The sequence below is a fragment of the Alligator mississippiensis genome, chromosome 14 (genome assembly GCF_030867095.1).
Source record: "Alligator mississippiensis isolate rAllMis1 chromosome 14, rAllMis1, whole genome shotgun sequence".
Lineage (NCBI taxonomy): Eukaryota > Metazoa > Chordata > Crocodylia > Alligatoridae > Alligator > Alligator mississippiensis.
Window position 1 is genome coordinate 10,521,773 of NC_081837.1, and position 204,802 is coordinate 10,726,574.

Here is a 204,802-nt window from a genome sequence, read left to right on the forward strand (position 1 = left end):
TCCGTGCGATGAAACCGCTTGCTTGAGGGGTTGCTTGCCGGGCAGAATCAATGCGCTGTGGGAATGACATGGAATGGAAGGGGCTTCGTCTTGGTTTGTCCCCCATTGTAAGCTCCCAAGGGCGAGTCTTCTGATCAGGGTTGGCGCTGATCAAAGACACCCTAGCCCTAGGTGGTTGTTTTTATCTCCTGAAACTTTATTTCCACAAAGATAACTATGTATTACAACAGGGGGGCTGAGTGGGATGTGACAGCAGGCAACGATGCTGGACAGTTGATGGGGCAGTGACAGCAGGAGAGTGATGCTCTGGGATTTGACAGGACTGTGAAAGGGGCACTTTGGAGGGCCGTGTATTTGCCTGGGTGGGGACAAAAGGGCTGCGCTGCAGGTTGTGCTTTGGATTAGACTGGATAACGATGCTAGAGTTGGATGGCACAGTGGCAGGAGAGACCTTGATAGTATAAAATGGTTATTAACTAGAAGCACAGGGCCATTCTTGTTTAAGTAGAGAATTCCTTCCATAATATAATACATTAATGAAACTGGTGACTTTCTATCACTGTGTAAGTGGAGAATAAAAGATGGTCTAGGTCTGAGTTTATTAGCGGGTTTGAAATGGCCACAGCCCTCCTTTTTCTTGACTTTGAATTGGGGAGTCCAAAGGGATTTTTGGAAGGTTTATAATCTAGAAATGGATTTTTTTTTACTAGTTTAAAAAATGATTTTGACTCATGGTTGCATGAGGCTATGGGGGATTCACAACAGACCATCTGTTTCAGCTGTTTGCAGGCAATATTTTTTTTTAATACTTTTGAGATGCACTGGAAAAAAAAATGTTCTTGATGATTTTGAAGGACTTCAGAATCATATCCATTTTTTCAGAGAAACAATATATAGTTGATGAAGCTGTTATAAAAGAAATACATTTTTATTGGGTTTGAGTGGGAATTTTGTCTCCTGCAGGCAGGTAGAAGGACATGGTGTACTGTGTTTCTCCTTTTCGCCAAGAAATCCACCTGCTACATACTTTAGCTACTGTATTGCAATTCATTTGCTAAGAATTTTTTTGCTGGCTCAGGCCTGATGTATAAGGGATTTAATTTGAAAAATGTAACGGGGTAAAAGCCACTACATTTTAGGAGTTAATTGCAGGTACATTTTGATTAAATCAGCCCTTTGTCTCCAGTTATTCTACCAAGACACTGGAAGATTAGTTAACTCCTTGACCTTTGTTCCCAGTTGAAAGGTCAGTTTGTGGCAAGAGTGACTGGGCAAATTTCATAATAAGTAACAGAGCACACTGGTTTTATATATACTGTCCAGCCTCAATGCTACAAGTGCTCTGGCTTGATTTTATAGCTGTAAGCTGTATCCATCGAAATTGGAGCTCCCTGTACTGACAGTGTCTATGAATGTGTAATAACAGGGGAAAGTGATATTTTTTTAAGGGGGTACTGCCATTGTAACACACATCTGTTTTATTTTTTTTTCTATATATTGTTATAAGTAGCACCAGAATACCTGAAAAAATAGATTTTTTTTTGTTCTACTCTGTTCACTTTGTACTCCTTTGAGCACTTTTGTAAAGAACTTCAGATTACAGCCTTATTTATTTTCCCCTGCAGTTTATGTAGGCTTTTTATGCAGCCACAGAGCACAGAAAAACTTTTTCGAGGAGGAAAACATGGACTGTGAAATCACCAAAATTGACAGCGGAGAAGGGCTACCTCAAACTCCCTCTTCTGCACTGTCTGATTTTGAGTTGAAGGGGTCCCTTTTAGAGAGGATGCAGGCACCGATCATTTTTGATAACTGATCTCAACTTTCAGTTCTGAGAAAAGAGTGAAACGCCGAAGCCTAGATCTGGGGTCAGAGAGTCGTATTGTTTTGTAGCATGTGTATTGCTGAACTGAACTGTGTGCTGCACGGCTGCCTCAAGGTCTCCCTGACATGACCGAGCTCAGAAGGACAGTGCAGTTGACAAGCAGGCCTGTGGCCTTTTACTTCAATCAAACGTGTGCCACAACCCCCTGCCGTGCTTGCTCTAAATGCTTGGTGACAGTCGCAGGATCCAGCACAAAGGTTACGTGATCTTTGACCTGTTTGTGATCTTCGGGGAGAGTCGTTGCCAGACTTTGTGGAATAATTCCATTTATTTCCCAGGACCAGGGTCCTTCAACCAAAAGATAAGCGTGGACCAGAAAAAGTCCGTCTCAAGCTGGGCAGTGAACGTTATACTTTCAGGATTTGGGAGCTCATTCTGTGCTTAGCAACCCAGCAAGTGGAGCTAGACGAGGCAACCAACTACAAAGGTAGCTGAGTTCTGGGTAAGTGTTAGCTATAGGGGCCAAGTCTGTTGCCCCTTTCTCCATGGCTTCAGTGTGGCCTGTGCTGGCCAAGTGGCTCTGTTGTTCAAGGGGGAGAGTGAAGAGCTTGCACAACCCATTTTGAGAGCTCAGCAGCAGATCCCTGTGTGCTGGCAGATAGTGTTGAGAGGTGACAGGATGTATCTTATCCATCCCCGTATCCAGACTTGAGCCTCAGGGATGTAGCACTGTATTCTGGGGAGAGGGACGCAGTTCTTCTTCCCCTGCCCAGACCTGTACATCTCTCCAGGAGGTAGCACAGCTTACCTGGGATTAGTTTTGAGGAGTGGGTTTGCCCTTCAGGACCCAACTAAATCAGACACTGCACAGGGATGCCCAATGGAAAACTCACTGACTACTGAGGGGTGACATTCTTTGCATGGTGTTATCAATGTGTAACGATGATGACTTTTTCAGTTAGTGGTTTGTTTGTTTTTTTTAAAGAACTGAAAAAAGTGGAATGGACAGACTTGGCATTTTTGAAGTGAACAGCTTTTCTGGTTTGATCTGAAACCGCTTTGCATTGTGAAATTTCCTTGAAAGTCATTGAAAAATACCATTTAACATCTACCCCCTCATGAGACATTTCAATTGACTTAAAATGAAATCCCTGACTTGTTATTTCCCTGAAAATTGGGTTTTGTTCCAAATAAAATTAAAAAAAAAAAAAAGAGTGAAACCTGCCAGTGAATGGGATGGGGGGAGGAGGGGGACCTCAGCAGTCCCCCAGCCTCCTTCCTTCCAACAACAGCAAGAGAATGAGGTAAAGGCATTTCTGGATCCACTACTAAAGGCAAAGAGAATCCTTCTAACTCCTCCTGAAAACCATTTCTTCAGCCTGCTGCATAGAGCCTTCCTTAGGCAGGGTCATAAGGTGGTTTACACATGCATGCATGTTGTATTGAACATGGGATTGTCTGTAGACATGTGTTTGCCATACCCCTGCAGGAAATAATTTTGCCCCAGGAGGGAGGATAAGAGCAGTGCTCATTGAAGACAGGCAAGAGCCAGCCCTGCCCGTCTAAAGATCCCGGAGGGGGAAAAAAGTCTCCCCTACAGTGAGGACTGCCCACAAACCTTCCAAATACAAAAGTCTGAATGGAGCTTCCCCTTTGAAATGGGGAAAATGTCTCTTACTGAAGGGAGGTCTAAAAATAGGCACATTCTCAACAAAACATTTAAAGATGTTTAAAATGAAAAAGCAACAAAGGATTTAGAACATATGACTCATTAAATTATAGGGCTAGCGTTTAAAAAAAACAAACCAAAACAACAAAAACTCTCCACTGAAATCCATTGTAAAAATTACAAAAAACTCTGCTCAGATTTTGATTTGCCTGGTAGCGGCCTGTTCAGAGAGCAGAGGTCTCATTTACCTGGCATAGCAAGAGCCTGAGGCATTCTTTCTTTTTTTATTGCATAACGTGCCAAGGCCTTCTCTATACAGAGAGAATAATAAAATCGCCCATCTCAAAGGCAGAGCATTTGAAACGTTTCTCTCATCCCTAGAGCAATATTACCACAGTTTGAGATTACAACCTCTTGTGAGATCTCACGAGATGTTGAACCTACTCACTGTAGTGAGTGGTGGAAGGTTATAGTGGACCCCACAGTATATTCTTTTAGGTCTAAGTTACAAATATTCATACTCACAATTGATAGCGAGCAAGTTGTTATGGGGCTTGTCATAGTTACCCATGGTTTTATTTTGCTAAAATAATGTACTAATAATGTAGTGATTGGTCTCAAATGGTGTCTGGACTGGAAAAATTTATCAAAGGGAGTTGCAAAAGTTAACAGATTCTATTATGCAGAAAGCAAGGTAGAGATGCACCTTATAGACTAACTGAATTAGAAATGCCTACACTTTTGTGAGCACCTGCTCATAGACACTGACACATCTGTCAGCCAGTTAGGTTATAAGATGCATCTCTACCATGCCTTTTGCCTGATTTTGGACTAACGTGGCTGACTTCCTCTCTCTGCTCATAGACTCTATTATGAGCTCCACTGAGGGCGGACCCCATAGAAAACATGATAAACCTTGAATCAAAGTCTTGGACTTTGAGACAGCAAGATGGGATGGATTTGTGCCAAAGCTATGCTTGGATTTGATGTTTGCAGCCAGCTTCAATCTCTTTAATAGGCTGAATTGAAACCTTGGAACCAAATGCTGGTGGGAATGGAAATATGAATCTGCTAGAAGTTTTGTAGCTTGGACCCATTTCTAGGTAGTGCACACTCTACCTTCCACCAATGTCCTAAGCACTAATACCACTGGATAATTAATATCTGACCCTGAAACCTTTCTTCAGGATGGTTGGTCTGTGAGTAATCAAATCAATGGACGTTCTAATGGAGGAGGGCAAAGGCAGCAGATTTGGGCCATTAAGTATCTTGGCCAGGCATTGCTCCCAGCTTATCCCACAAAGCAAGTGAGTTGGCAGTTAACTCTTTCCCCAAACTCCCAGCGATTTTTTTTTTTCATATGATTCATTTTTTTCCCCTGCCCCAAATAACCAGCCCATCAATTAATCAATTTAATGAGCTGGCAAACACAATAAACAGTGTGCAGAAGGATTTCAAATCCCCAAGCAAAAGCCCACTCACTAATTATTAAATCTATCTCCTTAGCTCTCAAATTTGCTAATTAAACTTTAGAATAAATCATCCAATATGAAAGGGAAATAAAGGATCAAACAAGGTAAGAACAACTTTCCTCTGGGATAATTAAGTGTCATTAGAAGGGTATGAACATCCAGGCTGGGAAGCAATTGTTTTAGAGGTGCAAAGTGTTTTTAATTAGGAATAATGGGATGAAATTGAGCAAAAAGAAAATTTAGGCTGAAAGTTGAAAAACTTCTCTTTGTGGGACCTATTAGTGTGTGAAGTATTAGGGAACTCTTTCTAAAGAATGTTAGCACTTACACTTCTCGGGACATTTAAAACTGGATTAGACAGAGAACTAGAAACAAAATATACTTAAGGGAACAATTATGAGCTGGGAGGTTAATCACCAAGATGGACCTAATGGATTGCTTCTACTTTTAATTTCTCTGGGCAGACTTAATTGAGCAAAACACCCACTGATTTGATCATTTAAAAGCCTCTATAGCTCGACCCGGTGAATCTGGAGAATCATAACACATTGATTATAAGAGGGAGACATTATAGGAAATGGAAGTGGGTGTCAAAGATATGTCCCACTGGCTGCATCCGGCCAGTAGAGCCACATCATCTGACCCCTGGTACTGGCCCTGGGTCTTGTGGCCGATGCTGGACTGGCCTCCTGCGCAGGGCCCTCTACACACGGTGCCTGCTCGGGGACCAGCGCTGCATGTGGAACCTGCCTGGGGCCAGTCTAGGACCACCCCGCCAGTGGCTCCTGTCCTGGATGGGCCAGAGCAGGAGCTTGATCTGGCATGCAGGGAGGAAAGGAGGTTCATGGGCTCAGTCTGGCCCCTTGGGTCAGCTCCACACCATTCATCTGACCTGTTAGCTGTTCCTCTGTCACTCACTGGATCCGCGGGGCCAAATGAGTTCATCATCCTTGGCTTAATGCGTTGTTGCATGGGTTTGATTTAGCTGCCCCTCAGCCCCTGCCCAATTGCTCTGGTGTCATGGAGCAGTGATTCAATCCTGTGTGGCAAATGCTGCCAGTCTTGGAGCATGCCGGCAGCCTTGTTAAACAACAGCTCCTGAGGCTATGCCTCAGCCTGCTCATCTGGCCAGGGAGCCATAGTGTTGCATGGCTTGTGCTTTTCTGGTGAAAGAGGAGCTTCAAAGCATGGGCAGGTATCAAAACAAAACCTCCTACTGTGTCATTCCAGCCATGGGTTTCCTGAGCCTCTTCTCCTTAAGTGGGGGTGGTACTCAATATTTGATTAACAGGTTTGACTGATGTACAGCATGTCAATGACAAGTGACATCAAATGATAATCCACTTGTTATTAAAGTGATGGCTCAGTGCTGACAGTGACAACTGTCACCAATTACCCGCAGGCAGCTAGGCATGTCTGTGACAACAACTTTCCCTGCCTTTAATAATTTTTCCCTGTGTTACTTTGTCACATTAGTATTATATTGTCTCTTGCTATATCATTTTCGGAAACATAATGCAAATGACATACTTGTGATTTCTGAAACAACCATCCCCTTTCAGAAAAACACACATTTCCACATTGTGCACTTCATGCACTATTGTTCTGAGCATGGGTCCTTATATGTGAATGAAAATAGCCATTAATATTTATTCTGACAAACCAGATAATACCTTGGCACAGTCAGTAATATATAGTATAAAAAACACACAGTAAAAAAAAGAGGTAGGGGCCAGTTTCTGATTTCAATTACGTGAACATAAATTAGGCGTCACTGGGGATCCTTTGGATTTACGTTGGGGTAATTGAGATTAGAAGCTGATCTGTGCACAGTTTAAAAGGAGTATATAACTCTAATTGGTTTTCCAATTACTGTTTTCAAACCATGACAAGGCAGATGGTTTTGCTACTAAACGGAAGATTTTTTGGTAAAATATCTCCAAGAACTTGCGGGAAGAAAATTAGCCAAAGGGAGGGAATCATGCTCTATAAGCTGATCCTACATATAATGCGCCCGTTCCTATATGCTTTATTCATGCAAGCAGCCCCACTGATGTTAATGGGGCTCTGTGTAAGCCCAGCTGGCCTTTTCCCGTGAAGAGTTAACTAAAAAACAATGAAAAAAAAAAAAGGAAAAGGGATGGATCAAAACCCTACTTCCATGTAAAACATAATGAAAATGAGGATGGCCCTTAGCCCAGTTAATCAGTTCTCAGTATCATTAAGTGTTCTGGTTGGATATGGAAATGTGTAACACCTAATACAGATGGCTAGTTTCACAGTTTTTTTTAGGGGCTGGAAGGGACCTTACAGATCCCGGCCCAAGTGCAAGGAGGCTCCAGCCTCCTTGCACTTGGGCCGGGATGAGATGACCCAGCAAGATGGGCATCAAGATGCTTTTCGAAGATCACCAGGGTGGGTGACTGTACCGCCTCTGGGTAGGAACCTGTTCCAAACCCTCGGTACTCAACTTGTAAAGAAGCTTTTTCTTATGTCTAGTCTGAAGCTCTGAAGAAATCCCCTCCCCCTAGTTGTTGGATGGTGTCCTGGCCTATATGTGAGGGGTAGTAAAATCATCCCAGCACTTCTACACAGCCTCTAAAGCAGTGATTCTCAACCTTTTTAGACTCAAGGCACACTTCAGAAAATGCCAGCTGTTAGCTTTTACTCATTTTTTGACTATGGAAAAATACTAGACCAATTTTTTTCTTGCTGCAAAGAACTCAGAAAGACTACAACAGGTCAGAATGTTCTTGACACTGTGGATTCATACTTGCAATCTCTGGGTTTATTGTGTGAATCATGTGTAGGTGTTTGCAAGCCTAACAGTGCTAATATTGTGAGGAACCTTGTGGCACCCTTTCAAAGGATCTTGCGGCACCCTGGCTGAGAATCGTTGCTCTCAGCTTTAATGGCTGGAGTGGGCTGAAGGTAGCAGAGCTTTGGTTCCCCCCTTCCCATGAATCAGGCAGCGCAGCTGCATTTGCTCAGGGAGTAATAATGGTCAGGGTCAGGGACTGATTACTAGTTCCCTGGAGCAAGTGGGGAGCAGAGGGAGAGGCAGTAATGATGATCAGGGTCCGTCCCTGCTGGTGCTCACTGGGCTTATAAACTCTTCCGCTGTAAGTGTTGGAAATGCTGCGTGGTTCATTGACTTGGTGAAAGGGGATAGGAAGGATTTTATGCCAGGAGAATACCATGCTGGCAGGATACAAATTAAATGCCTCATTCACAAGGCTGCATGGTTTTTGCTCAGCTTAACATTCATGTGATTGTACAAGTGTCATATCAGCTGCCAGAGAGCTCTCCATATTGTTTCCTGAATGCACTGCAGACAATCCTAATTGACTCGAGTGGTGATGTTTCCATTGGAAACCCCCACACTCCCCACTAGAAAGTTTCTCCAGATATTCAGCCTCAATAGCCTTAATGTCATCCCACCTGTGGCGCTCTGATCTGGCATGTTTTTGGATCATAGCTGTGCAGGGGTGCAGGAACAGGAACTGCTGTGCACAAAAGGAGCTGTTGGCTTTGCCAAGTGAGCCACACATGTGCATTCCCATTAAGAATGACACTACCTTGTTGCAGGGGTGTAGGTTGTAGCCGTGTTGGTCTAAGGACATAGGCAGATAAGGTTCTTTGGGTGAATCTGATATCTGTTATTAGACCAACTCAAATAGTTGGAAAAGAATTATTAAGCAAGTTTTCAGGCTCAAAAACCCTTCATCAGGCTAAGGACGTTTCAGCAGTTGGTGTGCGCTCTTCCTGGATGGAATGAAAAGTAAAGAAGCCAGTGGCTGGGCTGGTATGCATACAAGACAGGCAGTCAGTGAAAATGTAGATTGAGGAGCCAGTGGGTGAGAGAGAGGCTGGGAGGGAAGAGAGAAGTGGGGAAATCAATTGACTGTGGAGTGGTTTCCAATGGAAGCCTCACCACTTGAGTCGATTAGGACTGTCTGCAGTGCATTCAGGAACCAATATGGAGAGCTCTCTGGCAGCTGATATGACACTTGTACAATCACGTGAATGTTAAGCTGAGCAAAAACCATGCAGCCTTGTGAATGAGGCATTTAATTTGTATCCTGCCAGCATGGTACTTTTCTGGCATAAAATCCTTCCTATCCCCTTTCACCAAGTCAATGGTACTATGGGCACCAAAATGGCCCCATAGTATGCCAAGCTTTTTATGAGCCACCTGGAAGAAGACTTCCTCAAGAACTGCACCATCAAGCCCTTGCTATACTTAAGATATATCGATGACATCTTCATCATTTGGACTGAAAACCTACAATCTCCGATTGAGTTCCATCAAAAATTCAACAATCACCATCCCTCCATCCGACTTCCTCTAGAATACTCCAGCACCAACATCTCCTTTTTAGACACAATGATCAGTATCCAGAATGATAAAATACAGACCACGTTATACAAGAAACCCACAGACCAACATACATATCTGCACAGAACCAGCAATCACCCTAAACACACCAAAAAAGCTGTGATATACAGCCAAGCCCTCTGATACCACCGAATTTGCACTGAGGAGAACACCTGGGATTGCCACCTCACCAATCTTAAAAATGCTTTCACCCAACAAGGACACTCGCCCAGAGACAGAGATCGCACATTTGAAAGAGCCACCCGGATACCACATGAAGAACTGCTGCAGTACAGAAGAAAACCCCCCACAAATCGCACACCGCTGGTTATGACGTATCACCCCTCCTTTGAACCTGTACGGAAAATCCTCAAACAATTGCAACCCATACTAAAAAGAGACCCTATTCTTAAAGAGATCTTCCCAGAGCCACCCATCCTAGCCTTCAAACAAGCACCGAACCTCGCCAACCTCATCACCAGAAGCAAACTTCCTCAAGCCCAGAACACACTGAACAGATCCAGACCGTGCCATGACAAGAAATGCAAAACCTGCCAACATATCTCCACCACCCCCACTATTACTACACCCCGCAACAGAGCCATCAGCACTCCTGGATCTTACAGCTGCACCTCCAGAAATGTAATACATCTCATCCAATGCACCAAATGCCCTGGTGGAAAATACGTAGGAGAGACCAAACAACAACTGTGCACCAGAATGAACGCACACTGGAAATCTATCAAAGACAGGAGTACCCAATGACGTGTGGGGGCACATTTCTCACAGGAGGGCCACTCTCTCTGCAATCTCTGTCCTGATCCTCAAAGGAAACTTGCAAAACACTTCCAGAGACGAGCCTATGAACTCCACTTCATCAACCTCCTGGATGCTAAAAATCATGGACTGAATATAGACATTGGATTTATGACACATTATAACCTGCCTGACATCTGACTCCCCAGGTATCTCTCCACTCTCATCCCCCATCTCTCTCTTCCTGCCCCCCTCCCCAGCCTGTCTCACCCATTGACTCCTCAATCTACATTTTCACTGACTACCTGTCTTGTACGTGTACCAGCCCAGCCGCTGGCTTCTTTACTTTTCATTCCATCCAGGAAGAGCACACACCAACTGCTGAAACTTCCTTAGCCTGATGAACGGTTTTTGAGCCTGAAAGCTTGCTTAATAATTTTTTTCCAACTATTTAAGTTAGTCTAATAAAAAATATCAGATTCACCCAAAGAACCTTGACTACCTTGTTGAACACCTTCCATGAGGAAGGCAACTAAAAGAAAGAGAATCAGCAACTAAATCCCATTAGAGTGACGATGTCAGCGCCATGCAGAGAGAGCACCTTCTGCTTTGCATTTGCAGAAAGGCGCTGCGGAGGGAAAAGAGTTTCCTTTTGTCTTGTGGGAAGCCACAAGTGTTAAGCATGGAAGCTGAGGAGTGCAGAGAAAATAGCCTCTGAACATGCCATAAAACTTTGGAGCCTTTTATAAAACTGCTGATTGGCTGGTGGCATTGGTGATTTGTGATAATTTAGCAAAATGTTTAGCTCTTTTGCCTTCATTAGTACCTAGTATATTGAAACAGAGAGGGAAAGGGAGGGAGAGCTGGCACTGCAGGGAACTGGCAGTATACTGGTACCCTGTTGCCTGTGTTTAAACAAATACATACACACCTTTTCATTCCTGAATTTTGTCATGTTTAGATGTGACCTGTTGTAGTCTTTCTGAGCTTTTTGCAACAGCAACAAAAAAATGGATCCATTTTTTTTTCTTTCTGTTTGTTCATAAAAAGTTGCATTCATTTACTTCAGCCATCATGAGCTATTAAGGGCAGTGAATTTCATGGTGGGTTAGGTCCAAGTTATTTAGCATTTGGGTGTTAATAACTGAAAAGTTACTCATGTTCAAAGTGTCTGGCTTTGCTCATGTCCTCTGCCAGTAGTGTGTTGAATTTGTGAGTAGTTTTAGAGTGGGAGAGAGGATAGTCTGGTGTTTTGCCTGGGATTCAGCACACCTGGGTTCAATGTCTTGCTCTGCTACTAATGCTCTGTGTGACCTTGGGCAAGTCATTTAGGCCCGGATCAGCATTGCTGAGGCAAAACCCTGGCTTCAGTCACTTGCTTGTAAAATGGCACTGCCTACCTTACACAAGGGTGCGGTGAAGAAAAATACAGTAATGATGGTGATAGTATGCTTATAGGGCCCTACAAACAGCTGGGAGAGAGAACCTCTAGTTTATACGCTGTAGTGAAGGTCCTAGATGCTATATATTTGAGTTCTTATGGATGAAGTGATCCTCATAGGGTGGGGCCCCATGTTTACTGTATTTTCCCAATTTTGAGACCACTCACACTCAAGTTACCAAATATGTATTTTCTGTCTCTGGAGATCCAGCTGGACTGTTTCCGCCATTATCATTAGGCCAAATCAGCCCTTCACTGACCCCTGGACGACCCAGATGGCTGCCACCTGCCACTGATTGCCTCCAGTGGCCTTGCACTGGTGCAGCTGATTGGGACATACTATAGAAGTGATATATTAGCCAAGAGGAAAGAAAAAAATGCAGCTGGTTCTGCTTGAACTGCTTTGATTCTGTAGGATGAATGCTGAAAAGAAATTTAAGAATATGTATTTGTCAATGAAGCAAATAGATCTGCTAGCTCCGAATTTCTTTCCAGGATAGAACAGTGCCTTTAACATTTTGATATTTTTAACATGTCTGTGCTCACGTAGAGGTATACATTTGTCTCTGGGAAGAACCACACATTGCAAAAGGAAAATAAGCTGTGCAAGGGAGGAGCTTGACATGGCAATCTCATTTTGACAGCATAGGTTATAGAGCTGGAACCCTGTTTTCACTCAGTGTGTGTGTGTGTATTAACCACCACTGCAGAGGCTCAGTCATTCTGGGGACTCTGGACAGTGTCTAAATACAAGTAATTATCATAAATTGCAATCCAGTTGCAATAGGTTTAGTGTCTAGCCTCCATTTGATTTGCCTTCCAGTTAGGGAACAGGAGGAATTTTGGCCACATGCAAGATGTATATCCATTTACTGGCAGGATGAGGGATCCTTTTAATTGAATCTGTGCTTTAGTCTCTGGTCACCGGTCAGGAGATGCAACTTTTCATTCTTTCACCACTGCCAAGGTCTTGTTCAGTGAGAGCACCTTGTAGAAACAGATATGAACTGGTCCTACTGTCATGGATGTGTTTTAATTCAGCCTATCAGCCCTATTAACTGTGGTGGAACCACTCATTTATGTTCAGTTACTCACTTGCACAGCTGCTTAAAAGATTGGGGGGATTTTGAAGAACATTGAGTACAAAAGAGAATGTCAGCCGAGTGCTGCTTATGCATTTACTCTGCAGTTTTACTCATGGTTTACAGGAGATTTAATTAGGGCAGTATTTATGCACTCTGGGGTAAGGTCGTGTCTCTGTGCAGGCAGTACTAATGAGGGGGCCATGCCCATGAGCAGTATTAATGAGGGGGCAGCAGCTTGGACCCCAGCTGGGACTTTGGAGAACTAGCTCCAGGTTCCCACTGTGCCACAGACTTCTTGTGTGAGCCGAGGCGAGTCATGGCCTATCTGTGCCCTGTCTCCCTTCTGTAAAATGGGCATAATAGTTAGATCGACTAGTTGGATTATAGCCTGCTGAGTGACTACAATTAGCTGGAGACAGCCATTAAAATGGATTAGGACTGAGCCAGAGAGCAGCGCTTCGCAAATCACGAGGCTTGCTGTCTAAATGCTCATCCACAAGAGCCAGTTTCTCACACCTTACCATCAACTGAGCTGCCTTCCTACGAAGGGATGACTGCAAGTGCTTCACTTTCCTCATAATGCCATTCTAGTGCCTGCGTGTTTCCTTCCTCCTGGAAGTGGTAGGGGGAGAAAAGAGGACGGTGCTTGGATGGGGCCACACAGGTGTCTGAGGGGGAGGCAGGGGGTGCAGAGGGAGCGCCCAGGGCTGGTTGTCAGGCAATGGAGTGGGTAAAACGGGGAGCATGAAGCTGCCCCCACTCACTCCTACACTGGGGGCTCGGCGCACTCCCTCCCTCAGCTGGCTTCTGGCCTCGGCTGCCTTTTTCCCCCGTGGCAAATGCCTCTGCGGGGGCTTCTCGGGGGTGGCCACCTTCCTCCTGGCGGCACCCCTGTCTCTGCCACCGGGTCCACCCTCCCTCCCTCCCTCCCCCCCAGCTCCCTCCCCCTGCCCGAGCCCGGCAGCCGCGGGAGGGAGCAGGGGGCTGAGGCCGGGGAGGGGAGCGCAGCGTCGGCCAATATGAAGCGGCTCCCGCGAGCAGGAGCCGTACGTGGGCAGCCGCTCCCCGCCCGCCCGCCTCGCCTCGCCTCGCCTCGCCGTGCGTGCGCCCGCGCCCGCGCCCGGCTCCGCCGCCCAGACGCGCCGCGGAGCCCCGGGGCTCCCGAGGGAGGCGGGGATGGGGGGCGCTCCCCCCCGGGCCGCGGGGGCGACAGGCGGGCGGAGCCCTTCGGCCGCCCAGCACGTGGACTGAGCGCCGGGCTCGCTCGCCTGGCGCCTGGCACAGGTGCCTCCCGCCTGAGGAGCGACACCCGCCCGGGCGCCCGCACCTGCAGGGCGGCTCGCCCGGAGACCTGTAGCCGCGGGGCCGGCGGCCGCTCAGGTGAGCGGGGGCTCGGGGGACCTGGAGGGCTCCGCGCAGGTGTGTGTGCATGGGTGTGCATATGTGTGTGTGTGTGTGTGTGTGTGTGCGCGGCTGCCCGCCCAGCCTGGGTGTGCGTATATGTGTGTGTGTGTGTGCACGGCCCCAGCGCCCCGCGCGCAGCAGGTAGCCGGGCAGATGCGGCCTGGGTGGGGGCAGCCGGATGCCTCCCCGGCCCACCTGTGCACCGCCGTCCTGGCAGCACCCCCCGCAGATGCTGTGTGTGTGTGTGTGTGTGTGTGTAACCCCCCCTCACACACACACACACACCCTCCTCCCCCCCCCCTCTTCTCAGGAGGAGTTGCCAGCACAAAAGGACCCTGGTAGATGGGGAACAGGAGGAGTTGCCTCCTGTTCCCCATCTACCAGGGTCCTTTTGCATCAGTCCAGGACCACCTTTCCTTAAAAAAAACCCCCAAAACCTGCCCTGCTAATGAGCTAAGGCTGTGCCAGGAGGTGCCGGAGGGATCAGAAGATGGAGATGTGATTTCTCCTCGGCCCACAGAGATCGCTGGATTCAGTCCGATTGCCCTGGGGGTGAATTAGGCCCGTGGGATTCGGTCGTGGCAGGAGCCAGAGAGGGTCACGGGCATGTTTGGGAATAGGCTTGATGGATTCAAACTTGATTCAGATTAAAAAAAAAAGAAAAAAAAAAGGACTTCAGTGATTATTGATTGGGAACTGATTTGCTTTTTAAAGAGCAAAAGGCTTGCATGTAAGGGGGGGGGGGGGTATAAAACCTAATCGGTCTTGCTTGCTCCTTGAGGGCTTTAGCCTCTGTATGATGCTGTTTCTCCTGGCTCTCATTTGTTGCTCCAACCTTTCCTAGCCAAGAAGTTTCTGCTAACATTTTCTAGTCCGCAGAAGTTACGTTTTTCCTCTGGCCACCTGCACAACAGTGCTAACTTGTGTGCACAGTGCAAGGCGGCGCTGAATGCCAAATAGCTTTTTGGTGTTAGCAACGACTTGGGATTTGCAATTTGTAAAGAGATTGATTGTCTCCATGAGGAAACTGTAGTGGACTCTGATCACGTGTGGGCACAGCTGTCCAAGGTATCGTTGCTCTAAATTCTCTGGAGCTGTTTCTGATTAAAAGAGGTAATACAACCCATTTCGTGTATTGGACTGTTGAACCACCTCTCCTGATATCCTTGGAAATGGAATTTCTCTGTTGTTCGGTTGCAAAATGGATGCATTGGCTGTGATTGGGTATAGATTTGATTGACTGCATTGCTTGCATCATGTAGGCAGCTGACATCAAAACGATACTTTTGTCTCGAGTCCAAAAGAACCCTATAAGTGATTGTCTGTGATCAGGTTCCATATGTTTCTTGGAGCAAACTGCAGCTGTAAAGCACCCCCCTCCTAAACTTGTTTTTATAATGAGCCTTTCATTGCAAGGATGAAATTTAGGTCACGTTGTTTGGGATTTTTCTTCTACGTTGAGTTACTGTTGCTGTGAAGCTTCCTTGACTTGAAACAATGCACTCTTCCAGTCTCATACAGTGACCAATGGAAGTTCTGTATTATAGATATACCGGTAGCTTGGAATATACATTCCACCAGGTAAGCACCGGGAACGTCTTGTTCCTAAGACCATCTCAGCTGCTTTTCCATATGGCATTTCTGTGAAAGAGTTTTTAGTTATTGACAGAAACTGCTTTAGCTTTATGTGGCACAAGAAGCTTCAATAGGACGGATTTATTCTTGTGCCGTTTTGCTGCTCTTTTTATTTTCTGTGCATTTTTCCTTGGGATATGGCTGGCATATAGGGAGTCGAAACCTGACTTGAACCAAGTTGCATGGAGTATAAAGACAGAACGTAGGATTTGCTGTATGTAGCTATGGGGGCTATTACGCCCAAGTCGGATCTGTGTTCCTTACTCCCAGCACGTTTCTAACTGCAGGATAAGACCTTCCAGGGTGAGCTCTACCCTGGAAGGTGCTGGGGATGTTTTTCATCACTGACTTAGAGCCTTGTCTGGATCTTGCTGACAGCCTGTCGTTAACTTTAACAATGCCAGACCAGGTCTATAAGGCATGCTCTTTCAGCTGATGAAGTCTATTACAGTGCAGAATGTTATATATATAATCTATGTTGTAAAATTCCTAACTCATGTAGCAAGCATTTTCTTCTGCTTGTAGATGCTAATTGTATAGCTGAAGCCTAATTTTATACAGAATACTATTTTCTCACATTTTACACAATACAAGGGAAAGTTGTATACTCTTGCTTTCCCCCTCAACATGTATACGTACACACTGTCTTACTTTGCTATTATGCAGTCATTGTCCAATCATAATGTGGTTTAGGATTGTGCTGATGCAGCTTGTCTATAGCATATTATGAGAGATATACAGAAACAAATGTTTTGTGGCCAGTTTTTCCAGCCTATATCTCAACAGCACAAGTGCAAGCTCTCTAAAATACATTTAAATGGCTAGCACCACTCTTCTACTTCAGTCTTCAGAAAACCTTTCTCTGTAAGTTGTAATACAAGGCAAAATTCTTTCCTTTTCTAGATATAGATAGATTACTATATAGTTTAGTAAGCTAATTGCTAAGGTATGTGGGACGGTAGCTTAAATAGAGGCAAGATATTGGTAACTGAGGCAAGCTGGTTCCATCTTCAACCTTTATAAATTAAAAAAATTACCCAGGTAACAATTGTTTCTATCAGAAATAGCAGTGTGCATCATTTCAGTCAGTTTCTAGACATATAACTTGATTGATTCAGCATGGATTATGAAAGGCAAAAACTGTTAATAGATGAAAAAGAAAATGGGAAGGTTTTTTAATATCTTGGGGAAATATAATATATCATGGGACTGGGAAATGTGTTTTAGAACGTTTGTCATATGCAACCAAACTGTGTTGTGTTAAACTTTAAAGCATTTGTTTTACGGGTACTGTGAATAATATCAAGTACATTTTATATAGTTTGCAATAAAGGGAAATGTAGTTAGCTGTAATAGTCACTGAAGGAACTGATCTTTATAAGGAGGCTCTCTGAAGCTAGATGGCCCCTGATTTATACTTTGCATCTATGAATTTGACTTTGTGTTTTCAATGGGAGCAAGTGCAGGATATTATGTAACAGCACTTGGGTTATCATTAAAAGGAGACGATACAGATGTTCTATTTTATGTTATTGCCTTTAATTAAATGCATCCCCCTTTGACAAAAAGAATTAAGATGAAAACGCTACTTAGAATAAAGATGCTAAACAATAGTAGTCAAAATCACACCGTGGATTTTTAAGTCTGCTGAACCCAAAATCCATGGGTACTACGTGAAAAATGTATAGAGATTATGTGGGCGGCTTTAAAACTGCCCTTTCATTGCACTTAATTTCTGTTTATATACTTTTGAGGACATAATTGTACATACATTTTTACAGCACGATAAAAGAAAACCTTAAACATCTGCACTGCATGCTGTCATTAAGCCTGTTCTCCTGGCTGTGGCTTACAAACAGTCTACCTCCCCTTTTTCATAATAAATTACCATACTATTTAATTTGGTTCTGAGGTTTCAGATTGATGTCACTCACTGCTTGCAGCCATACCACTTTGTGTTGTGATCCTATCGGCATAAATGGGAAACCTCCAAAGAGCCACCTGGGGGTTGCAAGGCATGGTGTTGATAATTCAGTAGTGGTCACTGGTCTCTGAATCATCAATGGCAGAGCATGGTTGTAGGGAGCATTGTGTAGGTGGTTTTAGGCTAGATTCTTATTAAACCTGCCTGTTTTTCTGCCCCTCTGTGCTGTAATTGCTGCACTTTTATGTTGTACTCATCACCTTGGCATTTGAAAGCATTTGTTCAGCCCGGTTACATCATGTATTCTTAGATTGATTAGAATCGTAATCCAGCTCTCTGTCTTCCAGATCAGGCATAAATGGAAGATGTGATCATTACGATTCCACTCGCATTTCTTCAAGGTGGGGTGTCACATCCAAAAACATGAAACGCCATGTGTGATGAGTCCAAATCCACATGTGCATGTGTTCAAGCAAAGCACCCAGAGTGATGTGGGATCCATTTATGTTTCCGTAAAGAAATGTGAGTTCACCCCTCCATCCTTTGGATAAGAAGCGAGAGGGCCAAGAAGTCTGGAATGTGGATAACTGTGTACAACTAAGGTGATATGCCTTGAAATGGGGACAGTCGACAATCCTATTTATGTCCCATCAAAATTCCAGTTCAGGCTATTGTATTCTTGACTAAACTTCACCTCTATTTGTCTTCACTTCTTGTCTGTGGCTATAACCATGCAAAAAGATTCCTGTGGGCTGAAGCTCACTGAAGTCAAGGAATAGGGCCTGCAACTCAATGAGCATTATAAAAATCTCAGGTGGCAACAGACATTAAAAGATCATCTAATCCAGCTTCCACTACTGATCAATTATATCTAGACCATCCCTGACTGATATGTCTGTCTTGTTTCTAAAAATCTCCAACAAGGTGATTCTACTATAATCCCAGGTAGCCTCTTTTTTTTTTTTAGTGTTTCAACACTACTCAACCCAAATTTTTGCTGCAAATTGAGCTAATTTGTGCCTTTTGCTGCAAATTGAGCTAAATTGAGCCTTTCCTTGTGGCCGTGGAGAACCGTTGGCTACGCACCCCTTTTTAATGACATTTTGCATATTGGAAGACTGTTATATCATCATCCCGTCACCTGCCTCCCATTTCCTAGACTAAACTACCCTTATTCCTTTAGTTTTTTGTCAGTGGCTATGTTCTCCCGATTAATTTTGCCTGACTTCTCTAATGGCAGCAGCAGCAGCATGTAGGTAAGGTCTGATCCTTCGGGTGTGCATTGGAAGAACCTGGCCTTTTGGTTGTACAATGAGTTAGCTTCCCAAATGCTTTAGAAAGTTTACTACCTAGAGGAAAGGTGCTATTAAAGTGTCAGCTCAGGATGTGCTCATGGTACACATTGACCTATTTTAAGAACATCCCTTGTTTTTTGTACATTCTGACTCCTCTTTTAAAAAAAAAAAAGGGGGGGGGGGAACCCTGTGTTTTAAGAAAAATGGCCATTTCTATGCTAGCTTTTCTGCATGCTGTGACACCCTCCAAGGCACTAATCCCCCACGGAGTACTGTCTGTATATCTGCTATTATGTAAATGAGATTCCAGATAGTTGATTGCCCCTGCCAGGTATTGAGACAGCGAGCAGGCAGCACAAGAGTCAGGCCCAGGGAAAAGGAAAACAACAAAATGAAGTCGGCATAACTGGTTTTAATTATTCAGTCTCAGTGGTTCTCCTTCTACTTCAAGAAGCAACATGCAAATCTCTCTGGATCTAACTTGTTTACAGAGTGCCAGTAGGTTTAAAATACTGCCAGCATCAGATTTCTCTCGTACGATTCCTTCAAATAAATAGTGAAATAAAAATAAGAGTGCTGTAATTTGTGCCACCCAAAGAGCTAAATACCATACTCCGGCAGGAAATTATCCTTTCAAAATCTTGGAACGGCTTTGTGATAATCCTCCAAAGACTAGTGCCCCAACAGGAATGGACTGTGTAATTTCTAAAGAAGTTTAAGCACTCTGCTTTCGAATCCCCTATCCCTATATTGTCACTTAGGCACTGAGGTTCTGATTCAACAAAGCACTTACGCATGTGCTTAAATCCTGTTGACAAGATTGGGACATCTGTTCATGCTGTACTGCTTTGCCCAATTGGGATCCTAACCCTGTATAACTTCTATACCAGCAGATAATTGGGCCTATGCAGAGTTCAGCATCTAAATATACCTTCTTCCCATAATCTGGTCAATGGCTAGATATTAGGCCGATTGTTGCTTCATAAATACCATGGATGGTCAGTGCAGTACGTCGGCTCTCCTCTTTCAGGAGTAAATCATGAAAGTCTTCAATGGTGTAAGATGCATGATGTTTCTGCTTCCGTGTTCCTTGCAGAGGATGGTGGTGTCATTATGGTATTCTTCGAGCCCTTTGACACATCCTACTATTGCTCCAGGAACAATGAACAGCCTTACAAGTGACTGCTGATATGAGCATAGATCATGTGTCCTCATCCAAGTAACCAGTTCAAGTTGGGATCTAAATCTGGTGCCTAATTTAATAGTTGCCCACTACCTGTGTAGTATACTTTGCCAAATGCCTAGATCTTGGTGACCCTGAACTTTTGAAGTGGGGTTAGGGTTTGGAATTCAGGTCTGGATTAGAATTTTGCATTATGACTTGTCTCTTGTCCTAATTTGATTGTTTGTCCTCCCCTTTCTTGTCTTTCATCTTTGCTGATCATGGTTTCATGGCCCAGTTAACACCACAATCCAGGCAGCTTCCATGACACCAGTTTCCTAACACCTTTAGAAGTGAAACTTTGCCATATATACACAACAGTTTCCTTTCAGGATGGGCACTGGCAAACATCGCATACCTTGGGAAATTAATTGTCCAACTATTAAACATAAATATTTTGACACTCAATTAATAGTAGCACAATCAACACTGAAGCTATTTGTAATGTCATGTTAGTTTGTTAAATCAGTTATAAAAACCTTTCATTATTGTTGTATTCCACATACATTATTGCTAATGTAAGTTGCCGTGCACAATCTATTATGCATAATCAATTGTGTGCGCGTTATTTTGGGGTTTTTTAACGGAGGCGTTTTCTTCCAGTGTGCTAGGTGTGCTTGGGATTGCTTCCATGTAACTTCTTCATGTTTCATAGAAGTGTGTGAAATGAAGACTACTGGACGTGGAGAAAATGAGCTGGAACATGCTGAGAAAATAGTCCTTGCAACGCTCTTGAAAAGCAAATGCGCAACAACAGTATTGTCTTATCAGCAGAAGATTAAAATCTTTCAACAGATTAGGAGATGTAGAAGTATATCAGAGGAAATTTAGACATGACATTTTGTTGCTACTTTGATACTGTTCATCTTGGCAAAAAGCATTGAGAGTGATAGATATAGATATTTAGTGCTAACAAGGGTCTTATTATTCCATGTCATCAATTAGTTTTGTATTATCTAATTGTGTAAATGTTCTACCCACTCTGCAAAAGGAAAATGAGCCAAATTATTTCGGAGAGAGACTCATCTGAGGCTTTTGTTTGTAAGCAGTCAGGATTATTGGTATGCGTGGCCTAGTGATTTGAGCAAATGAGGGTGACAGCACGAAGTCTCTTGCACTGACAACCTTTGATGTCTCTCCCTTTGCTCAGCTTTACATTCTCACTGTTGACTTCCATGTGTTTGTAAAGTGCCCTGCACTGATGATTTACCTCCATGAAAGAAAAGAGAAACCGAGATGACTACCACTACATGCCAATGCAGGGAAAACACTAAGAAAAGTAGTGGGCACTAGTACAGGGAGATCTTTACTCAATCAGAGTTCATAAGCAGGATAACCTTCTTTGGGCAGAGGCTAAGGAGAGCTGGAGTGAGGAGGTGAAGTTGAAATCTGCCAATGAGCTGCATTTCATGAGATACTCTGTTCTAGGCATTTCCACCATCATCACCACATCATTTCAAAGGTTCGTAGCTCTTGAGGCCAGAAGTGACTGTTAGGTCATCTAATGTGATCTCCATACGTAACAGGCCTTAAACATCACCCTGTTGCTTGGTACTGAGCTTAATAACTTGAATATGGCTAATGTGTGTGTTCCAGCCAAGACACCCAGTATTGATCTGAAAACAGCAAGAGGTGTAGAAGCTACCACTTCTCCTGTTAGCTTGTTCTGCTAGCTAATCAATCTCACCAGAAAAGAGAAAAGTCAAGAGAAAAAATCTGGATTCATCTAGCTTTTATGCCTTTCTCTGCTAGCACCACTAAGTTTAAGAGCACTTCGGTACCCAATATTTTCCCCAAATACAAGCAGTATTTCCCCTTTTCCTTAACGTAAGCGAGACATTTCTCACTCTTCTTTTTGGTAAGTTCTTTAAGGCTAGGAACAGATGTTACATGCAAATCTGTTGAAATGATCAGAAACTGGTTTAAACCTGTAACAGAACAGAAGTTCAGTGCACATAAACCAGTTTGAAAATGGCTGAAACTGGTTTTAGATAAACTTGGTTGAATGTAGTATCAGACTTAACTAATCTGGGTCAAACCGGTTTATGAAACTTCTGTCCCAGACCCCTTCCTGGTTCAAGATAAATGAGAGTCCCCCAGCATGCTCTGCAGCTCTGGGCTGGACTGTGCTGTCTGCTCCAGCAGAGATGTGGTGGGGGGAGGGGAGGCAGGGACTGTTTCCTCAGGCAAACCCCAGCTCAGGTCTGGGGCAAGGGAGGGGGGTTAAACCACCCTTCCCCTGGCTAAGTCCCTCATTCCCCCCACTAAGTACAGGGCTGCCCTGCCCTGCTAAACTTACTGAAAATTATTGCCAGCTGAAATTGTGGACTACAAATCCCAGAGGCACCTGGAAGCTGGAAGAGGAAGTGACGAGCAACCCTGCATAATCCTGCTGCTGTGATTCTGGACTGCAAATCCCAGAGACTTCGGGAGCAGCCAGAAGAAGTGAACACACAGCCCATGCTGGGTGTGCCAGAGAGCCATGCTCCAGCACCCCCTGGCTTCTGGCCCGAGCCACTGCAGGCATGTGGCTGTATTTCCTGAATCAAAAGTGAATGTGTGTCCAGTTGTTTCTCAATTTAATCTCTGCAGTTTAGACTAACCTGCAAAGACTGAATCGATTCAGCCTTGGGCTTTTTGACTGTCTGTACTTGGTGCAGGTCTCTTACTACAATGCAGCCCTCAAACTATTAGCACTTATCTCGCCTCTTTTTTCCATCTCACCTGTAACACTCCAGTAGTCCCTGCAGAGTTCCTACAGCTTGGATCCCCTGGCAGAATCCAGCACATTTGACATCATCTTTTTCAAACTCTGAACACCACTGACATTTTTTCATGGTAGATGAAGGTTTTTTACGATACACTGTTAGTCTGATTTGAAGGGAACAGTTCCCTGGCCAGGCAGAAAGCTTGACCCTGAAGCTCATGGGCAAATCATTTCCCTGTGAAAAATGAAAGGGGAAAAAAAGATAAGTTTAAAAAAAATTAATAGAAAAATTTAGTTTTTTGACCAAAATTGGAAGCCAACATTTTTTACCCCGAGTTTAAAAAAAAAATAAAAAAATAAAAAATTGGCTGAGAACATTTTTGATTTTGAAATCACACGTTTCTATTTAGAAATGGTGTTGTGGTCCATTATAGAAACCGTCATTCCAGATGCTTCATGTCTTCATTCTCCTTTCTATGCTCAGCTCCCAGAACAGATTAAATCTCCCGTGATGCCTCATGGTCTCACTGTTTGCTGAGCCTTTGTGTTGTACCTTGGGGGAGTTACTGATTGAGATGCATTATTGATGGTGTAGTCCCACTAGGGAATCCAATCTATTGAGAAGATGGGGCATGAGGACTACACAACTCTGGGGTAATGGAAAGTTTTCCACAGGAAGCCTGCACCTGTTTAAAAAATAAATGTGGGGATCAGAGCTAACGCACCTCCTGAACCCCAGAGCAAGGACACCAAAAGTGGCAGGAAGTTACTAAAAATGATAATAAAGTTATGAAAAGAAAGCAAAAAACTACTGCAGGAGCATGGGAAGGGAATTCCTGGATGGCGACAGGAAGGAAGGAGGAGCTAACTGTTTAAGACGGCTCCATGGAAGAGTTAAACAGAGGAGAGTCGTTGGACACTGAAATGAGAATAGGACACTATCCTTAAAAATGGTTCAGGGTTAAGAAGTGGACCAGATGGGTTCCTATTCCCTTTTACATTTATTTTTTCGGCTAATGCATGTGACTTCAAATGTCTTCTACTTGTTTTTTCAGTCCTCCAAAAAAAAGTTTGCTTATTTTGTACTCAAGCTGACAAACCCTCAGATTTTCCTTTCTACTCTGCTGTTCCGGCATCCTTGAAGCATCTGTTATTCAGCAAGTTTCCTTCTAAGTGACCTTCCATTTCTTTTTCTTGTCAAGTTTTCTAGAGAAGGGGAAACCTCGCCAGCAAGGCTTGAACTCACTGCTGCTGTAAGGCTGTGAATGATCTGGAAGCTCCAAGCTAACGCAGTTGCTTTTATGGAAGTATCCATATAGCTCATTGCTCAGGTTTCTTCCCTCCTAAAATTCACATAACTAAACTCTTTCCAAAGTTATATCCTTACTTGTTGAAAACAACCCATATTTGATGGGTTTCTCCCCTCGTCGTCCATCAGTACGGGATGAACTGGAAGCTTTATTTTGAGAGTTTGATCCAGTGCCCGCTGAAGCTGTTGGAAGACTTTTCATTGACTCAAATATTGTTTTTGATGAAGGACTTACTTCCTTGACCCAGATTCTGCATAGAGTTATAGACTTAATTAATTTGACTCGCATGAGCAGCGTCACTCTGGTCAGTGGTGTGTACTGTGTGCTTGGCGCTAAGTACATGCATGTGTTTTTGCAGGGTCAGGGCTTTAGCTGGTCATCAAGGTAACAAATAGTCTCCCATCCTTTAGCTGGATCACTCACTAGCACTTAACTTGTATGTGTGCGGCGTTCAATCTATACGCTGCTGTAGACAAACAAAGTTCAGAGACAAGAGATAAAATCTGGCATGATTGATGTTGGTTCTCTGAGAGTCTGCTTCAGTAAAGCGCTTATACACTTGGGTTATAACATCTGTTAACTAATATTACTTTCAGACTTGGACTTGTTTGGTATTTATATTTCTACAGATGAAAGACATGGTCTTCCAGAGAACACTGCAAGGCTTTTATTTTGTACTCAAATAACATGCAACAACCTTGCATCAGACTTTATGGAAATTTGGCACTTAAATGCTAAAATGAATGGATTGCACTGCCTGTATAGCAGAAAATATGCTGCTGAGGTTCTCAGCTATTCCTTCTCTTGGCATGTAGGGTGTTTAATCTGAATATATGTTACTCCTCGTTATACAAAAGTGATTACTCCGTAGCAAACGGGAACAGTCATTTCTAGTTAGTTTGTGCTAGTCTTTCCTGCTGTATTTTCTTGTGATCCATGAATTGTTGTGAAGGGCTGTAAGAAGGTGAATTTTCAATTTTGCTATGACTACAGAGTCCACACCTGTATGGTCCAGAATGGCCTTCCATCTTGGGCTTTGGTTTAAATTACAAGAAGATATAAACTTCGTCCAAGCTCTGTTTCTAGGGCCTTCCCTGCAGAGCATCCTTATCTACCCATACCTCAGAGAGAAACTCCAAAGCTTGCTGATATCCAGTGTGGAGCTACCAAAAGAAGTGTCTGTCAGCATGAATGAACAGTAATTATTGTGCATCTTCGTGCACTTGAAGTTTGGCTGATTAAACAGAAAACTTCTGCATTCCAGTGTAGGGTCCTAGAAACTCGGCACCTTGTAACAAGAGCTCCTTGAGCGCTCCTGATGCTCCCGTTGGTGCACCTGAATGCACTTTCTGCTGCTGAACTGGGGCTTTTTGCTTCCTTCTGAGGGTTGTTTTTATTTTATTTTATTTTATTTTTTGCAGCTGGAGTTTGTATTGAAATTTAAGAGGAGTCCACTCTGTGCCTGAAGGGAGAGCTGTGAAAAGAAGAAAAACCTTACTGTCAGCAAGTGCTAATGTGCAAGGTCACTTAATGCTCTTAATAACAGAGGAATTTTGCCAAAAGCACATGTCTGCAATGAGATGTGGACTCTCATCAAAGGTATTGGCTACAGAAGGCAAAATGTGGATTAAGTCCAGTGCAATTGCTCACACGCCAAAGGGCTTGGCTGAAGATGGTGCTCAATTACTGAGCGTTCCCAGGTGTGAGGTATCTCTCTAACCAGCAGCAGCACTGGGAGACTGCACTGAAATAACCATGGATATTTGGAAAAGATGCTTGTTTCGCCTGGAACACAGAAGTTCAAATTGTTCAAGATATACTCATGTAATGCACAATGATCTGTATTTTTCACTGATTTTTCCTTTGGACCCAGTTAGGCAGATTAATGCAGGTACTGAGGAATATAACAATGATGTTTTAGCTCAATGGGAAGTGGGAAAAGTGTAAGAGGCCTCTGCTTTATGTGTTTCTGGTACTAAGTTTGATTCTTTGTCCCGGCTTGCTCAGCCTACGTAACAGTGCTACAACTGTCTTTCATTTCAATGGAGTGACCTTTTAAAATGGTTTTAGAACAGGGCTAGGACTTCATGGCTCATGACCTGGTTTCCTTACCATCTCATCACTTGGGATCAACATCTCTCTCATAGGGCGGTGGTGGGGCTAAATCTAATGTCTGTGCTTCCACATCTTTTTTTCATGTGACAAGAAAACCTTGTAAGGCAGAACCAAGCTGAAGTAGAGAAAAAGCCACAATTTGATTTTTGAATACTCCAAAATTTTTATATTAGGAAAATCTCAGTTGTGTCTATTACCAATCTGTATTTGGGGGCTACTGTTAGCTGCAAAAGAAGGTGGACTTATGTGCTGTCATGGGGGGACTTCATACATGATCACTCGGGTGTATGAGAACCTGCCCTCCCAGCTCCAGTCACCACTTGCATGCGATAGGGAAGATTCTCCTCCTCCAAACCTTTATCATCCTTCCTTACTGTTGTATCCTGGAGTCCAGTCAGGCAGACTGCAGCTGCTGCTTCGTTTCTTTAGCACAGGAAACAGCCTTGGGGACTGACCAGCTTAGGAGGTGCCGAGTGCTTCGCTGCATTAGCAGCTGTGCAGACTCCTTTGTGTAGGACAGGACTCTGGTTCTTATTGCACAGTCCACTGTATACAAGGCAGACCAACGTGCAGGTTCCTATTTTCCTAGCTATAATCTTGCAGTGTAAAGTCCAGGTCCAGGCAAAGCATGAGGTGGGGCAGGATGGCTGTCGTCTCAGCAGAGCAGGGGCCAGGGAGGAGCGGGCTTCCCAATAATGCAGGAATTGCTGTCATGTCCATGTCCCCAGAGAGAACCAGGCAGTGGCATGGCCTCGGCCTCTGACTACATTGGCCACTGGACCCCATGGCTCAGTCGTACAATGACACGCTCGATTCTTTTCCCATAAGATACTATCCCATTCAGGAGCTCCTGGCTGGAAAATGCACTTCTGTTTTCCCCAAGGCTGTGGCTTTAAGCTGTTAATTGAGTTCCCTGGGCTCATTAAGATAGACTCGCTCTTTCTCTTTATTGCAGGCGAAGAGTGAAAGGTCAGAGTTTTAGCTCTGAAAACGACATAAAAACCACCGAATAGCAGGGTGAATACAAATGAGGGACGGCCTGATCTTGCAGATTCAGGCAAGAACATCCCCTAACATGCTGTGTAATGTGGGGTCTACCCAGATACTTTTAACCTTGCTCTCCTACCGTTTTCCAGATGCAACTCTACTGTTCAAAACTTGCCTAAGGACAGAGTAGGTGGGAATTTAGATCCACAAAGCTGGCAAAAATTGTCCTTGTAGAAGGGATCTCTCAGTGGGGATTGAGAATGGAGTATTCTCCTTGTGCTGTCTTGCACACAGGGTATAGCGAGCCCTGCAGCCCCTCTCTTGCTTGTAGGATATGCTCACAGCCTGCTGGGCTCTTTTTAATGTGTTGCCTCCCACAGCTCTTACTGTGATCGGTGAATTTTGCTGTGATGGTACATGCAGAAACTCACCTGCAAATGTGACAAAGGGCTGCCCCTTTTATCTATAAAGAAGCCGTGCATGGAAGTTTCCAAATATTGTCCTTTTTTATAGTTCCCCTACAATCTGATTATTGTAGTCCAGATGTTTCTCTTCATGTCTCTCCAGGGAGGGATCCATCTCAAGTGTCGGGATGGCTCTTCTGAGGCCCGAACCATCAAGTCAACGCTGAATGCTTTCTGAGAGCTGGCTGGCTGTGCATCCTCAGCTCCATTCGTTTGTAGACATTGGCACTCTGTAGTGTTGGTTCTAGAAAAGCTTATTGAAACTATGTGCAGTCCTTAAAGGCTTTGATGTGCAGTTGTGGGTAGAAAAGCCCGATTAACTTCCATATGCAGATTCCCAGTTTGTTTGCCCAGTTGGATTACTTCCGACTGCTAGCGCTCACCAGCAGTATACCTTCAGCTGAATGGTTTGTGCAGGCAGGTACAGAAATTGCATTGGGTCATTTTTAAATCTCTGACTCAATGTGTGGAAAGGAGTTCTGGGTTTGGGTATCAAACTAGCCCCGATTTTTCATTGTTCATATTCAGAGGTTTTGGTTTAGACCCATCTCTGGTTGAGTGGCATTAAAAAAAAATAAAAATAAAAAATTCAGCATAATTGCTTTTTACATTGAGGGTGCGATTACAGAGGAGGAATACCAATTGACTTCTAACTAAATGCTTCATTGTGTTATTGGGAGCCAGCAAGAATGCAAACTTCCGGAACAGCCTGTCTGTTCCAACTGGCCAGCATTTCGGTACCCAAACTGGCACTGAAGTTGGCATCCGTTATGCTCCTTTTGCTGCGTAGGTAAGATTCATGCCTTAGCAGTACTGAGTAATATATCTGAGTGAAATGCATTCATTGCTAAGTGCTGAGAAATGATAGACCTGCTTAATGAAAAAGAAAAACTTATTTATGGTTTTCGATATGCTGCTGCAGAAACCAGTTTCCATATAAAAATACCTTAAAAATATCATTAGGATTTATTTATATAATTACAGCAAGAGTGCTGCTATGTTTCTGCAGAGCAATGCCAGGAAACAAAGATGGTTTGTTTGCCCTGTGTTGTCCACATATCAAGTTTGCCTTGGTCTTGGTGTGAGGCCATTAAAGCTTCTACCAACTCAATGAAGTCATTTATGTCATGTCTTAATTCTGTATTTTTATGACGGGCTATGATAAGAACATATGATGGTGCTGCAAACTAGATTGTCCTTGTCATTACAACCCAAGTGTTGGCGGCAGAGAATCTGGGCCATTGCAGTAGGTAGCACTTACCTCTTTGAGGCCATAGAAACCAGTTCCTCTGGCAGGATTGTAGAGATGATGTGATCTGAACAAGTCATGAAAGAGAAGCACAAGAACTCAATACATAGCGTAGGGGTGGCCAAACTGTGGCATGGGCAGCCTGTGTGTGTGTGGCATGCAGCAGATCTGGGAGGGAGTAGCACTGTACCTAGACTCCCGGTGGCCCCAGGCGAACTTTTAGTATCGGCGGCCCTCATCGCCAGAGATAATAATAATAATTTTAAAAATACCACTTTTGGGTCCCCTTTCTGTCCAGGCCCTGGGTGGCCACCCAGTTTGCCTACGCCTGTGTCCAGCCCTGGGGAGCAAAGTAGCAGATTGGGCAGGGAGCATGAGGAAGGAAGCTGGAAGTAGAGTAGCAGATCACAGGAGACACAGAGCAAAAAGAGCAACAGATTGGGCAGGGGAAGGGAATCAGAGGGGCACCTGGGGAGAGTATGGGGCTAATTTGTGCCATACCTGCCAAAAAGGTTGGCCTCCACTGACGTCGTTTATTAAAAGGGACTTGTATCATTTTGTGTAAGTCAGTGCTGTTACATCAATATGTTATACCAGTGACCTGGCTGACGTATTTTGTCTTTTGTCCTAGGCAGGAGGCTGCTTCATGCAGTCTTAAAGTTAGAGCAGTTTTGCTATGTTTATACCATCCTGGCTTGTGTGCATGTAACAGTTAGAACGTGACAGCTGCTGTCTTTTTGGACCGGCTGTAGATGTACCTGCACCTCTGCTCTGTTGACTCTGCTGATTTACGCTTGCTGAGGGCCTAGATTATATACATTTCTCTCCTCCTTTCTATTGGTTATGGCATATTTGCTCCTTTTCTGTCATAGTTTTTTTGTGAAACAGTGCTACTTTAAAAGATGGTTTTCCTTCAATGGCAGCTGATTATAAAGGGAGGTTCATCCCTACCTAAATGATGGTGGATATTACTCGTGGACCTCAGCACTAGTCTTAGTGTTTCTTGGCTGAGATATTCAAAGCTGTCAAGGGACTTGGGTGCAGTTAAAATTACTGCTAATAAGGTGTTCTGATCCCTTACGCCAGAAGTTTTAAATCCCCACTCTGACTTCTTGGGACTTGTCATTGTAGGGGTTTTTTTTTGGTTGTATTGTGCACATTTCTATCAAGTGACCAGGTCTCTAACCTGAACTACCTTGGTGTGTATGTGTTAGGGGCTATTACTTTTCTAGACATCTGTTTTCTTCCTATATTGGCTCTTAATGAAGGATAAGACACTTATTTGTTCAGCTACTGACAGACACTAAATTAAACCTGCAGTCCATCAGTCATTACCTTGGCTTCCATGAACAATCATCATTCTGAGATGTAGAAGGCTCCAGCCCTCTTACTTTTTCAATGGCAGCTGATGGCTCTCTAGAAAGAAGACACAGACAAAGAATTATAATGAACCTTTCTTTTGATTTCCCATGTGCAGGGAGAAGATGCCATTCCACCATGTAACGGCTGGCTTGTTGTACAAGGGGAACTACCTGAACCGGTCGCTCTCTGCTGGCAGTGACAGCGAGCAACTAGCCAACATCTCTGTGGAGGAACTAGATGGTAAGGAGCCCTTCGGAGGGAAGATTAATAACTGGTAAAAGACAGTGGGCCTATGTTCTTATTAATAGTACAATCCTAAACCAACGTGAAAGGCATTTAAAGTGTGAAATAGAGAATGAATGGGAAAAGTGGGAGATCTCAACACATACAAGATCAGGGGAAAGGCTAAGGTCCAAAGTCAGCTTTTGACCCTAGTTTCTAGTAGTGGAATTTAGACAAGCATTTGAAAGAATGAAACTATTGCAGAGAGAAAGTTAGTCTAACTTTAAAAGATGCCTTGTTTGTTATACAGGAAGCTGCCGGCATGGGATCCTTCTTCCTAATCAGGTCTTCACCTTAGCTATACATGGCCCTTAAGCAATGAGACTTCTGTTTGTCTAGATCTCTGCATAACTAGATGGATATATAGGTAGAGGCTGAATGCATCTTGGGTTACGGGAAAAAAGCAGTCAAATGTACTTCAGGCAGGTGATTTAATGCTGAGCCAGCCTGCCTCAGGGTTTGATGAGAAACTTCCCTTGTTGGGTAGATTATCCTGCAGATTGCCTGTTGCAAAGTTTTTTGTGCTTTCCCCAGAAGCGTCTGATCCTGGTTAAGATACCAGTTTTTTTCGGGGCGGGGGGATTCCTAGTCTTATGCAGGCTGGTGATTTCTATGTTTGTGATTGATTTGTGTCTGATCCAGGTCATTTCTAAACCCAAGTACATACTGTGTTATGGCTATTCTATGAACGTTGTGGAACAAATTGAAGCACTTGGTTCACTACCCTGTGGCTGCTTTGTACAAGCCACAGTCATCACTGGTGGTCTCTGCAGAGAGCTTAACAAGTCAATGAGCACAGAAGTGGACCTAGGCAGAAAAAGATGTGGAATAGGATTGGGGCAAGATGGAAAAAAGCCAGATACTTTTACCCATGGTTTACCTGTTCTGGGCAGAAATCAGACCTTTCTTTACATGACTTAGCAGGTCTTTTTTGCTGTTATTTATCTCCACCCTCTGTGATTGATTTTGCAAATTCTACATGAAGGTCAAGAAAGGAGCAAAAAATATTTTTCTCTCTCTCTTTCTCTCTCCCCTCCCCATGGGAATTTGCTATATGTCTTAAAAGTAAGACGACATCATAAAAGACTTCAAATACAGTTTAGCTCAAAATGCAGTTAAGGAATCATGAATGTAGAGATTCTGCATCCTCATTATGTGCAGCTGAGGTTTGGATGAAAGTTTTTTGGTTGGTTCTTACAAATGAGCTGCCCCATGTGTTGCAGCTTGTAATAAGGAAAATGATATTGCTAACTGAAGTTTAAATACTCTCAGAGTATATAATCAGATGGGCTAGCACAATGCAGACAAGATGGCAGTGGATTAAGTCTGGCACTTGATTTGAAATGCAGCTGTGAAAGATTTATATTTTATGTACCCTGTAATCATAGTGCGCCCATTTTTAACTTCTTCTACAACTTGCAGATGCTTGTCAAGAAGCTGATTTAAACTGGTGTGTGCTAGTGGCGGTGGGAAGTTATAACCTTGCTGTAAGCATGCTCAAATGGTGACAGAGGACATTTTATACCATTTGATCTCTGTTGATAGGATTTTACCGAAAAAGGGAGCCTGTATGGAAGAAGGGGGAATATCCAAGATACTGCAGGGGTCATATTGTGCCTCACTTGTATTTTCAAATGCAACTGTAGTTTGTTGTAGCAAGCTGCTGTTCATACAGCACATGGAAACCATCCCTGCATCAGACAGCAAAAGGGGAGAGTATACATTTGGGTATAAGCCACCATTTCTTTTGCTTGCCCATTCAGTCTACTGTCTGTGCAGTTTGGCCCTACTTTCTAAGGGTCAAATGAATGCGAGTTGCAACTCCAGGAGTCTTTATTCAGATTCCATGGGGTGCTGGTCATTGTGGATTTCAGCCCAGGGGGTGAACGTGCTTTATCTAAATAGAGTAAATCCCAACTTGAACTGCAGGGTAGCATTGCTGATAATGAATATGAAATGAATGTTTTTTTTGGGAGGTTCCTAACACAACTGGTAGCAATCACTGTGAATGTGAGTACCCAGTCAGTTTAATGCAGTCTGTGCCTTCTTGTCACTGTGCTAGTGCATGGGAAAGCCACATATTTCATGTATTTGTGTTCACAAAGGTTACTCCACTCGTTCTTCAATAAAGCAGTGACAGCTCTTTCATTAATCGGCCATTTATTTCCTAGCTGTTGGAGAATGACGTCTCGTTAGAACTCAGTTAAATTTTTTGAGCGCCTCTTGCTTTGCAAACACCTGTTTTCAAAGGCTTTAGAGCTTTTCCATGAAGATGTGCTCCAGTTCTTAGCTTACCAAAAAGATCTCTACCTGATGCTATTGTTTTCCTTAAACACACAATTGGTGCTAAATTGTTTCAGCTCTTTTAAGCAGAGCAGCACAAAAGAGTTTAGGAGGTGGTAATGGTTTCCTCAAAAACTGAATTTTTTTTTGGTAATTTGTTGATTTAAAAAAAACCTTAATAATTCTTATTTGTATAGTAATGTATCTAGGAGCCCAGTCAGGTCTCCACTGTACTATATGCTTTACAAATCACAGAACAGAAAAAAAAAATCATCTGTGCACCAGTGAGCTTGCATTCTCAGCAAGTGTTACTGAGCTGGAGATGTTAATGAGAGCCATATGGAGGTTTTAAGATGCTTTTTCATTTGAAGTTAATAATATAGACTTCTGAAAGGAATCTGTGGGATTGAGACAGTGACTTTCAATGCAATTCTTGGTCCCTTGGTTCCTCCAGTGCCTCAAGAATTCAAGTCGTACATGTTAAATCATCAAAGGTTTGAACCTCCCATAGAATTTAATGTGAATTGTATACAAGACTCTTTGTAAAATCGGAGCCCAGATATCTAGCTGTCCTGTCAGGGTTTCTGGCATAATTGTAGCACTTAGAGCATTTTTCTTAATCCTGCTCTGTAAAGGATGTTTGAAATGGTATGTTCTGAGATACTGGAGTGATAAGAACAGAATAAAGCCATATGCAGAAGAGAATAGAGCATTATTTGTATTGAGGGCTACTGCATTTAATACAGGCTGGTGTTGTCTTGGGGTCCATGGCCTCATACACTGCAGTACAATTTGAACATCCAGAAATATTCCCAATTGCATATTTTTTTAAGAAAGCATAAAGCTATGCAAAGAATCTAGGTTTTAGGGTGAATATTATGAGTAGCCTGACTGCCTGTCCAAGCAGTTTGTATGCCTCTCTTCTGACTAGTCATTCTCTTCCTACTTCTTAGGCTTTTGTCTGACATTTGCCTACTTTAAATGGTCCTTTCCCCTTATTCTGCTGTAAATCCTGTCCTGGCAGCAAGGGAAAGAGGTTGATTATCGGTGCTCTGAGGATTGCTCGTCTGTTCCTGATAGTGTCCTTTGCTATTGGTGGTCCCTGAGTAGCATAAGGATTTTTTAGAATTTCTTACAGTCGCCAAGGAAATTAAGTCACGGAAAGCTACGTTAGGTGACATTAAACTTTGTAACGCCGAGTAGATGACAAAGTTGGAACTGACATGCCATCCATAACCTGTCTCGTGGGGATTAGAAAGCATAGCGGGGCTCTCAGATGTGTGTGATGTGCCATATGTTCAGCAAAATCTAGGCATGAGAACATAAATTAGGGCTGGAGCAACTGCTTACCTGTGAATTTCCTGGCTGATGCCGGTGCATGTCAGACTCCTAGCACTATTTGTATGTATTTTGTGGTTTCCAGATTCCTTTTAAAATTGGCCTCTGCCTTCACATTTACAAATTGCTAAGAATACTTTTTATAATAAAAAAAAAATAAAAATCAGTGGATGGAATCATCATTGCAAGTTTGAGTCATCCACCCACGCAGGCACTATGTAAAGGGTACTGTCAGAAGGCAGAAATGTTTCCATAGTAAGAGTCTGAGAAATATCACCTGAAGAGAAAGCATGTGCATCACAGGTAGAGTTTGTGGAAACATAGTAACAGTGTCTCCCAGAGTAAACCCAAATCTAAACTAGAACAGCAGCTAATTAGGGCAGAAAGATGTCATGGTAACCAGGAGGCTGGTGCAGATCGCACTGAAGTCAAGGGAGCTGGATCCAAGATGCTGCATCAATACTTTGTGACTTGGAGACGGTATGACCTCTGTTATACATCTCTTAGATGTGCCTGAGAGATGTTGCTGTCTACGTTGTGATATGACCCTGGTGACAGACGGCAGCAGAGGTGTAGCGAGTGCCTTCAGCACCTGAGATGGGTATGGGAGAGGGGATCGTGCAGACCACTAGAGAGCCGGTGTGGGAGGGTGACAGAGCTGCTGTCACTAGGGGACAGGCTTGCTGCATACCAGCTGCAGCAGCCCTGCAATGTGGGATCTGCGAGAGCTGCCCCTGGTGCCCCATTCACCCCCCTTCCTCCCCCAGCTACACTACCAGGCTCAAGGCTGTGCCTGCCATGGCAAAGAGTTTCCCTGGGGGGCATCATGCTGCTTGCCCCCTGCCCCCCTTCTGGGTGAGCAGCTGTTTGCCTGACTCCTATGGCTGAGCACCGGGGTGCTCTTCCTGCCCTGGCAAAGTCTCCTGGGGGAGGCGGTAATTCTGGCACCCTCTCGTAGATGGTGGCTGGCGCTAATGCCCTGCTCTCCCTTCCCAGTTTTGCTACTGGGAAGCAGCTTGATTGCTTTGGTGCAGCCCTTTGAAGAAAAGCCAGAAGAAGCTCCATCGGCAGGAGTCATGGCATCGGAGCTACAGAGATGCAGCCATGTGAATAGCCGTAACTGGGGAAAATCCCCAGTCTAGATAAGCTCCAGGTAAGATGGGTCTCAAAGGGAGGCCTTCCCTGAACATGAGTCCTTCCCTAAGGGCTACTTGGTTAAAATTTAAGATGCACCTGTTCTGATATTTGCCTGCAGCACAGCACTTGCTTTGCCAATCTTTTGTGTGCAAACTCCTTCCCAATATGGAATGGCAGCAGTGCCTGCAGAAGTGGTGTTTAGCAAGATCATTTTCTGTTGGGTCTGCTACATACAATTCAACAGTTATCAGCTTCAGAATGTATTGGAAAATGGCTCATTCAATGATTAAAGGGCATGGTTAAATGACGTCCATATGGATTTTGAATTAGCCACTGGCTCCCATGTGCCAATAATCCAGGCAATGAAAAATGGGTTGAGAATGTATTGAGGTAATAGCCATTTATGAAGAGAAGAAGACACAGTAGTATGGTAACGCATTAAGTTTATGGTGATTATACCACCAAGCAGGCTACCTGGTGAGAAGGAATTGAATCTATGAGCATGATTATCAAAGCAAGACACCTAACTTTAGACAGAAGACAGATGCCCATAGTTTTTAAGATGAGGCATTGTCGGTGGCTTTGAGAAGCTCCATTCTTAAATCAGATGCAATAAATGTCCTGAGAAGTGCATTCTGATTCTGCAAAGTGCTTACCCATGTACTTAACTGTAGTACCATTGCCACTCATCTACACACATTAAACAGGTGCTCAGATGCATTGGACTGCTGAAGCATATTGCTGATTTGGACCAACTCATTTATTTCATTATGAGGCCTGGACATAAAGGCTCTTGCCTAGTGGAGATTGCGAACACAGCAATGGTCCCAGTCGTTCTGTTCTGAACGTGATTCTTTTTAAAAAATTCCTTTTTGTGGCATTCTTGTTTTGTGGATATTTTCATCATGGCTGGTGAGTACTGGCTGATGAGAGGAAGAGTTAGATTTTCACCAGTCTCAGACCAAACTGATTCCACAGTACAGTTGTGGATGTGTCTCGTGTAAGGCTGAAACCTAAATGCTTTGGAGAAGAAGTGCATTTAAATCGGGGAGGGTGAAAATCTCAATGGGAATAGGTCTTTACTAGTCACTTGATTTTGATTGTTGTAGCAGGGTTAATGCTAGCTTTGAAAGAGCCTGCTGCTTCTGGGTTCTGGACAGACAACACATTTGTGTTGGCATAATTGGCCTTTCACTTCAGTAAAAAAAACAAGCAGGCAGGTGACACACGCCCTGAAATGGGGGAGACCGTTGCCTGATTCAGTAGAGCATTACTCGTGAAAGAATTGGGTGGGGGGAACTCCACTTGTATAAGTGATGCCAGTTTAGGCATCATCTGTCTGCATTCATCCTGATACATCAGTATGCTGAAGGTAAGCAGGCTATTACCTATTCCCTGAGGTGCAGTAGGAGCTGCTGGTGTTCACCTGTCCTGGGCTGGCTGCTTGTCTGCCTGTTCCTGATCGTGTTGTACAAACCCAAATTGTCTAGGGCGTCAGCCTTCTGTCCATGGAAGAAACCACCTGTGAGACCAGAGAGAGGAGGAAAGACAGCAGCAAGTGAGGTTGGGCTTCCAAGGCTGCTCTTGAAAGAAGCAAGACTGGGATGCTGTCCAAATTCACGTTGCATTCAAGACAGGTGTTTAGATTAGGCACTTGGATGCATTGCATTGAGGGCAATAGCACGGCAGTTTCTCGAAGGACCATATTTCAATGTGAGCTCTAGGAGCAGCCTCTTAATTAAGTAGATGAAATTGTATGAAGCTCATTTTCTCTTTCTCTGAATGCTTTTAAAAGAGGGGTTTATCCATGAGTCTCCGTCATGAATGATCAGGACTGCAAATGGAATAATTTAAGTTTTTAAATTGTATTTTAAATAATGTTTCATGTCAATGAATATAAAGTCACAGTTCCATTATGCAGATTCTCCTTCAGACTGAAACTCAGGGTATCTATATTCTCTTGAGCTTCTCATTCCAGTTTTCCAAATATATATATATATAATATGTGGGTGTGGATAGATATAGATATATATATATATATGTATTAATTATATTGTGGGTTTCTTAAGAACCCAGTTGCTTCAGGTTTGCGACAACTTCCATTTGAAAATCATGAATAGAGGTGTAGCGTTAATAACCTCTGCATAATATGGATTATTTCATTGAGATGCATGTTGGCTCCCTAAAAGCTCAGAGAATGGATGCCTACTGGAAGAGGCTATTTGAAAGTGAGACTGTGGCTTTTTTAGTCTTTCTGCTGACATGGAAGATGCTGAGCATTCATTTCAGTCATTCATGTTACTTTTAACTGCCTTAATTTCTCTTATCCTCTACAAATTTAAGATGGAGTCTGTAAATTTTGGTGCTGCTTGGGTTTTCTTTAATGCTTGTGTACCAAATAAAAGACGACTGGACGGAGAAATTTTTCCTGCCATAGAGCAGGGGGGCTGGACCTGATGATCTCGTGAGGTCCCTTCCAGTCCCTATTGTCTGTTCATTTTCCATTAACTTAGCTCAGTGGAAAGTGTTAAACCTCCGTTCTGATGGGTAACAGTTTATGTCCATCTTGCCATGGAACAGCAATGAAATTGTGTGCTACAGATGGACACCATTGCTAGACAAATTTCTCTCGATCTGTCTCCACCACCTTTTTCCAGTGCTTGCTCAGGGACTTGAATTCTGTTCCAGAATAGGATGTCTACCAGCACTTGGACCTGTAGAAGTCATTTAGCCAAAATGAGTAGTTGGTTCTAGCTACTTGCAGGTGAGGCCAGTCACTTGTCCACACAAAGCCAGCGTGTTGCCTTGTAACAATGACTCTAGCAGGTTAAAAAGGAGCAGTGTTTGGTAGGAAATCTCACTTCTGAATTTAGGCTATAGCTGCTGTGGTGCATCCAGAAACACAGCATCTAGAGAGCCAGTGCCATGTTTTGTCAGGTGAGAAGGATACTTGGTAGGTCAGCAGTAAAAAGCTAGAGTGGACACTGTGAAATACTGGCTCCAGGCTAGGAGAGCATTGCAAGGTGCTAAGATATAGGGACAAACTTAGCTGCTTTCATATATTGGGAAAGGGGTGCAGAGGCTTTGCAGTAAAGGGTGGGGAGATGCTTTCTTTTCTTTCTTTCTTTTTTTTGCAGAACTACTCCTCCACCTCTCACCAGAATCCTTTACTGTAAAGCCTTGGCTTACTGCCCCAGCGGTGTATTGTAAAAGGAAAATACAGTAACACGCGTCACAGCCATATCCCAGGGGAGAGTTCTTACAAAGAGCGTATTAATAAATTGACAAGCAGTTGCCAACAAATTAGGATGGTTAGGGACACCATCTGGATGACTGTTAAAGAAGTTATGTTTGAACTCTGGCTACATTTTCGAGAATTTATTGGCATTGGCTGGTCAGTGAACAAGTCTGAGGTGCATTAGTGTCAGATAGAAATGCAAAACTCTAGAAGTCTTGGTTCAGAGATGATACCTTTTATTAGAAAGAAGAAATTGCAAAATAATTTTTTTTCTGCAATAATTTTTTTTGTGTGATTTCTTAGTGGGTCTAATAAAAGGTATCATCTCTGAACCAAGACTTCTAGAGTTTTGCATTTCTTTTTTGTCTCAGATCAACATGACTACCAAGTAGCAATCCTCAGCAATGGGCGTGAACGGGGACTTTTATGAGATAGCTGGTCTGCTCTAGAGAGCAAAGAAGGAGCCTTTTCATGTCGCTGGGTAGAATTTGTTAGCCCTCTGTGTGAAAGGCCATTTTTAAGAGCTCTGAAGTTTGCAATATGCCCTTTTTTCTCACTCTTCAGTATCTGTGCTTCTTTCATCTCTGCATCGCAGGAGAAAGCAGCCCTGTGGAACTGGGCATGAACGTGGAAAAGCATTCTGGAGACGTTGATTGTTCCTTAATGCGATGTGAGCTGTTGTGTGCAAACATTCCCCCTGCATTATTTTAAATGAACCCAGCTAGTTTTTAAGCTTGCCTGACTTCAGAGCGATGAGATAACCCACTATCTGCCTCACCCAAAGACATGGTACAGAACTGCAGCTTGGCAAATTCAGATAAAATTCTAATCATGCTTTTAAAAGTCATTTAAATCTTCAGTGACACAATGATACAATTTTAACATGGACCTTTAATTATTTATGCAAGTTTTTAATCTAGGCCATTAATTTTCTAGGTTCTTTACAGTTCCTTATTCTTAAAGCCGTGGCTGGGCTAACAGACCATCACCGAGCATGCTTTGTCCTTTCAATTCAGTGGGTCTTATACTAAGTCTCCTGCCCATCATTTGGGAGAATACATCCTGTGCAGGTGGTCTCTTTGCTAGTGCAGAGCTGCCAAGAGTGAGGTAGATGGCTGGGATGGGCTTGGAGCTTGGCAGTGGCACCCTGTGCTGCTGTGTCCTCTGCATCCCATGCCTCCTAAGGCCTGGATACTAGGCCCCTGAATATGTGCAATGAAGGGAGATTTAATGCCACCTTGTCCACATCCTTACATTCCTCTCCTGTTCTCAGGACCTTCGGACACAGCAGCATGTTTAGTTGGGAGTGGAGTCCTATGTACAGGACTGTTTGGTATGGCCATCTGTAGGTAAATGCTTTCAAAGAATTCTTTGCAATTATTTAGGAATTATTTGTGGGTTGTACTGATAGGTGCTGAGTGGAGTACCTTTTCCCTGTTGTGATTTCTGGTTCAGATCTGTTGCTTCCTAGGCCAGCAACAGCTGGGATTGCTGCAGGACATGGATTTCAGTCTCAATCCATCTGCTCATGGTTGTAAGGAGCAGCCTATGAAAACACTGAAGGAGATGGTTGGGTTTTTTGTTTTGTTTTGTTGGGTTTTTTTAACCTTCCCTCTGTCATCCATCTTTGTTTCCCTCTGACTAGGGCCAGGTACCACTGAATCACGAGGTTGCTTTGTGCAACCAATTCCACCTTCTAGGTATCAAATTGTGAATCCCATTTCACTCTGCTCAAGCCCCTGAAAAAACATTAATGCAAAAGTTGGGTGGGTACTTGCCACTTTTTGTGACTCAGTCTTAAGGCTAAGCGGAAGGTGCGTTACAAAAGGAATGATTTTTTAGGGACTGTAGCAAGGTAGAATAGGATTGCACTAAGATGCGTAAACAGCACTTGGATACCTAACAGTTCAGATAGGTTGTGGACCTTAATGTCTTGCCCAAAGGTATTTAAGGAAGTCTGCAGAGTGGTCTCTCTGTGCCGTCTTTCTCCATTAGTGAAAGAACAATACTGACAAAACCTGTCATTGCAGATTAGCTAACTTTTATTGGATTCTTCTCTTGCATACACCGTTGTAGATCAGGTGGAGCATCACTGAAGTCAGTGGCATTCAATGGAGTCACGCCTGTGGAACGTAAAAGGAGAGACCACTTGCCCCTGTAGTCTACAGAAGTGTTAATTGTCACTCCTTTTGTTCAGAGCAATATTAAATGCCCAGCCATATGTCTTGTTACTCAGGGCCTGCTGTTCTTCATCAAGTCCTGGGGCTGCTGCTGAGGCAGTCGGAGTGGATTTGGGAAGGTCAGACAAAGTGCAGTGAGTATGGAGCAGAAAGGAGGATGAAAGAGGCAGAGCTCTCTTCGGAGCCAGAATTCCAGATTCAAATTCAAGTCACAGCTGCGCTCAATCCACTTAGGACCCATCAGGCTAGTGTGATTAAGGCACACCAGTTCCTATAGCTAATAGTAGACAAGGAGTGATGTGTCTATCAACCTATCTGGCTCCTTCTGACTCCACTGTCCACCTGACCAGGTAGCTCTCCACAGCTCAGTCAACTGGTGCAGACTGGCAAGAGTCTGGGGTGACACACATTAGCCACTATGCTTTTGCTCTAGTGGACTAAAACTAAATTAGACCTTAAACTTGGCGTATAGAACTGCAAGGTTCTGGGCCAGAATAAGACAGCATTAAACATGAAACGAGGAAGGCCCTATAGACTCAGCAGTAATTCAGATGCATGTCTCATGATAAATGATTAAATGACTATGCTTCTGCAGATGTGACTAGTCACAGGCACCTTTGCAGTAATTCCATCCCCACGGTGCTGCTTCTTCGAGTAACATGCATCATGGTGCAGCAGCTAGCCATCACGCTTTGCCCATTTCCTTTTTCAATTAGTGTTATTTTGAATAATTAATACTTTGAAGGTACGATTTACCTTTACTTAGCTGGGCCTGGCCCTATCTTGTTCAGTTCACTGGGTTGTCTGCCATCAAGTGCTCCTTAGAATTACAGAGATCAATGTTTTAGCCATGCTGAGTTAGCTTACTGTGTTTTCCAGCATGTCCGCTTTAATCAAGTCGCAGCAAACCATAAGAAAACCCTAAGTCACTTTCTTTAATTGCATAGGAAAAGCCATCATGCCAAACCAGTGATGCTTACGGTGAGACCTTGGTTCTCCATTATGTTTAAGTGCTTTTTGTAAAGCAAGGATGAAAAATAGATTTTTTTTTGCCTCCTAAATAATGAGGTCTAGTAGTTACAGCTGCAGACGGGGAACCCAGATGCTGAGATCCTATTTCTAATTCTTCCTTCAGATGGTGTGTGTCATTAACCTTGCTTTGCCTCTGCTTTGCCCAAAGGGGGGCAATATTTGTAAAATTAATAATAATATTTGCAGCCTTGGTGCACAGCAGGATCCTCTGGTGCCAGTGAAGTGCTTGGAGTAGGGCTCCATTTCGGCAAAATGTTAACTTCATGCCTGCTTTCAGTCAGGCATGTGCATAAGATCTTGGCTGCAAGAGCATCTGATTCACATGGGAGCTAAGGGGCTGGGACTTCTTCAGCCATCCAGGGAAGAATACATGAATCACCTGTATATTCTGCACAGAATCATCTTTCTTTAAAGAACATTATTTTATTTCCCCCCAAAATAAATTGCAGTTAATGTTAATAGCTTCAGCTTGCCTTTCAGAGTGTCTGTTATGTGGTACCATACAGCATCTCAAAACCTGCTGTGTTATTCATTAGAAGCCATTGCAGGCAACTCCTTTTAAGGAGTTTGCAATTTCATATTTTGATGATGATTTCCCCCGCTCCCCCAACCCTCTCCGGTGTCTCAGTACTGTTTTCCCCACTTGCAATAAAGTACATTTATCTTCCTAAGGGGGAAATGCTGTGACTCACATCTCATGATTGGAAGAGCTACGAGTCACTTAGGAAGGCATAGATCCAGAGGAGAGAGGCTGAGTATACACTATGCTCAGAAGAGTAAAAAGAATAGATTATATTATACCTTGAGGTTTTTCAGACCCATTTTTCCATTCTCCCTACAGTTGCAAGGCTGTAGGAAGCATGAGATCAGCTGCTGTAAAATCATAGTTTCTCAGCATGCCAGGTTGGGTTATGGTCACTGGGAGTAATGCTTAATATGTGACAAAGGAAGGAAGTGTAAAAAAACCCAACAAACCCAACAACCCATGCATGTGGGAGCCTCTCCCCCAAAGAAATAATAGATGTTAGTGGCCAAGAAGAAAGGGAGCTGGGAATGTCTGTGTAGATCGCAGGGACGGGGGCTTTCTCTCTTTGCTGAGTGAATGCACAAGAATATACTCCTATCCTGTGCAGCCAGTTAAAGCTATTCATCCCTGATATTTGTATCATACAGCAAAACATTCAGAAATGGGAAAGAGCCAGGCCAGTAAAAATGGAGACAGGTGGGAGTGGGGCTGCGGGGATAGCGGCTAAGGGAGCAGAAGGGACGAACGATTGATCGGGGAGGGGGAAGCGTGCTGAATGCATTTCAAGGAGTAGCTAGTTGGAGTCGGGGAGAATGGAGGATCACAGCAGAAGTGAATGAGCGAGCAGGGGGATGTTAATCACGTGGAGGGGCATACAAGAGGGTATTAGGGAAAATTAAAGAGCCCAGGGAAGCATGAATATCTGTAGTGGAGGACAGATGAGGGGGCGGATGGTTGGTAGCTGGTGGGGTGAAGTGTGTGTGACCAGTCAGTCCCAAAGTGCAGTGAGCTGGCAGCCAGGGCTACATGCAGCAGTTGTCAGCTTTCATAGGATTGCTGCTGCATCCAGCCATCAGACAGATGGGTGTGAGGGGGAAGGAGCAGAAACCCAGCTGGTAAAGAGTTTTTTTTTCCCCCTTAGCTTGGCTGGCTTTGCAACATCAAAGAGTATAGATGAAACCCTTTGAAGTCAGAGAGTGTGCCTGCGTGCCTATCCATACCGAGGGGTGCACGTGTCCCCTGCGTCAGTGAGCCCTCTTGCAGGAGTGCAGCTTCCTCCATATGAGCATCTGGAAGTGCTACACAAGCATTAATCATCCAAAGGTGGCGACAGACTTTTGTACCAGGCCAGCATCCTCATTTCATGGAGGGGGAAATGGGGAATTGGTGTAACAGCAGGAACAGGACACAATACTCTTAGGGTGCTTGTACAGGGTTTACAGATTCTTTGGTTAAGGTCTTCATTTCCCTTGCACCTTGTTACATGGTAATTTTGGGCAGCTCCTGGAGCTCTTAACCCCTGGATTATCTGCACCTGAACACCTTAAAGTGGGTTTAAGCACTTGTTACGTGGCTTTAAGTCACCCCACTCCAGGGCAGGATTCTGATCTGCACTACCCAGCTCCTGCTCCATGAAGGTGTGCGGGCACTACCCACAGATGTGCCACCCAAGTTGAAGTCCCCCTGCTATCCCAGGCTTTCACACCCCTGCCCTAGAGCCTGGCCCAGCTCGGCAGCCCTCTAGTGCCAACTCACAGCTACGGCTCCCAGCCCTGCCCCTGCTCACCTGGCTCTGCTAGCAAATCACGGCTGCGCAGGTGGGGGCTGGCGGAGAAGGTTTCTAGGCTAAGGATGCAACTGCTCCAAACTCCAAGCTAGCACTAACACCATCAACATTTGTGCAGCTCACACTGCAAGGTATAACGAGACCCTAATGTGGTGGGGTAGTAGTGTCGCCTTGCACTCAGTCACCTCATTTCATCTCGGAGGAGGTGCATGGGCGTGAACAGATTTCTTTATGGCTGTATAGGGATGAATCGTCTTGCTGAGCACTACTAATATCAGAGGGATTCACAGGTGCAGGTTAACAAATGGAGATCTGTCCCCTCTCAGGTAGGATAATCTTCTCTGTCGCTTGCAAAGTGCATTGAGATCCTTTGGCATCAGAGATGCTATTATATGGTAGGAAGTGTGGACCAAAATGACCGCAGTTAAGGTGTATGTGACACCAAGGATTAATTTAGTCCACAGCCATAATCAAAATCTATCTCTGAATGAAATTAAAATGTGTGGAAATACAAACTTTTTTTTGCGAAGGTCAATTCCAGTTCATATGTCTGTAGTGCATGTAGGTGGTGCTATTACACACAATCTTCCAACTTCTCTTTCTTAGCGTACGAGCCAATGGTCAGTCTTGGGATTTGTTGATAGTGGCCTATTGTATAAAACTCTGTAGCAAGGGATCTGTGTGATTAGCAAGAGCTTTTTCTTTTCTTCCTTGGCCTCAGATTCAGGTCAGCTGCTGAGGCAGTGTTTTTCTCTGGAAACCTGAAACTGGTATTGGGGTGAGATTCCTGAAAGAGAGATTGTCAGTACGCTGTTTTTGAGCAGCTGTGTTTTAGGACTGCTCCAAATATATGCAGACTCTCTGCACCACTGATTTCTCTTCCACTGGTAGCCTGACCTCTAAGGCCCTGGACATCTGCTACCATTCAACAGAAGGGAACAATAAGTAGAAATATACAGCTAATTATAATGAATGTGCTGATTTATATAGCTCTAAAGTAAGCACTATTCAGAGCAGAGACTGTGATTTCCTTTATGAATAGGTAGCACTGTAGTATGTTGTGAAAATTACTGTAATACAAATTATAATGCTAAAATATTACTTGAAGTTGTTCTGTACTTTCCAGCTTTCAATAATGCAGTAAGTCTATGGTATGTCTTAATATTTAACATCTTTTCCTTTCTTTTGCCAAGAAGTAGGTAAAAAAAACCCAACAAACTAGCAACACAAAACCTCCAGAGCCCTCAATAGTAAACTCAGGCTCATTTTCTGAAATACACAATAGTATAATATCACTTAAAAGTAGTCCCTCCAAATGGTAAATCACTAGAACATGCATATTTGCAACATCTGGGCATTTAAAATACTAACGAGATCATTCTTTTATGTAGTTTTTTATACAAATGTATAGGGAAACACAAATCTCATTGTTTTTCTTTCATTTAAATGGCGAGGGGTTTCTTGGAGAGATCTGGATGGGGAGTGGAGATATATGACTACTTCGGCTATATTTGCAATTTGTTCCTTAAAGTTGAAAAAGCTCAGCGCATTTTTATTCTCCAATGATTCTTAAGTTTTCCTGAATGTACAAAGCCTTGAAAATAGTTTACTTTTTGCCATGGAAAGATGAACCTATATTTCCCATCATACTCATTGGGAAAGTTGCCCATCGCAAGTTTGTCTGAGTCGGATACAGAGAGACCATTTAGTTCAATGCTACAATGGGGGAGCTGGAAAATATATCAGGGGAGTTGAAGGAACAACAGCATTCTTTATGTGGCCTTGGGGGCTTTGCGGGCAGGGGGAAGCTTTCAGCAAATTTGATTTCCCCCACCCTAAGAGCTCGCTGATTGTGGGGGGTTTTCATTTAAATAAAAATGACAGCTGTAAGCATATCCCTAGTTGGGTAAGCTGCTGTGCTGATACCTGTGGGTCCGCTAGCAACAGCCACAACTACTTGGGCAGATGGAACAAATTCAATAGCTGGGAGGCAGTAGCAAACTCCTAAATACAGCTGTGCAAATAATGGATAGTTTCATGTGGCTGGCAGCTCCAATAGTAAAGAAAAGTTCATTTCTATTTCAGCCAAGACAAACAATTTTTTGTAACTGGGTGAATCAGAGCTGGGAAAATGTTGATTTGGGGTGAATGCAATGCTTTATGCAATCCAAGTAAACTTTTAGTGAAGATTTCAAGCTTTTTAACTTTTTTTCTAAATGAAGGGGAAAGACATTCCAAAATTTAAATATAATTTCAGACAAAAATGTTGGATATTAAGAAGGTTGAAACAAAATGCTTTGATTCCTCTAGAGAGAAATGAGAAATATGGGCAAACTGTAAACTTTTGGAATGTTTCAGCATTTCTGAATCTGCACATTTTTGCTGAGAAAAAAGTTTTGGATGGAAATTTTATCTGGCTGTATTTATAAATGAAAGGCAAGGTAGTTTTTCATTTTACGGACTAATTAATTCAGAGATGTAGTCCATGAGCTGTCATGAGCCTGAGCTCATTTCATCAGATGCTGGATTTATGGCCCAGCCACCAGAGGGTGCAGATGAGCTTCTGTGAAATAACTGTTGGTTGCACAGATGGGATGTTTTGCTCAGACATTTTGCATATAAAGTGTGCCCTTGTTCTCCAGTACAGCAGTCATGGTGGAGGGGATGCCATACCCTGCTTTCTTAGTTTTTGGGAGCCACTTTCAGATATGTGGCAGGCTATATAGACTTAGACTTTCACCTTTTCCAGTACTTATACAATTCCAGGTGGAAAATATCTTCACTTAAATTATACTTTATACCACTGATTCCAATTCATAGGTCATTGTAATCAATGAGGGGATGTTGGATAAGACCTGTATTCAAAACACTGTTCTGAACCGCCGCCTCTGCCATTGTGACATAAGTTTTATAAATCAAGGACAGCATCTGGCCCACTGTATCGACCATATCATATTAGTATAGACCACATCTGCTTAGTGCTTCTTTGCAATAGCATAACACGCTGATTCCATTTGTATTACATGTGCCATACCAGTGGCTTGTCCAGAATAAGAGGACAGGAGCCTGTTGTAGCTACCAGCTAGTAGAATTACTCTAATTTCTGTAGCAATGCATCTAGGCCATGATTCAAGAAAATACTTGAGTATGTACTTCCCTGAATTGGACCTTAGTGCTGAAGAGGACTGCTGAGCAGTGAAGGTGGGGTCATTACAATAGCTTGATATTAAAAATAAAATAACCCTCCCCCTGCCCCTCCGGTCAAAACAAGAAGACCCAGAAGAAGCTAGCATTTGTGACACCAGTTAAAGATATTTTTAAGGGGTAAGGGGGTGTGCCTTTTACAGTCCATGGGACCAGGCTGGCTACGTGCCTTTTTATGTCACAGCTTGTAACGAAGAGTGCTTATCCTCCCTTCCTTATGGCTGTGGCGGCCAGCACTTGACCCTTGATTTCTTTCAGTCACATTGATAAGACTTATTTTGGCTTTTCAGATGAGAACATGAATCAATGCCAATGAAGGAAACAGTGGTTTTAGATAAGTAACGCCCCACTTCTGCAGTAGTAACGTCTCTAGTTCCTTTTTTGTTTTGAGCAATCATCTGTAGAGATTTCCCTCCCATTTTAGATTTTTTTTGTAAATGCAGTGATTTGGAGAGTCACCACTTTGGCTTTATTTTTCATGCTTGTGGAAATGGGCTTCCTGTGTGGAAGTAAAGCACAGAAGCAGAGCTTTGATTGAAACTGCAGATTTGTTACTGTGCAGGTTTATTAACCCTTCCCAAAATGTCCACCCTTCTTTGGATTATAGTTATACGAGCTGCATGATGTTGTTTTTGAACTAATACCAGCTAGTATTGACTTTAAGGAGAAGCTTGAGTATCTCAGGAAATACAGGATTGGACTCTTCATTACTCCAGTGTTGGCAAATAAGTGTTTTTAGACCTCATTTAACTTTTTTTGATCATCATGTTAACCTTCTTAATTTCTTCAGTAATGACCAGTGACCTCACTCATACCCAGAAAATGCATTTTCACACTGTGACTTGCTTTGTACGATGAGCTACTTTACACTGTACGGGAAACCCTGAACATAGGTTGCAGCAGGCAGAAGAAGTGATTTTCTGCCTTGCCAGCGAGGAGACTGATTTCAGCCAGCTAGCTTTAGGCTAAGTACAGATGTTCAAAAAGCTTGAGGAAGAATCGTTCAAACTTACGTGGCTTTGCGTAAGCAGCTTAAGTTAGGTCAGTAGCAAAAAGTATGCACATTTGTCCTTTGAGGGTAGGAGGGGCATGCAGGCTGCTTGTACCAGCAGGTTGGGGGTGCTCCTGCATGCCTCACAGGTTTCTTGGGTTACTGGAGACTGGGCACCTGGGCCACCCCCCATGTCACTCTGGACTCTCCCCTGTACCCAGCCCTAGGCTTCCAGAAGAACCGGAGAGCGAGCACCCTCCATCATGAGTTGAACATGTCTCTGGGTCCCAGCTTGCCCACACCCTGCCATGGTGTTCTGCTGCTTGCACCTGAGCAGGGAGACCCAGGAGCTGCAGTATTGCCTGCTTATTACCCTGTGTGGTCTCACCAGAGGCTGTGGGACATCATGCATGCTCACCTGGACATGACCTGGCAACTGGTCACCATGGCATGCAGCTTTATGCCCCATAGCCAGAAGCTGGACATCCCATGAGGGGCCACCCACCACACCCTGTGCCTGCCAAGCATCCTGGACTTGCCCACCGATTTTCACATGGCCCATGAGAGAGAGGCCACCCAGGACTCCATGGGCTTGGCACCACCTCCAGACCATCAAATGCTGGTTCTGGATCCGTGCTACCAGCACTGACTAGTGGAAGTAGATTGTCCTGGGAACCTGGGACAGCGAACAGTGGGCCCAGACCTTTGTGGACATTGTCACCAAGCTGGCCCCCCACATTGTGCGCCATGATGCTAGCATGTGGCCACCTCACACTCAAGATAAGCTGGTGGCCATCATCATGAAGCTGGTCATCCCCAGCAGTTACTGTTACATTGCTAACCACTTCAGCATGGGCAAGACCATGGCTGGAGAGGCTGTCTGGGAGGTGAGCCTAGTCTTCTAGGACATTCTGGCCAACCTGTTTATCTACCTCATCACCCCTGCAGGGGGTAGTTACCGGCTTCTACCCCATGGACTTCCCCAACTGTATGGGGCCAGGCCATGGAAAGCACCCGCACGCCCATCCTCTTCCTGGCCCTGGCCACCCAGGTATTCATCAACCCCAAGGGTTACTTTTCTGTCACCCTTCGGGGCATTGTTGACCACCATGGCTGCTTCATTGACATCTTCACCAGCTGGGTGGGCAGCACTCACGATGCCAACATCTTATGTAACTCTCTGTTCCCTGGCCTGATGGAAAGCAGGTGCTACGCTCCCAGGGTCCCTGATTTTATCATTGGTGATGTCTTGTCTTTACACCCCCCCCCCACCCCGCCTCCAAATCAGGGACCCAGCTTACCCTTTTGTGCCCTGGCTGATGAAGCCCTATGCAGGACAGCTGTACCACCTGAGGGAGCACTTCAACTACTGCCTGAGTAGGTGCTGGATGACATTGGAGTACACCTTCAGTCATCTCAGGAAGTGCTGGTGGGGTCTCAGCATATGCATATGGATGAGGAGAACCTGACACAACTCATCATCACTGCATGTATCGTCCACAACATCTGCAAGATGCGGGGAGGTCTTCTGCAGACTGAGCAAAGGAGGCATGGTGCACAGATTGGGCATAACAGGTTGGGCATGCATGGCACAGGGATGGTGGAGAGGGTGTGCCTTCCTCTGATGTTGGGGGCACCAGCCCTGCACAGCAGCAGGCAGTCCGGATCCATGAAGCCCGGGATGACTATCTCCTCACCCTTGAGGACCAGGAGCTCTTCTCAGATGAGTAGGGCTGGAGGGCATCAAGTGCCCATGCCCTGGCACTGGGTCATGGATTACTTGCACTGGGATACTTTGGCTCTGTATTGTGGGCAGCTCTGCCCTCAACCCAGGCTGCTTGGACAATGTTCCCCTTCCCCTCTCCCCCCCTGCCCCCCGCAGTTTCACACACCAGAATGAGGGGGAATGTGGCAGGAGGAAGAGACTTGACTCAGTTTAAAATGTTACAGTTGCCAAACTTTTCTTGTTTTTAATAGAGAAAGCCTGTTGAACATTGGTCATGTCTCACCTTGGTCCCCCTTCCCATTGATACAAACCAGCGAACCTTTGGAGGGGATGGGGGAGGTTTCCAGAAGGGGTGGTTAGGATTGGGAAGGTGGGATTTGGGGTCAGGGGGGATGCTGCAGGGCCTGAACTCTACAAACACAAAACCTTGGTTGGGAGGCACAGGGTACGGGGGCTTTAGACTTGGTACGATAATTCCTGGGCTCAGGAATGAAGACCAAGGACATCTCTGTGTAGGGGATGGACAGGTGGGTAATCCTGGACCCTCTGTCTGTCTGAGAGAGCTTTGGGGCAGAGGTGGGAGGTGGCTCCTGGATCAGGGGAGGAGGAGGCTGAAGGGCAGGAGGCATCGCCACAGCGGGGTTGTGGGCTCCTGCCTCCTCATCACATGATCCCCAGCCTCTTGGCCCCCACTCTCTGGGCCCAGTTTCCCCCTTTGGGGACCCCAGCCCTATGACCCTTGAACATGCCTGGGGCTTATGTCACCCAGCAGGACTGAGCCCAGGGGCAGTCTATCCCCACTAAGGCTGCGCTGCTCCCCCGCAGTGGGACTCGGGCTGGAGGGGAAGTCATGGGCTGTGAAAGACCCAACCCCCAGCTGACGGGTAGATGAGTTGGGGCCAGTGGGCTCTGTTGCCGGATGCAAATGCCAGAAACAGCCTGGCCCACTGCGCTGGTGAGCTGAGATCTCCCTTTGGCTCCAAGTTCCCATTCAGGACTGCCCAGGAACCACTGGGAGGGCCTGCGTACACGGGGCGACTGCCAGGGCTGAGAGGGAGCAGATCGGCTCTGGGACGGAGGCACTGTGGCAGGCACCTGCTCCACTCCCTTAGCGGGTCTGGGGATCCTGGGTCCCGTGGGAACTTGGACCATGCCCAGAGTGGGCAGAGACTCCGGGAAATGCCAGCTGAGCTCTTACACTGGCCCTCACTGCACCCCTGTCCTTCCCTTACAGGAGAGGCATTTCAGGGCTGTGACCCAGCAGGAGCAGTATTTTGCTCCTCATGTTTCACTGGACAGAGTAACCTAGGGCTGGACCCACTAGCACTACTCCAAGGGGAGCACCAGCCAACGTGTTGTGCTCCTGCTGCAGGACATGGTCCCCTAGGAGGTGCTCGAGACCTGGAGGGGTGCTGTCCTCTTTGACAGCGCTCTGGGGAAGCCCAGCTTGCATTCAACATGAGAATCTGCCTCATGTTCTACCTGTGGCTCTGCTATGATGTGCTGACACCCCCGGATGAGTTCGCAATTGCCACCACTATTGCTGAACCCATGACCTGATCCCAGAGAGATTCCCCAGTCCCCGGCTGCCTAAGAGCAGTTTTGCTGTGCACTGCCCTTGGCTTTCCTGCATCGTCCTTCTACTATGAATACTGCGGGAGGGGATGGGTGTGGGTGTTGCTTTGCTTTCATGGGTTGAGGTGTGAGGGGTCCAGGACCAGGATGGGCCCACAGTTTCAGGAAATGGGGATTCCTTGAGGGGTTGGTATAGTGACTGCCTGTGCTGTGAAACTGTGAGTCACCTGGCATCCAAGGTGATCCGATCAGAGGAGCGGGGGGAAAGGTGCTCGCGTGCCACTGGCAAGCCTCTCCGGGTGCACAACTTTGGAGGCACCCTGGTAGCAGGACTGGAGTGGCTTAGATAACCGTGCCCATGCAGGACTCCTGCCATCACATCAGTGCCTTTCTTGGACTGGGAGGGAGTGGGGTTGTTTAGCAAGGGGGAATTTTCCTTCTCCCCATGTCCCTCCATCCCTACACTGCTTCCCCCCCCCCCACCCCTTTCTGGGCTTCTCGGCCACAATGGTCTGAGAGGGGGATGGCTTGTGATGGCTGTGACCCCCACCCCCCAAGGCTTGCTGTCATGGTTGTGTGGAGTGGGGCTGAACTGTACCTTCCCAGGCTGCATGGTGTTCTTGCTTGAGACATGACTTGTCAGCAGAAGTAGGGGGAAAGCTGGCTGGGTCCTGCAGGTCGTGCTGCAGCAGTGGCAGCTGCACTGGTAGTTTCCTGCAGGTCACGCTGCAGCAGTGGCAGCTGCACTGGTAGTTGGGGGACTGGGGCACTGCACATCTGGGAGGGGGGAGGTGGGGTGTCAGAGAAGTGTGTCCAGATCACCCATGGCAGCAGTGCGGGGAATGGTGTCCTGGGGACCGTGTGCTTGGTCCCAATCCGCTTTCCTTCCGCTCCTGAGTGCCCTGCTCCCTGCTCTTGGCCACCCTTGAGAAGATGTCAAGGGCTCTCCGGTCCAGCTTCAGGTGCACCTCAGCTCCCACATCTTGTGATGATTCAGGGACCAGTGCCAATGGGGCAGACTCCTGGTGGGATGGCTCTAGTAGCTGTCCTCCTGCTGTTTGCTGGGGCTTGCCCCTGCATACATCATTGTCCTGTTGTACCCAGGGCCTCCCTGCACCCCTCCTCCATCAGGGTCCCTGGTGACAACTCCTCCCACCCTGCAGTGGGTGAGGTATCCACAGCCTTGTCCTTGGCAAGGCAGCAGGACAGATCCTCATAGAAGTGCATGGACTGCCTCCAGATCCTGGACTTTTTGTTGCAATTATGCATGTGCCTATACTGCATCTTCATCCATTTAGTCTTGGCACGGCACTGCTCCCAGTCCCTCTTGTGGCCCTGTGCCTGCATCTGCTGGGCTTGCAGTCATCCCTGTTCCGGTGCTTTCTGGAGCTGGTGCTGGGTCTCCTCCTCACCCCTGATGGCAATGAGATCCTTCATCTCTCTGTAGTCCAAGTTGTGGGACCAGGGTTGGGTGGTGGAGGAGGATGGGAGTGGTTATCCACGGTCTGCAGCGATGCCCGTGGGGTCTTGCTGTCCATGGGTGAGTGAGGGTCTGGCTGTGAGAGGGTGGATGGAAGGAAGGCTGTGGGGGGTGGATGGAGGGTTGAAAGGAGTGGAGGATGCACAAAGGTACAGGTCCTGGCAAGTGGTTGTCCCTCTCACTGCAGCTGGGGTGGCCCCTGCTCCAGGGAGACCAGGGCTCCACTGGTTAGGCCTTTCTTCTCAACCTGGTACTTACCAGTGGCTTCCAGTAGACACCCTGTGATTCTGGCAATGCCCTATGCCCCAGCCTGGAAATTTCTAGTGTCCTCTACCTGCAACATGGAGGTAGATGGCCATGTCCCACCTGCTTCTGAAGTTTCCAAGGGCATCCATCTTCTTGTCCTGGCTTGGATGCTTAGTGCCCCTTTACCCTGCTCTAATACTCTGGGACCCTGCAGCTGTGGGCCAAAAAGGCCTTGCAGCACCCCAGGTGCCCACGGCCTGGGTACTTGGTGGCAGTAGCTGAGCTGCAGAGGTCACGGGGTTGCCTCCATGCCCGCCCAGTCCTGATGTTTTGCACCCTGTCACCCTGACCCACCAGAGGCAAGCTTCCCACACTGGCTCCTGCTGGGAGGGGTGGTCCATGCTGGTGTCCAGCTGGCAGGGTGCCTGGCTCTGGCCACTGAAATGTGGTGTAGGGGAGCAAAGGCCAGGGTCCATGGGGCTGTGCCTAAGCACGGGGGAGTTTTCCTGGGTTCTGTGTCAGGTCTGTGTGTACATCATGGGGTGCTTTGTGCCGTGGTTCAGGGACATGGCATGGGGACTTGGGTGCCCAGGTCCTGGGGTTTGTTCAGGGGACCTAGACTCCACCCTTTCCCCTGCTGCCTGCTTGTGGCTGACAGATGGCCAGAGACAGGAGTGGGGCTAGGGAGAGGGCCTTTACTGGTTTAGCTCTGGGAGAACTTAAGGGTGGGGGCCACCAGGCCAGAGCAGCTGAGTGTTGGCCAAGTGCTAGCGTGCCTCCCTGTGAGGGCGGGTTGCAGGGGGCTGCAAAGGAGGCTGGGATGCTGGAGGACAGCAATCTAACTGGAATTGATAGGGAATCTGGTACAGAAGTTCGATATACCAGTTTGGTTTGCATGCACATTGAACGAGGCCTGTCTTAGACCTGGTTTCTCCATTTTTAGACCGGCCTATATGTGCAGAATTTCTGGACAGTTAGGAGTTTAGATTGATTTCCAATCATGTAGACTGGTCTAAGTTTAATGTCTATATACCTGGCCTTCAAATGCAGGTGTCGTTTTCAGACTACATGCTCATTCTGCAAATGTCAAAATCTGACTCCACTCGCATTAAAGGCAAAATGACTATTTGAGGTGTTAAATAATTGTCAAATATCCTTAGCTTTTTTCTCTCCTTCCTTCCTTCCTTTTTTTTTAATAAAAGGTTTCTAGTGAGCATGGGTCCTAAGCCCCACTGAAGATCTTTGAGGAAATTTGAGTCTAGCTGTTGCACTTAGCTTTAGAAATGGGAAGGGGGAAAGAGACCCAGAGCTGAATATGCCTGTAAGGGGAATTTTATCATTGCTTAGACCTACCACTGCCTTTCAGTTCATATTTCAGTTTCTACATGTGACATGAATATGTCACAGAAGTTTTCCACAATAACTTAATTTTCTTAAACTGGGGGACTCTGACAGGTCATTTTGTTGTCATGGTAGAGGAAAGAGTACATCCAAAATGTGCTAAAATAGGCAATACTTCTGGGCAGCTTGATACGTACACTTTTTATCCAGGTTATTTATACAATAAATACCCTCATGGCTTTGGATAGGCCTTGGATGGATAGGGAGGACTGAGGTAGACGTGCAAGTCAATTGAAAACCAGTGTACATTTGGCTTCGGGTCAGAGGCCAGTAGTGGCTTGAGCGGTGCATGAACACAAATGCTTCTGCTGCATCTAGATTTCCACGAGGCGGCTTTTTATGTGTGTGGTTTGATTGTGAACGGTACTTGCTGAGAGAGGTTACATATCTTAAGAGATTGCTTTTTAAGAGGCGTATGTCAGTTCAAAATATGTACTGGTTCTGCACTTCATTAAAACGGTTACATGGTCTTTTCAGCATGGCCACTCATCTCATCTCTGTTTCCAGTGAATTTGTGGCATTTTGAAACTTGTGGTAAGCAAGCACGTGTCATTTATTAGCATTTGGCCCTGTTTCGCCTGTCCCACTCATCCTATTACAGCATGCAAAGTAGTTCTGACAAACCAAAACTGCAGATCAATTTTTTGACATAACCTTGGAATAGGGTTAATGAAATGTAGCTGGCAGCAGCTTTGGAATTCTCTACCCTTCCCATTTTTCCCAGTAGTGAGATGCAACTCATATGCCTGCCCCTTAGATCCTGTTTTTGTTCCCGTTGGAGCTATTAATAAGCTCCTGCTGGCTTCAGTAGGTGCCGGCCTGGGTCCTGAATTCCTAGTAGTGCATTAGGGAATAAATCAGATAGTAGCGTTCATTCAAAGAGGTCCTGCCAGATCATAGTTGTGGGCATAGTGGCAAGTACGTCTAAAGACAAGCTTGAAAATGTTTGTAGAAGAGTTAGTCAGGTCTATACCACTTTCTTGCTGAGCCTGGACCACCACTGAGTAAAGACCCTGGGGTTTAGGCAAAGTAGACCATCTGGAGGGATCCCGAGTGCACAACTCAGTCCTGCTCTCAGGCTCTCTCAGTACTGCTCTTAGACCTTGAGAGTGGCACCAGGGCATGTGCCCAGGACCCCTTTAAGTTATTCCTGGGCATAGGCAGGGCTTGCTTCTTGGTAGTGGTCCCAGACTCAACAGGGAGGTGGTAGAGGTGTGATCTAAGACATCAACACCTTAGTATCATTGCGGTGTCCTTTTCATTGTAATAAAATGCTCCAAATGAAGCCGCCAGAGGAAAACTATCTCTCTGGCCGTGGCCTTCCTCTAAGAGCACCAACCCTAATTAAGTAGGAGCATTTATGGAGGTTAATAAGTAATCGCCTAGACAAGGATGAGGCAGACAGCTGTAAATGGGAAAAAAAATATCAGGAACTTAAAATTCTTCTGTATATGTCAAAACGCTTCTTTTTTTTTTTTTTCAAGTGAATCTGAAATCTGTGCTGTGCAACAATAACGAATTGTGGCTGTAAAGCTTTCCAGTAGGTCAGTTTGGATGGAGTGATGTGGTCATCATCATTTTCAGGCCTGGGAATGGCACAGTTAGGTCTAACAACTAATGAGACTTTGCAAATGGAAATTAATTTTCACTTGCCCTCAAGGCTGTTACCCCAGATGAAAGTAGCCTTTTCACATGCAAATATGACAGCTTAAGCAATATGGCACAATATACCTAGGCACAATGTGAAATCCGTATAAAAATGTCATGTCAATGGCTTTTTTTAAAAAAAAGCCTCACATAAGAGAGTATGTTGATTTTTGTGTGCGTATATGCCTTGAATGTTTTGAGGCATCTTATTTGAATGTGACTTTTCCACGCTTTTTGAAATTTAGAAATAATTTATTTTGTGATACTAATAAAATAGTGAAATGGTGGTTGCAGATGGCAGATATTTAACCTGAAGTATTTAATTGGCACTAACTTTGATGTGGAGTTTAATTTAGATTGATGAGCCAGGCATTTTGTTATGACTATAGAAATCCATTCATTACAGATCCTGTCTTAATTATAAATGGCTTTATTTTAAAGTGAGGTTTACAACTGAAATTAGGATGGAGTAGTTCAATCAATACAAACATCAATTAGGTCTAACTTTGTACTTCAATTAGTTTATAGAGTTTCTAAATGAAGTGTAAAAAGTGTACCAATTTGTAGTCATCATTTTGACTTATATAGGAATCGGGCTTTGCTGTTTCATTATCAGACTCATAACAACCAACGTTGTTGGAATATCAAACATGAGCTGGCTTATTTTCTTCAAAATTGCCCAATAGGCTTAACTGTTAAAAAGGAAAAAAAAAATCCAGAGGTGCAGGAGAAGGCAAATGCTCATGAAGGCTGCTGGATTTGCATGTAATAGTTGTATTAGTGTTTGTTCCAAGAGACTGTACACAAGATTAGGGTCCTATTTTTGCTGCGGAAACACATAGTAAGAGATGGTTTCTGTCTGAGATACTAACAGTCTAAGTAGACAGGTGTGACAAAGGGAAAATAGGCATGCAGAGAAATGAAGTGACTATTTAAAATCAGATTGGTGATCTGCAGGACAGCCAGGTCACCTGAAGCCCAAACCAGTGCTCGGCCATTGAACAAACTTACAACACTGATTTAATTTCATCTCCATGAAATGAATACTAACGCTGCTTTGTGGTGCTATATTATATTTAAACTCAGGATCACAAAGCTCTTTACAAATGTTAATGTGCGTACCCTCCCAAAGGCTGTGTGAGAGAAAGCAATGTGATGATCCTAATTTTAAATTACAGGTCAATTGAGACAGATGAACAATGCGCTTCTGCTCTGAACCATGACTTTATTAAACTGGTACCTTCTTCAGGTCATCCTTAGCATTTGGAGGCATAGATGTTGACTTTAGGGACAAAAATACTTTTTAGCTGTTGTTCAGACAGAGCTGACGAGGCAGGAAGTTGGATCCTACTCCTGGGCATACATCATCAGCAGAAGTGCTTGTTTGAATTCAACTCAGTATCACTTGTGCTGGCCACCGATGACAGTAGTGTGACACCAGAATCACCGAAGCATAAAATGTGCCGCAGAGCTTTTATTATCATTATTGAGAGTGATGCAAGATCTTGGGTCAATGTTGGAGATTTAACAGACAGAAAAAAACAACTTTTTGCTTCTAAATTAATCACATTTTATCTGGAATGTAGTAATAAGCATTGGCTCTCTGTAAAGGACATTGTAGAAGTCTTTTGCAGTAGAAGGCCACTTTAAGGATCAAATTCATCTCAGTGCAAATGGTGTATACAAGTCTGAAACAAGAATTACCTAAATCTTTAATACGGGCCATAGGGTATGCTGAGGGGGAGGGGGGGTCCGTCTCTACCGAGGTGTGTTTTGTCCTCAGTGTCCCGTCTACACAAGTCGGATAAGAAGCCTGTAGCACGGAGCTGGGATCAAACTCAAGTGATAAATGTGTGTTTTATACATCCCCTCTCTTAAGACTGAGCTCTAGGTTGTATAACTACTTGAAGCTGACCAACCAAAAAAAAATAACCCCCCTCCCTCCCCACCTCCCAAAAGAGAATGAGTCTCAGGTAAACACCAGAAACAAATGCTCCAAGTGATCATGAGCATTTTCCTTTTTTTTTTTCTTTCTGGCATTTTAAAAATCTTTCAAGCAGAGCCATTTGTACTGGAGCAAATCCTTTCAAGATATTTTTAACCATATAAGCAGAAAAATATAACCCCATAGCAAGCTGTTTACAAATCTGCTAACCTTGTTCAGTGCTCCTAAAGCTCTCGGCTTGGTGTGCTGGAGTGTGGATATTAATTACTTGGTAGAAATTATGCAGCGCTGCCCTTCTAAAGTGATATAGATTGACTAAAGTCTACAGCTTTTGGCGTACAGCGTTTATATAAATAGCCATAAGTATTTCTGTGTCTTTTCTATTACAACCGAGGTAGTGAGGCACAAAAGACAGACCCTACTGATTATTGGCTCCTCTTCGTCCTTTATTGAAATTCATTCTACGAGGCAATGAAACAAATGAGGCACGGAGGTTATACCGCAAAAGGCAAGTGTCATCTGTTACTGCCCAGTTTGAGCTAGAATCAAAATAACAGCCTTCTCAGGCTAATTTTTTCTCTCTGGGAAGACTCGGGCAAAATGCTGATGTATTCACAACTGATGAGCGTACAGGCGAGAAGGTGGCTTGCATGTCCACACTTCACAAGCAGGACCGTGCACAGAGACCTGCCCCAGCTCTGCATACGCTGACTCCAGAATTAGAAGCAGCGAGGCAGTGTTAGTGCCTTGGTTAACTAGTCCTGCTGAGAAGCGGGACTTATTAGCCCTGGCAGAATAGCACACAGACATGGCTCTGTTGCTTCTGACTCTGGAGCCACCATGCATGGAGCCAGCTTGGTTATATTATCTCCATGACTTTACCTGGGTGCTGTGTAGACACCAGTAAATGAGCTACCGCATTTACAGTTCCTGCCTAAGTGCAGGGGGCTGGACCCGATGATCTGTAAGGTCCCTTCCAGCACCTAACAACTATGATACTTGGGATATGTCTCCATAGCACTGCATTGTGCCATGTTATCATACTCCCACATCCCTAGAGCATTGAGGGGTCGATTGTGATGAATGGGATCCTGTGAGAGGAGCCCTGGGTATCAGTGGGAGAGCCAGGTGGACTACACGTGTTTACTTACCCAGATGAGGAATCCTATAAAGAACACGGCCCAAGGCTGCATTAATTCTTGCGTGCTCTGTCCCTACACTGTGGGACCCCTGGGAAGCCATAGTGCTGGGGAACTACCACTGTGGAGGCATGAGGTATCCCTCACTGACACGCTATGTAGATGGGATTCGGGAGACGGATAGCCTCATACCTGGTTGGCTAGACCAGCAGGCTAAGACTTGGGGAAACCTGAATTCAGTAATTTCATTAGTGAACCGGGTGATGGAATAGCAAGCCCACTTACAGATGGCATCAGGCTGGGTGGGGTTGTGCGTGCTTTAGAGAAGAGGATTAGAATTGAAAAAGATCTTGACAAATTGGACAAATGGTCTGAAATCAACAGGCTGAAATCCAATAAAGACGAGTGCAGAGTGCTATATATACGAAGGAGAAATCAAATGCCAAATACAAAATGGGGAATAAGTAGCTAAGCACCAGTACTTCAGGCAAGAATCCGGGGGTCATAGCGGGCCACAAACTGAAAGCAATGAAAAAATATAATGATGTTGCGAAAAATCCAGATCTTCTTCTAGGATATAATAACAAACATGTCATCTGTAAGGCATAGCAGGCATTTATTCTGCTCTAGCTGGCACTGGTGATGCCTCGGCTGGAGTAGACAAGAGATTCCTGAGCCGAGCAAGAAGGATAATAAAGAGCCGCAAGACTTGACCCATGAGGAAAGGTACAAAGTACTTGGTCTCTCTTTTTTTTAGAGTAGAGAAGACTGAGGGAGACCTAACCTTTGAGGATTGCTATAAAGCGGACAATGATCAATTATTCTCCATGACTACCTGGGGTAGGACAAGAAGTAATTGGTTTAGTTTGCAGCAAGGGAGATTTAGGTGAGATTAGGGAAACATTCCTAACTCTAAGGTTAATTAAGCACTAGAGCTACCCAGGGAGGTTGTGAAATCTTTCATTGGACAGTTTTAAAAACAAGCTAGTCCAACATCTGGCAGGGATGGAATAAACTATGCTTGATCCTGCCCCAGAGAAGGGCGGTGGAATAGATGACCTCCTACAGTCCCTTCCTAGCCGATATCTCTATGATTTCAATGATATTTAATACTTAACTGGACAGAGCACAGAAGGACTATATGGGGGAAAGGCAACTCTTCCTTACCATGGTAGTAGATTAGATGATCCAGACAACATTTTCCTTCCTTTCGTATTCTGTGGTTTGATTGTTCGGGATGAGCTTGAATTGGGGGTTCGGAGGAGAGCTGAGAGAGAGAACGAATGAAGTATCTCAGGTTGATTCTTCCCTCCTGCCTTCGGACAACTTTGTGATTCACTGCCAATAATGATACATGGATCCAGAACTGGACAGTAGAGGATCAGCCTTATATTACAAAAGCCTTGCATGCCACCAAGGTGCTATGATCGCTCTGACACCTCAGCCCCATATATGAGATTAGGGGTAAGGGAAAGTGGATTTGGCTGGGAATCCTGTTTGGGGGTAGTTGGCACAAGCCTAACTTAGAGACCCCTTCTTAATAATGCTTGAAGCATTCTTTTAGTATAATGCCTTCCAGGATAACAGACAGATTTGATTTCTCCACGAGGTGCTTGGACTGTGTGGGAGTCTTTTGAGGGTAAAATTTCAGTTCTATTTTTTTTTTTTTTTCCTGCCATGAGAAATGAGCTTGTCATTTGAGAGAGAAGCAACTTGCAGCAGAAAGCAGAAGGAAATATTTCACATCTCAGATGAAACTGGTTTTGTATGTCTAAGTGGTATTGGCTTGGCAACATCCTTCTGTAGGTTTAGTTATACAGGCATAAAGATATTTCCTTCATTCCCTTAGCTTTACAGGGGGAAGTAGAGCTTTTCCACATAAGTACAAGTAGATCTGTGCGGCAGCTGGATCAACACAGAAGAAAGGTGGTAGGTCTGGGGTTTATTCTTCACTGCTTTCAAGTGGGGCACAGGTCCTATGAAGTTTGTGCCAAGTGGGTACCAAATGTGTTACAGGTGTAAATGACTGTCCCAACTGTCCTTTTCCCTCTGGGTTCATTTGAAATGCCATATTCTGTTCCTCCCCTGCTGCCAGGATTTTCCTTTCCTTTCTCTCAAATGGCCAAACTCGTGATATGAAAGTGTCCCGTGTGATCTTTAAAAAAACCCCATGCATTTGAAGCCTAGCCCTCTTAGAAATTTTACTCCTATATCTTTTCCGAAGCTCCTTGAAAAGGATGCTCCTCTAGTCTTGCTGTTCCTGAAGAGGCTTTCTATAAGCACCGAATTTATCCTTTGTTGTGACAGAGCAGTGCATCCCTTGGACTGTGTTGGCCTTGGCTACATTGCTTTTCCTACGATAATAATAAAAAAAAACTGTCTTAAGCTTTGTGTAGTGTCCTTGATGGTTCCCTTCAAAATAAAATCATGTGTACTTGACAGACATTTGCCCACATGTTTTTAGAGCACTGAAACATTATTTTCAGCAGTGTCAAGCAAGAAACTGTGTAGAGACTTTGGGCTTTCTTCAGTTAGGTACGTAGGCACATACCTCACTTTTTAAGCACAAATAAACCCAGGGACTTCAAGGAAACTGCTAACACATAGAGGGAGCTGGCAGCAGAGGTTCTCTGCGACGTGCAGGGTCCTCGGCTTTGTGATCTTTCCCTCCCTGATCTGCCGTAGGCCAAGCCCGTCGCCCCTCGGGCATGCTGCATTGCCTGTCTGACCACTCAGAATTAGCTTTGTGTTAACAAGAAGAATATTATGGAGCTTTGTTTGCACTGTGGCTGGTTACTCTATGCCTGTGGGTGTATGATGGCTGGTGGCTTTCCTTTTAATTTGATTGTATCCTTAATTTTGGCAAAGGTGCCAAGTGCTTTTAGTGTTTCTTTCCTCCTCGTTTTGTTGTGTATAAATCTAAAAAAAATAATATCTGCAAGGAGAACTTCCACAGTAATTTTACCAGGCAACTTCCCTAATGGCACGTTCCATATAGTTTATTTTAGGACTATATTTCCACCTGGTAGTGATTTTTAGAGATACTGTTTAGATGCTGGATCTGTTTGCGTATAGTAAATTGTGTGCATTTATGTGTTTAGTAATGGTATGTTGTGTGCATACGTATCTACTCATTGACTGTGTGTGGGGCCGTACATATTATGTATGGTGCTAATTACATGGTTCATGATTAATATTAATAACTAATAATGTGAGTAAAATCCTATCAGGTGTAAAATAGCTGCATTCAGAATGGGGTACTCTATTTAATATAGCAGAAGTACAAGTCTGTATGCAGTTAAACTCTGGTTGTTTCTTTTTCTTTAAGTTCCCATGTAAAATATGCATTCATTATCAGGTCTTTAATTAGTGCAAATGTTATCCATCCAATTAATTTCACAAATGAATGGTGTCCTCCTTAAGAACTTGAGAGGACTAATAAAGTATGGAGGTAAGGTTCTTACCTTCGTAATGCTGAGAGCCAAATGTAAAGTTGATTACTTAAAGTTCATTGAAAGTCAAATACTGTACATACAGTTTTATATCACATCAGAGCCATTTTTCACGCAACAGATGAAAACACAGAAAAGAATATAGGCTCATCATTTTATGATTACGTATTTCCCCTCTTAAATCTAAATTACTTAGGCACTCTCTCCTTCCTTCTCCTGGACTCTAAATGCTAACAGTAATTAGAGGAGTTGAGCTCAGAGCTAAAACAAAGCAGAGTTTGGATTGAATTTTTTTTAATCCATTAGAGGAATGGGAAAATAAAAGTCCTGCCATGTCTGCAAGAGCTTGAACAAATTTTCTTTGCCTGTTTGTGTGATGGAAGAGCAAAGGCATCAGTGTGGGTATTTCTTTGCATTATTGATCCTGTCCCCATCTGGATAACTGTTGTACTTTACAAGAAATAAATGCCTGGTCTTGGGGTCTTGATGGACTGCAAGAATTACTGTTGTGAGAGCAAAGTATACCTCAGCTGGGAAGCAAAGTCTCCTTTTGCTAAAGTAACTTCTGAGGTTCCTTGTACGACTTGTCTGAGGCAGCAGAGACACAGTCACATTGGGGCATGCATTTGAGAGAAAGGGAGGAGCTGAGAAGCGGGTAGAGGAGGGGTGGCTGAACTGCAGCAAGAACGCCACAAGTGGCATAGGTAGTGTCTGTGGTACAAAGCAAATCAGGGAATGGGCAGCCAGCACAGCACCACATAGGCAGGGAGCAGAAAGCAGAGAGGGAACAGACAGCTGAGCAGCAGATCAAGCAGGGGAAGGGGATCTGAGTGGCCCTGTGGGAGGGCATGGGCTTAACTTGTGGGTACAGCTGCCAGAAAGGTTGTTTCTGTGCCCAGCTGATGCAGAGGTTGAGTACTTTACTATCAGAGCAGTTTGCTTCCTAGCATTATTATTTATAATTCATATTCTGGTAGTGCCCCAAGACCCAACAGAAATCGGGTACTTGTCACGCTAGTATGCCCGTGCTAGGAAACAGTCTGTACTTGAGAAATGTAAGAACCAACTGCTCAAAGCGGAAGGAGAAAGGTGTAGCTATCTTCCGCAAACAGCTGGGGAACTGGGGATCTAAATACTTGAGGACTGGATCCTCCATGAGGATGTACCCTGGGGCACCCGATTGCAAGTTCAGCCCCAAATATTAAATCTTAGGGAGTCTGTGGCAGTGGGAACGCATCCAGTGCCTAAGCCACAAAACCGTGCTCTATCTGCTTATCTGCATATATGCAAACGGCAAGACTCTAATTCCACTGATGCTAGTACCAAAAGAGGACCAGCGTGAGATGAGAAATGGGCACAGAGACGATAAAACAAAGAGAGTGCTGTGAGTCTTAGTGTTGCACTAGGAAAGGTGGCATCTTGTTTTATAGGGTGGTGGGAGCTGATAAAATGCCCTTACCCCACGTAAACTGAACTCATTCTTGGTGATTAGAAAACAAGGGCTTCAGTTCTAGTTATCTCATGTTTCCTGAATGTCTGTGGTATAAAATGAATGGAAATTTCAGGTAACGGCATCTAAGCTCAGAGAGAGAGGTGATGGGACCTGGAGAATTTCCCTGGCTTCTGATTGCCACCTTCCATTTACGGTGTTGTCATTCATTTATGTAACCTTTCATATTCAATAGGGTTCCAGATTTGATTTAGCTGAATACAATGTAAGAGGAATACAAGCTTTTGTGCAGGGCTGCAACGGAGGCAACAGATGTGAAATTGGGAGGCAAAAGCCCTTTTAGAAAATCTTGTGGGCTTGGAGTTATCAAATGGCTGTTCTAGACCTGTAGTAAAAATGTAGCAGAAGAAGATCTCCCTGCTCCACATCCATCTTGCTTATGCCCCCGGCTTACAAACTACCCTGGATATGGAGTTATTGGGGAAATGGAAATAAAAACTCTTTCTGTGAATTTACCAGCTCCTTCCCTGGGTCGTGTTGTACCTGTTGTTACAATCAGCTGCTTTTTCCTTATCTAGCTCATTACGCAAATAAGTTACAAAATACGTTTGTGTACATCCAGTGTATATAGTACACATGGACTATGCAATAAATAAAAAGAATATAAAAGTACTTGTAATGTTTTAACTTGATTGTCTGTCTCTAATGGAAATTTGCTGATTAGGTGCATAAAAGGCTACAGAAGATGACAGTTTCGCTGTGCTCCATTTTAATACAAAAGGTACTATGGTTGCTAAGAGACCGATACTTCAAGTTTGGAAATCTTCATCTACGCTGGATATATTATCCTGGCAAATTGGACTTTCAGAGTTGGCAGCAAATAGAAAAGAGTAACTTTTAAAAATAGAGATAATTTAGATGACGTCAAAGACATCTGGTGTCCTTTTCTAGAAACGAGAGATGGATCTGTTTTGCTTATGTGTCTTAGATCACTTTGCACACAGTGGAAGTTTTACTTATGTCTGCGTTTGATGCCGATTTATTAATTAATATGCTTTATGCTTGGAATCTGTAGCTAGATTTTTTGTAAAAATTATAATGGCCTGATGTTTACAGTTGATACGATTTATCATCCCTGTGTATTTTAGGGAATCTCAGTTTCATTCCTTACCCTGCAGAACAAAAACTCCAACTATATAGTGCCCCCCTACACCACTGCATATTAGTTAAGCAATGAATTGGAAAGAGGACAGCCAGGTACATAGCTTTTTGCTTTCCCTGGCTACCTTATGGTTGTAGCTCGGGAGTGTGAGGATGTGGGCTGCTACACTGTACAAGCCCCATCTTCTTCATGTGAAAGTTGTGCACGTATAAGAGGACTCTGAATTTTTTGCTGGTTCTTCTGCAGTTGAATGTGGAGGGAGGGAGGTGGGGTAGGGCGGTGGTAGGTGTAGCTTGCTTTGAATTTTCTCATGTCATTTTGTAAGCTCGGAGGAAAATCAGAAATACAAGCTTGGTTTCGAATGTAGGGAAGGCACAATGGGAAGGATTGGAACATGGGAGCATTGTAGTCTGATTGCGGGTGGAAGATACGTTGGGAGCTGCAATGTAGACGGATTAAAGGAAGCAGCGTAAGGACTGAGGAGGCTATGGTAACTGGCAGAGGATTTTGCAACTGCAAATACTTGTGCTACGGTTCACTGGTTTCTATGGGCTTCATTGACTTACCAACAATTAAAAATCATCATGTAAATATGGTCAGGGTATTAGATGTTTCAGTAATACCACAGCACTGTGACCTGCTGTGCTGGGAGAAAGCTGCTTCTGCCATTGGAAGCGGAGCTGAAAAGCAGGCATGTCTCAAACTATAAGCAGGCATTGCCAACTGAAGTCCTGGCACAGCCGACGTGCTTCATCTATTGGGCAAAACGGACATTGCCTGTTATCTTGCAGGGCTGGCCTCCCGCTGCTCCTGGGGCTTAAGGGGCCTGATCCTCTGGTGCAACACTCAGGCACACCTCTGTGAACAGTGAAGACCCCTGCTTGCAGAGGCACACCCCAAACTGGAACTGCTGGGAGTGCCTCCACAAGCGGGGAAACCCGAGATTCCCTGGTTGCAGAGGCACATCTGGATATTTCAATTTGAGGCATACCTCTGCTTCAGGGCCCTAATCCTGCACCCCTGGAATTCCCTCCGGGGCACAGGATGAAAAGGTTGATGATAGTCCATAGGCAACGTCTGTTTGCAGCCAAAGATTGACAAGGGAACATACTGATCTTAAACCATTTAAATGGCATGTCAGGTTGTTCTCCTCCTGCTTCATTTAAACATATACTAGAGGGTATAATATTGTCTCTGAATTAAATTTTATAGGCTAATCCAAGTAGATGACTTACTAGCAGGTAAGTCATTACCTAGCATTTTACAATTTGTTAGAGATCCTCTGAATTCTGTAGCATGGAAGAAATTTGCCTGAAATAGAAGCAGTCGCTGAGATGTGAAAGTGTGCGCGTTTTCAACATCAAGTGAATGTAAGGTAAAATGATACTAAGGTCTAGTTTACCCATTTTCAAACTTAGAAATTAGATTAATGGCATGTTTGAAAAAACTTCAGATTTAATCACATGAGCACTAATTAAACCAGGCTCTTTAAAAAGTCTTTTAGCTCTTTTCTCGTAAGCATTTTTTCCCCCTGAAGACCAAATATATTGCTGAGGTCTTATGCTGGCAGTAATTTGAGTTAGAACTAGTATGTGGGCAGTGGGCTGAAAGCACCAGATCCTTTTCCTCGTCTCATTGGTGCAATCAGGAGTCACCCCACTGAAATCAAGGGGATTATTTTATACTACCATGGGGCTAACCAACAGGAAAATTGAGCCCTATCTCTCTTTTTCTTTGTTTTCAGTTGCTTCATTCCCTAAAGGGTTTCATCACTTCGTGACATTTGAATTGAGCCGTATTTTCCCTTCTGAATAATCTACTTGGACACATTTATTGCCATTGCAGCTGCATCATGGGGACAGCATGCATAGTTAAATGAAGGTTACTTGTATTAGACAGGAGAAGTACAAAGGCCTGCTATTTAGTGACAAGAACCTGTGTCATTTTTTGAAGGAAGTCTCTTATGCCTATTGTATGAGCCAAAGCAAGCAGCTGGTGCCAGGCAAAGGAATAAAGACCTCTCCTTCCTCCTCTCCCTGCTTCTCATTCATTTGTCATTCCTCATTTCTACTACTATTCCATTTGAATTGAATGAAATTCTTAATATTTCTAATTCATGGCCAAAGAATTAGTAATGGATGAAAATGTTTCCCTTGCATGAATTCCTTGTCCTGGTGCCATGATATTACATGAATCTTTCAAATAACATGATGTGTGGTCTCTAAATGCTTTTTAAAAAACGGTCTGGAGTCCACAAAGATACTACCTGACATCTGGAAACAGCTGGGTTATGTGGATCAAGAGAGAGTCTTGCCCTGAGCTGCATAATGGGCGCATCTACAGTTGCTGCTATGGCACCATTGTTACTGTACTGTCATTTAGTACCTCCTTTTGTACCGGTGACAGCTGGTACTGCATGGTGTGCGCTGCACACGGTCACTGTAGCCACGTGCTATAATGGGGGAGTGTGTCACTACGGCATCACAGGTTTTGCCCGGAGATGCTATGTTGCCATAGCACATTGCATCACGCATAGATGAGCCCCTTGTGTGCTTTAAGCCACTTAAAGGTGTTAACGTGCAGACAATCCAGGGGTCAAGAGCCTGAGGAGCTGTCCAAAATTAACGTGCGAGAAAGCCCTCAATAACATTTTTTGCACAGATGTCACAAGGCATGCTCTGTCATGTCAATGGAGAAAATGGTAGCAATAATAAGTAATGCTTTCCTTTGCATTGCATCCTTTAAATCATGCAGGCTAGCTGGATTATTATTGGGTAATACTTTAAATCCAGTTTGCATCAGTCCAGTGGATGACACAAAGCAGTAGAGAATGAAGCCTCAGCCCAGGTTTAAACTAATCTCTAACTATCAGAGAGCTTAATTAGCATTTGTAGTCTGTACACTATCTTATGAAGCATCTAATTTTGGCTACTATCAAAGACAGGGGAGTGCAGGAAAGGAACCTTGGATCTTATCCAGAAGGGCAGTTCTTTCATTATGAACCAGATCCACAGTCATTTGAACCTGCTTTATGAAAAACTGGACCCAATTCCCTTCTCTCCCTAGTTTCACGGATTCACTTCTTTGTGCTTACTTCAAAGTTTGCCTGTGTGAGAAGGGAATTGGCCTGTTTTGAATCAGCGGCACAAACCTGCAGGGCACAGTTTTCTTCTGTCTCGCACCACGTGCATTGCAAGTGTTGCCCATGCTGAAGAGTTTTGAAGTGGGAGCAGTTTGCAAGCAACTCCAAGTCTCTCTTCAGGGTGTAAAGCAATGAAGAATTGGGATGAAGCTGCTTTTCAAAAGGAACCTTTCCCGACATTGCTAAAGCAGCAATCACAAGCATCCATCTGTACTTTTTAGTCTCCCCCAACCACTGACTTGAGGCTAATATGTGGCCTTTGCTAACAAAGGGCCTGATTCACATATTACTTAGAGCAATATAATGTCTGTGGGGTTGCTTCTGATTTACCCCAGGATGATTTGCCGGAACTGTATATCAAAGTGGAAGAAAGAGGAAAACCTCACTGAAACATAGAAGGTAGATATGAGAGAATGGAATAAATGAATCCCTTTCCAGCTTTTCAGCTCTTTGTTTAATTGGCAGCTGCCCATTGCATTTCACAAGTGCCTTATTGCAGCGTGCTTTGGAGGTGTGGAGCATGGCAGAAATGCTAAGGACCATTATTAATAATACTTTATTGTATGTACTTTTGATCTGAGCAAAGTGCAGTTTCATTGCCGCAGCCAAACAGAAATGAAATACAGACTTTTTCCAGCCAGTCTTCTAAACTGTTTGGAAAATACTGGCACATTAGAGAAACTTGATAACTGTGGGTGTGCAGTTGTGTGTTTAAATACAGAATAGTTCCTATTTGCTTCAAGGACTAAACTAAATAAAAGCAAATGTCCAGAGGTGTAACTAGGTGCTGGAGCACACTGGGAGGCAGCGGCACATGAGGCAGCTTTGCTGCTGGGCTACCAGTGCAGCGGCTGCTAGTTTTGTGGCCCTCCCCTCTTCCCTGAAACCCCCATTAGCACTTGGGGATGCTGCTGCAGTTACAACTCCTTTACTATGCTCCTGGAATGTCTCTTGCTTTAATGAATTTAGAGCCTTCTGCAGACCCTGGCTATATAAGTAAAACTTTCACCATGTGGGTTCCCAAAGTTTGGCATCTATAGGAGCATAAAAAAGTAGGGATGGAAGGGACCCCACAAGGCCATCTAGTCCAGTTTCTAGCTCAAAGCAGAATAATCTCTGTCTAAACCATCCCAGCCATATATCTGTCTAACCTGCTTTTGAACATTTTCTGGGATGGGAGATTTCACAACTTCTCCAGGTAGCCTCTTCCAGTGCTTGACCACCCTTGTAGTTCCTCCTAATTTCCAACCTAAAATTCCTCTGCTGCAGTTTGAAGTCACAGATGAGTCTTAGTGCCTTAACATGCTTCTAATTACCTCATTTGGAAATTGTTCCCCAGGTCACTGAAAACAAGGTCATTTATTCTTTTAAGAAACACGTGTTGTGGTTCATTTGCACTAATAGTGCGACTGGATTTCTTATCGTTGAATGAGCAGTGAAGAAGCTTTGTATTTCATGTTGTGGTCTTTTGCTTTCTGTATGTGTGCAGTCTAAAGGGGGGAAAGAAACCCTTGCCCTTTTCTTTACTAACACAGGAGAGCATGAGCTGGAGGAGAATTTGTGTTATCCAGCACTGGGGGTAATAGTCATGTCAGCTGGAGGAAAGGTTGATGATGAAAAATACTTGCTATATACTGTATGCTCCAAGAGAGAGTGGTGGAAATGTACACACTTAAACTGGTAAGAACACTTGCCTATGAAAATTTCCCAGTACATAGAGGTCCCCTTATGTTAAAACTTGTTTCATTTCTCTCCAATGAATCTTAATGTAATGTAGCAACTTCTTGTGGCTGATACAGTTTAAGAAGGAGGGTGAAGATCTCTGATTTAGATAATGCACCTGTGGGTACTGTCTAGTTTTTTTAGAGACTTTTAACTAGTTTGTTCATGTGGGCAAAAGGGAAAGGAGGAGGGCGGTTAAGTACTGAAGTTATTTCAGCTTTACTGATGAGCTGAACTTATTACAGTTGTGAGCTAGAGCATCTTGTGTCTCTGCCCTTGCGTGTGTTATAGTTAGGGGTAGGAGAATCTTCTCAAATGGTCTTATGCTATATAAAGCCATAAAGAAGTCAGGGTAAAGCAGGGGTGGGCAATTATTTGGGCCTGGGGGGAGTTTTGATGAGTTGGAGCGGGCCAGGTCAACACAACGCCCCCCCGCCACAACTCACCAAAGCTCCCTTTCTGGCATGGGGCTGCAGGTAGGTGGGGAGTGGTGTTCAGAAGTGGGATGGGCGAGCGAGGCTGGGATCTCGAGGCAGACTGATGGGGTCGTGAGAGCATGGGGCTGGGGCCCAGGGCAGAGCCAGGATGTGCTCCCTGCATACCCCGCCCTGTGGGGAGGGTCTGGGGGAGTGTGGGAGTGTGGGGAGGTCTGTGCACATGTGTGCGTGTTGGGGGATGCTTAGGTGCTTGGTCCTGGGACCTGGCTGGGGATGAGGAAAGGGCAGGGGGCATGTACAGCGGAGCTTGCTCAGGTGGTGTGGTCTGTGGTTATTCCCATGGCATTCTGCGTGGGGCCAAGTCCCACTGGGCTGCACTCCAGCCTGCGCCCATCAGCCCAGGCCTGGCCAGCATGCACAGCTTACTGGTGGGGCTGTTCCTGGTGCGGCTGCAGCCGTTTGGGTGCTGCTCAGCTCCCCTTGCCTCCACAGCTCTACTGGGAGCAGCCCCACCAGAAGCTGTGCATGCTGGCCTGGCCTGGGACTGGTGGGCGCTGGCTGGAGTGCGGCGCAGGCTGCCCTGGGTGAGGCTGGCCCCATGCGGAGCACTGCGGGGACAGCCACGGGTTGGATCCAGTCAACTGGTGGGAGCCCCTCACAGTCCAAATTTAATCAGTTGGAGGACTGGATCTGGCCCACGAGCCATATTTTGTCCACTCCTAGGTTAACAGCAAGTGGAAGGAGAAGGAGAGAGTAGATTTGGCTGAAATTTTTCCACTGGAACAGATTCCCATCGAAAATCAAATCCACAGGAACATATTGAATTCATTTAAATTTTAGATAAAAGACAAACCAAATTACTCACCTCGACAACGCTGCAATATTTTGTTCATTCTTGGTCATTTTGATTTTTGTTACTCTATAAAAAGTGGAACTGAAACATTCCAGCCTTATTCAAAAGAAATGGCATTTTGATTTTTCGAAAATGAAATCTCCGAATTGTAATGGGAATTCTGCGTTCCACTTAGGTCTAACATACAGAGATTTTAAATAAAAGATTAATAGATTATTTTTAACTTTCCTCTCTTGCTTATTCTTTTTTTCCATATAACTTGGAGAAAATTAGATCTTTCCATATAGGATCTTCAGATTAAATGAAGCAACTTTATTTTCAATATAAAGTTACGGGCATCCTGGAAAAGAATGTTTGAGACAGATGGGCATTACATCTGGCCCAATAAAAACTTTATAAATAAAATATTTTTTATAAAATCCCCAGGCTTGATTTTTAGTATATTTTCTGGAAAGTTCGCTTTTCTTTTTGTTTTAAAGGACCCCAGGTACAAAGATTTCATTAGAAAACTTCCATTTTACATTTACTCTGAAACAGCTTTTGGAAAATTATAATTTATCTGGTTTAGTTTGGCAGCAAAGAAGGATTTGCTGCAGAGATCCCTAAAGAAAAAGTCAAGCCAAATGACAGATAACTTTCCAAGTCCGTTGTTTTGGTGTAAGGTTTAATAATAACCCCTTTTTACAATATGTTCATTGAGGGCGAAGAAATCTGCCTCAGCCCTGGGGAAAGGGATGGTTCATACTGGGCTGATGCAGACCAAGCAGTGAAATGTAACTCGGAGAGAGCCCTATACCTGATGCGGCTTATTGCCTTCAGTGCCCTATATTGAGATCATGCTAAGAACGATTCATCTCTTCCCTCAGGCACATTGTTTTTTGTCATCCTTTTTTTTTTTGTTTTTGTCTCACTAACCTAGATCTAGCACGGTGGTTTTCAGCCTTTTTTTCCATTTGCGGACCCCTAAAATTTTGTGAATGTAAGTAAAGGCCCATTTGGAAATTTTGAACGGAGTGCAGACCTCTTTGAATCGTAAGTGTTGGTATTTGCATACTTTGGATTGATCGTAATCATCTTTTGTGGACCCCTTTGACTGTGTCCGTGGTCCGTGGACCAGAGGGTGAAAACCACTGCTCTAGTATGACTTGAAGCTTTTACCAGGATTGCACCACTGCCTCAGTTTTGTTCTTATTTGGACTTCATAATGGCATTATTAGTGATAGGAGTCAGGTCATCAAAGGAATCTGCTATGTAATTCATAAACTTATGTAATTAATAGATCTCAGGTGAGATGATGGCATTTTGGAAAATGGTGGCTAACACAATGAGGGCTGAATTGGGGATTTACAGTCACCTGAAGTTCACTTTGATATCAGTGTGTTTAGTGGAGTTAAGAGCAGTTAATTATCAGACAGTTAATTATCACTCAGGAAATGTTAATGGAGCCCTGCTTCTACTGTGCAGTAAATAGCTCTGTGCTAAAAGATAGTGGGAAAAAGTTGGCTTTACCAACAAAGAATAATATCTGTAACGGTAGTAAGACTTCTAACTTGAACTTCTGTGATTTAAACAGCAGCATTTATCATTTATCGCAACACTACTTAGACAAGGACAACAGTGGGTGAATGTACTGAATGTAGAAAATTTCAGTTTGATGCATCTACTGGCTGTCTTTTTTTTTTTTTTTTTTTTTTTCAATACAGAGTAAAAGAAGCTCATTTCCCTTAATGCTGACACTGAAGAGAGACAATGAAGTCAGGAAGAGCCAAAAAGAGGCTTTTAGAGTTAGATTAGGTTTGTCAACAGGTTCTTTGATTTCCTTTTCACAAGATGTAGTATCAGTTAACCAATTTACATGTCATAATGACTTTAGTTTGTAAGAGAAAAACCCTGGCTGTTTATGTGCTGGAATAGAGATTGGGACGTGGGGAATAGACAATGCATAGGAAAAAGCAAATTAACAATGAACAGCCTTAAATTAAATGCATAATCTGGACCTTCCAAGGAACAGCCTGCTCTCTTAATCAGACAGGCCACAGAATGAACGAGTGCCAGAAGTAAAACGGAGACCCAAAGGGTATGTCTACACGAGATGCTTTCCTGCACAACAGACTATTTTGCTGCACAGTAAAGTATCACCGTCTACACATGTGCAGCTATTAGGGTGAAGTAAACTAATTTGCTGCACCGCTGCATAGTCCCATCAGATACAAGCGGCATCTGGCAGTGCAGTAAATTACTGTGCTTAAGTGCACATGTGAATGGTGACATCAGGATTAGTTTACTCCACCTCAAACTGAGCCAGAGTATATTTGGTCACATTAATTGCACGTGTAGATGTGCCCACAGGGTAGAAAAATACTGATTGAAAAGAAAATATGGGAGGCATATTCTAAGGCATAGGCTTCTTCTGGAGTAGATGGTGGAAAAATAAGAAGCGATGTCTTGGTAAGCACAGTTTGCTTCAAGGCACAACCCTGCAAGGTAGTGAACTGTTGTCAGCAAAAGTTGAGGGCACTCAGCAGTTCATGTTATCGAGATGAAGATAGGGTGAACAAAAGTCTCTGTAAATTCAGTCATTTGTGCCCATGCCTGAGTATATCTGCAACAGAGAGAGCACAAAAACAAGACAGACCCAACTTTTGGTGTCTGTCAGGACCAGTGAGCTATATACTTCCATACCAAATCAACAGATCCTTTCTTAGCTGTTTCAAGGTCTTTTTCTCCAAATCTTAAAATATGCTGACCCTAATGATTGAATTTTGGCACCGAAGTTTGATTACTGGACTATAAATTTCTAAAGGATAAATATTAAAATCTAACTAACCCACTTTTGCGAATGGTAGGAAAATAGCCACAAATTAAGGGTGAAGTCATATTATCCAAAATAGTTATTGCCCTGTGAGATTGCAGACTAAAGCTGTCATTTTGCAAAGAATGTTATGAAGGCTATTTTAGTATTAAATCAGAAGATGAGACAAATTTCAGCAGGATGGCAAGCCATTATCTCTCTGACGTTAATACGTGTCATCCTGAAATAATCTAGAATCAAATTACCATCGTGCTCCTTACCTATTTTTATCCAGCCAACATTTTCAGTTTTTGACCATGGATAGAAAACTTATGGCAGTAAACTAGAAGAGCAGCTCCCAAACTTCATTGCTTAGAAAACGTTTGGGAAGTAAACTGATGGAACTTGTGGTCTCATGTCATCCACGAAAACCCTAGGTTAGAGTGACAGGACAGGAGGGAAAATAGGTGTTGTGCTTATTGTCCCCGAATGATTGTTTGGAGCGGGGCTGTCCTCTTCTGAGTGGGCAATGCAGGGCCACCCATTGTATGGGCACTGTGGGCCTCTTGCTATGCCACCCTGCCCCCGAGGGGTGGGCCAGGAGACACAAGCTGAAGGAAGGAAGGGGGGCCCAGAGACTAGGGTGGCCATTGGTTTTGTTTTATACTGGACTGTCCTGTTTTTAAACACTTTGTCCCCTGTCCATTTCTAAATGAGGAACAGATTGCAAGAAGTCCTGTTTTTCAGTTCTTTGGTGGAAATGCATGTCAGTCATTTATCCTTATGATCCTGTTGGCTGTGCCCATAGGTAGGCTTGTGCACAGCCAGGAAGGGAGGTGGCCTTTTTTTTGGTGGCCCCACCCTCTGCTGCTGATTGGCCAAGGGGCCTGGTGGCCACACCCCACACTGCTGATTGGCTGAGGCAGTGGCACCACCCATCACTGCTTATTGGCTGAGGGTGGCGGTTGTTCCCCCACTCGTGGCTAGGTAGAAGCCTGCAGGCTGGGGTTAACCCCTTGTGGGCTGTATGGGAGCCATGGTTGCCAGTTGGACAGCCTTGGTGTAGAGCAGGGGTGGGCAAAATATGGCTCATGGGCCAGATCTGGCCCACAAGGCCATTCTATCCGGTCCGCGGGGCCCCTAAAAAAACTTTGAAAATTAAATTGTATTAGTCCTTGGTTCCTGTCAAAAATGACAGGAGACAGGGGCAATAGGACCCAGGGGAATTCTTGATGGGTTCCTGCAACAGCAGGGCCTGCCCAGCCCCGCCCCCCAGCTGGAAGCCGCAGCAGGAGCTTCTGGCCTGGGACCATGTGGCTGCCCCGGCATGGGAAGCTCAGGTAAGGGGCAGGGGAGGGCAGGAAGGAGCTGGTGCAGAGTGTGGGGAAAAATAGCCCCTTGCCTGCCCTGTGGCCGACGCTCCTTGCTGCAGCCGCTCGCAGCCCACATGGGGCTGTCCTGAGCAGGCACAGACAGCCCCACGCGGGCTGTGAGCAGCTACAGCATGGGGCACTGGTCACGGGGTGGGCGAGGGGCTGCTTTTTCCTGCACGACGCACCAGCTGGTAGCCCGGCCCCGCACTGGCTCTGGGCTTGCTCATTGGGGTTGCACCATGGTGGCAGCAGCTGCGCCCCCCCCTTCCCCGGCGCTTGTCGCACTGCGCAGCATTTGCTGCTGCTGCCTGCCTGGAGCTCGCACCATGGTAGGCTGCGGTGAGGCTGCCACCACCGCCTCTGTGCTGCCCAGCGTACAAGCTCTGGCACAGCAAGCAGGGGAGGGGGGGTGGCCTGCAGCTGCTTCTGCCACATGCAGCCCTGATGGTGAGCCCGGAGCCGTTGGGGCCTAGGTTGGCAGCGGGGGTGGGTTACAAGCTGGTGCTGAGCATGGGAAAAATGGCTCCTCGCCCTCCCCGTGCCCGGCACCCTGCGCTGCAGCCGCTTGCAGCCCATGTGGGGCTGCCTGTGCCTGCTCAGGACAGCCCCGCACAGGCTGTGAGCAGCTGCAGCAGGAAGTGCAGGCCATGGGGTGGGCAAGGGGCCGCTTTTCCCTGTGCTCCTCACCAGCTCCTTCCCTGCCGGCGAGCAGGGGGTTGGGGCTGTGCGCTGCCCCCTGCCTGTACTGCGGGCCTGCGGGGGCACTGGGAGTGAGCGGGCAGGAGAGCACAGGGCCCACACTGGTGTCCCAGGGTCAGCACCAGCGGGGCCCAGAGCAGGGTGGCAGGAGCTCAGGGTCCCAGCTGGCAGGGGCTCTATGGAGCCAGGCCAGCTCCTCACTCCCTGCTGGTGCAGCCCAGCCTGGCTCCACAGACCCCTGCCAGCCTGCGCCCCGCTCTGGGCCCCACCGGTGCTGGCCATGGGACATTAGTCCCAAGACATTGGGACCCTGGTCCCAAGATGATGACCAGGGGGCAGGGCACCTGTCAAGGGGTGGGGCTACCCATGCGGCCCTCGACAGCTTGCCGAAACTAAATAAGCGCCCCTCCGCCCGAAATAATTGCCCACCCCTGGTGTAGAGGTTCCCATCACTGATTTGTATTAGATGGGTGAAAAAGAGAGGAAGAGGGAAAAGGAGACAGTGTCTTCAGAAAAAAACAGTCAAAGAATGGTCCCATTTGTCCTTAAATGTCAGGTTTTTAAACTGTAAAGGAAAAAATTATGGGCTGCACATTCAGTTGGATTCGGTGGTGGCGGCAAGGAATATGTTTTCATTGCTATGAATTGGTTTTTCAGAATCACTAATCAGATATGTTGAGCTCCTTTCCCAGCTGTGCTTTGAAAATGTTAATCTACCATCTTAGTCCAATTCCAGGTGGATGTTACAAAAGGCTACCAGCCTTTGTTGGCAGGTTTGTCCGAGAAACCAAAGGCTGAATGAACCATGGAGGCTGACCTATTCCCTCAGTTCCCCTGAGATCAAAGCATTTGGCTAGTCTTCCGCAGGGCAGACGGGTTGGGGAACTTGCACGAATGCTGCTTGTGTCATACTTTGGGTAAACAGAAGACTGGATTTCAAGGGCTGGCAATCTGGCACCTTTCAGCTGCACAATAATTCATGATAAAAAGAAAGAAAAGAAGGGAAATAAAGGGACTCTGTTGCCCTTTATGCTGTTGCCTTGGTTTTATTTATTTTGGACCAACATGCAGATTTAAAGATAGATTGATATTTCTCCTTTTCATTGCCCCTCTCTTCATTTTATGCTGCCGAGCTGTTTGTGGAATAGTTCAACAAAAGAAGATGCTACTTTTTCTATTTAACACAAAACTATAGTGCACATTGACGAGGGGCTGGGAATTCATTCGTGCCCAATCCCAATATTACTCGATGACAATGATGTACTGTAAAATATTGTGTTAAAATGCTGAGAACTTCTAAAACAGGCTCTCTGGCCAGTGAATAGAAATGAGACGTTTGCTTATGTAGCCACTATCCATCCCAAATGTTGATATTTATAAATGACTTGCTGGGTTGTGGGTGCCTGAGAGAGAGAGACCCACCTCCTGAGCCATTTGGCTGCGAGAGCGAGGATGCAAAGCTGTGAACAAAACAATCTGTCACTATTGCGGACATTCTTTGGGCCAAGTTTTCAAACAGGAAAGGGACAGTGATAATAGTGCCTGGCTGGAGGCAGTGTCTGCCATGCAAGTAACACAGATGGAACTGGGCGGGCAGCTGACGGCACCAGAGAGGGTCAGCACAAGAGCTGGGAGAAGCCTGTCGGGCCAGAAGCAGCAGGTGAGCTTTACATAAAACAGAGGGAGCAGCCGGTAGGGCGGAGGGGTGCACGAGAGAGGTCCAGGACATTTAGCAGTCTTTGCTGCACCTCTGGAGTAAGTCAGGCTCCAACCTGGCTATGGAGAACATCCCATTTGTGAGTAGATAACATTACTGCCGGTGATGTGGAGTCATCATGCTATCTATCAGCTGTGTGAAAAACAATGGGTAGCGGTACACCATCTTCGCATTGCTGTTTGCAGTGACCCCTGATATGCCAGGAGTAAACCTGCATTTACATCTTTTACTCGGTTTAATTCTTCCTGCACATCTGTAGGGATGTAAGGTACAGGACAGAAAGGTGCTTCTCGGGTCACTGAGCCCAGTTACTGACTGTCACAAGGGGCTCTCGTTCAAGACTGCTCCAAGTGTCTAATCTGTAGGCTTGGCCACACGTGGAATTAGCACAACTAGGCATAACTTATTTCTTGGTAATGTTACTTGGTAATGTTCCTGGGAAGCTAAACCTTAGATACAGGTTTAGCTTCCTGTTATGAAACAGGCTGCCCATTCTCCTAACCATTCTAGTAACACTTTTCTTCCCCAGTTCCTGTTTGAATTACTCCCCTGTGTTTGCTATTTTTCTCAGCACAAATGTATATCCTCGGTCTCTGGAGGTGAAAACCCAGCATGTTGAGGTAGACTAGCCAACCGTTCCTTCACACCACGTTTAATTGATTGAGCAATCAATAATACTGCGACCTGCGTTCAGTGATCCACAGAGCAATCATAACTAGAACCAGTACAAATTTGCACTGTGCCCTTAGGGAATCAACCATATTCTATGTGGCAGTTCATCACTGCATTTCCCTCATTTTTTTTCCCCTTAGCTTATGTCAGATACAGGGAATTAAAGTCCTTTGTGATCCACTGCTAAGACAAGGGTAAATGTCCACCCTTGACCATCACCACTTGTTGAATTATTCCTTGCTAGTTCAACACGCCAGAACTCAGGGATATTGGGGCCAATCTTATTTTCCTGTTGACTTCAGTGGGATGGAAATCAGGTCCCTATGTGCCTCCCAGGTGAAAGGCTGTCCCAGAGAAGTAAATGTAGCAATGTTATAGTAATTTTCAGTATTTTGTATCTCCCCACACTTTTTTGGCAGCCAGCTTTCGGAGCGTTTCTCTTTTGCAAGCTATACAAGATGCCGCAGGTTTCAGACAACTATAAGCTACTCTGTCTGCTCCTTCCAAATCAGGCTTAAGGCATATTTCCAGGACAAGAGCAGCCTAAGGGGAAGTTTGCCCAAGTCTGCATTGCTGTTGCCCACATCAGGGCTGTTTTTTTTTTCAGTAAACATCCTTATGGGCTCTCAGTCCTGCACTCATTGCTTGGACTAAAAAATTACTATTATTTTTGGAGTTGGGGGGGAGATAATACTGCAACGTATCCTTTCTTCTTTGCCTTTATATGGTGATAGCATATGCGAGCAGATAGCTTGATAATTATTAGAACTGGTTAGGAATTTCTTGAGAGCAAATTCATTTGAGGGACAACATTGTCATTTTTTCTTCTGCTTTCAATGGGGAAATCAAAATGCAATCTTTTGTATGGGGTCTGATCAACATTCCTTGAAATATTTCAGAGTGGAGAACTGAATAGAAACCCTCCATTCCTCAGTGTTTCTCTGTGCCCCAGCCCTCCGAGCTGCCACACTGCTGTGTATATAGCACGGTGGGGACATAAGACATTTGAAATACAGTTCCTGGGAGACACTGCAGCGATGCTGGTGAACACTGCTCAGCACTGAATCAAAACATTTTGATCCAGTAATATTGAAATGCTTGGTTTTGACTTAAAAAAGTCAGCAGCAAACATTTTGGCATTTCCAGGTGGATTTTTTTTAAATGAAATGTTTGCATTCCATGAAAAAGTGAGATATTTCAACACTTCATTCCACTTAGCAATGGAAACAAATGCCAAGCAGGTCTAGTGATTATGAATGTTACCTAGTACATCGCAGAAGACAGGCCGCTTTTAGTCCATTGTGCCTGTATTTTGGTGTCCGACCCAGCTACAAAGTTAATGAGACTACTTGAAAGAGTAAGGGTTACTGAACTGCTACCCTCAGTGCGGTGACAGAAGTTACCGTATAGTACTTATCTGGTGATTACATAGCACTTAAGGTGGCCAATTGTTACAGTATAATTACAAATTTATTACTTGATTATTTATACCTACTGAAATAAATTGAAACCATCTGCAGTGCCTGAGGCTAGCTGGCAGACCGATTGCTCGAGCTGAATTTGTTTCGCAGAGAGTTGTGATTCACTCTTAGGACGCGCAGCAAAGAATAATGATGGTTGCCTCTAGTTACCAGGGATCGCCTGTAAATAAATCCACGGCTGAACTTTAGGAGAGGAATGTTAGGGAAGTTTTAAAGGAGAAACAAGATGAATATCCATCACTGGCAAAAGAGCTGCTTCTGTGAAAGGCTCTTCTGATATGAAATTCATTGGAAGAGCTAGAAACAGAATACCTAATGTTATAAGAGGAAGTGGCCTTTGAAACTTCATGGATTTAAATGCAGCGAGTTAATGACTTGCTAGACTAGATGGCAAGTCACAACCATGACAGCTGTCTACTTTCGTGCCCTTCACAAAGGAAATAAAGAAAAAAAAAAGTGCTTATTTCACCTGACCCTTCTTTCCTTCGTCTCAGAGGAATTTGGGGTTTAATAGAATTGCCATGTGCTGCCTAATAACGAAAACTACAAGGTGCAGCTGTTAAATGCATCCAGAGAATGGGAATTAATTAAAAACAGACACCCCCACCCTTTTGCATGCTCAAATAATTCTGAAAAATGAGTACTCTGCTGCCTCTTAGGGCTTGTGGGACATAAATCATCGTCTGGGGGAAAACATGGTAGGCAAAACCTTCATGAGAAATGTACCTTAACAACAGGCCAAACAGAACACGAAGTAATCTTCCCTCTTCCAGCCTGGTCCCCCTAGTACAGAGGGTGGAAAAGTTTTAGCTCCTAGGCTGCTCACTGAATTAGATTCACTGTTTTCCCTCTGAATGGAAGTGAAGTGGAAACACTTTTTGGTTAACCAGCCCCATGATTAACCAGCTACACTGAACAAGTCCCTGGGAATGAAATCATTGAAAGCAGTCAATATAAGTCATGTTCATCATGCTATGTTCCTTTCTGTGTTGCCACTTCTCAGGTTCCCTGCTCTCACTTAACTAGCGATGTTTCAGGGCCGTTTTCTTCTCTCTCAGTCTTTTAGTTTGCATTTTTCCAGCCCAATATCTTTTTGTTGTTGTTGTTTTCTGTTTCTTCGTGTTATTTTTCTGTCCTTGCTGGCTAGATTTCCCCTGCATCCCTTCCCAGCTCAGTGTCATCTGTGAATTTAATTAATGTTGTGTTTGCTCCCTCTTTGAGATCATTAATGAAGACGTTAAATAGGATACAACCAAATACCAATCCCTGTGGTTGCTGATTAGACTCCTCTCTCCCCTCATTCACCTGATGGCTGTGCAGCGTTATGCTTTGCTGATGGTCCAGCTGACACTAGGTCTTCCTCGTGTGTTGGCATGCGTAGCTGAAATTACTTGGCTTCATTCTGAGTTCAAAAGTTTTCATAATAACAGCTAGCTCTTATATAGGGCTTTTCATTTGTAGATCTGAAATTGCTCTTCAGGAGGTCCATATCCATTATCCATTTTACTGAGGGCAAAACCGGGGCACAAAGCTTCCTTGCCCAAGATCACCCAGAAGAACTGAAGTTGCCTGCATCTCAACCCACTGCCATCATGAACGGAGCATACTGCTCCTCCGTGTTCAAATCCCACTATGCATCCTCTACCACTGTCCCTTCATCCTCTATTTTTGTAATACTGTTTGCATTTCCTGTGTTCGGGAGTAGATTGTGTACAGTGGCATGGAGGGGCAGCTCCAGTACAAAGTGATGCCAAGTACTATACCAGGGAATAGGAATACAGGAAATTTCCAAGCGGAAAACAGCGGAATATGAACGTATCTGCTTGATATGGTTTTTGCCATCTACTATGCAGTTATGCTTTCCAGCTTGGGGGTCATTGAGGACTACGTTTTAATGTTTTTAAAAAGATAGATTGGTCAAGAGACGTTACCTTCCTGGGTTGCATGGCTCTCTACTCACGGTCTAGGCTCTTTTTCATGCTGCTGTTAATTAAGGTGGTCTGTGGAGACCAAAATTAGGGCCCCGTTGTGCTATTCTCTGTGCCTAGTAGAGAGTACCTGCCCCCAAACTGCGTCTAGCCTAAATACAAGCTTTCGCAATATTTTTCATAACGTGCCCAGCATGTTTACCAAACGGTTCTTTCATGGACCATTTCTCGCCCTCCTCCTTGTGATCCAGTAGCATCCATTGTCATGGTAACTACCGTGATTGATTGTTTGTAGAAATCATAAAAGAAAAGCACTGATGTATTTTTAGCTTCTGGTAATTTCATTTCATAGCTGGAAATGGAGACCATGTGACCAAAAGTTAATAAAAACCAGTTTGGGAACCACTGTTCTGTACCTTGTAACTGATGGTGTTGGCTTGATTGTGTCCTGAAAGGACCCATGGCCTTTTGACTTTGAAATGAGGTAAAGCTTAAGAAAGCAACAGGGAGTATATTGGAGAGCAGAATATAGGACTTGTTTTTTTATAAAGAAAAAGTGTTAAAAAGGTCAGGTTGACACTGGGATGAAGAAGAGATGCCGAGTGAAGTAGTCCCTTCTTGCACAGTGTCCAACCTGTTTTGAGGTCTTCAAAGACCCTTCCAAAAGGAAGCGGTATATATAGACAGGTGGCTGGGAAAAGCTACATTTGGGTTTAGAAGTGGTGTGTCAGGGATGCATGAGACCTGGTTAAAAGCTCAGGTTTCTGAAGGCAGAAGAACAAAGCTTGAACCCAGGCTTGTGCAGGGACTTTTGATCCAGGGCCCGATGCCGGCAAAGCACCTCAGCATACATGTACTCCGTGGGCACGGGCTCAGAAACCCTGGTTGACGGCGACGTAGAAATGCAGTTTATTCATGGATTTAAGTGCACTGCTGGAATAAGGCCCAACTCCCATTGTGCCTTATAAAGTTTTCTGAAGTTAGCAATTCCTATTTTCATGTTTTAAATATATATTTTTTTTAGTTCCTCGCAATATTTTTAGCTCTGTTGTTTCTCTCTCGGCTGTCAAAAGATTATTTTTAAATGAATTGATTGTACCGTAATATTTACTTCACTTCAGCTTTCAGCACAGCTTATGAAAATAAATTTCACTACAGCTGGCAGAGCCTAATGGGATTCTTTCCTACTCCAAAGGTTCCCTGCATTATGCACTGGAACGTCCCGTCATGCTTGATTTGAACAGACTCATCATCTTTTCATATTATTCCGATTACAAAGCATGGGTGAAGGTGGGTCTAGGGAAGCATTTATCTTTCACTTAAATATAAAGAGGCTGTAGTTAATTCATATGTGAACTGGAAATATATTGGTTATGGGTCTCATCCAGTGTCTATGGAAATTTATAGGAACCTTCCCTGGGATTTTAATGAGCTTTGGATCTAACCTTAGGTGGATGATATCAAAGCAACTGGTTACTTAAAAATGGCAAGCCACAACATTATGCCACAGCAAATCAAAGTATATCTTGAGAGGCTGAATGCACAATAGTTTTTTTTAAAAGAAGTAGAAGTGCATGTGTGAACTTTGATTTCATGTGAGTTAGAGAGTGCCTTGGAGCTTTAAAAGATTCACTAGAAACGAATTTAAGTCACTTTAACCTTGTTTCTGTGAGGGGCATATAGGCCTAACTGTTACACTCTAAGGGCGCATCCCCATGAGTGAGCACGTGTGGTTTGCAGCACCACGAACCAGTCTGTAGCATCACAAACTACACATACCACATGTGCAGGCGTTGTTCACCACGCTACTAATAAGCAGTGCAGTGGGTATTTTTGATACCAGGAGATCCCAGTGTAAAAAAATCCAAACCTTGCACCCAAAAAAAGCGTGCATGGCTGCAGCATGTGCCACCCAAAACCAGCCAGGCTTCATGCACCCTGATCGCCACTGCTGCAGCCCCAGGACCCAGGCAAGGCTCAGCTGCTGGCTCCGGCCTCCCCTATCCCACCCGGGGCAATTTGTCACATGCCAGAGCGTGCACACAGGGGCGTTCCCCAGAGACCACGTAGCTGTGGCACAACTATGTGCTGCTGCTATTTGTCCCTGGGGAAACGCATGGACACGCTTGTGGGGACGTGCCTTAACAGTTTATATCTATCATTTTATACCAGTGCAATTGTTACCTTTGCCTCTGCCCTAAGGGTCTGCTTTCTCAGGGAAATTTTGTGTTTTTTTTCTTAAAACATTTCAGGCTTTGGAGGTTTGATATTTTTTATGAATCAGATGTGGTGCTGCAGTGCTGTAGGGCAGTTGTTTTGCTGCCTCAGATGTATGTTCTCTATAGGGTCGGCTCTCATGATATATTGAGGGCTCCGTGATCCACCACTTCTCTTCACCAGTGGGGAGATCATGGAAACCAAGCAGTCCAGTCTGCTGAATAGCCTGAGAGCCTGGGGCACCGGGGTTATAACTTCTGTTAGGTATCATAGCATCATTTCTAAATCAAAATATTCTGGTTGAAAAGCGCATGTTTACAGCTGTGGGGAAACATCCTCATTTCCCAACATCCCGTGCCTCCTCTCCATTGACCAGCTTCTCATCTACTTTATTGTATTTACTTCGTTAACTTGGTAAATGCCGCAGAAGCGCTGGCCAGGTAACATTATGCAGGAAACAGGTATAATGCAAAGAAATAGGCCTGAAAGATTAGAGGCCAATCGCACATCTCTACCTGAATGGGTAAAAGAGAAAAAAGTGAATGGAGATAGGCCAGTAAAAGCAGATAAGGAGAAATATCTCTTCTGTGTCATGTTCCTGCTTTCCAAGGAACTTGAATAATCCCACTCTGTATTTGGGACTCAATTAGTGCAGTTGCAGCGTGCTGGAGAGGGAAGAGAAGCAGCCATCCATCGTGGAGTACTCTTTACATGACCAGTCTGGTGAACATAATACAGCTGCTAGCAGTATTGACTTCAGCTCCAGGCCTTCATTAAAAGAACGGGAGTAATTTGGGGCTCTTTTTAGGTTCCCTGAGCCATGTCCCTTGAGGGGAATGTCCATCAGAAAGTCTTTGAGGTTCACCTAACTCAAGTTTCTCAAGTCTCTTGTCTTATTTTAAGTTTTACTCCTGAAAGGGATGTTATCTGTCTGGGTAAACTGAAATGGGTTAGTCAACCTCCTTGCAAATCGTGCCTGATTAAGATAAACGGGACTGGCAGTCAGTCCCAAGGCCGCACCAACTGTTGGGGCACCTTTGATGTAGCAGTAACTTTCCTCCATTATGCCTGGTCTTTTGAAATCCTTGTACAATCAGTTTTAATCCTATCCGGTCTTTGATGTTCGTGGGCAACTGGTGCCTCCTGAGTTTGGGGTGGGGCACCTGCCGACACCGCTGGCGAGCATCCGCAGGTGCTGGTGGCGGTGGCGGGGGTGGCCCTGTTGTGGGGGCATATTGAGCACCCGCAGACATTGGCAGCGGGGACGGCCCTGTCGGGGGGCATGTGCTCCCCCATACTCCCCCCACCAGTCACCTCTGTTGATGTTGGTGGTCCAGCTTGTCCCAGGTCTTCCTCCTCCTCCTCATTTGTCCACAGCACCCTGCCAGATGGTGTTGGCAAGGGTGCCAGGCCTTCTTGTTACATGTCCAAACCACTGCAGATTTCTTCTTCTTATGATTTCAAGTAAGGGTTTGTATTTGCAAGACTTCTTGTCTGATTTGATCTTTCACAGACCCGATGCCATGTTAAATAATGAATGTATATGTACCTAGTAAAGCTCTTGCAGAGACAACTGGTGTGAGCCTGCTGGACTAATTAATAGTTGATGATCTACCTGAAAAAAAATAATACAGCATTCTGTGTTTTTATTCTTAGTGTCTTTTGAAAGGGGAGTGGGAATCCAAATCCTTAGGCAAGTATCCCATCTGGCTGAGACTTTAGGATTGCCATGAGGTAAAGCGTCCTGCATTTTAAACAACCCAAGATAAGTCACTGTAGGGATCTTGGTAGTGGCACTTCAAAGTTGAGACATCCCTAAAATGCATCAGATTTGGGAGTACCAGCCACATGATCAAACCATGGTCAGAATATGGACACCCAGGGGCAGGTGATCTTGGCTTAAGTTGCCTGGCATTTAAAGCAGTTATTAAGGGCTTCAGGTGAAGATACCAGAATTAAAAAATAAAACAAAGTCAGACGTCAAAAGCTGAGCCAGGGTTGGGAAGAATGATGGAAGTGATTCCTTTGGCTCTCACAATGTTTTTATTGATCTGAGGCTGTTTATAGCAGTAAAACAATTGTAAATAGGAGGAATGCTATGAAAAGTACCGGGAGATAGCAGTTACCCAGGTGCCTGTGTTTTAAAAGATTTACATCCTGATTTATTGGACCAGGAAGAAAATGAGCATTTAGGGCTTCATTTTGGAGATACAAGCCCTCAAACAGTTTCTGTTAGACATATCGCAGACTGCGGGCCAAAATTGCTTCTCATTTATGTTGGTGTAACTATTTAATGACGGACATTATTCAGTTATTCTGTTGCCGCCTTGGAACATGAAGATGATGATGCAGATGACCTTGTTAAACAGTCATGCCTCGGGGCTCTATAACCCTGCTATAGGTAAAATGTCTTATGACTCTGCATGTATGATGGATATTCTTTACCAGCTTACAAATGTGCCAAGAGGCTTATTTATACAGTTTGAAAAGTACTTGGAACCTGTTGGATGAAATATTCTGTTATGTTTCTGTCTGCAGCATTGACTTTATTATTATGGGAACATTGAAATAGCCGTATGGAGCAGTTCATCTACATCACACAATGATCAATGTCAGATTCTGCAGAGAGGTGCAGGAATTCCCAGGCTGAACAATTCTGTATTTTTTGCCAAGTATTTTTTGAGGTCTGCTGCATGGCTTGTGCCCTGAAGCCTTAGAGTCAATAATATCTTGCACGTGCACAAACACTTATTCTCAGGATAAAGGGAGATATATGATTTTGCTGTATTTTGGTGTGTCAACCAGAGATTGATGCCTTGTGGCACTATTTCACCCTTCTTCTTTGCTTCATTATTTCAGAAATTCGTGAAGCCTTTCGGGTGCTGGACAGAGATGGGAATGGCTTCATCTCCAAGCAGGAGCTGGGCATGGCTATGCGCTCTTTGGGATACATGCCCAGTGAGGTGGAGTTGGCGATTATCATGCAACGCCTTGATATGGATGGTAAGTCATTGATGACGCTACGGTTACCATTGAAGTACCCCTGCATATGGTTGCCAGTCAAACTCATAGTGAGATAGTCTCTGCCTCCAAGTGCTTACAGGCTGGATAAGCATGGAAGACAGGGTAGGAGTGGAAGGACAGTCACAGAGGGGTAGTGACCTTTCTTGATGTCACACAACACATCAGAAGCAGAGTCAGGAGCAGATAGCAGGTCTCCTAGCTCCTTCTTTCATCCATTATATTGCTCTGCCTATAAACTGCACCAAATGAAACCTTTAAACATGGATATATGGTACACTATAACCTGGCTGCCATCCGATAACCCTAAGTAACCTCTCTGCATTTTACCAGGTCAGCATTCCCTCCTTCCTCCCCGCACCTACCTGTCTCTCACCTATTGTCTCCCATGGCTTCTGATCCTCACTGCCAGGCATTTGTATTTTCACCACCAGCATTTTGCATATTGGCTTCTATTCCATTCAGGAGAACACAAAATGCCAGCAAACCCTCCCTATGCCTGAAGAAGGGGGTTTGTACTTGAAAGCTTGCAAAGAACAATTTTTCCAAGTATTTAGTTGGTCTAGTAAAAGATATCGTATTTACCCAAAGAACCTTGTCTACTTTTAAACATATATTTAGAATTGAAAATAGAATGATCCTTTTATTTCCAAATGGTATACAGGGGGAAGTGACAAACTGAGGCCTTTCAGAAATGTCTTACTGAGCCATTTTCTCCTTAGTTCATTTTCAGATATGTATTGTGAATACAGTACTCATGGAAGGTTTTAGCTGGCCACCCTGGACACTGAAGTCCTCCCTATATTCACAGAGCACATACAGAAGCCGTGCAAATGGCCCTTCTTTATGCCTCTTTTCTGACCTTTTCTAGAATAGAAAGGCCAGGTCAGTGTCTTTAACTTAGTAGAGCGGGGGCGGGCAAAATGCGGCCCGCCAAGCCGTTCTATCTGACCCACGGGGCCCCTAAACAATTTAGAAAATTAATATTAATCTGCCTTGGGCTGCCTGTCATGTGGGCCTCAATGGCTTGCCAAAACTCGGTAAGCGGCTCTCCACCCAAAATAATTGCCTGCCCCTGTATGAGAGGCAGCCATGCTGTGTGGGTTTTTCGTAAATGCTGGTTGAATGTGAATTTAGGCTGAGACCACTACACACATTTTATTTTCTCCAAACTGCATCACATTGTAAAGACTTGTCCATTGTTTTGGGGCTGCATTTGAGCTGGTCACTCCAAAGCAAAAGGCTGAGTTGCATACTACCTGTGCCCTAAACCATCCATTTCAGACAATGCAGTCCTTATTACGCAGTGATTCCACATTGCTGCATCATCTTTAGCTTGCAAGTGAAAACTAGCTGTGGACGGGAGCTTCACCATGCTTGGTCTGAAATGTTAAACCTTTGGATGTTCTGAAAAGACAAGGTTTTGAAAATTGTACAATAGCTGTTTGCAAAGTCCTTTGGAGTGAGTTCCCTCATATAGTGACTAATACATAACAGAAGAAAAGGAGCCCTTTAGTAAAGTGAACAGAGAAATAGAGCATCAAGACTTTGGAACCGGGGTGGGGGGAGTGGACTTTTTAGCTGATGCATGTCTGCAATTATACTAAATCACAGTAAATGGGCAATCTTTAAAATGTCCTTGGAGGGACTGGTCAGGGAGCTAAAGACTTTTCTGATGTCTGAAATGTGCATGGATGCTGCAGTAACAGGCAAACCTTCTCATCTTATTCTGCAAGATGATTTGACAGCATTGAAACATGGTGAAAAATTATACTAAACGATGCAAAGCCAAATGCAAAACCCTTGCAGAATGTGTAAGACAACTGTATTAATCACGTCAGGCAGCATCACATTTGGGCGGGTTCTGTGTATTATTGTTTCTTTTTATAAAATTGTTCTGATAAACAAAAACATTTTAGAAATGAAGAAAAATGAATAATACATCTGCAAATGTAAGTGGAGTGCTTCTGCTCCCAGATAAATTGCGGAGTGCAGTTAATGAGTGCTGCTTTTAAATCAGGTTGTTTATAATGATAAGCATATGAGTGATGTGTAAACCTCTAAGTTTAGGTCATTTGCAACTTTAGCTTAGAAACTGGTCTGGAAATCTATCAAGGTTGATTTTTAATTGGGCTGCCCTTCTCCTCTTGGCATGCGGTGGAGGGGCTGGCTGGAGCATGATGGTGCTTCAGAACGGGGCTAGCCAGCGGGCAGCCCCTGCACTGAAGCAGAATATGAGACCTGGCTCAACATGCCACAAGTCTGAGCTCACGTGTAAATGCGCATCTGGGAGCAATAAACTCCAGTGCAATAAGCACTGGAGTTTATTGCATCACATTAATATGCATGTGTAGATGCCTCCATTCTTTTAGAAAATTAGTCTTTAAAGCACAATTGCATTTTCCCAATTCCCTTTTTTCAATAGAACAAGAACAATTGACTTTGGATTTTGCAAAACTTAAAGTAAAATGCAGTGCAGGTCCACATATTGTTTGTTACCACTTTAGTGCTTTTGGAAAAGAGAGTGGTTTGGGTGTCACTTCAGCATCTGTCCCATCTCCAGGTATTCTCTTATCCGCAGTCTCTGGAAACTCCAGAGGTCTTTTTCTCAATCCGTCATTTCTGCTTTTAGCACAGCAGGAATTGTTAAGTGCAGAAGTACACAAAGACATAAAATAATCAGGTAAGAGGGGACTAAACTTTTGTGACTTTGAGCTTAGGTTTTGCACTGAGATGAAGGTGTAAGCCTTTACCTGAACCAATTCACCTCCCCCTACTTTCAAATTCGATATGAAGCTGTGTTGCTTATTTTCTGTATGTCTAAGGTGCCCATTTCACAGTATCAAGTTTCTGGAACAGGACACAAATGCAGATCGAGCAGACTGTCAATTAGAAAAAAACAGCCAAGCAAATAAAACCAAAGACAGATTAGTAGGGAAAGTTCATTAGGTGATGCAGGAGCTGGGGAATATTACAAGAAGAAATGATTTAGCTTGCAAAGAGAGCTAATGCAATGCAGCTCTAAGCTTGCTCTTCAGCGGATTGCTCTTTTCTGCAGCTTATCCTGAAATATATAACACCAACCTGAAACCATATAAATAATTTCATTTTCTTTTTTTTTGTTGCTCACTCCATGATCGAGGATTGTTCAGTACGAGGGACCTGATCCAAAACACAGTGAAGTCTATGGGAATCTTTCCATTGAAGTCAGTAGGCTTTGGAGGAGGCCCTTTATTTGCAAACACAGACCTATACAGCCCATTTCTTTCTATTATGTATTTTTGCTGAGGGATGCAACAATCTGCCAGGGTAATGCCAGAAAACTGGAGCACTTGACAGTGCTTTGCCTGCATTTCTGAGCGGAGATGCCAGGTTACATGATAAATCATTACGTGCAGCATTCACTCATAAGACCCCCACAGTATGTGAGAGCCACAGAAGAGGCAGTAAAGCTTCTGTGCATTTGGAGGCCTCTAACTGATAGAGCTAATGATGTGACGGTAGATATTTTAACTAGGCATATGTTTCCCCACACAAGGCTGATGCCAGCGCCTGCTAATAGTGAGGTAATAAAATTGGCAATGGTTGATGTTTAATCTGAACCACTCTGTACAGACCTAGTACAAACATAAGGTTTTCATCAGATAATACCTTGGGAGTATATTTACATTGGAGGATGGCAGTGTAACTGTATCTGCCTTGCAGACAAGTATATTATAATGACAAAACAAGAATCAGTCAGGCTTTTTCTATTCTGGTGTAGCCCCCATTTTCTCTGGCAATTGAGAGTGAGAATTCAGCCTTTAAAATCAGGTTCAAGTTGAAAATGAATGGATATTCTAGGCTCGGGAGCAACTGTGCCTTACTCATTTTGGATGAAATCTGTGTTTGTAAGAAGAGCATGAGAAGAAGCATTTTGGATGGTTCTTAATGGTTTTGCAGTCATTATAAGCTAAAATAGCAGCAGCATTTTATATCAATGTGTGGTGCTTGTTATCTTGAAGGATCTCTTAGTGCAGGAGGGGTGCTCAACCTCTGACCCGGGGGGCCGTGACAGCTGGCCCATGGAGTTCTCCATGGTCCTGGAAATTTGGTGGCAGGAGAGCAACAGCACTGCTCCCCTGCTGCTGAATCTCCAGGCCTCTGGGGAGCCCCAAGTCCTGTGTACTGGATCCGGCACCCAATCCCAGTGTATGGGGCCGGGCATGGGCAGTGCCGATGCTAGGCGCCATGGCCCAGTCCCAGCTGTGGGGATGGCAGCAGCTGTTTGATACCATACAGCTAAACCAAAGGTTAGGGCAGAAATGAAAGACAATGTTATAACCCCTTGCATATTTTCTGCTTACTTAGAACATGTTGGTAAAGCCCAAATAGGAATGGTAATTACCCCAAACTGGAACTGGTCAGGGCTTCTGCATGTACAAGTGCTGGTTTTTAACGTCTGCATAAATTTCCAGTATCGGCACCGTGTTTCTGCTAACAAAAGGTAATTCCAACTGCAGTTCATTCCTGACTCAAAAGTAAGATTGTGACCAAAAAAACCCTTCTTTTGGCTTTTCCTGGAAGGTTTCCCTAAATCTGACTCCTCTTTGCTGGTGTGATCCAACCCTAATGCCAATTTAGACTCGCCCACTGTGGTACCTAAATTACATTGTACTCTGTCAAAAGCATTTTTTTGATACTTGAGACAGAGAGAGAGATTTCATAAGTATCTGATTCTTTCCTGAAATAAGCTCTAGCTTGTGAATCATGCAATTTGGTCATAGCACAGTGATTTATTCTCTGTTGCATTTTCCTTTATTGGGATTGATTATATCCTTGGTATTCCTACCACTGACTTTAAAAGGAAAAAAAAAAATGTGTGTGTGTGTGTGTGTGTGTGTGTGTGTGTACATATATGTAATTTTTTTTTTTTTGGCAATGTTGAAGTGATGTCATAGCTGTGATGGTCCAAGACACATGTGAGTAGATTTCTTCTTCTTTTTATTTTTCCCATTTTTTTTATGTGCATCCTACCTTGCAGAGGGGCAGCACCGGAGCTAAGGAAAAGCATTCTGTGCATCTCAGTGAGCAAAATAACACAGAAATTCTAGGGAAGAACTTGGGAATATTAACAGTTTAATCCTGAAAATGTGGATGCAACAGATGTGACAATGACTGGGCTGGCAATGGATGCATATAACTTGTCAGACCAATAATGGACGTAGTTACCAGTGAATGGGAGTGTCTCTGGGGTGAGGTTAAGAGAAAGGGATCGTGGTTGGTAAAGAACAAAGCTTGAACAGTTTCATTAGCCCATCAGATTACTAATGTCCATGCAAACTGGCATGCTGGTGTCTTGCAGACTTATAGAGGATGATTATTCTGAATGAATAGCATTTGGGATGGAGCGGTGTTTGTATTCTGTTGAAGTGAAGTGGATAGTGTATGTGTGCTGCTGTCCTCTAATGAACTGCTCTCTTTTTGTGTCACAGATCCTGTAATGCAGACAGATTTTCCTAGAACAAACTTAGTGCCAGTGACCTGGGAATTCAGTTTAATAGTCTGAGTTTTGCCCTTTGTAGGGTGACGAAGCTTCAAATTGCTATACTATAATGCAAACCCTGAGGCCCTGAATGAATGCAGATTTGTCATAATGCTGTGATTAGTACTTTTGTCCGTGTTAGCTATACACAATCTACAACTGTTATGATTGAGACACCGCTTTTTGAGGAGGAAGCTTAGCTGGGTAGAAAGGAAAAACGGAGAGAAGCTCAGATTAGAGGTAGGAAGGTGGGGGATTAGAAATGTGCTCTTTTTTCCTTTGCTGCAGTAGTGGGGCCAGCAAATAAAACAAGATGCGTGTTATCTGGGATGTGCAAAGTTACAAAGGGATCTGTGTTCAGGGGCCTACTTTCAGTATGCAGCGTCTTGTCTGAACTGGCCATGTTATAGTGTCTTGAAGAGGCTTCAAGTATAACATTTGGGGGGCGTATTAAGAAAATGCTTCCCCATGGGTAAGAAGTTTTCTGGTCCCTTACGTCTGAGAGTGTTCCTTAGAGGGAATTTTCTATTGCAGATGTGTCAGAGGAGAGGAACATCCTCATTTTCAGATAGACCAAGTTCTTGCTCTTCCTGCTGGCTGAATGTGCTGCTACAGGGGGTAGCAGAAGAGCAACTCTTCCCACTTGTGCATGTGGACAGGGCCCAGGCTGCACCTGCAGAGCTGGAGAGCTGGGAGCAAGCTGGGCTAAGTGAAATGGATAGTGTCCCTCGGATAGCAGGGGAGAGTCACACCAAGGACTGGGCAGTAGCTGGAGATACTTGACCGACCCTGCTAGTTTCTGCATCAGCCATTAGGAGCATTAGTACATTTGCTTTCCTAACTGAGCCATATGCCTATATTATGTAGGCAGAATTAAGCTGATGCTACTCCATTTTGTCCATGTAGCTGAGGTAGGAGGGGGCAGAGAAATAACGTAGCTTAATATAGTATTCTCAACTATTATTCACCAGGGGCAAGTCATGCCACTACCAACCTGACTGCCTTCTATGATGAGATAACTGGCTTTGTGAATGTGATATACCTTGACTTTAGTGAGGCTTTTGATACGGTCTCCCACAACATTCTTGCAAGCAAGATGAGGAAGTACGGGTTGGTTGAGTGGACCGTAAGGTGGATAGAAAGCTGGCTGGATGGTTGGGCTCAATGGGTAGTAATCAATGGCTGAATGGCTAGCTGGCAGCTGGTATCAAGTGGAGCGTCCTGGGAGTCAGTCCTGGGGTCGGCCTTGTTCAATATATTCATTAATGATCTGAAAGATGGGATGGATTGCACCCTCAGCAAGTGTGCGGAAGACACCAAGCTGGGGGGTGTAATAGATGCACCAGAGGGTAGGACTAGGATTCAGAGTGACCTAGACAAATTGGAGGATTGGGCCAAAAGAAATCTCATGAGGTTCAACAAGAACAAGTGCAAAGTCCTGCATTTAGGATGGGACAATCCCATGCATTGGTACAGGCTGGGGGCGATTGGCTGGGTAGCTGCGTTGCAGACAAGGACCTGGGGGTTACAGTGGATGATAAGCTGAATATGTCAGCAGTGTGCCCTCGTTGCCAAGAAGGCTAACGGCAGAGGGAGGTTTCGGTTGGATATAAGGAAAAACTTTCTCACTTGGAGGGTGGTAAAGCGCTGGACCAGCTTACCCAGAGAGGTGGTGGAAGCTCCATCCTTGGAGATTTTTAAGGCCTGGCTTGACAAAGCTTTGGCTGGGATGATCTAGCTGGGGCTAGTCTTGCTTTGGGCAGGGGGTTGGACTAGATGTGACCTCCTGAGGTCCCTTCCTACCCTCAATTTGTATGATTCTGTAATTATTGACCAGCACATTCCCTGCCCTTTTTGCCTTCTCCTGTAGCATGGCAAAGAACTAAGCATCCAGTTACACTCACCTTAGTGTGACCTGACTGAATACAAACATTTCCCCAAGTAAGAAACTCCCCAGTTCTCACTGGAGGCAGGGACTGGAGGTCAGAGCAGTTATTGGATTTCTTAAAGTGGTGGCACTGATGCTTTCCTTTTTTTAACTCTGCTTACTATTTTTGAATGCATTTTTCAGCCCAGTTGAGAAGGAAGGAGGAGGTGGAGGGTGCCTGCTGAGGAGGGAAATATTTTGGTTGTCATCTTGTTTTAATGTCAAAAAATAAAACTCTGTGTGTGTGTGCGTGCGCGCATGTGTGTGTGGCAGGGGGAAATGCGAGACTGTATATATTTGGACTATATCAAGCCCTAGGGGAACCTAATAAATCACTGGAGTCGCACTACTTTATACTCTTGGGGAAACAGCTGAGATACAATGGTTGAGAGAGCCGTATATGAACCAGTATAAAATAGAGTAGAATGGGCTTTGCCGTGTAGAGTTGCCTGTCATTATTGGGAAAGAAAGTCGGAGACCGGTGCCTACATCGCTTTAAGGATGAGAATCATCCTTAACAGAGGTCTTTACATTGCTAAAGCCCTATTGCGAGGGTAAAAGTGGTGTCTAAATTTCATTTCTGCTCTGTCTTTTGGGAGAAATTTCACAGTAAAGCAGCAGAGCGCAGTTGTATAATGCACAGTGACCATATAGAAATGCTCCAGCTGTTATTCCTCATGTGTGACGCATGCTCTTATATCCTTGGCCAAATTCTGCTCTGACTTGCATTCCAGGGCCCACTGATGCTATTGTAATAGTCAAGGGTATAATTGGACCAAAATAAGGTCTTGTGTTCCTTCCTATATGCAGCACTGCATCATATTAATGTGAATGTTATAGCTCAGGGGTAAGATGCATTCCCATCTTTCTGCTGGCAAGTTAGTAAGATTGGATGTTTGTCATTATAACCATGGTAGGTAAAGGGTTTGAATGTATTCTGCATACTAGACAATGGCACATCTACAACTACATGTGCTATTCATGCTATAAAGTCTTACTGTGCGGTAAAATACTGCTCTGGCCCCCTGAAGAAGCCAGGGTGAGCTCCAGGCTCTCCCGGGGTGCTAGTCCGGGGGCTAGCAGGGAGCACAAGGCCAGTCTCTATGCACACGGGGCCAGGAGAGCTCTGCTGGCCAAAGCAGCAGCTGTCTTCTTGCCCCATGAACATGGGGAGGGTTCGTGATGTGTTCGGGGCCAGGAGACAGCTGCCGCTGTAGAGCTATCCCAGCCCTGTGCACATGGGGACAAGCCCTGTTCCCAGTGGTGCTTTCCCATGCAGCGGGGGCCTGGCCAGGAGCTGTCCCCCTGGGCATAGAAGCTGGGAGCTGTCCCACTTCCTAGCTGCTGGGTCCTCGCCACTTGCTCCTGCTCCATGCAAAAGTAAACCATACTTAGCAGAGCTTAACTTGTAGAATTCATTGCCACAGGAGGTGGAGGCAGATAGCATGGCCAGGTTAAAAAGGGACTGGATACATTAATGGATAAGAGATCTCTTAATGGCTGTTGAAGAGAATGGTTGGAGATGGTTCCTCTGGTGTCTCTAACCCAATAAATGGTGAATGCCAGGGACAGTGGCAGATCAAGATTTATCGGGGCCCCGGGAAACAGAAAATTGGAGGCCCCCCCACACCCCATTATAAATATGAATGCATCAAAAAGCATTAATAAATAGACCTGTTTAATGTTTAACATGGTGCATTAATAAATAAAGCACAACACGATGTTGAAATTCACTAAGTTTTACCACGCACAAAACTGAATAGAACAACTGCCTTAGGAAAATGACTCGGATGCATGGGATTGCTATAAAAGGAATGATGTTTTAGTTTAGTGGTCATGTAGAGTCTTGTTTGGCTATTTTTTTAAACACACATTTTACATTGTACCTACACCATGGTAAAGTACTACAAGAAAAATACAGGCCATACCAATGGCGTCGAGTATAAGTCTAAGAATACTATTACTGATTCTTGCACGCACGCACACACACACGCACATACACTGAGTCTGCCACAAGGGAGTTTAATGTGATTTTGCTGAGCAGATGGATTTGGCTTCAGCATTGCTAGGGGGACTCTGTGCGTGCTGGCAGCCTGTCCCGAGCTGCCTGCCTGCCCTGAGACCTGACACTTGGGTGGGAGGAAGGGCAGGCAGGATTGGGCTCCTTCCAGGCACAGGGATCATCGTTGTCTTCTTTCATATGGTTTTAGGAGCAAGAGCTATTATCCCAATTTTAATTCCAAATTCCCCAACCAGACCAATATCCTACTGGAAAGCAAGTGTAACTCCAGGATATCGCCCTCAAACTTATATCTGGGGCAGGATGTTATTACATACTTCAGGGTTTCCACAGCCGCAGCCAGACAAGGTTTTTAAGCGCCACTTGTACATCAGTGGCAACACTGGCCATGTCCAGTGCGTATCGTATTAAGGGTTGTCCACATACTCTGTGGAAGGTCAAAGCCTGGTTGTTGCACTGTTGGGTCAGAGGCAAGCTGTTTACTTGGGAAAGTGTTTTCCACCCAAGCTTTCCTCCAAGTTTCTTCACTGTTGTGGTACAAGAGGTGCTTGGTTTGTGTCCAAAACGGTTTTCATGAAATCATGCGACGAGTTGGGAGATCTTGAAGGTCTCTGTGGATGGGAAGATCCGGGTTACTATTGATGCACATTATTTCTCTATATGTTGCTGCATCCCGTTGAATAGAGGGAGGGGTAATGTTTGAAAATGCTGGTAGCCACTGCACTGGAGTTGCTGTCGAAATTCCAGAGATAGTTCTCATTACCGAGTAGAGTTGTGTGTTGATGGGTTTGGTACGTCGACTTGAGGCCCACATGGGTGCACTGTACTCAGATGTTGAAAAGACGGGGCACAGGGATGCGAGAGAGAGACCAGCTGGGCAGAGAGTCACAGGGATCCTCGCTGCCATCTCACCCCAGCTGTCCCCATGGAGCGGTCATACAAGTTCCAAGCTGCTGCCTCCCACGGGCTCTCATGCATTTAACACATGATCACGCTTCAGTGGTTAACAGGACTTTTGCCTGCCCTGACCCCTTCCCTGGGCCTGGGCACCCTAGGCCCATGCATTAATGCCAGGGAGGGTATTGAATAGGGGATAGATCACTCTAGAGGTATCCAGTTTGATGCTTTCCCTGCAGAGCATCCACTTCTGCCACTGTCAGAGATGGGATATTGGGCTAGATGGGCCATTGGTGTGACCCAGTATGGCACTACTTATGTTTTTAGGAGCTTGGAGCCCCTTGCCTCTATTCCAGTGCCCACCCCCTCTACCAGTTATGCATCTGATGCTTCAGGGCACAGAAAATGCTAGTTGTGCCTCTGGGATTACCACTACTTCACTGAAGTATCACCCTTTCTTACTACAACACAAACAGGGAATGCTTTAAACCAGAGATTTACATGAGCAGTCAGTGTATTCAAAGGAGCAATATCCTAGAAAAAATTTTCCAGGCTGAGACAAGGTAATGAAAGCGGTTGTGAAAACTGGGTGTCAGGCTGTTTTATTACTACACAAAGAAGAACCACTCATCTAGAAAAGAAGATCAGGTATCAAGTAGTAGCAGCCTGTAATGATTTTAAAGCAAGAGAAAATTAAAAAAGAAGATATTTCCACTATTTTCATTGTCACGTCACGAAGCATCCATAGTAGGAGTGCCTGGGATGCACTGCTCTGTGCATGGCATGAGAGAATATAAAAATAAAGTCCAAACGTGGAATTGAAGTTTTCCCAAGTAAGTTTGTTCACATATGGGGAAATGTCAAAAATATTTGTTTTCCTCCTGATTCAGAACAAACATGGTTTTCAAAATGTTGACATTTCTCTTAAATTCGAAATTCCTGTTTTCAGCAACTCAGCTGCTGCAAGCACCATCTTTAAGGGGCCACCATATTTTTCTCTTGTTTTTTTTTTTTTTTTTTTTAATCTTGGGCTGCTTGCACAAGTTGTACTGCTTTAACATCATCCTGTATAGTTAAAGTAATAAAACGTAGCTTTGGGTACATACAGTTCTACCAGTATATTTATTGTGCTCTGGGAAGGGGAATTGTGTATTGGTATAACTGCATCCATGTTAGTGGTTTTACCAGTATAGCTAGATCAGTATAAAAACCAAAACAATAGCGAGATTGGAAATGCTGTAGACGTATGAATTGCACTGGAAAGTGAACAGGGAAAATAAAATTCTCCCTCTAGAAACTAAACATTGATCTTTCTCTGTCACCTGTGCCAGTTGATCTCAGTGGCTTTGTTCTAAAGTAAAAAAAAATATAAGGAGCAGAATATTTCATGCTTCATGCAATTTGCTCCTGGCTAGCTGTCTACACGTGCTATTGTGCAACAGCTACTGCACAGTAAATCTACAGGTACTAGCCAACTGCATAGTAGACTAATTTACTGTGCAATAAATGTGCACATGTAGATGGTGATGCTTTACTGTGCAGTAGATTCATCTGCAACGTGAAATCTTAGAAGAAATGAGCAGCTACTGAACTGGAAAAAAAGTAAAATGGAAGGACAAAACATGCTGTTTAAAATCTAAGTAGGTGATTAGGAGAGAATGAATGGTTTACAACACATCCGTAGCCTGTTCTTAAAATGATATGTAGCTGCCAAGTTCTGCTACTTTAAACTTTTTTTGCTGAGCTGGAAAGCTCATTCACCTGGCAAATGGAATTAGCTCAGGAAGGAAATGGTTTTAATCACACTTGCCTTTATTTAGGTGGTACTGACTTAACTGACCCTCAAGTGGCCTGTAGCAGTATTATCTTTTCTCTCTATCTACTGGCATATGTCAAACCTTTCATTCCAGTTAAACAATTTTATCAAGTCCAGCTATTTTTGATTTCAGTAAAAAAACATTTACAGCTGGCTCTTAGTTGTTCGGGGGCTGGGGGCAAGACACTGTTCTTCTGTAAAATAATAGATTTTGTGATGTGCTTTCCTGTCCTGTAGGAAATGGATTATAGTGATGGCTCTTTGTTCACTTTTCATTGAAAACTAGTATTTTTTTTTAGCTCTCTTTCTCTTACAGCTGTCATTTTTGAATTGAAGAAGCATATAGTACCTTGACTACATGTCAGAGAGACATATCCCAGGAGCGTCTCCATTTATTTTTACAGAGCGATGAATACTAAACTTTATTACCACAAATCTTCTGTGTACATCCCTCTAATCTAACCTAAATAAATATAGCTGGTTGAGTAAGCTAAGTGCTTAGTGGATCAGTAAGCTGATGAGTAGATTGACAGCCCATTTTTAGATACATCTCTTTTTGATTTTTCTTTTCTTTTTTTTGCCTTTGTTGGTGACTTAGGTACTACTGAACTTGCAGCATTATAATATAATGCTACCTTATGGTTGATTACTCCTTTTTGGGTAACTCAAACATGAGGAGGTAAAACAGGATGTAAGCAGTTGCATTTTAAGTCTGTGTATTGCCCAGTTGACTTCCAGATTCCCATACCATGCTAGAAAAATTGCTTAAGACCTGCAGTTTTACAGGCTGCCAATCGCTGTCGCTGTTTGATTCGGCTTCCTGAGAAACTTTGGCCCCTGGGGTGCTGAGTATTCATTGGTCCAGTTAAAGATAGTAGAAGTTATGATTGGCTAATACCCTGAAAAATCAACTCTGACTGTCTTCCGTTGGATATCTAAAATTAGCGGACACTGGCACATGGGCTATCTTTATTCTTTCTTGGCCTCTGTAAAACAGATAATACTATTCCCCTTTGCTACAGCTGTAAAGATTATTTGCAAGGCAGGTTGGATACTGCAGTGATGAACACCAGGAAACGGCAGATTCCAGGTTGAGTGCAGCGTCTGGATGGCATGCCTGGGGCCACACGTTGAAAGATGAGGCTAAAAAGAAATATTGAGCAGCAGCCTTGTTCCCTGAGGACTGTACATCTTGTACACTGAGTGCAACCAGGGTCCCAAGGGAAAAAACAGATGTGATCAATACGATATTCCTAATGGGCATGCACATACGGATTGCACTCTCACTTTCTGGTACCTGCGGTCTTTCAAGTGCTTGACTTTGCCACATTACCAAAATTTCTTCATGTTTGTGTGGAATATAGGCCCTCCTTTTGAACAGACATCTGGCTCTCCTGTTCTTGTTTCAAATGTCCATGTGGATCTGTCTCTCTGACTGCAACACTGAATGAGTTGCTCTGTTCTCGGAGCTTTCTGAAGAAAAATAATTGGAGCCCTATCTAGCCAGACTAGTTAACCAAGTGTCAGGCAGGTCACCTGCTGTAGCATACAGGACTCCAAAATTTATTTCACCTGCACACCCAGCCTCTTGCACTTTGCCTGGTGCCTTTGTTTGTACTGCAGAGGTTATCATTAGAAAATGCTGTCACAGGCGTTGCAGCAGGTTGGCCCAACCGCATAGTGGCACAGCCAAAAATGCTGGAGGGAGGCCATACACAGCAGGCCCTGCAGTACATTTACCTGCAGTACAGTCATTCAAAGAGTTGTTAATATTGTGGTCCTGTTGCTTCCAGGGGATCGCGTGGAGCTGACATCTTATTTGGCAGACAGCCATATTTTTCCCCCTGCAATATAAGCTGCTGTTGATATTGGATCATTCTCCTCTAGCCGTGTGCTGAAGGCAACTCTCCTTGCTTTCACTTGCAAGAGAGCTTGTGCAGGATCAGATCTTGAGAGCCAGTTGCAAGGGTACAGGTTAAATGGACTTCCATTGGGAGAGCTTGGTATTTTGTCTGAGAGGAGACGCTTCTGGTGCAGTATCTTTCTCGTTCACAGCCTAAAGCATCTGAGCTGAAGTTTCAAAATCCCCAAATTGGAGCTCTTGGACCTACTCTTCAATCACTGTCTTCCAGGGTCAGTAGTTAGACAAGTTCCCTTTAGGTGCACGAGTAGTTAATAGTTTCTTAGAATGGGGAAAGAAGACCCTTGCAGCAGTGCAGTTAGAGATCTCAATTACTCTTTCTTGCTAGGGAGTTGAACAAGCCTCAGTGTCTTGAAATAGCTTGGAGGCTGGTACTCGCATGGCGGCTGCATAACAGACTCCTTGGAAACACAAACCCCACGACCAGTTCAGACTGGTTTCTTGCAGGTTGAGTACAGGGAACAGACAAGTCCTTCTGGCTTTCCCTTTCTTATTGGGCAAAACAGATGGAAAAACAAGTGGCCCCTTGATTTTTGGGTTTCTATCTGATGCCTTCTCAGAATTTCAGGAAACAGCTTGTCCTTCACCTGGCTAAGCCATGTCGTTAATCTTGCATATTTACTCCTCAATGAGCCACAGCTGCTACCCTGATCCAGGCTTTCTCTCCTGAAACCCTGCGTCTTACCACAGTCTTTGTGGGATATAGTGGACTCCAGTGAACGGGTTGAAGCTCCTCACTCACGTCTGGCTGAAGTTGGGTAACTACACTCCATATTTATTTCCACCCAGGTGTTTTATAGCTAAGCTGCCTCAAAGGGGAGGTCATAGAAGGGGGGTTTACTTTCTTGTTCTGCTGTCTTAATAGAAAAATGTGTACTTCAGCCTGTAGTGAGCTGTACAGAGTGCATAGATACTTTTTATTCCACCCAGGAAGAGCACACACCAACTGCTGAAATGTCCTTAGCCTGACAAAGGGTTTTTGGACCCGAAAGCTTGCTTAAAAATTGTTTTGCAGCTATTTAAGTTGGTCTAATAAAAGATATCAGATTCATCCAAAGAACCTTGTCTGCCTATATATTAAAAAATGGCATATTTTTTAGGATTTGTTTCCAGGAAGTGAGGGAAGACCAACAATGATTTTTAAGGATTTATATTTCAGCACATGCTAAACAAAATGTTGTGGTACGCAGAAAAGGCACTTCTCACTGGCAGATATCCAAGGGGTGCAGCAAGCAAGGGAGGTGTGCGAGCCTCAGGAAGACTGGAAAGCCAGATTGTTTTGTAATGGGGAATGCTGATTATTTCCTTTATTTCACAGGGGAGTTTGCATGAATTATTGTTTGGAAATGTCATGCCTGAGGACATCAGCCCAGATAGGCTGGAGACATCTGAGCTCTCTCCCTGATTCTGCCGCTGGCTTCCTTGGTAACGTTGGGCGAGGGGCTTGATATTGCTTGGTGCCTTGGTTCCCCCACCTGTGAGGTGTGGATATTATTGTGAGGTTTTATTCATTAGTGTTTTGTGAAGGGCTTTGAGATTTTTGGTAGATTTGATCCCTGTGAGTAATGTATTGCTTTATGAAAGGTATGTGCTAGAAGTCAAACAGAAGTTACAGGCAGAGGCAGTTAAGACCAGGTGAGGTCCTTTGCCTGCGTCATGCAGGATGTCAGACTAGACAAGGGTAATGTTTCCTTTTGAATTAAAAAGCGACAAAACAGTTTTTTTCCCCTTGGAAATGCCTCTGGCTGCTGCTTTTCTGCACCTTTCCAATGTATAATTTTTGACCATAGGAGTAGCAACGTTCAGAAAATTCTGTAATTATCGTACACGGTTACTTCACAGCTACAAACAATGGCATGAATCCAGATAGAGAGTCACCACCACTAGATATTAAGGAAATAAAAATCAACAGGACGGTGGCACTGGCTTGGGACCCAAGCTGCAAATGACTAACTCATTAATTTTAAATATATCTGCCTAACTGCACTCTAGAGGTCAAACACAAGAAGAAATGGGAATATTTAGCAGTCCGCACACACGCACAGAATCTCATCTCCATTTAAATGCATTCCTCGTCCTTACTCCCATGACAAGGGACTTTTAGGAAGGAGTGACAGCAACCATGGTATGGAAACACTGACACAGCTCATTTAGAAAGGGGTCAGACAGGAGCGCACAGAACCATATTTTGTTATCCAGGACTCTGGGAACCAGTTGTAGGGCGCTGGTCTGTCCTTGGACACAGGAGAGTCAGTCTTCTTTCTTCCTCTGCCTAACCCAATACATATTTCATTATTTATTCAAAAGGGAACGGCTCCCATAGGAGAAACTAAGACCCAAAGTTGACTCTAAAACTGTGGGCTAGGGCATATCCCTAGGAAGAGGGAGAGGCAGGTTTCTGTTCCTATTTCAATTAATATGTGTTTGTTGATTTAAAGTGGAACAAATCTAGCAGGAGAGAATGAGAGGAAGTCAGTAAACCAGTGGTTGGGGCACTTGCCTGGCATGTGGGAGACTTAAAGACTTAAACCTTCATTTCCCGCACCTTAGGTAAGTGCCAGTGAAATACTGCCTCTCTCTTCGACCGGCAACTCCAGCCTGGACCAGAACCAACTTTCTGGATAGGAGTTTTGGTCAAAATTGGTGTGTTTCTGTTAAAATCTCCTAGTTGTGATTCTTGCTTGTAGAGGACTGGTCTCCCATGTTTTATCTTAACTCCCACTGCCAACAATGGGAGCAAGACCAGGCTTCTCACCCTCATTCAGCCAAACCTAAGCAGTGAAAAGACCTGGAGAGAAGGCAACCATGTTTTAAAGCAAAACTCCTTGCAACAGGGCAATGTGTAGGGCAGAAGGGGAGCTATAAAGGACGGGAAAATGGTTATTTTGATACATTTTTTTGCTAGAATAGTTTCTCCAACATAATGGCGAGAGACCAAAGCTCACTTCTATTTGCTCATTCAGTTTTGCCCTTGCTACCCAAATGCATGACTAGCCTATGGCCAAATGGCCACAGCTTGGATTCATTTCCCATAACAGCTGGGTATTTATTAAAGAATCAAAACTGGGATAGCTCAGTCTGCATTTACATTGTTTGGGTCCTGCGGGCAATGTTATTACAGTGCTTTGCTTTCGTTTATTTGGCTTGAAAGGTTGCCCTGAGAATTTTCTACTTAACATCCCCCAATGAACTTAGCTCCTGTTTCTTGTTTGTTTTTGTTTGATATTTTCCCCCCCCTATTAAAACCCTGGTGATGGTGCTGAAAATACAGCTCATGATACTAGTTAGGGCTGTGTGTGTTTGTGATTTGCCATGCTGAACTCTGAAATGCCAGTAAACCCCATCTGTTGTAAGTCGAGTAAATAAGTAATGTGTCAGTAGCACTTCCATTTTGAGGCTCTTAAAGTACCTTGTGAACATTATGCATTAGAGTGAGTGACTTAGGAGTATAAAACCCATTTTCACAAGTGACTGTGGCCCTTAGGGGCTTAAATCTATCAAGAACCTTTGAAAATCTTACTTTGAATGAGCTTCCTCTGAGCCCGGGAGGGGGGGGGGGGGGGGGTTTGTATGGAAGATGCATGGAAGATATCTATATAGAATATAGACAGGAATACTTCACCTAGGTGAAGTCCAGAGATGTAACAAGAAGGCTCTGGGCAGCAAGACTGTCTGCAAGGCATACAGCCGCCTTGATGAGTATAACAGTTTGTGCGCAATAAATCCCAGCTAATGGATCCAGCTGCAGGATTGCACTGAGTGCCAGGTAAGCAGGAGATATTCAGAGTTCAAGTTAGGGAATGCAGAAGACACATGCTCACACATTGTAAAATCCCCGTTCTGCAACAGCAGTGATCAGCAAGTCCTGTAATGTTGACTTGCAGGGCTGTCGACAAAATATCTTGTCTTTTATTCCTATTTGTTGTTTTTATTTCCTTACCCTTTGCCTGCACCCAGACTGAGATCTGTTTAGAATAGAGAATGCTCCTTTTGAATATTTGGGAAGCCTCATGTATGGCAAGTACTAACATAGATTAATAATAAAAGGTTCAAATTCATCCCTGATTTAATTCTATTAAGCCACACTGCAACATCTGATGTTCTAGGCTGTGTTTTAAGTATTATGCAAGATTTTAGCCATATGATTGCTTGTGCTTTTCCCCCCTCCCTTTGAACCTTCATGAAAGATAATTTACTTGTGCTATAACAGGGCAGAAAAACCTCAGGACACCTTTTTAAGAAGTAATCTTTTAGGAAGACAAAAGGAAGTCAGTGAAATGCACTAGGAATGAATAACATGCAGTGTTGACCTTCTGTGTTCTGCATTACCTTATTTCAACTCTGTTCCTCACCTGCAGTCTCACTGGTAGCTACGGGTAGATAAACCTATTTGCCATTTTAAATGTTACTGTATTTCCCATGCTACAGTGAACCTTTGAAGTCGTTGGCTACAAATGCTTTGACTATAGCGCACCATGGGCTCCATACAGCAGTAGTAAAAGTTTTTCCATCTATCTCCAGTTTGTAAATAAGCTATACTAATGTTGTATTGCATTAATCAATCAGGGCAGTGAGCACAGTATGGGTCAGGTTTATAAACCTGTTCTGTATTTATAATTAATGAGAGCAGGGAAAAGAGAATACCTGTTCTACATTGCTAAAAGTGAAATGGAAATGCTGCTTTCAACGGGGAACAGATTTTCTCCTTCTCGTGCCCTATTCTTGTTGTTTAATTTGTGCAAGATTGGTTGACTGCCTAAATTGCCCTTGATGGGAAAGTGTTTTTGTGGAATGTGATGAGAATTTGGTAAAGTAATAAGTATTAAAGCAGTAAGCTAAAGGACGGGGAGATGGGTGCAGAATGTGGACAGCGTGCATGTTACAAGTCTCTTGGCATAGGGAAAATCACAGGAACAGGGCATCACCTAGGAAAAAGCATACCAATAGACTGGCAGATGGGCCCAGATCAGAACAGGGGGCTTGAATCTAGCCGAACCCCAACCTGCAGTGGAATATGGCACTGTAATCTGTGACTCAGGGCCGCCTTTATAATGGCTAAAGAGTGCCATTACACCCGAAGCCCCATGTGCCTGAGATGTGCATGTTTGGACCCCATATTTGTGAAAAGTTGCTTTCTAATGAAGTTGTGGGTCGATTGCTCTGACTTAGGTGGTCTCTGCTGAAGAGGATTTCTTTAGGCATAGGAAAAACAGAGGTGTGCAGGATTTGATTTGGCCCTTTTTTTTAGTATTGCCATGACTTATGGACTAGATTTCAAGGGGTTTTCTGATGACTACTAAATAGTCCAGAATGTTTTCAGCTGAAGCTGTGAATTGTGTCTCTCCATGCTCTGAGACTGAAGTCTCTCTAGTGAGCCTGATGGCAGCAAGATTTTTTTTTTAATGCTTAAAAGGAATGTCCCGTTAGGCAAAACCGTCATTATGCGCAGGCTATTTGCTGGTTACCAGCTTTAATTGAAAATACAGTGAAAAGGAGTTTAAAAGATCTTTGATCTTATTTTCTTCAGGAGCTTTGAAAAATGCAATGAATTAAATCCTTCAGCAGCTTGTTGGAGTAACTGGTATTATCAACCAAGGCACAGAGGGATAGTTATAAAAGATTTGGCTAAAGGGTTATGTAGTAAGGCAGAAACTGGACCCAGAAAGCCCAACACCTGTTCTCTTCCCTCGAATTGCATACTTTACTCCCCACTTACCTCCTGAGTAAATAAAATGAGATTTGTCTCTGTCCTGTAGAAAATGATATATAGATAACTCAGTATTTTGGGATCAGGAGGTCATAAACCAAATGTGGGTGGACAGGTCTTAGACACCTTTCAAAATAAAATGGCTTTCTTGATAATCTTGACTCATTTCTTTAACTTAGCTTGCCTAGTCATGTCTGTCATTTTATTGTTGCATTTCCCTTTAAGTTATGCATTGCAATGTAAATCACCCTGAATTCACTGTCACCTTGCATTACGTTCCACAGCATGATCCACTGTGATGTGACTGATACAATCTGACTTGATGTCACATCGTGATGTCTCCCACAGGGAGGCAGAAAGGACACCCTTTCTTATAGCTTATAAATGTTTTAAAAAGTTGCTTGCAAATATGTAGGGTCCCCCCCAGGTCTCTCTCCCCCCTCCCTACTCCTCCTTAACAGACTGTCCCTGAAATGCGGCATAAACTCTTATTTGGCACTAGTATTGAGCTCAGCCCTGCAAAGCTCTGAGCACTCAGGTCAAGCAAACCATGTGCTTAGCTTTTCAGCATGTGAAGAGTTTAATGACTTGAATGGGGCTATTTACCTGAGTATGTACTTTGCTGGTTTTGGATGAGACTGCTCCACAGCCATTAAGAACCCCTCCTGTGTTCTTCTGGAGCTGTGGTTTTTGCACTGGTTACTCCATTTCTGCTTGTCTTCCCGAAATGATTGCCTGAACCCTTGAATGAGCACAGAGCATCTTTCTGGAAAAGGGAGAATTTCTTATTAGCTTATTTAACAGAGTATTTCTACTCAGATAACAACTCAGTTAATATAAATTCCAGTAAATGGGACATATGTACTGATCAAAAATATAAAACACATTGAAAAAAGGCCAAAACCTATAGCTCACTTGTTTATATGCATATATGCAGATCGGGCAGTTGCTAATAATGTGACCGCACCACAGTATCTCAGATACCCCAGTTAACAGTGCCCTTATAGTATTACTCTGTAGTAGTGTCATGCTTGCCTGAAGATGTAGTAGCAATTCATGTCCAATAGTTTAAGAACAGCAAAAACACAGGCTATGTAGATAAAAGCCGTCTGCGTCAAGCCTGCTATTATTGAATTAGCTGGAATTGGGAAGGGTGCACAAGGCGCTCCAGTAGTAAGGGTGATGAGCCTGAGCAAGTCTTTGAGACTCACCGTGCTTATAAATGTTGTGAAGTGTTTACACACCATGGTAATGGAGGGCAACTACATATGTACCAGATCGAGAAAAGGGTAAACATGCATCGAATTGTTCTGTTAAAAAAGAATATATATATATTCTTATATATATAAAGGATATTTAAAAGAAATGCCTTAACTCCTGCAGGAGTTCAGGTTTTCCCTTGCCGTTTTCGTTAGTTGTCCTGCAAGGTTGTGAGATGGCGATTATGTTTGATGTAATACTTAGATGTGCTTCAAACAGCTGTGTGGCTCATTTACAAGATGCACAATATACTGCACGAGCTGGGGCTGCAGAGCCCAAGTTCATTAGTGGCACGAACAGTCTCCTGGAAGTATATCCACAATCTCTGCTCTGAGTGCTCAGGACTTCCAGGAGAAATACACTGATGAGAGGGCAAATGAAAAGCCTTGTGGATTCATAATAGCCTGGCTGTTCTTTTGCTGTGTGTTATCCTCCTCTGGAGCTGAGGAAGAGCTTATGAAGATCTTACTGTCTAGTGATCCTTTTGCAGCAAGCCTGAGCATTAATGTTGCTAATGGAGGATATAATCTTACTCGAGCACTTGAGCATTTGTAGTTTTCAGAACTGACGTGCGTGTCATCTCTGCAAGATGCGGGAGTCTTTTTATCTGAGTTTGTATAGCACCTAGCACAATGGGACCTCAAACTTTACTTGACATTTGGACAGCATTATAATATTAGTCATTAATAAAAACAGTAATGAGCTCTGTTCCTTGTATATCATAGATGTGCTGTAATTGGTGATGTGCGTATGTGCGTTTGTGTGCGTGTGTACCTCTATACACGTCCACTGGTTCGTGACCAATTTTCTTTCTAGGGAGCTGCATTAGTCTTTGGCACTACTCAGCCCATTTAAAACTCATTGATGTTTTCCCTTTCATTCCAGGGGACGGTCAGGTTGATTTTGATGAATTTATGACCATTCTTGGACCTAAACTGGTGTCGTCAGAAGGGAGAGATGGTTTTCTTGGAAATACAATAGACAGTATATTTTGGCAGGTAAGTGAGAATCTTTTAAAAGCAGCATCAACCAGAAAATATGCCCATCTCAGAAAATAGTGAGCGATGTGACAGCGGAAATATTCTGCTCACAATGAACACTTGTGCAAATCTTTCCGTTCCATTATAATCCACATTGTGGAAAACCATACCAAGTTGGCGGAGCGTCTTGCTGGGAGTGTGAATCACTTTCTGAATTCTGCACGTGAAGAAGAAAGAGAATTTGCCAATTTGTGATTTCCATAGATCTGGTTTTTGAAAACGCTTGGATACTTTTGTAACTCATTTCAGGAATTTCAGACCTTGGCTTTTCAAGGAAAAATCTATTTTAAAGATTGTCAGATTAGTGCGAGTCAAAAAACCAGAAGTATGCTCTTTAGCACTATTCACCAGTCCATTGCATTGTTCCTTCCTCAAGACATTGGATTCACTCTTCATTACCCGCTTGGTAACTCCAGGCAGACTGAAATGATCGAATGTATGGTGTGTGGGATGTATCAGATTGTTACTTATTCGTGTTTGGTGGTCTGAAGGTGAGTCACATTTTGAGTTTCAAGATGGGGAATGATGATAGATGCTATGTTTCCCTGATGTTACCGTACTGCGGTAGTTCAGATTCCATGGAAATTGAATCCTTTGTTGAGGATCGCAATCTCACATTGCCAAAACTGGGGTAAGTTTTTGCAGCATACATACACAGCCACTTAATCACTGTTCTGAGCTTTTCAGAATTAATTTTATGACAAAACTGATCAGAGTTACAGGAGGGAAGAATTATGTCCTGCCCGCACTTCCAAAAATACTAAAAAGGTTCACGAGCCTTAGGGTTTCAAGACATAAGCAAGTCTCTGTTGAAAGTTAGGAAGAAACATTTCCCTACACGCATTATTTCATAATTCTCCCACTGCCGGCTTCCTTGCACCTTTCCCAGTGGAGATGGCGTTACCTGTCATTGGAGGCAGAATAGTGGACTTAATGGACCGCTGTATCGAAAAGGGCATTTTTTGGTAATACTGTTAGTCATTTTACATAGGTTGCCTGAAAGCACTTTGGTTATTGAGATCTGATCATAATCAAGCAAGACCACACTGAAATGAATAACCTAGGTATAAGAAGTTCTGCCTCCTATTAGTATTCCCTGGAGCTATTAAGGCTGCCATATATATATATATGTGTGTGTGTGTGTGTGTGTGTGTGTGTGTGTGTGTGTGTGTGTGTTGAGTTAAAGTCCTTTAAAATTTGTCCCTGTCCTGCCCATGTATCATAAATGAGACTGAAAACAAGATCCGTTGTCCCACTATTCATTCATCAGAGGACATGTTTAGCGTTGATGAAGCAGCAGTGAATTATGACATATTTAGCAGAAAATAGTGTTGGAACCAAACATTAAGCAGCACTGGGACTTTGCGAACAATCCTTATTGTTTTTCTATTGTCTCCATCATGTCTTACAAGTCATATTACAGAGCGTGACTAGTACAAAGAGGAAACGGCAGACGGTTTTCTTACTAAACAATATATGTAGTCAATAACCCCTGGATGGGTTTACTTTACGAGACAGGTTCAAAAAGCAGAAATGCCCCTAAAGGAGAATCATGTTACTGAAATCAGCCCTTTGATGGTGAAGCAGAGAAAGTTAAAGCTCCTCCTAAACTTCAGTTCCTGTAGCTCACAAGTGAACAGTCTGTTAGATATCTTTCACCCTTTTTAAATGATGGAAATGGCCCTACCTAGCCGTGTGGGAGTTTTAAAGAGGAAAGACAATGGTGGTAAGTGGCTCAGGAAGTGGGATTCCTACGCTGTGTCCCTATACGCAGGCACACGTGGAGTGTTAAAGCGTGCCCCATGCTGCAAAGTTGCAGTGCGAGGGCAAAATTTGCTACTTGGAGTTTCTGGTTGCAAAAACACCCCACCAAAAATGGGAAAAAAGCAGCACAGCAAATGCTACAATAGCATGCACCAGTACAAACCCTCCAGGGAGACACTGGCTGTCTGTCAGAGTGTCTTCACTCCTCCGTTTGTGCCCTGGCTGCTCCAATACGCTGGGAAGTGGGAGGATCTGGACCAGGGCAGTTTGCCCAAAGCGGGACACAGTGTCTCCTGCAACAAAGCACATGTGCTTGGGTGTGCACCTGCAGCGGTACAAAGTAGCAGCACAAATTTGTGCACCACTGCATGCCTGGACACAGCCCTAGGTTCTGTTTTTGGTGCTCAGATGGACTCTTCCTTCTACCCATGTGCTCCTTTGTGTCATGGTTCACGTGCATCTTCCTCACAGGATTCTTGTGAGAATTAATGAGAAAAGTTTTATGACGCACAGATGCCAGAGAGTGCAAAAACTCAGAAATAGTTTTGGAGGTTGCCTTTTTGGGCTACCACTATATGACTGAATTACATTTAGGCCTTGGAGCATGCATACTTGGTTCTTAAATTCACACAAGAACTAATTCTTGGCTCTTCTAGTGCATTTCATTCATAGATTTCCAACTAATTTGCAAGAAAGGTTGGTGTTATCATCCCTGTTTTAGATATGGGGAAATTGAGCCTTGGGGAGAGGAAATGAGTTGCCCAAGATAACTCAGCAAATCTGTGGCCGTCCCAGACCTTGCGCATGTATCTCCTGAGTCCCAACCCTTTGCCCTATGTATTGGGCTGCATATAACACCCCCCACAATAGCTGCAGACAGATCTGTTCTTCCAGAGCAGTCGAAACTCATTTGAAAGGCCCCTCTGGACTTCACTTACCTCAGGAGAGGGACATGCAGGGAAATGCATTTGCTTATTTTATCTGTCTTGATTTATCATAGCTTTTAAGCAGATGCTTAATTTCCACTAGCGTTCAGCAAAGCTCAAGAGAATATGCTAAACTTCGGTGGGACTTGGAGCACCTGCTTGAAGTTAGGCACGTGTTTAAGTGTCTTGCTGAAATGGAGCCTAAATACGTTCTCCAAATCTCACTCGTGCAGGCTATTAACTTTGGCAAGATGAGGACAGGCTTGAAGATGCATAGTAAGTTTTACGTGCAAAGAAGTGCTGCTTGTAACTTTGGGGTTTATCCCCTCGAGTATTTAAGGAAAATCATCAGCAATTGCAGCCCTGCCATATTACTTCTGATAGGGTAAGTGGGCCCAGGCAGTCAAAGGTGGTGACATGGCTACGCCAGAGTCCAGTTTGGCTCTGAACATATAGCTGGCTGAAGGATGCCCTGGATGCTACGAGAGAGAATGTGAGTTCAGCAATAGGTATTTCACAGAAGGTGTTGTACTTGGTGCGGAGGCAGAAGAAAAATGTTGGCTTCCAGTTGCTGCATTTCCACCCTCAATCCAAACATGCTTTCTTCAACTGTCACGATTTTGGCTTTTGTGATCATTTTGCTGAGGGCCTAGCATCTTATATTAACGCCACTTTTATGCAGACTCTGTTCCCAGCACGCTTTAATAACAGTTTAAATAATGCAATGACAGAGTTAAATAATAAACAGCAGCAGAAGGAGCGAGGAATTCAAAGGAACAGGCGAGGGATTGGAGACGCATTTTCAGATGAGATTGGGAGTGAGTTGGTGTGATACAGGAAGGCTGGTCCAGATGGCAGGAGCTGCAGAGGGGTTGGATCTTGCAACAACAGGACTGCAGGAAGCTGGAGGGAGGGTGGTAGGGGGAGAAGAGAAGAATGAGCAAGGAGGAGTTTAGTATGTGTGAGAGATGGAGCTGAAAAGACATGAAACTGGTGTGTTCTCCCTATTGTGAATTTTAGGTAAAGGGCAAGGGTTATTCAGAAAACCCTTCTGCTCTGCTGTTGACTTGGCAGTGGCACACATCAGAGGTGTGAAAGATTATCTCAGCTATATTTTTTCCTCCTTTACTTCCCATGCAAGCTTTCAATTGAGTCGTATCAGCCACCTTTACAGGAAATGGAGGCTCTCTCTTAGGTAGTAAAGATCAAATAGAATGGCTTTCTATGGGCTCTCAGGATGGTTGAAAAGGTTGTTTTGGGGAGAAGTGAGGGGCAGGTTGGGATTTAATACTGTGGAGAGCATTTGAAATCAATTTAGTGTTGTACAGTAGTGTCAGCGAAGCTGAAAAACATTAATTTTTATATCTTTAGAGCTCTCGGTCTCTCCCTCTCTGCTTCAGATTTTTAGCTAGATTCTGCAAAATGGGAGTAAAATTGAAGAGAGAACGTTGTCCTTTAAATATTTCAGTTCATAGTGCTCCATCACAACACTGCTTATTGAGAATGAGTTTTACTGACACTCTCCACTTGGAAGTGAATATAAAATTTTAATTTGAGGAGACGCATTCAATGCTTCCTGAATTTATTTCCCTTAACTATAAGGATCCCTGGTAACCATCAGCTTCTCTTGAGCACTTTGCTTGGGTAACTGCTGTATAGGTACAGCTGTATGGTTGTTGGCATTGTCTAGTCTGGCGGATTTCAATACTGTAGGACAGTTACCTTTAGCTAGGGATGAAGAACTAGTTGAGCTGCTGTGAAAACCATTCCACATCTGCCTAAGTGACTTTGAAGTTGCATTTTTAAGTAACCTAGGCACTTAGCATTGTCTAGTACATAATTCTAATTGAAAGTCATTAGAAGTCAGGCTCCTCAGTATATAAATCCTTTTGCAAAAATGGAATGTATGCTCCTAAACCACTTAGGAAATATGAAATTTAACCTAAATCTCTAGTTGTAATATATAACAAAAAAATATTTAGAAATGAGCATGGGCAATGGAGAGAAGCCCATATGAGTTTGTAAAGAGCCTGGAGTAATACTGCGGGGGTTTGAACTAACTCATTCATTTCCATGGGGGTTAATTCAGAAGCCAAAAATGCTTCTTTAAATGTCAGCCTGGTTAAAAAAGGGCACACAAAATGGAAAGGAGTGATCACTTCGTGAAGATCTGTGCTGGCATTTTCCAGAATGGGGTGAATGGGCAAAAAGGACTAGCTGGGTAGAAGATGATGTGCAGATTAAGATGAATCTTCTTGAATGGGGGTTCAGCTTTCAAGAGTTTGGGAAATAGCAGTGTATTGTTCAGAGCAGAGATTTTGGAGTTAGGACTCGAGGCATGAACTTGACCTACTTAATCTTTCTGATGAACCTAGTTCATCTGTAAAGTTGGCAGAATAAGAGTAACTTGCCTCACAGAGGTATTTTAGGCTTAATTGACGAGGATTGAAATCGCCAAGCGGTCTTTCTAGTTGTTCACACAGAAGGCTGCATTTTGTGTCGGTGTTTCTGGAGACCCTTAAAAATGTCTGTTAATATTTGTAAAGCACTTTGAGCTTCATCACTGAAGGGCACTATAGAAGAGAAGAATATTACTGCTGGCAAGTATTCGCTCTTATTTGCAGGTAAAAAACAAATCCATTCAGCCATGTTATGCTATTCTACTCCATGTTGTGCTATTCTACTCCAGGAAGAGAGAAAAGGAGGATCAGGACTTTCTTTTCCACTTGCAGTTTTTGCCCAGATTAAGTGCAGTGACCACTAGGAATGCATGCTAAATTGTTTGCGCAGGGACTAGCACAGTGGGGCCCTGGTCCATTAGTAGGTAACAGAACAAATAAGGTGATAACAGTGTGAAACTGTAAGCCTTGAATTAAAATGAGCTGTTCTGTCCTGAGTAGATTGCTTTCTGAAGTTGCAGCAGGGTTGCCTTGCATTTGGGTGGTTAAATGATAGAGCTGAATCTATAACTGATCCAAAATACATTCTGTACCCTGCACCACTAATGAGATTATTTTGAGAAGCCAATACTTTTGCATGATGATCAGTTAGTAGATGAAAAAGCTGTAGCTTCCCCCACCATATGAAGTGCACCTAAAGGCTGCAGGAAATGTCATTTCAGTCGGTGCAAATAAAATAGCTGGGCAAGGCTATCCTGGAGGCTTTTTCCGGCTAGCTCTGTATCACTGCTCAGGCATTCTGCTGATTGAACCGCGTCAGGCTCAGTCCAATTTGCTGGCTTGCAGCAGGAGGCATGTTTTGCTGTTGGATAAATATGGTGGCTATGTTTGAAGCACAAATACCGATAAACCAGCATGGAAGAGATGCTGCTCTGAGGGGATTCTTCAGCTTTCTCCCTGAATTACCTTCATGTCTTGAGTGTCAAGGGTTGCGAAGCAGGACTCAGTTCTATCAGCTTTGCCACTGACTTGCTATGTAGACTTGGGCAAGTCATCCGCTCTCTCTAGTCCTTTGTATACATACTTGTAATAGGGAGATAACACTTCTTACCCTAGGTGTGTTGGGAGAATTCTTCTTCACAAAGTGCATTGAGATACTTGCCCTTATATAGATGCAAAGGATTATTGTTCCTGCTACCCTTTGGAGGCACTCCATGGGCCTGCTTGCCTGCCATGCAGTAGATTGGTACAAGCACTAGGACAGGCAAAGAACAGGCAAGTACTTGCTTCCCTGAGTCCCAGAGCCTAGCAATATACTCTGATATATTGTGCTCCAAGGAACTGTGCAACCACTGGATAGGTGATATTGAGTTTTGACCAGCACAGAATATATATGAGCAGTCAGTGCTAATTAAAGGGCCACAATGGCATACTCCCCCTAGGTGAACAATAGTGAACACACTTCAGTATAGAAGCACAAAGTACAGTAGGGAGATATATCCAGTATGCAAGTACCTGCACCACAATTGACAGAGGGGGAGAGTGCATGCACTGCATGATGCGGGATTGCAGAAAAAGACACAGCTAATACATGTAATCAAAAACTCCAGAAGTAGCAGATGATGAGTTAGAGCCACTCCTGGCTTGGGAGCTGCAGTCTGAGTATTACCACAACTGGACTATCAAGCCAGTCAAGCCTGCTTTGTTAACTTGGATGCTTTACCGTGTGAGGGGGGCAGCAAGATTGTACAGGCTATGCAGGGAAAGGGTCTTTTCTCTGTGCTGCCAGGTGTTAGGGTTAAGACCTTGCCAGCGGATTTGTGAATACAAAAGCAGCCTCCTCCCTTGGCTTATGGTGATGATTATGTGAACTGGGGAAAGGAAGTTTGTCCCTGCTGGCCTCTGCAGAGAATTCCCGCATGAATCCCATTTGCTAGCTGCGGGTCAAGATTTAGATACGTTGTGTGACACGGAGTAAGGATGCCGCGGGGAAGGATACAGCACAGTTGCATATTCACAGCGTGGCTCCTGTTGCTGATACTTTAATGATTTTACATGAGAAGCTGCCCGTCTATAATCTATTTCCCGTTGTCATTACAAATGGAATAACTCTCCCATGGGAGAGGGCTGTGCTATATTAAACTATTCAATCAATTAGTGGCTTAATAGAATGAAACAGGAAAGGAAATACGTGGTAACCACATCAGCACTATGAACAGCCACGCCAAGCACAGGGGAAAAGATTATGTGCTAAATACAAGACGTGTGGGGAAGAGTTTTTCTGGGGGTGGTTTTTTTTTTTTTTTTTTTAAGTCCAGTAGATAATTTTAACAAAATTTCTCCTTCTGATACAGTTAGTTTTTGTCCCTGAGGAGGAGTTAATTTGGAGTCTACAAATGTCTTAGCATTGTCATAGTCAGTAAGGATGTATTTTGTCTCTCCTAAAATAACATGCACTTTAGTGAGATAGGAAACCCTACACTTCTTCACCAATGCTAGAAAATTGCATCCTTAAAATAAGAGACTTCCTTCCTCCTTAACTAGGTTAGTCTAGAAAGAGCTTGGGAGTAAAATGGATTTCTCCCCTCTGTTTATTTTGTTCTGCTCCAATGCTGGGCATCCCATTTTGTTTGGGCTAACCTTGAATGAACATTTGGTCCAGCTCCTCTTCCTTTAGCAAACAGCTGCTAAGCCAAGCAATTATAAAACAAATCTAACTCATCTTGGACCAATGTACATAGGGAGTATTTAGACCAGTGTAACTATGCCAATACAAACTCTCAAGGCAGATGCACAGCATTAGGGTAATATGGTGTGAAGTGACAATAAGTGCTGTTTTACAATCCAGCACAGTTACACTGGGATGCTGTCACAAGCTGTGTACACATGTTCAAAGGATCTGGGAGAATTTGGGGGGGACCAGGAGCAACATGCCCTAGGATGCTGGAAGATTGTGCTGTGGCCTCTCTCAGAAAAGAACACGTACAGATGCTCGCTCTTCCAGGATAAATTCTCCTGGGAATGATTTCCTGGGTTATTTTTGTCCTAAAGTGGCCAGTTTTGCTTTGGGGAAAATATCCTGAGCATGCGTACACTTATGGTTTCTCCTGGGAGAGCAGTCTCTCTCTCAAGAGAAACCGAATGTCTGTACATAGCCATAGTCAACCACCTTGGTATATATAGGCACCTATAGATGTACAGCAAGGCTGCTCCTGTGCGTTGGAGCAGGCTCAATTAATTGAGTCTGCTGGAGTGTGGTAATTACCGTACTCCAGCAGACTCCAGTGTCATGTTTCAGCATCCCCATACTGAAAACGGTGGCAGGGACGCTTTAAATAAAGCTTATTCGACAAGCTTTAGTTAAAGCACCCCCGCCATCATTTTTCAGCCCAGGGATGCTGATACATGTGACATTCTGGGTCCTTTAATTAGAGCAACTCTGAGAGCCACTCTAATTAAAGTGTCCCCTCCCCTCCACTCCTGGAGCATGTCTATAAACGCACTAAATGCCTTGTCCAGTTAGCCCATGGGACTCTTGTTCCAGCTTTTTGGCGTATGGGGGAAGTCATCGCTTTTCCTGAAAACTCCACTCAAAACTATCTGTGGTTCAAAATGGTGACAGGTGCTCAGAAATATGGAAACACTTGGTTGGAGCATCAAAATGCTAGATGATACACAATGCTTAGGTTTCCCTGTCAGAATCTGATCATCATAAGGAAATATCCAAGCAGGTAATGATGGCTATAAGGCAGTTGTGTTGATAGACTGCAGCATGTGCTGTGGGCCAAGGAGAAAAGTCCAGTAATATCTATAGGGCTAGTGCACAGGTAACAACCGTCATTTTTGTCCTTAATGTGGGTACCCAACTGAGAACCTCTAGAGCTGAAAATCATGATCTGCTTTATCTCGAGCCAAAGACTCAAGGTCCTGCAGCTGGACTGTTCCACTCATATGCTTTGCAGTATGGGAACAGGCAAATGAGTGAAGTGCACACCCATCAGCCAATATTTCCAAAAATGACCAGCATTGAGTGGCTTAGTTTTTGGGTGCCCATCTTGAGAATACCTTTAAGGAGGGCTGATTTTATAGAGCACAGCTGTCCAGGACTTTCCCAAAACTGGCCTTGCTTAGGGTGTCTCAGGTCAGGCACCAGGGTATTCTAGTTGCTTTCAAGACCCTTGGTCTTAAGATTGGCTCTTAGTAGGCTGACCCATCAGGCTGGCATCTCTTATGATCCAGCAACCATCCTTCAGCTGAAATCTCAGTGAGTTCAGCTCACTTAGTCAATCAAAGTGGGAAGACTGTGAGTATTAACTTTAGTACCCCAGCCAAACTCTATTTGGGAAGTTTCATGTCCTCAAAAATTTCTTATCCTCAAATATTGTGGACGTTTGCTTTACATAGTTAAACAGATGCTCTCTTTCAGGCAAGGGGTGGCAGCATTGCATTGACGAGCGAAGCTATTTGTTCCACGTGGTTTGTACAGGTGATTGGTTAATGATTTGGGGATTTGTCTGGATGAAAGCTGTACATAAAGGGCTCAAGTGTTATCAGTAATAATACAAGGAGAAGGGTTGTGTTTTCCTTGTTAAATCATCTTTGTTGGCATAGGTATTCCCAGGAAGTGTGTTGCATTCAAGTTTCTTGTCATTAAATTTCTAAATCTGAGTGTTTGTGGAAAGTGAAGAATTGACAGCCCAATCAACAAGAGAGCAGGTATCGTGCACAAGAAGCATTTTGACAGCCTGCTAAACTATACAGAAAGGTGCGGGTTCATTAATTATATGCCATCAGCTTGGCTGCTGTTTGTCTTGTAGCAAGCGCCTCTGTTCTCTTAACTCCTTCTGCTGTCATGTAAACATTTTAACTGCCAGGATTTTCAAAAGTGGATGGTGATGTTTGCCTGATTTGAGACATCTCAAAGGAGTCTGATTTTTGGCATGAAATACTGACCCTTGAAAATTGGACTCTTCAAATCACCTGACGTAGGATATTAAAAAATGGAGACACTTCACTAGTTTTGAAAATCTTAGTCAACACATTTATGGAGGAAAGTCAGAGACTGGGCCTCTGCTGTAGCTAACAGTAGCAGGGGGGAAAAACAGCCTGCAGTCCTATGTACCGTATAGCTCAAAAGCCTTATTTATACCTATCTCCTTCTAAAAATACATCAAGCCCTTTGTATAAAGGCTAACTGCTTTTTAATAAGAGGCATCCTATATGCTGGTGCATGCTGTATTATCAGCATATCAGGTGGTGATTTTGCATGACACACTTGGAAACACACACATACACACCAACTATTCTCAGTGCATAGAGGGTTTTTGCTCTTTTCTTTTCTAAGAGGTATACACCCAGTTTTGGTCTGTGTGGTGTGGGTGGGTTTTTTTTTTTTCCTTTCTCTCCTGAGGTGGAAAATAATGTCTGCCTTTGGCTTTCTTAATGCTCCACTTAAAAATGAATGGAGCATTGTGTGGCAGAAGTAACTACACATATCTACTTCTCTGTGTGTTGGTGGGTATCTGAGTTTCAAGCATGTGTGGGTTCCCTTGCTGTGTCTGGAGCCAGTGCCAAAGGTTCAGACTACGCAGAAAATTGTAATGCCTGTTGCTTCGTGTCTTTAAGTTTCTTGGCTATTTTTTATTTCGTTTTGTTTCGAGGAGTCTTTTTTCTTTAAAAGTCCTATTTTGTTGTGGTTGCATTTGCAATTTAGGTCAGGCAATGGGAGCCTGAGAGTGGGATGTGGGCACCCACAGGATCCTTGCTCTGCCTCATTGCCACACTCGGATGTGCCCAGAGTGGAAACGAAGTGGCAGTGTTGTATTTGGAAGGAAGATGATATAGATATGACGTAAATACCTAAACAAGATCCTTATCCACTCTTCCCAAGTCCCTACAAAACCATTAATGCATTGGCCTTTTTAAAGTATCTTCATTCTTACAAAAAGCATCAGGAAGAAGGAATACCCACCCATCACCAGTTTTGCAGGAACTCAAAACATGATTAAACAGCCTTAAGCTTAGACACATAATAGGCTGCATAATGTCTGAGTTCACCCCAAAACTCTTTTATGTTGATAGGAGTCATGCATGTCCAGCAGTGCTGTGAATCAGGTCCTGAGACAGTCATTTAATTTCTGCTCTCTATCGAAGAAATGGCTTTAGGGCTCTAGAAATCTGTAAGCCTTCAATAAAGGGCAGACCTCCCCAACGCCATCTTCCTTCTGTCACCGTGATTATTATTGCACATTTGTAATAAGTTCACGCCTTTCTATTTTTTTCCACATTGTCATTGTTCTGTTCACAAGTTTCCTAATGGGATATGTGGACACAACAGCTGGTTGAGCCATCACTGAAGAAAAAATGTTGCTGAAGTTATTTAAAATGGGCCCATTGATATATTTTTCAAGGTTTCCCACCCAGTTTTCTTTATTGAAAATATTGCACCATTTTTTTTTTCATGCAGCACTTGACTTAATTTTTTGCATGTTAAATTGTTGCTAATATTTTATTAACCTTTTGAAAAAAGTTGGAGGAGGGAAAAGATAAAAGAAAGGCACATTTTCCACAAAAAAATCATGTGCTGACCATTGTTTTTGAGAGACCCATTTTTGAAAAGCAGCTGTTTTTGATTTAAAAAACAATAACTTTTTGTCTGGAAAATCTGAGCAAGCATTAATGATTGTGAAAAGGCAGATACGTGGGGGCAAGATTTCAGTGCGAGTCTGGAGTGATGTTCGCCACACTCAAATAACGGCACAGTGCAGTCTGGATGGTTCAAAAACCATTTGGGGCTGGATTCCTTTGGGACCATGCAAGGTTGTAAAGCCTGATAAGACATGTTATTTCACTCAAATGGGACAAATATGATTAATCTGAGCTCTAGTTCCTATGCATGTGAAACAAGTCTAGTCATATTGCGGTGCCCTGGGGTTGACCAGGATTTTCCGGTGGATCCAAAATCACCTAAAGCCAACGGAAGGTGACTGATTCCGTGGGCTGTGAATGAGGCCCTGCATGACACATTGGTTGTGTATCCGAATAATGCAAGCAAATTATCAGTGTTAAAGCATTTGTGAGTAACATCCAAAGTGGGCAGCTCCTGCTGGGAATATCAGGTTTGCAAATGAGAACTAATGCACCTTTAACTTTCTAGCCACGATGTGCACGGCTGCGCTGTGTCATGGCTTTTGGGCTGAAACAGGTAAGACTGTGCATCATCCCCAAGAACGCATGCTTACTCAATCTTTAAAAAGCATCTCTGTTGTTTTTCTCTGACAGTGCTGTTATGCACCTGCACTCACTGACTGCTGCAACAAGTGCTGTGCTGCACCCTGTTCACCTTGTTCTCGTTTGAGCAGCCCCGGTAGCAGGTTGAGTAACTGCGCTGGGTGCTGTACGTCTTGACTGGGAGAACAGGGAGGAATCCTGTCCCACAGCTTGCAGTCCTGTAGCCCTATCAGGTGCCAATACGCGAGCAAAGAGGCTGCTTTGTTTGACACACTGGATGAATCGAGTCCGCTGGAGTGTGGCAATTGCCGCGGTCCAGCAGCCTCCTGAGTCTCGTGTATCAGCATCCCTGCACTGAAAAATGGTGGTGGGGGTGCTTGAACTAAAGTTCATAAAACGAGCTTTAGTTCAAGCACCCCCACCCCATTTTTAAGTGCAGGGATGCTGATACAGGAGACACGGTGGCGCTTTAATTGGAGCACTCGAATTAAAGTGTCACCTCCGCCCCCCGGAGCATGTGTAAAAGTGGCCATTGTTTCTATTAGCTACCTTGTTTGATTTCTCTTATATATTTTTGCCCCCTCCTACAAACCTCCCTCTCCCTCTTCCCAACCCTTCTTTACGTAGGGAAATAGGCCGGGCTTTCCAAAGGATCCTCCTGGTGTTAGGCACCCAGTTCCCACAGAAAGCCCATTGGTTTTACCTCCTCTTCTCTGGAAATGCCAGCATTTGGCCTTGGACAGACCATTTTAACTATGTTAGACCGCTGCTTGCATTTCGTGACAGCCTCTTCTGCTCTGCGGCCACCTTGAATTCTCTAATTTGCGTTCTCAGGGTCCTTCTCAGCCTCTCCACCAGTCCCTTTCAGGGTTAACTATTTTAAACCCACTTTCTCTTCCACCACAGACCACCCTGGCCTTTTGTCGAGATGACTTCATTCCAGTTCTGAAATTGAGCCTGTTGTTTCCGGAGAGCTGGTACTTGGAAATGGGGCCTCTGTATTTTTCTTTTGTTTTCTGTTTTCGAGTGCTTTTAAGATGAATCCTACCTGCAAAGTGCAGGTTTGATTTGCATTGTCTGGCAAGAATAAAACCGGTCACTGTTTCGTGTGCTTGGAGATATAACCATGAACTTTGCTTTATCCACGGCAAACTGTTCTTTCGCATTGACTGAGAGGAACCTGACGTTTGTCCTCCCTCCTTCAAAAACAGTTTTATTTTTTGGATAAAAATTTCCAGCAGAGACCTGATTTACCATTTCTTAGTGGGTGGAAAGATGCTGAACTTGGCAGAAAAAAACTGATGAAATGTTATAGAGTTATGTTTTATGCTATTATTTTAACCAAATCCAGTGGTATTCAGATTTCTCTCCTTGCATGTCCCCCTCCTCCATTTCATTTTATGATCTATGGAGCTATAAATATATTTCTGTGCCAGCTGGGGAAGAAATGTTATACTTTGACATGCACAGGGCTCTCTACAATGGATTGTCTTATTGTATTTTCTGTTGTAAAATAGAGATTTGTTACTATGTGTAATTGAATTCTAGAGGGCATTTTAAAGGGGTGATTTTTTAAAAATACATGTAAGGTATAAGTAGGACTGACAAAATAAGTTAGTTCAGATTGCGGCCCCACCTACTATGGTATAAATCCATGGAAGGCAGCATTCAAGCTAAACATGGGGAAGTAATCTTAGAAAGTTTATTTGCATGTTTGATCTCTTTCTCTTCTTCTGTGTGCTTTCTTTTAGATACTTTGGCACTGGGGATTGACCAGCATAGGGGATTGCTAATGGGCTCTAGGGGCTTGTTATTCCAGCATCTTTCTGCGTCAGTCCTTCAACTCTAACTGGACTCGCACGTTGCTTAAACTTTTAGGTCTGAGAAACAAAGAGGGGGAAAAATCAAATGTAGGCATGCTTTTAAGAGGAACAGAATTTGAGATGAAAAGGAAATATCACACTGGCAGTTATATCAGTTCTCAGTGAAGTCCAATATTGTATTCAGGGTTGTCATCCTAAAATAACACAGAACTGGGTAGCTTATTTAGAAAAGTACAGGTCCATCCATCGTGCTGAACAACAACGCTTCCAGTATCACCGACGGGGATGTACTGATGTAGGGCTGGGAGCTAGAGGGCACCAGGTTTTCATACTCCTAAAGGGTATTACAATGTCTCCTTTTCCCCAGTCCTAGAAATTCTTTTCTTCACCTCTCACTTCAAGTCAAACTTAAAACCGCTTATTTTGTCACAATGCCACATCTCTGTAACAGCTCCCTATATGAAAACTATTGAATTTTCTGGCTCCGAAATGCTCTTGCAGTTTATTCAAATAGCTTTCAACAGACTGTACTTTATTCTGACATTCAAAAATGCTTGAATCTCAAGGAAAGCTTTAGTGCAAGGGTAGAGCATATAATGATCATAGAATCAAATGATGGTGGAGTCTTCCATGGAAAATATGTTTGCTTCGGAAGTGCATGGGCTAGGGTTGTACAGCAAAAGGATTTCTTTTCCTTTAAGCAATGAGCTGTGGGGAGGGAGTGGAGGGGAGAGACAAAATTTCCCCCCACAATCTTAAATTAGGAGCAGAACAGTCTTGCAACAAAGGTTCTCTATAGTATTATATTATAGATGTTAATAAAGTTGTGCATCTAGGGAGGTAATGATGTCTGAGGGCTGCTGTACTGAGCTGGGACTCAGGTTCTAACCCCAGCTCTGTCACAGTCTGCTGAGTGACCTTGGACAAGTCCTTTCATCACTCCATACCTCAGTTTCCCCATCTGTAAAATGGGAATAAAGCTACTGATCTCCTTTGTAAATTGCATGGAAATCTGCGGTCGGAAAGCACTGTATTATGACTGTTCTGGTTGTTGTAGTATTACTATTGTTATTGTAAACTAGTTCAACCTAGGCCATTTCTATTTTTTGTCTTCTAGGTTGGTTGCCTTGGTTTACTTGGGCAGGCAAGATGAAAACACAGGGGGTGCTAGGGTGAACGGAAATTTGAGGCAGTATTGGTTTCAAAGGACAGTTTGGTTTCAACCCATCTCCAGTCTTTTTCTACTGTTGAGGAACCGCACAGGGTGGAGAATGCAGTGGGACTAGCAATTCTGATCTCTTTTAATTCAGTGAAATGTTAGCAGTTTTGAACCCACGCTTAACAAATACGAACGAGCTTCCAAGCCCGGCAGAAGGATTTTATTTTAGTTTTTATTACTGTTTTTGCTTGCTCCTCCCGTGTTAAAAAAATCCGGGAGTTTTTATTTTTTTTACTTGCAGGACAACCGTTCTAATACAAGACATTGTTGCATCAATGTAGGAGAGCAGATGATAAGGTCAGCAACCATCACACAGGCTTTGACCATTACTAATGCATATGGTATTTTAATCCAGGGGTGGATCTGAGCATTGATTCCACATGAAAGGAAAACATTGGCTGTGGCAGCAGGCAAAAGAGAGAAATCTTTTTAGACTACAGTGAACTAAAGGGATAAATGATTTTAGTGTGTGAGAGGTGGGCAGAGGGCTGGGAGAAGGAAGGGTATACATCTATTAATCACTCCCTACAACTATAAGACAACCTCATCAGAAGATATGTCTCAGCATAGTATGGAGCTACACTGTTTTCAAGTCGAGCCAGTCCTGAGGCTGCTGCAACTGTTGGGGCACCTTACATACTGTAACAAAGTAGCCAAACACACTGTTTTACACCACCTGAGGATCTAGCCCATAGTTGGGAAAATTTTCTGTGCTGCGTCAAATTCCAGCTGTGATAAAATGCTTGAAGAGACTAGGTAGACAGAGTCTTGATGGGGCGTTATTCTCGTGACTGTAGACCAGAATGCACAAGCACCCTCACAAATTGGTGCATTATTTTATTCAGGTCAACTGGTAACATTAGCGTTGTCTGCTGTCTCAGAATTTTATGTTATGTGTGTATCTTGCAGTGGGTGTACTGGCCGTATCGAAATCTCTGGCTGAAAGGCTTATTTCTGCATTGATTGTGAAGAGCGCCTGTCATCCTCATCTATTCCTCACTTAAGACACATTTTTGTGTTACCATCATCTTCCCTCCAACCTCCTCTGCTTGGCTGGAACATCTGGCTGATGAATCCTGCCTTAATCTAGGCCCCCGGTTCTGTGATGACTGCTACATCCAGAACAACCATTCTGCTAGGCACTGTACAACGTACAGTAGTATCTAATGCCTGCTCCAACATGTTGGCCATCAGCATGACATTGGGTTTTGAGAAAGGGGCACGAGAGAATAGAAGCTAGTTGAACTATTCTCAGTTACCCAAACAGTCTATTCTGATTGCGGTTCAAACAGCTGACTGTTGATTACTCTACAAGAATCAAATTAGGTGAGCTAAAAACCCGTATCAATCACAGTCATGCACACTTGCATAGAAAACAGAGAAGCAAATGGTTTATGGTAATCAATGTGAAGTGGCTGATTAAAGTCCATTAACATTCTCAAGTTGAAAATCTGCTCCTCTTTCTACTTCTCTCCTTCCTACAGTCTCCTTGTTTGAGAACTACATCTCTTTTTCTTTATCATATGTGAAAACGGTGCTCCGGAAATGGACATACTATTGACAGCATCATAATAGTCAAGATATGCTATTGTACATGTGTATATTATGGAACAACATCTAGCTAGAGAAGCAAAGGGACAGAAACAGTATAATTTAAAGCTTGCAAACATTGAAATCAGTTGAAAGAGGTCCCAGACCATTCCATGTCTTCAAGTCTAGTATGAAACTTAAGAAATTAACAAGGGGTTGAAGATCCATGAGTGGTAGAACTCCATAATTTCAGGATTATCCTGAGACCAACTCTTAACTTTATCTATGTTGTTTCTGAAGTGCCAGTCATTTTGCTGTCTGACTGCCAGTTCTGACTTTGACCCAAGAATATACTCCTTTGTGGTATGCTATTCCTAATGTTCTTGTGGTATCGAAGTGATTTAGAATAGCAAGTATATGGCCACCCGTAATACGGAGCCAGAGGCTCTTGTTACTCTAAGAGGAGATGCTGCTGCAGGCTAAGTTTTCTGGGTGGTACTGGAAGCCGAATATGGGCCAGCTGTGGTAAAATAAGCAGGCAGTATTAGCTAGGATAAGAGCTGCTCCTGCGGGGAGTGACTATTGCAGGAGCCAGCAGCCTTGCGAGGGCTAGGGGGCCAGAAAACAGAAGGCTAAGACCTCATCGGGGAGGCCACAGCCAAGCAGGCTTGAGTCGAGAGGGACTAAAGCCTGGAAGGGGCTGAAGTGTAGTACAGGTGGAAGATAAAGTAGGGCCAGGTGCCCAGGAGAAGGGAGCCTTCCAGGGCCAAGGGTCTAGCAGGCTAGGTAGATTTTGTTGATTAATGGATAGGGCCACCAAGGACAAGTTAAAGAAACATCTGTGAGTCATGGGCATGGCTGTAGGGGCAGATGGAGAGTTTGACTAGCCCTTAGGGTAACTTGTGCCCTAGGGCCATAGATGGGGCCAGTAGGACCCCAGTTAATGCTTGAGGGGCAGGATTGGGCAGCTGAGTCCAAGTTGGGGCAGCCTGTTGGGACTACCTCGGGGGCAGCCTCTCTTTTTGTAATCAAAGTATTCCATCAAGGCATGGCAGGCAAGAGGAAAGGGAGAATAGGGTACTCTGAGGGGCCACAGCAAAGCAGGAGCCATCACAGCCACCCTCAGCATCTGGTCCTGTCACACCACTGTAAAATACAGAAACAATACAGATATCAGTGGCGCTTTATTGTAATGGGCTTGATGATGATGTCTGTGACTGAACCTGCAAAGAACCGTGGGCATGATTATTAGGGGCTGTGGTTCACAACATGCCCAAAGTTTACCAGCTTGAATTGCAAGTGCAGTCTGATAGCTAGACATCTGCATGCTAGGAGTTGTGCCCAGGATGAATTCAAGATCCAGTTAACACCTGCAAAATCCAAATCTTGGTTGAGGTCTATTAATAAGTCAAAGTCAAAGTTGTTAGGCACAGTCTTCTAATATATAGATGCTTTATGGCTTGATTTTCCTCATTGATGACAAAAGCACCTATAGCTCCTATAAGGTTCAGGATCTCTTGGGTTTCTGAAAAAAATGTACACTAGCATTTTCTCAATTACAGTATATAACATAACAGGGAGTGGATTCTTTTCTAGCTTTCAGATGTATATTGCTGACCACATATATATAAACTTGTTCCCTGCCTTCAGGGTAGTTGTTAGAGAGCTGAATGGATAACAGTATTCCAATTAAGCCATTGTGCTCTATGTGGTTTATTGCCATCCTAGGTTGTTTTTCTCTCTTGTCCTGTCAGTGGTTTGTCATTTGGGCTTTGATGTCAATGTAGAAAGGGGCAAGGTACATTTGATTTACCTCTCCTTTGCTGCTGGTTTAATTCTGTATGCTGTTTTTCCTGCTGGTGTGATCTTGCTAATTGTATCTTTTCAGGGAAGGCTCTTGTAAGTCCAATTATGCAGTCACGTTGTGACTCTTACATGGTTTGCTACTAATTTCTGTTCGTCACCATATACCTCTGTGCCTCACCTAATATGCAGTTTGCATTTTTCTGATCAGGACAGTAGTTTTCTGTTTTACCTGCTATTTATGCTTGTTTAGCTAGTCTTTTTTGATCTCTTCTAATGCCTTAGATCATCTGTGGTCTACTTCAGAGGCTGTCACTGCTTTTATTGGGCTAAATGTTATGCATTTATATGTACAGGTAATTTTTCCAGGAGAAAGGTAGAACAGGCAGCTATTCACAGATCCACATAGATGTATGCACTCATGTGCACGCTCTCTTTCTCTCTCTCTCACATACACACAAATGCAGAAAATCTGCTGAAAGAACATAATTGCAAAGTCAAGCACTCAAAAGTTAGGGAATGCTGGTATTAAGGCACTGAACACGCATAGGGGGCAATTTTAATTTGGCCTCTGTGTGCATTTGTATTATGTTGAATTCTTAATTCCTTCGTCATATTCACACTTTTTCCATAGGACTCTTGGTTGCTGTGTTGCTCTCAAAAGACCAAGGAGTTAGTTTATAGAACGATAATGCTTCTTCATTTAGAGAGCAGAAGCTTGCCTACAGTTTTGCTGTTCCCTTCTGCAGTCCCTGGGCAAATATAACATGGTCTAATACATAACACTTTTAAAAGGTATCCACACAGTTGGGACTGCAGTGGGGTTTGAGCCGGCCCTAAATGAATAACTGGTTTGATCTTCTCACTCTTATTGATCATGTCTAATGATGGCTTGCACTAGTTAGCACTGAGAGGCCAGTCTTGCAAACAGGCCTGTTCATCCTGCTCTCCTACTGACTTCAGTGAGATCACTGTATAATTTAATGCCATGCATGTTCCTCACTTTTTTTTTTTGTCTCCCATCTTTGGGGTTAGAGTAAACTAATGAAAAATGTATGAGTTTAGTTTAGTCAATGTAGTTTGTATTGTAATATATTCAGAAAGAAGAATACAGTATTAGTTCAGAGAGACGAATTCAGTTCTAAACCAGTCTGTTACTTGCTTGTAAATGGAGGAGAATGCTAATATGTAAACTAGTATTTACTAAATGGCTTCACTCTGCTGCGTGATGTGCAGCAGAGAGGAAAACATGGCTAAAATGTCCCTGGCTAAAAAGTCTAGATTTAGCAGAATGCTGTGTGGAGAACTTGGGAAATTCCAGCATTCTTTTTATGAAAAATAAGTTAAATAAATATTTATGAAAAATATGGTTTGTGTTACCTGCAGGGCTTGACAGAATTAATTTCTTTCCTGGAAGGGTAGGAGTCATGGCAGCAGATTGGTTGATTTGAAAGATCAAGGGTTATCAATGTGTGAATGGAGTAATGGAATGTAATGTCCAGATGTGCATGCTTTAATTTTCCAATCTAACCTAGGATACATTGCTTTGAAAGGTTGCGTTGCAGCATGTCATCCGCTGGTTGTGTGGTTTCCTAGATGGTCAAGTGTCCAACAGGGCATTCATACAATTTGAGCCATGCTTGAGATCGTGAGAAATGGGGGATCTATCATTAAAGGAATGCAGAGGTAACCTTAGCGTGGTACCAAATGAGCTCACCAAAGACAGTGAAATTAAATCTTTTTTATTTAAAACTAAAGGCCCATTTTTGTAAATTTTAATTTACATTTTTGTAAACCCCCTCAGAATTTTTTCCACCTGGGCAATTTGTTGAAGCTGACACTTATGAAAACAGTTTGGGTTTTGACAAATTGACAATGTCTGATGAAAAATATTCAGAAAAGTTCCAGAACAGCTCTAAGGCTAGGGACAGAAATTACACATAAACCAGTATAAGTGATTGGAAACTAGTTCCAATCTGTAACACAACAGAAGTTCAGTGCACATAAACCACTTACAAACTGGCTAAAGCTGGTTTAAGATAAACCTGGATGGATACAGTATCAGACTTAACTGATTTAGGTTAAATTAGTTTATTGAACTTCTGTCCCAGATCCCCTCCAGATTCAAGTTAAATCACAGTCCCCTGGCATCCCAGGATGCTTTGCACCTCCCCCACAATCCCCCCTCGCAAGGTAGGCAGGCTATCCTTATTGGCCCAAGCTGTCTGCTCCAGGCAAGCAGGGAGGCATGCTCTAGCATCCCCCTGGCTTCTGGGCTGAGCCACTGCAGGCATGTGGCTGCATTCCCAGAATCAAAAGTGAATGTCTGTTCACTTGCTTCTTGGTTCAATCTACGTAGCTTAGACCAGCCTGCAAAGATTGAATCGATTCAGCCTCGGGCCTTTCGACTGTCTGTACTTAGCTTAGAAGTTCAGCGCACTTCTCGTGCACTGTTAGAAGGGTATAGTCATTAGCTGAGATCAGCTAGTGATTTGTGATTTTGCATCTGTTAGGTTGGGTCCCACACTTGAAAAAAGTATGAAGTAACCTGATGTTCAGAAATCACACTCTTAAAAGTGTTTCATGCTGTGTATCCAGCAATCACTTCTGAAAATTTTGTCTGTTAAAAATACATCGATAGCTAAGCTGATGGCTGCTTGGTTCTGAGATGATGGTTGCTTGGCTCTGCAAATGAAAGCCCTCATTAACTCCATTGTGCTTTTCTTGACTTCCAGTTCTACTTATAAGTGATACTTCCAGGATAAATCCATGCTTTTAAAAGATTGATGGATACTTAGCTTCAGCCAGAGACAAGGAAACAAGGCACTTATAACGAATCCTCATCTCTTCCCCACTTTTTTATTTCAGTTTAGGACATCATGAGCAGATTGTATACAAGACAGTGATATGGGTCTAACAGAAAAGATCAGAAGATGCAGTGTGTGAATAAAAGATTTTAGCAACTTCAGTTTTTTCTGGTTAATTTGGTTAGGCCTACTATATTTTACTATTAACTCTCTCTCGTTCAATTTCCATGTTGCTCTTACTTCTGTGTATCATTTAGTATCTTCAAATAAAGTTTTAAGACTAATTTTATGTTAGACCGTGAGATGGCAAGTTCAATTAAAGCTTCAAATAACTGCCGAGTTATTTCATTGCTAGAAGTGTAAGTTGTTTTTTTTCTGCGGTAAAAAACAAGGTGATCAATTCTCAAGTTCCCTCCAGCAATTTACTTAGCATTTCCTAGCTCTTGCCAGCTACCAATACTCCAGAGTGGAGAGGAAGGGAAGCACAAATCAGCTGTCACAGCAAAAAAAAAAAAAAAAAAGAAAAAATCAGAAAAGTAATTTGAAGGCCTGAGTCAGAGCAGTCAGACGGTGACAAACAGGTAGGCAGGGAGGTTTTGCATTTTAGGACCAAGGGAAAATTAGATTTTTTTTACTATTACCTGGTATCATAGAGCAATAAAGTTCTTGAGGCCCCTGGAGAAAGCTGTGTGTGTATACACCAGGACTGATTTCTAAGGTGGTGTCAATGCCTTGTCTATAAAACATATAGTGGCATAAGAAGGAAGCACATAATTGCTTAGGCGAGATTGAATGACAACAGCTCACTTAGTCATAACAGGCTTATAAACTCAGGGATGGGGCTACAATAGGTTGTGCTTTTTGGTGACTGGGGCTTTACAATTTCCTTCTCAGGCTCCTTACAACTTGGGCACAACATCAGAGAAACTCTCAAATGGTCCAGCTTTTTCCTTGACCTTTTTATCTCGTGAGTTCTAGACTCAAGGCCCCACAACTGGTTTACTTCTTCACTCATATGATGTAGGACAGACATGTACCTTGAGTTCACAGAGCATATGTGCTTTAATAGGTTGGGTGCATAAATCTTGTTTAAAATATTTAATCTTTAGCAGGGTTTGAATTACACTTTGACTCTTGGGGGGCAGGGGGTCTGCAAAGGAAATTGGGCTGCCCATCATGATGCCTTAATAAAATTAGAGACCCCCCAGCTTATGATTTTCAAATCTTACAGGGGGCTCTCATCTCTTTGGGGGGGAGGAGAGGTGGGGGGGGGGTCAGCCCTCCGACCTCCCCTGTAATTTGAACCCTGATCTTTAGATTTGTTTTGTGCCATGCCATAATGCAACAATGTGAAAGGAAGCTGCAGGTCATATTGTTCTGCAACTCCAAGACAATGAAGCTCTTTACAGCTTGTTGAAGTACATGGGAAATGAACAAGTATAACTGAGAGCAGAACTAGACTTTTTTGAATATTGTGGAATCTAGGACAGTTTCGATCTCTGTGCATCTTGTGGGGCGTTTGTTTTTGCATGCACAACATTTTCTTGAAATTGGTATAGTAAATGGTTCCTAGCCCTGGTCCCTGAAAGCTAATGCTGAGAAGATTGTGAGCACTTGTGCACATATGGGTGTGTACAGAAGTGCTCTGTGCATGGTTTATAGCACTGTAACTTAGAGCACATTTTATAGCACTCTAAATTTACAGCACTTTTAAACATGACAGAAGTTCAGTGTTTGGCAGGGTGGCCTCTAAGCCTCCCTGCACTTTCTAGGCTAGGAAGCAAGGGATGCTCTGCAGCTTCCTGGTGCTTTTCCACTGGCCAGAAATTTGACCAGCATACTGAAGTTATTTAAAGCACTCTGGATTGCTAAAGTACTGTAAATTATAGCGTTTCAAATTTAATACCTAATTTAACAAGGGTTAATTTTAAAGTGCTATAAAGCTGTGCACTTTTGTTAAGTCATGACAATAAAGCACTTTATATGGTGGAAAAAAGCAACTTCAGCACACACCCATATCTTTCAGTCCAGTTGCAGGAAGTGTGTGCCTCAAACTGTAGGACAGAGTTGTTTGATCTTGCAATATTTAAGCTAAAACTACCCATTACGGTGACTACCTTTTCAAAATACAAAAGCAGGACACCAAGCCTCTCCACTGTCCCACACTGGGTCCAGCCCGCTGGGTTGTGGAAGGCCTGGAGGGGCAGCAGGGTGGGGACCCCCAAGCCTGCAGCAGGCAGCCCACATCCACCCCTGCTCTGATTACAAATCTGGGGGGACACATGGCCCCTCATGCTGCCCTCCCTGGAAATGCACACACTGGCAGGGAGCCAGGCCCCCTGCTGCCGCCCCCCCCGATGAGCATCCCCCGCAAATGGGTCCATCCTGCTCTGCGGCTGGGCCCTGTGGCTGCGCATTCCAGTCCTGGGCCCCATGCACCACCCTGGCTGAGCAGTGCCCTCAGCCCCAGCCCCTAACCCTACTCTACTCCTTCCCTTCCTCAATCTGCCCTTCCCACCCCCCTGCCCCCCCACATTGCCTATACCTTCTCTCGCCCCCCACACCCCATAGACTTACCTGCCTATGCTGGGGGAGCTGCTTTCCACTGCTGCCTGTCTGTATTGCTGGCCACGTGCTCGCACATGGTGCCCCCTGCGTCCCGCTATCCCCAGCCCCAGGCAGCAGACGGAAAACCCAGATCCCTGCACATGATATCAGGACAATAGTTTCTGTGGTTTGACTATGTCAAGGGAATCTGGGACAAATGTTGTCCCAGTCATTCAGTCTAAGACTGGGATTGACCTTTACATTTTGGGCGTGTCCTGCCCAGTTAAGGTGGTCACCCCAGTACCCATTGATATCTGTTAGCACAAGGGTTACTGAAAGTATTTGAGCCACGATTGTAGTATTGGCGCCAGGTAATTACATGCAAGTTGTACATGGATTGCAGAGCAAGTTGAGTGATGCTAGTGAATTCTTGCAATACAAAACACAGAGTGGTGGTAGATGGGTTCGCTGACCCAGGTGATAACGATGTGCTGTTGGTGCTGCTGCTTATCAGTTCGGCCAGAAACTCTATTTTGCTAGGAGTATTTTGCTGTCTTTGTTTAGCATCTTATGACTCCAGCTACTGGGTTTGCAATTGAATGGTATATTTGGGATTCACAGGGACATGCAACAATAATCTAACAAAAATAAAATGAATGAAAAAGCAGCAGAGCTGCATATAGAGACCTATATAGTCTGAAATCCCTGATTACAGTAGGGGAGGTAGCCATTCAGATTTAGCTTTGATTGGTGGATGGTTTGAATAACTCCAATACACGTGGAGAATTGCAAGAAAGTCTTCTCTGAAAGTCAGGAAATGGTGATGTGAATATGTCATGTGTCCTACTGGCTCTTTCTCCTCAAAGTGAAGACATCTAAGAAAACAAAGCAGTAACTTTGTGAGAGTGACTGCTGGGAGATACAGAGCAGCTTTGCTGACTCACTTTAGTAGCCAAACTCTTGGTCCTTTTAATATTAACTCATGAATATTAATAATTGAGATTTTAATATTACTCTTGCTCAAAGCACTGCTGAAATGACAACTCTTTGGTATAGGCTTCTTTAATAGGACTTATGTTTGTGACTGTTTTAAGTGCATGATAAAGGCACCCCAGGAATCTGATCAGTTGGGTCTCGTCTAATGCGCGCGTGTGTGTGTTTACTGCATTAGAAAGAAAGTAGTGACATTTTATGGCTTTGTGTGTGGCCACTTGCACTAAAAATTGTCTTTGTACAGGCAAAATGTGACTTTATCCAACCATCAGCCCAACAGTCACCACCACAAATCACAAAATAGACCTGCCTTTTATCAAGCATGAAAACGGTGCTTGCAAAGCTGATCATTACATAAGGCAGATCACGCTCCAGTTCCCGTTACGGGGATGGCTAGAGAAGAACCTGAGCTGCAAAGTGCTCAGTGATATTTCTCCACCGTTAAAGGGATTTGGATCCCTACTTTGGCTTTAAGCCCATCTCTAATGATTGTAAATCAGCAGATGCAACTTCTGTGGTTACACAGGGATCAGGACTGTTGAGTAAGAAAGTGTCATCCCTACACAGTCATTGTTAAGGGAATAAATGCATTTTTATCTCTCAGACTTGCTAAGTCATTAATTGGAAAGCATGGTAATGAGAAGGCAGGATGGACTTGGTTTTTGGTTCCACTTTTTAGACCCTTTCTGTATCCATCATACAGTATAATCCTACAGTGAAGCTTACCCCTGAAAAAGGATTATGTAAAAATGTTTTCTACTTATTCAACAGATCTGCTTCCAGGTTAGGAGGGCTTAAATGGGACAGAAGGAAAGTCACAGAACTTGGATTGACTCTCTGCACAGGAGTGAATTACCACTTTTCACTTTAGTCACATTAGTGTTTGTATCTAGTTTCATTAAAGAAGGTTATTTAACATTTATTCTTCACCCAAGAGATTTAGGTCAATTATAGTATTATTATCTTGTCCCTTCTGTAGAACTGGCTTCTCATCCAAGGTAAAAGAATGAGACAGTTCACAGAGAAACTAAAATCTATATTCTGGCTCTTGGCCACTAGAGGGAACATGATGTGACTTGAAAAGCCAAGCTACCCTCTTCTTCTTTTTAGTCAGTCTTTGTATGTAAATGTCTTTGTCTCTACATTTGAATAGAATAAAACATTTGATAAAGTCCACTAGTCAAATGGGATTTCTCTTGGAAGAATTCCAGCTGCTTGATTCCTCTCAAGATCAGACACTGTCTGCTTCTTTTCTCATTTAAAACTTATTATAAGCACCAGTACTCTTAGCTATGACTTGGATTATTGCATTCCCCTGCAGACTGGAGAGGTAGAAAATACCATAACAAGGAAACAGATGTTTTCAAAGGTTGCAGGCCAGAGAATAAGAGGAAACAGAAAACGACCATTGTGTCCTCATCGCATTGCGGATCATTGATGGTAATCAAAGATGAACCAGAACCCAAATTCCCTGCTTGCTTTTGAGAGAGCTGAGTTCAGCCTTTGTGGCCCCAGCCTATCAACAGTACTAACCACAAACCAACCCTGAAAAGTTGAATTTTGCATGCAAACATGTGCGCATGCAGACTGTGTGCGCTTGCACATGTAAAGCGTATTCAAAAGGTGGATGAAGTGGTTGGGAACAATATAGGATTTCTCTGTAACTTTTACTCATCCACCAAAATGAATGCAAATCTTTTTTGTACCACATTCTTCTCTATAATATCCATCTCCACATAAACGTATTGGAGGGAAGCTGGCAGCTTGCTGCAGTGAGACCAGATGGTTTTCTTCCTTCCCAAGTTCTGCCTGTGGGACTTGTCAGGGGAAGGCCAAGTGACTCCATGGTCCCATCTTCTGCTTGAGGTTGTGTTTAAGGGCCCTTTTCCTGTCCAGCTGTGGCTTGATCTCTAGACTACTGCCACTACACCACTGTAAATTCAGTGATTTTCAGAGGCTTCTCAAATCCTGGAGCCGTTGAAAACGTTGGCTATAGTGAGTCTTGAGATGCTGCATTGCCCTCAAGCCAGCATGCAGTAGAGAAGCTCCATGTGCAGATAAGTGTAGAGAGTTTTGGAGCTGAGAGAGGAGCCACATTTGACCTTTAGGAAAGTGCACAGGACTCCCAGTTTCCATGCTAAAACATGAATTTGGGAGAGGGTCAGGATGCAAGAGTCACTTGTCCTTCTCAGAAGACAGCCTAGTAAGGGAATTGGGTGGTGGGTGTCCATGAAGTCTCAGCCTTCCCATGCTCCTGTGGACCAGAAGTTTTGGGACCTCTAGAGCAGTGATTCTCAGCCAGGTTGTCCCAGCACCTGAGGTGTCACCAGATCCTTTAAAGGATACTGTGACGTGTGAGGAGAGAAGCACAGGCTCAAGCTTGTTCCTCCTGGCCAGTTCTCCCACCCCCACTGCATGCTAATATATAAATTAGTTTTTGAAGTTGGGTGCCACTTCAGTCACAGGAGTTATGTAAGCCATGCCTCGAGTCCGAAGAGGGCTGCCTTGAGTCCCAAATGGTTGAGGACCACTGATGTAAAGGTCTGTTGGCTGCACGAGACCTGGCAAAGTGTTTTCATTATCCAGAGCTGCTGCAACAGCAGTTATCTTAGACTTCTAATCAACTTTGGAAACACACACAGCCTTTCAGAAGAGACCTATGCTTCCACTTCAGCACTTTAGATTTAATTGTGCCCCTGGGCCTAACATCAAAAAATATGAGCTGTTTTTTTTATTTTACTGAATCATCCCCAAGTGAAAGAGATGAAAAAAGATGAGAGTGCTTTGGCTTGTTAATACATAATTCCCCCTTCCCCTTTACAATATTGCAGACTTGGTTATTGAGATAGTAGCAAACCTCCAGGTTGCCTGCTGTGTAAGGGTTTTCTTCTTAGGGCCGGAAGACACACAGTGTTTGCAGTGATTTAACTGTATCGGTTTAAAAATCAATATAATTGAATTAATGATGGTCCCTAGTGTGAATGCAGTTACACTGCTATACAAGTGCTTGTATTGGTATAGTTTATGCACCAAAATATGCTCTAGGAAAAATCTACAGGTTTATACCAGCATAACTGTGTCTACACGAGTGGCTGCATCAGTTTAAGCATAGCAGTTTCTACAGCAATATACCAATTCAGCACAAAAAGCCCGTTTATAAACAGACCATCTGACATTGTTCCTTTTAGTGCATTAAGCTTCCAAAAGCAACCTGAAAGTTTATATGCTCAAATGTTTGAGGCCTGGTATATTTTGGTCCTGATTCAGTAAAATTGCTAAATATACACTTAACCTGATGGTCATGATATTATCATTTCTGTTCAGCAGAGCACAGAATTATGTCCTGAATTTTAAGCAAACTTAAAATTTTCATGAATAGTAATGAGATCTTTAAGGCATAAACATATGTTAAGCCCTTCACTGGACTATACCTCAGTGATGATATAGTCTGAAGCCCCATACAACTGCGTATGTGCTTGGGGAACTGGAACTGGGACAACTGGGCTTAAGTTTGCAGGGAGTAGTAAGGGTGGGGTGGGGAGATACAGGGCTTGTTACTCCCCTTGGCACACCGCATCACTGGTGTCTCTGCTTTGCCCTTGGACTTGCCAGTGATGTTTTACACACACGCACGAAGGCTGTGGCTGTGTCTGGCAGTCAGCTGGGAGAGGGCAATGAGCTGGGTGGAAGAAGGAACATACACATTAGGTAAACCTAATCCAGGCAGTGGCTCCTGCTTCTGTTCTCCAAACCAGCTCCATACATACCTCCTGGAAACAGGGCCATGCAGAGCAGTTACGTGGCTGTGGCTGCAGCAGCATCCACACCACAGAACCATGAAAGAGTTGAGAACCACTGGCCTGAGTTCTTTTGCACAACTAGCCCTAACAGATAGTGCAAGGTCTTGGAGGAAATTTGTGGCTGAGTAGGAAATTGAACTCAGATTTTCCAAGTTCCAGGTAGGCTAGCATTCAAACCATGGGACCCTGGCACAAGGTTAAATACCCAGTGACCACATCTACATGAGATGCTTTACTTGAGATTAGAGCTAATTACTGCGCAGTAAGTGTCGCCGTCTATACGTACAGGTGCTAACTGCGTAGTATTTTGCTTTAATCACGAGTAAATTTGTTACCTGTAAATACAAGTAGCAAATTTACTCTCAATTACTTACTGCACAGTATGGCATATGTAGATGGCCGACTGGGAGCAAATGTGCTCCTGGTCAGCTGGGCAAAGGGGGCAGGAGCTCCACCACCAGAGCCCAGACAGGGACAATGTCCCTCTGCCCCAGCAGCAGGGAGCTCCCAGTCCCTGCTTCCTGATCACAATCGGGGAGCAGGGGCTGGGAGATTCGTATCTCCCAGGGGCCCAGGCTGGGAGATTGCAGGGCCAGCACTAGGAGATAAGACTCTCAGCCTGGGGCCTGTGAGTGCAGGGCTGGGGCTAGGAGATGAATCTCCCATTCCTGGCCCTGTGATCATGGAGAAGGGGCTGGGTCCTATTGCTGGGGCAGGAGGCCCTTGTACCCAGCCAGGCTCCAATGGTGGAGCCTGCCCCAGCAGTAGGGCAGCTCCTGGGGGCAGGGAGCAATGTCCCAGCCCCCACCAGAAGACAGCTGTCTCTTGCCCCCATGCTCCCTGCCACCCCCTGGGCTAGCAGCTAGGGTGATCCCAGAGCTCCCCTTGGATGGTGCAGGGAGCAGAAGAAGTCTGCTGCTAGGAGCAGCAAATCTGGTCCCGCATCCCCACACATGCCTGGGACAGTTTACTCTAGAGTACTTTATTCTAGAATAGACTGGTCCTGCATTATTTGCACATACAGGCATGCCCAGTGGCTATGAAGAAATCAGTAGCAGAATAAAGAGCACAATTTAGAAGTCCTAGGATCTAGCCATATCCATCCTTTAGAGTAAGTGTGGAAGAGACTTCTATAGGACTTGGATTCAGTTTGAGCCTTGCAAGTATGTGTGAAATGAGAACCAGAGAAAAAGCTTAGTTGCAACGTTTGCAACCATATCCAGTTCCAGACCAAAACTTGCACCGGGTTAGTAGTTAATGGATGCCAAAGTTTGGTTTGGTTTTGTTTCTAATTATGCCTTTTCTTTTTGCATCAGTTACTTAGAGGGAAACTGTTACTTGCTGATCCTCTTACCTGCACTCATTTTTGGAAACTTCATCAGGTGCAGGTGTCAGACATTAGCTCACATTGCCCATCTCCCCCATGATTTCTTAAACTCAGATAATTAGATCCAGGGGAAAGACCACTGTTATTATTATTTTCCCTATACAGGAAAGAACAGTGAGTGAGTTTTTGTTTGAAACTTAAATCATTACATCATTCCTGCTTCAGTGTGTCTGCAGGAACGTGTTTGAGCTGGCGATGAATGGATTTCATTTAATGAAGCAATTTACAACAATAAAATTACATTTGAAGCTGGTTTGTGAGCAGTGTCTTTTATTAATTGTGTAGCTGTCATTTGTTGGATAAAACTTGCCATATGTTTTTCAGCTTTAGCCAGCCAAAAGTTCACAGAAAAAGCCATGCTGAATACATACTGTAGAGGTCTGGTTTTAAGCAATTTGTCATGCTTGCTAATTCTACAAAGGAAAAGTTTATTAAAAAGTGAAGGGAAATGAATGTTACTGAACCATGTGTTTACAGTTACTGGTAGCCACTGGAATCATAGCATTTGGGAAGTCACATTTCTATTGATATCAGAGGCCAACATAATGTTGTAATTAGAAGTTTGTGCGTAATTTGTCCATCATAATTTATTGAATGTGTTTTGGATTTTTTTTAATTCTGATTTGCAAAGTATCCCACAAACACCTATTGGTAAATTCTCACATGTATTCATTGTTGGTTAATTTATGACAATAAATAATTCTTGGTCAAGTGATCAGAAACATTCACAACTCTCAATTTGTGCTTGCTTAGCTACAGAAGTCAAACGGGTGGTTATGACCCCTGGCTGTTGGACTTCTATAACTACCTAACACAATTCATGTTGCCAACTGCAAATTGTACTGGTGAATAATTCAAGAACTGAAATGTCCTTTCCACAGAACTGGAATGTTTAAGCTCAAAATTAGGGAATCGGAAGTATTTGTACGAGTAAAGCTTCAGAGTTCAAGTGTTCACGTCAACCAAATACATAGGGGTGGTGAGTGTAACTGTGCTGCAATTTGATTTCAAATTTGAATGGCTAGCTAGCCCCTCTCTCTAGATTTTGTACTAGTGCCTACCAGCATATTATCTCAAAATTCCCTCCCTTCCCTTCCCACGGCTTATAATGTATTCCAGACAATTGGGAGTTTATAATGCTGTTCGTTTGCCCAACTGTAACCTAAAACCTGTGATAAGAGGCAGCTTTCCTTTTTCGGTAGTGTATTGCAGGCTCAACATTCAACCGACTATTTGGAGTCTAATAATGTGTGCACGCTCAGGCATGTGAGCGTGAGATTTGCTCCAGACACCACTACTCGTGATTCCAGTGCGAATTCTCCCCCGCCACACACCTGGCCCCCACACTTCCTGAGACTTGGCACTTGCGGTGAATGCTTTTACCATGCACTGCTGTCTTCCTCCACATTATACGAGTAGAATGGGTGACATCTGGCAAATGTTTTCACTAGAGCTTCAAACAACCCCCATTTTTTTTATTAAAAAAAAAAAAAAATCATATTCATGCTGCTCAACTGGTTGTGACTCAGATTATAGCAATGTTGTTGATAGCTTCTCATGTGAACCAGGTGAGTGGGGTTTTTTTTGGTCTCTCATATAAATAGTGTGTGTGTGTGTACATACATGTACGTGTACAGGCACATATACGCTACAGAGTAGAGGGAGAGCTTATAATAGATTTTATTCCCGAAGAGCAGACATAGTAGTATTTCTTTGTAAAGAGGAGCCTGTTGCTTTGTTTCACATATGCATGCAGCCATTCGGTAATCCATTTCTCCCCTTCTGAGTCACCCGTCGTAATCTTAGAGGCAGAAAGCAAGAAGAGTGACAGTGCTAGAAATCTAACTTGTTTGTTCTGCTTTTAATCAGAAATGCTTTTTGATCTTCAAATGCTCCCACTTCCAAGGGTGATGCAGCCAATATCTTCATGAAAGTCTCTGCCTAGATTTATTCATCCACTGGGTCTTGTACTGCATTTCACAGCTCCTGAGATGAAGTTACGTCTTTCTCTAACTCTGGGTTTCATTTTCAAGGTCTCCTGAGACTTCTGAATCAATGTGTTCTTGTTGTCCTGCTAAACCAGAGCTCTAATCAATAAAATACTGATTGGAATTAAAGGGATCATATCGATTAAGTATAAAGGCCTCTCCAGAAGCAATATATGGAACTCTGAAAGGAAAACTTCCTTATTTTATTTGAAGCTGAAATCCCTGGTCGAGGTAGAATAGTGGGAAAAGATCAATCTAGTTGCCTCCGGCCGCAGATGCAGGTACCCTGGAGTTCCCTAGAAATACAGATCTAAACACTGAAATGGAAGATCTTTTTTCAAAAAACCTCTCCTGCTTTGAGTACTGAATGATACCTTCAAAGTAGCTTTGAGTTTTCTTACTTTTTTGGAGAAAATTGCAGTTGGTTTTGAATGATAACACTGGGGTTCTCGAGTCAAAAGTTAGCCTAGATACCATTTTTTTTCTTTTAATTTGCCAAGAAGTAGCCAATAGCATTAGGAATAGCATCAGAGGAAATAGCACCATGCCTGTCTAACTTGATAGGTGTAGGAAATACTCCCTGTCCATATTGTGCCCCAAGATGGATATTGTTAAAAATGTTCCAGGTCTGAAGAAACAGTGGCTTGATAACTGAGCTATTTAATCCTTTGAACACTTGTTTTTTTTATCCTGCCAGCAACATGAGCAGGGAATGGAGCAGTTTCCAAAGAGTTAACAGACTGACATCTGTACCACTTGTCCACCCCCTCCTGCCCCATTGTCTCTACTTAAGTATGCAGTTCACATTTGCCCCTACTGGGACTGATGTCCTGGAACTTGGGGAGTGAAGCTCACAGCAACTGCTCTGGCCATTAAATTCCTCTTTATTTTTCATTTTTAATGATATTCTGTTTTTATTATACTTCAGTCTTGGCTGGAGATTTGTTCCAGACCAATAGCTTATGACAAGAAGCTAAAGAGGTGCAGACTTCGCTAAAATATAGAAAGCGGGAAAAGTATAAGAAATCCCAATATGTTTGTAGTCCTGATTTGTAATTTAGGGCACATACAGAAGTTACATTTTTCATGCAGTGAGGCCCCTGAAAGCACTCTACAAACATTCATGGCTGCAGAGCACATTTAAAATGGCCAATTGCATGAAAATTTCACCCTCATCTGATGATATATCAGACAGGGGCACTCTAAGGCAGAGCACCTTAGGGAACCTATGTGTAGGTTCCCTGTGAGGCTGCTGTGCCTGGAGCTGGGGGTGGGAGAAATGGGCTCCCTTGCTTCACGGGCTTGGCCTGGCTGCCTCCAAGACCCCAGCTGGGGTAGCCAGGCTGGATATTCATGGTAGGGGGGCTCTGTTCCTTCCCCCACCTGAGGCTTTAGACAACAGCAGCCAGAGATGGGGAAGTGGGAAAGGAAAGGAGCCCCCCCATCTTGCAGGCCCAGCCTAGCTACCCCGACTAGGGTCTTGAGTGAAGCCGGGCCAGGTCTGTGTGGCAAGGGGGCTTCATTTCCCTTCCTCACCCCAGTTCCAGGAGCCTCTGCTGCTGTCAAGACACTCAAATGTGGGGGAGGGAGCACCCCCGCCATGTGGTCCTGGCTTGGCTCCCTCCAAGACCTCAGCAGGGGTAGCTGGGGGACATTACACGCAGCACTGTGGCTGCATCCCCCACCCCCTCTGGCACCCAGCTAGGGTTGCCAATCCTCCTGGATTGGCCAGGAGTCTGTTGGAATCAGCATCAATCTCCTGGTGAGTATTGAAAGCAATCTGGAAGGTTTTTTTTCTTAAAAACATCCTATTCAAATCTCCTGGAATAGCTTCAGGAAAAAAAAAATCTCCTGGAATAGCTTCAGCCAGAGTTGGCAACCCTATCTCTAGCCACTGCTGATAGTTGCCAGGTGGTGGAGGGGCGGGGCTGGGCACAGGGGCAGTTTGGGTGGCTGCTGGGGTGCCTCTGCCTTCTGGCCAGAGCTGCTATGCAGGGGTGGGCAAAATATGGCCCGGGGGCCGGATGCGGCCCGCCAGGTCATTCTGTCTGGCCCGCGGGGCCCCTAAAAAAATTAGAAAATTAATATTTATTTGCTCCTAGCTGCCTGTTAAAGATGACAGGAGCCAGGGGCAGTAGGACCCAGAGGAAGCTAGTGGCAGGACCCAGCAGCAAGTTCTACCCAGCCCTTGCCCCCCCAACCAGAAAACCCTGTCTAGCAGAGGCTTCTGGCCTGGGACCATGGGGCTGTTCCTGCTTCCATGCGCTGGAAAGGGAAATGCGGCCCTCAACAGTTTGTCAAAACTCGGTAAGCGGTCCTTTGCCCAAATTAATTGCCTGCCCCTGTGCTACAGGAAGGCTCTGAGCCTCCCCACCCAGCAGGCAAGCACCTGTTTGGTTCAGTAGCACTCTAACTCATGGCACTTTGTGTAAACTTGTTTATACGCCTTTAGTGTTCAAACATAAGAGAAAATGCTTTAAAGGACAGTTGTGTGCTATCTTGTAAAAGATTCATTGTTTCCTTCTCCCCCTATTAAAATGTTAATTATGGTTTTCATCTTCATGCTGCCAACCCAGGTCACTAGTGATCAAAAGTAAACTGTGTTGATGACATTTTGGTGGTGATCTATATTTGATTAATTGTTAATAATTAAAAAAAAAAAAAAAAAGAGCTAGCTATGCTAATGGTCACAAGTACAGTTGGCATCAGTGGGAGTACTGCTAGAAACCAGGCCCTCAACACTTTTGATCTCAAAACATTTTGGAAAGCTGGAGACAAATATTAAAGGAGAAGTTTAAAGTCCTGTGTAGTAGAACTAGGAATAGAAACCAGGATTCTTCACTTCTGGTTTCCTGTTTCAACCCCTAGACAGCACTGCTGTCCATAGGATGGTGTAAAGGCACTATTGTGGTAAATCATAGAATAGTTATCCTTAACTCTTTCCTAGCTTGCAAAACTTGGTTTAGAGCACTGGTTTCTGTTTGAAGGGCAATAACCCAAAAGAGATTGAAAACAGGGATCAAGATGGTCAGGACTTCCTACGCTTTTGGGCAGAAGGACACTCCAACCATGTAAGACAAGAGTGCCAACAGGGCTCCAGGTAGGGGAAAGGTTGGGAATCACTGGTTTGAACTTGCCTCTTATCTTGAACAGAACCATCCACATGCTCGTGAATTTAGCGGTCTCATTATAGATCCTAGTGTACAGGTAGCTGTCCCCCAGAATCCATCACAAGAGTGCAGAGAAGAGCTCGTGTTGGCAGAATCCCCAAGATCAAATGAAGTGCAGGGTGGAGTGCATTCTTCTCCCTTTCTTGTTGGGACTATTCCTTGGGTCAGGTTGTCATTCATTGACTAGGCAGTACAGAGGAAACTCATGCCACTATTGTATGGGAGGTGTCCAGGCCCCAGGACCATCAGTTTGGCATTTTTCATGAGCATTAAGTGTACTTTTAAAATATATATGTCAAATGGCTGCTCCTAAGCACTGACATGGTCAAGGTGTCCCACCTAAGGAGAGTTTCTTGGTTATACTGAGCAGCAGGGTGAACAGTGTTGAGACTTACCTATTGGGGAAGGTTAAAACATGCAGTTGACTTGAACGTTAATTCTTGGCATACCTAAGCAGCAAATACAAAGGTACACCTGTACTTAGTATGAGAAAAGTTTAGCTTTCAGTACAAATCAATGGGTTGACACACTGCTGAATACCGGCCCAAGCAAGATCAATGTGATTCTGCAGATAAGGGGATAGCAGAAATGTAGCAAGAACATCTCTAGATGTCCTGCATTTAAGGCACTAATTGGTGTAGCTATTAGTACAAGAAATAGCTACAAGAAAGCTATTTCAAGTGTGATCTAAGCTACTTAAGTCATAAATTAGAATGCAGGTTTCACATGGGCTTTGGTTTGCAGGTACAATGACTGTGTGCTGGAGGGTTAATTTACAACAAAATGAAACCTGTTGGAGTATGCTGTCTCTTATTATGATTTTTATTCAGTTATCCTAAAGTGTTTTACTAAAGAGGAGATGATTACCATCTTCAATCAGATAGTGAACCAATGAGGACTGTGTGTCGGCATAATTCAGCGGGCATTTTACTTTCTGCTTTAGTATGAACACAACTGGCCTCTTAACCCAGTATTTTCCGAGGTGGTTAGCTTTTTAGGATTACGCATGCTGACACTCATTGGGCCTGACTTTCAAAATTGTGTAAGCTCCTATTTGATATCACTTGTAATTTGGGATGGTTGAAAATCAGGCCTGAGAGATGCTGCAGTAGGCACTCAATATAAGTCCATTTCTGAAAATTTTGGCCTACTTGACTAGCTCAGAGGAGGGTCACAGAGGGGTCCAAATTGCAGTTTTGGCAAAGCCTAATCATTTCATTGCAGACGTATAACAAGCAATGCTGTTTACATTACTGCTGAACCTGGCCAGAGCCTCCCAGGGGTTATGCTCTGACTCGCACACGGCTCTGACTTTGGTTCGTGATTTCCACATGGCAACTTTGATCACAGCAGATAGAAGCAGAGAGCAGCCTTTTAAAATACATGTTCACATAAATGTGATACTCAGGAAAGGTGCCAGAGCAGCTTGACTGACAGCCCTCACAGCCAGGCCTTGGGTTTCAAGCTGTATTGATGTTTTCTTCAGACCTCCTCTGTGTGGTGAGCTGTTTGTTTAATTTACTTTATCTGGAAATTTGGTGGCTGAGTTAAGATTTTGGAGAACTCTGCCCCTTTTTCTGCTCGATGGACTGCAAACTCATTTTAGTGGCCAGTGAAAATTATTTCTGTTGCTGACAAGTAACAAGAAAACCCCACACCACCTGCTTCTCTTGTTAATTATCCACTAGCATGTGGATTGGTTGCCTCCTGTGTGAATAAATAATATAGATCATTGACCTGAAATTTTCAGCATGTCACATTACATTATACTGCAAGAGATTCTTAACTGAATAAGCACTTTGGCCAGATGATCTTGAGCTTTTGCGGGATTCAAGTGCAATTGCATTTCTAGACCTGCTGTGCCTTCTGTGTGACTGCTCATTTGATAACACGCAAAACTGTCTACCTAGAATTTAAGGTGGGAGGGGAGGACAGCTTTGTTGTTCAGCTTAACGCTGGCACTATAACATTTTGGATCATTTGATTGACAATGTTCAGATATAATTTTAAACTGCCATACGAAAAGTACAGTAAATTAAGTCTAAAACTTCCTATACAAATTTAAACATGCAGATTTAGGGGCTGATCAGGCTGCCATTTAAATAGATTGTTGTTTTGTCAGTGACTTCAATCAGACCGGCAACAGGCCATAGTAAATTAGGAACAGAATGTGAAATGAATTTTCATTGATAGGACAGTTGTGGCACATTCCTTATATAAAAGTCAGCCATAAAATCATGACTTCAAGGTGCTACTGTTCTGCGTGTGCACAAAAATGCTTTAATGATTCTTGTTCATTACAAGCCTTTCTAAGACGTAATTAATCAAAGGGGAAGGGGCAACAATAATCCTGTGTTTACTTGAATTCAGGGTGAGGTTTTCTTCCCCCATTTAACGTGAGGCAGGGAAGCCCCTCATCTTGGGTTTGAGTACAGGGGAGTGGGCAGCAGCTGTGGCTCTGACTCTGGGCCCAACCTGGGCTTGGGGTCAGAGCTGCAGCTGTTGCTTGCTCCCTGTCTGCATCCCCAGCTCCCCTACCTGCCCTCCCTCTTCCATTGTGTCTACCCTACCCCCTGCTGCCAACCCCATGATCCATGCCCCTGCCATGGCTGGAGGGTAAGTGGGGGGGGGGGCAGGGGAGGGAAGGGAAGGGAAGGGAAGAGATGGGCAGCAAGGGGGGCAGGTGATAGGGGAAACAGATGGCAGGGGGCAAGTTGTGGGAGACCAAGAAGCAGAGGTAGGCTGCTTGCCTCCTCTACTATGCTCCCCCACTGCCCATGCCCCTATTGCTCCCCATTACCTGCCCCCTCTGCCTGCCCCCTGCTACTGCTTTCCCTGCTGCAGCAGTGGGAGGGGCAAACCGAAGGCATCCCTTCAATAATTAGATTCTGTACATGAAAAATTATAACAGCGGTATATATTTTCCAGGTATAGAACCTAATTATTGGGGAGGTGGTCGTCTTAAATTCAGCGTTGTCTTGGATTTGGGTAAATATGGTAATTTTGGTTCGGAGAGCTACCCAAAATACTTAAGGCTCTTAGGTTTATGCAACTGGCATTGGGTGGCCAGGAACATACATTTGCCCACATTGTCTTTGGAACTGTCTTGGCTTAGTAACAGGTGAAATTTGAGAGAGAAAAAATGCTCTTAACACTATTTAATTAGATTAAAGCTGTGTTTTATAAAGATCAAATACACACACACACAAATATAAAATGTGTGTGTATGTATAGATGGGTATATGTATGTGTGTGTGTGTGTATTGTCTGCAGTTTGCACGAGGGGTTGATCCAAGTGCTTCTCTAGCACTGAGGTGTCAGAAGCAGACTTGCACTGTTGCGTGCGAGGCTTCTGTAACAGTTGTTTCTTTTGATGTCATCACTTCTGATGACCTCAGTGCTGGTGCTTTGCCATCTCCTGCTGCTTATAGTCCTGTTGAGGCTGACAGACAACAGGTCTAGAGCAGGGGTGGCCAACCAGCAGCATGCATGCCACAAGCGGCAGGGGCAGCCTTCGTGTGTGGCATTTCGCAGATTGGGGAGGGGACAGGAAAAGGTGGTAGGTAGCCCAGGAAGCAGAAAGCAGAGCAGCCAATTGGGCAGGGAGCACAGAGTAGGAATCAGAAAGCAGACCAGCAAATCAGGCAGGGGAAGGGGACCTGGCATGGAGCACATGGGGTTGCTCCAAGAGCCATGGCCCAAATTGAGTCATCTGTTTGGCACCCCTGGCATAGAGGACGGTCTTATTTGCAGAAGCCAGGATCGGAAAAAGAGTGCACAGCATAAATGACCCAGGCGTTTGGTATAACTCAAGTCTGGAAAAGAAATCTCCAAAAAGCAAGAATAGAAACGTCCACGCCTGTGCACCAGCAACACCTGGGAATCGTATACGGGAAGAATGCTGTGGAGTTTTCAGTGTGGTAGCAACTGGTGGCCCCACTAATTCAGTAGGAACTTCGCCATTGATTTCATTGATGCCAGGATTTCATCCAAAGTGTGTTGTATTCAATACAAACAGGTGGAAAAGGAAAACATATGGGGCTAATACATCTTAGAACAAAAGAGTGCTTTGTCTCAGAGCTCCTGAGCCGAGCAAAATTCATGAGCCCAAGCATGCTTTGGGGCAGCATAATATTTTTTGATTGTGCAAGTGAATACAAGCTGTTTAGGGATAGCTGGTAGGGGATTAGAAACCAAAGAGCTGATGTTCTTGTGCTTCACACAATGCAAAAATCTAGTGTTGCAGGAAGAGGTCCGCTGTCTGCCAAACTCATTTTCTTGTAATGCTGCCAAAGCCATGGTATCTTGGCTTATCTGCAGGGTAGTTGCTAGCTGCATAACTCAGTTCTGCTTACAGGCCCATCTCGATTGGTGTGTACAAATTTTGGGGGGGGGGTTATGTAGCGCCATAACTTCTTTGTTTACATGACCCTTCTCTAATTTCCCTTTTCTCTGTTCATCTCCCCAGACCATCAACTTATCTAAGTATTATCTAAGTATTCATCTAGTTAATGAATGCTGGGAGGTTTGTGTGTCTGTGTGTGTGCGTTTGGTATGTGTGATTTCCAGCAAACTGATGTAAAATTGCTGCATGACTGCTGCCTTGGTCGGGGAGTGGATGATTTTCTTAGTTAATCACTTTGGATTAAATTTATAGCATCCACTGAGCACTGACCCTGTCTTTCTAATGCAATTGTGTTTACTCTGAGGTCAGGGAGAAACAGCCCTGTACTCAAGAGAACCAATTTCTGTATTTAGGGCATCAAAGCTGCTTATTGCTCATGCAGTTAATTATAAAGAACTATTAGCTTTAAAGTACATATTAAAAATAAGAATAATCATAATTTAATTAAAAGTTTATCTCCACGACCTATATTAAAAAAACTTGCCAGTTGTGTCTGTATGATATGATTAGTTATTGGAGTTTCAGAAGTTGTATTCCCAAGGTAGCTTATTACACAGAGATTGCTTGAGGAAATGTTAACTTCTTGCTTACTGCATATGCTTAAAGAAATAGAAACTGTGACACTAAAACTGGTTCCCTGGTATATCACGAAGCTAAATGAAATATCAGGAATTGGAAGAGTGGTATATATGGTATTCAGGGCCACAGGCTGCTTTTGGGAACACCAGTGCTCCCTGGTAGATCACAGCCACGGGCATTTTGCAATCCAGGACAAGGAGTACCATGGGGAAAGTGGGATCACTGTCGTGTAGGATGTTGCTTGGAAGCCCACCATCTCCCCACAGCAGCACAGGTATCCTGGACACGGCCACGTACTCTTGAGGACATGTTATAAAGGTGGTTGTGCAACCAGCTACCTGCTGGAGCATTCCTTCGATCACACGGGAAATGTAGCTACCTATTCCCACTTCACCAAAAAAAAGGAGCAGCAGTCCTTTGAAAAGTGTGTTGGACTGAAAATAAGGAGACTTGAACTGTATTCCCAGCTCTGCCACTGGCCCGCTGTGTTACCAGCTTAACAGCTCTGGTGCCTCGGTTTCCCCATCTGAAAAATCTGTCTCTGCAGAGCTCCTTTTGCTCTACAAGAGGGCCATATTATAAAACTATTAATTATAATTAATATCATTGCATAACTTTGCTGTGCACCCGAGCAATTTGGGAAGAAGCTGTAAGTCTCTCAAAAAGAATAGTGTAGGTTTTCAGTTTGGTGTGCTATTTAAGCAATTATGCCCAAAGAAGCAGACAGTCTGTGAAATACAGTGAACGGTCTTTCATCTACCAGCAAAGCCAATTATTTAGGCAGCATCTGCTTGTGGGATTATATAACTGGCAGGAATCTGCTGCGGCCATTCGTTACTGATCAGCAGTAGCACATGGGTATTTGATTGTCTTCCTGGCTGGCTGCATGCTCCAGGTTACATGGCTGATGGGCTCGACCTTCTGCCAGGCTCATTTGCCTTTGACTCATGAGGAGGATTCATTACTCCGTGCCACATTTAAAAATAAATTCTCCAGGTCACTGTAAGCAGCTCTTTCATGATCATCTTAGATGAGGTACCTTAGCCATTACCGAGTGGAGAGCCGAGTTGTGAGTCACTGATCTTGCTGTGTTTCACAGCCTGACCTTTTTATCTTAGGCAGTATTTTAAGCTGGGACTGCAACCATGGAAGTGTCTTTTTCACACTAAAAGCGATCCACGTTTCAACGTGCTGCCACCTGCTGCAGTTGAGGACAAGCTGAGATGCACTTAGCATTGTTTTCTCTACAAATGCAATTGCTTTGTAATAATGGCCAACAGCTCGGTAAATATTACGCTCCAAAGCTGAAGCGCAACCTTGGAAGAAAATGCCAGTGCTCTTGGCCGATGGAATATTTTGAAGCTACCTCTGAACAAATGTCTCTTATCTTTATAATGGGATTCAAACCCAGAGATTCAGGTACTCTGAAAGTCAGTTATTACAGCTCTAACCCATTTCCAGTAATAAATCCGTCATTACCAGATTTCATCTAGTAATGTGGTTTGCTCCAGCTTTAAGTGCCTGCTTGTGTTTACTACACTTGATACTATTTTCTATCTACCAGCCCGTTTATATGCCGTTGCCTTTTTATACACAACTTTATATTAATATTATTTCAAGTAAATACTTGCATAGTAGTAGCTCCTAGGGGCCTCATCCAGATTAAAGACCTAATGTGCCAGGCTGTCTACAGATGTGTAACAGTGATTCTCAACCAGGATGTTGCCAGGTCCTTTGAAAGGTGCTTTGAGGTGTGAGGAGATAGGCAGATAATCTAAGCAGATAAGCATGGGTTTAGGTTTATCCCTGCCTGGATCGTTCTCCATCCCCACTGCCCAGCCCACCTACAAGGACGTTAGTACTGTGAAGTATACATTAGTTTTTGAAACTGGGTGCCACTCAATTCACGAAAGTTATGGAGGGTGCCTTAAGTCCAGTGGAGAGTGCCTCGAGGCCAAAAAGGTTAAGAACACCTGCACCTAGGGAGGAAAAATGTCCAGCACACCTACAGCCTAGGGAATGACCTGCTGGGTGGCACAGAGGTGGAGAGGGATCTTGGAGTCCTAGTGGACTCCAAGATGAACATGAGCCGGCAGTGTGACGAAGCCATCAGAAAAGCCAATGGCACTTTATCGTGCATCAGCAGATGCATGACGAATAGGTCCAGGGAGGTGATACTTCCCCTCTATCGGGTGCTGGCCAGACCGCAGTTGGAGCACTGCGTGCAATTCTGGGCGCCACACTTCAAAAAGGATGCAGATAACCTGGAGAGGGTCCAGAGAAGGGCAACTCGTATGGTCAAGGGCCTGCAGACCAAGCCCTACGAGGAGAGACTAGCTAAACTGGACCTTTTCAGCCTCCGCAAGAGAAGGTTGAGAGGCGACCTTGTGGCTGCCTATAAGTTTATCACGGGGGCACAGAAGGGAATTGGTAAGTATTTACTCACCAAGGCGCCCCCGGGGGTTACAAGAAATAATGGCCACAAGCTAGCAGAGAGCAGATTTAGATTGGACATTAGGAAGAACTTCTTCACAGTTCGAGTGGCCAGGGTCTGGAACGGGCTCCCAAGGGAGGTGGTGCTCTCCCCAACCCTGGGGGTCTTCAAGAGGAGGTTAGATGAGTATCTAGCTGGGGTCATCTAGACCCAGCACTCTTTCCTGCTTATGCAGGGGGTCGGACTCGATGATCTGTTGAGGTCCCTTCCGACCCTAACATCTATGAATCTATGAACATTGATATAACTAAGTGAAAGTTTCTGCCTCCTAATAGTTTTATACCCTCCTGGTTCTGTATTGACTTTATAACTGGTCTTTATGTCCACCTTCCTATTTGCTAAGTCAGGTTTAAGCTGAAGCCTTCCCTGTTCTTTTTTATGTGCTCCTGTTTGGACTTTTTCTATTAGGAAAGAGTGTAGAGCCTCTAGGTATTTTGAACAAGAGCTCTAGAAATCAATTAAAATAATAATAGGAACTTCTAACAAGGAGGGATTTTTTTTTTTTGGCCTCCATCCCAATGTATTATTTAAAGGCTCCATTTAATGGTGATAATTCTCAGCTGACTATAAATAATAATGTTTCAAATTGCAGCCTGTCGAGTAAAAAGGATGTATAACCTGCATATGAATTACACCTACTGGTTTTTTTTTTGACACGCAGCTCAGATACTTTTCTGTGAATGGAACATAGCAAAGTAGACCCGTTTCTATTACTGGGGCTCTGTAGTTGTGCAGCATCCAATTTGAAAGGAGTTAGCAAAACCTTCTACTGTTTGGAGCCCGTGTTTTAGCTTTAAACAGGTAATAAAACCTTCGGGCTCTCGGGTAAGCAGATTCCCAAAATGTTTACCCATGAATGCTGGAGTCATTTCCTACACCTGTGGCTAGGTTTATACACAGTTGTTTGCCAGCTGAGATAACTGGAATGGCAGAAAAAAAATGAATCACTTCAGATTCCAGAAAAAAATGATGATGTGCAATTTTAATTTTTCAAAATCTCGCGTATGCTGCAACTACACAGATACCAACACGGTACTTGGGTATCAATGCATCAACTATCATAATAGATTTCTTCTTACCTTCTGCTCGCCTTCAGAAGAGCAATTGAAATGAAAACACGGACTCTTCGCATAGGCACTTTGTATCCGTCAATGGCAGATGTTCACCTTCGTTCTCTTCACTGTTAATCCTCCCAGGCTGTGTCGATGGGCTATGGTCAGGAGTTGTGATTGCAGCACATGTCGGCTGACTTGCACTAGTTTTAATCTTCCTAGATTGGATAAGTATTGTACAGCAGGTGGCAAGGGGACAGGCAAGGGCATCCAAGGAAACAGTGGTACCATGTCGGTCAGCCCAGCGGGCAGTGGGGTCAGTTGTGTAGGCACAGATCTTTCACTTGTGGCATCATGCTGTTGGTTAAAAGGTCTTTTAAGGAAAGGACGAGGATTTTCAAAGGCACCAAAGAGGAGTTTGGCACCCACCTACTGGGCATGTCTACATGTTCAGTTATGGCGCGTTAAGTTTAGTACGTGGTTAACCAAGTACTAAATCAGTGCGCAGTTACTGCGCAGTAGTGCTAGCACGTGGGTTTTTAGTGATGCTTACTGCACAATAGCCTAATACTACTGTGGTAGCATGGTATTTGCCTGGCATGCTACTGCACCGTGTTTAGGTGTGTTAGGTTAATGCACGGTTGGCGTCTTGTGTAGATACCAAGTACACGAGACGTGTAGTTGGTGTCTGGTGTAGATGCCAGCTACACTTTTTTATTTGACCCACTGACTCTTTAAAAATGTCTCCCAGGTTTGGACTGTTAAAAATGACAAGGAATGCATGTTATGAAGTTACAACTTGTTCTAGTGTTGTTATAGGATATAGGTGAGGGTGTTGTGTCCTCTGTTGTTTCTAAATGGCCACTGTTTTTCTTGGTAATACTATTTAAAAATAAATCAGTGGAAGTAGGACAGAGTTGTTGGATCATACAAGATCACTGGTTACAAGCTCTTTTCACCTCCATGTCAGAGGCTCTCCTGCAGGTCTGTTTGGGAGCGGCCACCAGTTGTTGGCTGTTTGGTTTGCAGGTCTTGGTGACATTTGGTTCAGTTTCCAAGCCACGACTTGGTGGTCTTCAGTAATCCCTGAGCATGTCCTGGGGTGTTTTGCTAAACTGGAAGTGAAGCATACAGATTCACAGAAGTTTAGGGCTGGAAGGGACCTCGTGAGATCTTCGGGTCCAGCTCCCCTGCCCTGGGCAGGAAAGACCGCTGGGGTCAAATAACCCCAGCAAGGTGTGCGCTCAGTCTCCTGTTGAAGATCTCTAGGGTAGGTGCCTGCACCACCCTGCTGGGAGTCTGTTCCAGAGTCTGGCCACACGAACCGTGAAGTTTTTCCTTATATCCAGTCAGCATGGGTGCAGAATTTTTGCAGAGCTGGGGCAGCAGTAATATTGGAAAAATCATCAACACAATGAGATTTTTTTAATTGGGAATCTTAGAAGAGAGGCCAGGGACTCTAATTACAATAGTTTGTGTCAAAGGTTGGGTGGGGGTTATCAGGGACTTTGATAGCCTGCTGTAATGGAAATGTGCAATGATCTTAATTTCCGTATTTCTCTCTTCCTCCCCTTCACCTCCCTGCCTCTGATTTTCAGTGAAGAATGTTTTTAATACTTGGTAATGTCAGTGAGTGGGACAAAAGATCTTTTTTTCCGTGTCCCCCAGATGACTAGGTGAGAGTAGGATTCCTAACTAACACATCTGAACGTATGCAGTTTACGTACAAAAGCTAGAAATGACTGTAGTGTTTAGTGTTGCATTTCACAGCCATATTTTTGCCTTTGCTTCTCTTTGTACTCAGCAACCTTCACCTCAGCCAGCAAACCCGACTTCTTTATTTGATCATTTTATTCTGCAGTTTGCCTTGCAACAGAGAGTATTTATATCTCGATTCTCCAAAGTCACCTCAAAGAACCCAACTAGTATATGAAGTGTGCTGAATATAGCAGCTCAAGGAGCAGCTAGCACTGGCACGTTCAGTGGAAACTAGTCTAGAGATATCATTGAGCTTGCGCATCTGCCTAATTTTGTCTCCATGATTTCCAGAAGTCCAACATACATTTAAAGACTTGGAATCTTTCTTAGGAACAGGCCAATGGACTACAGTAAATGGAAGTGGCCAGAAGCTTTGTCCAAGTCTTAGGAAATGGACCTTGTTTGCCCAAATTAAAAAGGAATGAGAGGTTATCTGAATTTCTTGGCTTTGTTGCTCTTTGAACTACTGGCGCTGCTTACCAGTGAACGTGCCATATGGTTGTGAGAGCGCCTGTTCTTGCGGGATTTTAACCTCATTGTGCCAGCTCTGGGAGGTCCATCGAAACTGCCAATATTTTTGTCTCACTCTCAGATCTCTGAACTGTTAAAGACGTATTAATTATTAGTGGTGTCCATGCTGCCTTCAGCACGTGTCACTGTGATATCTCACCATCCCCCAGTTGCTTATAACATTATTTTATAAAAATTGGGCCTCTCTTGCCAAAGGCTTTCAAGATTCAGCAGCAGAACTGATCAAACAGTTAATTTCATTCACACGGGGCCCTGCTGCTGTATTTTAATCATGTAGCTGTATACTCTAGGCTGGAATGCTGTAAGGGTACGTGTCTGTTGGGAGGAAAGGGACCTGTCACCCAAAATAATCTTTTAAAGCCACTTCCTGGCTACAACCCGTTTTCTCTCATCCAGTTGATTTCTGGCTACAAGGGGGACATCTCACGTAATTTAGCATTTCATGATAGCGTTTTGCAGTATCCCAATATTGAGGTTTACTGAAGAAGCCAGCCATCAGGCACCTGCCCTGCTTTCTGATCAACAAGCCAATATCGGTGTATCTGGAATTCAGTCTGCAACGATTCCTGACAATGAAAATTTCAGCTAGCGATTATCATCTGGGTTTTTTTGCAATAGACAGGCGGTGGTAGCAATGTGGTACATCTCCAGTGCACCTCTCTGCAGCATTTCAGCAGTGGTGTGGGTCATGCTTTCCATTTTTTAAAGCATTGTTTGCCCAAAGGTATCAGATGATCAGCGTTGAGGGGTTCTTTCCCCAGCATATCAAAGCATTTTGTAAGCCTATGTCTCATGCCATCCTTGGATATCTGTGCTGCTGCCAAAGGTGTGACTGCTGCTAGTGTTAGACGTATCTGAAGTAGCTTTAACTAGGTACCAACAACACTACAGCTGTGGTGACACGGAGCTCAGCATGGGCTGGTAAAGCCTTTCTGAGAAACTGGATAAATGCTAAGTCAGCTGGCCTGCTCTGGGCTTTGTGTAGATTCACCTACACCCGACCAGTACCCGAGATAAACTAGTTTAAAGCTAGCTTATGTATCCCTGCACTGCAATCACACCTTTGATTGCAGTATACATATATGCCCAAAGATTAAATAATCTTGGATCCATTTCATAGCTATAACAAATCCACTCTTAATCTTGTGCAACGCTACAAATTGATTGCTTATCCTTACTCTTTGATTCCTCCTAGCCAGTTTTCAGTTCATGATAGCATGTTGCCTCTTGCGTCATACCTCCCTTCTTAATTTCTGGGAAGGGGATTTTTGGGAGGCTTTTTGAAAGTCCAGATACATTGTTGACTGTTTCTTCTTTATCCATGATTTTGCTGCGACACTCAGATTCTGGTGGGTTAGAGAACCATAATTTTCTTCTGTAGAAGCTTTTCTAGTTTGTAACTATCCAATCACGCTCACTATGAGTTTTAATTATTCTGTTTTTAACTATTGTTTCAACCCGCTTTCCTTGTACTGAACTGTGCTGATGTGTAACTCATGGGAATGCCTAGTACCTTTTTCAATATTACAGCCAACAGTTGCTAGCTTCTAATCCTTCACTGAGTGTTAGTGTGTGATTTATATAAGTCTGTTGGGAGCCCAGCTTCTTCATGCTTAGCTTTCTTCAGAAACCTTGACACTGATTAATCCATTTCTCCTTAATTTATCAGTTTGTTCCACGAGAGACAAACACTTGGCTTCTCATCTGTCTGTCCCTTCATATCAATGCTAGTCTGGTATAGTGAATTTATTAAGAGGTTTAACCAACTTTGTTCATTTTCCTCAATACCCTTCTCCTGCAACTTGCATTTAGGATGTGCTTATGTTGATACTTAGGGTCAACAGGGTAGTTATCAACCAGCTTCAGCCCCCTTCCCTGTCTGCTTTGTGTTTGTGCTGCTTGTGTTCACCCCATGTTCCTTTGTGCAGTGTGAAGCTGAGTCTTTGTAGGAATGGGTCTGTGGACCACTTGTCTCTGCTGCTGGCTTTGTCTCTAGTTACAAGCAGTAGAGAGAAGAGAAGGAGGGGTGCAGAAGAACCAGAAGGCAAGAGTGTAGAGATCTGGGCTAGCCACAGGCAGATTTCCTGTTCTTGAGGGCTGCCGTGTAGAAGGTAAGTTGGAAACATGCTTCATTAAGGGGAAGGCTAAGAAGTGAGCAGCAGGTGGGTCACCTTGTAGCCAAAAGTTCAGGCACGCTTCCAGATGTAGGATGGACTGCCACTGGAGCTGGAGCTCAAGGCTTTACGATATCTTACAACCCAGGCCAGTGACCTTATATATATCCAGAAGGTTGACCCTAGATATCAGTGTAGACACAGCCTTAATTACCTGTAGCCTAAACTATAGCAAAGATGTCCACAATTGCCTGAAGGTCTGCACACACTACAACATCATCAGCATACTCAGTGATTGAGGCCAGGGTGGTCTTGGTTTTGGCTCAGAGTTGGCTGAGCTTAAACATCTTACCAACCATTTGGTAGTTTAGCTCCATTCTGGCCGGAAACTTGTTGATGGTCAGATGTAGTATTGCGCCAAGGAATATTGAAAAAAGGGTTCAGCCTTACTTAACTCCCGTTTTAACCTCAAAGGGTTAGATAGATAGATCCACTACTGAGAACTCCTGCTCGCATGCCATCGTGGAGCAGGCAGAGAATGGTAACAAATTTCGGTGGGCTTCCATACTTCAGAAGGATCCTCCACAACGCTTCTTGGCTGATGGAATTGAAAGCTTTCCCACAAATACTTATGGGAGGCGAAGTGCACGCCACTCAAAAAGTGGTAAGCAGTTCTCAAATGATCGTGTTTTACTTCCAAGAGGGCTCACATCTTCCTATCCATCCCCCACGGAAGGATAGACTTCCCCTCCACATGGCAGGGTTTTCTCTTCCACCTAGCTATTTCCATAATGAGTTCCTGTGATTCCTGTTCTAGGATTTGGAGGAAATGCTCATAGGGAACACCATCCAATTCTGTCCTCTTTCCTCCTCTTCAAATCTGGAGAAAGCTTCTTGAGGAATTGTGGTGGGGAAACTCCCAGAAGCAGAGTCATTAAAGAAGCTGGGTGGAGAGGGGTGGGGAAGATTTGCCTTTAAAAAGGTAGAATCCCACACAGGCTTCGTAGAGATAGAAACCCCATGGCAGCCTAATTGTTAGGAATTAATGGTGTTTTCACTTCCCTGTTTTAGTTAAGTGCAGGCCTTGGTCTGTTGCTCAGCTGGGTGTAGTAGATTAGTTGTTGACACTAGAAATTAGGGTCAATGTGCATTTTTTAAATATCTCAACCTTAACAAGTATAGTGGTGTCAAAAGTTACTAGTAAAAAAAGTCAAAGTGGGCCTGATTCTTCTCTTACCAGAGAATTTCCTGTTAACTTTGACAGACATAGTCTTGAGTCATGTGAGTGGAAGTGGAAAGCAAACTGGGATGGATAGCCTACAAGATACAATGTGCATCCATCATGTCTCTAGACAGCCCCAGAAAAGTGGGTACAATTAGTGAACCTGAATGAGTTCAGGTCACTTAGATGAACATCCAAAGTAATGTGTGCTTAATCCATCTCTAAAAGAAGAATGCCTCCTGTGAAAAAATATTTCTTTAGTTGTGAAAAATGATGATTTGGAAAGCACTGAGACAGTGCCATTAGTAATCAATGTATCTTGGTGGCCTCCTTTTTTATACGTGAATAACTGGGTCTAAAGGATCCAAAAATCATGGATTTTAGGATGGCTTTGAAATACTATGTTTTCAAACTAATGCATGGTCTTCATATATCTAGAGTGATTCAGATATAAAATAGGGTACACTAGACAAATGATTTGTGCTTAAGATATGAATACGTTGGAAAGTTATTATCTGGGAAGAAGTCCACATTGCCTGAGGATGCTTTGGCACCAGATGGGAATTTCCAACTCGACTTCTTTAATAAACCTTTCATTCATTCCTCTGAGAAGTCTGGAGTCTGCATAAAGATGTTATATATTCATTATATTGGTATGATATGAATCAAATCTGGATTTACCTCCAGTTGAGATTCAGTAATATTTAAGCAAGTCATTAGATCCCATCAGTGCCAGTTCATCTTTGTGTTTTGTCTTTCTCAACATGCACGCAATCACTCACACACTCTCACTTCTGGTCTTGTTTAGTTACATTATTTCAGGTTAATTGATTTAACATAAGATTGAAATTATTACTGTTTTCTCTTCCGCAGCATTATTGAGTCTTAATGTGTCAAGGGGCCTCTTTTGTTTAACCTGGTTCGATAACGATTATGCCCCGGCCGTGAACTAAAGAGTTCAATGTTGGAGTAAAAGTCTCTGATCCAGTCTGCTGCTTAAAATACTGTCTCACAGATTTAACGCGTGATGCAGAGCAGTGAAGCATCAGGTGAACAGATCTAGCAGTGGGCAGCAGATGAAATTCAAATAGCCAAGCTCACTGTCATATGGCAGTGGCATCACAACCATATTCCACTGCAGACCTGCTGCCTACAGTTTACTCTCTGGCTAACCCAGAATAGCATTGTAGGTTATATTCTTTGCACTCCTCATAGATGATGATTTCATTTCAGAAACCCAGTGGCATGTCTACTCTATCCCTGTTACATGTTGAGAATCAAAATGACATCCCGTCCCGTTTAGCAGCAAGGTTGTATGGGCTAAACTCAGCCCATCGCAGAGCCCCCAAGACCATTACCCCAGCACCACCTTGTCCATCCATCAGAATGGGAGTTATCCATGGAAGTGAATCAATGTTGATGAAGTGCTGATGGAAACTAGACAGGCTTCTAGTCAGCGATGAAAGCTGAAGCTGAGCTTCCTGGTGGCTCCTGGCTTCTCACCGGCCTGGCACGTTTCCATGGCCAACAGAAGCTTGGGCGTTTCTACAGGTCCAAATGTTGGAAATATTGGATTTTTTGTTCCATTTCAGGGTTTTGTTTTGTTTCTAATAGATAAGGCCAGAAGAGTCCCTTGCGATCATCCAGACTGCCTGCCTAACAACACAAGAAATAGGGTTTCTCAGAATGAAAAATGGGAATTGCTATTTCTGGCCAGCTTTAATGATTGCTTTTTATTTTCCTTTTTACCATGCTCTCCTGGAGGAGATGCAGGAGTTACTGAATCTGGAGGGGGAGGTGGGGAGCTGCTGTGTATGGGGACACCCTTCTGTGTTGCTTCAGAGGCATAGATACCCTCTGTCACCCTTCCCCAGGCATGGCCAAACTCTGTGTCAGAGTTTGCACAGAGCTTAATGTTGGTCCTAAAAATGTGGCCCTGTGGGTCTGTCTGTTGTGCTTTTGAAGTCTGCAGTTGGGGGCTTGATTCTGCAACCCTCACTTAGGTTGTATAATAATTGATCTGGTCAGGGGTACTATTGACTTGTCGGCCACAAAGGCAGTTACAAAAAGGGTCTTCATCTAGTTCCTTCAGGCTTCAATCCAAATCTAAATTTGGGAACAGTTGTACAGGTTTTAGAAGCCTCCGCAGGCTCCAAGTGCCACTGAAAATTTTCAGTAAAGTCTGCAGCCACACCAGTTTCCTCACAAGTATTAATTGGTGATCACTTTAACAGGATATTTTGTTCCTGTTTCTTTTAAAGGTGGAATTGCCTGCAGGAATATTTGCCAGACTCATTTTAGTTGACAACTTTTCTTAATCAGTGTAGCTCTGGCAGTCATCAGTGCTCTCTGAATTTAGACATCGTTTTGATTGCCCTTGAAGATATTATGTTTTTAACAACCATTACGAACCAGCTGACTTTTGGAGTTAAGGTAAAGCAGTCAGCATATCTCACTGAATGATTGGTTAAGGGTACCAACTGTCATATCCATTTAAACTTTCCCAATTCAGCCAGCTTTCGCCATAACGAGCATGTCCAGAATGTTGCCAAAATCCAGTATCTGGTGACTTGATTAACAGGAGTGGTTGGCGAGAAGTTGAAGTTGCTGCATCTGGGGAACCTCATTTTGTTTTTGAACACTGTGCGTTTCACATAATACTTGGTAACGTGCCTAAGGTGAAGCTAGGCACAGTGCGTATGCATTTAAATATATTCATAAATAATTTTAATTTATAAAAGTATGTACTATTTCCTGCAGACAAGGCCGCTGGAAAGAATCAGGCAATCTTGTATTATCAGCAGCCAACATAATAAGGAGCCTGTTACTATGGAAATATGATCATTACTCTTTACTGGCTCCTGACTGATTTGTGAGCTGCTTTTCAGTTTCTTTTCAAAACTGAGACTACATGGAAGTGGATGGGGACAGAAAAAAGTTAGGGGAGAGAAATTACCAAGGCCCCTTTGATGGCTCGGTATGCCATATGTCAAGCTAAGTTAAAGACTCTAATGGTTTTGAGACCTTCAGGAGATGAACTGGTCAGTTATGGAATAAAAATGATTATAAAACTACATTACATTACATAACAAAGACATGGCTAGCTAATCATTTGCCATCATGCTTCACACCACGGGCACTCATGCTTTAATGATGGCCTGTGTATTACATGGAGGCCCACACCAATTGACCTGAAAGAGATCAATGCTGTATCAGTAACGTGACCTGAAAGAGATCGATGCTCTGTCAGTACCGTGACCTGAAAGAGATCAATGCTCTATCAGTAACGGGACCTGAAAGAGATCGATGCTCTGTCAGTACCGTGACCTGAAAGAGATCAATGCTCTATCAGTAACGTGACCTGAAAGAGATCGATGCTCTATCAGTAACGTGACCTGAAAGAGATCGATGCTCTGTCAGTACCGTGACCTGAAAGAGATCGATGCTCTATGAGTCAGTGCTCCAGGGCTGCATGTTTATAATTCTGTTTAGCAGAAGGCAAGAACTTCACACACTTCTCCAGACCTAAATCCATAATTCTATAATGGTCCCATGTACGTGGAAAAGCTGCACAGCCTTGCCCTCTTATGCGTGCATCAAAAAGAGTCATTATGGACAAATCTTGAGGGAACCACCTGTGGAAGGCTCAAAAGCTGCAGGTAGCACAAAGGACGAAACATAGTCTTTTTAGATAGGCTTTTCTTCTACCTGGACTTGGTTGTTAGGTCCCAATGTACCCTATATGGAGAGACTCCTGGCAGCCATACAAACCCAGACAATTCCAACAGAGTTGGGAGATTTGTCCTGCATGGGTCAAGGCCTTAATGTGTCATGAGTATTAGTTTTAAAGCGTGAATGGAAAACAAAATTCTCTGTACCACACGTACATGTTTGTGTTTCGCTAATAAGTACAACCGATCTGTGTTGGGTTCCTCACATGAGGAACACTCTGTTACTCCCTCATGATGTGAAGGTATAATTAGTTAAATGCTTTGAGATGCAAAGCACTAGATGATTATTAAGGAAGTGGGTGGGGAGGGACAGCTGATTGGTGTTCTAACAAAATAAATGTGTTGTATATTCACTTGAAGATATTAGTGATTATCCATACACAGCCTCCCTCTGTTTATGCATGGCCTATTGTTAATGAGCTATTTTGCTAAGATTCTGTAGTGTACGCCAACAGATACGAGGTGTTGAAATCGTTGCTCTCTCAGTTATTACAAACGGTAGAGTTTAGCTGCAACAATCATTAGGTACTACACTTATGTGTTCATTAATATGGGAGAGTACAGCATTAATAGTACACAAACACATTCATTTAAAGATCCATAGATCTTTTTTGGTATACTGTTTGGTTTTTCTGGCTCATTTTAGTTCAGAAGCAATTAAAGAACAAACTCTTTCCAACATTTAAAACGTCTTATTTTAGTAAAGTAGATGACAGGGACTGTATCTTGGGGCTTGTGCAGTTTTAACTGATCAAAGCACACACTGATGGGGAGTCTGGCAATGGGATCTTTGTTTTGCAGCAGAAAGACCTGGCTAAATAGAAGTTTCCATTTGAGCCAGGGATCGGTGACTCAGTTGACATACCTATACCCTCATTTTCCTGAGGTCAGGCCACCCAAATGATTGCATGCAGGATTGTTCTCTGTTCATTTATTTCTGGAGATGTAGCTATATGAGTCTAAATTGCATGGCCTAGCTAAGGTTAGAGAGAGAGAGAAAGAAGTAGGCAAGTTTGAAGTTCCTTTTCCTTTTGACCCTCTCAAAGCTTATGTTCCAATGAAGTGGACATAGATATAAAAGTAAGTAGAGAAGAAAGTTCAGCATCTGCTTATCCAAAGCAAGCTGTAAGACCCATTGATTTCAGGCTTGAATTTAGATTCAATGAGCAAGTTTTGTATATTCTACAGCACCCACAGACTTTGGTGTCAGGCATAATAGTAAAAAAGGGTTGAATATAAAACAGGAAGGAGTCTGGAAAGCTTATAGCACAGTTTAGATGCCCTTACTTTTTCCTTTTTGACTGGTGACCAGCTATATAAATAAATATTAAAACAGGATGTAAAGGAGTGATATGCCTCCTTAGAGACCCAAATTGGTTCAAGAGAAGGGTGACTTGAGACCCTGTGGGTCAAGATATGGGGGGAGGGGATGAGGAGAAGGGGACTTGATGGTAGGCGTCGTCTACAGACTGTCACACCTGAGGAGGAGCCAGAGCTGGAATTTTCCAGTGAACTGATGGAGGCTGTACGTTCAAGGGACATGGTTGTCCTAGGTGACCTCAGTTACCCTGACAGCTGCTGGGAGGAGCACTTGGCCAGATCTGACCAGCCATATAGGTTTTTGACCTGTGTGGAAGAACTTTATTTAGTACAGGAGGTGAACGGGTGACCACGGAGAAGGCTTTGCTGGATTCAGTTCTATCCAAAGGGAGATCTACCTGGTGGGAGATCTGAGGATTGAGGGTAATCTGAGAGAGAGTGAATATGAGATGACGGAATTCACTATCCATCACAGGGCAGGGAAGTCAGCCAGTAGGGCAGAGGTGCTTAACTTCAGGAAGGCTGACTTCAATGATCTTAGGAAAATAGTGGGAGGGATCCTATGAGAAGGGGGACTAGAGGGGAATGGAGTTCAGGAAGGGTGGTCATTCCTCAAGAAAGCAATCCTCAGAGCGCAGAAAAGGCCTGTTCCTGTATGCAGGAAAGGTGGTAAAGAGGCCAGGAAGCCCTCTTGGATTACCAGAGGAGTCAAGGAGTGCTTCAAAAAGAAAAAGGAGGCTTACAGACAGTGGAAACAAGGGATAGTCACCAAGGAGGAATACACAATTATAGCCCGTATTTTTAGAGAGAGGATAAGGAAGGCAGGGGTGGTGACCAAGATCAGGTTGGTGACCAAAATCAAGGACAATAAAAAGTCCTTCTTTAGGTATATAGGGAGCAGGAGGAAGACCAAGGAAAACGTGAGGCCCTTGCAGAATGGGATGGGACAGCTGATAACAGACAGTCAGGAGAAAGCTGAACTCTTTAATGAATACTTTGTGTCAGTGTTCCTGCATACAAATGGTGGTTACCTGTCTAATCAGATACTGGATGGATGCAGTGGGTGAGGAAGGGGAGGTGCAATTGCTAAGCAGTTGTCAGTGTTGAACTGCTGAGGGACCACATAGAGCAGCTGAATGTCTTCAAGTCAGTGGGACTGGATACACCTGAGAGTGCTGAGGGTCATTGTGGGACTGTTGGCAAAGGTATTTGAAGGCTTATGGTGCTTGGGAGAGGTCGCGGAAGACTAGAAAAGGGCTAATGTGATGCCAGCCTTTAAGAAGGGGAGGAGGGAGGATCCGGGAAACTATAGGCTGGCCAATTTGGCTTTGATACTGGGTAAAATTTTGTAAAAAATTATCAAGAAGTCCGTTTGTGAAAGACAGGCAGATAGCCAACATGGTTTCATTGCAGGCAGGTCATGTCTGACCAACCTGTTCTCCTGTGATCAAGTAATGAACTGCTTAGATACGGGAGATGCAGTTGATGTCATATACTTGGAGTTTGAAAAGGCCTTTGATATGGTCACCCGTGACGCTAATCAAAAAACTGGGCGATTGTCCACGGTCAGGGAGGTTGGGAACTGGCTAAGGGGTCGAACCCAGAGAGTGTTAGTGGATGGGTCTGTATCGTCGTAGTGGGAGGTGGCCAGTGGTGTCCTGCAGGGTTCGGTTCTTGGCCCTGTGCTGTTCAAAATCTTTATCAACAATTTAGATGAGGATGTGGAAAGCATGCTGGCCAAGTCTGCAGATGACATTAAGTTACGGGGAAAAGCGATCACACTAGGGGATAGGATGCGGATCCAAGCGGACCTGGACGAACTGGAAAGGTGCACCGAGCAGAACTGGATGCAGTTCAATAAAGTTAAATGCATAGTGCTTCATCTGGGGGGATGTAACCGGTAACATGAATATAGGTTAGGAGGAGATGTCCTAGCCAGCATGATGGCTGAAAGGGACCTCAGGGTTATGGTTGATCAAAGGATGAACATAAGCTGCCAGTGCGATGCTGTAGTCAACAGAACTAATAGCATACTGGGATGCATTAGCTGAATGTCACGAGCAGGGCTAAAAAAGTGATACTTCCTCTCTCCTTAGTGCTAGTCAGACCCTAACTGGAGTACTGTGTCCAGTTTTGGGCACTGCACTTCAAAAAAGATGTGGAGTGTCTTGAAAGGGTCTAGAGAAGGACCACAGGAATGATTAAGGGCCTGGAGGACAAAGCTTATGAGGAAAGACTAAGGGATCTGGGACTGTTCAGCCCAGGGAAGAAAAAAGACTGAGGGGGAACTTGGTGGCCATCTATAAGTATATAAGGGGTGAATATCGGGAGCTGGGAGGAAAACTGTTCACTAGGGCACCCCAGGGGAGGATAAGGAGCAATGGCTATAAACTGTTGGGGGATGATTTCAGGGTGGATGCAAGGAAGAACTTCTTTATAGGTTGTACTTGATGATCTTTTAAGGTCCCTTCCAGCCCTTAATGATTGTATACCATTGGCAATGCGTAGGGGGTGCACACAGATGCACATGCACCCCCTGAGATTGGTGGTGCACTCCTTACTGTTGCTGGTGGTGCCTGTGGGCGGTCGCCGCTCGCGCGCTGAGACTGCCACGACCGCCTGCAGGAACTTGCCGCTGCCGCCAGAGTTTTGAATCTAAAATTGACTGGTCAGTCTAGACTTCATCCCATAGTTATATTTATAGAAAAGGAGGTGCAACAATTAGCCTGACGTGCTGTGTTTTTTTCTTTTTTTTTGAATTACTGTATGCCCTTTTAAGTATAGTCGTTGTGTATCTTGGCATATGCAGTCTATGTATTGCAAGGTGTACATCTTGGAGACGAAGACTGTGAAAGCCATCATTGTTGGCTGAGCTGGTCTCAACTGAGGGCTGCCCAGATCACTCTGCTAAAATACTCAACTGTGGCCAATGGTTCTCAAAGAAGCCATTTTAAAAGCTACTTTTCATATTATTTGCTTTTTTCCCCTCCTATTTTTTAAATTATTTCCCCCACATAGGAACAGAAAATTCCTTAGGCCATTCTTCAGCAGAAGCAGTAAATTAAGCAGTTTACTCTACATTAAAATGAATGAAAATGTGCAGAGACCTTGCCTAGGGCTACCAGAAACAAATTTACACTCCATCACTTAGTATTATTAAATAAAGTATGCAAACAATAAAAGGATGAGAGTCAGACTCTTACTGATGGTAGAAAAGAAAGGAAGCAGACGGGACAGTATCACTACATAGACTAGAACACAGTCTGTGAAGGTGGCTGAAGTGAGTTTGGAGCCAGATCCTGCTGTTCCTTCCTGAGAACAGCTTCCCCTTGAAGTTGAATTATCCTCAGTAAGAGCCTCAATAAGGCACAGCAAGGTTTGGATCCATGTACATAAGGAAGCTTACATTAAGTAAAAACTTGGACAAACAACTAGGGAGGAGTAAAAAAGTATTGCTTGGGCATGCAGGGAGGAAATCAGGAAGGCCAAAGTGTAACTGGAGTTGCAGCTAGCAAGGGATGTGAAGGATAACAAGAAGAAAATCAAGGAAAGTGTTGGTCCCTTACTGAATGGGGGAGGCAACCTAGTGACAGAGGATGCAGAAAAGGTTGAAGTGCTCAATGCCTTTTTTGCCTCAGCCTTTGCAGGCACGGTCAGCTCCCAGACTACTGCACTTGGCAGCACAGCTCTGGAAGGAGGTGAGCAGTCAACAGTGGTGAAAGAACAGGTTAGGGACTATTTAGAAAAGTTGGATGTGTAGAAGTCCATGGGCCTGGATGTGATGCACCTGAGGTTGCTCAGGGCGCCACTGGCCATTATCTTTGAAAACCTGTGACAGTTGGGAGAGGAACCAGATGATTGGAAAAGGGCAAATATATTGCCCATCTTTAAGAAAGGGAAAAAGGAGAATCTAGGGAACTGTAGACCAGTCAGCCTCACCTCAGTCCCTGGAAAATCATGGAGTAGGTCCTCAAGGAATCCATTTTAAGCACTTGGAAGAGAAGAGGGTGATTAGTAGGGACCTACCAAATTTGAGGGGGCCACCCTCTGATTTTGTGGGGAGAACACAGGGGATGGCAGTCATTTTGCAGGCAGAGTGCAGTGGGACCCCTCCCCCCCATGCCTCTGATTGGCCATGGGGTCCTAGTGGCCCTGTCCCTTGGCATTAATTGGCTGTGAGGGCTGCCTGTCATATGATAGGAAGGTTACATTTTCAGATGTTCAACTTCTTCTTGGGATGATTGAGAAAGCTGTGTCTTGGTGAGTATCCAGGTGGCTCTTTACTCAGTTGATCCTATGGTAGCTAAAAGAGGCAGGAAAAGCAAAAATGTCACTTACTAATAAACCTGAATTGATCAAAGTTACTAACAAACCTGAATTACTCAAATGAGAACGCTCTGCCAGTTGCAAGACAGGGTGAGGCCAAAGCATCAGAGGCAGTTCTAGGTACTGTGCAGCATTGCCCCTTCAGGGTTTCAGAGTGTGGGCACTGACGGATGTGTAGCTCCCTGGTCTAACTCATGGCACTTCACAGAAAGCGCCATGAGTTAACCAATCCTCCTGACCCAACCGACATTCACTGTAGGATGGGGAGGGTGGAGGATTGAGCTCCACTTTGAAGCTGATCCAGCGAGAGGCTGCGTGTCTGCAGCCTCTTCTCCTAGCCCTATGCTCCCCTCTCCCAGCTCTGGTGCTGCCTCAGGATGGGAGGGAGAGAAGGCAAGGGAGGGAGGTCCATTCTGGGGCTTGCCCAGCCTGCACTGGAGTCAGGGGCAGGTGGATTGGAGTCTCTCACTTGAGGGGGGCTCCAATCCACCCCCACCCTCCAGCTCTACCTCCTCCTTCCATAGCTCTGTAGGCCTAATAGGAGTAAAGAGCATCATGTGTAAACACCACACCAGTTCAAGCACACAGATCAAGTTACCTTTAGGAAATGAAAGTCTGTCTATAGCAAGGGAGCAAGATCTATTGATTGGAAGGCCCTACTGCTTTTTTAAACGTAGTTTCAGTATCACCAACTAAAATGAGCTGGCATTTTTAAAGCTCCAGCCTTTTCTAAGCCTCCTCATGAGAAAATAGAAGCTTTCATAGGCATGGATCTAGCCTGCTGCTAGACACTGCCTTTGTGTTGCACCCCTGAGGCTGGCAATACTGTACTGTCTGGGGAGAGCTGCAATTTGGAGTAGTGCTGGGGTGTCCCTTTGCCACTTCTATTGATTCACAGAGCTTCTTTACGTGCACTGCAAGCAATCTGTTAGCACAAGCACTGGCTCATCAATACTAGCTGACACCTTCAATGGTGCAGAATGATCAGGTACTTTAGCCAGCCTCAGTTTAAACTGTGTCTCCTGGATCCAAACTATGATACTATTTGTATGCAATGGACTGTTAGCTGATACTGACTTCTGCTATGGCGTATGCAATACGCTGAACAAAGCACGTGCGCCTATAAGTATTAATTAGGTTTTGCCAGTGAACTGAAATGTCTCTTAGCAGTTCAGCTGCAAAGCCCTGTTTTCAAGGGTTTTCAACAGAGCCTTAAAAATTCCTCCCTGCCGGGTCACAGCTGGAGAGGCCCAAAATAGCGCTTTAAGTGCTCCTTTCCTTGCTGAACAAGAAAGTGGGGATGTGTGTTCGTGAATGAAATTTTGCAACCGCAAAAACAATCGAGTGTTTCATATTTGGATTGCGGTGAGGCTGCAATCCCTGTTGGCGTGCTGAAATACTACAGCGACTCTGAGACTGCTTAAGCTCATGAGCCTGTCAGGCTAGGTGTGCTTTTTGCATCAGAAGTTAGCCTGCTCTAGTCAATCATCTACAGCATAAGTGTTGCAATAACGATAGTGCAGATCTAAGGCACTGAAAATTAAAGAGTCCTTATCTATAGCCATGATGCAGCCTGTTAACACTGAATTTCATAATACGCAGTTCTCTCTTACATGTTAAATAAGTAGAAAGGCTTCATAGCTCTTTAATCTCAGGTCATTAGTTCAAATCAGGCCAGGAAGATGGCCGTGGGTGGGTCTAGTCCAATTCCTTCCCTATGCACTAGACCCATGAATATAACTGGCAGGAATTAACAACTGTTCACCAAAGCGCCCCGGGGGAAAACCAGGAGCAATGGTCATAAACTCCTAGAGGAAGGTTTCAGACTGAATACAAGGAAAAACTTCTTCATGGTTCGTGTGACCAGACTGTGGAATAGACTCCCAGCAGCGGTGGTGCAGGCACCTACCACACCTTACTGGGACCATTTGAGCCCAGCAGCCTTTCCTGCCCAGAGCAAGGGGGCTGGACCCAATGATTTTGTGAGGTCCCTTCCAGCCCTAAATTTTTGTGACTCTGTGATTGCCCCCCTGAGTGGGTAAAAAGGCTTTCCAGCTCAGGAGTGTATTGTCCAGAGGTGTGGAAACCTACAGCAATGGTGCTTGTGTTCGTAGGGTGTTTATACAGTCATGCTTCAGGAGGTGGAGGTGGGGCACTTTAATTAGCAAAGCTCTGAGAGCCACGCTAATTTAAAGTGCCCTGAGTGTCACGTATATCAGAGTCCCCACACTGAAAAATAGCAGTGGGGTGTGCTGCAATAACTATTAACTAGTGCTGTACAAAGCTTTGGTCGCTGATTCAATTCGGCGGCCGAATTTCCCGATCCAGGATCGAATCAGGAGACCCTTTAATCTCTGAATTGTATCGGAACCCTCCAAATCGATTCGGAGAGATTTAGAGATAGAAACAGTTTTAAATGTTTTTTCTACATGCCTCTAAGTAGCAGGTGGCTCATGAATGCTGAGATGGTGGGGCTCATGGGAGTGCGGGGGGGTCCCCAGTGCGCTCGGCCGTAGGTCCGGAAGTGGACCAGAAGCACTTCTGGATCTACTGGGGAGTGTGTGGGGGACCCCCTGGCTTGGTGACTGGTGCCTCCTGGGTCTGGAGGGGGCACCCGGGGTCCCCCTGCAGCTATTCACTTCTGGGTAATTCTGGTCCACTTCCAGGTTCCCTGCCGAGCACGCGGGGGCCCCCCGCGCTCCTGTGGGACGCTCCATCTGCCCCAGCTTGCAGCATTCATGAGCATACCTGGTACCTCGACGTATGTAGAAAAAACATTTAAAGCTGTGTCTATGGCCGAATCGTTGATTCTCCGAATCAGCATCGAATCTTCAGATTAGGATTTGACCAGTGATCCGAATCAACGAATTGAATCACGGTCCCCGATTTGGGCTGCTAGGGGTGTGCCCATTTCGCACACCCCTAGCATTAATTGAGTCTGCTCCAATTCGCTGGAATTACAGTGCATCGGAGCAGCCTCCTTGCACATATAGGCGCCCTTAGTGTTCTGCATACAGGGCATTATTGTCCACGGGCGACAAGACAGTCCAACTCCAAACCACTAAATCTAGGAAGAAAAAGAATGCTCTAAACCAAAGGGAGCATATAGAGCCCTATTCTGTACCTTTCGCATCGACGTGAGCTTTGCCAGTAACTTTGCAGGTGGTGGAATTAAGCCCTGGAGGTCCAATTACTCTTTGAAAGGGCAAGAGCAGTTATTCATTGGCAGTGTGTCCTCCTCTTGCCTCTGCTTAGAGATGACAGCTGAAGTGGTGGCAATCTAAGAGCTTGGATACTGCTGCAGAAATCTAGGGCACAACTGAATGCCTTAAACACGAAGCCAGATTTTTCTCTCCGACTATCCTGCCTGTCCATGGAATTTCAGATCATCTGACTTCATCTTATTTCATTGTCAATGGTTCAGTACGCATTCAGATGCATTATACTTGCATTCATTATTGGGCAGTCAGCATTAAAGCCAGCCTCGCTAGTTCTTGTTAGATTGAGCTCTTTTGCTTATATTTTTTCTTTACCTTTTAAATCTGCCATGCAGCCTGTGGAACAGACTAGATCAGTTCTGCTGGCAGGAGGATGTGGGATTGGATTGTAGGTCACTGTTCAGCAGTGTAGCATCCTTCAAGAAATATATTTTAGCAGCAAAATAATTATAAAGCACTGGACCAGACCACACTAAAATAACTTTCCTAACCAGTGGAACTGGACCTGCCTAAGTAATGTTTATTGATCTGTGGTTTTGCTATCTCCCTGTCCTCAAAAGCTTTGTATGGACTTCCACTTGACAGCCAGTGATTATGGAGGCTCTTAGTTTGGATTCTGTGACTCCTTTTCTATTATCTTTCATTGTGCAAAGTGCAGTCCACAGGAAAGCCGGTGGTTCAATTTGCTTATCAGAACTTTACCCACGTTTGGTGTGTGATGCCTGAAGCAGGAAATCAATCTACTTCACCAGGAGTAATAGAACAATGATTAAATCCTCTCCATTGCCACAGACTGGCAGATGAAATTGTGCCATAGATACTCTTGCTATTAAGGATGTTGGTCTGGAGATGGTGTTTCTGACCAGTTGGAACAAGTTGGGGGGGGGGTTTGAGCAGCCTGCACTAGTTGCTTCTGCTCGGAGAGTCTGTCCACTGCCCAACCTTGGCCTCGTCTTTGCGAAAGCAGCTCCAATGCTTAGGGGCACAGTGCTCTCATTAGCCTCATTTTCCATCTGCTGCTGTGTTTCACATAGTCTGCACCTCTATTTCATCTGGTCGCTGCCATGAAATGGTTTTGATCCTCTCACATTTCATTCAACTCTGCAACACGCAGCCTCCAAACCATCGTCCCTATCCTTGTTTCTACGACATTCAGCAGCATTTACCATGAGCCTGCTTCTTTTGTTGCAGGAATCCATTCTAGGCTGCATCCTCAGCCAATCCAGCCTGCAAGGGACTTGGTAAGAGCTTTCATAGATGTCCAGTATCCATGTAGTATAGTCACTGTCCTCAACCTCCTAATATATCTTCAAACACTTCCACTAGGTTAAGGCAGAATTTTTCTTTTCAACTACGTTAGCTGCCCTGAAACTGTGGTCCTCTGTTAAAACAGATTTCACTCCCCGTGGGTGATGTTTTTCCTGCCGGTCTGTAATTCTGTGGGAGTTCCTGGGTTCGTTCTTTGATACTGTCTCTGTCTGCACTGATGTCCAGCTGTGGGTGCCTTCCTTGCCTTGTAGTGTTGATAAAACTGAATGCTAACACTCCTTCATTTACTATTCATGCCCCTTTAGCGTTCCTAAATGTATAATGAGAATGCTGACAATATCTAAACCCTCACAGAGCCGTCAGGGGTGTTATGCTGACATTTCTTAATTTCTAATACAGTGAAGCCAATGTATGACTCACGGAAAATGTCCTCCCACTATATTTAAAAAGACAAGATGACATTAAAGGAAAGCATCAGAAATAATAAATGTGCATCTGACACTTTCCGAGAAATAAACTTTCCTTTTAGGATCATTTCCAGTGTGAAATGAGGGGGAGAGGTTGCTGCATAGGGCATAAATTTAGGTTAATGGCTCCGATAGCCACCACACACTTGCATTTGTAGAGGGAGAAAGCATTAGAAGCTAGGTGTTGTCTTGAGACTCATGGAAGCAAGAGGAAAGAATCAGGAATTCCCCACTGACCCGCTACCATCCTTCTCCCTTGGGCAACTTTAGCATGCAGTGTTTAAAACTGGTAAGTAAGAATTACTGCTTTCCACCCTGATCTATTCAATTGAACAGCAACTGAGAGTGGAATACAGGGGCACTGAGACAGCTCCACACTTGTACCCCACTGGACCACGAGTAGAGTATTGCTAAATAAATTCAACACCTGGCTCTGACCTCCAAGTCGGCCACAGTGCACATGCTCATGGAATAGATTGGGGGGGGTTTCAACAGCACATCTTGAGAAAGGCCATGATTGATTTCTGCAAATTTGTTTTCCGGTTTCGAAGAGGGTGTTTATACACCCTGGTTCCAAGTCGCTTCTCATTTGTGCTGGTTTAAACGAGTTAGGAAGAGCTCCCCTCTTTCAGGGCCACTGCAGAAATGTAAAGCTTATTCAATTGAGAAGCGAATCAGAGATGCTATTTGATTTGAAGGCATTCTTGGAGGCTTGGAGGACGATGGGAAAATTGAATCAGAGCCTAAATCTGCCTCAGCTTCATGCCATTGACTTCTGAGAGTAGGTTCACAGCCGCTCTGAACACAGTTTACTCAGGAGCCAAATTCACAGTACGATAACCCATTTGGCAGTAGCTACTAAATGATCTCCAAAGTGGAAAAGGAGCTGGGCAATGAATGCAAACCTAATGTCAGGCTGAGGTCAACCTAATGTCAGCTCCTCGGCTTGGCCAGCCCAGGGTGACTTGCGGTAAGGATTATGACAGGCTGCAATACTCATATGAATCTACAGGTTACTAAAGGTGTACTGTTCAAATGCATCCTGTTCCGTTCATTTTTTTCCCCCCAGGGACCAAAAGCAGAGACAACCTACTCAGATTAGACTGCACCTGCAATTCAGAGACAGCCCCAGTCGCACGCTTAGCACGAGCCACAACCTTGCACCAACACACTGAACGGTTATAGTAGGACTGCGGGGTTTGCTTTCCTTACCTGATGCTACTGACTCCCCATTACTAAGCAGACTAGGAGGTATATTGTTATCAACTGCTTTCATTGCAAATGCAACCAGGGCTACCAGGTGCAATCACTGCAACCTCTTCATGAGTTTGGTAGTAGTAGCACAGCAATAGATAGACCCTTGCTTTCCCCACATGATGGAGGCCATGATCGCTGGGCCAAGGAGCATTCAGTCATCATCACTCTCCCCTTGTGCCTGCTTCAGAGGAGAGTTCAGTGTTGGCTTGGCATGTCTTGAGTGCCCCCATCTCTGACTGCAGGAGTGCTTTGGTATTCTGGGAATGGATACCTGCATGCCGCAGCTATAATGAGCTCTCTGCAACTCTTGGATGCTATCCTGGTGCTTCACCAGCTCTCAGGGCTGTAATTTAGCTCTGTGCACTCAGTGAACTTACTTGTCTTGTGAAAGAGACCATTTACTTTTCCATCAGCCTCAGTTTGTTAGCTCCGAATGGGAAGGAGCAGTACAGTGCACCAGATGAATCATTAAGCCACATGCTTCTGACTTGTCTCTCTCACTCAGTACTTGGCTGGCAGTTTGCAGGCAGAGCTCTACAATCGAATTCATTAGCCCTTTGAAACTCGGAAGGTAATGACTGTTCATGTACACGGGGATACTGTCATTGTGATGATGATTATTTTGATAGTATATTCTCTTAGGAAAACAAGGAACGGGCATATTTTTACATCTAAATCTAAAGTTGTTATGATGGTTTTCCCTTAGCTGCTTTGAATTATGTCAGGTTTGGTTTCTTTTCCTGCCCGTAAAGCCACAGCCATGTCTCAGGTTGCCCGAGAGCACAAGTGTGTTTATTTTGCATAAGTAACAGCCTAAGTCTGGTCATCACCTTGTCTTTCATTGTGCCTCCGCTTAGTACCAAACACCAGGCTGGGGCTAGATTGAAGAGTTTACCTGCTGCAGTTCCCTGCCACAATCCAGTGGTAATCTTGATAGATTTGCAACATTAACATGGCGTGTGCTCCCTTTGTGTGATTTCTCTCTCTAAGGTCCCTACCAATGGTATATTTGTTCAGACCCTGACCTGGATTGCACTAATAAAATTCGTACTGGCCCCAAGTTGTTACACTTGTACTTGCTGTGATGAGCGTGCCTGATGTCAAAGTCATTTGTCACATAACACACCGCAGCTATAAAACTCCTCTCACTGAGGCAACTGGCTGAGGAGCCTGCAGGAAGTTTGAGGGCTCTCCCAGGTCATTTTTGCATCAATTGAACAAAGTTCACATTTCCTGAAATATTTAATCCCACAGGTGAGTGAGCATGGCTCATCGTTCCAGTGTTGTACCTGCAACGTTTTGACCGTTTTCCATTATGTTGAGGGATTGATTTGTCAAATCAGTGGAGATGAAGTTGGAAGGTAGAGAGCATATAACAGTAGGTGAGAATGCAGACGCAGAGCCCAGGTCATGCACAAAAAGTCCTCGTAGCCATACAGAGGGAAAGGGCAGCACACCATTAATACAGTCGCTGCAAGCCCAATCAGGTGAGGTGCCCAGCACCTCCAACGTGGGCACAGTGAAGTCCAGTTGTCACAGACTTCTCCCCTTACCCCACCCTGGCCAGGGGGGTGCGTGCCTGGGTCCACCATAGTTTTGTCTGGTCACTGAGACTGACCAGCGAAGCAGGGGGGATGAGCCCTGGCTCCCTCCCTCCCTCTGAGACCCTAACTTTTGGTCCCTCACCACTCCTAGTTCTCTGGGGCCCTGAATCAAGGAGCAAGCTGCCAGTTCTGCTCCTGAGAGAGGGACTTCACCTCCTGTTGGGAAGAGCAAGCGCAACCCGAATGCCCAAACACCGACCAAGCAGTCAGCCACAGTCGCATCCTTAGTGCGAGCCACAACCTTGCACCAACAGGCTGAACGATTATAGGAATGCAAACCCTGCAGTCCTACTTACCTGACGCTACTGACTCCCCATTACTAAGCAGACTAGTAATGTTAGCATCTGCTTTCATTGCAGATGCAACCAGGGCTACCAGGTGCAATCACTGCAGCCTCTTTGGTAGTAGCAGCACAGCAATAGATAGACCCTTGCTTTCCCCACATGATGGAGGCCATGGAGCATTCAGACACCACCAGCCCCTGGGGGTGGGGGGTAGACCACTGGGGAGGCGCACGGGTCTAATGTCACATTTCTTGACTTTCCCTGCCGATAATAGCAGTGCTCCTGATCTAGCATGTCCTGCCCTGGGCTTTCTGATTGTGCTGCATGGAGGGCAGAAGGGGCTGGGGGGGAAGAGCCCCTAGAATAGTTTCCCTAGAAAACCTCTGGCCAATATGGGTGCCTACACACGAGCAGGGAGGTTGCTCCGACGCGCTGGAATCCCAGTGCATCAAAGCAAACTCGAGTAATTGTCTGCTCCATTGCCATGCTCCAGCAGGCTCCTGCATCTCATGTATCTTATTGAATAAGCTTTAGTTCAAGGGCCCCTGCTGCCATTTTAAAGCATGGGGATGCTGCCGTACTTTAATTAGAGCGGCCATCAGAGGGCGGTGATTCTCAGACACAGTACCACAACACCCTGGGATGCCACCCAGGGGGGCCATAAGAAGCAAACCAGGTGGAGTGCAGGCTCTGGCTTGGCTTTGCCTGGGCCATTACGCTTCCCCCCAACATGCTCTGCTCAGCCCCTCTGCAAAGAGGTAAGCACGCTAATACATAAATTAGTTCTTGAAATCGGGTGCCAGTCAATTTCCAGAAATTATGGAGGGTGCCTCGAGTCCAAAAAAGGTTGATAACCACCGATTTAAATAGTTTTAGTTAGGTAAAGCCAACGGTACCGAGTGGATGGGACGGCAGGTAGGGGCGACACTCGCATTGGAGCTTGACCCTTCTACAGAGCTGAGAGTGCAGATAGGCAGGGGCACTGCCCTCCCTTGCTTCTCCATATCTTATGGACAGAGGGGAAGGTCTTTCACAGCACCAGGCTGAGGCCCTTTTTATACTCCCCCACCTCTGGCAGCAGACAGTGGCTGCCTTCACCAGAGCACTGGCGTCCATGTGTACCCAGGCGAGGCCGCTGGCTCCATGCAGCAGCTGTATTGCAAGTGTGCCTTGAGAAGGCACCCAATGCCAAAGGGGTGGCACAGCTGGCTGGCTCATGGCAGCAGCATTTCCCCACTCCAGAGATGGCGTAACTGCTGCCTGGAGGAGGGGGGCCTGTTGCTGGGGACACACATCCATCCCCCCCAGCAGTCTGCCGGCAACACTTGCTAATGCTAACTAGGCCAAATTCCCTGCCCTTTTGCGTTGTGAGTGCCTCTGTGAAAAAAATAGGAGCCAAATGGCAACCTGTTAGACTGGGGGAAGTCATACCCTGCACCTCTGCCACGCACCAACACAAGAGCACTCTGCTTTCACCAGGGAGAAAGGAGGCACAAATACTAGACAGCCCCTTAGCACTGATGTGAGGGCAGGTGTGTATTCAATGCATTCTGCAAACATCCACACATGCATCCCCCCAACAGGCAGCTATGTATTACCTTTCGGTTACAGAGCTTGAGTTGTTGCCAGGAGAAACACTATTCCCATGCCTATCAGTCATGGGGGGGAGGGCACAAAATTGCTGGATTTTTAATTCAGGACGTCACAAAAAGAGAGCGCAAATTTCCTTGCTTTCAGCACGGTGAGCTCGGTATTTGTCACTAGAACCGGGGGTGGGGGGAGCGCAGGCTTTGCATTGCGCTGGAAGAGAGCGAGCCGGTAGCAGTTGTGCTTGGCAGCTATTTTTAGTAGGGCAGCACAGGAGTACCATTATCCCTGAAGAACCAGTCCAGCGAAAAGCAAGTGACCCCAACAGGCAGGCTTTTTCGGTGATTCATTGGAGGCTAGAGGAGCAGCTTTTGCTCTTCCTCGCCTGCTGCTCCCTGTTCGATAACATGGTTGGCATCAGATTTTACAGGTCAGAAGAGAAAGAAATGATTCTAATTAGAATTTTATAGATCAATGCCTCCACAGTTATTTATATGCAAAGGCATTTTTGTAAAAGGTGGCCAGATTTAGGAAGCTCTTCTTGTTTTCTCACATTCGCTTTGAAGCTTAATGATTTTTTTTTCTCTGCGTCCAAAAGTGAAGGAGGTGGTGGTCAGGGAAGAGGACTTTAGATAACGTGGAAAACGGCAAGGAAGCGATAAGCTTACTCCTTTGTTTGCCAGTTAAAACTTATCTAATTGCTTTCTGGGGTGGGGAGGGGAGGGGTCTGTTTTTTGCTCCTATGGTTTGTGAAATTGTTGGATAAGAAATCTAATTACTTACTGTCAGCACGTTTTAATAGAAGCAGCAGACACAAGTGCTGATTTATTTCCCACCATGACCAAGTTAAGCTACAGCAATATTTTGATTTGTTTGTATAGGGCAGGTAGGCACGTCTTGAGGGATTAGGGGAGGGAATGAATGTAGGTTGGGTATAAACGGCGAGTGACCTTTTTCTAGTACTTATTGTTTACGGAAGTCAGGTCATGGCTTTGAGCAAGAGAGACTGGAAATTTAAACCTACACAGAAGCAGACTATGAATTAAATGAAGGGCACCTAAGAGCAAGGATGGATCCAGAAGAGAAGACTGTTGTAAAGAGACATGTAGGTCTTGGTGTGCTCCCGTGTAGTCATATAGTTTCAGCTCGGGCTCTCCCGGCCCAGTCAAAACCAACTTGGAGTAACTGAAACATAAAAACACCCAGTGCAGAATGAAGAATGAAGGTCTCTTTCCTCCCACCGCACACGTCACAAATAAGAAATAGGAAGACTACTGCACCCCACTGCAAAATACAGTAGACAGCTCAGGATGATGACTGAGCTTTGTTAGGAGCTGACGTGTGTTGTACTACAGTTGTTCATCACAGGGTGCATTTACACATTCATTAATGTGCCGTAGTTACTGCACGTTTAATTTAGTACTTCCTAAATGATGCACTAACAATGTGCATTTACTGCACAGTAGCACCGGCGCATGTGTTTTTTGTGATGTTAACTGCACAGTAGCCTAATAACATGGCGCAGTAGTGTAGTAATTAGCAAGGTTTTTGACCGGCATGCTATTGTGCCGTGTTATTAGGCTACTGCCCAGTAAGTGTCTTGCGCAGACATGCCCCTAGGAGTCTTTTCTGTGCCATGTATGGCTCTGGAAGTCCATAGGCAACACGCAAGTTCTGGGTGAGGCGACATAGGAGCATATTTGTTACATTCTTTTAATTATTTCTATACTGTTTGCACTATGACATGAAATGAGCCAGAATGCCAAGAATATGCACAAGGAGCTTTCATGCCTTTTCTTTTAAGCTTAGATGAACAATATCCTGCAACCAAGACGTCCCCACATGTAGTCTCCCGCAGCATCAAGGTCTGTTACCGCTCACCCGGACTAACTCAGTCTCCTGTTCCCACAGTTCGACATGCAGAGGATAACGCTGGAAGAGCTCAAACACATCCTGTATCATGCATTTCGGGATCATTTAACAATGAAGGACATTGAAAACATCATCATCAATGAAGAGGAGAGTCTAAACGAAAACTCTGGCAACTGCCAAACAGAGTTTGAAGGTAGTGAGAGCTTTTCGTGCTTCTTGTATACAATTCTCTTTCCCTCCCTTGTGAAGCTGCAGCTGGATCCTGGATCCTGTTGCAAGGTTTCATTCGGGCCATACCCCAGTGATATCAAAGGGCTGTCTAGGACAGAGTAAAAATTCACATGGGCATAGCTATAAATTGGGAGAACCTGAATTCTGAGCCTTTAATCTACTAGTCCATAGGACTTTAGGGCTACTACCAGAACCTGCTGTCCCACTACTTTCTCTGCAAGCGTGAGCTTGTGTGCTCAGTTTTTCCAGGCGCAAGCAAATTTGGGGGTTTTCATCCTTGGCTGGGAACAGGTTCTGTCCCTGGAAGGGTCATGAAAAATCAATTCCTGGGCACTAAGCATGCACCCGCTATGCTGGTCAGAGATGTGACGAGAATCAAAGGTGTTCACTATCTTGAACCAGCTTTAATACCACCCAGGAAAAGCAGAACAGACTAACAATAGCTACTTTGAGATTCTCTCCTGAAAGTCTCTTTGATATCAAATTAATAATATTTTCCATTTCTAAAGAAAACAAGATTGCTCTTAGGAAGCTCAGTAGGAGGTCAAAAGACGGAAGGCGGTTTTCTCAAGTGTAGCTAGTTCTCCGTGACAGCTTTCACTGCGATTTTACAATTCGTGATATCAAACTACAACAAAAATGCCTGGGAACTCCCCAGGGAGACAGGAATTGCCTTAGCCGGCACATACCCTTGCAAAAGGCTGGTTTTTAATCCATTTACCAATCATGGATTATTACAATCAATTCGAACTGAGCATTGCCCCACTGGATCTCCCCGACACAGACTGATGGCTATCGATTGTGCTGAGCTCACCTTCCACTCTAAACCTGAGGTTGTGCTTACTTCCCTAAAAACCAGGGAACGGCGCCACTTAAATGTCATTTAATGTAACCTGCTTACCACAGAATAAAGTCTGCCTCCACAGTCACCACCGGAGCACTGGTTTAGAGGAAGAGTTTCGGGGCGTTTGTATACGATGTAATTTTCTCCCATTGCATCAACAGGAGCATTAAGTTGGTCGAGGCTCGGGATCCAGATAAAACAAAGGGATTGCTAAAATTGTAAACAGCTGGAGGTTTGAAGAAGGTTCACTTTTTTGGAGTTTGTTCAGATTCGCCTGTTTTGTATCATTGTTTGTTGATAAACAGGCAGACAAAGTATCCAGCATGTCGAATCTCCATTGAATAATACAATGCTGAGATGGAATAATGCAGCGGATACCCTAAATACCCTAAATTTAAATGCAGTCAGGCAGGGACATCCTTCAAACAAAACAAAGTCACTTCTTTGTTCTGTTGTAAAGTTGCATAAATTGGAGGAGCCAATAGTAACATCCCAGTTGGGCTCTAAGGGGAAATTAGCCATGCTACAGTTAGACCAGTGAACTGCAAGAGGTTCAGCCTTCACTCCAACATCAGTGACCTACTGCAGCGGCTGGGATTTTCTAAAATTGGGCTGAAAACATCACACAGTCCATCTCTTTAGTGTTGCTATTCCCTGCTCCTGAACTTGGGGCGCTGGCCCTGATGCTGCTGCCCAGGATTCAGAAGCAAACAGGCTCATGACACACACGCTGAACAAAAGGGTTTTAGTTTGAGTTCTAGAAGTCGGGGCGGGGGGGGGGAGGGAGATTCAGGTGTGTTGCAGGTCCAGCAACCTTCTTTTTCAAAGTAAAAATCAGGTGAAAAGAAGTGTTTCTATATTATAGCACTGTGCTACACAGCTATTAATACTGCAACTGAGCTCTGCCAAAGGAAGGAGCCATGTGCAGGCGAACATTTCACAAGCATCAGGGCACCAAGAGCAGTAGGATGTTCCCAAGTAGACTAGCAGCAGCGGGGGAGATGTCTCAAGAGTGCCTTTAATTCGTGCATAGACGTGCAGTACAGGGAACACAGCACGCCATGGAATTATTAAGTCTCATTAATCACTCCCTGGGAAAAGTAGGTGGTTTCGCCCCTGGAAATATTTAACCTGGGTTTAACACAAACCGATTCTCTTCATATGCAAGGTGTCTCTCCCCCTGTACCAGGACCCTTAAAAGCCACCACCTCCCGTCTGCCCCCAGGGTAGATGCAATTACAGTATATAGCTATTTAAAAGATGCAGATATGCTGTAGCTTGTTCCCACTAAAAAAGGGGAATAAGTTATACCGGTAAAACAACATCTACACCAGGGGTGGGCAAAATATGGCCTGAAAAAATGGCAGCAGGGGCACTTTAACTAAAGCTTATCAAATGATTTAGTTAAAGTGCCCCTGCTGTCATTTTTCTGAGTGGGGACACTGATGCACGCGACGCTAAAATCTGTTGGAGTGCAGTTAATTGAGTCTGCTCTGACACGCTGTAATTACAGTGTGTTGAAACAGCCTTGCTGCATGTCTATAGGCACCCAGAGATCCTGGGGGTGTTTCAGATTTCTCTCTACCAGAGCAATTAGTGTGCATGTGCTTTCCCCTTCTTGCTTTGACCTGCAGTTCCACATTAACCAACAAAGGACAGGAAGAGAACTGAGCTCTCCGTACAAATCCCCACACCTAGTCCAATCACAGAAAAAATATAAATTGCTGTTTCTTCTGCTTCTTGTCACTATTCTTTCAATTATGATCAGGAGAATAGCGACAAGGAAGCATATATGCATTTATGGCAAGAAAAACAAGAGCAAAGGAAAGCAGGCTGAGGTCTTGTTATGCTAATGTCATTTGCCCAGCAGTTCCCAAAATCGAAATGCTCATGACATTATACTAACACGCGTCAAACTAGAATGCTGATAAGCTTACAGCTGACTGCACAGCACACACCTCAAGCATTTCATCCGCAGTTGACATATGAATTGATAGGTTATCCAAGAGTAGCTGCAGCTTTCTTCCCACCAAATGCTACAGGTCTCTACTCCTGTATCGGCTGCAAAAACAAGGATGCGACCCCCGTTCCCCTGGAGGAAAATAACCCTATCCCCAGACAGAGGACAGAGCATCAGTCACGGCACATAGGAGTTATGACAAGGTTTCCTGTAAATACATTGCGATACTTTATTTGCAGCCATCTGCCAAAATTGTACTTTTCGTGGAAACCACAACGTTGGGCACGCCCCATGAAAAAGTGTGGGGTCTGCGCTTTTGGCGGGCTCCCTGAAAAAGCCCCCAACCAACTCGCCAAAAATAAAATGCTGGTTTCCTCTAGGGAGCCAACAGTCCTTGTGGCTTCTGCAGCCCAATTGCACAGCCCGCCGGTGGGTGGAAGTGCGGCTGCTGGCACCCACACCCCGCATTGATGGATTGGCTGTGAAGGCTGTCCATCATACAGGCCCACCGGGGCCCCTTGGCCAGAGGCATGGGTGGGGCTGCTATGCTTCGCCTGTGAAAATGGCTGCCTGCCTAGGCATTGGCATTGGCCCATGAAGTCGGTCGCCTCAACTTCAGTAGAACCATTTATTTCATCTAGCCAAACACTGACCTCACCCCACGGTATCTGTCAATGAGTAAGGGCTTGCCAGTCATACTGCAAGATATTCTGACATACCGCTAGATCCACCAGCTCAGATATGGTGTCTTTGGGATAGCCCAGCAGAGAATCTGCAGTCTTTGCATCCTCCTTAGAGGCTCAGCAGAGACCTTCAAGCCACACCTTGCCCAGCATCTGATATACAAGCGCACGTTTCCCTTACCATTCACCATTATTACAGGCCCACATATCATTGTTAGGATGTTGCTACATGCCTGTAGTTGCCACATAGCCTGCTGAGTTTCTTTTGATGAGCCTATTGGGACTAACCCTTTGCATCTACTTAGCTCCCACAGGAGAAAGACGCTTGCTGAGTGAACGCCAAGGCCTATTCTCACCTGGCAGACCACTCCTCTCTGCTTCAGGAAGATTGTCACATCAAAGCAGGATACTCTTGTTATGCGTAGCCTCGCTTCCCAGGATTTCCTGTAGGCAGGTTCGCCTTATGAGCTGACATACTTTAATAAGCAGGCTAGGCTGTTACTAGCCACTCACTCATTCCAGAGGGACTAATGACTACACGCAGAAGAAAGCTCACAGCTGACTGCTAGCCTGTACCATGTTCAATAAACATCATGGTTATAAACTAAAGAGAAAATAGTAAAGCATCTAGGGCACGGGTAGGCAACCCCTGGCACGGCTGCCAGTGTGGCACTCAAAAGACATTTGGCACATGTGCCTCTGGGTGGATTACAGGGAAGGGGCTGGGGCTACAACAAGGATCAGGCTTCATGGCTCCCCCAACATCTTACAAGTTGAAATTGTGGGTGCTTTTGGCTTTCTGCCTAAAAAAACGTTACCGGCCCCTGATCTAGGGGCTGGAAGTCATATAAGCCATACAGGAGGAACATGCAGCATTATGCTTAAAGGATTCCATTTATTTGGAAAACCGAAGAACCAAGCGCAATTAAGAAAGACCAAAATATCACCATACCGGTAGAGAACAGGGACAAGTTGCACACACACGAGTTTGCTGTATGATGACAGCTTTCCTTAAATGCTGACACACCAGCTTGATGCTGTACCCCCTCAGGAGCAAACCCATAGTGATCAGTGGGGGAGCTTCTTATGAAGCATGCATAGGTCTGCTTCCATCCTTCTTTCCCTTCTCCCCTCCCCACTATTCAGCACTCAGTGCAGAATGCACCTAACAGGAATAAATTTAGGACCACAATGTAATCACCAGGGAGTTGTTATTTAGACAAGGAAATAGAGGATTGATTTTAAACTCCATTAGGGCATACACAGCGACAAGCCAAGTTTAAGTTCTTGTTATTTAGGTATAAAAACACAAAACTCCACTAAACTTAAGCATTTCCGAGACAGATGAATACCAAACCTGTATAAGAAATCCACTAATTACCTACTGCGTTAGAACATGCACGTTCCTCGTTTTCCGCTTCTGTCTAGCATGGGAGACGTTCAAGTATCCAACTCCTGAGGTATGCCATTTCTTCTTTGCAACCTCAGCTCAAACATCGCTTCATCACATTGGTGGGAAGCATGAAATGTAGAGGGGACCAGGACACAGAATGTTATGTCCTGGAGTCAACTCATGCGTTTGTCAGGCAAACTGCAGTGATGGGCACACTATAAACATCAAGATACAAAGGAGACCACACAGGGCTGCATCAGACTGCTTCTGGCTTTACACCGAGTTGGATTAGACCAGCACAGGGGCAGGCAAAGTCTGGATTCATCCTGTGGTGGACTCTATTTCCCAGCAGCCCATGTCGCTGCAGCCAGTTTCCATGGAGACCCCAGGAGTGGTGGTGCCATGACAGTGCAGGGCCAGGGTTTCCATGGAGACTGGCCCCAGCCATGCTGGCAGCGTGCGCAGCGGGGCAGGGGGCTGCATTCTTGCGGCGGTGACAGCGGGGTCCGGAGTTGGGGCAGAGCTATGATCCGCTGCCCGCACGCCTTGGGCAGGGGCATGCAGGCAGCAGACGGTAGCTCTGCCCCCCCACTGGACCACCCTGTCACCAATGCAAGATCCCAGCTCTGGCCCCGGAGCAGCTCCTTGCCCAGCTTGCACCTTTCCAGCACTGCTGGGACCAGTCTCCGTGGAAATCCCGGACCGATGCTGCCACTACTGGGGTCTCCATGGAAACCTGCTGCAGCGAAGCGGGCAGGGGCTGCTGGCAAGATCTGCCATGTTGCCCACCCCTGGACGAGCGGGTCCCCTATGTTTACAACTGATGCAGCCTGTGCGGAGATAATAGTTGTGCAGCAACTGCAACACCCAAGGTCTACCCATAATTAAAGTTTCGTTGCACCCCTTTCCCCTTCCTTCCATAATTGTATGAATGTTATAGCAACAACGAATTACACAGACCTTGTTGTATCTAACACCTTCTACTCTAAACGGCAGCTTCTAAATAACGGAGCACCAGGTGACCAAATGAACTAGAGATCTGGATTTACTTTCACCATCACGCTCTGATAGCAGATATTTATTCTGTTTTGTTTCATTCTTCTTTTCTATGTTTCCAAAGGAGAGAGAGTGAGCAGTGTTGTCATAGAAATATGATGCTAGATATAGAGAAATATCCTCCAACTCCAAAAAAAAACTCCCTCTGCAGTCACTGGCAAGTAGCCTCTTGTCTAGAAGTAGTGTTAAGTCATTTAAGCTTTACATTTAACCTTTTGCATTTTGTTTTTCATTGGAAGGAGCTTTCAGGAGCAGGGAAATACTGAGAACTGAAGGCCTTTTCTTTAGGATTTCGGAAAGGCCACTACATCAAACAAGATGGGGACCAGGGGGGCAAACAGGATGTACAGTATTTATTCTTTTCAATAAAGAGAGGCTAGGATAGGAAAGCAGCACAAGGAACAGGCTAGTAAATTTTCTTTCTAAGAGCATTACTACAATTGTGATTTGTTTTTTAAAAACATACTACTTTTCTCACCTAAGAAGAGGGCAAAAGAAAGTCATATCAGTCAAAATGCTGAGATGCCATAAGAAGGGGCTGAGATAGTAAAGCGGAAGAGCTGATGTTCAGAGTTACAAATCAGAAACTTCCTTACCTACCCCTAACAAAACGTGGGGTGAGAAGGGAAACAAGACTTCAATGTTGGCATCAGGAATTTCTTGAATATTAACGGATAGCTTCCTTTTGCCTGACTGCACGTCTAGATTTCAGGTGGGACCAGAGCCAGACAGAGTTGCCCGTTCCCAGCCCCAGAATCAGAAGTGCAGAGCAGTTTCCACCAGTCAGACTTCCAGCCATTACTGCCAGCTGGAGGAGTCAGCTCACAGAAAGGGCATCCTGGCTGTCCATGGATTGGAGGGGTGCAGATCTACTACAAAAACATTTGTAAAACCCTTTGCCATTGCTATGGCTGTTGTGGGACAAGGATAATCATTGCTAACAATAAGTTAGTGTTTTCTATCAGAGATCAGCTACACATTTCCCTTGCACATACCAAAATAAGAGGATTACTGGCTGCCTAGCAAATCTTGATACAAGAGAATGCACAAGTCCTCTGCTGCAGGAAATGACACTGAGTTTCTATGCAGTTTCCATCAGAGGCTTTCAAACCACTTTCGTCCTTACTAGGGCCCTGCCACACCACATTATTCTAGCATGCCTTCGACGGACGGAGGGAAGCAGACAAAGTAGTAAATCGTCGTCTGCAAGGCCACAAGGCAAGGCAGCAGTAGAATAAAAAGAAAACACAGAAATCAAAACTTTTTCCCCGTAATAATGCATTTTACTTACTAGAAAAGAGTCCTGGCACTTTTAGAGGATCTTGAAGGCTTCCCAATTATTCTGTTAATATGCATTTTAAATATGTCTCTTTTTCTTTGTCCACTGAAAACTCTGCAGGGAGTTCAGTGAAGCAATTAGGTGCTATACTTAACCATGGGAATTGGTCACACAGTGCATTTAAAGTGTGATGTGTGATTAGACTGAACCTAGAATATGGTGTTCGGTTCAGAGCACCTCATTACTGACCAGATGCGGGGAAGGAATTCAGAGGCTCTAATGATTTGAAAAGGTGGACCAATGTGTTTCATAATGAAATATTAAGAGAACTAACTAGGTGTGGTTCATGTAAACCACTTGAATCACTGGCTACAATTATTTGGAGGGTTTAAATACCAAGAGGATGGGGAGAGAGAAAAAAAAGTGCTTTACAAGGTGCAAGAGGTTTTTCAAGTAGGAGAAGTGGACTGAAGTTAATTACAATTTTGATCTAATATGTGCAACAATATAGTTTATATTTTAGTAGCTTCCAGTGGGAAGTGAGGGATTAAAAAAAGCACCACAAGAAAAGTGACTTGAAGGAAAAGCAAAATCTGGAGTGGCTAGTGTTGGACTATACTATCTAATAGGTAGACAGCATCTGTTAAGGGATTGAAAGCTCGAAAGGAAGTGAACCGTAGGCCAGGGTCCTGGCAGGATACAGAGCTTGACCAGTCCGTATGCAAAATGAGACCTTTCATTTGCTGTTTGCACACTCAGTACACTGTGCCACCATGGGCCAAGCCCCAGCCATTAAAGACATGCTGTTAAGTATTTAAGTTACCAGTGTGGAACCTCTGAGAAAGAAACGCATGTCGATAATAAAAAAAGACAAAAGCACATTTGGCGCTATTGGGGGTGAAGGATTCCTGGAGAAGCAAGTCAGAAGTTTAACCATTCTAGATAATGGAAGAAGTTGACACTGGGGGAAAAATTCACGTTGCATTGAAGCCAAGGTGTTTCCCTAAGGCTGAGGACACAGTTAAATGCTTATAAGTTGCAATGGAAACTTGCAAAAGACATCCTTGTACAAGCATCTCACCTTAACCACTGCTTTTTCTCTTCCTGCTCTAGTGCACTCTCAGAAACAGAACAGACAGACCTGCGTACGGAAGAGCCTTATATGCGCCTTCGCCATGGCCTTTATTATAAGCGTCATGCTGATTGCAGCCAATCAGATCCTCCGAAGCGGCATGGAGTAGCCACTCACCATAACACTGTGAACCAAACTAACCATGCATGCGCATGCCAACGGGTGAACTTTTTCCTCAATCAACTCTGAAAAGGGAAAGAAAGAGGCGAGCAGGAAGATAAAGAAACATTGGACAAGGAACCCGAGGCCAGCAGTGTGATACGTCTTGTGAATCAACCACATCCTCTTGGCAGGAACATAAAAGGGCTGTCTTAATGCTTTAATGGTTTTGTTTCCTAATGCAATAAAAATACAGGAGTCCTGAATTATTGCTTCACAACGGCAGAGGTAACTTGGCGAAGGACGCACTTTCATCCAGAGTTACATATATTACAATTCGGAAGAGGCATGGCCTCCACAATCTTCGTGCGGCTGTCTAACCTCGGGGCCAGCAGACTATATTCAAGTAGCTTTCCAGCGGTCCCACATCCCCAGGAGCTTGACCATAGAATAACTCCAAGCAAATACAAGTTGTTTTCTTTCACATATTTTTGACTTCACTTTGCTTTCCCTTATGACCATGCCTTGAAGAGTACGGCATTAGAGGGGAGCCCAAAAGCTCTTGTACAGTATTTTCAGATGACAAAAGCATCACGCAGCTTTTATATTTTTGTTTCTGAAACCGCCTTTGACGCAAGACTAGGGGAGAGGGAAACACTGGTCCATTTACAATGTTTTTCTGTTTCAAATCAGGACTTTAAAAACCCCCCTGCTTTAGCACGTGGGCATTTTGAAAAGCTGTGCACAGTCTTCCTACTGCATCTGCAACCAGCAGCATCAAATTAAAGACTGTATTTGGCTCCATCTGTGCCTCAGATGTCACTGGCTTGCATCAGCCATCTCTTTGCCCTTGCTCTAAATTGGTCTTGTGCAACGTTATCCATCACTAAAAAACTTTCTGCTCTTGTTTCTCTCTCGCTTTTTTGAGCCCTGGTTCTGTTTGCAATCCTTTGTTATGGGGCTGCGGCGTCTGGGGTCCCCCTCCCAGGTGACTTTTGTAACAGTGGCAACCCACTTCTTTGCCTCCTTAGTGTTTGCGTTCTTGATCACTTGGCTGCCTTGTCTCTTATCAAGGGCAGTTTTAACCCTCCTCCCATACGCTCAAGGGATAGTAAGCTGAAAAGCAGAACGCAAACCAGAAGTGGAAGAGCTCAAACTCGAAAATACTGCCATATGTTACAGAGCGTGTCAGACATTCAGATCCCCCGAATTACTCATTTTTCCTAGAAGAGATTTTAATGAACGGCACAAACAAGATCAGGGAGTTATGCAGACCAAAGGTACAACATGTACCAAGGAGCGTGTGACAACCACGCACGCTTGATGCCAGGATCACGTTTGGAATGGTATCTTTTGAAGCGGGGCCCGATTCTCACATGTGGCCTTGAATGATCCCTGCATCATCCGGGTGTGATTCACGGGAAAGGGAATCATTTGCACTGCTGTCTTCAAAGGGGCAGTCTGGGTCTAACCCTGATAGACGGCACACGGTGCATTCCTTTGGACGGCGGAGAGTTGGGGCCTAAGGCTGCAGTAGCTAAGTGCTGCTAGGTGCATTGGCTCCTGTGATCTTAATGAGTATTGAGATCGTTAACGTGTAAAGTGTGGAGGACGGTTTCTTGTCTCAGGGGTACAACATCCCCCCACCCCCATTCCCCCCCCAAAAAAGAGGCTGGAAAGCAGCATTGTAAAAGCAAGTCCATCAAGCCTGCTACCCAGCCTGGCAGAATTTCTCCATACGCCTTGTCCATCTCTTTTCTGTCCCCACCCCTTATAGCCGAGCCAGCAGCTCAAACCCTAATCCATGCTGAACACTCACCGTGCATCTATCTTGGGATACCAGTCTGGTCTGTAATGTTTAACGGGTATTTTTAAATTGCTCGATTTGAAAGTGATCACCACGGGCTATTTCTGCTCTTTATTCGGTTTCTCTCTCTCCCCCCGCACCTCTCAGCAGCCAGTCATTCTCCAGATCAAGGCGTTCACTATCCCTCACGATTCTGTTCATTTTTCCTTAAGCCTACATCCACGATTTCTATTGCTCTTTCTTCCTTGTTTCGGAACGACCCAGCCCTCTCTTTCAACACAGCTATGCTGATTTTTTTGTGCGCGCGCGCCTGGTATAGCATCACTGCTCCCTCTCCCAGTTTCTCCTTCCCCGCACGCACACATGCCATTTCTGTTCTGCTGTGACTAATGTGGGGTCAACCGTGGACCATTCTCTGAGAACTGTTACATGTCCCAGAAGAATGAGCGATTTGCTTGTGCTGTAGGACAGGATCAGACTTCAGAAACAAAGCAAAAGCTTAGGAGAGGTTTGAGCACACAATTCTCATTGCTAAGGAACAGAAATTCATTTAAAACTGTGGTCTGCGTTGAACTCCATAGATAACAAGCATTGCGGTCTTTACACCTTAAAATGTAGATGACAGTTGCATGTCTCAGGGGCATGGTAAAGGAGGCCTCATCAGAACGAAGTACAATCACTGGGTGATGTTTATCAGTGTTTTGTAGATATTTCATGGATGTTTATCACTTACAGTATTTGTGGTTGCAGGAGTGATGGACAATATTGGTGCCTTTTGAATGTTAGAAGTCAGGATTTGCCAGGGTACTTACTGAGGCTGGACACAGGTGCAGCCTGATCCAATCCCAATTCATACAGAGACAGATTTGACCACGGATGCCAAATCCCAAGGCTCTGCCAGAGTAAGCCTGGTCCCAGATACATCGCCGATCAACACTGGTTGATCCTCGACTAGATGCTCTTGATGAAGTGGGGAAGAAGTAGTCACAAGTCAACATCATTTTGCATTTCCAATTCATTTCAGTCATTCCTAGTCTCCGTTATCAGCTCTAGGGGCTCAACAGGAGTTTTGTGTTTCTTTTAGTTTGTGTGTGAAGAGCTGCGATTTAATATTGTTCTGCGTAAGTATTACATTGCTGCTACTAGAATTTATTAGGCTACGTATAAAGGACTTAAATATGTAATGCCATGATTATCAGTTATATGGCTTTGGATTTCCTCACTATTCTGCCCAACGGTACTTAGAAATAAGAAGGTTAGATTTTTACTGTGGCCAGATGCACATTTTCAAAGGTTTGTTCTTCTCAGATTCTCAAGTGAAGCTCCCCAGACACCGTGATTTTAGGAACAAAGACAGACCAAAGTCCTAGAGTCATTCCAAACAATGAACCCTCACCGCAACGATGGGAGCCTGGTAAACCCCCGGCTAGGATAAATCTGGCCCTCAAAAATATGAGCGTGCATTCTGCATATTATAAGTCTGCAGCATGCATAGCAACATTGGATGGGAGAATCTGAGGAGACATCTATGCAACACTCTCAACAAGCATAGCATTGCATGACTCAGTGCAGAAAGTTTGGGACCAGGTTATCTTAAACCAGTAGTTACAGCTGCAGATAGCAAGTTTGGGTCTATTTTTCACTCTAGAAGCATAAGCTTCAACAGTGTATGATGGATGCACAGTGGTAGACCGCATTTCTTTGTGCTCCTCAATTTCTCCTGCTGATTAATGCAGGTAATAATTCCAGCTAGTCAAAGCAATCTATTACTAAGCCAAACCTTTATGACTAAGCTTTTTCCAATTTCCAGACCAATTTCTACAAAACTTGATAGATGCAGTTCATTTTCAGAATGTCTCTAGATCTGGCTACTCCTTTTGTAAAACCAAACTACAATTAATACTGCGCAGCAATTAATCAACCATTGATGTCGACGGCCATTGTTGAGAGTGTTGACTGAAAACCCCCCCAAACCCCTCCTTATTAAGTTTAGTGGTATAGGATTGGGGTAAATTTCTATGGGTATGTTTATTTGAGCAGTGCTGGGATCTTAACAGAAGTCTCCTGCTTCATACACCCCCCCATTGCTAGCCAAAAAATGGGTCTCGAGGAGGTTTAAAAAGGACTCGGTCACTAGTGATTGATTCCACTGGCCAGAGCAGCAGTGCACAACAGTATAACAGTTTAGTATAACACTTTGGTTCGTCGTGCCAAAATCCCTTTCCTTATAAACATACTTTTTTACATCCCGTTTAGCCAACAGAATAAAGCGATGTTCGGAGATATGGGACCTGTCTCTCTTCCAAGCAGTGCAGAGCTACGAAGCCATTTGACTTGCTTCTTTTTGGAAAAAAAATCTGTTTACAGGCTATTCAGTTTTTATATAAATAACAACACGTTTGCTTTTACGGACGGTAAATAAAGTAGTGCCGTAACATTCGGATTGTAACCCAACAGGGGGGAGCTTGGGGAAAGGAAGGAAGCAGGATGAATCAAACGCTTTTTGGAAAGCAGAAAACCTATTTAAGTGCTAATTAACTTATTAACAACACTAGGACTGGAAGCAGCAAGTTAGAGCTGTCAGAGAAAGCGCTAAAACTTGTGCATTTGCCAGTTGCACGGGAATTGAAGTGGCTGCTCCACGCTGCAATTCGCTGTGAAAAGGATATCGCTATGGCAACCCTCGCTATACACGACATGTGTGCCAGTGCCGGTGAAACACGCTGGGTTTTTTTCCTTTGAAAAGAACACGCAGTCCAGACTGATTGGAGCTGGTCAGACAGTAACCGAGCCACTAACTGCATGAATTTGGGCTGCCTTATGCAACCACGGCCGCATTTGGTCAGTGCACCTGGGGCCACAACCTTTGGTTCGTCTAAAAAGGTGCGAATTAAAAGAAAGAAAGAAAAAGACCTAGTTAAATTTGAGAACAACTGTCTGTGGTTACTCTTATTTCAGTTTCAAGTGTCATTTTACTTTCAATTTAGCTCCAGTTGACTGGGGAACGGGTTAATCTACACCTACGGATGCTCCTCAGACCGAAAAATTACAATTGTCTGTACAGATCTGCATCCCTGAGTCTTAAGACAAAGCAAGCGTGGTGGTAGATGGGGCGGTGTCTGCCTGATCACATAATGCTACTGCTTCCTGTTTGAATCATAGAAAATTAGGGTGGGACGGGACCACAGGAAGTCATCTAGTCCGACCCCCTGCTCAAAGCAGGACCATCCCCAGCTCAACAAAGCCCTGGGATGATGTAGTTGGGCATTAAAAACCTCCAAGGATGGAGATTTCGCCACTTCTCTAGGTGAAGGTTCAGCTTTTTAAGGAGGAGAATACAGAATAAGAAAGAAGGGGCTTCCTGATTAACTGAAAAGGTATACAAAGGGATTCCTTTGTATTTCTGCAAAGACTGACTTTGTCTTGAGCCTTCATGAATGCTGAAGTGTACGACGCTCCTGAATAGCAGCAGACAGATGTTAAGTGTCTCGTTGTCTGACCAGCTCTCTAGAAATCTGGCAAACTAACACCTTATCTGGTAGGGATGGTTCTCGGTTAGCTGGAGCGGAGGCAAGTTACCCTTTTGGTTTTTTGGGGGTTTTTTTTGGCTGGTTCTGATTTTTGTTCTGGCAGGGGATTTATGACTTTAAGGCAAACCCTGATTTTCGGATGATGCTAAGTCTTTCTTCCCCTATTTCAGCTGGAGTCACAGGCCCTCAGCATCTCTGAAAAAAAGCTTTAAAGGCTTCCCTGGTATTATTCACAGTACAGCAACGTCAAATGGTGAAAAAAACCCAAAAGACAACACCCACCACACATTATTTAACATCCTACTCCAAAAGCCTGGGAGTGAATCTCAAACCAGCATGGGCACGGTACGATGGTGAATCAATAAAGCTGCACTGGGTATAAAATAAGCAAAGCAGGATAGAAAACGGCAGGATGTACGACCAGTTGAACTGGTTGCTGAAGACTGTAGGGTCACACAGGCCACCCAGGAAAACTGCCAAGGGCACCAGAACTGACCTTCACGTAGCTACCGCCTGAGCCACGGCAAGAGGAGGGCCATCAAAAAACCCAACTAGAGCCAATGTTTGTGCTGATTTAACATGAAAGGGTGCCTATACATGTGCTCCGGAGCCACACTAATTGAAATGCCTACAGCGTCTCATGTTTTCAGTGTCTCGCATTTCAAAATGGTGGCGGGGCACTTCAACTAAAGCTTATTCGACACTGAACACACAAGACGCCGCAGCAGTCTGATCAGAAGGCTCCCGCAGACCCGATCGATTGAGTCTGCTCTGATGCCTTCCAATCAGACCGCGCTGGAGCACGTGTAAAAGTGCCCAAAATTTCAAAATGTGACCGAACAGCACAACTGGAGAGACCTCTCTCCTAAAGCCCCCATCCTGCCAGCTACGCACGCTTAACTCCAGCACCATAATGAGCCCTACTGATTTCAGAATTAAGCGTTCACAGGTTTGAAGGTTCGAGTCTCTTCATTTTAAATCATAAACAAGAGGTTATAGTACCGTAGCGTTCTGGGTAGGACCAGAAACAGATTTCCTGCCACCCTTTTCTAGAGGTGCCAAATGATGCCAGCTTTATTCAGTGACTCCTGTTCTCTCGCATCCTGTCACCTGATGTAAACTTACAGCTCTGATTCTCCTCTCAGATACCCACCCCTGTGCGATCAGGAGTAACTCTACTAAACTCAATGGATGTAAGCAAAGTGAGATCAGAATCAGACCTGCTGACACTTAGTCCACTGTAATATCTGAATAATGGATGCCTTGTGGCTCAGCCATATGAGATCTATCATTAAGAGTTTAATTTGTCTCTCTCGCCATCACTGTTGAATCCATCACTATTTCCTCTCCATTTCTTATTCACTCTTAAAAACTGATAGCTAACTGAAGACATGGTGGGGTTTTTTAAAAAATTAAAAACCACACACACACACACAGAGTCAGCAGCACTATGGTAAAAAGAAAACCCTTTGTACAAAAATGCTGTAAATACTAATATAAATTAACTTGGCATGCAACTTAAATTCTATGTTATTACAAGTTATCTGCGTGTATAAAGAAGTGTATAAAGGAAAACAGAATGCCATATGTACCGGCTGTTTCCTCTAACCAAACACCACTGTAAATATATAATCTGTATAAAAAGATTTTAATTTTACCATTATTTATGCAATAGAAATAAAGGTTTTTTTCTTTTGATGAGGAATGAAATTTCTTTTTTCCCCCCCTTAGTTAGAAGCAGTCATTGATATTCATGCCTAAGCAGGAGAGAAAACTAGATTTGCATAAACTATTAGGACCGAAACCCTTTCCTTTCCTGAGGAATATGCAGTGGTTTGGGGAAGTTTATGCTTTGAAAGTAGATTTACGTGTTTTAAAGCTTGTGATTGCATAAAAAGAGGTCTTGGCTGAACAAATGCATCGACTGTTCAAGGTTAGGGACCAAGATTTGAAAGTGCAACCCAAAAAGTTACAGAGAACTTAGTACGCCAGCTCCCACCTCTTTCTCTGGCACCGGCAGAAGGCAAATCCACCACCGTTATGCTCTGCTGAAATACTTCACTGTATGCGAATGCATCATCGCACCAACAAACCTGTCTGCTGCATCCCGGTACTTGCCTGAAGACACATAGCATGATGTGACGCCTATAGTAAATCAATGGAAAGACTACCACTGAAGTAGCAGGCCTGGGGTTGACCATTACTACATGGGAACGTCTACTTGCTACAATAGAGAACTGAGACTAGGCCAACTCCCAATGCTGCCGTTATGTATGGTCCAGCACTGAAAGCTACTGTGTATAGATGTTCACTTACACTCACCATGTACAGCATGACTCCATCACATGTCCATTTGGGCATAGAGTAGCTTGGAAAAAAGGAGTCTTGGGGTGTGAACAAGTCATCATTTCTTCTTCCGCTTTACAGATGACAGTTTCATCTACCTGCCAGCTCACACCTTCAATAAACTGGGATGGAGGATATTATTGAAGCACTGAAGATTATCCCCAAACCTACTTAGAAAGCTATTCAATTACACCTTTGCCATAAAGAGGTCAGGAGGGCCTGGAAATAGAATATTAAAACTTAATTTTGTCATAAAAACTTACTTGCTCACATCAAGAGCCTGTTAACTTTTAGTATCACAAATGAAATTGGGTGCGAGTGCACATACTTGTCCATCTCATCCTCTTTGCAGTTAGAATTGATTCAGAAAGTCCTTCGCTGTCATTGATGCTCAGTGAACAGAAGTGTCATGCATGACTTGTCAGGGCGGGAGTTTGGCGGTGTGTTCCTGGAAACTTCATTGATAAACTATTGATTGGTAGCAGAAGCAATTTTACATTTTTAAAATGACTGCATCTGAATCAAGTGCTAGGGACATTACCCAGCAAAGCAAATGTGCATTCTCATACCTCCTGGAGTATTAGCTCAGGTTTAGCATTTATTAGTTTAAATCAATCACTTTGACTTAGAAATAAAAACAATGGGGATTGTGCCTTTTGATAGCATTCTATGCACTCCTCTTGCACCTTTTCTGCGTGTGAAAAACCCTTCAGTGGGAGTTTCACAGTCCCTCACTGGAATTGGTATGAGCTCGGTGTAGTCCATGCTGTTGCTCAATTGCGAAGATCCACTTCTTCAGTTAAAGGAACTATTCCCTGGCTTTATTAATAGCCAAACTCTTTTCAGTATCAATAGGACCCAGATCTGATCATTAGAGTTTAAAAATGAATAATACCCAGACATTCATGCAGACCTAGTCAGATATTTTACAGTGAATTAATATGCTGTTGATACAGTTTAGATAAACAGCTTTGAGAAATGTATAGCCCGTGTGGACATGAAGATAATTTATTTTGTGGTCATCAGAAAGGAGACGTTCTCTCATTCAGGAGTGGTCCAAAGTGATGGGCATCTGTTAGCCTTGATGTAAATTGCCCAAAATTTGCAGCGACTCTAAGTATCACAGCATCAGAACAATTAGGGTTGGAAGGGAAGCCATCTAGTTCAACTCAAAGAAGGGTCATCCCCAAGTATATCACCCTAGCCAAGATGTTGTCAAGCTGGGTCTTCAAAACCTACAAGGGTGGAGATCCACAACCTCTCTGGGTAGCCTGTTCCTGTGCTTTCCAACCCTCCTAGTGAGAAAGTTTTCTTTTTCCTAATATCTAACCTAAACCTCCCTTGCTGCAACTTGAGACCACTGCTCCTTGTTCTGTTACCTGTCACCACTGAAAATAGTCTAGCTCCATCCTCTTTCGAACCCAGCTTCAGGTGGTTGAAGGCCGCTATTAAATCCCCTTCTCAGTCTTCTCTTCCCCAAATTAAATAAGCCCAGGTCCCTCAGCCTCTCCTCACAAGTCATGTCCCCCAAACCATTCTTGTTGCCCTCCACTGGACTGGCTCCAATTTGTGTACATCCTTTCTGTAGTGGGGGCCCAAAACTGGACACAGCACTCAGGATGTGGCCTCACCAGTGCTGAACAGAGGGGAAGAATCACTTGCTTCAATCTGCTGGCAACACTCCTACCAACGCAGCCCAGTATGCTGTTAGCCTGCTTTGCAAGAAGGGCACGCTGCTGGCTCATATTCAGCTTATTGTCCACTGTGACCCTCAGGTCCTTTTCTGCAGAGCTGGTACCCAACCAGTCAGCCCCCAGCCTGTAGTGGTGCTTGGGATTGTTCCATCCTAAGTGCAGGACTTTGCACTTGTCCTTGTTGAACCTCATGAGATTTCTTCTGGTTCAGTCATCCAGTTTGTCTAGGTCACTCTGAATCCTAGCGCTACCCTCCAGTGTATCCAGTACTCTACCCAGCTTGGTGTCATTTGCAAACTTGCTGAGGGTGCAATCCATCCCATCTTCCAGGTTGTTGATGAAGATATTGAATAAAACCAGACCCAAGACCAACCCCTTGGGCAATGCACTTGATACAGGCTGCCAACTAGACAGTGAGCCATTGATTACTTAGCCTTTGAGCCTGATGATCCAGCCAGTTTTCTATCCACCTTACAGTCCATTCATCCAACCCGTACTTCCTTAGCTTTCTTGCAAGAACGCTGGCCTCAGGGCTTTTTAAATTTTTTTAATTAGAGCATTTCGTTAAGTTCACCTAAAATTGACACACAGCACTAGGAAGGCGCATCGTAATACAGTACGTATTTATGCATCCTCAGCATTTTCAGTTTGCGCGCTGTGTCAGAACTGTATTAAATGCCTTTAACCTCAATTTCCATTTAGATTGCTACTTGTCCATCAGGAAGAGCATCCAATGTATAACGAAAGAGAGTCATTATGGCCTAATTTTACAAATGATTATTAAGAAGTCTAACAAAGTGCTATTTAGATCAATGCTAGAACACATGCATGCAAAAGACCACGAAGGAGAGGAAAAGGTTTAAGTGACTAAAAAGTCATCCCTATTTGACACACTCCTTATTTCCTGCTCTAGCTAGCAACTTCCAACACCACAGGGAAAGGGTGGCTGGGAAAATACTACATTGCGCATGGCAGAGCCATTACGATCATTCCCTTTTTCAACAGAAGTTTTCTACACTGTTTCCACCTACGTAAAACTGATGTCATGCTTTTCATACAGCGTCTCCTCACCCCTCCCACCAACCAAAGACGACGTCTCCATGGACCATATTCATTCTTACCATGAGCAAGACTGGATCAAGTGATACAGGCAAAAATCCCACATAAGACGGTAAGGCTTGATCCCTGCAGAATGAAGACTGCAGACTGAAGACACAGCAATGAGTAGTACTGCTAATGAGTCGCCTTCCAACAAGCTTAAAAAGCCCTTGTGCCCTCTCGCACAGCAGGTCAAGTTCTAGCCTGAAGAGCATTTTTTATTTATTTTTTTATTTTTTATAGCTGAACTGTAAAAACTCCTGAAAACAGGGATTTTGAATGGAAGGGCTCAGAGACCCTTAACTATAGTGGTAGGAACAGTACTGCTATAATAAGGGTAATCACTGCACGTTATATGGAAAAGCTCTCAAGTGATTGCTGTTTGCAGAGGCTGATTAAATATAAATTAAACTCATCTGCATGTTCAGCAAGAGATGTGAATTGAATAGCAAAGGCATCTCTCACCATCAGCTCCACTGAATACTGCTGAACATTTGGCAAAGAGCATCTAATGACCTGGCATGTTTGTACAGAGAGGCTGCTACAGGAAAGCTGGAACAGTGCCACCAACTTTGGCATCTGCCTATTATCTAAATTAAAAAGAAACATGTTCACATACATAAATACGATTTTAGATGGAGTACGAACAAGTGATTATTTATTAGCCCCACATTCATAAGATGAGAATGCAACTTACTGTATTTCTGCTGCTACATTTGCTTTGTTTCATTTTATTGACTTATGTTTTGAGGATCTTTAAGTTCCTGCTCTGCTGTTTCAGATTCATAGTCACCCATTACTGCTCTCTATGCCATAGCCATAAAACAATGAGAGAGGCAATTTCTGGTCAGAGACAAGATACCATACTTTACTCAAAGTGCATTCCCCAGCCACTCTAATAGTAATCAGGAGAAGTGCACACATTGCTTTGTTTGGATGAAAAAACCCTTCCAAAACAGGACTGGCACACTGATTCAGGAACAGACACTAGGACCGTGTGAAGCTTTGGTTCCCAATTCGATTCGGTGGAGATTTGGCCTGATTCGGTGGCCAATCTCCGAATCTGAATCAAATCAGGAGACCCTTTAATCTCTCCAAATCAAATTGGAGAGATTTGGAAATGTTCGGAGATTCGGATGTAGACACAGCTTTAAATGTTTTTTCTATATATCCCTAGGTAGCAGGGGCTCATGAGCGCTGTGATGATGGGGCGCGTGGAGTGTCCTACAGGAACGTGGGGGGGGGGGTCCCCAGCGCACTTGACAGCAGAGCAGGAAGTGGACTAGAAGCACTTCTGGGTCCACTGGAGAGTGCCCAGGGCCCCCCCATGCCCCCCAGCTTGGCAACTGGTGCCTCCTAGATCTGGGGGGGCATCCAGGGTCCCTCCATGGCTGACTGCTGAGCCGGGGGGGCATGGAGTATGGAGGGGGGGCCCTGCACGCTCCCCGACAGACCTGGAAGTGGACCAGAAGTACTTCCAGTCCACTTCTGGGTTTGCTGCCGAGCACATGGAGGGACCCCCGCGCTCCACGTGCCCCAGCATCACAGCGTTCACGAGCTCCACTGGTACCTCGAGGTCTGTACAAAAAACATTTAAAGCTGTGTCTGTGTCCGAATCGCCGATTCTCCGAATCAGCGTCGAACCTTCAGATTTGCATTTGGCCAAATCGAATCAGGACAGTGATCCAAAGCAACGAATCGAATCACTGTCCCTTGAATCAGGCTGAATCTGAATTGAATATGGCCCGCTTCGCACACCCCTAACAGACACATCCAAGGTTGTTTGAGGGATAAGAGAACGAGACCTCTACACAAAGTCTAATTGCCGAGTATTTGGAAGAGCTGTCACAGTCACGCTCCTGCCAGCACACGGACAGTTTAATTCTACACTAGAACGCAGCGTATGAACTGCTCAGTGGAACAGAGAATATCATTGCCCCAGATTATGCTTAATGGGCAGTTGTGGAGGTGATCAACCCTGAGATAAATATTTTGTTCTTGTCAGCTTTGAGATCATCTGGCAGGGAAAGAGAAGGAAGAAAACAGAATGAAGTAGGCAGCCAAGCCAACAGGAATTCAGGAAGGAGTGAGGCACCAAGCCAAAAGCTGCCTTAATAAGGTCTCCAAACCCTACGGTAAAGCTCAAAAGTGAAGACTTCAGCCCCATCAGCTTCAGTCGCACCTGTACCAATCTGACACGAAAGCAGGAGAGAGAATAGCCAAAACAGCTGAACAAATTTTAATAAGACACTGCTATCTTAAAACAGCACTTTAAAGAAATATTTCCCATTTTCAAAAAACAAAACCAAACCAAAACCTTTCAGAAACCCCTTATACATGAAGCCCTGCTGAAAATAGGAAAGGAATTGAAAGTGGCTGTAGGCCACCCCGACTCTGAGGTTAATAAAGCTAAGCCAGGTCCTCAGAAGATATGTTTATTAAAAATATTGATGATGTTTAAGAGGAGGTTGGTAGCAAAGTATGTACCATCTTATGCAAACTAAGCTCCTTAGGTCTTTGAGTCTATTTTTTTTTTTAAATTTAATTTATTTTTACATGTTTGGTACAACTTAAAGCACAGAAAGCTCAAGGCCATTCCTACCTCAAAACAAAAAACTGCCCTTAAACAGGAAGTCAGTTCAGTTTTTTTTAAAGTTAAAAGATGTCTACCCTGAGCAGAGATTCAGTCCTGCAAACTGAGATATGCCAAAGATGCTCCGTTTTTTTTGATGAAAGGCTCCCAAACACATTAGTGATGGGCAGCACTAAAAAGCCTAAGATAGGAACCTCTGTTCTCTCCTTTTTGTCACTTTGAAAGAGAGACTAATCCTTACTCTTTGCACCAGATGCTTGTAAGCACTGCCTGTCAGCGGAGCGCTTGTGACCTCTGCGGAGGAGGGTCACTGCACACGAGTGTGGTTTTGTTATGTGGTTACCTATGTATCCAGCTGGGTTTGGTTGCTTTAGCTGAGTTGCAGAGAGAAATACTTGCATGAACCTAGGTTTGCCATAGGCAGTGGAGCTAAACCTTTAGTGTGTCCTTCCTCCAAGATAGAAATTACACCTGGAGCTACAAAGTTCATTTTGCATCTTCCATTACCATTGTAAACACAAAGCAATAGTCTTAGTACTTTACCTGGTTGGCATAGGAAATGTAGTAGCAGAAATCAGAGCACATGCTGCACCTCAGAGGGCCAGACTCACTGGGTGCATCTACGTGCTTTACTGCTGCAGAGCAGACTAATTCGCTCCACAGGAAAATGTCACTGTCTACACGTGTTAGGGCGCAGTAAATTAAATTGGGGATAGCACTCTTTTATGGTAGAGTACTTTATTTCACCAAAATGGATGTGAAGATGCTGACCAGGGGTGTAAGTTGCCCCAGGTCAGCGCAGTCAGCTGGGGGCCTGCTCTGCCCTGGCTCAAATTGCTGCTCTTCCAGGCTCACATGTAGATGCTGCACCTGGGAGCAGTTTACTCTGGCTTGAACTGCTTTGGAGTTTATTGCTTCAAATTAATTGCATGTCTAGATGCACCTATTGGTTTCTAAAATACTATATTTTTGGCCAAGTGGATTTAAAAAAAAAAAAATGTTATGTAACTTTGCATCTTTCCCATACAATGACATGTCCTTTGCTCTTTCTTGTATTTTATACCATTCTTTTCCAATATTTCAGAAGCATTGCCTACCACCACAGCCCCAAAATCACACCCACAAAGTTTCACACAGTTCAAGGTTGGCACTCACAAGGACAGAAGAGACGATCATGTGGTATCACAGGCCAATGGGTCTCACTCAAAATACTGTACATCAAATCCAACGCTATGCAGGCATCAGGAGACTCAACTATGAGACACTGTTCCATGAAAACAGATATCCCCTTAACTATTGGCTGGGCTCAAAGTATTGTTTCCTTTCAAAAGCTTTTTCTTTTTAAAAGATAAAGTTTAGTTAAATTTTGGAAAAAACATCATTTTGGCTTGACACGAAACCTGTTCTAATGTTTTCCAATGTGAAAGACTTGACAGTTTTGAAGCGTGTTTTCCAAACATGTCTTGTTAGGACATCTGTCAAGATGGACCTTCTTTCACAAATAGTTTGTTTTGCTGAATCTCTGTTTTTTGGCAGTGCAGTTTGGTGAACGGTTCCCATTTTATTTTACTCCCCATGAGCTTAAAAGCACAACACCCCCCTTCCAACACATGCTACTACAACCCCAGAAGCTCTCATATATTAACCAGGCAAATTACGTTAATCTCCTCAACATTTTTATCCTGACACGCACCGTCTTTTTTTGTGTCCTTACAAGGCGAGTCACTCAACTTTCACAAGCTATTACTTCGGTGTCTCAACTATACTTTCACAAGTTATTAGTCCTATATTAACTCCTGCTCCTCTTCGGGGAGATGTTGAAGGCTTGTCTTCCAGAGCCACGGAGAAAAGGAACAAAATGTTTGAATTACAGCAAAAGGACGCCATAAACTGCAGTAATGCAATTCATCAATATTTAAGATCTTGCACAAGGCACACTAAGGGAGTCTATTAAGTTTTCATTAGAGACTTGATGTAACGATCGCTTATACATCATGGGTTGTCAATAACGGTTATAATTTGCTGCATTTATTTACATAATTGCAAGCCTCAAGATTGTTCATGAAGGCTCTTTACAACATTTAAAGAGAACTAAAATAAGACTCTATTGGTTTCTGCACGGTGCCTGCAATATTACATGAAAAAAAATGGTTATTGGAAATAAGTTAACTATAGCCCATCAGTTTCATGATGTTTGGTGGTCGTATAGGCTTGCAGTTAGGCAGGATGAGGCCACAGCCAATGGCAAACAACTATGAACACAAGTTACTAATAAAAGGCACCGATCACCTTGGTAACCAAGCACTACATGCATACTGAAACTAGGGCTGTGCGAAGCTTCGGTTCCTGATTGGATTCGGCGGAGATTTGGCCTGAATCGAATCATATCACTGTCCCCAATTCAGGCCGAATCCGAATTGAATATGGCCCATTTTGCACATCCCTAATTGAAACTCTAAATGTACGGGTTGGTTTCTATTGAGTAAAATTAGATTTAATCCCAGATGAAAAATACACCACCGAATTAAGAAAGGGTTTTGTTAGATGATTACAAAATTTAGTTTAAAACGTACGTGATAGTATTTGGTTACACCCATTCGGTTTGAGTGGGCTTAACTGAGTGGAGTTGCATTCGCTATATTGTCGGCTCATTATCCCCTGGGTGCCCTGTGGAAAATCTAGCTCATCTAGGGAGTTAAAAGTTAGGCCAAAATATTGTCTTCTAGATTCATACTGAAGATTGAAGCAGGACAGCTAGATTCAATCATTTTTAGCATTAAATTCAACTGGTTCCGGTCCCATTCCCACAATACACTTTAATTATCACGGCCACAAAATTCAGGACTTCTCTCATAGAAACTACCCCGATAAATGTAGTGTTTAATGGACCCATGGT

At 44.2% G+C, this 204,802-nt stretch overlaps 1 protein-coding gene across 3 annotated transcripts; it reads left to right on the top strand.

Moving 5' to 3' along the window:
- The first annotated feature begins 13,723 nt into the window (after positions 1–13,723).
- CALN1 (calneuron 1) lies at positions 13,724–195,873 on the top strand. Of its 3 annotated transcripts, XR_009456740.1 has the most exons (7): positions 13,729–14,006; positions 30,416–30,540; positions 87,412–87,555; positions 109,531–109,643; positions 180,201–180,354; positions 188,721–194,022; positions 194,057–195,873. XR_009456740.1 is itself a non-coding variant. In XM_059717730.1 (6 exons), exons 2-6 carry the CDS (start codon positions 30,423–30,425, stop codon positions 184,349–184,351), a joined length of 696 nt encoding a protein of 231 aa, XP_059573713.1. In that variant the 5' UTR covers positions 13,724–14,006; positions 30,416–30,422; the 3' UTR covers positions 184,352–185,693. The 3 variants fall into 3 exon arrangements, 2 of the variants coding, with proteins under 2 accessions (XP_059573713.1, XP_059573714.1); XM_059717730.1 differs by lacking the exons at positions 188,721–194,022; positions 194,057–195,873 and adding an exon at positions 184,185–185,693 and having other exon boundaries at positions 13,724–14,006; XM_059717731.1 differs by having other exon boundaries at positions 188,721–195,873.
- The last annotated feature ends 8,929 nt before the right edge of the window (positions 195,874–204,802 follow it).

Bases quoted from the DNA above. Each gene is read 5' to 3' on its own strand.
- CALN1 (XM_059717730.1), top strand. From the start codon at position 30,423: ATGCCATTCCACCATGTAACGGCTGGCTTGTTGTACAAGGGGAACTAC. The intron at 109,644-180,200 runs GTAAGTGAGAAT...CTGTTCCCACAG, and splicing joins TAGACAGTATATTTTGGCAG to TTCGACATGCAGAGGATAAC. The intron at 180,355-184,184 runs GTAGTGAGAGCT...GCATCTACTTAG, and splicing joins CTGCCAAACAGAGTTTGAAG to CTCCCACAGGAGAAAGACGC.